This window comes from Miniopterus schreibersii, assembly GCF_964146895.1.
Source record: "Miniopterus schreibersii genome assembly, chromosome: 18".
Classification (NCBI taxonomy): domain Eukaryota; kingdom Metazoa; phylum Chordata; class Mammalia; order Chiroptera; family Miniopteridae; genus Miniopterus; species Miniopterus schreibersii.
The window spans coordinates 31,426,775-31,660,263 of record NC_138121.1 but is presented as its reverse complement, the minus strand read 5'-3'; the positions used below and the strand labels follow the sequence as shown (position 1 = coordinate 31,660,263).

Genomic DNA, 233,489 nt, shown 5'->3' with positions numbered 1-233,489 from the left:
CTGAAGGATCCTGGGTTAGGGAGAGAGATAGAAACATCAATGAGAGAGAAATATCAATTGGCTGCCTCCTGCACGCACCCCATTAGGAATCGAGCCCATAACCCTGGCATGTGCCCTGACCCAGAATCGAATTGGTGACCTCCTGGTACACGGGGACGACACTCAGCCAACAGAGCCACACCACCTGGCTCGACTATCTGCTTCTTGATGAGAGGACAGCATGTGCACATTGGAGGAAGGAATTCTTGGTGACCATCTTCGGAGACTACCTACCATGAGTAGCTTAAACAAAGCAGAAGTTTCTCTCTCATATAACAGTCCAGGGCTGGTGTGGCTCCTCCAAGATGATGGGCACTGAGGCTCCTTCTACCTTGTGGCTCTTCTGTCCTTATGATGTTGCCTTCATTCCCTTGTTCCAAGATGATCCCTCCCACGTTCAAAGTCCAGCAAATGAGAAGATCAAAGAAAAGGAGTAGAATGTACCCTTTACAAAGGCTACGACCTATAAATTGTTCATTCACTGCCCATGCTTCCCAACAGCCAGAAGAGAGTCAGATGGCTACTCTAAAAGCAAAGGATCCAGGAAATGTAGTCTTTCCCCCCCAATTACAGTTTGCATTCAATATTATTCTGTATTAGTTTCAGATATACAGCATAGTGGTTAGAAAATCATGTATATCACAGAGTGGTCCCCTCAATATTTCCAGTACCCATCTGACACTGTACATAGTTACTATGTTATTATTGACTAAATTTCTTAGGCTGTAATTTGCATCTCTATAACTATTCCAAAACTCCTAATTTGTTCTTCTTAATCCCTTCAACTCTTTCACCCAACCCTCCAACTCCCTTCCTCTGTCACATGTCAATACATTCTCTGTATCTATGAGTCTGAAGGAAATGCAGCCTTTAGTCTAGTGGCCATATGCTCTGCTAAAAATTCCATGGAAGGAGCAGGAGGATTTTAGGGTACACTAGCATCTTTATCTGCTGAGTGATTAATTCTAGAACAATTGTGGACATGTCCGCCATCTGCAGAGATGAAGAGCCCTGTTTACTCTCCCCTGTTATTACTGTGGGCATTCAGTCCTATAGCCAAAGAATATTTATTGAGCATCTTATTATGTGTGCTGGGGTCACAACAATGAACAAGATGGAAAGGTCCCTGTTCTCATGGATTTTGCATTCTAGAGGAAGTGGCAGACAACAGAAATGGGACCACATAGATCAGAGAATTTCAGGTATGACAAATACAGGAAGAAAATGAAATTGGTGGTTGAAGGTGACTTGAACAGCGGTGATCAGGGGACACCTCTGAGAGGGTGTGACATTTGAGCTGAAACCTGGAGGGTGAGGAGGGGCTGGTTATACAAAGGCTTTGGGAAAAGCATCATAGGCAGAAGGAACAGCAGGTACAAAGGCCCTGAGGTGAAAGTGAGCTTGACTTACTCAAGAAACAGCAAGGAGGCCAGTGTGGTGGGAGGAAGGGAGGGGAGGGGAAGAGAGGTTGGGGGGGGGGGGGTATAGAGATGGGCTGATCTTTATGTGAACATGTTTTTATTTCTCTTGGGTAAATACCTGCTTTTGTGGAATTGCTGAATCTCTGTGTAGTTGAATATTTAGCTTTATAAGAAACTACCAAACTCCTTTCCAAAGTGGTGGTTCTAGTTTACATTTCCACCAACAGTGTATGAGATTTCCAGTTGCTCCACATCTCAGGGGATAGGGTCAGTCTTTAATTTCAGTCATTCTAGTGGGCGTGTAGTGGTATTTCATTGCTTGGTGTGTGTTTTTCCTGCTTTTACTTTTATTAGTATTTATTTTATGTTGAATTTACTCCCAGGCCACAAGGTTTTGTTTCTCCAGTTTCCTCTGGGACATCTTTTCCTTCTGTGCAGCATCTCTTCTGGTTCAGGAGCCATCTGCTCCTTTTCAGGAGCGACCCTCTGGGTGGCAGGGGGAGCTCCCGTGGGTTATCCTGCCCATGAGCTCTGTAAGCTCCACGCACATCTTGGGAGCTTTGTCACCTGGATGCGCTCCATGACCAGAGGATCGACATCTAAACCCTTAGGTTCAGCACTGCTCTGTGCATTTTTAAGCGTGTGCAGCAAGAATTCAGCAGTCTTTTTGGGCCACCGACCCTGTGTCCAGCCCCATTGTTTCACCTGGGCCACCTACCCACCCTGTCACTGTAATGACGGAATGGCACACATTGCCTCTGTAAAGTGACATCCTTCAGATACTTGGTGGCTTTTTGGATATGCATACCCTTGATGGCCTGGGCAGTTTCACGAGTGTTCTTAAAGTGAACACGAAGATTTGAACCTCTTGATTTGCATGATTTTGTGGGGGTTTCTGGGCCAAGTGAACAGTGAGCCATTTTCAGAGGTCACCTCTGGCTGCTCTTGGGAAGAGGAAGAGAGCCACTGTGGTTTTCGTTTGTATTTCCCTAATGACTAATGATGGCGAGTGCTTTTTCACATGCTTATTGGCCGTTTGTATCTCTTCTTTTGCGATATGTGCTAAATCTTTCGGTCATTTTAAAAATTGGGTTCTTTCTCTGGTTTTTCACAAAGCTTCCTCTTGTTACTGTGGGCAGGGTGGGCTGTAGGAGGCAGAAGTGAAAGCAGGGAGAGTGAGGAGGGCTGTCGCCTCCATGGGGGCAAGCTTGTCACAGGCTCAACACCCTGCCTGCTTTCTGGGAAAGTCAGCTTTGGCTTCCTCCAACTCATGGGCTGCTGCCAGGAGAGATTGAGACAGTTGCCAGGTCTCCTGGGGAGGAGGGGGTACAGCCCTGCTTCCTTGAGTCTGGTACTGGGGAGGGGGCTGCCCCCAGTCTGCTGAGTACACCCCCATCTCAGCCTCTTCCTTTACCCATTGGAGTGGAGGCCATGAAGCAGAGACCAGCCCAGGCTGACGTTCTGTGGTCTGCACCAGAACAGTTCAGCTGGTTGCTAATCTGTAGAGATACTTCTCTTTTGGTTAGTAAAAAGCCTCTACCCTACCTCCCACAGATATCTGTCATCTCTTCAGTCCATTCCCCTGGGACACCTTGGATTTCCCCACATCTCAGCAATTAAAGGGGGGTTCAGGACTCTGACCCAGGCCTATAGCCACACCTGTTCTAATTGGATGGTGCCTGGGTGTCCTGGCTACCAGACTGAGTTCTGGGGATAGCCAGTCCTGGCTGGAGCTGGGAGGATCAGATCAGGAGGCTGAGACTGAGGCTGAGGCTGAGGGATTGAGGAAGGATTTTGACCAAGGTGAGTCCAGAACTAGATACTTGAAGTACTATAACAATAATGATAATAATTAACATTCATTGAGCACACAGAGTAGGCCAGGCAGGCATTATTCTGATAAACTGTTAGGGTCAGAGATGTTGATCATGCTCTGTTGACCCTGATTGTTAGCTGTTGTTATAAGAAATATTAATCATGTTCTGTTAACTGTGGTTCTGTTTCAATCAGAAAAGGCACTTTCTAACCTAGCTGGGAGTTGTACGCCCCAGGACATGGGAGTCACCCTTGGGATGTGGTCCATTCTCCTTTTCTGAGAATCGCCTATCATCATGGAAAGATTAACAGCCTTGTTCCTGAAACTATGGAGTCCCGGAGGCACCTCCCCTTTGCAACCCCCAGCCCAACTGGCCTACTTCCCCATGCCTGTAATTCCTACTTTCCCATGTAATTTGTCCTTCTACCCAATATAAACAGCTGGCTTATTAGGGGGGGTGGCAGAGCAGATTTTCATGGATGACCATTACTGTTCTCCCAATTTGCTGGAGATATTGGAATAAACGCTCATATATGATTCAACCCTGTCTCTGATTAATTGGCAGCCCTGACCCATTGTTGTCCAGTTTCAAAACCTCACAGATTCTCTCAATAAACCACACCATTGCAACAGCCTGGCCTCCTCTTGCCCTTCCTGCACCCCAAAGTCTGTTCCCCATGCCAAGCCAGAGGGAGCCAACAAACACTGGAGTCAGATCAGGGTCCTCCTGGCTCAGAGCCTCCTCTGGTCTCTGAACATCCCTGGCTGACTGCTCCAGCCACCTTGAGAGGCCTGAGGTGCCAGTAGGGCCTGCAGAGCCTGTTCTCGCTACGCCCACTCCAAACCTGGTGGTGGTGATGGAGGTGGGGTGTTGGTTCTTTAGCAACAGGACTCGGCCAGGCCTGGGCAATGGCAGCCATTAGCAGTGTTAAACAAAACTTTCATGGCCGAAATCTTTTCTGAAAGAAAGGTTTTACTGAGCCAAATGCTGGCCAGAAGAGGACCAGGTCCCAGGGCATGCGGTCTAAACCACCAGCAGCAGGACTAGGAAGAGAAGACACGTCGGCCATCCCGGGACTGATGGGGCTTTTATACAATGAGTCTGGAGAAGAAAATGGCAGTTGTTTTAGAGAATTTCCACTGGTTACAGATAAAGAGGTGGCAGAAGGTGAGGCAGGGCTAGTTCGGGACCAGGTGCATTGTCCGGGAGGCAGAAAGATTTGCTGCTTTGGATTGGTGCTGGACAATAGTATGAAAAGTTCACGTGTAAACAAGAAGCCAAGCCTGCTGGAAGTTAATTCAACATACATCCAGGAATGCCTCGGCCCGTCAGCTGTTAACTGATTAACCTCTCTTGTCTCTTCCTTCCACCCATAGGCCTACTATAATTTCATTTAGGATGTCTCAGAATTTTCTCCTAGTCAGCGGCCACGTCTGCCTCCGGCTGGGCTCTGACTCCTCCAGACTGGGAATCAGTCCCACTTCCCCCCTCACCTCCCACCCGCACCCCCAGCAACAGGACACTCAGAGTCTGTCCCATGACCAGCATCCAGTTTCCCCTTTTCTCTCCTTAGCCCAGGCCCAGGGAGCTGTGGGGCTGACGTGTGGATGGGGGAGGGGGGCTTCCGGCCGCTGGCCCATCCCCCAGTGCCCTAACCTCAGGTTCCTCCTTCCCCAGTGCCAACCCCAGCCATCTGCTGAGGGCTAGAAGTCCCTGTCTTCTCCTGGGTGGCCTCCCTCAGTCCTCGCTTCCAGCCACTTCCCCGTTTGGTGGGGCAGCCCCTCCCAGTCTAGTCACATTGTCCCCAGCCTGCCTCATCCCAACCCCTAATCTTGTGTCTGTGATGTGTGCATCTGTGTTATTGTCTGCTCGTCTCCCTCTTTCTCTGTCTTACCATCATTTTCTCTTTCGCTATCTTTTATCTTGGCTCCTTTTGCTTTCTCCCTAAGGATCAAATATCTGTCTTTGGTTTCTGGGTTCCGTTTCCGCCTTTACTTGCTGTGTGACCTTGGGAAGTGTCTTTACTTTTCTGTAAGATGGGGAATAAGAGCATCTAGGTCAGAAGGGTGTTGTGGGGGTCAAGTGAATTAACACCTGGGACCGAGCACCTGCACGTTAATGCCCAAATCCTAGTGGCTCTCTCTTTAAAAAAAAAAAAAAAAATCTTTATTGATTTCAGAGAGAGGAAGGGAGAGGGACAGAGACACAGAAACATCAGTGATGAGAGAGTCATCATTGATCGGCTGCCTCCTGCATGCCCCCACTGGGGATCGAGCCTGCAACCTGGGCATGTGCCCTGACCAGGAATCGAACCGTGATCTCCTAGATCCTAGGTGGATGCTCAACCGCTGAGCCACACCCGGCCGGGCCTGGTGGCTCTCTTTTACTATGCTACAAACATCACAAGGTTCTGATTGTGTAATGATTATAGCTGGCTCTTATAAAAAGCTGACAAGTGTCAGTCCCTGTTCTAGAAACATTAATTCATTTGACCCCACAACTCCCTATGAAGTAGGTATTATTTTACCCCCCATTTTACAGATGAGGAAACTGAGGCCCAGAGAGACTGAGTGACTTGCTCAAGGTTGCCCAGCCAGGAAGAGGCAGAGTTCGCTTTATCTTCCTGTTACAATGCCTGGCCCCTGATTGGGGATGGAGGCTGAGTTGATATATGTACCCTTTGCCCTTCATGCCCCCCAAGGGGGGCTATAGCATTGCCCCTGGGATGTCTGGGCCTGATTCTTTCTGGTGCTATCTATCTCTGTCCCTCTTCCCCTATTGTCCCCTCCCCCACTGCCACCGCCCACCTCAGACTTCCTCCTTCACTTGGTTGGCCACATCCCACTGGCCCTTGGACTGTAGTATCCAGCAGTGTCGCCTGCACCATGGGGGGCCTTGGACCCTCCAACAGGCTTCTGCTCCTGCCTCTCCTTCTGACTGTGGGTGGTGAGTTGGGGGCTTCTGCAGCTACCTCCTGAGTCCCTGAGCTCACCTTGGGGCAAGGCAGGGAGCAGGGTGGAAAGAGAGAACTAAAGGGGAAGGTTGGGACAGGAGCAGGTCCCCAGCTCCCCAAACCCTATGGGTCTCTCCCAGAACCTGAAACCTCAAGAGCTGGCCTCCGGTAGAAGCAGAGGGAGGGGACTCTAAGGGTATTATAACAGGACAAGTCGGTGTAGAAGTAACACAGTCCTGTGGCCTTTGTGTCGGCCACAGGTCCGACCAGAGGATGCTCCCCACCCTTGCGCCCCGCTGTCAGAGCCCACCCTCTCCAGCTTCTCTGCCCACCCTCCAGTCATAGCTCCACATCTCAGTTAACGTTCTTTTTCTTTCTTCAGGTCTCAGCCCTGTCCAGTCCCAGAGCGGTAGGCCTAGACCCTGAAATACCCCTCCCTACTTCTGAAGGACCTCCCCATCTCTTCCCAAATCTCTCCAAACCTCCCCCTCTGACACCTCCTCCCAAGTCCCACCTCCCACTGGCCTCCCCTGACTCCTGTGCCATATACATTCCCAGACTGCAACTGCTCCGTGGTGAGCCCTGGTGTGCTGGCTGGGATCGTGCTGGGGGACCTGGTGCTTACCGTCCTCATTGCCCTGGTTGTGTACTCTCTGGGCCGGCTGGTCCCTCGGGGGAAAGGGGCTGTGGAGGGTGAGTGGGGCTGGATGGGAATGGGACACTCTGAGCTGGCTGGTCCCTGGGGGAAAGGGGCTGTGGAGGGTGAGTGGGGCTGGATGGGAATGGGACACTCTGAGGATTTGTCTAGAGGGGAGAGGTAAGCTCCCAAGACAAGGGGATGGTGAAGGAGGGCTTGATTCCACATCAAATAGTCCCAATTCACCACCTGCCTGCCTCTGCACCCTGTGTCCCTCCCCACCCCCAGCAGTGACCCGGAAACAGCGCATCACTGAGACAGAGTCGCCTTATCAGGTGAGGAAAACAGCTTCTCTTTTGTCTCACTCCTGCCCTGGGGGTGTCTGCCCTAAACAAGCCCCTACCCCAAGCCCCTACCTTTAGACCCTGAAGCCACTTTCTCAGTAGCTTCACAAACCCTTGAAGACTAATGGGGCGTCTGTCCAAAACTAATCCAATGAATAATCATGACTTTATGCTCAGTTTAAAATGTGTGGAGAGGAAAATGTAGGGATGGTTTACCTTTGCAAAGGCAAATGCAGGCCTTAGCCAGAAGGCAGTCTCCACACTGTTCTTGAAGAGCCCAGCCCAGGACAGACTGCAGTAAGGGAGAGGCTCTCATCAGAACAGAGAATATAACCCAGTTCTAGTCTGGTAACTCTAAAGAGAGTTCTAAAATTTGGGGGTGGGGGGTGGGATCCTACATCCCTCTGAAAAACGAATGAAAGCTAGAGACTCTTCAGAAAAAGCCACGCAAAAAATACAAAATTGTGCATATAATTGAGGAGTGGTGCAAATATCCTTGAAACCCTTCTTAAGGACCATGATGCAGATAGGGGCATCTTTCCACCTCCTGCCTCTCTGTCACCATAGTTCTTAACTCTTTAGGGGGTCATGAGCTCCTCTGTGAATCCAATGGAAGCCAAACAGGCCCCTCTCTAGAAGGATGCTCACCCAGACAGGCCATATGCATAGATGATTTCAGGGGTTCTGTGTGATGCCTGCCTTTTGGGGCCAGAGACCCCCCTCTGCAACTGTGAGCCCTGCTCTGGGAAACCTGCTTTACTTGTCCACAACCAGCTTTGCTTTGCCTTACTTGTGATAAAAAGTCTCTTTGTCAACTGAGAGAATCTGAGTGTAGCCCTGTGAGGTCCAGAAGACTGAAGGAGCTTTCCAGTTCCTGGGGGCAGTGAAATATCAGGGCAAAGCACTGCTCTGCTTCATTTGTTGAGCACCTACATGTACTGGATACCGAGGACACGGCAGCAGAGCCTATGTCCCAGCTGGGGAAACAGACTTGAAACAAATTAACAAATAAGGTTATTTTGGAAGTCATCATGAAGGGATAAAGCAGGCTGAGGTAAAGGTGCGGGGTGGGGTGGGGTGAAGGAGCTACAGATGAGGGAAATCAAGAAACACCTTACTGAGGAAGTGACAGGCTAAGATTTGAAGGGGGAGTGGAACCATCCATGGAAATATTTAGGGGACAAGTGTTCCAAGCAGAGAGGACAGGATGTGCAAAGACTCTGAGGCTGGGGCCTAATGATGAACAGAGGAGAAAGGGGACCTTGCAAGGCACCTGAATAAAATCGAGATGTCTAACAAGGCTGCGAGGTTGAAGAAGCTACCAGGGGACTTGCAGGCCACTGGGAGAAGACCAGATTTGGTTTTAAGTTTATTTGGTGGACCCCTTCCATGGATGGTTCCCACACTGTCCATCCCTTTAGGAGCTCCAAGGTCAGAGGTCAGATGTCTACAGTGACCTCAACACACAGAGGCAATATTACAAGTGAGCCTAAACCATGGCAGTCAACAGCCTGATGCTTGGATCCAGTCATTCCTGACGCCTACCCAGCACCTTGCTCCTACTCCCACCAAGATACAGACCCACGGAGTGCCCTTTCTGAGATGTCAGACCTTCCCCCACCCCTGCCCCCAAATAAACACGGAGCACGAAACACTGCTGAGCTATTCCAGATCTTTGGGCTGAGAAGATGGGGATCTGTGGGGTTCTGGGAGGATGGGTCATGGACCCAGAAACAGGTAAATGGGAGGGAGGCTTTGGAGACGCTGGGTTTGCTGGGTTCTTTGAGAAATAATTACAAGTAGAGGTATTTCAGTTGCTTTATTCCAATCCAAACGGGGGAGTGGGTTTCCTGTGCCACCACACACAATCCAGGATGAGAGGGTCAGAAGTCAAAGGTCCCAGTTCCAGGGGGTCAGCCCCTGCCAGGCATGTTGATGTAGACCTTGCCATCTTCTGAGGGTGGGGAAGAGAAAGCATGAGGCTTGACCACCCACCACCCACCCACATCTTCACCTCCCTGGGGACCCCCTGTCTCAGGGGTTTCCTCAGGAGTTCCCCCAGCAGTACCCCCAGGGTTTCCCCAGCAGTACCTCCAGGGCTTCCCCGGGGGCCCCCTCCATGGGAACCTCTTCCCGAGGGACACCGCCCCCACTCCAGGCCCTGCCCTCACCTTGGGTGGGCCTGTGGCGTAGGCCGGCACACAAAAACACTGCCACCACGATGAGCAGAGATACCACAGCATCCGCAGCCACAAGCCCCCCCAGGAGTGGTAGGGGGAGGGGCCCACACCCGGAACAGGAACCTGGAGGGTGGGGGCCAAAACAAGAAGGCAGCTTGAGGGGGTTCCAGGCTTTCAGGGCTGTGCTTTGAGCATATGGGCAGAGGAAGTCCCTGAGGGGTGACCCAGGTTCCCTGGGGTTGCACTTGGGGGATAAAAAAGGAGATGGGGATCCAGAGTCTGGGGTATCCCAGCATCCTGAGACCTGCTGTGCTTTGGGCATAGTGGGTCCTCCTGGGGCCAAGTCCCTGGGGCTGCAGTTTGGTGAAAAGGGCAGTGAGAAAGGGACCTGGGAAGGGCTGAAGATCCTCTGGGGCTCGATTTGGAATGCGAAGTGAGATGGTAACCTGGAGAGCTGCGGGGGGTATTCCAGGATAGGATCCTCAAGCTATACTTTAGGGATGGAGACGACCTGAAGTAGCATGGCAGTGGGGAAGGAGTGTTGCTTTCTCACCTGGGGTTACCTGAGCTGCCGCCACTGTGGAGAGAGATGGGAGGTAATCAGCCAGGGGAGGTGGTTCCCGGAATAGAGCGCAGGGAAAGGTAATGTCCTGAGAAGTAGGCTCCACTTCCAAAGATCAGATGAGTAGGAGGGGCCAAATGGGAGGGGAGCTCCCAGAGAAGCAGGAAGAGGCAGGAAATCGGAAGCAGCAGAGACCCAGCAGTGAGAAGGCGAGGCTAACAGGCAGGCACTCCAGAACCTGGCTTCCCTCCCCTAGAACCAGGCCCCAAAGCCAAATGGGTCTCCTGGAAGGGAAGGGAAGGGTCACTGGGAGAAGGACCCGCCCTTGGCATCCGTGTCTTCACCCAAGCCATCCCTTTCACAAATCCTCTGCCTGCCGCCCCCCCCCCCCCCCATAACTGCTGGCTTCACCTGGCAGCAAAAGTAGAAGCAGGATGTTGCCTGAAGGGATCATGGTGGGCTGTGGGTTGGAAGGGGTCTCCCAAAGGGCTTTGGTCCAGAGAGGTTCTGAGGAAGAGTGGGGGAGCAGAGAGGCAGCAAAAGCGGATGTCACCCTGCTGGTAGCAGGTCTAGCGGCTTCCTGTGTGTGGGGGTGGGGAGAGAGGAGAGGTGGTGGGTCCCTGTGACTGTCTTTGGGGACAAACTGAGGGAAGGGTCAGAGACTAGGGAAGTTGTTATGATTGTCCAGGTGGGAGGTAACAGGTGGACCAGGGTGTGGGCACTGGGGAGATTCTGGAAAGATTTTGGAGGGAACGCCAACAAAACTTGTTGATGGAGTAGATAAGCGTGTGTATGAGAGAGAGGGATCTAGGAGGACCAAAGCTTATGGCCTAAGCAACTGAGAAGATGGAGCATCCTTTGACAGGATGGAGGAGAAGCCGGTTTGGGGGCAGGGGGAGGGAAGTGCAGGAGGTTTGGGCACACTGAGCTGGAAATGCCCGCTAGATCTTCCTGTGGAGAATGACCACAGCTGCCTTTGAGTTCAGGGGTTAAGTCTCATCTGAAGGTGTAAATTTGGGGGTTGATGGCTTATGGATGGCATTTAAAGTCACCAGACAGGATGAGATTGCCAAGGAAGTGAGTACAGATGGACGACAACTCTTCCCCTCTAAGAATGGGTGAAGAGGGGGAAAGAGCCAGGGAAACTGAGAAGGAGCAGCAGGTGAACCCTCAGGAGGCCGTGGATTCTTGAAAGCAAGGGAGAAATGAGATTAATGTGAGCCCTATGGGCAGTCCCCAAGGCGGGAACTGAGAACAGCCTCTCCCTGGAATGTCAGCCAATGAGGGTGGGAATTCCTGCCTGCTTAGGTCACGCTGTAACACAGCAGCCAGCGAAGTGCTTCCCCTGCAGTCACACATTATGTTAAATGATGAATGAATACATGCGAACTGACCTCTGAAAAAGGAGGTGATGTGAGGAAAAGGGAGGAAGGCCTTTCCTCCCAGGAGACCAGGAGGTCTGGGCCCCCAGGCCTCTCCTCCCCCAGGACCAGTAATATTGCCCCCAGCCCCAGCCCCAGCCCGGGGCCCTGGAGTCGTTTCCAGTCCCCCTTCGACAGAGGCCGAGAAATCCAGGCCCCAGTGCCCCCCTCCTTCAGGAGCCCAATATCCCAGGCCCCTTTTTCTCAGACGGAAGGTGGGGAGCCCCCAGCCCTCTCTACCCTGTGCAGTCGCGCGCTCAGTCAGCCCAGCCCATTCAGAGCCTGGGTTTGCTGGAGCGCGACTGGGGGACTCCCGCGCTGTGGGCGGGGCCCTACCCGCGGCGGGCGGTGCCAGACCCGTTTAAAAACTCAAGGCTGACCCAGCCCAAGATCGGGGACCCGGCGGCTCCGCGGGGTAACAGCGAGGCTGGCGCAGCGCCGAGGCCGGGGCCCAGGGGGCCCGCAGTCCACGCCACGGAACCCCCGAGGTAATGGGGGGCGGGGGGTGAGGCCCGCTCGGCCCCGGCAGAGTGAGGCCCTGGGTCCTGAGACCGAGGGTGCCCGGTGTTTGGAGGGGAGACAGCGCTCGGATTCCGCGGTCAGGATGGAGGAGCGGCTGCGATTCTGGACTCCTGGGTCCTGGGGGCAAGGGGACTGGGATCAGGAATCTGGGGCCTGCGGGAGGCCGGGGCTGGCGGCCCAGATCCCTTCCCCGGGGGCAAGCGGGGCCGCGCGGAGTCCTCGGGGGCGTGGTTGTTCAAAACCAGCCGCGGGGCTCAGCGGGGAGGGCCCGGCAGGGTCCGCGCCGGCGGCGACTCTGCCCCCGCCCCGGGACTTCCCGAGTCGCCACGCGTCCCGGGTTCCGGGGCTGAGCAGAAATTCCCCGCGTGCGGGGATTCCGCGGGCGCCGAGCTCGGCCGCGCGCCCCGCCTCCCGGCGGGACACCTGGGCGCGCGGCGGGGAGGAGGGGTGCGGAAGATTCCCTTGCGTGCGCCCCGCGTCAGCGCGCCGGCGGGCGGCCCGAGCCCGCCTCCTCCCTTAACCCTTCCTCCGCCGGACGCGGGAGGCCGCGCGTGGGGGGCGCCGACCTGCTGGGTCGTGCCTACGAGGGGCCCGGGAGCTGGGACTCCCAGGGCCGAGGGAGCAGGAGGCTGAAGGTCCGGACTCTCGGGTCCTGGGGAAGCAGCTGCTGGGCTCCTGGTCTCCGGCGGGATGGGGCCTGGAAGGTGGGGGTGGGGTCTGGATCTCTGCGGAGCTAGGGGCTCTTGAGTCCTGGTTACCCCGGGAGAGGGCCTGGTTTCCCCAGGAAAGGGTGTCGGGGCAGCTTCTTGGGAAGAGAGATGTTGGAACCTGGATGTGCGGGTCCAGGATGTGATGCCAGACAACCCCCGAGGCCTCAGGACTGGGAGATCGGGACGGTGGGATTTTTCACGGAAGTCGTGGGGCGGGGGGGGGGGTGCGCAGAGGGGCATCCTCCTCCCCCGTCCTCAGTTTCCACGACGCTGGTGGAAAGTTGGCTCAGAGGGGAAAGTGCGGAGCAAAAGGAAGGAAACGGCGGAGGCGGGCGCAGCACCCGAAACCTTAGATTGGCTTTGGAGTTCTCAGGCGGCATCTGTGTGCCAATTTTTCCGCGCGGGAGGGCGAGGAGGGCGCCCAGTCCCCCGCACCCCCGCCCCTGCCCCCAACTCGGGTGCTGATTATTTCTCTTCCCTCTTTACCCCGCAGTGAGCCGGAGTGAGCGCAACCACTGCCCATCACAGACGGTGAAAAAGCTCCTGGAAGAACAGAGGCGCCGCCAGCAACAGCCTGACGCTGGTGGGGCACCGGTGAGGCCCATGAAGCCCTGTCCACTGCGGCTCTCAGGAGGCCATGTCCCGTGGGGCAGGGACCTGCTGGCTTGCTGGGTGTTCAGGGGTGATGAGAGATGTAGTCCTGATTTAGACGCCCTACAGCTGGGGAATGGATGCTGAAGAATCTCCAGATAAATTCAACTGTGTTCCTTTTTCCTTATGTCTCTACAGGGACAGTTCCCACCTCCCCTGGCCCAGCCCCTGACACCATCCCTGACCGAGGGTGAGGTTGGTAAGTCTGAAACCTCACTTGGTTCCTTCAGCTCCCAGCCCCGGCTTCCCTCAGGGACTTCTATCCCAACTCTTAGAACTTTGGGAAGCAGGAGTCAGGCCCTGATTCTTGCCGGGACCCAGTGGAAGTTCTCTGCAGCCCAGTAGTCTGCGCACACAGCCCTTTGGTGTCCCAGGGCCCCGGGCTCCCAGCCTTTTGGTGCTCTGGGAGTCTATGCCCTCAACCCCTCAGCATCCTGGGAGTCCAGGTCCCAGAAGTCCAACCTTCCAACCCCTTGGAGTCCCAGGATTCTAGGTCCTGGAAGTACTAGCTTTCAGTACCTTGGGAGACTCCAGGCCCTCACACGGGTCCTCCAGCCTTGGCTGTGACTTCCCTAACTTTGGTAACCTGGCCTGCCCCTGTTCCTCTTCTCACATGCAGGCCATACTCACTTCCCAGCCCACCAGGAGACTGTGGGTTCTGGACTTGGCAGCCTGGCCCCCACCACAGGCTTTCCAGACTGGAGCCCCAACACGCATGCTGCCTACACAGACAGCCCCTACTCTTATCCTACATCTGCTGCTGAAGGTTTCCTGACTTCTGACTTCTGCCCACTCTTGGACCCAGGACAACCATATCCATTTCCCCTGGGGATGGAGGTGAGATACAGAGTGGAAACAGAATGCTGAAGGGCCCCCAAAATCCCCAGGTGCCTTCATGCAGCGTTCTGAGTTATTTGGGGCTGGGTTAAGATCCCATTCCTCAGATGGGCAAAATTAAGGCCCAAAGGTCTAAGTTCACTTCGCACAGGTGGGACACGCAGCCTCTCTACCTGGGGCTCTATATGTGTGTGTGTGGTGGGTTGGGTTGGGAAGAGGGAATCCTCAGCTGACTGGCTCTCCTCACCACCCGTACCCTTCAGGATCCCCTGGATACCCGGCCCTATGCAGAACCTTCCCTGCCACAGGTGGGATCCTGGAAAGGTTCTGGACTCCCCTCAGGACCCCCACAGTTGCCCCCTGTTGTCACCGGACCATCCCTGGATGCAGCCCGTGCCCATATGCTGGCCTTGGGGCCACAGCGGCTGCTGGCCCAGGATGAGGAGGGAGACACGTGAGTATAGGGGACTGGAGGCTGTGGGCTCCTGGCCCGGGTGGGGGGGCTGTACTCACTGCTGCCCCCACCTGTTCTCAGGCTCCTGCACCTGTTGGCAGCCCGGGGTCTGCGTTGGGCAGCATATGCTGCAGCGGAGGTGCTCCAAGTGTACAGACATCTGGACATTCGTGAGCATAAGGGCAAGGTGAGGGCCAGGGGCTTGGATTACTGAATCTGAGGGCAGAGGGTCTTGGGGCCTGGCTTCCTGGTTTTCAGAGGGGAGGGGGACTGACTTTTCCTTTCACCTGCAGACTCCTCTCCTGGTGGCTGCTGCCGCCAATCAGCCCCTGATTGTGGAGGATCTACTGAACCTGGGAGCGGAGCCCAATGCTACTGACCATCAGGGACGGTCTGTCTTGCATGTGGCTGCTACCTATGGGCTCCCAGGAGTCCTCTCGGTATGGCTGTGGCAGGTGGGGTGCACTGATTGCCCAGATCCTGGCTTTCGGGAATGAGAGGCACGGGGAGACCCTAATCCAGCACTCTGCCTTCTCTTCCTCCCAGGCTGTGATTAACTCAGGGGTTCGGGTTGACTTAGAAGCCAGAGACTTCGAGGGTAAGTTGGGTGGTGTGCAGGGCTGGTGTGGCAGGTGGGGCTGGGCAGGTTGGGTGCTCCAGATGCAGAGCCCTCACTGTCTCCATTCCGCAGGCCTCACCCCTCTCCACACAGCCATCCTGGCCCTCAATGTTGCTATGTTCCCACCTGACCTCTGTCCCCGGGTGCTGAGTACTCAGGCCCGAGACAGGCTGTCTTGCGTCCAGATGTTGCTGCACATGGGTGCCGATCACACCAGCCAGGTGAGCTGGGCTATGGGCAGCCAGCCCTGAGGAGGGCTTATGGGATCGGGGCACCTGGGTGTCCAGGGCTCCAAACAAACACTGACTTTGCCTTTTCCCAGCCTGTGTCCTGGAGCACATTGCTTCACTTCTCTGTGTCCCAATTGTCAGCTGGAAATAATATTACTGATCTTAGCCTATATTTATCAAGCACTGAGTTTCATAGAATATTGAATTCTCACAAACACCTTTTGATGTGTGTGCTATTATTTCTCTCTTTTGCTGATAAGGAGACTAAGGTACAAGGTGTCAAAAGTCTTACAGCTTGTGAGTGTCGGAGAGGAGATTAGAACCCAGGTAGTCTGATTTTAGAACTGAGCTCTCAACAGTTATTTTATATTACCCTCCTTCCTTTACGAGCTAGCTGAGAGAATGAAACATCCACATATCACTTTGGCTTCTTTTTTTAAAGAATTTTAGCACTGATAAAGTACAGAAAATAGTATAACGAACTCCATGTACCAAACAAACATCAATAATAAGCAACTCATAGCCAGTCCTGCACCATCTATGCCTCCACTTAGCTATGTTAAGGAAATCCAAGCATATAAGTTTATCCATAAATATTTGTGTGTCTTTAAAAGAACTCTTGCCCAGCCGGGCGTGGCTCAGCGGTTGAGCGTCGACCTAGGATCCAGGCGATCAGGGTTCGATTCCTAGTCAGGGCACATGCCCGGTTTCCGGGCTAGACAGCTGATCAATGACTCTCTCATCAGTGATGTTTCTGTCTCTCTCTCCTTCTCCTTTCCTCTCTCTGAAATCAATAAAGATATATTTAAAAAATAATAATAAAAATAAATAAATAAAAGAACTCTTAGCCACAATACCATTATTCCACCTTAGAAATAATTAACAATTTCATAACGTCAAATATCCTGGCTGTATTCAACTTTCGTTTGGCTCTAAAGTGTCATACATTTATTTTTTTCATTAAAAAACCCCTGAGGATCCAAATAAAGCCCACATATTGTAGTGATTTGTTTGTTTTTAAGTTTTTTAAAAATTGATTTTAGAGAGAGAAACATCAATCAGTTGCCTCCTGCACGTACCCCACTGGTAACCGAATTGCAACCTAGGCATGTGCCCTGACCAGAAATCAAACCGGCGACTTTTTGGTGCACAGGATGACACTCAACCGACTGAGCCACACCAGCCAGGGTGCAATGATATGTCCTTTTAAGTCACTCTTAACTTAGAGCCTCCCCCTCCATCTCTGTTTTCTCTTCATAATTTATTTAGTGAGCCAATTAGGTTGTTTTGCCCTGTATGAATACCTAACATTTTTAATATCATTACAAACTCTTTAAAGGCACATACTAAAGTTTCATTGTGGAAAATGGCTTCATTTGCTCCAAAATATGAAGAGAACAGCTTAATATGGAAATGGACACAGGCTTAGTTTAATCCACTGATTAATGTTGCTCAGCTCTCATCCTTGTAATAGATAAAGTACAGTCCCTGTGGGATGTGGGTACGTTTTACTGTGCTTGATAGAATGTGGGGTGGCCAGAGCAGCTGCTAACCCAGAGAACACCTTGGAGGATTAGGAAGGGAGCCTTTTCCCCAGACGCTTGGGCTGGAAAATTCTCTTAATAAATGTAAAGCTTGGTGATTTGTATGGTGTGAATGGCAACCCCTTAAATGTGGTATTTTTGTATAGTGCACAATCCATACAACTGTATAAGGCACCCCTGGGTGCTTACAAAGGAGAGGCAGGGTCCCCACAGGCTCTTGGGCTCCATGGCGGGGGGCCTGGGCGTGAGGACTGGCCTTACCTCTGCCGTTCACCTCCCCACAGGAGATCAAGAGCAACAAGACTGTTCTGCATTTGGCTGTGCAGGCCGCCAACCCCACCCTAGTTCAGCTGCTGCTGGAGCTGCCACAGGGAGACCTGCGGGCCTTTGTCAACATGAAGGTGGGGCCCTAGGCCAGAATGTGGAGACCATGAGAGATGTGGCAGAGAGGGCAGTGGGATAGTGGGGGTTCTATGGGCTGTGACTGGAGGGGACATTGTATGGGACCTAGATGGAGGCTGTACAGGATGTAGATGTAGATTGAGGTGTGTGGAATGTGGTTGTGGAGGGGGCTCTGGGATGTGGGCGGGGTGTGTGGGATCTGGATGTGAAGGGAGAAATATGCCGGTGGATGCTACAGACTATGAAGTGTGGTGCTGAGGGCTCAGGCCAGCTGAGTCTGAATCCTTCTCTGTCTTCCCCTCACTGTCCCCAGGCCCATGGGAACACGGCCCTCCACATGGCAGCTGCCCTGCCCCCTGGGCCACCCCAGGAGGCCATAGTGCGGCGCCTGCTGGCAGCCGGGGCGGATCCAACACTGCGAAACCTGGAGAACGAACAGCCTGTCCACCTGCTGCGTCCTGGGCCGGGCCCTGAGGGGGTGAGCACTGAGCCCGCCCTGACTACAGAGTGACCTCTGACCTAACTGGGCAACCCCCGACCCTACTCATTCCTAACCTCAGGGGGTTCCTTATAATCTCAGAAGGTCACCTTGACCCCTATCCAACCCTGAGTCCAAAACGTGACCTCTTACCTCAGTATTTGATCCCTTACCTTGAAATGGTAACTCCTCCTGACCTCTACTTCAATCCTGACCTCAGACTGGCACCTCTGCTTCCAAGCCTGAATCCTGACCTCAGGGTATGACCTTTGGTTCTCAAGTGTGACCTCCAATCCCTTTCCCCTAACCCCGAGTCCTGACCTCAAAGTGGGACTCCTGACCCCCAAATGGGACTTCTGACCGCATGTCTCTACCCTTCAACTCCCATCCTCAATGTGAACCCAAAGGCGGGAGCTCCCAACCAGCAAGTTTTCCCTTCACCTCCTGAGTCTTTTCTCAATGTGTGAACCTAGACCTTCACCCCCAACTCCAAATCATGACTCTGACCTGATCTTCCAACTCATCCGACCCCACTCAACTTTTCTTTAACTTCCAACCTCACCAGCTGTGCTTCCCCTGCCTCTCTTTGCAACCTCCAAAACATCTCCCTCTGCCTTGTCTTCACAGCTCCGGCAGCTATTGAAGAGGAGCCGCGTGGCACCCCCAGGCCTGTCCTCTTAGGACTCAAACCCAGAACCTGGACTGATTTTCCAGTCCCCACCGTCCTGTGGGACAGTCAGCGTATGCTAATGTTGCAAATCCATGATAATGTATGTGGAATGTCCTGCCATTGGGGTCTTACATTAAAACCTCAAAGTGGCTGCTGGGGTGGAGGTAAACAGCCCCCAATATTTGGGGTGGTGTGCTATCCTTCCCTCACTCACAAGGAGCCCCCTTGATGATTTCTGTGAAATTGAGGCCCCTTGATTGTTTCTGTGAAACACCCTGCACCCCCAACCCTTCCCCCACTTAGCTCTTCACACCTGGAACCTGAGCTATAACTCCCCTATGTGGTACGTGGGGCATCCCAAACAGCTCCCAGTATCATCCCAGTAGAGTTCTTAAGATGAACCCCCAACCTCTCCAGGTCCTTAACCCTGAGATATAAGGACTCTGCTAGATTAGAGTCCCCTAGGTCCTACTGCTTTCTAATTTAGAACTCAGCTGGGCCCCTGTCCCAGTCCTCTGCATTTCCACTGAATCCCTCCCTGAAACTCCCTATTAAACTCAGTTTGCCTAGAACTTCTGTCGTCTAATCTCTGGAGACATTGGTGTTGGGGAGTGGCTGTGGTGCCTGGCTGAGAAGTGTTTGGATGAATGTTCCTGGGTGGGGGCATGGAGCAGATACTGTGGGTGCGAAGTCCTTATGTCGTCACCCTCCCCCTATAACACATGGTGGCTTGACTGCCAGTGCCAGCACGTGAAGCTTTGCTGTGCCTTAGATGTGAGCATGGCAAGCCTTCAATGCCAGGGAGTTCATGCAACTTCCCACTCAAGCAGCCCTCAACCACCGGCTGGGAGAAGATGGGAAATAAATACTCCAGGTCCCTCCCCTCTCTATTGGCATAACTCGGGAGCGTGTTGTACATGGCTCTCGAAGTTCCCCAACAGAAAAATAAGTTCCAGTTCCCCACAGAGGTACTGGCTTAACACCCGTTCTTGCTCTAGCTGGTTGGCTGAGTGGTTAGAGCATCGGCCTGTGGACTGAAGGGTCCCGGATTTGATTCTGGCCAAGGGCACGTACCTCGGTTGCAGGCTCAATCCCCAGCCCAGGTTGGGGCACATGCGGGAGGCAATCAATAGATGTGTCTCTCTCACATCGATATTTCTCTCCCACTCTGAAAAGCAATGAAAATAATAACTAAGAAAATAACACCCTTTCTTGGTTGCTTTCCTTTTTCTGTGTTACTTCCGCCTCCCCTACCAATGTACGCCTTTTCCAAATAATCTCAAATCCTTGCCTCGGCCTCTGCTTCTGGAGAAACCCACACTAAGAAGAGCTCTACAGCCTGGCTGGTGTGGCTCAGCGGTTGAACATCTACCTATGATCCAGGAGATCACGGTTCGATTCCTGGTCAGGGCACATGCCCGGGTTGTGGACTTGATCCCCAGCAGGGGATGTGCAGGAGGCAGCCGATCAATGACTCATCATTGATGTTTCTATCCCTCCCTCTCCCTTCCTGTCTCTGAAATCAATAAAGACATATATATATATTTAAATAAAAGAATAGATCCACAATGTCCTCTTATGCCTGTCTCACAGCCTCTGCTCTGGCCTCCATCCCAATTTCATCACCAAAGAGCACCCACCCCAGATAGCCTTTTTTAAAATTAAATTTATTGAGGTGACATTGATTAATAGCAGTATGTAAGTCTCAAGTGTACAATTCTATAATCATCTGTAAATTACATTGTGTGCTCACCACCCAAAGTCTAGTCTCCCTCCGTCACCATATAGGGTGGGGCAAAAGTAGGTTTACAATTGTTCACATAGAAAATAATAGTCATTAATAAATCATCCTACAAGAATAAATCATTTTGCGTACTCACAACTATCAGCCTACTTTTGCCCCACCCTGTGTATTTGGACCTCTTACCCTCTTCATCCTGCCCCTAAACCCCTTCCCCTCTGGTGACTTTCATATTGCCATCTGTGTCTATGAGTTTGATTGTTTTATTTGTTCGTCTCTTGCTTTCTGATTTATATCCCCCATGAGGAAATCCTGTGGTTCTTGTTTCCATCTGTCCATCGGACTTATTTCACTTTGCGCGATATTCAAGATCCATCCATGTTGTCACAAACGTCAGTATTTCATCTTTTCTTACGGTGGAGTAGTGTTTTGTATATGTGTACCACAGCTTTGCCCAGTTGTTCATCAAAGGACACTTCTTAGGTTGTCTCCATGTCTCGGCCACTATAAATAATGCTGCAGTGAACATAGGGGTACATATATCTTTATGAAAAAAATGCTTTCAATTTTTTTGGTAGATATCCAGAAGAGCAATTGCTGGGTCATATGTTAACTGTAATTAATTTTTTGAGGAACCTCCATACTGGTTTCCACAGTGGCTGTACCAGTTTACATTCCCAACAGCAGTGAATGAGGGTTCCTTTTCCCCACAACCTCCCCAGCACTTGTTATTACCTGTCTTGTTGATAATAGCCATTCTAATGGGTGTGAGGTGGTATCTCATTGTGGTTTTGATTTGCATTTCCCTTATAGCTAGTGAAGTTGAGCATGTTTTCATATATCTGTTGGCCATTTGTCTTCTTGGGAAAAGTGTTTAGATCCTCTGCCCATTTTATTTATTGTTGACTCTGTTACAGATGTCCCCCATTCCCCCCCCTTCTTTGCCTCCCTCCACCCAGCCTCTGCTCTTTCTAGGCCTTCACCACATTATTGTCCATGTCCATGGGCTATGCATATATGTTTATATATACTTGAGTTGATCTCTTCCCATCCTCACCATCCCCCTCTCCTCTGACCCCTGTCAGTCTATTCCATGTATCCATGCTTCTGGTCCTATTTTGTGTTTATTTTGTTCATTAGATTCCACACATAAGTGAGATCACATGATATATGTCTTTCTCTGCCTGGCTTATTTCGCTTAGCATAATAATCTCCAGACCCCACCATGCCATCCCAAAGGGTAAGAGATCCTTCTTCTTCACAGCTGCATAGTATTCCATGGTGTAAATGCCCCACAGGTTTTTTTATCCACTCATCTACTGATGGGTGCTTGGACTGTTTCCTGGTCTTAGCTATTGTAAATTGCGCTGCTGTAACATACAGGTGCATATATTTTTTCTGATTAGTGTTTCTTAGGGTATATACCCAGAAGTGGGGTTGATGGGCCAACAGGCAGTTCCATTTTTAATTTTTTGAGGAAACTCCACACTGTTTTCCATAGTGGCTGCACCAGTTTGCATTCCCACCCAACAATGCACTAGGGTTCCCTTTTCTCCACATCCCCGCCAGTACTTGTTGTTTGTTGATTTATTGATGTAGCCATTCTGGCAGACTTGAGGCGATACCTCATTGTAGTTTTAATTTGCATCTCTCTGATGATTAGTGACATTGAACATTTTTTTTCTTTTTTCTTTAATCCTCACCAGAGGATATTTTTTCCATTGCTTTTCAGAGAGTAGAAGGAAGAGAGAGAGAGAGAGAAACATTGATGTGAGACTCATCTATTAGTTGCCTCCCGCACTCACCCCTACCGGGGCCAGGGATGAAACCTGCTACTGAGGCACGTGCCCTTGGCTGAAATCAAACCCGGGATCCTTCAGTCCGTAGGCTGACGTTCTAACCACTGAGCCAAACCAGCCAGGGCTGTCCATTGAATTTTTATCCTGCAACTTTTACTGTATTTGTTTATTGTTTCTAATAGATCTTTGGTGAAGTCTTTAGGGTTTTCTGTATATAGAATCATGTCGTGTGCCATAGGACGATTTTACTTTGTCAATCCCAATGTGGATGCCTTTTATCTCTTTCTCTTGCCTGATTGCTCTGACAGTCAGTGGCGAGAGCGGGCATCCTTGTTTTGTTCCTAATCTTAGAGGAAAAGCTTTCAGTTTCCCACCCTTGAGTGTGATATTAGCTGAGGGTTTGTCCATATATGGCCTTCATTATGTTGAGGCACTTTCCTCCTATACCCATTCTGTTGACTGTTTTCAGCATCAATAGGTGTACCTTGTCAAATGCTTTTTCTGCATCTATTGATATGATCATATGACTTTGTCTTTTATTTTGTTGATGTGACGTGTCATGTTGACCTGCAAATATTAAACCATTCTCGAACCCCTGGAATGAACCCCCTGTGACCACAAAGCATCATCTTTTACACGTATTCGATTTGCTAGTCTTATGTTTCGGATTTGCATCCGTATGCAGCAGAGATACTATTGGTCTTTAGGTCTTTACTGTGTGTGTGTGTGTGTGTGTGTGTGTGTGTGTGGTCCTTGCCAAGTTTTGGTAACAGGGTGCTATTGGCCTAATAAAGTGAGTTAGGAAGTATTGCCTCTTCTTCCATTTTTGGAAAGAGTTTGAGGTCAGGTATTGTCTTCTTTGAATGTTTGGTAGATTCATTTGTGAAGCCATCTGGTCCTGGATGTTTACTTTTGGGGAGGTTTTTAATGACTGTTTCCTTTCTGCAGCTCAGTCTACTTAGATTTTTCAGTTCTTCGTGAATGAGTCTAGGGAGGTTATATGTTTTCTAAGCGCTTGTCCATCTCTTCCACGTGATCTAATTTGGCGGCACATAGCCTTTTAGAGTACTCTTACGTAGTCCTTTGTATTTCTGTTTTTCTTTGTAACTTTCATTTCTGCTTTTGTTTGGGTCCTTTCTCTCTTTGCCTTAGTCTAGCCAAACAAATGTCAATTTTATTAATCTTTTCAAGAACCAATTCTTTCTTGCTTTAATTTTTCTATCGTTTCTTTGTTCTCTATATTAATTCTGCTTTGATTTTCATGGTTTTCTTTCTTCTACGGACTTTGGGCTTTGTTCATTCTTATTTTCCTAAGGTGAAATGTTAGGTTATTTTTAAAAGATTTTGTTGTTGTTGTTTATTGAGGCAGACCTGTAAACTTTCCTCTTATTATTGCTTTTGCTGCATTCCAAAGACTTTGATATGTCATAATGTCATTCTCATTGACCCAGTAGTGTTTCAGTAGCATGTTGTTTAATCTCCACATATTTGCATTTTTTCCAGCTTGCTTTTTGCAGTTGACTTTCAGTTTCAAAACCCTGTGGTCAGAGACTATGCTTTCAATCTTTTTGAATTTGTTGAGACTAGCTTTGTGCTCCAAAATATGGTCTCTCCTTGAGAATATGTCGTGTGCACTAGAGAAAAATGTATATTCTGGTGTTTAGGGATGAAAAGCTCTGTAAATATCGATTATGTCCACTTGGTCTAATATGTCATTGGAGGCTGATATTTCTTTATTGATTTTCTGTTTGGATGATGTACTTGTTGCTGTCAATGAGGTATTTAGCTTCCCTACTATAATTGTATTTTTGTCAGTTTCTTCCTTTAATTCTGTTAATAATTGCTTTATGTATTTTGGTGCTCTCAGGTTGAGTGCATATATATTAATAAGTGTTATGTCGTCTTGATGTATTGTTCCCCTTTATCATTAAAAAATGCCCATCCTTGTCTCTTGTTACCTTCTTTATCTTGAAATCTATATTTTCTGATATAAGTGTGGCTACATCTGCTTTTCTCTGGATGCCATTTGCTTGAAGAATCATTTTCAAACCTTCATGTTGAGTCTACATTTGTCTTTGCAGCTGAGATGGGTCTCCTGAAGGCAGCATATAGTTGGGTTGTTTTTTTAAAAAATCCAATCTGCTACTCTGTGCCTTTTAATGGTGAGTTCAGCCCATTTAAATTTAGGGTGGTTATTGATGTATGAGGATTTCCTATAGCCATTTGGTCTTTTATTTTCTGGTAGCTCTGTGTCTCCATTGTTTCTTTTCCCTTGTATTTCTATAATTTTAGTTTGGTGGTATTCTATGACTTTTCCCCCCTCTGTTTCCTCTTTTTTTATGTTATGTGTCTCAGTTCTAGATTTTAGGTTTATGTACAGTAGTCCTTTTTATTCCGATTGCATCTTATTTCCATTTACCCGTGCAAAGTTTAGTCTCCCTCCTTTTATGTTTTTGTTGTCACAAATTATTCCCTTTTATACCCAATCAGAACAGAAAAAAAAAAAATCCAAAAAATGAGGGTAATGTAAGGAGCCTCTGGGACAACTTCAAGCATACCAACATTCACACCATTTCAGAAGAAGAAGAGAAAGAACAAAGGATTGAAAACCTATGTAAAATAATAATGATGGAAAACTTCCCTAACCTGGTGAAGAAACTACAAGTCCAGGAAGCACAGAGTCCCAATCAAGATGAACCCAAAGACGCCCACAGCAAGACACACCATAAGTAAAATGGCAAAGGTTAAAGACAAAGAGAGAATCTTAAAAGCAGCAAGAGAAAGACAGTTACCAACAAGGGAGTTCCCATAAGACTGTCAGCTGATTTCTAAAGAGTAACATTTCATGCCAGAAGGGTTTGGCACAATATATTCAAAATGATGAGAAGCAAGGACCAACAACCAAGATTACTCGACCTAGCAAAGCTCTCATTTAGAATTGAAGGACATATAAAAAGATTCCCAGACAAGAAAAAGCTAGTGGAGTTCATCACCACCAAACCAGTGTTACATAAAATGTTAAAGGGTCTCCTTTAAGAAGAAGAAAAAAAAGATAAGAAATATGAACAATAGTCCTGGCCAGGTGGCTCAGTTGGTTGGAGTGTTGTCCCGTACAGCTAGGCACATACGTAGGCTGCAGGTTCGATTCCCAGTTGGGATGCGTATGGGAGGCAACCGATCAATGTTTCTCTCTCACACTGATGTTTCTCTCTCTCTCTCCCTTCCTCTCTCTGTAAGCTCAATAAAAACATATACTCAGGTGAGGATTAAAAAATATATATATGAACAACAAAATGGCAATAAAAACATATCTATCAACAATTGAATCTAAAAAACAAAATAAATGAACAAGCAGGACAGAAACAGACTCAAGGATACAGAGAACGTTTTGATGGTTGCCAGGTGGGAGGGGGTTGGGGAAATCGGTAAAAAAGGTGAAGTGATTAAGAAGTACAAATTGGTCCTGGCCGGTTTGGCTCAGGCATTAGAGCGTCGCCCTGTGCACCGAAGGGTCGCGGCTTTGATTCCCAGTCGAGGGCACATACCTTGGTTGCAAGTTCCCCGTCCAGGTGTGTGTGTGGGGGGGGGGGGGCGTGCGGGAGGCAGCCAATCGATGTGTCTCTCTCACATCGATGTTTCTCTCTCTCTCTCTCTTTCCCCCTCCTCCTTCCCTTCTACTCTTTCTAGAAGTCAGTGGAAAACATCCTTGGGTGAGGATTAAAAAACAAGAGAGAAAGTACAAATTGGTAGTTACAGAATAGTCACGGGGATGTAAAGTACAGCATAGGGAATATAGTCAATCATATTGTAATGACTATGTGTGGTGTCAGATGGGTACGAGATCTATCAGGATGATCACTTAGTAAGTTATATAGTGTCTAACCACTGGGGTGTACACCTGAAACTAATATAATATTGTATGTCAACTGTAATTGAAAAAAAAAGTTTTAAAAAAGGAGCTTGAGATACCATAGGAGCTCTGGCCTGCCGACTTCCAGATTTCTTTTATGTAAGAAAATAACCATCAAAAAAAGAAATTTATTTTATTTAAGTATTTCACTCAACTATTTGGGAGGTTAATAAGAAGTTTCTTTTGTTTTCCAGTAGGTGGTGCTGAAGCACAAGTTTTTATTTGCTCTTACCTGCACCAGTGGGGCTTCTGAGATATCTGTGGGGTGGTGTCACCTCTGCCATGGAAAACGTTCATATTTTCCAAGGAGGTGAGCATCTCCTTCACAACCCCATCACCTAGGTCTCAGGGCACCACCCTGTGGCGGGATGTGGTCCTCTATGGATCTCCCAGCCTCCCTGTAGTCAGAAGCCTCTGGCAGAGCTACTCTGTCTGAAGGACCCAGCTGTTTCCACCAGGCTCCTTGCGATGAGTAGGGGAGGGGTAGGCGGGGGAAGCGGTTCAAGTGTCTGCAGCTCTGATTTTTTCAGTGGGTTTTGCCACAATAGTACAGACCACTTACTGTGGAAAGTTTTCTTTGTCTTTTCACAATCTGCTGAGTGAGAATTTTACTGCGACAAACCCATAGGAGGATGGGTGGCTTCCCACATCTGCAGCTTCCTTTGTCCAGTGATGGCAGGTTGTGGAACCCTGCCACCCTTTGCACCACTTCTCTGCCCCTGACCTTGGGCCCAGCCTCAATGTGTGCCAACCACCCAGGCCTGATTGCTCTCTGCCCCTTCAGTTTTCTCAGTGAGGGTTGTGCCCCAAGCCTTCACTGCTATCACATCTGCTGGCTGCAGCCAGTGCCAGACTGTGTCTGCAGCTCCTGCCTCTGTCCTTCCTTCGTCCTGTCTCTCCTGTTCACTCCCATGTGCCTCCCTTCAGGTGTCTCAATGCATGAATCCCTCAGGCATGTTTGTGTGTTCGGCAGGGGATTCTTTATAGAATTATAGTTGTCCAACTTGTAACTTCAAGGGGAGAGACTTAGAGACCCCCTCACACCACCAGGCTGCTAATGTCACTCCCCAGAAAGCCTTTTGACCCACCGTAGCCTCCCACTGCTTAGAGCCTCTCATGGACAACAAACCCAGCCCACATGTACCAGTGTCTCCACCCCAAACTTGATGCTTAAAATAACCACCACTTATCATGCATGATTCTGCAATCTGGGCTGAGCTCACCTGGGCAGTCCCATTATCTTGCTTTGGTCACTCATGTGGCTTGGAACAGTCCCAAAAGGGAGTGTTCCGAGAGAACAAGCCCTTGCTTGCATCAAGCATGCTGACATCCAATTGGTCAACGTGTCACATGGCCAAGCCCAGAATTAATGGGGACAGAGGCACTACACAAGGGCATGGATACTAGGAGGTGGGATCAGGGGCTGCCAGCGTAAGTTTCCTACATCAGCTGCCCTGCACCAGCATACAAGTGCTCTTCTGAGTACTCATATAGTGGCAGCTGACCCATGAATTCCTAAGAATATGTTGTATTTCATTGATTCTAAGAACTTAATTGGAATTCATCTTACAATCAGTCATGTGGCATAGTTTAAATTTTACATTTTTCCCTTTGTGGTACATAAAATAATGGTATTTCCTATCGCTGATGGCACCTTAGATTCTGTTGACATATAAGATGCATATCCCAACATGTATGAACACACACACCACTAACATGATAAAATGTCTAAGAAATTTTGTGTTATTAAAAACAGAATTTATCAAATTATTTCAATGGGAAAATACGAGTGGCTTAGAGGAACAAGAACATCAAATGAGCAATAGCAAAATTATTTTTCCTGATGGAATTACAATAAAATATTTTAAAATTAATTATTCTAAGAATTGCTATTAAAATGTAAACACAACTAAGGAATCGGGCACTGAGCATATTGAGCAAAATGGCCTTTCATTTCCTATCCCACCTAATTAGAGCTCCTTACCTGCTGTTTGCCCATTGCTCATCCTTGCTGTCCAACCACAAAGGCAGCTTTTCCCGCTGCTTGTGGTGCTAGTCACAGGCTTCTGCTAGAGTTGTCGAAGTATAACTGAAGGAATAACCAGCATCAGAACAATACTGCAAACTGGTTCTCTAATGAAGCTGTGGAACTGTATCCAACTTGCATCGTGTAGGCGTCTTCCTTCCAATACCCACCAGGTTTATATTTAATATACAGGACTGGTATTTATATGTGTATATTATGAGCTCATAGGTCCTTTGGGATAATTAGAAATAGGTGTTCCTTCCCTAAGCCATCCGTCAGAAAAGCGTGATGCTGACATTAGAACATGGCACATTACTGCCACCTGCTGGTAAGTTGTGGTAAAATGCAAATCTACACCGTCTAGGAGGTGAGTGGTATCAAGTGGAATTTTACAGCGCACCACCTGAATACCATACCGAACCCAGTGGGGTAGCAAAATGGCCAAGAGTATGGGTGCTAAAGCCAGGTTGATGGGATTGGATTCCTAGCTCCAACCTTTCTTAGATGGTGACCTTAGAAAAGTGACGTAACTTCTTGCCTCTATTTCCTTCTCTATAGATGAGGATTGTCATAGTACCTGCTTCATGGGTATAGGTAATTATGAAGCGTGCCAATGCATATAAAGTCCTTAGAGCAATGCCTGGCACAGGGTGAGTGCCATATGAGTGTTTGTTGCCATACCGTTTTAAAATTTATTCAACAAATACTTGCAAGTGGCAGGCACAGTTCTAATGTCTCCACAATTAACCCTTTTAATCCTCATAGCAACCCTCTTGCGACAGGTAAGAACATATGTAGAGGGATGACTATAACATTTCGCAAAGTAGGCACTTGCAGACACCACATAACCCTCTCTGGGACATGACTGAAATTCCCACAGCCCAGGAGAATTCCTATCATCTCCCCAAGAAGACATGAAGACTTGGAAATGGAAAGAGTGGTTCAAGATTCTCAGGCTCTCATCAGGCTTGTGGGGTGCAGGTGGAGGCGGTGTGAGTGATTGTGTATGAGAGAGGGTAGGAGGCAGGAAAACTTGCCAGAACCCAGCCTCCTGAGTTCACCTGGGACCCAGCAGAGAGGTCTAGAAGTACTGGCCCACTCAGCGCCAAGGAAAGCTCTCGGGTGAGCACAAAGTCCTATCCTAGGACTCTGGGTCCTCCCCCCCTCCATCCTCTCCCACCCCCCACCCCCCGCCTTTCCCAGATTTAAAGATCCCTGAGTAGGGATTCACAACAGCGTTCAGAGCTGTGATTACTCATTGGTTCCCCCACAGAGATGCAGGATGGCCTGATGGGGAAGAGAACTTTATTGGGATGTTAGTGGGCAACACGTGGGAAGGTGAATTCCAGGGACCAAGCTGGTGGTCACTTAAAGAACAATAAATTAACTTACAAAATAAATTAAGGTGAGGTGGTCCCAAAGCAAGGAGGCAGCTGGGAATACCTGGGATTTCTTAGGGATAGTATTTGGAATTGGAAAGAGAATTGGAAATGAGAATTTCCAGCCCCCTCATGAGGGTATGAAATTAACCTTTTTGAGACCCTTTATCCAGTCTGGGAGTTGGGGTTCTGGGGTTCCAGGAAGAGGAAGGGTCTGGGTTCAATCAAAGGGGTGAAGGAGGAGAGGTCAGGGTCGTTCCTCCAGGAAGCGGTAAGTGGGGTTCTCATAGCCATGACGCTGCAGCTCACGCAGCTGCTGCTCCTCCAGGGTCAGCATGGGGTCCACCTGCAACAGGGCAAGGGAGGGAGAGTGGGGTGTAGCGACCTGACCACAGATCTTATAGCCCCTCCATGCCCAAGCTCTGGAACTCGTCCCCGAACCACGTCTTTGTGTCTCACCTCCACCACGCCGTGGCTGATAGCCCCATAGGGCTTCTTCCTGCGCAAGAGCAGCATGGAGAGGACGATCAGGGAGCCCCCACCTGCTATAATCAGCAAACCGGACACAGCCTCTCGCGACACTCCTGTCCCAGCTGGTGCCTGTGGGGAGAGGAGATGGGCCAGGGGTCATCTCCAGGCTCACCAGGACCCAGTGTGGCTTTGGAAGTCACAGCTTAGCCACTGACCTCTGACCTTTCCCCCTAGATACCCAAAATATTTCTCCTCTTACCAGCTCATCTCTCTGAATCTCCGATGAGTGGGAAGGAAAACCCCTTGGAACAGACACATTCACCTGGGGAAGCAGAAGTGTCAGGGACCCAGGCATGTGGGTCCCCCTCTCCTCCCCTTGTGCCAGAGAGGGCATCTCCTAGCCCTCTACTTCCCTAGAATCCTGAGGACCATGTCCTCAGTTACCTCTTCCCTTAGTCAAGGAATCCAAACCCCTGGCGCCCTCCTCCTTCAGACCTCTGAGTCCAGGCCCCATCCCCAGGCCTCCCTCAGGAGCCCACAGGGCTGACTAACTTACCTTCCGCTCATACTGTTCCAGGAGGGACAGCTTCTCTTTCCCAGGGGGTACAGCATCTTGTTCTGTGGACCCTACCCCCCAAGTCCTAGCTCATTCCTGAGAGTCCAGAGTGGTACTGCCCCTGCCTGGGGACGGGGTCAGAGGGGCACCAGACTCCACCCCAGGAGGTTTGGGGTTCCCAATATATGGACCCTTTTCCATTTTGAGCTTGGAGACTCAGTAGGATTTGGTGGCTGGGGTCTACTCTGTGAGATAGCTTTTGGAGGGGCCATGGGGGTATCTGCTGGCAGCCAGAGGAAGGGGAACAGTGAGGAGAGGAGGGCTTCATTGGAGAAAGGGTGGAGAAACACCCTCCCAGGGTCCAAAGCAGGAGGGTCAAGGATCCTACAGAGGCCTCCACAACCTTAGACATTGCTCTCCAATCTCTCCCACTCACTGTGGTAGCTGAGGCACCCCCAGACTTTGGGAGATTATAAATTAGGTTGAGGGCTTGTCTCCCAAAGTCTGAGGTTATATTTGGGTTATCTCACCATCCTTGGAATCCAGAGGCTGCAGCCCACCCTTGTCCTCGCTGCTGCTCCCAGGGACAGGGACTTCCAAGTCATTGGGACTCAGGTGTTCAGAGCGAAGGAGTTCCTCTGAGGGGAACATGCAGAAAGGTGGTTGAGGCTGTGAGCATAGGGACTCCACAAAAACTCCCCCCAAAAACACTGTATGAATGGATGGCACCTTAGCAGTGAAGTGATTGGGGGTTGCCGTGTGATCTGGGAAAGAGGGGAGCTGACTGGAGGCAACCCTGGCAGGGAAGATAGAGGCTGAAGTTGCAATGGCCTTAAAGAGCAGGAGAATGGGGGTTAGGTGTGGGACATGCACAGGAAGTCACAAGAGATCTGGGGGCTGTGACAAGTCACACTTTCCGGTATTCATGCCACTGTATAGGCTCCTCCCCTTGGATCTGGACTGGGATTGTGACTTGCTTTAACCAATAGAATGTGGGCCCCTGTCTTAAGAAGACTGGGAAGCTTCCACTTTCATGTTTGGGAAGCCTGGACCACCATGTAGGAAGTCTAGGCACCCTGTGGAGAGAAGATATGAAGGGTCTTTCTGGAGAAGAGAGGCCTTGAGCCTACATGGAGAGGTTGAGAGGCCCCAAAGTCCCAGCCCCTAGCAGATCTGCTAGCTGAATGTAGCTACATGATGAATGGATGGCATGTAGCTTGACTACTGAAAAGACCAGCAGAAGAAGCACCCAGCAGAACCCAGACTAGATGGCAGAATTATGAGCAAAGAAGATGGCTGATTTAAGTTCTGCTGTTTGTGACAGACGAATAGATAACTAAAGTGTGTTTGGGGGGGATGTCAAAGACGGGGTCAGGATCTGCCCTTCGAGATCTGGATTAGGAAGCAAGGGTCACATATACTCACGGATCTGGGGCCGCAGCTCCTGAGCCAGGCGCGGGTTCTGGTCGAGCAGCGCCAGGCTCTGGTTCATTCTTTCCTCGATTACTTGCAGGTGCGTCTGCACCTGTGGGGGAGTGATTATGAAGGATGAGCTGGGCAATGTAGGCTAGAGATGGGGAAACTGAGGTCGGGGGAAGGAGGGTATGGGAAGGGCAGCGGGGTTCAAGGAAAAAGCAGCACATTCAGTGGACAGGAAGCAGGGTACAACGGCCAGGAACTGGGCCACAGGAGGAAGGAAATCGAAGGAGGAAAAGCAGAATACAAAGAAAAGGGAAAGGTACAGAAGGCAGGAAGTGAGGGGCTTGGGAAAGGAAGTAAGGCAGAAGGGAGAGGAGTAGTCGCATAGACACATGGTACGTACAGGGTGCCAGGAGCATGGTACAGGGGATAGGAAATGGAGGCAAGTGGGTTGGAGGGGCAGAAAGCAGGATCTGAGGAATAGAAAGTGAGGTTTGAGGGGGTTCCAGAAAAGGAAGCAGGATTGGAGTATCATACAGAAATGATGAGGTTCAAGGGCAAGACTTGGAGCTCAAGAGCAGGAAGAGAACATCCAAGAAAAGAGGAATTAGGATCTGAAGGCACAGAACAGGGGTTCCAGGGCAAACAAGTAGGGTCAGGGAGAAAGAGGAATCGAGGACAGGAACAGGGTCCAAGGCACAGGAGGGGGGTTCTGGGAAAGGAAGAAGAAACTCAAGGGACAGAAGGAAGGGCAGTGTTCCAGGGTTAGGAATTCGGGACCCAAGGGACTGGAAAGGGTCCCAAGGCACAAAAGAGGGATTTCGGAGAGAGGAAGGCTGTCCAAGAGACAGAAAGAGGGCCTGAGGGAGAAGAAAAGTGTCTGAGGTATGGGGTCTGAGGGGTAGCAGGGTATTTGAGAGCTGGAAGAGTCTGAGCACCTGGAAGCTCATCTGCTGGGCCTTCTCGGGCTCCATGGCAGCCACGTGCTGGTAGTGTCGCAGTGTGTGCCTTTGCTCCTTCTGCTCTGCACGCAGGTAGCGCCTCAGGGCCAGCAGGACACGCTCTGGCTGTGGAAGGGATGGAGGCTGCCTAGGCCCGCCCCAGCCCATCTCATCCTCTGCCCTCTGCCCTCTGCCCCCACGGCCCCCATACCTGAGGTGGATCTCCCTGCAGTGCTGCCAGGAAACCTTCCAAGGCAGCCCGGCGCTGGTCGTTGATAAGGGCGATGACTCGGGTGGCATGGGTCTCCACCAGGCGCTGTCGCTCGCCAGACACCTGTTCCTCCAGGGTCTGCAGAATGGACTGGAAGTGCTATCAAGGAGTGGGCACAAGATCAGGAGAGGTGAAGATGGGTGAAAGCCTAGGTCAGTGGTCTTCTGGAAAGGCAGGGCTATAGGGCCAAGCAGGGTGGGTGCAGTAGATCTAGGTCTGGGCAGAGTCAACCTGGGGGTGGGACTACATTGCAGGATACTTTACTGGAAGGAGTGGGGATACAGGGTAGGACTAGGCCTACTGGGAGCCAAGCTGTACTGGGTAGGGACAATCTAGGAACAGAGTTGGCCTGTGTTAAGGTAAAAGGGAGCAAGTATTGTAATAAAGAGAGAGCTCTAGGTCTGGGCAGGGTAAACTGGAGACAGATTGTGCCTAAATGAGACTAAGGCGGGGGCGGGGATGGGGGTGGGGGGAGCAAAAGTCAGGGAATGGGGCTAACCTGAGTGGGGACTACAGGGGGTAGGGCTGTACCAAGGTGAAGCTGAAAGATGTGAAGACGTGGGATGGAGAAACATGAGGCTGGGCCTACTGAGGAGGGATTGAGTAAAAGTGAGATTAGAGGGGGCAGGACGAAAGTCAGGGGCGTGACCTAACAGGGACAGGAATGCATCAAAGAGGCTGGGAAGGACCTGGCTGTATCTGCAGGAGGCCCGGCTTGGGAGAGGACCCCAGAGCCAGTCCTGGGGTAAGAATGAAGTTAAGACAGGGCAAAACATGGCCAATCTGAGGAGAGCAAGGTCAGGTCTGATTTAGGCCAGGAGGGGTGGAGCTAAATAGAGGGGTGGGGCTAAGGGAGGCTGATATAAGTAGGAAGGGGTGGAACTGGAGGCTGGGATGAGGCCTGAGCCAGGCTGAGGCTGGATGTGCCCCAGGTAGTGGACAGGCATGAGTGAGTAGATCTGCTGGAGGTTGTCCTACCTCGTTCAGGGCCTGTCTGTCAGCTTTAGGCAGATTCTTGGACTGGTTGTCCGCCATGGCCCATTCACGCATCACCTGGGGGCAAGGGAACTTCAGGATTCTAAAATCCACCCTGCTCCGCCCAGTGAGTTCCCCAATCCTTCTTCAAGACTTTGGAGGCTCCAGATAGATCCCTTAAGTCCCACTGGTTCTTGGGTTCCCAAGAGAGAAGACTCAGAAGAAATTTAAGGTGGAAGAGAACCATGCACCTGAGTTTCCTTAGAATCTGGTGGTATTTCAATTCGAGTCTATGGGTTAGGGATCCCTGGTCATTTTAGGGGTGGCGCTGAGGGCTAGAGATTGATAGGGGATTTGGAGAGCTTTTGGAGGTAGTCCCAACTTGTCCCTGAGGAGTTTTCTTATATTTAGGGAGCTCTACATTGTGGGTGATCCTGGGACCCCTACTATCATCACCTCGTTAATCTGGCGCATCCTTCGCTCCTCCAGGTCCATCTTGGCCCGCAGGAAACCCTCGTGCTCACTGATTTCTCCAGGCATGCCAAAGTACACATCCACACCATCTGTGGGCCTTGGAGTGGGAGTCACTGCAACGCCAGGAATCAGGGGGTCAGCCTGAAGCCCATCTCCAGGAAACCTTTCCTACCTGGAGAACTACATTTCCTAGAGTGCACTGGAAACCACCATGTGTCCACTTTAGCCATCGCTGCTGCCTAGCATCATGGAAAATATAGTTCTGGACTAGGCCTGTTCTTGCAAAGCTTAGGAATCTATTATACCATCCTCTAACCCAGGGGTGGGGAATGTCCAGCCTGTGAAATCATTTGGTCCAGCCCAGATGAGGCAACTGCAGGCGGGACTTGAAATTCATTAAATAGGAGCTTGTTTCATAGCTAATTTTTAAGTTGATAATTTTGTATGGCCCACAAATGATGTTATAAATATCCAAATGGCCCTTGCAGAAAAAAGGGTCCCCACCCCTGAAACCCAAAATAATCCTTAGGACCTACCAAATGGCTCCTCCACTTCCAGGTACCCCCAACCACCCTTTTCACTCTTCATAGGCCAGGCCTTCCATCTGTATTTTATCCCAAACTGCTCTCATTTCTTCCGCTCCCTCCAATCAGACCTCTCCCCCATAGGTCTCCCTCCCAAAGACGTTCCTCCACCAAGACTCCACAAATCATCCTCCCTCCAGGGTGGAGGAGACTAGGGATTCAGAAATGATCTCACCTTTGCTGGCCCCTGCAGGGGGGTGGGGGCTTGAAGGTGGGACTCCTGCCTCTTCTTCCTCTTCGGCCTTCATGGGCTCCACAAAGTAATCATCTACTGGCTGGAGGAAGAACTCCTCCTCTTTCTCTTCCTCATCTCCCTCTACTCTGCCCCCCAGGGGCCAGGACCGGGTGGAGGGGTCACTGAGGGAGCAGAAGACACAAAGCAATAAAAACCCAGGTCCAGGCCCCCAGGCTTCCACTTCCTCAGAAGCCTTGGGATGGGCATGGAAGATCCCCTCCCACTCACCCAATTTCTGTCCCAGATGGGTCGGGGGTCACTGGAGGGGGGCAGCACACATACTCGACACCTCGGAACCGATCCATGCCACAGGGCAAAAGCATGCCCGAGCCATGCAGGATGAGGCCCTGGGAGCTGCAGGCCTGTAGGAAGAGTGGGTCCAGATGCCAGGACTGTGGGATAGGAGAAGGTAAAGGGGAGGGGCCTGGATGCCTGAGTCTAGGAGGCTGGGAGCCTGGATTCCTGGATCTGTCCAGGTGGGAAGAGGGGGCTGAGGCCCAGACTCTTGGGTTCTGCAGGAGGGGGGTGTTTGGGGACTAGAGTCCTGGGTTCTGGGGGTGAGGATAGATGGGCCAGGATTCTGACCTCCTGTGCTTCCTGATGCCTCCGAGTTGAACTCTCACACTGGTCCATGCGCTCCTGGTGCAAGAACCGGCAGCCTTCCGGCACCAGCAGGGCCTCACTCACGAATTCACCCGCTGGGAATGGGGGCACCAGAGTGAGACCATCCCATAGCCACTAGTCTCACCCTCTTCAGAATCCAGGTCTTTTATCCTCAGAGGCTTCTCTGTTCCACTCAGGACCCATGCATCGAGCTTCCCTAATGTGAGCCTCGAAACCAGGGCCCAGAATCTCACCCCCAGAGACCCCCACCTCCATTTCCCTCCCCCAGCCTGTGACTCACGCAGGCATCGGAAAGGCACAACTTGGTGGTGAGGGTGGGCACAGCGGCCACCCTGGGCACCCTCGCACCAGCGCTCCATGGGGATGGCCTGAGTCGCCTGTTCCACACGTGCAATCTGCAGCTCGGGGTACATCTGGGGGGCAGGTGGGGCGATCAATCCACTGTTCCGCCCCTACCAGCCGGGCTTCTCTTCTGGCCATGTCCCTTTTCAAGGCTCCAGTGTTCATAAGGCACTCTCCTCCTTAGGCCCTGCTTCTCCATAGAACCGGTCTTAGATCTCTAAGTCCCATAGGCCCATCGGCCACGACTCCTAGTAACTCTCCCTTACCACGCCCCCACCCCCGCCTCCACCCCCACCTCCGCCCACTATCCTTAGGCCCCTCCTGGGGCCTTTCCATAAACCCATACTCTCAATTCTTCTAAGCCCACTTCTCTTCTGGTCACCTTGCCCCCTTCTCCAATCAGGTTCATCTCTCTGTAGGTCTTACCAACCTTGAAGTCCCGCCTCTTTCCCCGTTTGGCCAGTAAGTGTCGCCCCTCTCAGTATTAGAGCTCCTTTCCACAGCCACGCCTCCTAGCCCTCCACTCGCGCACTGGGCTCCGCCCCTTTCCCTACCGTTTCCTACCGTCTTTTTGTCATTGGCTGCCCGCTCCTTTGACCACGCCCCCTACACGCCTACTTTTTGGGGAGCTACCACTTGAAGGCGCGGATACCTTCCTTAGCCGCTCTTTGCACAGCTCTTTCCTGACCTAGTTTCTCTCTTTCTTTTCTCTCTCTTTTTTTTGGTTCTTTTTTGTTTTGTTTTGTGACCTTTTGTCAGAAACAGGTCCCGCCCGCCCTGTCCTAGCTTCGCCTCTGGCCACGCCCCTGGCGTCCCAGCCTTCCTAGGTCCCGGGTCTCCCCGCCTGCCGAGCACCCGGCTTCCCCGCGCCGCGGCCGGTGCGGCCGGGCCTGGGCGCCGCGCGGGGCACGCCCACCTGTCTGCAGTACTCCAGCACGCGCTGCGGGTCCCGGAGGCAGCGCTGCGAGCGCTGAGCGTCTGGTTCCCAGCGGCCCGTGCGCAGGTCCCGATGAAGGGTTAGAAGCCCGCATAGTCCAGCCACCTGAGCCGACCCCCGGGCCTGGGGGTGTGGGCGAAGGGGTCAGTGAGGGCCCGGGAGGCCCCAGAACCAGCCCCCTCCACCAAGTACCGAGCACCCGCCTGGGGAGAGGTACGGTTTCCCCGGATACAGCTCCTACTGGGCGGGGGGCCCTAGCTCTCCTGTTGCTATGGCGACTCGGGTCCCCCAGGATTCTCCAGGCCTTGTTGTGGGCAGGACGAGCTCCACGCCCACCCCAGCGCAGCCGCGCCAGCGTGGAAGGGGTTAAACCCGAATCGCGGGGGAGGAGGTCGGAACCCAGGCGCTCTGGCCCCTCCTCCCTCCATCCCTAGCTCGGGCTCCCATTCTTGGGTGCAAAGATGACAGACGAGGCCTGCTTCAGGCCCTGCAGGCCTGCACGCCAAGCCTTTGAGGGCCGGAGAGCTGCCTCCTGGGTCGGGGGGCGGTGGCTGGAGGCCTAAACTCCTGGGTGCTGGGAGGCTGCGGGGCCCTCATATGGGTCCAGAGGATGGAAAGGGACCCAGATTCCTGGAGCTAAGTGTCTTACTGGGTCCTAGGTCCAGGTGGGGAGGGGCTGGGACTGAGTCACTTAGGTCGAGAGGGTCTGAGGGGGCTGGATTTCTGGGACCAGAAGCTCTGGAAAAGCCAGTTCCTATGCTGGGGGCGGGAGGTGGCTGGGACGACACATGATGGGGAGCTGGGGCCTGGACTCCTGGGTCTGTGAATGCCTAGTGCCGTTAGGGGCGCCTGGGGGCCGGCCACCTGGCTGGAAAGGCCGCACGTTCCGCGCCGGGGTCCAGAGGCCGGGTCCCGCCCCTTCCCCCATCCCCCAGGACCCGGCCGGGCCTCACCTCGGCCGCGCCGGGGCTCCCACCGGCCAGGCTCCCGACGGCGAGCTGCGCGCGCAGAAGCAGCAGCAATAGTGGCAGCGACAGCGGCAGCGGCGGCGGGGCCCGGCGGCGGCCCAGACCGCGAGCGGCGGGGCTGATGTGCCCCATGTCTGGGCTCCCGCGCCCTCACGTCCCCTGTGCTCCCGCCCAGCCCGACCCGGCCCCAGCGGTGACAGGAGCTCCCGGCGCCACAGCCTCTGCCTCCTCCTCCCGCCGCCCCCCGGCTGCGCCGGCGCCGCCAGCCCCGCCCCACGCCGGCCCCGCCTTCGCGGCAGGACAATAGCGGGCCCGCTCCGCGCGCCCAGCGCCTCCCGAACGCCGCGCGGGGCCTGCGTCAAGCCCCCGCCCCCTAAGGCGCCAGGTGCCCACCCTGCTCGGGCCTAGCCGGGGTCTGGGTCACGGGCCCGGGGTTGGGATTTCGTGTCCTTCCTCGGACTCAGACACTCACAGGTCGGCTCCCTCCTCTGCCAGGGATTGTCAGCATTGGAGACAACACCCGCCCCGCCCCCTACCCCCAACAGCATTTCTTCTCTTGAGTTGCCAGGGTACACAGGCCTCTTAAATGTGCCCAATCAAGAGCACAGCAGTTGCGACCCAGTTCTCCCTCCGATCCAGGAGTCTGGGACCCAGGCCCCTTTCCTAGGAGGACCAGAGGCCAAGCCCCCAGCCTTTCCCCCATAAGGCCCACGAGTCCCAGCCTTCTGCTCTGCTTCTCAAGGGTCTCAGGTGTCTGGAACTTTAATTCCTAGCTCGAAGATCCATGACAGGAAGTTCCCAGCCCCCCCCCCTTTAACCCTTACCCGGGGACAAATTTTCTCCATTGCTTTTCGTAGAGTGGAAGGGGAGGGGGGAGAAACATCGATGTGAGAGAGACGCACTGATTGGTTGCCTCCCACACATGCCCCGACTGGGCCTCCAGGATCGAGCCTGCACTGAGGTATGTGCCCTTGGCTAGGATCGAATCTGGGACTCTTCAGTCTGTGGGCTGACGCTCTAACCACTGCGCCACACTGGCCAGGGCTCAGGCTCCCTTTACAAAATGGCCCAATTCAGGTACCCAGCCCTTCAGGACAAGGGTCTGGATCCTCGTCTTTGCTCTAAGGACCAGGGAATTTTTATTTCCTCACCTCTAGCCTCTCCCTCCCAGCCTCCCCTCCAGGGCTTACTGTTTTGTCTCCTCCAAAAACAGTGTAGAATCCTGTCTTCCCCAAGCCCAGTGGAGGAGCCCTGTCATGTGTGAGCATGTATGTTTGTGTAGATGTATATTAAAAGAGCCTGGAGCACCAAACAGGTAGCAAGGGGCTTGGTTTTGCTCCTACAGTCACTTCATAGCCTAGGGTAGATAGAGGAAGGGCCTTGGGGCAGCCTGGATGGATACCTTCATTGATGGAGGGTAATAATGCCAAGAGAATCCTGAAGACAATTTTAATTTTTAAAATTAAACATATATCTTCTCACCCCCAGAGTCCACACCCACCCTCTCCAGTGACAGATCTCACCCTGTCCCCACTCCTTGGACCCAATTCTACCAGGACCTTTAAGGAAGGTGGAAGTAATGAAGATGGTGGCTCTCTTGGGTTCCCAAGGAGTGAACTGCCATCTCGGCTTCACTTCCGTTGGCCAAGCAAAGGGCGCCTCAGGGAGAGCCGGACAGGGCCTGGCCTGGCCTCCATCTTTATCTGCCCTATGTTACCTTTCTTCTCAATGCAAGTGGTCATCTTGAAATATCTTCCTTCAGTGTCTGGAAACAACTTCTATATCTGCCTCTAACTCCCGTCACCCCCTGTCTCTATTCCTCTGTAAAGGGACCATTTGGCATCTTGAGTCTCTTTTATACAGGGGAATAGGTGGACATAGTGGCCATTTTGCTCCCACTTGGGGCATCTCTTTTGGCTGAGCAAACTGTTCATCAATAACCCAGGCAATAGTAATGCTCTGTCTGTCCCCTCAATGTTTAGTTTTGGAGGAGTAAGCTCGCTAACTTGTTCTAGTTCTTTAGAAATCAGGACAATCAATCCATTATGACAAGTTGAAGATCCCAGCACTTTTCAGTTGGACAGATGCTACACATGAGTTTGGAGACGAGAGTGGCTGGGTGTGGGGAAGGCAGCATAAGGGAAAGGGGGGTCCCTGGGGGCCAGATCTGGGGGCCCAAAGGATGTGGGCTTGATGTAGCTGGTAAAAGCTCGAGAATGGGGTGTGGTGAGATAACCTGCCTGGGCTCTATACAGTTTGCAGGGGGGAGGCATGCCCAGGTGTGAGTTGAAGTCATAGAAAGGAGAGGTTCCCAGAGGTCCAAGGGGGGAGGGGGGTGGTAGGAAGAGGCTTTCTCCGGGGGTATTGCCAAGGCTCAGGCTCACACTGACTCCTCGGACCTTGTAGTAACCGTTGGTTGGGTCCTGAGGAGACAAATGGGATTTGTGAGTATGTAAGGTGTGTGTGGGGGGGAGGGGAGGACCACAGATGGAGATCAAGCCAGACCTAGTGAGAGACAAAAGACAGAACAGGAGCAGGCAGAGACAGAGAGATAGACATATAGACTGGAAGGATGACAAAGTAAGAAAAAACAGAACACAACAGTGACAAAAGACAAAGGAACAGAAGGAGATGGGCAGAAAAAGAGACAGAAGGATATAGGCCTGCTGAGGGGTGGTGGTGTGGAAGGAGGTGCAGAGGGAGAAAGAGAGAGAGATTGAGGCCAAGATATTTATTCATACATCTGCCCAACAGCCCCATGGCTTTGATTTTGTGTCATGCCTTGTGCTGCTGCTGCATAGACCTCACCTGTCCTCCCCAGACTAGCCCCACCTTTAGGGTCTTTTCTCTCTCTCCTCTGTACCTAGGACATGCTATTCTGCTCTTCTCTTGGCCTAAAACACTCCTGCCTTCCTTCCCATACCTACCTAATGCTCTCCTTCAATTCCAGGCCAAAGGGGAATGACAGATCACCAAACAGAGCCCAGAGGGGCCAGCACTGTAGTGGAGGAAGTACAGGCAGAGTGGCTGGGATTGTGATGATGGGGCTTTATGGGGAAGCACAGGCAAGACAACCGGGGCTGTGATGGGGAGGCCTTCAGCACAGTGATCAGGCTCTGATGGAGAAGCCCAGCTCAGAGTGGTCCTGGCTGTGACAGGCGAAACATGGACAGAATGATGAGAGCTGTGAGCTGGGAAGCATGGGCTTTCTAGAACAAGAAGTGTTTGAGCTGAGACTAGAGGAATTGAAGGAGAGCATTAGGTAGGTATGGGAAGGAAGGCAGGAGTGTTTTAGGCCAAGAGAAGAGCAGAATAGCACGTCCTAGGTACAGAGGAGAGAGAGAAAAGACCCTAAAGGTGGGGCTAGTCTGGGGAGATGTAAGGCCGGTGTGGAACCTGCTAAGTGAGAGAGGTCTAGGGGAGGCAAGCAGGGTGCAGTATCCAGGAGGCCTGAAACATGAGTGTGCTGGGGAAAGCACAGGCAGACTGAACCCTGATCTGGGGCTCAACATGGAGTCCAAGGATAGGACATACATGTGGGCAGAGTCAGCAGATATGCAAACTGAGGGTGTAAGGATGGGTGAGACAGCCCAGGTGGCAGGACAAAGAGGAAAGGGGGCTGGGTCCCTGCTCTTCGAGCAACAGAGTAAAAAAGGAGGGGACAGAAGCAGGGAAAGAGTCGGAGACACAGAGAAGGCAGCCCTTCCCCTTCCAACACTCACCTTGGTCTCCAGAGCCCCCTCCTCATCCAGAACCAGGTCACTGTGCATGATGGGGCCCTGGAGTAGGGTGATTAGTGAGAGGGGGTGGTCAGAGGATCCTTCTGCCCCAGTGCTTGACCCCAAGTGCCCTCAACTGAACAGTGGAGGCCAGGCAGAAGGGAGCTGGGGTCAAGACGCAGGAAAACAAAGGGCCCTGGGGACATATTGGATCTAGGGAATAATTTGCTCAGGGCATATTTGGATTTGGGGGACATTTGGGTCTGGGGTCAATGTTGGGACTAGGGCCCAATTCGAGTTTAGGGGCCCTGTTGGGACTAGGCTACTATTTGGGTCTAGAGGTACTATTAGGTCTGGGGACCCTGGCTTCCTACCTGGTCCTCACTGCTGCCTGTCTCCTCTTCCTCGGGACCCCGCAAACTGGAACCATTGCTGCCTGGAATTCGCACCAGGTTCTTTTGCTTGGAGAAAGAGGCTGAGGCCAAGGGCAGTGGGTGGGGGTGGGGGGAAGGATGCAGAGGTAAGTGATGTAGCAGGGTCACAGTTTGTGAACACCACTGAGCAGGGAGAGAGAGGATGGTGTGTGTGTGTGTGTGTGTGTGTGTGTGGTTAGGAGGCTAGGAACCAATGAGAGCCCTGGTTTGGGAGTGCAAGGAGTGTGACCTTGAGGAAGTGGAGTTAGGGCTTCAGGGAGGAACCAGGGCCTAAGGTGAGCCAAGTCCCACCAGGGCCTGGAGAGGCAGCACTGGGGCTAGGTCCCGAGGCTGGGCCTGTCAGTGAGCAGGGCGAGTGTGTGCTTGTGGGGGGGGGGGGTAGGGGGGAGCATTGGGGTAGGGCCCCAGTACTGACCCTTGCCTTGGCACCAGCAGCAGAGGGCCACCCCAGTGATGATCATGAGGAGAGTCATGGCCGAGGAGGCCACTCCAGCCACAATCCGCACAGTAGGCAGCAAGTCTGCAGGGACAAGAGAGGATGGTCTGAGGAAGCTGAGTGGACAGCTGAGGAGGAACTGGGGAATGGGGGGCTTGGGGCTTGGGTTGGGATCTCTGGGTTCAAAAAGTCACCAGGTTTGGGGATACCCAAGGTATGTAGTACCCTAGGCTTAAGGGCTCATGAAATTGGGGTTCCACGGGTAAACTCCCTGGCTTTAGGGAGTCTTAGAACTTGAGGAAATTTTACTTTGAAGATTCCCATCTTTGGGGCATCTGAATGTGAGGGGTGTCTCAGTTTAGGGTTCTGTATTTGAGGGAATTTATTTTTGGGGGGTCTCAAGATTCAAGGTACTTATAGTTTTGAGGCTCCCAAGGTTTAGGGGTCTCTGCATTTGGAGGTCCTCAGTTTGTGGGTTGTGGCCTTTTGGGGGTTGGGGGCCTCAGATTTGGGGATCTGCAGGCTCCAGGTCTCACCTCTACGGCCCAGGCTGACCCAGGTACCTCCCTCACCCAACCGGTTACGGGCACTGCAGTTGAAGCCCTGGCTAAAGTCAGACTCCTGGGTTCCCGAAATGTGTAGCACAGAGATCAGGCCTGGACCCTGTCCATCTCGGCCCTCCGGGGCTGGGAACGTCTCCACCAGGAACCGACCCCGCGACCCCTTCTCCAGGAAGCCTTCATCCCAGGACCAGATCTTGGGGCACAAAAGAAGGAGGTCGGAGGAGACTGGGGAGGGAGGGAGGAGGCGGGCAAGCTGTCGGGCAAGTCAGAGGTAGTCACGCAGTTTGGGGAGTCCGGCTGGGAAGTCCGGGATCACGGCTGGATGGGTCACGGGAGCAGGGACCTTTCCTTACCACGGTTTCTGGGGCCGGGGAGGCGAAGACTAGACACTGGAGGCGGGCGGGGCCCCTCAGGAAGGCGGGCGCGGAGTGCAGGGCGGTCACTACGGGGGGAGCTGGTTTGGAGATTGCGGTTCAATGAGAGGAGAGGCCCCGCTCTCCCAACCAAAGCCCGTTATCAATGAGGCCGGGCCAGGCGCTCCTCACTAACCCCAACCAACTAGGCCACGCCCCTCAAAAACTGGAACCCCCGGAGGCTCGGGGCTCGCCTTCACTAGGTCCCGCTAGCGTCCCCCGGCCCCGCCTCCACGAAGCTTCCACTCTCAAGGCCACGCCCACTCCCTCGGACGTCGCCCCCCCCCCCCCCCCCCCGCGCATCCCTGCCCCAGGACCTGAGCCGCCGTCTAGGAAGCGCCGGTTTCTCACCGTTCACAGTCAACCTGGCCTCTGCGGCGCCGCCCCCTCGGCCGGGGAGCCCCGGCTCGGCCCTGCACACGTAGTCGCCCGCATCCTCGGGAGCCACCGACGGAAGGCGCAGCGTGGGCCCGTAGCCTAGCACCTGGGGCAGGAAGGGGCGTCAGGGGCAGAACCTGGGCAGGAAGCTCCGTCCACTGCCCGCCACCGGCGCGAGCCCCAGACGCAGCCTTACCTGCGCGCCTCCGCGGCGCGTCCAGGTTACCCGTGGGAGCGGGTTCCCGCGCCAGGCACAGCTGAAGGAAGCGTCTTCCCCCAGATCTACAGACATGGGCTCCGGCTTTGCCTGCAGAATCGGCCCGACTAGAGGAAGGGCAGGGTCCAATGACCGGGGAGAGCTGTAAAATTCTGACCCAGAAAAGGCGCCCTCAAGGGCCCAGGTACCCCCGAGTCCGCAACTATGCTCACCCCCCCTGGCCCCGCCCTCGCCCCGCCCCTGCTCCACTTTGGCGTCGACCCAGCACAGCCAAACTCCGCCTACATCCTATGCCCGGCCCCCCTCCTCCCACAGCCCGTCGTGGCCGCGCCCCACTCAATCCCCGCGCGGCCGCCCTTGCCAGCAGGTCCCACTGCCCACACCCACCGCCGCCCCGGCTCACACTGTACATCCAACGCGGTGCTGCGGTTGGCGCTACCCACGGCGTTGCTGACTTCGCAGGACACTGGCGCAGTTAGGAAAGAGGCGTCAGCCACCACCTCCAACATTGGCCCTCGGGCCCCCAGCACTGGGGAGCCCCCCTTTGCCCACCTGCGGAGGTGGTGGGGCTGTAAGTGTCGCCTCAGCTCCCCAGGCACACCTACTTATGTCCCAGCCCCAGCCCTTCCCAAGCCAGCGCTTCTGTGCTTCGAGCTTGGGAGAGGTGATCGTGGTCCTCACCGGTAGCCCGTGACAGGAGGCTGGGCCCTGGCCTGGCATAGGAAAGTGACCTTCTCTCCCTCCTGCACAGTCTGTGGTTCTGCAGACAGAGTCACCACTGGGGAGTCTGTGAAGGTGGGCCAATAATCAGCGGTGGTCTGGGGGACCTGGAGTGCCTCCATTGATGACCTAGGAGGCTGATTCACAGCCCCTCCACCCCAGGACTGTGGATCTCCAGTTCCCTCTTCCCTGTGAGCTAGGACTCAGGCAGGCCTCCAGCTTTGTAATCCCTCAGGAGCCACAGGTCCACAGCCCCCTCCTCCCTCACACCCTGGAGTCCAGGTCCCAGGCCCCTGTCCAACTGCACTTACACTGCAGGCTCAGTGTGACAGCTGTGTCCTTTCCTGCAGGCAGGGCCTGGCTCCGGGCCCGGCAGACTAAAGTGGCTCCATCATCATGGCTGGAAGGGGTCAAGGATAAGATGCTCTCCACTGACTCAGTGGCCCCTTTCTTCAGCAGGGTCTGGGGGTTATGAATAATAATAATGATTCATCTCCCCCTACTATATGCTCTGTGTGTCAGGCTCTCTTCCAGGCACTGAAGTATTGCTGTATTTAATCCTCACCATTACCGTATGAGGGGCACGCTGCTATTACCCTTGTACAGAGAAGAAAACCGAGGGACCGAAGAGGCTAAGTTCTTTACTCAAGATCAGTCAGCTAACGAGTGACTGAGCCAGGTAGTATGGACCTAGAGTCCTCACCCTTAATTACACCCCAAAGGTCCCAACCCTTGAGTCCCTGCCCTCCCATGTCCTTATCTTCTCTGGATGAGCCTGTGGTCTGAGTGAATCCCCACATTTCCCTGAATGAGCAAGGGCTGGCAAAGGGGCTTGCATCTGACCTGGTAGAAGGCGGCCCCATCCAGCTGGACCCCATCTCGAAACCACAGCAGCTCAGGGGTGGGGCGGGCATCCCCACGGCTCCGACAGGTCAGATTTGCAGGAACCCCAGCAACCAGAGACACAGAGGGGCCGCCAAGCACCTGAGGGGCTTCTGGGGGCACTGTGGGTGGATCTGGGGTCAGAGCTGGATCCTGGGCCCAGAGACCCTGATCTTCCCAGCTCTAAATGACCACCCCTCTGTGCTCCCTGGACTCTGATACTCCCAGCTAGGACTGGCTGTCCCTCTGGGCACCCCTGGGAAGATGAGCGGGCTGGACACTCACCCAGCACGTGCAACTGGGCTGGTCGAGAGCGGAGGCCTGCCTGTGTAGCCTGACACTCATAAGATGCTTGATCTTCTAGTTCCACAGGTCTAATGTGGAGGTCGTGCTGGCCACTGGCTGCATTCCCTGACAGCCAGTACCTGGGCCACCCTGAAATCAAGAAAGAGGCAGTCACACCAGAGTTATGAGTTCCTGGCCCCATCCCAAAAGTGGGTGATGGGCCAGGAAGACACTAACGCTCTCCTGATCCAGAGTCACTTCAAACTTGGTGGTGACAAATTCAGAAAGAAAAAAAAAAGAGCCAGAAAGCAATTGCCATAAAGGTGAGACTAGATGCTACCTCTGGGGTAAAGAGGGAGGGAGCTATGAGAGGGGAAAGCAATAAGAAAGGCTTCTGGACCCCAGTAGTGGTTTCGTGGGTGTCTACTTTACAGATATTTGTCAAATCTCCCATTTATGTTTCATGCGGTTTTCTGCATTTATGTCATATTTTACAATAAAAATTAAAACCTCAAAACTTGTGGGTCACCCCCAAAGCATAAACTAAAAATTCAGGATAGCCCTGGCCAGCGTGGCTCAGTGGTTAGAGTATCCGGCTGCGTGCTGAAAGGTCCAAGGTCAAGGGCAAGCGCACCTGGGTTGCAGGTTTGACCCACTGCTCAGGTAGGGGCTGGCGCGGGAGGCAACCAATGCTGTGTCTCTTTCACATCGATCTCTCTCTCTCTCTTTCTCCCCCCTCCATCCCTCCCACTCTCTCTAAAAATCAATGGAAGATGTTTAACAGCACCAACCTTTTAGGACCCCCACCTGTTTACCTGAGCCCATTTATTTCCCAGACTCGCAAACGTCAAAATAGATGCTTCAGTTACAGCCGAAGCCCACCACCCAGGAGCTGAGGCCAGCCCCTCCCTGAGTACTGAGAACAGCCTCACCTGGCAGGTCCCTTTCAACCCCCAGAGCCAGCCCATCCTTAGTCCACTGAACCAGCCCCGAGTACGTGCCCAGGGCACAGGGCAGCCGGGCCTCATGCCCTAGCAGTACCACCAGGTCCTTCGGCTGTTGCAGGAAGTGGGGTGATGGGCCTAGGAGAATGGAGGGAGAGCAGAGCTGAGCTTAGCGCATTCAAGAGCGCCCTCGCTCAGGACCCAGGAGTTCAGTCCCCAAGCCCCTCTTCCCTCAGACCCAGAAGCCCAGGCTCCCAGACTCCTGCTCCCTCAGAGCCAGGAGTGCGAGCCCTCAGCCCCGATCAGCCCAGAAAACCGGGAGCTGGCAAACCACCCTCCCCCATAGTTACCGCCTCCCTCGCCCTTCGCGGTACCTGCGCGCCCTCCGAGGCACAGTAAGAGGAGGAGAGCAGGGGCCAGCATCCTGGGGGTGTGTGCCCCAAGAGCCAGCAGACTGCGGTCGCTCTGGCTTCCCTGCCAACTGCTTCCTCGACAGCACACCTCCCACCACGCTGGCCTGGAGCCCTCTTTGCGCCCAACTCTTCACCCCAGAATAGGGGAGCCCCTGTCGCTGCCTGGAGTTTCCCAAGTCTGCTCAGCCGCTGGCTCCGACGCTCTGAACCGCCGGCGAATTCCGCGCGCTGCGTCTCCGAGAGGTCCCCGCAGGGTCGGGTCGCATTCGCCCGCGCCCCGCCCCCTGGGGGACCCGCCCGCTTTCCATTGAGAAACTCCCGCGGCCGCAGCGCCAGTGAATGGGGGCAAGCGGGCGGGGCTCTCCTCTCCGGCCGGCGCCCCAGCCCAACTGGGATCTGGGAGCCCGAACACCTGGATCGAAGGAGGGGGTCTCGGCTGGGTTGGACACCTGCACCCTGCCGGGGTTGCGGGGGCACGGGGGTGAGGGGGAAGGAGGGGAGGGAGTGGAAGAAACTTGCTCAGCCCAGGTCCTGGAGGGACCGCGCTGAGTGGAAACCGAGCTATAAATGGGAACCCCTGGGGCCTCGCTAGTTTCCGCGCCCTGGGGAGGCGGGGCCCTGGGCGGCTCTGAGCCTGCGGGTCAGGAAGAGGGCTCCGGGGTGGCTGGGGGCAGCTAGCACCCCCGAGAAGAGGATGGTTCTGCTCTCCCCGCCTCAAAACCCCTCCTCAAAATATCCCCCTGCCTGTCTAGTTAGCCTCGCAAACCGTAGCACGTCCTAAGATCCAGGAACCCAGGCCCCCGGCCCCTCCTTTCCCAAGACCCCGCCGTCCGGGCTCAGCCCCTCGCCCCCACTCGGCTGTGGTTGCCGGGCGACAGCTGGGAGGCGGCGGTGCCCGGGCTGGGGCTGGCAGGGAGGCTGGGAACCTCGCAGCTTGTCCTGACGGCTGCATGCGTCCCAGCTGGGGCGTTCCCACGCTGCAAGCGGGCGGGTGCGCTGCGCAGCTGCTGGGGCAGGTGGGCGGGACCCCCAGCATGCTGAGGGGCGACCGTGGGCTCGCGACCCTGCTTCTGACATTCCTGAGCTTGTTGGGACTGAGGGTCCACACTCAAGTTGTCCATTGTTCCTGAGCTCAGATTCTCGAGTCCCTCCCTAAGTGGCAGGGACTTGGACTTCCAGAAGGCGAGCAGACCTCTGTTGACTGAGAAGCTCCGAGTTTCCCCGAGGAGCTGGGGACTCAACTAGGTCTTCTGCCTGCAGCAGATGCAGTTGGGAGAGGATGACATGGGGTCAGAAAATCTGATCTTAGGTCTTAGAGTCAGTGGATTTAAGCACCAGTCTCTCTCCCACTCCCTACACATGCCCAGGAGGATTTGAAAATCAACAGACAGTGAACATATGCCCAAGTTCGGGGGTGGAGGGTGGGAGTGTGTGTTGGTGGTGGTGGTGGTGGGGGCGCTGATCTCTTGGGAATTTGGGAGAAGGGGCTGCAGCCCTATACTGAGTCTGAGAGGGGTGGATCCTTGGGGCCCAGACTTGTGGGTCTTGGTAGCCCAGACTTCTGGGTCTGGGGGCCTGAACTCCTGGCTTCTGTTTTGGGGATCCAGCACCTGGATTTTGAAATAATATGAGCTTGAGGCCAGCTTTCCTGAAGCCTGGGGAGGAAGTCAGGCAGTAAGGCTGTTTTTCTAGACACCCGATATCACTTCCCTTTCCTGGCTCTCTGGGGCCAAAGATGGAGAGTCTGAGGTCCCAGGAGAATCCAGAGAAGGAAAACAGCCAAAGTGGAAGGTGGAAGATTTGTGCTAATTAAAGGCCCCAGCAACTGACAGCTATATACCCTGGTGTTGATGGACACCATCTGGTGAGGGCCCCTATGACAGAACCTCCTGCTCTGCATCGAGCCCATTCCCCAGGAGGTGTGGAGGGCAGTTGGGAGAGAAAATGTGGGAGGAGTGCAAGGAGTCAATATGGGAGAAAGAAAGACTAGAGGCAGCATCAAGAATGGAGCTGTGGGGGTTCAGGCCAGATGCCTCATTTTGTTCCTGGAGAAGGACCAGATAGGGGAGTCACGGTATCTGTGTAGGGGGTTGGGGGTGGGGCAAGCAGTTCCAATTCCTGCCGGAGATAAGCAGGCGGAAGAAGCTTACCCTGGGTGAGCGTGTATGAGCACACGGGCCGGGGAGGGCAGGCCAACCAGCATATGCTTATAAAACCCAAAGATGTGGCGGCAATCAGGAGAAACAAGTAAAAGAAAGAGGTATAGTTAAGGGACGACTGAAAACAAATATTTATGGAGCTCCTTGTGTTTGTGAGAGAGTATGGGGTTGGGGGCAGGGGGAGAGGGAGGTGAGAACAGAGACAGAGAAACAGAAAAGCAGAGACACGTAGATGCATAGAGAGGGAGACAATGGCATAGTCAAAGGTTGACTGAGATGCATGTAGCCACCTAATGGAGGGAGATAAGAGGAGAAAAAGACATGGAGGCAGGAGAAACTCAGAGATGGAGGAGGAAAGATAAATCGAGCCCTGGCCAGTGTGGCTCAGCTGGTTGTACATTGTCCTGTGCACCAAAAAGTGGCAGGTTCAGTTCCAGGTCAGGGCACATGCCCAGGTTATGGGCTCGATTCCCGGCAGGGGGCTTGCAGGAGGCAGCCTATCCGATGTTTCACTCTCACATCAATGTTTCTCTCTTCCTCTCCCTTTCTCTCTCTCTAAAAAAAAAAAAAAAAAAAAAAATCAATGAAAAAAGATAAATTGAGATGGCTGGGTGGAGGGAGAGAGACAGACACAGAAGAGACAGGGAGAAACAAGGAAGCTATGTGAACTACTCAGAACTCACAAGGCCCTTGCTGAAGGGTTCCTAGCTGGGTGCAATGCTACACCCACACTTAGTCCTGGGGGTCTTAGACACTACCTTTCACTCCCACCCACTCTGACTGCCTTGCCCCCTGCACACATACACCTTAGACACTCATATACACTCACACATCCTGCAAATGCTTTCACAGATCACAATTCACTCTCACCTCCCCACACTCATACAAATGCTCACTCACATGCACTTCACACACACATGCACACAGATATCTGCACTCTCCCAGTCTCTCATACACACTCCCCAGCAGACTCAGGGAAGGAAGAGACTTGCCAAGGTCATGTACCAGAGCAAGGAAGAGCTGAGGAGTCAGTCCTAACCCCATGCCAGGCCCAGCCCTCTGCTCTCCATGCTGAGCTGGGATTGCCTCGGTCCAACCTGTATCCCCTCATGCCTGGCCCAAGCCAGGCCCTTGGGGTCATGGGGGCTGGGGAGGCACCGAGGAATATGCCTGGCATGTGCTGACAGGGGATTTCATGCTCCAGCTGGGCTGGGAGGAGCCTGCTGGGCAGAAGTCTGGAGCAAGAGACTTCAGAAGGTGCCTCAGGGAGGTAGCAGTGCAAGGACAAGGCCAGGCTGGGTCCCAGAATGAGGCTCGACTCTGCCACTGAACATATCGGCCTCATTGCTCTCCTTGGATGGTGGGGTCTGCCGGCCTCGGGTCTTCCTTGAGGGGCTGTGAGTGGTGAGAGGAAAGCAGGAGTTGGGGTGGCAGGAGAGAAGAAAGACAAATAGAGACTTATGGGGAGGGGGAGAGAGACTCGGCGAGAACAAGGGTGCACCTGAGGGAGAGAGACAGAGAGAGGGAGAGACAGGAGGAGGTAGAGTGGAAGGGACTGAGGGACAGGGAAAGAGACAGAAAGGCTGACGGGGGAAAGAGGGAGAGAGAGTGGGGGAGAGACAGGCTCATGGGAAGAAAGAAAAAGAGAGGAAGGGAAGGAAACAGATGGCAAAAAAGAGACAAAGAGAAAAGCAAGAGACAGAGACGTAGGGAGAGGGACCCAGAGAAAGCCAGTGGCAGATGCAAGAGGCAGACCATGGGCGCTGCAGGAGCCAAAGGCAGAGGACGTGGATCGGCCCCGAGGATCCCCATCCGGGCTTCCCTGCTCCTCATGGGGCTGCTGACCACAGGTGAGTGGGATCCTGGCCTTGTGACCCAGTGTTAAGAAGCCCTCATTTCCCTCTCACAGTCTCCAGACAGACGCTCTGCCCTCTCCTGCTGACTGTTTTGTGTCCTCAGGCCTGGCTCAGTTGCAGATCCCTGCCTCAGCCTCCAGAGGCTTCTGGGCTCTGCCTGAAAACACGACGGTGGTGGAGGGGACTGCTGCTGAGCTGCAGTGTGGGGTCACTGCCCCTGGCAGTGCAGTGCAATGGGCCAAAGATGGACTACTTCTAGGCCCTGACCCTAGGATCCCCAGCTTCCCACGGTACCACCTGGCAGGCGACCCTACTAGAGGTAAGGGAGCAGAGCCTGAGACCCTGAGCCACCAGCAGAAGCTGACAGTGGCCCTGACCTGGAGTCTTACCTGCAGGTGAATTCCACCTGCATATTGAAGCATGTGACCTCAGTGACGATGCAGAGTATGAGTGCCAGGTCGGCCGCTCAGAGACAGAGCCTGAGCTCGTGTCTCCCAGAGTGATCCTCTCCGTTCTAGGTATGGGTGAGAGACCCCCCCACTCCAGGAACCATGAGCCTGGACTTCTAGCCCTCTCCTACCTCAGATCCAGGGTGCAGAACTCATTTCATGAGCATTGAGGCTCAAAGCCCAAGTCTTCATATCTTCCATGGTGGTGGCCGCTTACCCCAGATCTTTTCTCACCAGTGCCCCCCAAGATGCTTCAGCTGACCCCTGAGGCGGGGAGCACAGTCACGTGGGTAGCTGGGCAAGAGTATGAGGTCATCTGTGTGTCTGGGGATGCAAAGCCAGCACCTGACATCACCTTCCTTCAGAGTGAGTGTGGGTAACCTGCTGGGGGCAGTGTGAGGCCCCTGGAGTTGAAGATCGTGTCCCTGTCCAGTGCCCTCTTAGGGGTCCCAGAAAATATTACATTCCTGAGATGGGGACACAGGTTTGGGGAGATGCTGAGGCCAGCATGGAATCTGGTGGATGGGAGGAGGCATCCAGGGAAGGCACCAAGGAGATCCCAGGGCTGCTGGTCTGGGACTCAGGGAAGAGGCTGAGGCTCCAGATAGAGATACTAAGTGATAGGTGTGGGTGACACACCCAATGAGGATGGGAGGGGAGGGGAGGGGAGGGGAGGGGAGGGGAGGGGAGGGGAGGGGAGGGGAGGGGAGGGGAGGGGAGGGGAGGGGAGGGGAGGGGAGGGGAGGGGAGGGGAGGGGAGGGTCCAGCCCTGAGGATTCTGGGATTTAGGAAGTCCTGAGTGTGGGGGGGAATGGAGCTAGTGTTTTTCCTCCAGAACCAGGAGAGAGGACAGTATGTGCACCCTGAGGGCTCCCAGCTGTGATCCCCAGGATCCACTTTGGGGAGAACTTGGCACCCTTTCTGCCCTCTTGTTACCCCAAGGTGGACAAATAGTTTCCGACGTCACTGCTAATGTGAATGAGGGATCCCAGGAGAAACTCTTCACCACAGAGGCCACAGCCAGGTATGGGAGGCCACAGTCAGGCCACAACCAGGCCCTACCCTTAGCCTAACACCCAAATTTCTCCATGAAAACCCATGTCCCAGGGATTCAAGCCTGGACACTTGGGTCAGGTATGAATATCTGGGACCCAGTTCTTCACCCTGACACTCCACAACTTCTTCATGGGAACCGCAGTTCCAGAATATCAAGTATGAAGAAATTGGCCAAGTGTGGGCCTCTGGGACCCCAATTCTCATTACTGATCCCCCAAATAAAATCTCTTCCATGGGACTCCAGATCCCAGAGGAAATCAGCATGGAGACTTAGACCAGGTGTGGGGACCTCTTCATCCTAAATCCCCAAATTTCAGATGACTCTGAGTTTAGAACTCCAACTCCCCTCCCCCAGGGTGACACCCCAGAGCTCGGATAATGGGCAGTTACTGGTCTGTGAGGGGTCCAGCCCAGCTTTGGAGACCCCTATCAAGGCCTCAGTCACCATGAATGTTCTGTGTAAGTGGGGAGCTGAGTGATTATGGGCACTGGGGATAGGGCGCAAGAATTGGAGGTCCTGGGAGAACACAGGGATTATGAATGGCTCTGGCTTTCAAAGGGAAACATGAGAGTTCAGAGGCAGATTGTGGAGCCTGGAAAGAGTGGATGGGCTCCCCAGGCCCATCGAGTGACAACTGCTCTCCAGTCCCCCCAGGACCCCCTGTGATTGAGTGGCCAGGTCTGGATGAGGGGCACGTGCGGGCAGGGCAGAGCTTGGAGCTGCTGTGCATGGCCCGAGGAGGGAACCCGCCAGCCACACTGCAGTGGATGAAGGTAAGGGCAGAGGCGGGCAGGAAGGTGGGCAGCAGGGCGGGGACCAGGAACTGGCCCTGAACTGGTCCAGGCCTGTTTCTGTCTCCAGAATGGCCAGCCCCTGTCCACAGCATGGGGCACGGAGCACACTCAGGCAGTGGCCCGAAGCATACTAGCAATGGTCGTCCAGCCAGAAGACCATGGGGCGAGGCTCAGCTGTGAGGCCCACAACAGCGTATCCAAAGGGATCCAGGAACACGGGGTCACGCTGCAGGTTACCTGTGAGTCCTGGTGCTAGCTGCCCATCTGTCAGTTCGTTCACCAGCAAACAATCTGCGTGTGTTCCCAAGTCATGCCTGTCTAATGCTAAAGACATCATCTATCCCCAGTTCCCTGTCTCTCTGGGCCAGTGTGTGAGGCATCCAGCCCAGTTTAGTGTAACTCCTCTGCCTATCGTTCCCCTGCAGTTCCCCCCAGTGCCATTACTATCCTGGGATCTGCATCCCAGTCTGAGAACAAGAACATGACGCTCTCCTGCATCACCAAGTCCAGTCGCCCAAAGGTCCTGCTGCGGTGGTGGCTGGGCTGGCGGCAACTGCTGCCCACAGAGGAAACCGTCATGGATGTGAGGCAGGGGCCAGGCTCCTGGGTCTGGGGGAGGAGGGAGCTGGGAGAGAACGCCTTGGTCCTTGGGGCACATGAACTGGGGCCTGGGCCTCCTGGGTCCCTGCTGGGTATAGTGTAGACTCAGGCCTCTAGTCCGTGGATGAGGGTCTCTAGTCCCCAGTTCTGAAGCTCTTCCCTGCCAGGGCCTTCATGGTGGCCACATCTCCATGTCCAACCTGACATTCCTGGCACGACGGGAGGACAATGGTCTGACCCTCACCTGTGAGGCCTTTAGTGAGGCCTTCACCAAGGAGACCTTCAAGAAGTCACTCACTCTGAATGTGAAATGTGAGCTCCCATCCTCACCCCAGGGGGGTGGCAGTGCCCCCCTGACTTAGAGACCCTACCCTAAGGCCTAGCCCAGAGAGAAAAGCACTCTTCCTGTCTCAGATCCTGCCCAGAAGCTGTGGATCGAAGGGCCCCCCGAGGGGCAGTTCCTGCGGGCTGGAACCCGGGTGAAGTTGGTGTGTTTGGCCATTGGAGGCAACCCAGACCCCTCCCTCACCTGGTACAAGGTCAGTGCCAAGCAAGTGGGGTGGCCAGGAATGTGGGGAAGGGACGAAGCCCTGTCTCTCTTCCAGAGTCTTGGGAAATCTTGGAAAAAGCTGAGCTTCTTGAAAAATACTGTAGATTTTGAGTTTTGGCAGGGAATTGGAAGAGATTCAAATGCCATAAGAATTAAATGGAACTCCAGGAACAGCCTGGGAATTCTGGGAAATCAGTGAGAATCGTAGCTTAAATGGAGTTCTGGGTCAGGATTGGGTATTCTAGAGAAAAGGCAATTATGAAAGGAAGCTCTGGTGAAATCTCAGCATTCAGGGGAGGCGAAATGGCAGAGGTCGTAGGGAAAGACTAAGAATTCCAGGAACAAAGACAGTGATGGGCGGAGGCTAGACATTTGGGGAAAGACTAGTAATTCCACAGAGCATTGAAAATCCATTAATTAACATTAAATTGAATTCTTAGGATGTGGGGGGTAAGTGAATGAAATCCTGGTAAATGAAAAGAAGTTCTAACCGAATTCTGGGAAGATCTTGGAAAGGTAGGGAGCCAGTGGAAATTCTAGGGGAAAGACTAGGAATTATAGGGATGAAATGGAACCTCATTTAATCGGGTGGTATTCTGGGGAAATGCCAAGACTTTGGGCCACACAGAGGATTCTAGTAAATGACGGGATCATATAAGAATATCGGGGAAGGATTCAGAAATCGGTGGAAAGACAATTGAATTAAGGGGATGATCAAAGGAAATTTTTGAAGAAAGTGAAAATTTTAAGAAAAAGAACTACGTACAAGGAAAAAAAAGAAAAGAAAAGGAATTCTGGGAAAGGCTTGGAAATTCCAAGGGAGTTTCCTGGAGTTGGGAGTTTGGTAGCGGGCCTGAGGGTGGGTGGGAGACACCAAGGTTCGCCGGCCGCGGGAAGCAGAGCCGGCGGGCGTGGGTGGGCCGGGAGCCGGCGGAGGGATCCGACGGCAGGGCCGCGGGACGCGGCGCCGGGCCCGAGGGCGGTCGATTCCAGTCTCCTCCTCCGCCCCAGCAAGGTGCCGGCGGAAGGGGGCGCCTTTCCCTCATCCCACAAAGGCCTTATCGGGGCTAGTGGCTGCCAACCCAGCGGGGGCGTCTCGGGGGGGGGGGGGGGAAGGCAGGGCGACCGCCGCGCCCTAGTCAGTCTCGCCCGCAGGACTCCCGCACCGTGACCGAGCCGCGGCAGTCCCAGGAGCAGCGGCAGCCCCAGGAACCGCGGAGGGTGCAGCTGGGAAATGTGGAGAAGTCGGGGAACACTTTCTCCCGAGAGCTGGCGCTGGTCACCGGCCCGTCGGACAACCAGGCCAAGTTCACGTGCAAGGCGGGCCAGCTCAGCGCGTCCACGCAGCTCGTGGTGCAGTGTGAGGGCCCCGACGGCCGGGCTGGGCGGGAGGGCTTGGCCGCGGCGGGGTCACGGAGCCAGAGCCGGTGGGGCCACAGTGGATGTCGCAGGACCAGGACTGGCGCAGGGCCTGCCAAGGGACGCGGGGGCTGGGCCGGGCCTGAGGTCAAGGCCCCGGCCGCCTCTTCACCCCTGAGCCTCACTCCTCTGACCCGTTCTCGAAGTTCCTCCAACTAACGTGACGATCCTGGCCAACGCGTCAACGCTGCGCCCCGGGGATGCCTTGAACCTGACGTGCGTCAGCGTTAGCAGCAACCCTCCGGTCAACCTGTCCTGGGACAAGGAAGGCGAGAAGTGAGAGTGCGAGAGGCCCCGCCCTCCCGTGGTCTTGCCCCGCCCCCTTCCCTTCGGGGCCCCGCCTGCAGTCCCGCCCAGTACCCACCCCATCTCTGGCTGCGCTCCCACCCCCGCGCCAGCCGGACAGGACCCCGCCACCCCTGCCCTGTCCGCAGGCTGGAAGGCGTAACCTCATGGCCCCGGAGCGCCCCATTCAAAGGCTCTGCCGCCGTCAGGAGCATCCTTCTGAGAATGTCATCTGGTGACCACGGCCACCGTGTGACCTGCCGCGCCCACAGCCCCGAGCTACGGGAGACCGTGAGCGCCTTCTACCGACTCAACGTGCTGTGTATGTGCGCTGGCCTGGAACCCCTGGATTCCCTCCTGACCTTCTATCACTCGGGGTTCACTTTGGCACTGTCCTTGACCTCCATCCTAAACCTTAAACTTTCCTGGCCTTTATCCTGACCCCAGCCTTGCACCAACTCCTATCCTGCCCAAACCCCATCTTGCCTTTGTCCTCTGTCCTAACTCCTGACCATGACCCCCATCCTGAACACTCCCTCCATCCTCAAACCTGGCCCTGGCCTCTACCCCTCTCCTAAATTGGATCCTAACCACTATCCTGAACCTAACCCCCAAGCTCAATTCTGTACTTAACTGTTACCTGGTCCACACCTTGAATCTAGTTCAACCCCGACTTTAAGCCTGCATACCTGTACCTGATCGCAAATGGTCCTGGTCCCCAACCTTAACCACAATCCTGACTCCCCATGGCGCCCCCTCCGCAGACCCTCCAGAGTTCCTGGGGGAGCAGGTGCTTGTGGTGACTGCAGTGGAGCGGGGCGAAGCGCTGCTGCCGGTGTTGGTGTCTGCCAACCCGGCCCCGGAGGCCTTCAACTGGACCTTCCGCGGTTACCGCCTCAGCCCAGGTGCGGGAATGCGCTCGGAGAGGGGCGCAGGCCTTCGGAAAGGAGCGCCCGCAAACCCCTCTCTCGACTCCCCCAGCTGGCGGGCCCCGGCATCGCATCCTGTCTGGCGGAGCTCTGCAGCTGTGGAATGTGACCCGCGCTGACGACGGCCTCTACCAGCTGCACTGCCAGAACTCAGAAGGCACTGCTGAAGCTCTAGTGCGGCTGGATGTGCACTGTGAGCCCCCTTCATCGCCCGAGGGAACTAGGCAGCTCTGGGAGCCCCGCCCATCATGGAAACCCCACCCGCCCGGGAACCTTGCCCACTGTGGAGTCTCCTTATTGTGGAAGCGCTGCCCACCCAGGCATATTCACCCATCCTGGAAACCTCTCACTCTGACAGCCCCAACCGTAATGGAACCATGCCCAGTTTGGCTACACTGCCCACTAGAGAGATCCTACAAGGAATCTGCCCAGACTGGGGATCCACTTACATGGGAGTTACTCACATCAAGCCCACTGTGGAAGCCCCACCTCCATGCACGTCTGGAAGCCCACCCAACCTACTCTTGTCACCACAGAGGCACAGTACAGAGTGGGACAACCCCGCTAACCCTAGGAATTACTCCAAGTGCTCCACATAGAGGGCAGATTGTGTCATACCCATAACTTCCCTGGACACCTCTACGATACCTCTTCCACCTGGGACCCTCTCTCACCATGGCCTGTCTGGGTCCAAGTGCCTCCCCAAGCTCCTGCCTCCTTCTCCAGATTCTCCCACCATCCGGACTCTCCAGGACCCCACTGAGGTGGATATTGGGGGTTCTACAGACATAGTCTGCACCGTTGATGCCAATCCCATCCTTCCGGGGATGTTCAGCTGGGAGAGACTGGTGAGGATCCAACCTTTGTAAATGGAGGTAGGGCTGGGCAGTGTGGTTTCTTAACTGTCAGCTCCTTGGGAAGAAGGGTCGCATCTATGTGCCATGTATAACTGTACACATGCAGGGCATTCTCCAAGAACTAACTGTTGAATGGCAGATGAATGGATGGATGAGTGGATAGATAACCAGGTGAGTGGGTGGGCAGGTGGATAGATACGTAGATTGATAGGTAAATGGGTCAATGGCCAGGTGGATGGATGAATAAGTAGATGGAATAATAGATAAACAAATGGACACGTGAATGAATGGATAAAAGGATAAATGGATGGCTAGAGAAATGGTAGACAAATGGGTTAGATTAGAAAGTAGATGGATGGACAGATACTCCATCAGTGTAAAGATGTCTATGGAAGGATGATGGATCAGTGGATGGAGAGATGGAAAGATGGATGAATTGGTGGACAGATGCATGTACTTATGAGTGTGTACATGTATGAGTGAATAGATAGGACAGATGGGTGGAGACAGGAAAGGGTGAGTAGATGGAAGGATATAAGGAAGACAAATGGTTGGATGAGTGAATGGGTAAATGGATGGATGGATGGAAGGAAAGGTAGATGGGTGGGTAGATAAGTGGGTGAATGGGTGCATGATTAAGTAGATGGATAGGTGGGCAAATGTCTCCATGAATGAATGGTTGGATAAATGGATGGATGGATGGGTGGATGGATGGATGACAAGGGATATTTTTTTCTTTGCTAGCTCTGTGAAGGGTGATTGTGGCTAAGAGAATGAGGCTACAGAAGGGACCAGTTTGGGGGATAATGGAGCTGGGGAAAAACTGGGGGCCATCTCCCTGAGTCTTGGGCATCCAGGGAGAAGATGAAGAGGACCAGAGCCTGGATGACATGGAGGAGATATCAAAGGGATCCACTGGGCGTCTTCATATTCACCACGCCCAGCTGGCTCAAGCGGGTGCTTACCAGTGCATCGTGGACAATGGGGTGGCACCTCCAGCCCGAGGGCTGGTCCGTCTTGTCGTCAGATGTGAGTAACACCCATACCCCTGACTTCAAGGCCTGCTGCTAAAACTACAGCTCTCATGTCCTTCCAAATACCTCATGCTGACCTCCAACCCCTCCTAGTTGCCCCCCAGGTAGAACACCCCACTCCCCTAACTAAGGTGGCTGCAGCTGGAGACAGCACCAGTTCTGCCACCCTCCACTGTCGTGCCCGAGGTGTCCCCAACATTGTCTTCACTTGGACTAAAAATGGAGTCCCTCTGGATCTCCAGGATCCCAGGTGAGCCCATGCCCAGCCAGATAGCACTCCAGCCCCAACTCTGCTCCCCCAGCCCCAGTCACCCTCCCTGAGTCCCTGCCATACCTCCTCTCCAGGTACACAGAGCACACATACCACCAGGGTGTCGTCCATAGCAGCCTCCTGACGATTGCCAACGTTTCTGCAGCCCAGGATTATGCTCTCTTCACATGCACAGCCAGCAACCCCCTCGGCTCAGACCACACCAACATTCAACTCGTCAGCATCAGTATGGTGGGAGAGGGCTGGGAGGGTGTCGGGAGGGTGCTTTCTGGGTCAAGCCCCAAGTCTAGTTGGCCGCATACTGGCAGTGTTTCTGAAACCTGAGAAGTGTTTGAGTAAGAATGGAGTTTTTGCCTGACCTGAAAATTCTAATAGAGACTGGGTCTGCAGGGGAACCCACAAAAAATACAAAAAATAAAAGGAGGAGGGGATTTATTGGCCCAAGTAACTTAAAAGTAGCTATTCAGGAGTCACTGGATCTAGGTTCATCTGTCACCAGGAGCTCTTTGCCTATCAGGCCTGCTTTTCTCTGGTTGGCTTTAGTCGAAGGCTTCTCATAGTGGGCTGTTAGACTTCCCAGGGGAAACAGAAAATATCATCCTAACAGTGGTATGAAAGTACTAGAATTAGATTTATTGGCTCTACTTGGCTCCCAGCCCTGAATTAATCATGTGGTCAGGGGAAAGTGACACTCTGGTTGTCCAAGCCCTGTCACATGTGCATCCTATAAGGAGTGGAGTCACTTCTATCAGAAGCATGTGGCCTGAGAATGTGGGCAAATGTTCCTCCAAAGGATACTCAGGGTCCTGTAACCAGAAGAAATAAGGGGAATGGATATGAGATAAGCGCACAAAAAATTCACTACAAGAAACATATACAGTTGGTCCAGTCATCCAGGGCGCTGTACAGACTGGGTGAGAAGTGTGAGTCCCCCAGTGAGCACACGCTCAGCCAGGTAGAACAAAGCCACAGTCTCCCTCTTGTTTCAGCCCTCGTATGTCAATAAGTGTCCTTTTCGAGGTCTATTAGGTGCCACGTACTTTGTGCTCTTTGTTAGTGGTTTGCTATTTACAATGGCCTCCAAGCATAGTGCTGAGGTGCCATCTGCTGTCCTAAGTGCAAGAAGGCTGTGATGGGCCATATGAGAAAATGCTTCTGCTGTAAAAACTTCTTTCAGGCCTGGGTTAGAGCTGTTGGCTATGAATTCAATGCTAATGAATCAACAAAAATATATTAAATAAGGTGGAACCTCTCAACAGAAAAAACACATTAAACAAGATCATGTAGTGGCTGTTTAATTAAAACACTCTAGTGTGACTAGAGTCTTGTAGGAACCTAACCTTGCATTTCTCCTAGAAACAATGGTTTGGTATTTGCTAATTCAGCGTTCACAGTAACTTTATAGAACATAACCACCACAAATAATGAGAATGGACTATATATTTGAAATCATTCTTAGGAAGATTCTGGAAGGAATCTTCCAGAATCCTCTTGTATCCTCTGACTACTTTCCCCATCCGTTTCCTTAAAGGCCGCCCTGATCCTCCATCTGGGTTAAAGGTTGTGAGCATGTCCCCACACTCAGTGGGACTGGAGTGGAAGCCTGGCTTCGATGGGGGCTTGCCACAGAGGTTCCAAATCAGGTGGGTCCCGGTTATTAAGGCAGGAAGGGTGGGAGCCAACAGGGCTGGGGCACCCCCTTGAGTGACTGACCTCCCTCTCATGCAGATATGAGGCTCTGGAGACCCCAGGGTTCCTCTACATGGATGTCCTACCACCCCAGGCCACCACCTTCACACTGACTGGGCTGCAGCCTTCTACTCGATACAGGGTCTGGCTGCTGGCCAGCAATGCCCTGGGGGACAGCGGACTAGCTGACAAAGGATCCCACATCTCTGTCACCACCCCAGGTCAGAAGGGACAGTCTTGGGCATTTCGCAGAGTTCCTCAGAGGACTTAAAGGGTGGTATAATGAAGTCAGTACTATTGCTCCCCTTTTGCAGATGAAGAAACTGAGGCCCAGGGAGATGAATCATGTTATCGAAGGTCGCACAGCTGAGAGGAGGTAGAGATGAGATTGAAACTCAGGCAGATGATCTCCAGAGACTAGATTTTAGTCACTGAATTAGACTGCCTGAATGCGATTAATGACACAGGGAAACTGGAAAAGAGTTTGAATTGAATAAAAATGAAAACATATGGAAATGGTGGGGTGCAGCTAAAGCAGTGCTTAGCAGGAAACGTATAGCATTAAGTGCTCATATTAGACTGAAAAAAAGTGGCCTCAAGTTGACATTGCAAGTTCCCACCTTAAGAAACTAGAGAAAGAAGAGCATATTAAACACAAAGTAAACAGAAGGAAGGAAATAGTAAATGTAAGAACAGAAATTTGTGAACTCAAAACCAGAAAACAATAAAGAAAATCAATGAAACCAAAAGCTGCTTCTTTGAAAAGATCAGTAACATTTATAAAGCTAATCAAGGCAAAAGAGAGAAGACACACGTTAAGCAATATCAGGAATGAAAGAGGGGACATTACATTAAGGAGATAACAAGGAAGTATTACGAACAAGTTTAGGCCAAAAAATTCAGCAACTTTGATGAAATGGACAAGTTCTTTCGATACGACAAATGAGAACATTTTGCCCCTGACCAGCCGATAAGTAGTGTCGCGGTTAATCACAGAGTCTTATTCAGACAAGCCTGGGCTCAAGTTCCAGCTCTGCCGAGTCCTGGTTGTGAGACCTTAGGTGAGTTACTTGACCTCTTTGAGCCTCAGTTAAACCTCAGTTTCTAAAAATAAGGTATGCCTTAGTTTCTGAGAGTAAGGTTTATCTCAGACGGTTGTGAGGATTAAGTGAATTAATATATCTAAAGTGTTTAAAACAGGGCCCTGTACAAAGTAAGTGCTGTGTAAATGCTGATTTTTAAGAAATTCCCCCTCTCACCTTCTTTGACTTTGCCCCACTACAGCACCCTCTTTCTGCCTTCCCTTTTCCCACAGAGCAGCCTTTTACTCGTGGGTGGAAGGACACTTCCCCATCTCTAAAATATCCCCTTCTCTCTTTTTCCACCCATTCCAGTCTTCCCTTTAAGAACTAAAGCATAAGCCAGCCGGGTGTGGCTCTGTAGTTGAGCATCGACCTATGACCCAGGAGATCTGGGTTCGATTCCTGGTCAGGACACAAGCCTGGGTTGCGGGCCCGATCCCCAGCAGGGGGTGTGTGGGAGGCAGCCAATTGATGACTCTCATCATTGATGTTTCTCTCTCTCCCTCTCCTTTCTTCTCTCTGAAATCAATAAAGATATATTAAAAAAAGAACTAAAGCATAAAGTACAACACTCACCTCCCTTGCTCTAGAATTTATACCTCTATTAAGGGATCCTGAGAGCAAGCATCTTTTTTAGTTAACCTGAAAAATTGACAATTCAGGTTAAAAGAACCTTGCACACCATAAAACACTCATCAACAATTACTATTATTATAGGCATTGGCATGGTTATTGAGAGTATTATCATTCTTATCAGCAATTTCCAGCTCTTCCTGAAATATTCCTAAGAAGCCATAAACCAGTTCCCACGAGTCTCAGAATGGGATGAAAAGCTTAGTAGGAGACTGAGAAATATTTAAGGCTTATCCCAGATTTTTGGTGTTAATTCACAATCTCTTTATCCACCCCCCAGGTCTAGACCAGCCTTCTGGAGAACCTGACTACCAACTGCCCACAGAGCAACCTGCAGGTGAGCCTTCAATCCCCTGCAAATCCCTCTCTCCCCTGAGAATAGAACTTTCTGGCCTCTAACCCTGTCTCCTCTGCCTCACGGACAGAGTCCATAAGGGACACAGTCCCTTAGTTCTGTTCCTGTAGGCCCTAACCCATTTCCTTAGTTCTTACTTTTCCCTGAAAGAATTAGCTGATTTTATACCCCAGGTAGCCCCTGTATCAGTTGGCTTTTGCTGCATAACAAACCACCCTAAACATGGGCACTTATAGCAACAAACATTATTTCTCATGATTCTATGAGCGGCTGAACAGTTCTGCTCTGGGCTACAGGCAGCTGGCAGCTCAGCTGGGACTGCTCAGTCCAGGCTGGACTCCCCTTCATATGCCTGACGATATGGCTCTTGGTTGGGACAGTGGAGATAACTGGGCCACATAGCTCTCCTTGGCTTGTTCACATGGTGGTCCCAGGAGTCCCAAGAGCAGCAAGAGAGGGCAAGCTCTGATTTACAAGCACCTTTCAAGTTTCTGATTCTGTCCCGTTTGCTATTGTCTCAGTGGCCAAGGCAAGTGACCTAGCTTAACTCCAAGTCATTATGGAAGGGGACTACTCAGGAGCATGCATACAGGGAGAAAATTGTGACCATTTTGTGAACAATCCCCTTCAGAGCCTGAGGAAAAGGTTGCAAAAGACAGAAGTTTGGCTGTTCTTGGCAATAAAAGGAATTGCTTGGCTCAGGAAATTAAAAATTCCAAGTCTGGGTGGATTTTCACCCTCTCTCAACTTTGCCTTCATCTCTGATGGCTTTTTCCTTCTCAGGTTCTTTCATCAAGGGTACAAAGGAGTCCTACACACACTTCCATTGTTCATTCCACTTCTTAGCAGTCTGCAGAGGAGAACACTTTTGCTAGAAAATGTTCTAGCAAAAATCTGCCTTGGGTCAAATGCTGGTCTCTGAACCAATCACTATAAAAAGAGGGCCATGTGTCCTTCCATGAGTCCCGCAGAGCCATACAGATTGAGAGCAGGGGAGTGGCTGTTTCCTGAAAGGAAAATGAGAGCTGTTAGCAGAGGATGGGGAATGAATCCTGAACAGATGTCTACTTAGAGGGACTTAGTCTTGTCCTCAGAGATATAGCAGAGGAGTCTGATATTGCCTGGGATATAAAATTGTGCAAAGAGGAAATCATTTAGGATGGAGTTGGAAGGGTGAATGGAAGTTGAGAAGAAAGGACATTTAAGGGCAGACACTTGACTGTTCCAAAGCTTAGGGGTGTAGGTTTGCCTCAGTGATTCTGCGAAGAGCATTGTTTGTGTCGCTGGAGGATCTAATACCAGGGTCTATGTTTGGTGGGCAAGGCTGGAGGTGTTGTAAGAGGCCAGATCACAGCAAGTCTTGAATACCCAGCTAAGGAACTGAAGCTCCTGTCTGAGTTCCTACATGGGGCTCAGCCAAAAGTAGGACCCCCTGCTAGTGGCTTGACTTGAGAAAGGAGCCACCTGCCCTGGGGTGGCAAGGACTGGACATGGAAACCCCTGTCCACCTGCTTCCCTGACCTATGAAGAGAGGCTTTGCCTGGTCAGGGATGACCTTTCTCAGAGAACTCTGCTCTGGAGCTACAGCCAGTTGTTTCGAGTTCACTGAGGGGGGTACCTTCTGCCCTCAGACTCCTTAGAGCTGCCCCTGATGCCTGTGCTGTTCGCTGTTGGGGGTCTTCTGCTGCTTTCTAATGCCTCTTGTGTTGGGGGGTTCCTCTGGCAGAGGAGACTGAGGCATCTTTCTGAAGGTGAGGAGACCCTTGCCCTGCTGGGGTTGAGGCCCAAGGGTGATGGGGAGCCCTGGGGCTACATTGAAGGTCTTCCAGGACCAGGTGGGCTTGGGGGATGTCTCTGACCCCTTTTTTCCTACATCCCTCAGGCATCTCAGAGAAGATAGAGGCAGAGTAAGTGGGGATACTTTTCTGTAAAAAGGCTCTGAGGGAGGAGGTTTGGGGGTGATGGGTGTCCGAGGGCCAACACCCACTTGCCCTCCATACCTCCATCCTGGAAGGTCGGAGGAGGGCCCAATCGGGAATGAATATGAAGAGAGTCAGCAGACTGGAGACCTGAACAATCAAAGCTCCACGGTGAGTGGGGGCACTCCTGACAGCCCCACTGACAAGGAACTGGCAGAGACTAAAATTCCATTAGCTTCAGGTTAATTATTGACCTATCCAGGGAGTCAGACGATGAAAAGACTTTATCTTGTTTGGGGGGTGTTGACAGGTTACCACAACAGATGTAGAGCCATATTATCACTCCATGAAGGATTTCAGCACCCAGCTGCCACCAACACTGGAGGAGGTATCTTATCCCAGAGGTGAGTTATGACCACATGAGAACTCCCGGCCTCATACATACTCTGACATCTGGACTGGGTGCCCTGATCATTCTTTCTTTTCACTCCAACTCCAGGTTTCACAGGTTTTGGAGAGGAGAATATGGCCTTTCCTGAGCACCTATATGATGAGGTAGAAAGACTATATGCCCCATCTGGGGCCTGGGGACCCCTCTATGATGAAGTACCAATGGTGAGGAGATTTGTATCTGCAGAAGTCTTTCTTGGCTAGTGTCAGAAATCCACATCTTACTACTTATATTAATTAGGGTAAGCTAGCTGTGCTATAACAAGCGGGCCTGGCTATAACCCAGTGGCCTAAAGAAGACAGTCTATTTTTTTCTCACACAATAGTCAGGGATGAGTGGCCCTGCTGCACGTGGTTATTACAGAATCCAAGTTCTTTCCATTATGGTCCCCTGCCATCCCTTGGCACATCATCTGAGTTTGCATGGGTGAGCCAATTCATGGGGGGTTTCAACCGGTGGAAGAAGGAAAAAGAGAGTGTGATGGAGGTACAACTCTGCCTTATGGTCAGGCCCAGAAGTTACATGCTCTACTCAACCTCCTGGTGAGAACACGGTCGCATGGCCACATCTAACTGCAAAAGAGGCTGAGAAATGTAGTCTAGCTGGGCAGTTATATGCCTTATGGCATCTATATTCCAGTGGAAGGAAGAGGCATGCATTTTCTTGGATAGTTAGCCATCTCCACTACGTTGGTTAATCAGAGGGATAAGAGAAAAATTTTTTAACTCATTCAATTGCAAAGTCAAGGCACAGAATTGTCTTCAGACCCATACAGCTGGACCAAGAACTTCCTCCTTAGTGATGTCCCCAAAAAATCCAGGTTTGAATCTTATGAGATTGGAAACCTTCAAAGAGAAAGAGTGCCTCTTTCCCAATAACTCCAAAGCCCCGAAGTTGACACTTCTTGGTCTAGCTTGGGTCACGTAATTATCACTGAACCACTGAGGCAGGGGATGAAATATGCTAATTAGACAGGCCAGGATCAGTGCCCACTCATGGCATGAGGGAGCAGGAGCCAGCCCCCCTCAGTCGACTGGATTGAGTGGGAGAGGGACAGAGAGCACAGAGAGAAGTGAACATGGTGGCAGGACAGGCAAAAACAACAGACATTTGACCCTCAACTAACCCCAACCAACTGTCTCAGTCAGGGGGGTGGGGCAACACCTGACTTTTGGTGTGGCCTGGGCTAATGCCGGCACCTCTGGGCCAGTGACTTCCCTCTGTAACGTTGTCCCAGATGGGGCACTGTTCTCCCTACCAGGGTGGACAAAACTAGTATAAAATGCTGTCCATGGTGCTGAACCACTTTTTCTGTAAAGGACCAGATAGTAGATATTTTCACTTTGCAGGACCTACTGTCCCCAAAACTACTAAACTCTTCCATTGTAGTGTAAAAGTGGCCATAGATAATACATAGATGAGTGAGGGTGGCTAAGTTCCAATAAAACTTTTTTTGGGGAGACACTGAATTTGAATTTTGTATGTCACAAATATTATTCTTCTTTTGATACTTTCCCAGCCATCAAAAAATGTAAAACTGTTCTTAGCTTTTGAACAGTATAAAAGCAGGTAGAAGGCAATATTTTGGCCCATGGAAAATGTGCTGTAAAGTTTGCTGAGCTGAAGCAACCATTTTCTCCCAATCTTAGGGCAAAGCACATCCCCAGTAAGGACCGCCCTACGTGGTCTTGTTTCTTTTCTATTTCCACCGATTTTCAGAGAGAGTGGGAGGAAGAGAGAGAGAAAAACGTTGATGAGAGAAGGACACATTGGTTGGTTGCCTCTTGCACGTACCCCAACCAGGGCCAGGGGTGGAGCCTGCAACCAAGGTATGTACCTTTGTCTGGAATCGAACCTGGGACCCTCCAGTCTGCAGGCTGATGCTCTAACCACTGAGAAAAACCAGCTAGGGCTTCTTTTCTATTTTGATGGGGAAATGTGTTGGCAGTTCATAGCACTAACAGAATCATGACTCACAGTCCACAATTCCCATAGTCGATATCATGGGCTTTTAAGTTTCAGATATCTGACACTTAGATTCTTTTTTTGAATGGAAATCATGAGATATCTTGGACTTGCTTAAAAATAATACAGTTAGTGGAAGTAGAAGATGAGAATATAGAAATATAGATAAATCAAGATTGACCATGTGTTGATATTATCGAAGCTAGGTAATGGTTGCATGGGATCATGACAGGAGTTCATTATAATCACTCTCTTCTTTTTATATGTTGGAATCCCCCTCCCCTGCATAATTAGAAGGAGAAACATTTTTTTCTCTGGGAAGTTGAGTATGAGTGTGTACCCTCCAGAGCTGCAATGATGATCCACAGGGCTTCTCTCTATGGTTCTAACTCCACCTTCATTTGTCAGGGCCCCTCTGACCTCAGCTGGTCTGAGGACAAATATGAGGATTCAAGAGGAATCTATGATCAAGTGGCAGGAGACTTGGACTCTATGGAACCTGATTCTCTACCCTTTGAGCTGAGGGGACATCTGGTGTGACAGGTTTCTCAACACCCTTTTCCTACACCTGCAGGACATAACATTTCAGGGGTACTTTTCATTCCAGCCTGGGCTGAACTTGTTAAGTGAGCTCCATAAGACACAAAGGGACTGGACTTTTTCAGGAGAGGACATGGAGGGGTGTGTCAGTGACAAAAAAGGATCCAAGCTGGTGTCAAAGTATAAACAAAGCTCCTCCTGGGGTTAATTTTAGAAACTAAACCTCCCCAAAGGGACAGAGTGAATTGTAAAGGACATCACAATAATGAAAAGTTATTCTGAGGGTTTTTATGCTTTTTCAGAAGTGGAAAAAGACATATTAAAAACTCAGCTCACTTCGAGTTTAACTGCACCTGAAATAGGTAATAATAAGTGGAATTTATGAACTACTGTTGTGTCCTAATTGTTTTATTATTTTCACAGTTATCGAAAACTTGATGTATAAACAATACATACATGCAAACATAAGTAGACTATAGAAAATAAAATAGACTGTCAAAACAACCTAGATATAAATGAATACATACTGTGTGATTTCACTTACAGAAATTGTAAAATTAGGCCAAGTTAACCTACAGTGAGAAGATCAGTGGCTGTCTTGGGCTATGAAAAGGGAATTGGCTGTAAAGGGCATGGGGGAATGGGGGGGGGGACGTGTGTGATGGAAATGTTCCCCCTCATGATTGTAATGGTGGTTACATGGATGTGTAGATTTGTCAAAGAGCATTGAACTGTACAGTTAAGATGAGTGCATTTTGTGGTACATAAATTACGCCTCAATAAAGGTGACTTTAAAAACAGGCTCCATAATATAGCAGCACAGCAAGATAATTCTTATTCTTTATATGGAATAGCAGGAAAAGATAACAGAAATCAATTTCCATGAGAACAGAGTATAGTTAGGTATAATCTTCCTTTAGGTCTCCACTCCTATGTTATTGATAATATTATCAAAACTGTTCTGTTCAAATGCTTGTCCATATATTATTTTTATCACTACAGACCTAAAATAAGTTTTTGATCACAGCACTTGAATACAGAAATACAGTAAAGTTCAAGCGATTTCCCTTTCATTAAAAAATGATTCCATTCCTAAGAGTAGAGTTTTTCCAATCACGCATTTTTCTAAGAAGAAAGCTACAACATTTGTTTCCGCAATAGCTAAGCAGGAACGGTGTATTTATTGGCTTTTCTAGCTGACATTCTTAGGGGAGTGTTAGCTTCAAACGCTACTGGGTCCAGTATTGAAGCAAAGCCACGAGAGTCAATCTCTCTGTCTCTTGGCTCTGTTTTCCTCTGTGTTGATTTCATTCTCAGGTAGACTTCATTTGGAAGACGAAGGTGACCATTTCCAGTTCTAGGCTGGCATCCCGCAAGCTCAGTAGCCACAGTGCCTCTTTTGCCAATAGTTTTGGAAATCCCGGGGCTGTCTTTCATCAGCCTGGCTTGGGTCTTATGCCCATCTCTGAACCAATCATTGTAGCCAGAGAACAAAACATGCTGATAACCCAGGTCCTGGGTTGCTCCACACCACATACACCGTTCGGGCAAGGTTCTCCCAAGGAACCTCACACTGCGACTGGATCTCTTGATGTACTTCCTACTTCTTCTTTGCCATTTTCTGAATCAGTGTAGCAAATATCTATTGCTCTGTCTGCCCAGAATCTAGTCCCTCTTAATTTATATAGATATTGTTGAATGAGACAAGTTCCTGGTTACAGCAAGCCCCTGGATCCAGCTGAACCTGAACTCAGAGCTACTCTTGGGCTATAAATTCCCATCCCCCTGAAGTCAACCTGAATGAAGTCTTCAGTTAGTTGCAATCATAAATTACCCTCTTCCTTCTGCCAGTTTGAATGGGGTTTTTAGTTAATTGATACAAACAACTTTTATTCTACTTATATCAGTTTCATTTAAGAAAAAGTCAGCATATTTTCAACCATACCAAAAATTTTCATGCATATATATGTTATATTATTCATTTCAGATCATTATAAAACAATGTTTACCCACATGAGTGCCTTCAGGAACACTTTCCCGTTGTCCAGGTTGCGGACACAGTGTCCAACATTTCTGGTCCCCGACCTCTAAAAGTCTGTAGCGCCCGCCTATCAGTGTGGCAGCCGACATTTGTGCAAACTGCCCAACTCCCACCAGGGGACGGGACCGCCCCGTTTGAGAAGAGCCCGTCTAGCCTGAGACTCTAAATAAGCTGCTGTGTATTGGAGCCTGGAGTTCTGAGGAAGGGCCGTGCTGCAGATAAGTTGTCGGTGGAGCCCGGCCAGCAGGCTCAGTGGGAGCGCCCACCCATGAACCAGGAGGCCCCTGTTCGATTCCCGGTCAGGGCACGTGCCCGGGTTTCCAGCTCCATCTCCAGTGGGGGGCGTGCAGGAGGCAGCCGATCGATGATGTTTCTCTCTCATCATCCATGTTTCTATCTCTCTATCTCCCTCCCTGCCTCGCTCTAAAATTAATTTTTTAAAAACATATTTAAAAAACAACAACACTGCCCGGCCGGGCGTGGCTCAGCGGCTGAGCATCGACCTGGGATCCAGGCGATCAGGGTTCGATTCCCGGTCAGGGCACATGCCCGGGTTGCGGGCTAGGCAGCCGATCAATGACTCTCTCATCAGTGATGTTTCTCTCTCTCTCTCACCCTCCTTTCCTCTCTCTGAAATCAATAAAGATATATTTAAAAAATAAAAAATAAAAAATAAATAAAAAACAACAACTTGGTGGTGGTGGAAGTGTCCTCTGCCCGTTAAGTGGTCACCAAGCCCCAACAGTAAAGGCCAGGCAGCTGTGGGGGATATGGGGGCATAGAGGGCTGGAGGGGCGCAAAGTGCAGAGGGATCGCCCCAAATCGTCGCTGGGAAATAAGGGTCAAGGCAGGAATGGAGGCCAGTGATATGGGCAACAATAAATCACGGAGGTCACCTTAGGGCATTTCTCCTTAGCTATGGCTGATAGCAGGCCGCTGAATACTTAACAACCGGCAGACAGCATTTGTGAGCTGTTTCCACATGCCAGTCCCTATTCTAGGTTCTTCCCCTTAAGTGTTTTTTATTGATTTGAGAGAGAGAGGAAAGGAGAGGGGTAGAGATATGGAAAGGTCCATGAGAGAGGACCATCGATTGGCTGCCTCCTGCGCGTCCCCGACTGGGGACAGAGCCAGCAACCGGGCACGTGCCCTGACAGGGAATCAATCCGGGACCTTCTGGTGCGTGGGACGGTGCTCAACCACTGAGCCACCCCAGCCAGGCCTAAGTTCTTTTTCTGTTTTCTCTCCTGGAACCATCAGAATCGCTCACTAGCCCTGTGGTTCTGCCACCCAGTGTCCATTCACCGCTTTCCATGGTGACTCTCGCAGGAGGCCCTGCTTAGCCCCCACCTCAGCCCGGCTTTCTGTGTTCTAAGTTGCCCGCTCTTCTTGGGGCTCCATGAAAGGGGCATCACCCGGACCTGGCCGGAGTATCTTCTTCTCCAGCCCCAGGGATTGACTCATGGTCATCAGGTGACCCACTCAGACCAATGAGAGGACTCTGACCCCACAGCTGTTCTTCCACTTACAACTGTGCCTCTCGCCACAAAATGTGTGACGACCCACAGAGGGACCACCTGGGAACATTTGTCAAGAAGCTTCCATGGCCATAGCTAGTTTGGCTCCGTGGTTAGAGCCTTGGCCTGAGACTGAAAGGTCCGGGGTTCAATTCTGGCCAAGGGCACATACCTCGGTTGCAGGTTCGATTCCCGGCCCCAGTTGGGGTTCCTGAGGGAGGCAACCAATCGATGTGCCTTCCTCACATCGATGTCTCTCTCTCTCCCCGCCTTCCACTCTCTCTGAAAAGCAATGGAAAAAATATCCCCTAGTGAGGGTTAAAAAATAATAATAAAATAAAATAGAAAGAAAGAAACTTCCATGGCTGCTGCTGAGCAGCCCACTGTGTTCTGCCTATTCCGCCGGGCACTCAACACTCCCCACCTAGGCCGTCCCCTTCCCACACTGTCTTCTTCAGCTTCGCTTCCCCCCAGTTCTAGTTTTGTGCTTCTGGGAGGTTAGAATAAATGCTTTTCTTCTCTATGAGCCATAGTTATTTCTACCTCCTTGCCTTTACTTTGTCTGTGATGCTCAACCATTCTTTTCATTAAGAATTTGTGGGGAGTCTAGTCCATGCTATTGTTTAAAAATGAGTAAAGAAGCCCTAGCCCGTTTGGGCATAGAGGGCCTGTGGACTGAAGGGTCCTGGGTTCAATTTCGGTCAAGGGCATGTACTTCGGCTGCAGGCTCAATCCCTGGCCTGCCCAGCCCAGGCTCGTGCGGGAGGCAACCAATCTGTGTGTCTCTCTCGCAACGATGCTCCCCCCCTCCCTCTCTCCCTCTCTCCCTCTCTCTCTCTCTCCTTCTCTCCCTCTCTCCCTCTTTCCTTCTCTCCCTCTCCCCCTCCCTTCCACTCTCTCTGAGAAGCAATGGAAAAATATCTTTGGGTGAGGATTTTTTAAAAAATCAATAAAGGAAAAGGAAGAGACATAGAAAATACCTGATTGACTGGGCCACACAGTCAACTTTGTTTGGAACGAGGCGGCCTAAAGTTGGCTTGCTTGGCGTTGGGGGGCTGGCGACTGAATACACTGCGCTCCTGGTCACAGCGTTTACAGGGACATGCAAGTTAACTAAGTTTTGTTTTGCTGAGATGGCACCCCAGGCAGAGCAGCTCCTTCTTGGGCCTAGAAATTTATTTCAATACTGTACTCCAGATGATGCAGAGATAGAGAATAGCTCCAGTTACAGTCAATGTTATACAATTTCATTTTGATGTGTTTAGTCATGAATTTCTTTTATTTCTCTAGTTTAGGATATGCTTGTTTCTTGGGACTATGGATTTATGTTTTTCATCAGTTTGAGAAAATTTTCAGTCATTATTTTTTCAAAGATTGCCTTTCCTGCATTCCCTCTAATTTCTGTTTGGAAGACTTTTGTTTGATATTCAATGTATCTTAACCTCTCACACATTCATCTACTTGGCTCTCTGTGCTGTGTAATTTCTTCTGATGTATCTCAATAATTCTGTCTTCAGCTATGTCTAAATGCACTGAGTTTTTCATTTTAATTTTAAGAGTTATAATTATTAGAGTTTTCATCTCCAGAAGTTTCATCTTTTGTTTTATTTTTTTCAAATAAACTTTTTTTATTCCTGACACTCTTGTTGTTTGCTTATATTTGTGATTGTGTATTTTATTTTTTTAAACATTTTACAAAAGGCTAGTTTATAGTCTGATTTTGAGAATTCCAATATCTGATACTCTTTCAGGTCTTAATTTATTGTGACAGATTGTATTTTTCAAAAATGACCACAACAAGATTGCTCCTCTTACAATGTGACTTGACGCTATCCACTGAAAGATAAAATAGGAACTATGTTCCTACTTTGATCTGAGCAGGTTTTTGACTGTGGCAGAAATGACGCTGTGTGACTTCCAAGGCTAGGTCATAAAAGGCAACACAACTTCATATTTCCCTTAGGATGCTCAGTCTAAGAACTCAACCACCAGGTTGTAAAGAAGCCCAAGTATCTTATAGAGAGGAACTGAGGCCCCCAGCCTGCAGCCTTGACTGAGATTCCAGCCAACTAGCCAGCATCAGGTTGTCAGACGTGCATATAGCAACTTGAAAGTGCACCCTCCGGCCTCAAGTTGAGCTGCTCCTGCTCATAGTACATGGAGCAGAAATAAGCTAGCTAGACTGAGTCCTGCACAAATTGCCAATTTGTAAGCAAAATAAAATATTGCAGTTGTTTTAAGCCACCAAGATTATGGATAGTTTATTTTGCAACAGTAAATAACTGGAACAATAGCCTTTTAAATTTTATTTTATTTTTGTTTTTGAGAGAGAGAGAGTGGAAGGGAAGGAGGGTGGGGGAGAAACATCAGTGTGAGAGATACACGTCGATTGGTTGCCTCTGCTTGGTAGCTTCCTGCACCAGGACCAGGGATTGAACCTGCAACCCAGGTACGCGCCCTTGACCGGGAATGGAACCGGTGACCGTTCAGTGAGAGGGCCCATGCTCTAAACACTGAGCAACACCAGCCAGGGCAGGAGTTCTTATCTTGATTGCAGTGGTGTGTGTGTGTGTACATAAAATCTATACATGTTAAAGTTATAAAAAATATTTTTATTGTATAATAATTTTAATAATAAAATTAAAATCTCCCTAGGTGATCTCAATGTGCATCCAACGTTGAGACATTGATGGGACTTGTAAACCATTTAAAGTTCTTTCTTTTTTCTCAGAAAAATGGGGGCAAAGGTGAGGTGTCCTTGAGATGGGAACCATGCAGGAGGATTCATACATTGAGATTGGTCCAGGGAGTCAAATGCTCACTCGTCTGGAGGTGTCAGAGGGGTGAGACATCACTCTTAGTCTGTTTCATACATTCATTCAGCAAATAGTTATAACACCTAATATGTGCTGCTTGTCCCTGGGGACTGCGGCCTATTAGGAAACCAAACCTGCAGGGGATGGGGAAGGGGTAGTTCAGAGGTTGCAAGGGGAAACCTTGGATGGGCTCAGAAGCAGATGACTCTGAGCCCCACACTTGACCATAATCTCTGTACTTGATTCCCTGAACTTGGGGTTCTCACGGGAAAGTTTTGGGGGGTAAGGGTGAGGGGACAGTGTCCCTCAGATGCTGCATCTGATCAAAGTCTCCATGTCTGTCACCCTTGGGACTTAGGGTTACCATCACCGATCCCCATGGCCTCCTGCGTATCTTTCCCCTCTCTCAGCCCCACTCAGGTTCAACTTCATCCTTGCACCCTTGTCCCTGCCTCAGCCTCAGCCTCAGCCTCCTCTTTGGCTTCTAGCCTCAGTCTCCTTCTCTGATCTCCTCTCCACTCAGCAGCCAGGGGATCTTCGGAAAGCTTAAATCTGAGAGTCTCTCTTCCCTACCCAAAATCTTCCATGGCTCTCCAGTACACTCAAAGTAAAATCAGCCCTTCATCCCCCAAATGCTCAAGAGATATAAAAACCAAATGCTAAGCTTGAACCTGGATTGACTCTGTTTTTTTTAAAAAAACAACTATAAAAGCCATTTCAGAGACAATTGGGGAAATTTGAACATGAATGAAATATCAGATACTAAGATATTATTGACACTTTCTTACATGTGAGAATGGTGGTGTGGAGGGAAATGTTGTTAAGGCATGTGTGCTTATATGTCTGTCATAAGGCCCTTAACTTACTTTCAAATGTTTGGGGGAAACACTGATATTAAAAGACAGTGAAAGCCCGGCCGGGCGTGGCTCAGCGGTTGAGCGTCGACCTAGGATCCAGGTGATTGGGGTTCGATTCCCGGTCAGGGCACATGCCCGGGTTGCGGGCTCGATCCCCAGTACGGGGTGTGCAGGAGGCAGCTGATCAATGTTTTTCTCTCTTTCCCTCTCCCTCTCTCTCTCACAATCAATAAACTATTTTTTAAAAAAAGAAATCACCAATATAAAGAATAAAAAAGAAGTTATCATTATAAATGCTATAGTCATTAAAAGGACATAAAAAGAATATCATGAATTGTGCCAACAGATTTGACAATATGATTAAATGACAAGTCTTTGGGAAACAAAAAAAGTATGAAAGCTGATACAAAATGAAATAGAAAATATAAGGAGCTCCATATTTATTAAAGAAATTGAATTCATGATTAAATACCTCCCCACAAAGAAAACTGCAGGTCCAAATGGCTTTACTGGTGAATTTTATCAAAGATTAAATACTGTAGAATCTTTCAAATTTGAGACAGAAATAAGAGGCATATAAGTTCTAAGATGGGAATTATCTTTCAAAAAGCATTGTTAAGTAAAAAAAAATTAATGTGCAAAATTATAAGTAATATTTTCTTATGTATATAATAAATAAATGATATGTATAGGTTCATTTTTATGCACAGACTATCTTTGTAAGAATACCCCATTACCTTAAAGGGAAGAAATTGAGAGACTGACATTCAGGAGTGGGAGAAAGACTCATTTGTCACTTTGCCTCCTTTTGTGTTCCTTTATTTTTAAAATAAGAGCTGTGCATGTAATTTTTTAAAAGTTTAAAGACTTTAGCTCAGGTTTTGCTGGATTTATCATCTGAGTCCCGTCACTCAGTTTTGTGAATTGGGTACTAAAGAAAAAACTGTAGAAAGAGGTGGCTAAACTCTTCAGGGCTGAGGTCTAGGGGACAAGGTCATTCAAACCACACTTGGCCACCAGCTCGCTGTGTGACTTCAGGCAGATATCTCTACCTCTCTGAGCCTCTGCTTATAACATCTGTGATTGGGGGAGGGGGGTTGCTCAGTAAAGGATTAATTTTGCCCAGCTCCTGGGAGGTAACCTCTAAGCCCCTGGAATACCCTGCTCCATGAGAGTGTCCTGGTTGACCTGGGGGCCTTGCTCTGTGCAGTATCAGCGTGTCCTCTGGAGGGGCTGGAGGCTAAGTTCAGTCACGCGGGAGGTCAGCCGAGCCTATGTGACTGACTTCAGTAAAATGCCTGGACACCGAGGCTCATGTGAGCATCCCTGGCTGCAGTGCTCTATGTATGTTGTCACTGTCGCTGAGAGAACCGGGTACTAGTCACTTGATTCTACAGGGAAAGGACAGCTAGACTCTCGTGCCTGGCGTCCCCTGGACCATATGCTCCTCCTTCCCTTTGATACGTTCAATCTGTATCCGTTCAGTGTAATTCACCATAACTGTGAGTAAAAAGCTTTTCTGAGTTCTGTGAGTCCCTCTAGTGAATCATTGAACCTGAGGTGGATTTTGGATCCCCAGACACAGGGATGATTAATGGTATATCCCTCCCAGGGGCACAGGAACCAGTGGGGTTGTGCGTGCCCAGCATGCACTGATCGCAGGCAGCCCTCACTGAGCTCATACTGTGGGCCAGTTTGCGTGAGCCCATGAACTCGAATCTTCCTGACAACTCCGTGAGACCAATAGGTGCTTTTTTTATTCCTACCCTCACCCATGATTAATTTTTTACTTTTTATTGTGAAGTGTATTTTACACTCAGGAGTATAAAATATAGATGTATGGCTTTAACGAATACTTACGCGAGCAACCGTGAATCATCATCACCCTAAGAATAAAGAACATAGCCCGGCATGCGGGGCTCAGGGGCTGAGCATTGACCTAGGATCCAGGAGATCAGGGTTCGATTCCCGGTCAGGCTGGGTTGGGGCTCGATCCCCAGCAGGGGGCGTGCAGGAGGCAGCCGGTCAATGACTCTCATCATTGATGTTTCTATCTCTCTCTTCCTCTCTCTGAAGTCAATGAAAAAAATAAAGGACATAGAAGCCCCCATAAACCCCTACCCAGTGACAGCTCCTCCCACCACCCAAGGTAATCATTTTCTTGCTTTGTCTTCTCTTTATAGCTGGACCACCCATGTATGCGTCCCTAACACTTCATTGCTTCATTTTATTTTCCCTGCTTTCAAGTTTATCGAACGGAACAACAAAGCACGTCCTCTTTGGTGTCTGGCTTCTTTCACTTAACATACGTGTGTGAGATTTACACATGTGGCTGTGTGTGTCACGAGTCTGTTCTTTTCACTGCTGTATAGTATTCCGTTGTATGGATATACCACCATGTATTGATCCACTCTGTAGTTGATAGAAGTTGGGTGATTCCCATTCGGAGCTATTGCACACAGTGCTGCTATGAACTTTCCTTCCTGCGCGTATTTCCTGATGCCCGTGTTCAAGTTCTCTAGGAACTTGAAACAGCTGGGTTACAGGTTGTATGCTCTTTCAAATTTATTCAATAACGCTGCACTCTTTTTCATTTTAAGATGAAGCGATTGCAACAAGAGATGTCAAGTAACTTGCCCAAGATCTCAAAGCCAAACTGCCTTGAGCCCAGAGATCTTTGCTCCCAGAGCCGAGCTCTCACTCAGGACCCACTGGCATATAGACACCGAATAATTGTGAGCTATTATGCTGAGGGGTTTGAGGGTTGCTATTCGAGGTTTTCCTTTTCCGTCCATGTTATTTTGAACTCTGTCCCCATCAGTTAATAATTAACTGCCCCCCAAGGAGCCTGTGATCCTGAAGATTTGCCTTTCCCTGCCTACTGTCTGGTTAATCAGTCACTGTCCCCAGCTGGTAGCACAGCTGCCTCCAAAGCCCCTTTACCTGGTTGGAAGTGGTGAGGGATTCATGATGTTCCGGACCTGTCCAGTCCTCTACTCCCAGGCTGGCTCCCCAACCCAGGGCTGGCAGCCCCTGAGCTTTGATGGTGGGGCCTTCCACCTCAAGGGCACAGGGGAACTGACGCGGGCATTGCTGGTGCTACGGCTGTGTGCCTGGCCCCCTCTGGTCACCCATGGCCTGGCGGTGAGCAGTGACCTTGGGCACGGGCCTAAGGGCTCCCCAGGGTCTGGCTTTGAGCCCTGGCTCCCTGTCACCCCAGCTCCAGGCCTGGTCTCAGCGACTCCTGGGTTCCCGGTTCTCAGGCGCACTTCTCCGAGCATCCATCTATGGACAGTTTGTGGCTGGTGAGACGGCAGAGGAGGTGAGGGGCTGTGTCCAGCAACTCCAGACCCTAAGCCTCCGGCCCCTGCTGGCAGTGCCCACAGAGGAGGAGCCAGACTCAGCTGTCAAGACTGGGTGAGTGAGCACAGCCACTTCATGGGCAATCACAGTCCACAAGTGCCTAGCCCCTGGCTTGTCATGGGAGTTAGATTAAAAATAAAATTTTAAAAAAGACTGGTTGAGTAGGGGGCCAGGGCCCAGGGAGGCTGGGAGGATGGTGGAAAGGGGTCCGCAGGCTTCGGGACCTGATGCCTGCTGATTGGGCAGCGAGGCCTGGTATGAGGGGAACCTCAGAGCTATGCTGCGGTGTGTGGACCTGTCACGGAGCCTCCTGGAGACCACTGGCCCAGCTGGGAATGTCCTCATGCAGCTGAAGGTGACGGCGCTGACCAGCACTCGGCTCTGTGTAAGGGACTGGCAGGATGTGGGAGGAAGGCGTGGCTGCCCACCGTGTCCCCCTCACCACCCCACCCACATCCCATTCCAGAAGGAGCTAACTTCATGGGTCAGAAGGCCAGAGGCTTCCGTGGAGCTGAGCCCTGAGAGGCTGGCAGAAGCCATGGACTCTGGAAAGGTAAGGACCTCAGGATGCTGGTGGGGAATGTCAGGAGCAGAGTCCCCTGGACTTGGAGGTAGCAGACACCTGCAAGTGGGATGTTCCAACTATTTAACTACCACTACTTTCCAGGTTCAGCACAATTACGATAAATGTGGCTGTAGCCCTGGGGCATGGTTGGAATGGATGGAATAGGGCTCACCTGGGGGCCTAGGAGAGGGGTCTAGGGGCTCGGAGCTCTGAGGAGTGATCGAGACAACAGCTTTCTATCAACCAGAAGAAAGTATATCAATATTTTATCAATCGATTCAGTTATGCTAGTGTGTGCTAGCGTGTGAAGTTGTGATTAGACTAATGGGGTTTGATTTAATCATCTGTCCATCTGTCCATCCATCCATCCATCCATCCATCCATTCCTTCCTTCATTCCTTTTTATTTTCACATCCTATTTCTGCCTTGCTTACCATTGGCACCCATTCTATCCTGTATAATGTATATCTTTATTATTGTGATATTTTTTTGCCAAGTATGTACTGTTTGGGGGCATATTTTCCCAACATTTCATTATAAAAATTTTCAAACACATCGAAAAGTTGAAATAATTTTACAGTGGACACCAATATACCTGCCATTGTTAACATCGAACTATACCTGCTTTAAATCATCTGTCCCTGGCCCGGCCGGTGTGGTTCAGCAGTTGAGCATCGACCTATGATCCAGGAGATCGAGGTTTGATTCCCACTCAGGGCACGTGCCTGGGTTTCAGGCTCGATCCCCAGCTGTGTGATTCATCTCTCCTGGGATGGACACCCTGGTGGCCTCTAAGTCTTTACCACCCTAACCAGTGCTACAAGGGGCATGTTGATGTTTCCCTTTTGAAACAGGATAACAAGATTGAGTTAGAGGCAGTTACAATTTCCAAGTTACAATTGTATTAATTCCCTAAATGCTTCCAGGTGCTGTGCTAGGGGTGGAGGAGCCGTGACCAAGACAAACAAACTGCCTGCCCTCGAGGCACTCACTTGCTAGGGGGCGGGGAAGGAGGGGTAAGAAACAATAATGAAGACCAATGCCAATATGTAACAACTGAAGGGGGAAATAAGGCTGAGGAAGGGGAAAGGAAAGCCCCAGAGAGGGAGCTGCAAATTTAAACCAGAGAAAAGCTCGTTGAGAAGGGGATATTGGAACAGAGATCTGGAGGAGAGGTAAGCAGGCCTCTGCAGGAAGTGTTCCAGGCAGAAGGAACAGCCAGAGCAAAGGCTCAGCGGTGGGAAGGTACCTGGCATGTTCGACAGCAGGGAGGCCAGTGTGCTTGGAGGGCAGAGAGCAAGGCAGAGAGTGGGAGGCGCCAGCCCAGAGGAGCCTAGTGGGCTGCAGTGAGGCCTTGGCATCTGGGGAGGAAATTGAGGTCCTAAGAGACTAATAGGAGGAAACACTGTGACGTTTATTGTGAGCTCTCCACTGCTTGGTGAATCCCAGGTCACTTCTCTCTCCGAGCTTCGGTTTCCTCACTGAAAATGGGGCTTGGAATAACGCCTGTCTACTGGGATCATTGTGGAAAGTAAATGAACAAGATAGCATGTGCAGTCACCTACGATCATAATGAAGTAACACCTGTCTAGTAGGATCATTGTACTGGGTGCTTGTTATGTGCTGGCACTGTCCTGCTCTTGTTATGTCCAGGCACATCCCACTTAATAAACCATTTTTATCCACATAACTCCATGAGGAAGCTACTACTATCATCTCCATTTTACAGAGGAGAAAATTGAGGCCCAGAGAGGTTATATGACTTGCTCAAGGCCACACAGTAAGTGGTAAAACCAGGATTCAGACTCAGATTCTGGGCTCTTAACCATTATATTACACTTCAGTAAATTGTATATATGTGATAAAGCAACTTTTCAGATTTCTAAACATTTCTAAACATGTTTCCCTTCCTGGTGGTGGGGGAGAGGAGACAGGCCCTGGAAGAATGTCCTGAGCTGCTCTCGCCTTCCCTGCTGCCTTTCCCCAGGACTTCCAGGTCTCTGGCCTCAGCACCGAGCAAAACCAGCATCTCCAGGCCTCTCTGAGCCGCTTGCAGCGGGTGGTACAGGTAATGCCTTGCGCCGTGGCCTGGCTGCGCTGCACCTGCTGGGCACCCCTGGGCTCTGACCGTAGTCTCTCTCACCCTCAGCATGCCCGGGCCCAACGCGTGAGGCTCCTGGTGGATGCTGAGTACACCTCGCTGAATCCTGCTCTCTCTCTGCTGGTGGCTTCCCTGGCCTTGCTCTGGAACAGCTCCAGGGAGGGCGGGCCCTGGGTGTGGAACACCTACCAGGCCTATCTGAAGGTGTGTGGTGGGTTCCGGGGAGTCGGCTGGGGTTCCAGCGCCCTGACCTGAAGCTGCGCGTGTGCCCTGGCAGGACACCCACGAGCGGCTGAGGCGGGATGCCGAGGCTGCGGATAGGGCCGGCCTGGCCTTCGGAGTGAAGCTGGTACGAGGGGCCTATCTGGACAAGGAGAGGGAGATGGCCCGGCTTCAAGGGACTGAGGATCCCACTCAGCCCGACTATGAGGCTACCAGTCGGAGGTAGGAATGGGCCAGGCCAGCCTCTGAGACAAATAATAATAACATCTAACCGTTAGCGCTCACTGCCCATGATGCTGAGCATCCTGTATGTGTCTACACATCACTCCCTCTTCCTAGGACACCGCCACTTCCCACCTTTGTCCCCTCTTCCCAGTCAGTTCCCCACAAGCAGCCAGTGGGGAACCCAAGTCAAATCATGTCCCTTCTCAGTTTAAAATCCTTCCATGGAGCCCACTGCATCCTCAGAAAACCCCAAATTCTTACAGCAGCCCGCAAGGCCCCATAGGACCTGGTCACTGTCACCTCTCTAACTTTTCTTTCCACTCTTCCCTCACTCACTGAACTCCTTGATGCTCCCAAGCCTTTGCACTCCCTGTCCCACTGCCTAGAATGTTCTCCCTCCAGACAGCTGCATGGCTCAGTCCCTCACCTCCTTCGGTCTTTGTGTATCGGCACCCTCTCAGGGGACCTTCCCTGACCTACCAATCAAAAGCTAGAACACCTCCTCACCCACCTCTTCCTGGGTATTTTTTTCTCTTTAGCACTTACCAGTAGTTGAGTATAGTTTCATATTAAGTTGCTCACTGTCTGTCTCCCCCACTGGTGTGTGGGCCCAGGAGGGCAGGGGTTTCTGATTTGTTCGGTGCTGAACCTTCAGCGCTTAAAATTGTGCCTGTTGCATGGCCGTGCTCACTCAGTACAGATCTGCTGAATGAATCAACAAACGGCTCCAAGCAGTAGGTACAATGAGGATCATCCCCATTACACAGAGGGTGAAACTAAGGCACTGAGAAGTGGAATCACTTATCCAAGGTCACATACCTAGTAAGTGGGAGGGCCAAGATTTGAGCCCAGGCAGACTCACTGTAGAACCTGCACTCTTACCCACCGCAAATCACCCCGTGCTGGGGCAAGAAGTGAGTGAGCTCCTTGGAGCCCCACCCCATCCATGGCTCTGGGAGGAAGGAATTTGTTTCTTCAACACATACTTGCCAACCACCTGATTTAGATCAGGCTGGGTTTTAGACCCTGGTTGCAGTAGCAACCAAGGTGGCCCTAGGTCCTTTCCTCAAGGAGCTTTCAAAGTCTGACTCCATTTCACAGTGGTTCAAGGAGAGGTTTGTACAGCTGCAATGACTTACCCAAGATATCAGGGCAAGTGGTCAAGCCGTGGCTGGAACCTAGGGTTACATCCAAGGCCATGGAGTGTTTCTAGGCAAGTACCATATAATTCACATACCATAAAATTCACCATTTAAAAGTGTACAATTAACTCAGTAGATTTTTTTTTTTTTAATTTTAAATATGTCTTTATTGATTCAGAGAGAGGGAGAGAGAGAAACATCAATGAGAAGAGAGTCATTTATCGGCTGCCCCCTGCACGCCCCCTACTGGGGATCGAGCCCACAACAAGGGCATGTGCCCTGACCAGGAATCGAACCGCAATCTCCTAGGTCATAGGTCGATGCTCAACCGCTGAGCCACACCAGCCGGGCCATGTACACATTTTTGTGTAAAAATACATTTTCAATTCTCCTGAAAGTTCAATTATCTGGGAGTGGGATTGCAGGGTCACCTGGTAACTTCGTGTTTAAACTTCTGAAGACCTGCCAGATGGTGTTTCAGAGACCTGCACCATTTTTCATTCTTACCAGCACTGTTCCAATTTCTGCACCTCCTCTCTGGCATGGTACTGCTTATATTTTAATATATTTTGAAAAATTAATAAACTCACATGGTTCAAAAATCAAAATGATATGAAAATGATTACACTGATATGAAAATGAATATACTGACATATCTCATTTTGACCCAAATCTCCATCTAATCATGAGTCTCCTTGGCCCCGCAGGTAACCCCTTTTGTTAGTTTCTTCCATGTGTTTCCTAAGTTCCTTTACGCACAGAGAGGCCAACACAAAGGCTTTGTATTTGCAAAAGGCATCGTGTCTACATACTGCTCCTTGCTTTTCCACTCAACTGCGTATCTCAAAGGTAAAACAGTCTGGTAATAATGAGCCCAGGCCTTGGAGCATCAGACAACCGGGGTTCAAATCCCAGCTAGGCCATTTCTAGCTGTGTGGCCTGGGGTCAAGAGGCTTAACCTCTTTCAGCTTCAATCTCTCCCTCTGTAAAATGGGGTGATCAGAACGTCCACCTCACAAGTTGACTCTAGAGTGAGATGAGTGAATATGCGTGTCAGGCGGGGTAAAGGAGACTTAGCGAAGGGACTAAATGATTAGAGTGCGGGCAAGGTCCGAAGAACCCACAGGGGATGTGGGTTCCCAGGAACCCACAAAAGTGGGAAGCTGTTATGACCCCTGTGCTATAGGTGAGGAGGGAGGGCCACACTGGAGGAGGTGTGGCCACACATAGGACAGTCAGTGGACCAGGGAGGGGACTAAGGGACAAAACACCTGAGCTACCTTTCCTTCTGATCTCTCACCTCCTGATCTCCTGCCCATGACTCCACAGGACATAAAAGCAAAGCTCAGGTCTGGAGGGCAATGGAAAATAACCCACATAGCCTGTGAAGGCCGTAGGCTGGCACCTGGCCTATGGCAGCTGAGGAAACGTTTGCCAGTCTTTTACCTTTCTGTGTCTGTACCCAGAGCGTCCGTGTTCTTTTTACAGCTGCATGGCCCTCCACTGTCCTCTGTGTGCCGTCGTTCATCTAGCCAGTCCCCTACTTACAGACGTGTGGGTTGTGGCTAATGTTGTTCTGTAGACGATGCTGCAGTGAATGACCCTGAGAAAGTGTCATCTGCGCGTGGTGTGGCCCTTTGTCGTGAGACTGCCACTGTGCAAAGGCTCCCCGTACATCTTCATCTCACTCACCCTCTCAGTGTCACTGTTCGGTGAACTCGCATTGTTACAAGGCGGGAAAGAGGCTCAGAGAAGGGATGCTCCTTGCAGCGAGTCTGGGTGGAAGTGGGGTATTTTATGACCAGAATCCTTGCCCTTAGGCACCCCACGTCCCAAGGACAGAAATGCCCAGTTCCTGAGGCCTGACCCTTGCTCACCAGGTACCATAGCTGAACGGATCAACTGTCTTCAGTTACAGACGCTGTCTGGAGCTGATGCTGACCCATGTGTCCCACCGTGGCCCCATGTGCCACCTCATGGTGGCTTCCCACAATGAGGAATCTGTTCACCAGGCAACCAAACGGTATGAGGTGGGGACCTCCCTTCCTCTCCCTCACTCACATGACAAGGATGGGTAGAGGGTGGTAGACATGGAACAAGGGGAGGAGCAGTGTGGAGAAAGGAGGTTCAGAAGACTTCTGGGGAGGATATTAAAAACATTTAACCCCTGCTACTTGTGTAGGTCTGTAGGCCCCAGCTGAACAAGGCATCACTCCCTATTTGTTGGGGCGTGGGGAGGTCTGAGGGTGTCAGGAAAGGAGTTGGGACTCACTGGGGAGCTTTCAGAGACCTCAGAGCTGTGGTATTTATCATTAAGTTGAGAAGTATTTCGATATTTAAATAACTGGAATAACCCAATGGGTACCTAAATGGCTGACTTTCAGCCCTGGATCCCGCCATTGTCTGGATTGGTGATGTGGCCTTTTCTGCAGCATGTGGGAGCTGGGCATTCCTCCGGACGGGCCTGTCTGTTTTGGACAACTTCTGGGAATGTGTGACCACGTCTCCCTGGCATTGGGTATGGCCCAATTCCCCGCCACCACCACCATGCCCATCCAGCCCTGGGCCTCCTTCCTTCTCCGCCAGGTCCCCTCTCACATTTTCAACCAATGCCTGGCCATGCTCCTGTCTAGAGCCTGCAGGCGGCCCAGTCTCCAGACGCTTCTAGAGAGACCTGTTGCTCCAGTGTCTAAAGGCCTTGCAGGCCCTGGTCTCTGCGCCTGCTGTCTGCTGTTTTGCTGTCCTATTTCCTATGTGCTTCGTTACCTTTCCCGCATTGCTCCCCAGGGTCTGAGTCCAGAAAGTTTATGTTTTCCTCTGCCATTGTACCCTAAATTCATAGCTTCAGGTCTCTTGAGACATCCCAGGTATGCAAATTTAGACTGCAAATATGTAAGGGACTTACTCACGGCCACAGCCTCTCAGGGATGGATTTTTCTGATGATTTACCTGCTCTGCTATGATCAAGGCCACTCCCTGGGAGTGGGGGGGCTCTTACTCTGAGGGTGTACACTTTTGTGTTCCAACTTAATGTGGGGGAGTTCTTCTTTACACCTCCACCCCGCTCAGACTGTGGGCCTCATTTTCTGTAGCCCCTGGGCTCTGTGAAGTCATCAACTAGCAGCTCAATTTTGCCTTCAGGGCAGAGGCTCTTGTGCTTCCCTCCCTCTCTAGTTCTCACTGTCTCTTAATTCTTGGATTAGTAAATTCCTTATTCTCTTGGCAGTATTTTAATAACTTGAAGATTTTTTAGATGTAGACTCCAGAATTTTCAGTTTTCCAGCCGGAAATTTTGTCTAACCCTCTAGTCTGCCATGTTCTCAGAACTGGAAACCCCTTTTCCCGATGGGGCCTAGGGGAACCTCTCTCCGCGCATGAGCCCACATCCTGCCAACACTCTCCCTACAGGGCAGGCCGGCTATGCCGTGTATAAGTCAATCCCCTACGGCTCCCTGGAGGAAGTGATCCCCTACCTGATCCGGAGGGCCCAGGAGAACCGGAGTGTGCTGCGGGGTTCCCGCAGGGAATGGGAGCTGCTCAGTCAAGAACTTCGGAGGAGGCTACTGGGGCGGAGCCTGAGGGGACCCTATTAGCATCCCCAGGGGTTATGTGGTCAATAAAGGTCCTGAGCTACCGCCTAAGCCGCTGCCTTGCTCTGAAGCTGCCTCTTTGGAGAAGGGCTAATCTGAACCTCAGCCAGCCCAGCTAGGGTGCTCTGCAGCTTGGGAGACCTTTGGGTAATCCTGGAGCAGAGCAAGGGCATTGATCAGAGACTAAAGAAACTTCCCCTACCCTGAGCAGTCTATCCTGCGATGGGCCTGGAACTTCCTTCACTGCAGTGGATGCCCGGATGAAGAGCAGACACTGGGGCACTAAAGTCAAGAGGCTGGGCTAAGGCCACAAGTGCAGGAAGAGACAGGGGGAAGGGGCAAACCACTTTCTCACTTGATGCCATTTTCTGAGGCGCCTTCTGAGCTAGACTGTGAGGTGAACAACGCTGGGGACACAACAGAACCGAAGACAACCCCAGGCCTGGCCTCACAGGGCTCTTAGTCCAGTAGGGGTAGACAGACTCATCTTCAGACGGCGACAGCCCAGAGTGGTCAGGCTGTGATGGGGAAGCCCACGCAGGACATCAGGGTGACGCTGAGGGAAGCTGGAGGCTGTAAAAAGCCAGCAGAGACACGTGGTAATAAAGAGAGCTTCCCAGAGTACGCATAAGAATAGCCAGGTGAACATTGAGAAGAGCATTCAGAGGCAAGGGCGTGTGCACACGGAGCTGTGAAACAGACGGGGCAGTGGAGACTCGGACGGAGGGTGGGCAGGGCCAGATGATGCAGTTTTAGACGCCAGGCTGCAGGGCTTGGACCTGGCCCCAAGGGCACTGGGGAGTCAGAAGCTTTTCAAATGGGAGGGACAGTCAGGCTTGGCTTTAAAAAAATCCCCTTGGCTGTCATGTGCTGGGTGGACCAGAGTGGGGAGATAGGCTGGGAGTCCAGGGGAGCCTGGAATAGGGAATCCCCCCCAGGACTGGGCCAGGGGAAAGAGGGAGGGACATGGGACTGCTAGGCTGGATGGGAAGGAGATGCTCAGGGCAAGGCCTAGGGTTCCAGCTTGAAGAGGGAACAGTGGGGTCAATCCTGAGATAGGGATCCAGGAGGAAATGCAGTTTGGGGAAGATACTGAGGCCAGCGTGTAACCTGGTGAGTATGAAGGCCCAGGGGCTGTCCAGGAGGAGGAGTCTAGGACACCATGGGGCCCCAGCCTTGGGGCAAAGAGGAGAGGCTGAGGCAGGGGCAGGAGAGGAAACAGCCCATGGGGGTGGGTGAGAAGTATGCAAAGAAGACAATCAGGGACCAGGAAGGCCAGCCACCCAAACAAGTCCTGAAGCCCTGGGTTGAGGCGGTAAGAAGGGCTAACTGTAGGGAGCAGCTGACAGCTCTGGGGCAGACACCAGCCTCTTCTCTGTGGTCACCTCAGAGCCCTAGGGGGAGGGAAGCCTCTCACTGCAGAGAGCCTACTGCACAAGCGCAAACGTGGCAGGAAGCCACTGTGCCTAGGGCTCCTGCCCAAATCGCCAGAGCTGGTGCTCCAAGGTCGCGTGGCAGTCACGTGGTGATCACTGTTGGAGCCCAAAGGTAGGTGCTAAGCCTGCTGGACCCCGGTCTGGGCCCCAGAACCCTCTTAGAGCTTACTGGGTCCTCAGCTCTCCACCAGCCCCTGCTCCTGGCCTGCTGACCCTGTCCTCAGGCCGCCCCTTTCCTCCTCACCCCTCCTGCTGTCCTCGCTGCCCCTCAGCTGTCTAGGCAGATGGGGAGAACCCTGCTGGGGAGACGGGGCTCTTCCTCTCAGCGCTGCTGGGCCCCAGCTCTGCTGGCCTTTGGGGCGACCCAAGCCGGTGAGCGAACAGGTGGTGAAGCCCCACACTCCCAGGGCCCTGAGCCTGAGCCCCAGAGAGCCAGGGCTTTCTTTCCCAGAGGCTTCTCTCCCTCACGACCCCTCCCATTCCCTGATGACCCTCCTGCCCCCGGTGACCCCTCTTGTCCTCTCACTTAACCCCCTCTTGTCCTCCGTGACTATTCCCATTGTCCTGGTCCTCCCATGCTCACATCCTCCTCCCATCCTCTCCAAGACCCCACTGTGTCCCCAGCTATCCCTCCTGTCCCGACACCCACCTCCCACGTTCCCAGTGACGCCTTTCCCGCGCAGTGCTCCCACCCTGCCACCTCTTGCCTCTGTCTCGTCTTTCCTAAGCCGTTCCCGCTCTCCTTGTTCTGCTGCAGCTGCTGCCTTGATGGCGGCGCAGCTGTACTCGCAGATGCCTTCTCGGGCCGCAGCCTGGTGGCGCTGCACCTGCTGCAGGTGGGGAGTGACCAGTGTCTGCATGACCAGCAGCGTCACACTCCTTGGGACTGGCAGAGCAGGGTGGTGCCAAGCAGAGCCAAGAGGTAAACATCGGCCACCTTCACCCTACCTCCCCCCACATGCCCCTCCTCCAGGTGCTGGAGCTGTTCCAACAATGCTGTGCCCACATATCAGCACTAGGGCACTGCTGGGAGTTGGCACTCACTGCATCCCTGGGCCAACTGCAGGCCTGCTCTGGACATAGCCTATGTGGCTCCCTGTCCTTGCTACAGCTGGTGCAGGCAGACAGGTAACTGTCCACACTGTGAAGCCCACCCACCCACCGCTCCCAGCTACCCCAGACTTACCCTCAGATTGGTCCTCTACCCCAAGGTAGTAAGGCCAGAGCAGATCAGGGAGCACCCCAAATCCCAGCCTTCAGGTTCAGCCAGGTAAGCTGGAGAGGTTGGGGAGCAGGAAGCACCCCTGTCCTCTTCATGCCTCATAGCTCTGTTCCCTTCCCCAGCTGAGCAGCCTGAGGCCACTGGGGCTGGTAGCAGGCATAGCCCTCTGGACCCCAAGGAGCTGCTGCCAGCCTAAATCAGGGGAGCCCTACTGTACCCACGAGAGCAGCTCTCACACACTATGGTCAAGTGAGAGACAGCCCCTCTCACCCCTGCCTGGCTGTCCAGCAGGGAGCTCTGGGAGAGTCCAGATCTCTGCTCCCCTCGCTGGGAAAACCCCTTTGTCTCAGATGTAGGCTCTCTCCCCTCCCCACCTCCAGCCTCCTGTGGAGGGGCCATCAGTCACCCTGTGGCAGCCTAAGGCTCCTGATCCTCAGCACTGCAGGTATGCCACCTCACCCTTCTCCCCAGGCCAGCCTGGTCTCCTGCCTGCCCCCAACTCAAGTATTTATACACAGAAGACCAGGGAGTGTGGCAATGGCCATGGCTACAGTCTTCACCTTGGATCAACACCTGGCATGGAGCCCTCTTACTGAAGTGACCCCCACCACTGAATAGTGAGCACCCAGTTCTGTGTGTTGTGTCTCGTAGGCTGCAGAGAGGAGGTGGGTGTACCACGAACAGGGTGCAAACTGGGTGCTGGCTCTCTGGCAGCCAGGCTGCTTCTCTCCTGACAGTCGCTGGTATAGATCAGCAGCCCCTGGCACATGGTGATCTGTGCCCAGGGGCGGCCTCTACCCCATGCAGATTGGGGCCCCTTTGTGAGTGGCTTGCTTTCCTCCCACCGAGCACCCTGTGCCACCTCGACCTGCTGCTGCTGAGGCACCAAGCCCCTCAGCAGACCTGTTGGGGCTGCACCTTCTCTTCCATACCATGTGGCTGGGCTCCCTGCATGTGGTTCTGCACCCCCAGAGACCGCCGAGAGGCAGCCCTGCCCTGTGCCAGGCCTGCTGCCCACCCACCTGCTGCTGCAGGGACTGGAGGCCCTGTTGCTTCTGCAGGCCCCTTGGCATGTCATGGCCTCTCGGCTTGCAGGCTGTGCAGCTGGTGCGGCCAGGCCTGGCCCAAGCAGGCAGCCTGGAGCATGGGTGCCCACTGCACCAGTGCTGGCTGCAGCCCAGGTGAGTACCTGTCTACCTGCCTGCCCAGTGTCTCTGTCTAGTGACCAATAGCTTAGCAGGCCCTTCAGCCTCCGCAGGTCTCAGCAGGACTACCCCTGGGGAAGCTTAGGCCCAAGGCTGCCCCCACCTCCCAAACTGTACCCATGGCTGCCACTTGAGCTCATCGGCGGTGATTGCCTGCCACCACCTCAGATCTCTACAGCTTCTGCATCCTAACCCAGGAGGTCTTCACTGGTCAGTGACCCTGCACCCTCCCCTATTGAGTTACCCTGCCTGTCTGGTTCCTCTAATCATGCTTCCTCACAGGAGAGCTGCCCTGGGCTGGAAAAGAGGGGCCTGAGGTAAAGGCTAAACTGGAGGCAGGCAAGAGAACCTGGCCTCAGAACCCCCCATGCCAGCCCCCTGCAAGGCCTTGGTTCGGGCTGGGCTGAGCCAAGAGCCTGCTGACCGCTGGGCAGCCTGCAGAATACCTGACACCTGCTGTGGGAGGCCATGGCCCAAGTACAAGGGCAGGTTGGCAGGGGTGGGCAGTAGCCAGGGAACCTTAGGCAGGGCTCATGTCTCCATAGGCAGCTTCCTTTCCACAGGACTTGGCTCTTTAGCTCTCCAGTGGGTTGGACCACACTGTGCCCTGCACCCCACGGTTCCCCCCCAGGTGAGAGGCAAGGAGGGGTGGCAGCAGGTGCTGGGCACAGCTCAGCTGTACTGCCCCAATTCCAACCAACTGGTTTGTACCCCTAGTGACACTGTACTATGAGGTGGCTCCCAGAGGCAAGACTACACCCAGGCCTGTGCCCCCTGTGATGTCCCAAGGTCCCTCCCCATTCCGGGTAGGAGCCAGGGCAGAGATGTGGGAAATCAAGGGAGCTGTGGGGCCACCCATGCCAACTCCCTGCCATCGCTCTCTGCAGGCCCTGGAGACCCCTGAGGTCACAGGCCACAGCAGAGTCCAGAGGGGCTCAGCCTGGGACGCAGGCAGGAGCTTGACTCTAAGCAGCAACCAGGCCACAGCCCCACAGTCAGGGTCAGCCTGCACCACTGCCTGGAACCTGGCTCAACAGTGTGGATATCCCCAAAGCCCTGTGTGACCATTCAATCCCTAACTTGTGACCCCTCCCCCCAGTTGTCACCAACCCCAGTTTCCCTGGCTGCCTCTCCTTTGAAAAGGGACCCCTTCCTGGGACTCCCAACTGTCCCCTCACTGACCTGTGAGCCCTGACCAACCTTGCTTCCCTCAGGGCTCTGCCCTGCTCTCCAGCCTTCAGGACTCAGCCTTCCTGCTTGGGGAGCCAGGACTCTGTGGTGCAGCTTGAGAGGAAGCTCTCGGCTAAAATCCCAGTTCCGCAGGGGCTTTGGCAGCACGGGACTGCCCTGCTGGACTCCCAGCCCTGGGAGCCCACCCCCTGCCTGCTGACCCACAGGGAGGCTTCCCATACCCTGGAGGCTGCTGGCAGAGGCCACCAGGGCAGGTGAAGCAGAAGACCCTGCGACCATGCCTTGCTTCCCTCACCCGACGCCCACCCCCAGGCCTACTCTGAGCTCCATGGCTACTGGGTGGCAGCTCCAGTCTTTTTCCCTACAGGTGGCCAGCCCTGAGTGGAGAGGAGGTCCCTTCTCCAGCCTGCAGAAGTGAGAAATGGGCCCTGGTGGGAGGGCCCCTTCCTCATACCTGGGTAACCCTCAGGCCATCCTTACCCCACTGCTCCACAGGATGGATCTGCTGGAGATTATAGCAGAGCTTCAAGTTGGCATCCAAACTCAGACAGGCCCAGCTTCAACCCCACTTCTGACAGATTCTTAGGACATCCATGGCCCCCTCTGCAGTTAATGCCCCTAAGAGCCTCTCAGGAGGGACTCTCCATTCAGTGCCCGCAGAAGTGAAATGATAAAACAGCCCATTGCCTCTTTGTTCACGGAGCGTAGTCCCAGCATGGCACGAGCAGCCACATTTTCACCATTTTTATTCATTAATTTTGTCAGATGGTTTAGTGGGGCATGTGGGAGATGGGCAGGAGCTGTCCCCCCACCCCTGTGCACAGGTGAGGACATGCTGGGGGCTCCTGGAAGGAGAGGGAGGACAGTGTCAGCCTAGCCCTCAGGTTTGTGTGAGAGCCCCGGTGGAGGTTGATGGGGGGATGGGTGGGCTCTTCAGCCTGGGGTAGGGAAACCATACAGGTTAGGGACCCACATCAGAAGCAAGTTACAAAGTTAGAAACCTGGGATAGGGGTCGGGAGCTCAAGAAAATACAAAACAAGGGATCAGGTTGGGCCAAGATCAATGAGGCAGAAGGGAAGGGAGAAATGTCTCAGCTCTGGCTCAGCAGTAGCTCCGGGTCTGGCCCTCAGAGTGGAGCGACCAGCTGGGAGTGGGGTAAGGGGGTGGGGGACCAGCCCCCTCCCTTCCTTGGCCCCCATTCCTATACAAGGACCCTCGGTGGAGCTCACCTCCCCGCCCATAGACTGGTGGGGCTGCCCTATAGAACAGGAGAGGCTCAGGAGGGCCCCAGGGCCCAGGCACCCTGTGAGGGGTGTGGGGTTCCCAGGAGGCCCTCTGTTTCTGGGGGAGGCGGGGAGCTGCAGGGCCAGGATCTGAACGGCTATGAGGATGGGCAGGAGGGGAAGAGGAGCTGGAAGAGGTGGATGAGGGGCCCCTGGGACCTAAGGCTAGGTTGACATAGAGGGGCTCGGGCCGAGTGGGGCACCGGGCAGGGTGCCGAAGGGCTGAATAGCCCAGGTGGTTATGGGGAAAGCAGGAGGGGGGCGGGTAGCTGAGTAGGAAGTTGGGAGACCTGTGGAGCGGTGGTGACTGACCGAGCAGGCCGTAAGAGGCGTGGAGCCTGTCTGGGGGCATGGAGTGAAAGGGGCTCCAGGACTGGGTGGGGCCAGAGTAAGGGGCCCCCTCCCCAGGCTCAATCTCATAGTACAGGTTCTCTCCCCTGTCAAGTGGTGCAGGGGGACCCAGGGGGCTCCTCCAGACTGGGGTTGGGGAGCTGGGCTGGAAAGATGAGGATGCCAGTGGGTACAAGCCTGGTTTGGGGACCCCAAGAAAGGGTGGCACGCACTCCTGGGGAGCCGAGGAGAAACAGCTGGGCGTTCTCACAGAAGAAAGAACCTGTGAGGAGACAGAACATGGGAACTGGGCGGGGGTCCCTGGCACATCCCTGAAGGCCCCACCCATCCTGAGCTGGGCACTGACCTGGGCAGAGCCTCTGCGTCCCCTCCTTGAGATCCCCATGGGCCGCTGGCTCCTCACCAGGCTCCCAACACTTTGTTGCCTTGGCAGGGAGGGTGGGGGCCCTGGAGCCCAGACACCAGGGTGGGCTAGGGAGGGGGGGCGTGGCCCACTCCCTGAGGTCCCTAGGGGCTCACTGCCCACCTCCAGGGACAGTGAGCAGTAGAAAGGGGAGTGGGGAGCAGACGGGGTGCTCCCATGTTCCTGTTGGCTCTGTCTCTGGGCCACCTGCTGAGCCCGCTCAGCCAGGGCCAGGGCCATGAGGCGTGCTGGGTTCTTGGGGGGTGGAGGTGGGGCCCCCCCAGGGCGCAGGAGGGACAGGGGTGGGGGCAGCAGCGGTGAATCCGTGACAGGCCCTACACAGAGAGGAATGGGAAGGGTGTCAGCCAGGTCTTGGTGCAGCCTCAGGGTGTGTTTGGGTGTTGGATGGGTTAAGTAGGACTCACCACGCTGCCCTTGGGCTTCCCGGGGACCAGGTGGTGTCAGGTTGCTGCAGACCTCCTGTTGGCAGGTGTCACTCAGCTGGGCCTCAGCTCCATGTGGCAGCAGGGGGATGAGATGGGGGCCCAGGCCAGGGCTGGGGCTGAGTGCTGTTGTTTGGGTGACCGAGGCAGGTTTTCCCCCAGCCCCCAGCAGCTCCAGGACAGCAGGTGGCACTGATACAGCCAAGGGCTCTGAGATGTCCAGGGCAGCGGATGAGGCAGGGCTGGTGGGCCCACGGGACGAAAGGGCCTCAGGGGTTGCCCTGGGTGGGAAGGCAGAAGCAGGGGCTGGGGGTGCCGGGCTGGCAGGAGGTGCAGGGTCCCCTGGGGTAGGGCTGCTGCAGCGAAAGGTAAGGGGATCAAAGTCGAGTCCTCGGAGCCCCTCCAGGCAGTGGGGTGGGCTGAAGTCCAGATCATCACCGTCATCTAGCCAGGCAGAGGTTCGGTGAGAGGGGGAACCGGAGAGTGGCCTGAGCCCAGCTGCTGAGGAGGAGGAGGGTGAGGAGGAAGAGGAGGAGGCAGACTCGGAGGATGACAGGCTCTCGCAGGAGCCAGCAGGTGCTGGGCCCACGGGGAAAGCGTCGCTGCTGGAGTGGGGTCGCCGCAGCCTGTTCAGCCTCTGGAGGCCTGGAAGGGTGGGGGGTGGGAGGCAGTTAGGGGTCAGGACTCAAAACTTTACACACCCATACATCAATGAGAACAGGGCAGGCAGCCCAGGAAGCTGGGGAAGCAACAGGCAGAGGCACTCCCCTGGACAGGGCCGCAACGGCTGTGAATCCGGGGAGAGCTGCTCAGACTCACCGTGACAAAGGAAATTAATGGCAAGTCCCTGAGGGGAACCATCCCAGACCCAAAGGCCAGAATAAAGTCTGACAACCCCACGGGCTGTGGGCACGAGACCAATAGGATCCTAAACAAGGCTGCTGGGAGCACAGGCTGGGGCGACCACGCTGGGAAACAACTGGGCCTTTTCTTGTTCAGTTGAACACGAGTGTACCCTAGAGTATGCACCTGCACAGGATAAAACCTTAAAAATGAGGCTGGTGACCATGGAATCTAGAGGATGCCTCTGGTGGGGAGGCAGCAGGCAGGAGAGGGGAGGAGCTTGCAGGTAAGGCAGGGGGCTCTTTTAGTTCTGGCCAGTGGGTACATGGGTGTTCATCATATTGTTTACATTTTTTTCCAAAGGAATGAGTCAGACTGTTTGAAAGGACCCCGTATGGACCAATGATCACAGTGTGTCATGAACCGAGAGTGATGCTTTATCCAGTTCATAATATGCAATGTCCAAATTAAAACTAAAAAACCCCAAGACCCCCCAAATTGAAGGACAGCATTTGGAGGCCAACTCGGGGCCTCAGTTCCTCCCAGCTCCACCCAGCACAGGCCAGGCCACCCTGAGCTCACCAGCCCCGCTGGCCTGCGATGACAGAGACTCCTCGCTCTTGGCAGATCTCAGTGTGACTGTGTCAGGTCGGCTGCCTGCAAGGAGAGTAGCAGGGTCTCAGGGGCGCTCCAGAGTGCCTCTCCCACCACCATGATGACCGCCCGACCTCTGACCTGAAGGCTGCGGTGGGGCGCGCGTGCCCCCCAGCCAGGGAAGAGGCTTCTTTCGGGGGATGCTAGGGCCCCGGCCCAGTGCAAAGAAAGTCTTCCAGCTGCTACCCCCTGGCTTCCGCTGTTTCTCGCCTCTCTCCCCTTTCCTCCTGGGGTTCAGGTGAGACACAGGAGGCAGTCTGAGTAGCTGGGACCTCGAGGCTAGCCCCTCCTCTCCCAGGCATCCCACGCACCTTTCCACAGGTGAAGCTGAGGCCTTGGGAGCTGTGGATTCAGTGGGTGTCCCCAGTCGGCCTTGGGTGCGAGCCTGGGCTTCCTCCAGCGTCAGCAGGCGGGTGGAGGGGCCACTGCCCGCAAGGGACTTGGGCCTGGGGAGGAGGCAGCGGCCTGGGGGGTTGGGAAAGTGGGCAGCTATCAGCCCAGGGGACATTCAAGGCCACAGGCAAAGCCAAGCGCTACTGCCCAAGCCCCGACCCCAAAGCGTGCCCCCCAACCCCGGGCTGGCAAGGCAGGGGACTAGAGAGGACCAGGCGGGAATGGGCGGGCAGCAGGCAGGTGAGCAGAAATGAGGCAGAACCAGCTGATGAGGCAGCTCCCAGCAGCCAGCGAAGGCAGTGGCTCTGGCTTCAGTTACCTCGGGCCAGAGGGCCCTCCGATGTGCTGAATCCTGATTGGGCTGGGGTCCGGGGCAGGGTGGGGAGTCTGGGTGGGGCCTGGGCAGGGTCAAGTCTGGGGACCTCCCACCTCCTCCCAGGTGGACCCCTGGCGCCTAGCACCCCCAGGAGCTACAGGGGGTGAAGGAAGAACGATGTCCAGGCCAAGAAGTGGGGATCCTGAGCGTAGGAGCTGAAATGAGAAGGGTGGGGAGGGGAGGGAGAGGCCGGGGCGGGGTCCTCAAGGAGCCAGGAGGGAGGTCCAGCTTCAGTGGGTAGGGACAGGGCTGGGAGCCCACCTACCCTCCCACTGCAGCCCTGACAATAAGGCAGTAGCCAGGACATCAGGAGATGGGACGAGCATACCTGCAGGGTCGAGGCCAGCAGAAGTGAAGGTGTCACTGAACAGGACATCCACGTGGGTGAGCAGGAATTCCACCACCACCGACTGCACCCGCACCTCCCGGAAGGCTGCTGCCCCACCCAGCCCCACTGACTCCAGCTCCATGGACCTGAATGGGAAGAGGGAGAGGGAGGTCAGGTGCCCTGAGCCACAGCGGGGGTGGGGGGTGTTTAGGTAGAAAGCCCAAGGAAGCAATGACCATCATTCAACACCTCTGACTTCATCAAACTGATCACATCTAGAATTGGATTCACAACCTTTCCCCAAACCTGCTCCCTCATCACCTTCCCCATCTCAATCAACGCAGTTCTTCAGTGGTTCAGGCAAGATACCTTGGAACTGTCCTTGGCTTCTCTCTTTCCCTTACACCCACATCCAATCTGCTCCACCCACAAAATCTGTCCAGAATCTAAACTCTTCTCCCCCTCCACTGCCCCATCCTGGCCCAGCCCCCATCCTCTCCCTCCTGAACATCACAGCCACCTCCTCCCTGGTCTCCTGCTCCCATCCCCACCCCCACAGTCTGCTTCTCATGCACAGCTGGAGGGAGCTGTGAGCACCTGAGTCATATCAGGGCCCTCCTGGCTCAGAGTCCTCTCCTGGCTGCACCTCACTCCTGGTGAAAAGCAAAGTCCTCATGTGACAGAACCCATAAGTAACTCCTTCTTTCTCTGGTCTCCCCATCACCTAGCTGACCTCATCATCTCCCCCTCAACCCCTTAGTCACTCACTCACTCAGCTCCAGCCACAATGGCTTCCCTACCGTTCCTCCTGACCTAGCCCCAGGACCTTTGCACTTACTGTTCCTGTTGCCTAGTTTGCTATTCCCCAGAAATCCACATGGCTCCATCTCTCACCTACAGATCTTGACTCATATGTTACCTTCGCAGTGGAGCCTTCCTCATCCACCTTGTTAAAAACTGTAAACCATCTCTATTCCGGGTCTGTCTTTGTTTCTTCCCCCCCTAGTTCTTACACTCACCATCTGATGGACCACCTATTTTATTTAGGACAGAGAGCTTGCCTATCTCATTCACCATCAAGTCCTCTGGGGCATACTGTGCTGCTGGCTACAGAAGACTTTTTACTGAAGCCTTCCCTGACACTGCACATTCCAAAATGCCACGGCTGTGCATGCCCTTCCTCGCTTCATCATCTTTCTCCTTGCCACTCATACCATCAGACCACGCTCTGTATTTTCTTCTTGCCAGTTCATTGTCCATCTCCCCCAGAGAATGTGAGCCCAGGAGCGCAGGGCCTTGCTCACTACTCTGTCCCCAGTGCTGAGAATAGGAGCTGGCACACTGAAGATACTTAATAAATATATGTTAAATGAAACGAACAAGAGAACCAAAGTTGGGTAGGGGAGACTTGGGGCTCAGCCCATGGGAAGGAGCTGTGAGTGACAAGCTGGTGAGCTGCCAGCTTACCGTAGCAGGTTGGGCGCCCAGACAATGGCCAGGTTGCGGGCATGCATGCTGGTGTTGGCACTGTGTCTTGCCATGCGGGCCAAGTGCCTCAGCAGGTACTCCAGGGTCCTGAGGATGGGAGTGAAGGGGGACACCTGAGCCTCAACTCCCTTGTGAGCCACCAAAGCCCCTCCCTACCCTTCCTGGTTTACCTATAATGTGGCGGGGGCAGCTGCTGGATCACATCGTGGACACGCACCAGGCGTTCCTCCTCCCCAGGCACTGACATGGCCTCCTGAGATTATGCACAGGCATGATGGGGGCTGGGCCCGATGCACATCAGCACCCTCCAACCTCACCATCTCCTTTACTCACACTGAACTTCCCGTAGAGCTGATATGTGAGCAGGGGGTTGGGCAGCTCTCGGAAGTAGAGCTTGCAGAGAGAAGACACACTGTGGATGTCCTGTAGGAAGGTGGGGCCAGACAGCTCAGGGATCCTCTCACTGTCAAACTCATGCCTGAGGCCACCAGGTCAAAGAGGAGAAAGACTCTGTCAGAGCTGGCCTACCTGGCGGTGCGCCCCGCACCCCCGCACTGTCCACAGATGGATGCAACCCTCTTCCTGCACTGTGCTCTTCAAAGGCAGACTTACTTCGTCTGCAATACCCCTGTGTGCTCCGTTTCACAGAGGGCAACACTGGGGCTCAGGTGGGAGGTGTCCCTGCCTGTAGCTACCCAAGACTATCCGATTCCAGAGCACGACCAACTTATGCCCTTCTCCTGGCTTCAAGAGGTCACTGGAAAATTGGCTGAAATCCTGGTAGCCCCTGCTCACAACTGTCTGGTGCTGTCCCACTGCTCGAGGCTGAAAGCTCAATGCACGTGAACTTGTGCCGCGTCTCTCACACCCCCGGCTCCATACCCTCACTTCCTGGCCTCGGGTCAGTGTCTACACTGTGCCTCACTGCTTGCCACCTCTTAGACTGTCTGCGTGCTGTCTCCCCTCAGTTCAGAACCCGCCAGTGTAAAAGCCAAAATCCAAACAGTTGTCAAAAGGCCCTGCACACTCTGCCCCTAATTACCTCTCAGACATCATCTCCTGCTACCTTCCCTTTTGGACTGGCTGTTCCCTCCACCGTGAATGCTTTTCCCGGGATATCCACAGGGCTGGCTCACTCTCTCCCATCCTCCAAAAGGAGCTCTCCCCCAGGAGGTCTTCTCTGCCCACCTTATTTAAAACTGCGCTATCCTCCCCAGATTTATTACGATGATCCCCCTTAGCCCCAATCTCGTTTTCCATAGCACTTGTCACCTACTAGTAAGCTCTCTCATTTCCTTGTTTTTCTCTGCCTCTGGCCTGTGAGGCCCACGAGGGTGGGAGTCTCTGGTTGTCTCATGGACCACTGTGTCCCCATGCCTAGTGCTTGGCATGTAGCAAGTACTCAATGAAGGTGATTTCTCTACTTCCAGTATTTATCCTACTCTCACCTTTCAGGCCTCAGCTGGGGCGTCACTTCCTCAAAGAAGCCCTCCCTGCCTCCAGTCCTGATCCAACCCATTAGATGCCCTCTCAACTCCCGAGAATTCTGTCCCCAGCACATGGCATAGGTCCTAGACTAGAGACAATGCTCAGTAAATGTTTGTTGGGGGGGGGGGGAGTGGAGGGAAGGGGTCGGTGGAGGGCCCTCACCGTAGCCTCTGGATATTGGATGACACACCCGAGAGCCGGTAGATTCCATCCACCACCCCATGGGCCTCGATAAACTCAGAGCAGCAGCGAAGCACCTGGGGCACTGGGAGAAAGCAGTGGGGTCAGGGCTGGGCGGCTCAGATCCTGCGTGGGAGGGGTGGGTGAGGCAGGTGGGCCCGGGCCTCAGGACCTCACCATCCTGGCCTGAGTTGCTGAGGTGCTCTCCGAGGTCGCAGCCAAACACTCTCTGCCGTAGGATACCCCGCTGTCGCAGCCGCTGCCGAGAAGGGCGGGAGCGCATGAAGGTGCGCAAGAGGCCAGCCAGCTTCCCACGTGGCCGGGGCACAGCTGTGAGGGCAAAGGGAAGCCACACGGGGTCAGCGCAGTTACTAGTCTGGTGGGAGGGGGGCAGGGGCCTGGCCTCTTGCTTCCATTACCTGAGGTCAAAGAGGAGACACCCTGGGGAGCCGGAACACCACACAGGGGACCATCGGCATCTGTGGGGCAAATGATGGGTGGACAGGATGGATGGCAGGCAAAGGCTGCAGAAAGGACTCCCCACTTTGCCCCTGGAACTTACCCCCCTTGAGTCCTGGACAGGGCCGCTCTGTGAATAGCTCCACACACTCACTCGGGAAGAAACCGACCTGAGCAGGGTTCAGGGTCAGTGCCTGGGCCACCCCAGCTAGCACGGTGCCCTAGCCCCACCAGTCTACCCCAACCCAGGCTCACCTGGAAGCCTCGCTTGCCCCGCCACCAGCTCCGATCCTCTGTGGGTGGCATGTCGATCACCGAGACAATGTCTCCCACCTAAGAGTGGGCAGACGAGATGAGGGAGGGTCAGAAGTGGCCGGGAAGTGGGGAGTCTCACTGGAGTCTGCCCCCTCCCAAAGCCTCACCTCGAAGGACAGCTCGTCTGGTGCCTGGGCTGTGTACCGTTTCACCACGTGGGCAGCAGCCACCGCAGGGATATTGAGGGAGGCCTCCTCGCTGAGGAGCAGTCGTCTGCCATGGTTGTCCAGCTGAGGTGGAGGTTAGATGTGGCAGAGAGAGGCCAGAAGGTAATAAATAATTAAGGCAGAGAAGGCTCTTCCATGTCCAGTGGAGGCCACCACTTGCTCCCTATCTAAGAGCCCCAATCACTCAGGGCTATTGGTCAAACACCTAAATTCATGACCCATCAAAAACAAGGCCTCTTTCTTCCCCTCACATGTCCCAGGACTCCTCTGCCCTGAAACCCACCTGACACACCCCTGAGCCCTCACCCTCCATAGCAGATACTGCACATCTGCTATCTAAAAAGCTACTGGTTGCCCAGCCGGTATGGCTCAGTGTTTGAGCACCTGCTATCCAAAAAGCTACTGGTTGCCCAGCCGGTGTGGCTCAGTGTTTGAGCACCTGCTATCCAAAAAGCTACTGGTTGCCTAGCCAGTGTGGCTCAGTGGTTGAACATCTGCTATCCAAAAAACTGCTGATTGCCCAGCCGGTGTGGCTCAGTGGTTGAGCATCAGGCGGTGAACCAAGAGGTCACCAGTTGGATTCCTGGTCAGGGCACATGGCCGGGGTTATGGGCTTGATCCCCACTACGGGACATGCAGGAGGCAGCAGTTTCTATCTCTCTATCCCTCTCCCTTCCTCTCTCTCTAAAAATTAATAAAAAACACATTTAAAACAAACCAAAAATTTTTGAAAGTGCAAATTTGAGCACTCAACCTTTTAAAAAATAAATAAATAAAAAGCTGCTGGTTTAAGCGACTCTTAGCCAGGTGTTCTGTGAGTTACAGCCAGAAAACTATTTCTGATATACCTTGAAATTCTCACGTCCCCACAGCCCAACACCTGCTAAATCACACACACACACACACACACACACACATACACTCATTCTCTCTCACAGACATACACCCAGACACTGAAACGCCAGTGCCTCCTCCTGTGCCCACACACACTGCCAGGCTGGTTCTCACTCCGCAGACACCCTCACTCACTCCCAACTCTAAGCCCTGCTGCCCAGGCCCACCTCCATCCAGGTGAGCACAGGCCCACAGTTGAGGTTGCTGTCCACCAGTCCTGACAGGGTCTCCAGGTATTGCAGCAGCAGCGGCACCAGCATCTGTGGTCAGGTTGTCAGGGTGGGCTCTTGTGAGGAGACCCCGAGAGAGCCCATTGACTACTATACTGCCTTAGCTTGCCTCTAAGCAGGAGAGAAGTTCAGCCTCAATGCATGGGTGCCACTCCACTGTTAAGTACTAAAATATTGTTGTATTAGTTTGGTAAACAGGCTACACCGAGCTCTTGTGTGCTTCCATTGGTCTGGCCACATTGACCCTCCCATGGGACCCCCTAGAACTCCCCATGATGCTAAAACTAAACCTCCAGAACCCTGCTACTGTCCTAGGGCCTCTCCATTCTGATTGGTTGGGACTCGGGTCATGCCCATGTTTAAATATTTATCAATCCCTCCTGCCTTGATGGTTTCACACATCAATGATGAGGACCACCATGGCTGAGGCAGGGGCGGGATAGCAGTTTACCTGGGCAGCCCTGTCACCTTCTGGGGGTGGGGGAAGCTCTGGGAGGCAGGAAAATCTCCGATCAAATATGCACCGGTGCAGGTGGGCATCCAGGGAGCGGAAGTCATCGTAACTGCGAAGAACTGGCCAAGAACGGCCCTGTGGGAGAGGAGAGACAAAAAGGCGCGGTGGTCCCAGTTCATTGAGCTGAGGACCATGGCAACCAGTCTGACAGCCTAGATGAGAGGCAGGGGTGGCCTTACCTGACAGGTCACCTGCACCCCAAACACCAGCTCGTTCTCCCCAGAGTAGCTAGAGCCATCACGCTCTGGAGACAGTAGGAGCTGTAGAGGGAAAGAAAGGCCCAGGAGAAGGCATCACTTTTGTTCCAGCCTTAACCTCTCCAGGTTGGCACTATCTAGGGATGGGGCTGTGTTTCCCAAGGGCAGGGCCTGGTGATGTTTCAATCAGAGTATAGGGGCCTGGCACAGAGCATACACCTAACAAAAAGTTGTTGCTGCCCAGTGGCTGTGGCTCAGCGGTTTATCATCGACCTAGGATCCAGGAGATCTTGGTTCGATTCCCGGTCAGGGCACATGCCTGGGTTGCAGGCTCGATCCCCAGTAGAGGGGTTGCAGGGGGCAGCCGATCAATGACTCTCTCAACATTGATGTTTCTCTCTCTCTCTCCCTCTCCCTTCCTCTCTCTGAAATCAATAAAGATATGTTTTAAAAAGTTGTTGCCGAAGGAATAAAGGAACGAATGAATGATGAACAGCTCTCCCCCCCCCCCCCCCCCCCCCGCAACTCCTGCCACTGACTGCTCGGATGGGTGGAGCAGCCAGTCCCAGAGACAGGTCTCAGGGGTAGGGTGGCTGACATTGCTTCATGGTTGGGTGGGCTCTCATCTTTCCACCTGAGTGCAAACCCTCATACCTGAATGTGGCCAAAGTCAACATTCTCATAGTGGAAATGGGCACAGTCAGCCAGCCGGGGAAAGGGACCTCGAGGAGCCGAGAGCCTGGGGGACAAGTGACACATTATTAGTGGCTCCTGTGCTTGGCCCTCTCCTAAGCTGAGCCTCTCCCTCACCTCTCACCTCTTCCCAGGCTTCCCCTTCACACTGGGCCCCCCAGTCGGGGGAAGAGGCTGCACTGAGCCGTCCCCTGGGCCATCCAGGCTGTCAGTGCTGCGAGCCTGTAGAGCAGAAAGAAGAATCAGAGGTCCCCGGAGATGGGAGCAGGAAGACAACAGGAGCATTGTTATCTGCCAACGTGAGTCTAGAGGCCTGAATCACTCCATACACTGCCCTGAGCGTGAGTAGCAGGGTAGGTCAGGGGGAGGTGCAGGCCGGGTCAGGGTAGGCCTTCATCTTCCTGTGTGGTCAGGGGTGGGAGGCTGGAGGAGCAGGGGCCAAGGGCAAGGCAGTGAGAGCATGCTGGTACCATCTCTCTGGCTTTAAACTCTTCCTGTAGCCCCTGTAGAGGATAGTCATCTTCCAACTGTGCCTCTGCACACCTCGTTGCTGTCTGGACAACTACAGCTCCCATTTTGTCAGTCTCCCTGCTTCCAACCTCTCCCCTTCTACCAGCAGTTTCACAGCAAGCACCAGTATAATTTTCACACAACACAAATCTGCCTCTGTCTCTCCATAGATCATGAATCTTCAATGGCTCCCTGTTGTCTTCAAGATAATTCTCTGGCTTCTGTTTACCTCTCCACCCTTATCTCTTCCCATTGCCTCCACTCTCAGAGCTCTCAAATTTCTAAGAGTCCAACAAAAGCACCATCTTCTCATTTCCTTCTAGGCCTTTGCAAAGGCTGTTCCCTCTGCATGGAACTCTCATTATTTCACTAGGCTCACTCTTCCTCACCCTTCAGGTCTCAACTCTCCAAGTTTCCTCCTCTTGGAAGTTCAGGCTGTATCAGTCACCTCTTCTGGACTCTTCCATCCCCTGGGGTTCCCCCATCCTAGGCTTGATGACTCTGCCTGGGCTTCCCCCACCATAGCCCTGAGCGCTCTGAGACGTCACTATCTGGTGACAAGTCCATCTCCCCCAGTGACCTTCCAGGATCAGAGCCTGGGGCTAAGCACCCCAGCTCCCCAGCGTTGCCCAGCATAGAGGTGGGCACAGAATTGGTTCACCTCACAGGCAAGGTTGTGCCTGATTCCTCACCGGGTCCCAATACCCAGTGTCAGCCCAGCTGCCAGCAGGGACCGGGTAAAATCCGAAGAATAAATTAACCAGCTGCCAGATGGGTACTCCTCAGGCTGGGCTCTAGCTTCCTTCTAGTTCATCCTTGGGTCTCACCCTGGGACCTGTCCCTCTCCAACCCATGAAACTCCCCAGGCAGGATGGGGTCTGACTGCCTGGAGCATGGGCGCGGGGAGGGCTCAGTGAATGTCTGCCAAGCGAGCGAGTGAGGGCGTGGACGCAGGGGCAGGGGCAGCCCGTGGGAGGGGCACGGGGCCGGACGGAGAGGACCCGAGGATCGCCCGGCCGGAGGCTGGTCAGGAGTACGGGGAGGGGAGCAGCCGGAGAGGCCGAGGCAAAGGTTCGGGTGATGGGAGCAGAGGAGCGTTGGCGGAGAGGGGCTGGGATGGGGCGAGCGTCACGAGAGAGAAGAAAAGGGTTAGCGGCGGATGGAGCTGCGTGGGGGTGGGGCTCGGCAACGAGAAAGGGGCTGGTGGTAGGAGAGGGCGCGGGCCAGTCCTGCGAGGGGCGGAGGCTGCGATGGGGTCCGCGGAGAGGCTGCGGAACGGGGACTGGCGAGGACCCAGGAGCTCCAGCAGGCCCCTGCGGGGGCCACCTCGGGGATGCCGGGTCCCCCCTGGACCAGCCCCTCCTCCCCCCGAGTCGAAGCCTCCCGCCACAGTCACCCCACCCGGGGCGTGGAAGGAGATGCGCGAGAGGGCGGGGCCGGGCTAGGGGCTGGGGACCCAGACCCGGCCCGGGGACCAGAGGACCCGAGACGGGGGGGGGGGGGGGGGGGGATGCGCAGGCCTGGGGCTCGGGCGGGGCCGGGGGCGGGGCGCGCGGGGCGGGGCCGTGCATGGACAGACTGCCGCGCGGGCGGACTGACGGCCGCGTGGGCCCCTCACCACCATGGTCGCGTGGCCTCCTCAGGCGCTGGCGGCGCCAGACCCCTCGGTCGTCGTCTTCGTCGCCGATGCCGCCGCCATGGCGACACAAAGGGGAGGGCGCGAGCCGCGCGCGGGCGGCTGCAGGCTCCGCCTCTAACCGCTGCCAGGAGCTCGCGCTCTGCCCCACGGGGGCGGGACCGTGGGTAGGACGCCCCACCCACCCGGCGGCCTCTCATTGGCTTCGGCTTGAGTACCATTCCCGGCTGGAGCTCTTCGGCCCCGCCCGAGAAGTTTGACAGCGCCACGCCCGCGATTGCTCCCGCCGCCTGTCACTCCCCTCGGGAGACGCCCCTCCCCGGGTTCTGGCAGCTTCGCTGCTCTTAGCGCACCCTCAGCCGCCGCTCGCGCGGCTCTCCCACGGGCTCGGGGCTTTTCTCCATCCCCAAGCAGCTTTCCAAAGTTCAGTCCTCTAAGCCCCACCTTGTCAGTCTAGACCCAACCGTGTTCACAAAATACTGAGGACATGGGCCGTGGACAGTTTCTGCTGGCCCAGATGCCCTGCCTGGGACATAATCCTGGGCACTCTGCAGCTTGGCCCTGCCCACTGGATATTTCCCTTGCCTTCTCTACTGCTTATTACAGGCTGGCATCCAGCCTTGAATCCTTTTTCCTAGGAATAAGTTTAGCCCAAAATGCCAGAACATGGCCATCCTTCCGTAAAGCCAATCCCAATCGTTCCTGCTGCTCACTGTACCGGGTTCAGGAAACACTAACAATGCTCTTTCCAAGAAACCTCTCTCATTGTTCGTGCCCTCAACAAGGTTCTCACCTAAGAAGGTACATCCTTGACCCATCTACTCATTCATTCAAAAACTCCCATCACTTATCTAATTTGTGGACACACCAGTAAACAAAACTGGAAAATATACCCTGCCCACATGAAACTCAAAAGCTAGTGGGAGAAAACCATGAACAAAATAAATATTTAAAAATACAGAATATTAGGAGGTGGTAAGTTCTACAGGTAAAAGATAAGCAGGGATTGGGGAAAGGGAGCGCTGGGGGAGGGGCCAACTTACAGTTACTTCAATTTATTAAATTTGCAGACCTCGCTCCCATCACAGATACCTCCCATGTGATGTTCCCACTACCTGGAGTAGTCCTCTCTCCCCACTCAACCTCTGGTGGCTCCAAATTCTTTGACATTTCTCTCATGAAAAGGTAGAGTGTGCATCCCTCCCCCCCCACTTTGAATCTGAGCAGAATTGTGACAACTTCAACTCATAGAGAATGTGACTTCCAAGGCTAGGTTGTAAGATGCATTGCAGCTGCCTCCTTGTCTACTGGAGTGACTAGCTCTAGGCTTGTTGAGCATGTGAGAAATGTGATTATCCTGAGGTAGTTATGTTTGTTGTTGCTGTGTGTGTGTTTTTAGTGTTGGCAGAGCCAGCTGAGGCTTTATTTTTGGGGGTGGGGGGAAACTCACTTGATTTGGCTTTTAGTTGGGGGTATGGGAAAGAGGTGGTCCCCCACCCACCCCAAGAGTGAGCTAAGAACTGGGGCTGAGCCTCAGGCAGGTCTCCTGGGCCTGCCATTCCCCTCCACAGCTCCTTTCCCACAGGCTTGGAGGACAGGGGGAACCACAGTAGTCATTCACTTGGGCAAGACATCAGATGACTCAGACACCAGCATCCATCAAGGATCTCAATCTTCTTAATGACCACCATCTTGGAGGAGCTGATGCGGCTGAAGGAGCCAGAGCTCCTGCCAGAGCCCAAGTTGGCCTGGAAGCCCAGACCATAGCTGAGGTGCCCATAAGATGGGCTCAGCACACCTGAGTAGCTGCTGGTGGTCTTGGTGTGGATACTCATGTTCTACATCCCAGAATCCAGCCAGTTCTCCTCGCCCTCAAGCAGCTTTCCGTAGGTGGCGATCTCCACGTCCAGGACCAGCTTGATGTTCATGAGTTCCTGGTACTGACGCAGCTGCCAGGCCATGTCCTGCCTGACGTTTTACAGAGCACCTTCTAGCTGAGCCACCTTGGCCTGAGCATCCTTGATAGCCAGCTCCCCACAGGGCTCAGCATCAGCAGTGGTGGCCTCCAGGAAAGCTCTCTGGCCTTTAAACCCTCCATCTCAGCCTGATGTTCCGGTTTTGGTTCATCTCAGCTGATGTTCTGGTTTTGGTTCATCTCAGAAGTCTGTATTCATGTGATGTAGGTCATCCCCATGCTTCCCAGCCAACGTCTGTAGCTCCTAATACTTCATCTGGTACATGGTCTCAGTGTCAGCCTGGCTTCAGTTGGCAATCTCCTTGTATTGGGCCTTGACCTCGGTGATGATGCCATTCAGGTCCAGGGAATGGTTGTTGTCTGTGGACAGAACCACGGATGTGTTGGAGATCTGGGACTGCAGTTCACAAATCTCCCCTTCATACTGCCTGTAGAATCAATCTCATCAGTCAACCTTCCAGGCGGGACTCCAGCTCTACCTTTGTTCATGTAAGTTTCAGCCACATCCTTGTGGCAAATTCATTCTCCATCTCTGAATGCTTGTTGATCTCATCCATGTACTGATTCTTCAAGTCCTCCACCACTCCCTGCATGTTGCCAAATTCTGCCCCCAGCCTCACTTTCTCCTGGGCCAGTGTGTCCAGCTGCCGCCAAAGATTGTTGATATAGCTCTTGAGCATGTTGTCCCTGTTACTTTGAGTCACCTGCTGCTGCTGCAGGAGGTTCCATTTGGTCTCCAGAACCTTATTTTGCTGTTCCAGGCTCAGCACCTTATCGATGAAGGAAGCAAATTTGTTGCTGTGGGTCTTGATAGTCTCCTCTTTTTGGTTGCACATGGCCTGGATGTTAGGGTCCACCTCCAGCTTCAGGGGGCTCAGCAGGCTCTGGTTCACTTGGAGAGCTGTGATGCTCCCTACTCCCAACCCTGCCGAACCCCCCAGCCAGACTCTTGTTGGTGCCCAGGCCACCCCAGTAGCTGCTGCCCACCTGAAAAAAGGACAAGGAGCTGGGTGCCAGGGCCACTTGGGTACAAGTGGCTGCTGAAGGCCCAGGGGCCCAAGGTGGACACCTTTTAGGTCTTCTGGGTCACCCTTGTGGATATGGTGGAGGCTGGAGTGGAGGCAAAGAGGCTAAACCAGACAGAGATTTGAGAAAGAGCCAAAAAGCGGCTTCTTTTGTTTGGTTTTGGGGTTTTTTTTGAGGCAGTCATGTTTTGAGGAAGCCCAAGCCACATGGAAATCATGTGTAGGTACTATAGCCCATAGTTCCAGCTCATCATCTGAGACCTGGTGCCAGATTGTTTTATGTCACTAAGCTTTGGGAGTGGTTTGTAACCCAGCAATAGTAATTGAAATGGCACTTTGTCAACTAGTTAATTTCTACCTGTCTCAGTTTAAATGTAACTTCTTCAGGAATCCTTTTAGGCCCTACTCACCCTGCAGCTAGATCAGGTTCTTCTACTATAAACATCTTTTATTTATTCTTATATCTAAACTTCTGTTTTCTTCTTGTGGGTTTAATTTAAATTTGTGGTTTGTTCAAAAAGGCTAAAAACAAATATTTATCATGTCTCTGACGTACAGAAGCTACTTTTTATAGAAATCTATTCCACCCTCCCTTTTAAAAATAGATGTCAATTACCCTGATTATATATTCTTCAACATTTTATTATGAAAAGTTTCTAACATACAGCACAGTTGAACAATTTACAATGGACACTCAAATATCCACCACTTAGATCTTACATTAACATTTTACTGTTTGCTTTATCTCACATCCACCTATTACTCTATTCATCCATTAATCTAATTTTTAAATGTATTTCAAAATAAAATACAGACATTGGTATACTGTCCCCTAAATACTTCAGTATGCATATCTTTAACTAGAGTTCAATATTTGTTTTTCTTGAGGTAAACTTTACATACAATGAAATTCAAAAATTTCGCTGCATTTTGACAATGTGCACACACCTGTATAACACAAATCCCTACCCCGCATGGGACTTTTTATATGGCAGCCCAGGGCTCCAAAAAGAAAGGGAGAGAAACAGGTGGAAATTGTATCATCTTTTCTAATCCAGTTTAGAAATTTAAAGCAGTATCACTTCCTCTGCATTCTGTTTATGGAGGTAGTCACAAAGTCCTACCCAATTTCAAGGAGAAGAAACCTAGATTCTACCTTTTGATAGGAAATGTTTCAAAGAACTCACAGAGAAAACAATTGTTTTTTAATAGTCCAGATGGATAATGATAGCCTAGACTAGGGTGAAGGCCATGAAAAGGGCAGAAGGGGTTAAAATCTGGATAGATTTTAAAGGCAGGCCTGACGGGACTTGCTGGTCAACTGACTGTGGGTGCGAGGAAAAGGGAGGAGTCGAGGATGACCATGAGGCTTTTGGACTGAGCAGGAAGAATGAAGCTGGGGAGAGTGTGGGAGGGGCAGGCTTAGGGGAAGACTGGCAGCTCAGTTTAAGACCTGTGCAGTTTGAGACATCCCTTAGACCTTTGAGTGAGGACAGTGAGCTACAGGTAGCAGGATATAGAGGCCTGACATTTAGTGGCCAGGACTAGGCTAAAGATAGAAATTTAGGGACTATCAGAACAGAGATAGGGTTTAGAGCCATGAAGCTACAACAGCACCTGGGGATGAGTGTAGATGGAGAAGTCAAGGCCTGAGCCCTAGGACACGTCAAAGTGACAGGTTGCTGATGCTAGAAGCAGGGAAAGAAATGCTTCAAGGGGGAAGGGATCCATGCACCAAATGCTGCTGCTGGTTCAAGCAGGATGTGGACTGAGGACAACCATTGTCCAACACTCTGATAACCCCATTAGCTTCATGCCAAGAGGACAGTCCTTCTGTCTCATCTGAGACAGGAGGATCCATTCTTGAGTCAAGGTGAGTCCCAGTCTTGCCTGGATCCTCTCCCCTGCCTTGCCCTCAAAGAGGGTGAAATCAGAGGAGATTCTGTGTCACAGATCAGTGACTATGGTGGGGGTAGGGCAGGACCCGGGGAGGAGCAGGGAGGAGTCATTTTCCTAAATTAGCATGACTCTTGGCCTTTCCAGAACTCTTTTCTCAGAGACAACCTGTAACCTGAAAAGAGCATTTCATTGAGAAAAACAGAATTTGTACACTTCAAAGTCTTCTGGCCTCAAGTGAGGCTCCTTCCCTCCTCAGCCGCATGCTTGGGGACCTGGGGGGTGATGTAGCTGGAGGAGACCAAGACCCTGGGTCTTCAGTGTAGCCCAGCAGGAGGGATAATTGCGCATCCACTTTCCTGGAAAAAAGAAGCCAGGCAGTAGAGGCTGAGGTATGTGCTCAGGAATGGGGTCTGGGGCTGTGGACGGTTCTGGGAAAGGGGTTCAAGAGATGTGGGTGCCCAGCCCGGCGTGGCTCAGCAGTTGAGCATCGATCTAAGATCCAGGAGATTTAGGTTTGATTCCCAGTCTGGACACATGCTGAGGTTGCGGGCTGGATCCCCAGTCAGGGGCGTGCAGGAAGCAGCCGATCAATGACTTTCTCCGTCATTGATGTTTCTATCTCTCTCTCCCTTCCTCTTTCTGAAATCAATATCTATTTGTTTTTTAAAAGAGACAGGTGGGCACTCGACTGTAGTCTCAGAAGATTCAAGGGCCTGGTGTCGTAAGTCCTGGAGATAGTCACCTTTTCTGCCGCCGCAGCTCCGCCCTCTGAACCCTTAGCACCTGCAGTACAGGGTCCTCCTGGAACTCGCTGCCGTCGGAGTCTGGGGGGAAAAGAGCGAGCTCCCGGGGGCTGGCCTCACAGCGTGAGGGGCAGCCGTCGGGACCCCAGCAGCCTCGCCTCCGCTCACCTTCAGCAGCCTGCAGCAGCCGGGCGGCCTGCAGGAGCAGGTCCTCCGGGGGGGCGTGGCCAGCAGCCGGGGAGGAGGTGACCGCAGGCTCCGGAGACCCCGCCTTGAGCAGAGGGGGCGGGGCCTCGACCCGTGTGGAAGCAACTTCAGCCGGAGGGGGCGGGGCCTTGCGCTGAGGCTGCCGGCCTTCCCGGCAAAGGGCCGGCCCCGCTGCGGGGGCCGTGGCCTGGGCACCCCGAGGCTCAGCCTCAGGCCCACAGGGTGGGGTCTCCGCCTCAGGAAACCGTGAATCAGGTGGAGCAGAGGCGACTTCAGAGCAAGGGGGCATAACCTTGGTTTGAGGGTGTGCGGTCTTGATTTTCGGAGATTCAGCCAGGGGTGGAGGCAGGTCCTTGAGGCGAGGGGGCGTGTCCTCCAGGCCGTTGGGGAAGAGCCGAGCGGTCACTACTTGACCTAGAGGGCCTCGGAGCTGCGGGCCAGGCCCCTGGTCAGCCACCCTGACTGGCCCAGAAGATTCTGGACGCCGGGCTCTACCCTTCCGAGGCTTGGGGCTCTGCTTCTTGAGCGGGGCGGGGCTGCACGGCGCAGGGGTAGGCAGGGCCTGGGGGGCGGTAGGGGGAGCAGGAGTAGAGACCCAGGGCGCGGGGGGGATGCCCCCAAAAGGTACCCAGGGTGCGGTCTGTGGGGCCCAGAAAAACCCATGGGGGTAGGGGCCCTGAAAGATGTGTGGAAAGAACCCTGGGGGGATAGGCGGCCTCTCTGCACAGATGGCTTCCTGGGGACCAGGCCGGGCCACACTGCCCCAAAGTGGGATGCAGTTAGGCTGTGTTCCCAGGGAACCAAGGGTCTCCACAGGGGCAGGTGAGTTCTGCTGACAGATGGGGACAGGGACCTGAGGGGGAGAGAGAGTGTCCTCAGTCCCACTCAGGCCCCCCTTCCTCCAACTTCCCTTAGGATCCCCCTCAGCCCCTCAGGTGCCTCCCTCCCCCAGCTCACCGGAGTAGTGAGGGCAGAGGTCCCTGGCGGCACCCAGGTTCCGTCACCCTGACCTCCTCGAGCCTGTTCAAGCTTCCGCCGCTGCCGCCACTGGTACAGAATGTCATCCTCTGGCCGCAGGGGTGCCTGGGAGGAGACCAGGGCTGGAGCAGGAATGAGGGCTGGTGCCGGAGTTGCTGTGGGGTAAGTAGAGGGAAGAATGGGTAAGACGGGAGCCGGGGGATGAGAAACCAGGTGACAGCCTATGCACACACCCTTCAACTGTGCCAGTATTCACACAGGCTCTCCGGATAATGTCCCAACTCCTGTCTGGAGTGGAAGTGGGGAAGGGGTAGAGTCAGAGGAGAGAGGACTCATGGACTTTCCACCTTGTCATCATTCAATTCTTCCTTCATCAACAAATGCTTATGAACTCTTACTGTTGAGCCAGGCAGTGTTCTGGCTCAGGACAGGGCCACTGGCTTCCTCAGTCCAGGAGGGCAAAAGGACATCTTTCCCATTACCCAGAGCATTATTTCTACAGCGATGATCAGTAGGGCTACCGCTGTCTTTCAGAGAAGACTGACCATCTGGTGCTGCACAGAGAAGGGGGCATCATCTCGGACCTCTCTCTCCTCACCTCACCTCTATATCCCCCAAAAACATGTGTGAAGAGAATCCTGTGATTCTACTTCCCACTTCCCTTTACTCTGCTCCTCAGGCTCTGGCCCAAGCCAAACTATCAGCATCTCTCACTGGCATGGATAGCAGCCAGGGGGTTTGTTAACACTCAAGAAAGATCATGTACCGTCCCTGCTCAGAAAGCTCTCGTGGCTCCCCAGTCCTAAAATAATGGCCAAATGCCTCCCCAGGCCTACATGGCCCAATGTAATCTGACCCCTGCCAATCTTTCCCTCATCCCATACTACTCTCACCTCTGGCTCTTGCCTTTTCTCGTTCATTGTCTGCACCACGCTTCCTCCCACTTCAGGTCCTGTGTTCATTCTAAAGGGCTCTTGTCCCCACCTTCATCATTCAGGTCTCCACTTAGATAGCATCTCTCTTGGGAAGGCCTTCTCTGAATTCCCAGCATCACAATCCTCTCCTGCTTACATTTCACATTTGTTTGTGGGGTTATGCAGCTTCTCTCTGCCCTACACTCACTATGCTGTGAGAAGCCTGAAGATAAGACTATGAATGGTTGGTTCACTGTGGAATCTAACCCTGCTCACAGGGCCTCATACACAGTAGGCCGCATATACATGAATGAATGAATAAATTTGATCTGCAAAAAACATCATGAAGCAGGTGCTAGTTTTATCCCCATTTTACAGAAGAGAAAACTGAGGCTCTGAAAGGAAAGGTGAAGCTTAGATGCAAGGAAGAATCAGACAGGCAAGTGCTTGAGCAGGATCACACAACATGCATGAACACCTCTCTGGTTACTTGTGCTTGCCTATCCCCACTCATGGGAGCCCTATGAGACACACAGAGCACCTGTCCTGTGCTCCACTGCATCCCAGGACCTGGGCACAGAGTAAAAGTGACAATGATGGCAGTAATAGTAACCCAGGTCCTTAATCTCATCTCGGAAATCTTGGGGGCAGATATTTGTGAGTTCAACAGATTGCATGTTTTAGCAAAATTGCATGGTATGCACAGTGCAGGCAGGGGTCTGATGCAGTACACCTGACTCAAACACATTGGTATTTGGTTGAACAATATGCAATTGCCAATATTTAATCATTTTTTACTTACAAAGGCAAAATTTCCTATGGTTCAATGTAATATGTCCATAGCAAAAAGTACGAAGTTGCCCAAAATGATAGGTAGATAGGTAGGTAGGTACATAGATAGACAGATAAATAGATAGATAGACAGACAGACAGATAGATAGATTATAAATATCCTTCTTATTGTTGAGGTCAGATTTTGCTGTCAAATTAAGCGTGGTGCCAAATTTGCAAAAAGCCTTCTGATTTTGGAGCTTTGAGTTCAGAGAGGCAGAGAGGATAGAGAGAACCTGTCATATTAATGATTGCTACTATTAGCAGAGTAGTGCTAAGAACTCCTTGTATTCACCAACTAATTCACAGCACCCATAGCAGAAGAGTCAATTATTATCCCTGTTTTAAAGTTGGGGACACAAGGAAGGCCCAGAGAGGCCCAAAGTCACATGGCTGGTTAGTGGCAGAAGTGGGATTCACACCGACTGCCTTCAATCCTTGCTCTCCAGAACTCACCATGTGCCGTGCAGTCAGAGCCCTTGCTGGAGTCAGGGGTGACGGTCATAGAGGAGGGAGAAAGACCATCAGAGCTGTCAGGGAATAAGGAATTGCTGGAATTGCTGGGGCTGTGGGAGGAGGAGGAGACCGAGGCCTTGCTGTAGGAAGAAGACAGAAGTGAGGCAACAGGGGTCTCAGAGGCAGTGGGTGGGGCCTGGAGTTGTAGGAGTGGGAGGGTGATGGGGGCAGGGAAAGCACCTGTGTTTCAGCAGCCTGGCAGCTCTGCTTTGCAGGCTCAGCATCTCCAGGTCCAGCAGGGATGAGTTCCATGTGTTGAGGCTCTGTGAGGTGAGAGGGTCAGAGGCCAGCCCCCATCCGAAGGCTGCTCACAAAAGGGCTCCAGACAGAGGGCCTGGAGCACACATCTGCACTCCACCTGGTACCCTCACATGCTGGCTTAGAATCTGCTCTTCCTTCTCAGGGAAGGGTGACGCTGTTTTCCTCTGTGGATCCACCTCCCTCCCCCAATGCAATTATTGTCGTAGGAGAAGGGTTGACCCTACCTTCCTGATCAGGCATGGCTAATCACAACATTCTATCCTCTGTTTTACAGCGACTGTGAGCCAATGAGAGTAAGCCCTAGGGCTTTGGATGGAGCTAATGGAAAAGTCTCCTCTTTCCTAAGGACAAAATAAGTTAGAAGACTAAAACTACTGGGGCCATCTTAGCTACTTTGAGGGGAAAGTCTGCCTGAGACTGAGCCCAACAAAAAAGAACAGAAAGCCAAAACAGCTGAGTTCTTCCCAATAGTGTTCAAACACCTGGATCCAGCCATGCCTGAAAGCACCTACTTTTGGACTTTTTAATTGCATTAGCAAAAAAATCCTCTTTTTTTGTTGTTGTTGCTTTTTGTTTGTTTATGCTTCCTTGAATTGGGGATTGACTCTAATTCTATCCCAGGGCTGGTGCTGTCAGTTCAGGTAACACAGGGGAAGGAGGAGATGGGGATGTCACCTGCTTTATTTCCTGAAGGGGGGCCATAGCCTTAGCCTGTGATGCACTGGAAACCTTGGCAAAAGTTGGGACTGCTGTGTTGAGTCTTCCTTCTGGCTTACTGGCTCCTGCTGAGAAGCCCCAATTGACTTAGGAGGACCAGGAGGAGTGGCTACTGAGAGCGCTGAACAAGGAAGGTTTTAGGCCAGGAGGTGGATGGGACTGAAGCAAATACCTGCTGCAAGTTGGCTACTAGGGTCTGGACATTCAGGTCGCAGCCACCAAAAGTCAGCTGGGGTTGGGCCTGCAGGCTGGCGTTCCTCTCGGCTTGTGGGCTGAGCCTGGCGGAACCGGTTTATGAACCTGTGGGCATCAGAGAATGGGAGGCAGGTGGGGTAAGGAGAGTCAAATAATAATAACAATAATAATCACAATAGCCAATGCTTACTGAACACCATGGCAGCACCTGATAGTTGTCCCTCAATATCCATTCTCTTTTCTTATATAGTAATACAATATTAGGTAAGACTAGTACTGGACACATAGCCACTCTTCCATAGATACATTTACCAGGTACCCTTGTAGCTTTATGGCCATGTAACTGGGTTCTTGACTAATAGGGTATAAAGAGATGTGATTCTGAATAATGGATATTGGGAGCCATTTTGGTCCATGAAGGAAAGGGCAACAGCCTGGGGGTTGGAGGGCAATAAGATAGAAGGAAACCATCTCTGACACCTCAACTAGGGGCTGTCATATCAACCCTGGTTGCTTCTGCCTGTTAGGTGAGGGAGAAATAAATACTATCTTGTTTAAGCCACAATTAATTTTGGACCCTTTGTTATGGCAGCTGAACTTGTGTCCTACAAATCCAAGTGCTCACTATGTGACAAGCATTGTTATAGAAGCTTTACAGACAGTAAGTAACTCACCAAAAACTTAAACAGCCCTAGGGGAAATGTTATTCATATCCCCAATTTACAGTCAAAAAAACAAGCCAAGATCACACAGAGAATGAAAGAGCTGGGATTTGAACCCAGGCAGCCTAGCTCCAGAGCTCTTAACACACATGAAGTATGGTCCTGAAAATGCTATATAAATAGCATTGGCTGTGGTGATTATTACAGGATGCCTCCCCCCACCCTCCAACCTTTCTTGCCCTCAGGGCTGATGGTACTTACTTGGCCACCACAGAGTCACCAGTGTCAATCAGGGTGGGTGGTGGGGAGGCACCCATTTGTTCCTCAGTGGTGCTGGGTGGGGATGGGGTCCCTGAGCTGGATGGCCAGGACTTCTCAAACAGCTCAGGGGAGTTGGGATCCGTGGCCAGAGCCTTGGAAGTTTCTGGGATCCTGGATCTCTGGGACCTGGATGGGCTCAGGATCTAAGATAGGAGAAGTGGGGAGAAGAAAAGGTGACATCCCTGTAGGGAACAAAGACACACATGAAGTCTTAGTCCAGAGGGGAGGAAATGCATCTCACAATGGTAACAACTCAGAGTAAATGAGGCTGTGATGGTGGTAGAGGACTGGATAAGGGAGGGCCACGGGGAGGGGAGGAGGGAGTGTCCCTTAATCTCTCACCCGCATCTCTTATCACAGGTCTTCACTCCCTTGCTACTGGGCTGGCACATAGGACTCTCCGTGGGGTGTCCTCACCTTGGGGTACCACGTCTAGCTTTGACCCAGGGGAGCATCCCCAAAGGGGCAGTCTTGAGTGGAGAAAACTGGGAGGCTGCAAGGGGAGAGTGAGATCAGCTGGGGAGGAGTAGGAGGTGCGGGGTGCAGAGGGTGCATCAGGGTGGGAGGATAGGAAGAGAAGAGCAGAACAGACTACAGTTCCCATGGATTCCTGGAAGAGATGGACTATAATTCCCACGAAGCACCGCTGCACGTTCAAGATAATGATACTGGAGGCAGGATTCCCACTAGCCCTCGGAGCAGTCTCAAGAGAACCCAGGAACTGCTAACCGGTGGTTCTCAACACCGGATCCAGCCTAGTTGTCTTTAAAAAAACAAAACAAAAACAGATGCGTGGTCCTCACCCCAGACCAAAAGAATAAGAATTATCTGGAAGCAGGAGCTAGGCATCTGTATCTTTTTCATAGCTAAACCCAAGGACCGTACATTTCCCATAAGTCCTGGGGACACTAAAGAAAAAAAGGGTAGATGGACTACAATCCCCATCAGCCACTGGGCTCTGCTTAAGCAAGAAAGTAAAACAACAACACCCATGAGAGTCTGGGGGAAACTTCAAAATTAAGAAACTTAATTCCCAAGATACCCCTGGACACTCTTAAAAGAAAAAAAACAAAAACAAACCCTTGCGGCCACTAAGAGGGCTGAACAGTAAGACGCTATCGGACCCCCGGGATGGTGAAGTCTAAGACTGGAGCAGCCAAAGCTGCGGAACAGCTTGGGAGTTGTAGTTCCTCGCGATTGAGGCGCCACTCCGGACCCGGCAAACCTGACCGAGGTTGTGTTGCTCTCACCCTGGTCTTACCCAGGCCTGCTGTGGTCCCCGGAAGAGGGATCGGACTCACCTGCGGTTCATCCCGCAGCTACCTCAGCGTTTCCGCCTGCTCCCCTCCGGCAGCGTGCGGCTCTCGGTCGCTTAGCAAAGCCTCTCCGTCGCTTAGCAATGCTCTACCAGCCCCGCCCCTCCCGGCCGGTGCCCTCGCGGGAAGATCGCAGCCTCCAAAGCGACCAATGATAAAAATCGGAAAGCGGCCAAAGGGAGGGTGTCTCACAATTGGCTGTACCGCCAGCCTGACTGAGAGAGCGTGTTTGATTGGAGAACCATCCAGAGCAGCGGTAATTGGCAAGCCTGTGGACCAATGGAAAGAATGAGAAACTGTGCTAGAGGTTAGGCGGGGCTTCTAAAGTACTGCTTCCAGGCAGCCTGGTCTTCCAGCCACGCCCCCTCTTGCTGCGGGAATTTCGTACAGACTCCATTCCAACAGCCGTTTTTCCCGTTGCAGGGAGAATCGGGGAGACTCTCTGTCCCCTCTAACGGACGTCCCTCCATCAGTCGGACCCGCAGGCCCGTCCCGCCCGGTCACCTAACTACTTCCGTCTTGCTGCAGGAGCAGCTGGTTGCGCCAAGTGCCAGGTCTGGGCTCCTGGCCAGGTGGCGGGATCAAAACGAGCTATTTCGGGCCAGGCGCGCGGCCCCCGGGGGGTCAGCCTGGACTCTTCTTGTCCACGTCCTCTGGCCGCTGCTCACCTGGCAGACCCCGCTACCCCGCGCATCCGAGGCTGAGTCAGAGGCACAGAATTAGGCCCGGCTTGCCGGGGGTGGGGCTGGAAATAGGGTCTGTCCTCTGTCCTCCTGACAGTTTGGCTGGTCCACCGCATTCCCTGTACCCAGGATTCTGCTCTTAAGACTGCCATCTGCGTCATCTCCAGAGCTGCCTGCGGGGCGGGGGTGGAGTAAAGGGACTGGGAGCTCTGCAGAGGGTTTCTCCGGCCCTGGGTCCCAAATGCCGCGCGGTACTCCCCATTCCGGCAAGGCTCCGCCTCCTCAGCCTTAGTTTCCCCTTTGGGAAATAGGAGAATCTTGATACCTCTCTGGCATCCAGCAGGAGCTTAATAAATGGCCAAGTCATTGTTGGCTTTCTAAATAAGGCTCTGTTAGTGGCTGGGCTGGCCGCGGTCCGAGTGTCCCCGGGCGGCCCGCTGAGGGGCGGACACCCGGCATGCTATAAAGCAGCGGCGGCGCACGCGGGAGCACCGCAGAGCTAGAGCGGAGCAGGAGTAGGATGGAGATCCCCGTGCCCGTGCAGCCGTCTTGGCTGCGCCGCGCCTCGGCCCCGCTGCCCGGGTTTTCGGCGCCCGGGCGCCTCTTCGACCAGCGCTTCGGCGAGGGACTGCTGGAGGCGGAGCTCGCTGCGCTCTGCCCCGCGGCGCTGGCGCCCTACTACCTGCGCGCCCCCAGTGTGGCGCTGCCTGCCGCCCAGGTGCCAGGCCTGGGGAGGGGCTCTAACCCGACCACTTCCAAGGCTTGGGGTCGTGGTCACCCGGAGGGCGGTGAGGGAATGCCCTTGGCTTTAGGAGGGATGAAAAGTCCGGCCACTCAGAGGGGCTTCCGGAGTTCCCCGAGTACGGAATCTTAGAGGCCAGATTAGAGGGGTCGGAGGTCCCCGTCGGTCTGAGGAGGGCCTCAGTTCTAAAGGGACTGATAGGGTGAGGTGGTCACTCTGAGGGGGGAGTTTTGGTGACTTTGAAGGAGGCTAGTAACCCAGGGAATCTGGAGGGGGGGAGCCGGGAATGGGAGCCCAGTCATTTTGAAGGGCGGGCGTAGGGGCTCCCAGTGACTCCTGCGGGGAGGAAATGTTTTGTTCTTGGGGATGAGAGTTTGGAGACTGTATGGGGTGACCCCATGTATCCTGGAGAGGCAGAGGGGAGGGTCTTATGACTTGAGAAAGGGGGAGGCGGCTGGCCACTCTGAGAAGTGGGGGAGGAGTACTAGTAACTGCTGTGGTCCCGTGACTCGAGTGGGAGGTTACGACTCTGGCGTTGGGAGAAGCATCTTGTCATTTTCTGGAGGGGGGGGCGGAGCGTGTGTGGCAGTAAGGGCCTCAGGGGCTCTAAGATAAAAGGACTTGAGTCAGTGTCCACGACTATGGTGTCCTTGACACTGGGGGTGGCACTCACTTTGTGAGGGCGGAGGTCCCTGACCTGGCAGGTAAAGGGTGCCTCATTCCTCTGGGTAAGAGGATGATGAGACTAGTTATTTGGGATCAGGATGAGGCCATCCACAGCTACGAGTAGGAAAGGGGGCTCCCCAGTTTCGGAGGCCAGGGTAAGCTGCACTAGAACCTACAGGGGAGAGGCCTTGCTTGGGTCCTGGGAGCCCTGCCCCGCTCCATGACAATGGGGCTGTGCGCAGGTGCCCACCGACCCCGGGCATTTCTCGGTGCTGCTGGATGTCAAGCACTTCTCGCCGGAGGAAATCGCCGTCAAGGTGGTTGGTGAACACGTGGAGGTGCACGCTCGCCATGAGGAGCGCCCGGTGAGCCCGCTGCTACTGGCCGGGGCAGAGCCAGAACCCGGGACAGGACCTGCTGGCCTAAAGGAGGGGGGTAGCAATAGGGAAGGGCTGGACATTCAAGCCTCTCTGCTTCCAGGATGAGCACGGATATGTGGCTCGAGAGTTCCACCGCCGCTATCGTTTGCCGCCTGGAGTGGACCCTGCTGCCGTGACGTCAGCGTTGTCCCCTGAGGGCGTTCTGTCCATCCAGGCCGCACCAGTGCCGGCCCAGGCCCCACTGCCGCAGACACCCGCTGCTGCCAAATAGGGGTCTGGGTACGCCTGAACCCTGGGATCCACCTCAAGCCACCTCTTTTAAAGCCGACCTGACTCCGCCCAACCAGATATCCCGAGCTCGCCAAGACTACCCCCACACACCCAATCTGGGATCCAGCGCAGACCCAAGCTAGACTCAGCCCTGGTAACCTAGGCCTTCCCACTGACCTCCTCTCACAACCCCTTGTTTTCAAACCCCAACACCACCTTCCTAGCTTCCAGACCCTACAAGCACAACCCCTCAGCCTAGTCTCCCATCCTCACTAACCCCTTTCATGGCATATAAACCCACTCAAAACTCCGTTTCCTTCTCACTCGTCTATGAAAACATCTCCACTCTGACACCACTTTATGATATAGACAGCCCTGTCCCCACCCTAGGCCAGTCAAGCACAGTCCCCCCACTCCCAAAGTCCCAGACTGTAGACTTCCAACACCAGACCATCCAGGCCTGGTCTTCCCCTCATTCCAACCAGACACTCCATTCCTTGCCCCCCACCCCCATCTTCTGACTTGAAACCTCAGCCAGTCACCTTCAGACTCCTGAATCTCTTTTCTGACCTTCACCCTTGGAAACCTATTCTAGGCCAACCAGGACCCTCAACCTCAAAATGTAGATACCCTGCCCATCTCCCCAGACTCTACAATGTCCTAACCGCCATCTCTAACTTTACCAAAGACACCCCAGTCTTGACCCCTAAGTCTCTAAACACAGGCAATCCACCTTCCACACGCCTCCTCTTATTTTTCCAACACCCAGCCCAGCAGCCACTTTCTTTGATTCCCCACAATCTTTCTTTCTCTGCGAATTCCCTACTGCCCCATCTACTCACTCCCCCAATAAATATGCTAGAGCTGTGCCAACTGCTTTATGTCTGGGCTGGGAAGGATGGGCTGGAGCAATCAGAGGACAGCGAGAAGAGGGGAAATGTTTATTGGGGTGGGGTCAGGGGAACATCACTGTCGCTCATACATCTCCCGTAGGATCTTCATGCTTTCTGAGTAACGAAGCTGGTTCCGATGAGATGCCTCCTTCCACCTGCAGTGGGAGAGGGGAACCAGAGGGAGGACTCAGCAATTGGGGCAGAAGCCACAGAGGAACAAGCAGGCTGGGGATGCTCACCTCTGGCGGATGCGTTTCCAGCGCTGCATGTTGCGGTAGATGAGTGTGGAGGGTGAGGGCTCAGGCTCAGAGGGCTGTGTGGACAGACAAATTAGGCTGGGTGGCCATGCCCAAGCCCCACAACATATGTCCCATAGCCCCAGGCAAGCCTTGCAGACCCACCTCATCATCAGGGGTACTCTGTGTCTCGGGCTGCAGTGGGGATGGAATTCGGGATCTGCAGGCATCTCCTGGTGACCCAGGGGCTGTGGGAGGAGGCAACTTGTACACGTCACGACTCTTGCTGTTGGTGACTTCTGAACCCTGGGGACACAAGAGCCCCATACCAGGCCCCAAAGAGTCAGAGCCCAGGGCCAGGGGTATGCATTTTATCCCTCCTGCCTGTCCCAGTGACAACAAACATAAGGGTCTCACCAGGGTCCTGTACTTAGGAGTCACGTCTGAAGGATGGGGACCTTACCCAGCTTGGGGGTCAGGTTTGTCTGCCCCAGGGATCCCTGTCTTCTCATGTCCAGCCCAGGGATCCCCATCCACCCCTGCCCAGCCACACCACAGACTCCCATCTATGCTTGCATAGCCCAGGACATCCCCATCTGCTCCCTTAGATCAGGTGGCTACACCTGTTTACTCTAAAGACCCCTCTCCAGCCCCCCAGCTCTTGGGGATCCCGATCTTAGAGGTCACACATATCTGCCCAGGTGAATTCTGTCCCTTTTTCTCCCAGAACAGTTAACCATGTCTGTCTGCTCTGGTGAGCTCTATCTATACTCTCAGTCTAAGGGTTCATATCTGTGTGCCTCACTGGATCCAGGAGACATTTAAGGGACACACAAATCTGTGCCTGTCTATCCTACAAGGAGAATACCGTGTGACCATCTACCCACTCCCTCCCTGGTTGTTGGGCAGGGGCCTACCACCCATCCCACCTCCTCATCCTCAGGCAGTGGGGGCAGCGGTGAGCTGGGTGAGCGTTCGCGCTCACGCACTGTGGGGCTGTTGCGCATCCAGGCACGGCAGATTGGGTACAGCGGTGTGTTCTCACTGAACTGAGCCAAGTCCACACTCCGGTCAAACAGCTTAATCACATACGTGTCTAGGGTGGTGGGAGCGGGAGGTATGTGAACATGCTTACATAGCCCCCTATCGCTGACCGCCCTCTAGGGCTACCACCTACTCACTAGATCGCTGTGGCCCTCCTTCAGCCAGCCCATCATCCATCTCCCTCCTCTTCTTCCTCCGCTGGTGTGGGAAGCGGGCTGATGGCCTGTGTGGGTTGGGAGAACATCAGGACCAGAGCTGGGGACCTCTCGTCACCTGGCTGAAACCCCTGCCACCTTACCGTTTGCCGGTGGCCACAATGGAGCAATCCCTGTGGGGAGAGACAGGGTATCAGCAGGCTGACCCTGGAACAAGTGCTTGCTCAAAACTCCCCAAAGGACACCATAGGGCTACTGAGATCAAGCCTGAAATGCTCACATGGACCCCACTAACCCTGTAGGCTTTGTGTCCCACCCACACCCCTGGGGCTCTATTTGCCAACCATGAGGGGACCTAAGTTTCTGCTGCCCCAGGGTTTCATACACATAGAGTGGTTAAAACTGTGGTGGAGGAAGTACAGGGCAGAGCGGTCAGTGCTTGGGTGAGTGAAGCCATTCACTACAAGCCCTCAGATACGGATTCCACCAACAAAACTTACTTGCTGTGGGTGTCTGAGGGAGTCTTCCTGGCTTCCTCATCCAGACGCTCCCTGGTAGCAGAAGAGAACTGTGGGCTTAGGGTTCCAAGGGCCCAAAGTGGGAAGGCAATGAGTGGCCTCTCCATTGGGCTCCTTCCTCCCTAAGCAAGGTTCTGGGGTCCCACCCAGATCTACCCAGGACCAGAGGGCCCAACCTGCCAGGGTCCCCAACCCTCTCTGACCCCATGCCGGTCCAGGTCCCAACCTGTCCATGTGACTCTTCTCCAGTAAACACTGCAGAACAGCATCCAGTTGGTTCCGGGCCTTGGCCATCTCCAACTCTGGGGAAGAGGGTACCAAGCAGGAGTCAGTTCCCAGGCCCAAGCAGGTGGGCAGCCAACTGGGCTGTGGAACGGCATGCACAGCCAATCCTATGGCCAGGCCCAGGCATGCTAAGAGTGCAGTGGGCAGACTACTGAAGCAATGAGCAAGAGCTCTGGGTTCCTGGGCTGTTCCACCTAACGCAAGTCACCTTACCTCACTGAGCCCGTTTCCTCATCTTGAAAAATGGGTCTCCAAATGACACCTATTTGCTAGGACTGCTCTGATATTTAAATAAACCTATGTTGTATGTGAATCTCTTAGCAAAATGCAATAATAAGTAACATGCACACAGTGCTTATTATGTGCCAAGCATTGTTCCGAGCATATCACACATATTAACCCACTGAATTCTCACAATAACACTGGTAGGTACATATGATTTTTATCGCCATTTTATAGATCATGAAACTGAGGCACAGAGATGTTAGGTAGTTGCCCAAAGTCACACAGCTAGGAAATTTCAGGGCTAAGGACTTGCACCCAGGCCAGCTGGCTCCACAGCTGAAATTAAAAGGCAGGGACTCCAACTGGGTGCAGAATCTAGGCCCCAGATATGCTTCGTTTGGATAAGGCAGTGGTGTTACTTTAAATCCAAATTAAATCTGAATCAGCTCACAACATTTAATTGGGAGACTTCACCCCAAATACCCATTTTTGGCTCCCCCCCCCCACGGGAAATAAAATCTGGGCCCACTTTCCTGACCAATGAGGTAAGGTGACTTGTCTTAGGTGGGACAGCTCAGGAACCCAGAGCTCTTGCTCACTGCTTCAGTAGTCTGCCCACTGTCACATGCCCTGCAGCCTATGTATTTGCCTCCCATCATCACAGAACTTAAGGAGTTAATGATGTTATAAATATTCTCCTCTCACCCTGGGAGGTGTTTGCTCTCCTCTTCCAACTAGTAGGTGCTCTGGCTCAGTGCTCAGAGCCTGGAAGGACACTTGGGGATATGCTTTGACCAGCCCTGGGACTTCCTGAGGAGACCAGAAGATGCAGGGATTCCTGACATCGCTCAGAGGAGAGACAGGGTAGGGGGGTGGGAGCAGCTGGGATTCTAGCAAAAAGCCTTGTTCAGGAGCCAAGGTATGGATCATGCCCACATCTCTTTCCCTAGCCTCCACTTCTCTCCTGAACCTCAGACCTTGGGATCCCATGGACTCCTGGACACCTCCTCCTGGATGCTGCACAAGCTCCTTCCTCCTACTGGGTCCCACACTGGCCTCAGTGTTTCTCTAAACTTACCCTCTTTCCTGCCCCCATCTCAGGGTAGCCCCACTGTCCCCCAGTCCCTTCCTGGGACTCAACATGGACACCCCCTCCCTCCTCCTTTCCAACCCATCAACCCCTGTCCACCTAGCCTCCTGAGTTTTTCTCCCACCTATCCCAACCCTCCCCTCCCCACCCTGGTCCTTTTCCTTCCTTCTTCCCCTGGGCTCCTAACCTCAGTCTCCCCTTCTGATCCACCCTCCACAAGGTGGCCAGTGAAATCTTCCTAAAACCAACCCTGATCCTGATCCTGCCCTTAGAACCCTTCATGACTCCACAGCATCCCCAGGACAGAGCCTGAGCTCTTCAGCCTAGTGTTCACAAGCCTCCATGACCGACCTACCCACACCATCATCGTGGTCAGGACCCCTATACTTTTCCACCCACAATTTTTTTTTTTCCATTTGAGAGGCATCTTTATTAACTCACGCCTCAGTTCAAAACCCTCCCTTGGCTTCCCATTTCCCTCAGAGCAAAAGCCAAAGTTCTAACCAGGGCCCACAAGATCTGTTCCTCTCCCCTCCCCTCTTTGCCTCTATCTCCTCACACTCTCTACCTCACTCACTCTGTTCCAGCCACACTGGCCTCCTGGCTGGTCCTGGAACAGGCCAGACAAGGCTTCCACCTCAGGGCTTTTTCAAAGCTATTTCCTTTGTCTCACTTGCTGTTCACTCACATATTCTCATGGCTCTCTCCCTCACCTTGCCTCACTGCAGATCTCACGTTTTCTCTCCTGCTTCATTTTATTACCACTTATACCACCTAACATCCTACACCATTTTATTATATTTTGCCTGTATCCTGTGCCTCTCCCACCGCCCTAACATGCCAGTCCTGGGTTCCCATGAGCTCAGCCCCAAACCAAAATGACTTCCTCTCTCTCAGCTTCTGTTTCCCCATCTACCACATTTCCGATTTCTAGGATTCTTGGGATACAGTGACTGCGAGGAGTAAAAACTTCCTTGTACTTCAGGCACTGAGTACAATGCTTGACTCATAACCACCGCTGGCAATGTAAAAACTGAGGTACAGCCAAGAAAAGAGTCCTTCTCAGAGTCACTGGGCTTGGAATCCCATGTCTTACCGCACCACACTGCCCAAGCCACCACCATTCAATCTCAAAGCTATCTTGAGCAAAGACCGGAAAGGTATGCAGGTGGCAGAAATCGCTCGATGCCCGACACTGCGATAGTCAGAAGCGCTGCAAGGAGAAGTCGAGTCGCAACAACCCTGTCTATCGGGACTCCCATACCCTGATCAGTCCCGTGCTCCTCTACGGGCCCCTGATCTCGGAGTCCTCACCTGATTTCTCCACTTTCACCTTCACCGGGAACATGGTTCGGGTCTGGGGTCTGGCTAGCTGGGTCAGAGGAGCCCAAAAGGGCCTAGGGTCACAAGTCTAGGCCGGAGGCAGACGGAGATTGGTCTAAAGACAAGCTTCGTGTGCCCGAGGTTTTCCGCCCTGAGCAGCATCGGACCGGGACTGCCGCCGCAGCCACCACCTCTAGTTCCCCTCTGGTGCTCCGCCCCCACCGGCAGTCGCTTATCCCCATTAGTCAGTGCAACCGTCGATCTTAAACCCTGACCAATTGACAGCTACCGCCATCTGCTCTTAGCTCTAAGCCCCACCTTGCTGAGGACCCGTTTCCGGAAACAAACCAACGACATCCCGGAACGCTTTCTGGGAGGTGTAGTTCTCAGGAGACTCAGCCGGAGTAACAGCGCCTGCGCCGCGCGAGGCACGGTGGGAGACACAGGATCCGCGCATCGCGAGGACTCACGGAACTTGTAGCTCTGAATAAAACCCACTTAGGTATTAACGGTACTTATTTAACTGTGGAAGTACCTCTTGCTCCGAATTGGAAGACAAGTCTGGAGTTAGGCTTCGTTCCCTCTAACTGAGCACTCGCTAGGTGCCAGCTACCTATTAATCTCTTCAGGCACAACTTCATTCCCTTAGCAAATATTAGTGTGCGAGTAACTCTTACAGGCATTGGGGACCAGCAGTGTACAAAATAAACAAAAATATTTGTCCTAATAGAGTTTACGTTTTGAGGATGGGGTAAACAATAAAACACTGAAATTTTAAATAGTTTGGTTTAAGGAAGCTTTCTCTAATAAAGCAGACATCTCCTTCAGAAAATGGGAAACTTCATTTTACCGCGTATGTCTTGACCCAGATAAACTCCAGGCAGTAGCACAGTGGTCCACTATGCAGATGAGAATACTTAGGCCAAATGGGAAAGTAATGTTTTCAAACTCACATACTACCAGTACAGGATAGCAGCCCCTAGTAATAGAAACATTATTCCTTTCTTACAGATTTCCCATCTGTAAAATAGGTTTCCGAAGCAGAATAGTTCCTATTTCAGGGGGTTCTGAGTAGCAGTCAGTGAAAAAATGCACATAACATGTGAAGCACTAACCCTGGAAAAAAGTAAGCATTCAATGAATGTTTCTGACTATTAATAATCATTTTCTGTTTCAATGTCCAAAAGATCCCAGGAAGTCAACATAGAGAATTAGGGTCATTTATTGGGGGATGTCAACAGTATATAGGAGACAGGAACAGTATTAGGGGCTTGAGATTGGGCTCAGAGTAGAGGAGTCCATCCTGGGAGAATTTGATCAGGTCCCAAGCCTGTGCTGAAGAAGTTGTCATGGGGTACCCAGGGGTATGGTGAAGGAGAGGTAGTCCCCAAGAGCGCCCCAACGGGGCCGGTAGATCTGGAATATGGTGATCCAGGTGGTGAGTATAATCACCCAGAAGAGGAAGCCCACAGCTGAGCGCCAGACATCTGTAAGAGGTAACAGGAGTGGGGAAAGTTGGCTTCCACCTGCTCTCTGGTCACCTCCGGACCAGTTTTCTCTTCTCTTCCACAGACCCCTGGAATTCTGGAACTTCCATCATCCCATCCTACCAAAGCTCCACATCGCCCCCCTCCCCAGTGGCCGCCTTTCAACAGTGCCCTGGACTCACAGCCTTTGATTTGGCTCTGCTCTGTGTATGCCGGGACAAGGAAGGCCTCTCGGAAGAACCAGAAGATGTTGACCAGCCAGAGAAAAGGGAGGAAAGCAAACCCACCTAAAGAGAAAAAAACCAAACTGGGACATAAGGCAATGAGTATTCTCCCCAACGCCCACCTAGAGGACTTATTTGGAAGATCCTCTCCCACACCCAAGTTCAAATTGAGATCTCTGCTATTAGGGACTTAGGTATTGAAGCTCCTCCCTGGGATCCAGGAATCTGATTCCTCAGCCAACTTTCTCAGGATCCAGAAGTCCAGTCCCCAACTCCCCCTCCTCTCTTGGGACCAAGAAGCTCTTAAGGCCCAGCCTTCTCCTTCCTCAGGACCCAGGCCCTTCCCTCAGAGCCAGCGCTCCCAGCCGCTTCATCCCTTAGATCCAAGAATCCAGCACCCCAGACCTTATTCCCGTCCCCTCTCGTCTCCTGGGACTCTAGGAGACGCCCTTACCCAGGTAGTACTTCCGGCACAGGTTCAACTTCTCCTCGTTGGACACCCGCTCCAAGTTCATAGTTGCGCTGGGGCCGGGTCGTCCCGAGGGTCTGAGGGGCAAGACCCAAGTCTTCACACTGTGAGATGCAAGGATCGCGAAACACGCCCCTTTTACGACAAAACAGAGATAAATTGAAGGGTGCGTTTGCTGAAAGTAAGGCACCCCCGCCCACACCAGCAAGCTGATTGCGTTGAGACGCTCTTTACGTTTATAGGGGTACGTGAAACGTCCCCCATCTCACCAGTGGAGTTTACTTCCGAGGGGTGGATGCCTTTGCCGCTTTCAACTACGGAAGTTTGCGTGAGATGCCGCAAGTATCTCTGGAGTTTGTAGTCTTTTTTGATAGGCAGCGATGCACGCATGCGCTTTCAGGGAATTTCGATCGGTGATTTTTGCGGATAAGGCGCAGGCCTCCAGCGCGCAAGCGCACTAGGGGGGTTTCTGAGCGCGTGCCGAAGGCAGCGAAGAACTACGCTTCCCAATGCTCTTAAGCAACGGAAGTGACTTAGGGCCCACCGAGTTGGAGGATTCGGGCAAAAATGGCTGAATATTTAGCTTCGATATTCGAGACTGAGAAAGACAAGTGAGAACGGGCCCATCGGGGTTGCTGGGCCGCGTGGCACGGTGTTTCTGGGGTATCCCGCCCTCGGTTCACCTATGTCTTTGCACCTCTTCCAGGGTTAACTGCTCTTTTTACTTTAAGATCAGGGCCTGCCGGCATGGGGACCGCTGCTCCCGGCTGCACAACAAACCAACTTTCAGCCAGGTGAGCCTTGGCACGGCGCCTGAGGGGTTAACGCCTCCCTGCCGTTCCCCTCTGTTGTCTACCGTCACGAGGTCCCGCCTTTTCCGGATTTCTTAGGCCCACCCCACCCTGCCGCCCGGCTTTTCCCTAGTCGGACCTTTGCAAGTTCCTCCCCCGGTCTACACCCCTGGGTTGTCTTTCACTTCTCGGTCTTCCCTCTTCTTGGTTTCCTTAGGGACAAGCCTGGCTGATGCACTCCAGAGGCTTCCCCAACTCCTTTGTACATAGCCCTGCCCTCTTTGCTCAGGCCCTGCCCCTCTTAACTCTATTCAGACCGTAGTGCTGCTCAACCTGCATAGGAGTCCTCGGAACACCGCCCAAACTGCAAAGGGATTGCTCTGTGAGGGACCGTTTGTTGGAGGCAAGCCGGACAGCCCTCATCAGGCCACTCTCTGATTCCACCCTACCCCCTCAGGTCATGTGAGCGACGTGGAGGTGCAAGAACATTATGATAACTTTGAGGTGAGGGTTGGCAGAGGTGGGCTGAGTTTTTTGTCGTCCAGGAACTCAGCTGAACACCTCCTGGTCTTCGCAGGAGGTGTTCATGGAACTGCAGAAGTATGGGGATATTGAAAAGATGAACTTAGGGGACCACCCCGTGGGCAATGTCTATGTCAAGGTGCCTGCTTTCCTCCCATTAGAGCCCAGAGGTAGAGGCATTTCAATACCTAAAGGTCACCACTGAAGCCTCATAGCTTGAGGTCCATCACTAAATCCAGTGTAGCCTCAGAGCTGCTAACTAATCCCCTGAGGTTTCTGAATCTGAATGCTGACCCTTACCGACTTCCCCCTCAGTTTCCGAGTGAAGAGGATGCTGATCGGGCAGTAGATGAACTCAGTAACTGCTGGTTCAATGGGCAGACTGCATGCTGAGCTGTCTCCTGTCACCGGCATCCAGGAGTCATGCTATCTGCAGTATGAAATGGGGTATGGCAGTAAAGGGGCGGGATAGGCACCTGAAGTCCCAGACTCCTGTGTGTGTGTGTGTTGGTGGGCTGTCAGTGATAATGGCCCCCTCCATTCATCTATCCTCAGCCCAGAGAATGTACCCACGGTGGCTTCTGCAACTTCATGCACCTGCAACCCATCTCCCGGAACCTCCCGTGGCCGCTCTGTGGGTGGGAACCCAGGTGCAGGTATCTCAGGACCAGCCTGCCAAGACTTCTCATACCCTAAGGCTCTTATATCCTGAGATGAACCTGATCCTTTGCCTCAATAACAGTATCTCAAACCTTTGGTATCCTAAGACTAACACTGAGCCCCGTTCCAAGACCAGCATCTAAGTCCCAACCCCCAAACCACCCTGAATCCCAAACCCAAGACCAGCTTGGATCTCTAATCTTGAGGTCGGCCCCTGAGCACCTATCCTAGACCACCCCCAGGAACTCTAGTTACTTCATCACCTGCTCTGCCCCATGCCTCTAACCCACCTCTCCCCACTCCTATCCCCATACCCGGCACCATTCCCAAGGAAGAAACCCACGACATCCCCTAGACCACCAGCATGGCCAATTCTGAGATCCTGGCCCTCTTGCCCTCCACCCCTAATGGGTAGAAGTGTTCCTGGCCAGGACCTCTTCTCAAAGCTCCCTCAACTCCACAGGGCCATCTTCCACAGCCTCTGGGGTCTACCACCCCACCCTGAATAAAGTTCTGTATTGCAGATTTTAAGCTTTGAGCGTAGCTTGGGTTGGAGTTTCCTTCCACCCCCACATCTGACGAAAAGGGGAAGTAGGTGGGGCTCTAGCCACAACTACAGCCGAAGAACTTAAATTTTATCAGACTCAGAGTCCAACGCCCTAGAAACCCCCAAGTGGGACTGTTGGGGGTGGGGGCGCCTTCGTGCTGGAAACTTCAGTACATCCATCTGAGGCTTTTCAAGGGGAAGACGCCTGGTTGTGGCAGATTGGAGGAATCCCAGTACAGAAGAGATTGGGGTTAGAAGTTAAGGTAAGGTTGCTCGAAGTTGAGTGGGAATTTTCAGTAGATGAGGGCTGGGTCCTCCATCCCCAGTTCCCTGAAATGGGAGTCAGTAATACCTAATACTTAAGCTTACCATATGCCAGGTCCTGTCCTAAGGAGCTTCATTTCTAGTAAGGATTTTTTTTTTAATCATTTTTTACTTTTCAGTTACAGTTGACTCTAGTAAGAGTTTTAATTCTCCACAATAACCCTATGAGACAGGTGGTATTCTCCTACTATATGGATGGAACATGGCAGAGATGGGATATGAAATCCAGGCAGTCTGGCTTCAGAGCCCTTGTTCCAGCAATCTTAAGGCCTTGTGGCCTCTGATAATGGTCCAGGAGCTGGACTGGGAGCTTGGGGTAGATTCCTGGCTTTTGCAGGAGCCTGGGGGTCCTATGCCTCCACATCCACTGTTTCCTTCTCCCTGGTTTCCTGTTAAAGTGGCAAAGGTGCTTGGCCGGAAACCCTGTGGTCGTGGTCCCCCAGGCTGCCTGCTGGGATGGGGCCCCAACGCCTCCTGTCTGCTGTGCTGTTCCTGGCCCAGGTGGTGCCTCAGGAAGCCTCCCAGCACTGCAGCCGGCTCGAGTACTGGAACCCTGACAACCTGTGCTGTGGAAGCTGCCTGCAGCGCTTTGGGCCACCCCCATGCCCAGGTGAGAAGGGACAGGGTATATATCCATGTTTGGGCGGAGTAGGGGGTGGTAGGAAGCTGGTGAAGGAGCAAGGTTTGGGGGGCCTGCTTCGGAGTTGGGGTGATGATAAGGCAGGTATGGAGGCTGAGCCTGTGAAAAAGGGTTACATGAGGGCCACCGAAGGGTTGTGGCCTGTTAGGTGGGATCCAGGCAGTGAGGAAGGGGTGAGCTATACAGATCAATCCCAACATGGGCAGAGTGTGGAAGCAGATGGGGTGTGAAGGGTACAGAGCCTATGGAGAGGGTTTTTTGTTTTTTTTTTTAATATATCTTTATTGATTTCAGTGAGAGGAAGGGAGAGAGAAACATCAGTGATGAATCATTGATCAGCTGCCTCCTGCACACCCCCGACTGGGGATCAAGCCCGTGATCCGGGCATGTGCCCTGACCAGGAATCGAACCTGGATCTCCTGGATCCTAGGTCGATGCTCTATCGCTGAGCCATGCCCGGTGGTGCTGCAGAGGAGGTTTTGAGAGAGACTGGCAGGGCTAGTGTAGGGATGGGAGAATGGAGGGGTGAGCACTTCCCACTGATGGGTGGGATGAGAAGTTCTGGGATAGGACAAAAGGGGAAAGGTCCTTTTAGAGGAGGTGGGGCTTGGAAGCCACTTATAAGACCCTGTCTCCAACTAGACTATGAGTTTTCGGAAAATTGCGGGCTCAATGACTTTGGTGATCACGTAACGCACCCCTTCAAAAAGTGTCCTCCTGGGCAGTGCAACCCCCACAACGAAGAGCTATGTAGCCTCTGTGGCGGAGGAGCCAGGGCCCCCATTCCAGCGAGAACCCAGCCGCGCTGCAGAGAGGTGCTGGTCCGGGGTCGGGCTGCTTGGGCAAGGGTTCAGCCTGCCAGAGGTGGGGTGGGGTGTGGAGGGCATGGTTTGGGATTGGGTGGGCAGAGTCTGGGTCAAAGGTGGTGGTATAGCCCCACTGAAGAGGATAGAGGTGGGGGCATTGTATCTGGGGGTGACAGCTAGGATTATAGTAGTATGGGGGTCTGGATCAGGTGGGGATGTGGCTCTATGGAGGGCTTATAAGGATGGGAGATTTGGGCAGAGGGGGCAGGAGCAGGGTTTGCCTCCTGCTTTACTCCAACCCCCTATTCCCAGAGGCCGGCCCCTGCTAAGGAGACCTGCCTTCTGAAGCCTGAAACAACCAGCATCCTAAGCTCCCAGGAGCCCAGCTCACCAGCAATTTCCATCCCCTCACCGACATCTGAGCACACCGTGCAGTGGCAGGCCCTGCTGACCTTTACCCTGCCTCTGGTGTTGGTTCTGCTCATGACCTCAGCAGCCATCCTTCTGTTTGCCCTGCAGAGGCGCAGACCCTACCACCCCTATCCTGGCTTGCTTTGCAGTGACTCCAACACCTCTCAAGGCCCTCTGGAGACATCAAAGACAGGTGACTCATGGAAGGTTTCTCTGCTTCCACTCCTGGGGGGGTTAGTCCCCGACATGCCAAGGGGAAGGACTGGAAGCCCCTAATTCTCCCCCTCACTCCTCTGTCTCCTAGAGCTGCCAAATCTGGCATCACAGCCCCTGTCCCGTCTCCTGGATGAACTGGAGGTGCTGGAGGAACTGATTGTGCTGCTGGACCCTGAGCCTGGACCAGGTGGGCCACTGTCCTGTGGTACCACTCGACACCTGGCTGCAAGATATGGACTGCCTGCTGCCTGGTCCACCTTTGCCTACTCACTGCGACCTAGTCACTCGCCTCTGCGTGCCCTGATTGAGATGGTGGTGGCAAGGGAGCCCTCCGCTTCTCTGGGCCAGCTTGGTGCACACCTGGCTCAGCTAGGACGGGCAGATGCCCTGCAGGTGCTGTCCAAGCTTGCCTGACCTGGGGCTCACCCAGCCTAGTACTCTACAGTAAAGGTTCCCTTGAAATAAGTGCCTGCTGTGTCCTAGACTCATTATGAGCCCTCTTGAAATAGTCTTAATTGGGCCAAGACTCAACAGACATCCTCGACCCCACCCCCCGAAACGGGCCCATTCTGTCCCACACAAGACCAGGTATGGGAGAGCTGGCTTCATGTGCCTCTGGGCAACCCAAGAGACTTCATCCACAGACACCCAGCTGGATTCTAATTTATAATATGTAGAACATCTGTTGCTCTGAAGCCTCGACAGACCCCATAATTTACTTCTGATTCAAATAATGGCCTCTCACCCACCTGTTGGGGCTGATGGGCTTCCTTGGCTCAGAATGGGTGTGGGGCACAGAGAAATAAGAGCTCCTACATGCCCCCAGTACCATACAAACTAAGACCACCTCTCCAAACATTGACAGACTTTATTGTGGGGGGGTTCCCACCCGGGATCCCACCTCTTAAATAAAAAAGTGCATAGAAAAGAAGGGATTTAGAAACCTTTGTACAATATCTACATTCTGGGCCCCCAGGGCAAGAAGGGGGCAATTGCTGAGTGGGCTGGAGGGGTGGGGACAGGGCCCTGGCCACCTGCACACCCACATCCACCCTGAACATGAGGGTGGGGGTGAGATGCTCTGGGAGGGACAAGGGAGCCCCCAGACCAGGGGCAAGATGGCAGCAGGGGGGCGTGGGCAGCCACAGCTTCAGTTAAGGAACCGACGGCAGCGCTTGGCGCCACAGTTGCAGGGCAGCTTGTTGCTGGCATCCTCGATGGGGAACTTATAGTCATAGGTGAGCTCCTCACCACGCAGGATGCGGCGCAGGGCGAAGATGACGATGTGCTTCTGGCCCTCCACGTGAATGACTCGAGAGAAGCAGTTGGGCTCACACGAGTGGTTGATGAAGCGGGCAGCGTTGCCATGCATTGTGGCATCCACCACGTCGAAGTCATCCATGCGGAACATGTAGCACCCAATACCCTACAGGGACAAAGTGGGGGCAGTTAGGTGCCCTGTTCCCATGGGTAGGCCCTGCTTCACCCACCTCATTCCCATGACCTGGCAAAGCCCACCTTCCCATCGTAGAACTTCTCCCGCTTGTCAGTCAGCACAGAGCGAATGACAATACCAGAGTACTCAATGACCATCTCGCCAGCATCGATGTTGCGCTTACAGAACAGGCCCCGCCCATGGATGGCAGATCTGCAGGGTAGGACGGGCAAGGGGAGCTCAGGGGGCAGGGGGACAGAAACCAAGGCAGCCCCACACCAGGGCACCTGTCATCCACCCAAGGGGCATCTTCCCCCCAACCCCACTAACCTGTAGACACCCACAGCCTCTTTGGATGTCTTCTTGAGGTGGCGAAAGCGCATAGCCATGGGCAGCTCCAGGCTGGTGGCACGTCTGATAGGGGGCAACAGTGTTACACAGGCTGGTACCCAGAAATGATCTCTTCTGCCTCCGGTCAGCCTCTTTAGGGGCCTTCCAGACCACCCCTGCGCCCTGGCCTGGCCCCCATACCTGGTTGACCTGAGCTGCACCTCATCCTCTTCCTCATCGCAGGTGGCCCCCTCAGGGAGCACCCTGTGCTGGGAGGCCAGGAAGTTGAACATGTCAAAGGTGCACTTCCTGCAGAGGAAGAGAAGGGAGGGAGGTTCAGAGCCATTCCTTCGAGGTGCTACCCCCTATTCTTGGCCTGGGCCTGCTGCTGGCAGAGTGGGAGGAAAACCACTGCAATGGAGACAAAGCAAAAGGGCACTAAAAGGTTCATTCTGAGATGAACTGTAGTAATTCCGGGAATGGCCTAGTATCTCTTCCCCGGCCTGTTTCCCACCTGTGCAGACTTAATTTTTACCCTTGAGACTGTCCATAGGGTTCCCCCAACCCAGGCGTCATACCCCAGACCTCTCACCGAAGATAGACCTCGGCACGGGCTGCCCCATGGGGATTCAGGGGTGGCTCCTCCTGGCCTTCTCCCTGCTGGTGGTAGCGGAACTTATAGTGCTGGCAGTGCTGGGCCCCAGGCAGCTGCTCTGCCAGGAAGATGACAGCGTCATGGTGGATGCCCAGGAGCCTTGCCCCACTCATTCCTGAAGAAAATCAAAGGTCATGTCAGTGGCCCACCTTGCCCTCAGGAAGTGATCCCAGCCCCCTGGGCCCCTGTGGATCCCCCACTTACCACTAAAGGAGAGATGTCTGAGCCGGGCATGCCCTCGGGCCTCTTGCACCTTCTCAATCAGAGTTCTCCATGCCCCTGAGGAGAGGGCGGAGCCACAGCAGAGTCAGGATGGTATTTTATGAGACACCTTCCCTCCCTGCCACCACTACTCCAAACTCACCCTCCAAGCTCTCTGCCTCCACGCTGAACCCATCCTCACTGCTGATCTCAAACCGCAGATGCGGGCCAGCCCGTCTCGGAGCGTGGTTCTCTTTATCCTCTGGAGATGGAGGCTCTTCCTCAGAGCTTGAAGCCTCACCTGGTCCCAGGGAGCAGGTCAGAGTAGGTAAGAATCACCCCTCCTGGAGTCAAAACCTCCAGGTTCCCGACCGCCCTCCCTCCCTGGGCACAAGCACATACTCTGGATCTAAATGCCCAGTGAAGGCTAGATGAGCAGTTCCACGGAAGCTTGGAGTGTTTTGGCCCCACAAGACACACTATGGCTTACCCAAACACCCAATCTACCATAAACACCCACCCCTCATTCTTTTGTCTCATATAAAATTAAAAATACTGAAGAACTATATTTTGCACGTGAATATTTTTATATGCAGCATATTTCTGTATTACAAATATGTTATTAATATATAGGACCATACAGAATCAAACACATGTACATTACGAGCTATTTAAGAGATTTCTCATGGGCTAAAGATTTTAAAGATACAGCAGAAAGGACTTACTGATGCAAGAGATATAGATGTAAGAAAGGGAGGTGGGGGTGATGGTCGAGGAAAACTCTGAGGTTTGGGGCCCGAATAATTGGAAGGATAGTGACAGTGAGGGTGCAGGAGAAAGCAGTTTGGGGAAAAGGTTGAAAGCTCAGTTTGGAACTTGTTGAGTCTGAGATTCCCCTTAGAAAACTTCCCTGCAACTTGCTGGTGGAGATGGAGAGCAGGCACCAGGATAAAGGAGTGTGGCTAGCAACTTGGGGGCTATCAGAATTAGAAATGGGATTTAGGGCTATGAAATTAGATGAGAGCACCCTGGACATGCCAAAGTTGACAGGTTGGGGCATTGAGGAGGCACAACTAGAGAGGTCAGGAGAGGGTGGGCTTCCGGAAGCCAGGAAAGAGAGTGCTTCAAAGAGGGGAGGGATCAGCACACCGAAAGCTGCTGGTTCAAGCAGGATATGGACTGAGGACTGACCATTATATCTGGTGGAGTGGGGGTAACGTAAGTTTCAGTGCACCATACTTTAAAGAGAGGCAGGACTCACAAGGTCACTATTTCCCCACATCACTTCTCTGGGCCAACCTACCCACATGTTCTCCCAGTCCTAACAATTCTAAACTGGACTTGCTGTGTGACTCACATCACCTCTAGGCCTCAGTGCCCCTGGGTCCACCTCTGATAACTTCTCCCACCTCTTCTTAGCCCTCCCATCCTCACCTCCGTTCTGTTCTCTGAACACACTAGGTAATGTACATGTTTGTTTCCTCTACCAAAGTGTGGTACGCTCCCTAAGGGCAGTCAGGGACCTGCCTGTCATGGTCACTGCCATATTCTCATGCCCTCTCTGACCCCATAAGCAGTCTTTCAGTTAAGCAGTCTCACTCTACCTCACTCCACTTCCGTGCTCAGCAGCTGCGTTCTACACAATGAGAAAATCCACATATCAGAACAGGACTGGGGCCACTGAAAATTCCAAACCTCAGGCTGCTAATTACCAACTTGCTTGGCTGCAGCCCCCTCTCTGCCCTCCCCGAACTACAGAGTACTTATCTTCTGGCTTCACTGAGATTTCAGCCAAACGATTCCAAGTGCCCTCATCCTGTATACTGATGTCTACAGATACAACTAATCTCCCCTTTCCTCCATGTCAGGGGTCTCCTATTCAACCTGACCACATGCCTCCTCTCACCCCCTTTGCCTTCACCCTTGGCTTTGCTGTCTCAGCCCTCACACCAAACCCCTCTAAGCTGTTGGCCCACCTCCTCCTCCCAGACTCTTAGCTGAGCTTTTTGGCAAAGCGCCTAGGTGCTGTTCTGGCTTCCTCACTAACCACCGTCTTTGATTCTGGACTCCGACACAGCATCCTCCCAACCTGTGCCACTGGCCTACATGGTACACACCAATCCTAGACCCTGCATGCCTAGGGCCCTCCATGGCAGTTGGGACTACTGACTACTCCCTTCCTTGGGCCTCTAGGACACCGCTCTCCTCTGATGTCCTTCCTACTGTTCCTGACCCTCCTCTGGATCCATCCTCTCTGGATAATCCCCTGAACTTCATCTTCAGCTTTACTAGGTACCTGACCCTCTGACCCTGGCAGACTAGGCTCTGAAGCTCTCCCTGGGGCTCTTGGCATGCTGGGCAAGGCACTTTTAGAGACCCTCTCACATCGAGCTAAAACTTCTTATCTCTATTTCTGTCACAGGCCATAAACTCCTTGCGGGCATCTCTATAACTCTAATGCTGAGCCTTAGGCCTGTTCCCAGATCGGTGTGCAATGTGCAACACCCAGTAGGTGTCTTTTGAAGTGTACCAATTCTCCACTGTACCTGTCAGTCATTCAGCTGAGCAAGCACAGGAAAGAACGTGGTGAGAAGAAAAGGCTGGTCCCTACCTGAGTAGTGGTGCCACTGGGATTCAAGCAGAAGGTCAGGGGGACCATCAAGACCCTGGGGAGGACCACCTTCTGGAAGTGGCAGCAGAGGGGACTGGTCCTGGAGGGGCCTGTGAGGAGAGACCTGTCAGAAGAGGGAAGGGACAAAGATCCCAGAGCTTCCAGGGAAAAGGGACTGGCCACTCACCTCAGGCTTTCCTCCCCAGTGGGCTCCCCAGAATCATCCATGTTGAGAACTCCACGCACTGTAGGCGTTTTCATCCTCACTCGGCTAAACCTGGTAGGGGGCGGGGGGTGAGGGAAACCACAAGAAGCCTGAGCTGCCTTCTCCTGCCCAACTCTCTTGCCCACCTCTAACCTCAGCATACTCACTCACCCGCTGCTACTAAGCCCTGGACCCTGGGTGGGATCCTCCAAGGCCTCTCCATCTTCCTCCAGCCGGGGTGTCTTGCTCGGGGGAGGCACTGGTGGGGAACGGCCAGAGAAGGTGGACACCCTTTTGACACGGATGGCCTGGCGGGGCGGACTGGAGGGCCCACTGCTCAACACTAGTGTCAATGGAGGGGGGGGTGGAGGCGGCGCAGGACGGACCACCCCCACCACTGGCAACACACCCAGCAGGGGTCCTGAGGGCAGAGTCCAGGAAGTGGGGGCTGTGGGGGGGATGGGAGGAGGAAGAGGCAGCTGCTTCACTGCTGGGGAGACAGGCTCACCCTCCCCAGCCATCTTCACAAACACTTGCCCCAGCTTGTTGACAAGGATGATTTTGGATGTGGCAGGTTTGGGGGGCTCAGGGGCAGGGCCCAGGCTCAATACTCGAACCCCTGGAGCCCCAGGGAGCCAGGCAAATGTCCGAGTGGGATCAGCAGGGCTAGGGGGCAAGCCCTGGGGGGGTTGGCTGCCATTGGCCAGGGGCGGCGCTGGGGGGAGTGGCTCCTCTCTGGGCCCAGTACCCCCGTCCCCAGGCCCCCCTAAGTTCTTCAACACAAAATCCACAATTTCTGATGGCAAGTCCTCAGGAGGTCGGGCCCTGTCCCCTGCAGCCCCGATGACCCCAGCGCGGCCTGCCCCTGGCCCCGAAGGAGTCTCCTGACCCCGAGGCTGCTGGACTGCCTCAGCCTCGCTGTCTGTGCCATCATCCACTCCGTCCAGCTGTTCGATGCGAGGGGCTCCAGGGAGAGTGCCAGGGGCCAAGGGAGGGCCAGACACCACAGTCACAGGGAAGTGGATATAGTGGGGGATAGGGCTGGCCTCCTCCTCTGAGCTGTCCCCTGGGCCCCCATGGCTGCTCCCCACTGTCCCTGCAGCCACAATCTCTTCCTGAAAGGGCTCAGTCCCCAGCAGGCTGGCCGCAAAGTCCAGGTCAGCAGCACTCAGTCCTGACACCACTTCCATGTCCTCAAAGTCTGGGCCCAGGTCTTCAGGGGGTAGTGGAGATGAGGCAGGGCCAGGGGGAGCCAGCTCCCCTGAGGTAGGTGTAAGGGCTCTAAGGAATGAGGTAGGAGGGGGCACCCTGAGCTGAGGAGAGGTTCTGAGAGGGGAGGAGGCCCGCCGTGATGGTGGCAGCCTGGGAGTCAGGGGGCTGGGACGACGGGAGCGTCTGGGGGGAGCTGGGAAGTCCGGGTCTCCCACTGTAGGAATGTGGTGGGTCAGAGAAGATGGACTTCCTGTGGGAGGAAGAGTCATTGTCAGCCAGGTGCTCCTGCCTCACCTGCCCCATCCCTCCCCTGAATACTCCCAAGTACTCACCAGGGGAGGGCAGGGGTCCAAAGGAGACACCCCCCAAGGGCCTCCGGGATGGTGAGTAGTTGGGCACTTTGATTCGAGCCCCCGAAAAGGAGCGGGGAGCCGGAGGAGGGGCGCTGCTTGGATCTGGCCGAAGAGTGGGGTCCAAGTTCTGAATAGGTGAGTGGTGCTCAGGAGCTCCAGGGATAAGGGCATCTGTATCTGGTGGGGGGTTGACATGATCTGGGGGCTCTAAAGAGGCAAGAAAATGGCATCAGGGGTGGCGAGAGCTCTTTATTAAAGCCTTTCCTCACATGTCCTCCCTTCTTTTGGGCCAACTGCATCTTCTCCATCCCTGCCCCTGCTCCAGTCACAATGGGCACTGGTCCCCAGTCGTCAGTCAGACTGCAACCCTCTGCATAGCTTCTGTAAAGCCTCCACATGCACCGGGACCAGGGCCCCTTTGTGACCCTTCCTCAGCCATCCTTTGCCATCTCCCCACATGGCTATCTATGGCTCTGATTCAGGCCCTACATGCATGAGTGGCACTGCTCTCTCTCCAGCCCAGCCAGTCCTACCACTTTCTTACCTGCTCTGTGCATCCCTGCCACATCAAACGCATCCGCCCCATCCTGGCACTTTTGGCTCCCCATTACTTGGCTCCACCCAACCTGTGCAAGCTGATCTCTGCCGCCTCCTCCCAACATTCCCTTGTTTCCATCCAGGACAGATGTACCCTCCTCCCCTCTCTACTTCATGTCAGACTCTAACCTGGAACAAACTCCTTACCTGCAAACACAATCCCAATCTCTTCCTCCTCCCATTCAGCCCCCAATGGCCTCTCCCTTTACCAATATCCAAGCCCATTCTTTGCTCTGTGCCATCCAGTCCTCAGCTACATCCCTCAGTGCCAACGTGGCTGTGAAGGTGCCAGATTGGGAATTGAGCAGATCAGGTTAGAATCCTGGCTCCACCACTATGTTACTATGGAGAGCGACTACCCTTTTGAGCTGCAGTACAGCGGAGCTTGTACCTTCCTCAGAGAGCTGTAGGGAGCATTATATAAGCATGGAGCCCCGAGTCAGGTGGCCCTAAAGGCTCCTTACATTTGACAGAAGTTGTCACCACCTCCCCCCACCCCAAAGCAGGAAGCATGGTACTCTCCCCTCAATTCCTGTGAAATCTGTGAATGCTGAGCATAGCCCCTGGCATATAATGCGCAGCCATTAAGTTATGTTATTGCCATTACAATGAGAAAAGAACAAGCAATCTGGAATTTCTTTAGGAGAGAGGAGGATAAAAATGAGAGGGTGGCACTCAGGAAAGAAAATGTAGTTCTAAGGCCATACCAGTGGAAGGGGTGGGGCTGTGCACAATGGTCTGGTTCTCCTCCGCTGCCTCCAGGTGAACTGGCTCTTCCCTTGGCCCCCATGGCCGATACTCAAGAATTCGGCACCGATACCAGCAGCGCCGCCTAGCATCCACCGTGCTCCAGTACAGACGGGAGCACCTGTTGGGTGGGCATGTAGGACATAGGGTCAGGACAACTTGGGAAATGAGATCTAGTCCTGGAGTCCCGAACCCCACCAACTTCCCCCTGGGCTGCTCACTGGTAGCCAACGGGGAAGAGCCGTCCCTCGCAGTCCGAGAGATCAGAGAGAGTACCCAAGGAGTCAATTCGAATGGAGCCTATGGGCAGAGGAGACATCAGGAGGGTGGGGCCAGGCAAGGTCAGGAAGAGCACAGTAGAGAGCAAGCAGCTTACCAATGAGCACATTGATGGCATCAGGTTCGAGCCCTGTCAAGAACTTCCGCTTGAAGTTGATGCCCTCAAAGTCCACATAGACTCGGCGGAGAACATCAAAACCATCGGGAGTCACGATCTCCTGGGAAGTGGGTGGCAAGTGGGGTTGCTGGACTGGAGGGGTGTGAGAGGGATGCAAGGGACGTCTCCGTAGGCAGGGACTTGTAGGCAGGAGGCTTGACTAAAGGGCTCAAGGAGAGCGAGGAGACACTGAGAGGCAGGCAGGGACTGGGCCTGAGGGGCTGTGGGGGTCCCTAAGTGGAAGGGGGAAGAGAGCAGTGGGGAGGTGTCTCCCCCACGGTAATGGCCCACCTTGCCATCCAGCAGATCTGTATGTTTCTGACAGAAAACTTTCTTGTCATCCTGGAAGATGCAGTAGCTGGCCCGGGCACACATGAAGTGGAAGTTGCTGAGGCAGGAGGAAAGGCAGCAGCCCACCGTGGCTCCAGGCTTTAGGCAGAGTTCACAGCGCTGTGGGTGGAAGGGGTTGCTGAGGGGAGAAGCCAGCAACCAGGGCCAGGGCCTGACACTCAGCATCACTGTCCTTTAGATTCTGCTTGGCCCCGTCTAGCCCAGCACTTCACAAAGGGCACTCATGGAACATAATCTCTTACCTAGCTGCATCGAGGGCCAAGTTCACATCAAAGCTATTTCAGATTTTCTGAAGCAGAATGTTGCAGTAGAAAAAAATAACAGCTAATATTGCTGAGTGGCATTTACCATATTTCTCACGTGAGTCTAACATAGAACCTGTGTCATTTCACTTAATATTCACATGTGCCCCCCACAGCAGGTACCTCTATCATTCCATTTCCTGACAATGAGCTGATTCTAACCCAGGCAACACCTCACCTCACAGGGATGTATTAAAAGATAAGTGCCAAGTTGTATGGAAAGCACTCAGCACAGGATCAATCAAAAGGAGGTCTTTTAACCTTTAGTCTCCCAGGCCAGAGGGCTCAAAAAAGGGGAAAAAAAGGGGACTCTGGTGTCTCCTGCACCAGAGTCCTAGGTACCAAAAAAGACACTGAAACAAGAGCTGTGTCCACTGAAGGAGGGGCCCCCGAGACCCCGAAAGCTGCCCACCTCTCCAGGCCCGTGCCCTCACCATCTGCCTCCCTCGAGCCACAGCAGCGTGCACATTCTTGAGGGAACCATCATTTTCCTCAAATACTTCGGCTGACCAAATGGCACAGTTAACGTGTGTCCACTCATTCTGCCCGATGTACAGGAGCCGCCCTGCCTCCTAGGTGCAGAGGAGTGATGTGAGGAGAGGCCTCAGGGACTAGGCCCCACAACCTGGGGCTTCATGCAGTAGTCCTCACCTTAGAATCTGCATCCCCATATTTGAGGCAGAGCGCACACTGACGAGGGTCCTCCAAGTGCGAGAAAGCAACTGGATCCTTGCCCTGGAAAGCTGGAGGGAGTGTGGGAAGGGAGGTCTAAGAATTAGGACGGGATCACCGACTCAGGGGCTCTAGTTTCCAGTTCCCACTTCCCAGTACCTGCTGAGGGGTCCCCTGGAGGTTGCCCTGATTCTGGGGTCTCTGGTTCCTGTTGCCTCCACTGAGCGTAGACATGGTCCAAGGATGGGGGTAACACAGCATTGGGAAGGACTCCGCTGTGGATAGGCTGGGTCAGTATCTGACACATCTAGCAGGATGGCTGGACTAGACCCCACCCACAATCTCAGCTTAAATATTCCATGACACCCTTTGTCCTCTTGCCATGTGGCATTTCTCTCAGTCTCCCAAATAACCAGGCCCACCTTTGGCACATGAAATGCTTGTTGTTCCTCATGTCTGGAATACTCTTCCTTCACATCTCATCCCTTGGGCTTCCTCATCGCCACTCTGACTGTCTGGGTCATCAGTGCCTACCCAACCCCTCCAACACAGCTCACTGCTGTCCCCAACAATGGCTTGCATGAAATAGAAACAAAGTAAGAGCTAACTCCACAGTCTGAATCTTTGCTAGTCTACAACCACTAGGGACTGTCATCCTGGTTCTACCACCCTCCAGACCCTAACTCTGCTCATCTATTCTCAGCCCAGTTGGACCCTGAATTCCCCTCAGGTGCCCTTGGCCTTTGCCCTCACTCCCTGGTTCCCCTTCTGCTACCCAGCCTTGCTCACTTCGGCAGCCGGGTACTCCGTCGCCAGTACTTGGGGTCATGGGCGTCGAACCAGCCGAACGTAGACTCTAGCAGCTGGGGAGTGGGTAACAGGATGAGAAGAACTGGCTTCCCCAGGAGAAATGGAAGGGAGTGGGTCTAAAGGACCCACTCTCTCCTCCCCACTACCACTGAAGCCACCCTATAATAAATACCCCCAAAGAGCTCACCTTTAGTAGGAGCCCCTTCATTTGGCCTCCAACACGATGCTCTGAGGTCTCTCCTTCTTCCGAGTGCCTCATCAGGATGCTCACCACATCCTCCATGAAGCTGTGCTGTAAGGGGTTTTGTCAGGACCCAAGCCCCTGCCCAACCCCAGCCTCCTGGCATCCACCTGTTCCTCTCAGTGTCCCACTCACCACAGACTTGTAGTGGCCTTCCTCAAAGCGCTGACTCACAGCTTGCAGGTTGCAGGGCCCTGGGTGCAGCTGCTTTCCATCTTGGCCACACTGCAAAGAGGGAAGTCAGCAAGGCTAGTGCTAGTCTGGCCCCACCCCATCCTGACCCCCGAGCCCTCCAGACCTGGGTGCACAGCAGCAGTGGGACCGCCACCTTGGAGCTCAATAGGCCCTGGAGCACCTGTCGCAAGCCACCCTGCAAGGCCCCACTCAAGGCCTCTCGCCAGCGGGGGTGCGTGGCCCCAGCACACGGTCCACAGGTGTACAACACTGAGTCTGGCAGCCCCGAAAGAATCTCATAGTCTTCATCTAGAACAGCCAGGGCGAGAAACGAGAAAATGTTTGGGGGCTCTCAGCAGCCCCTAGGTCACTAAGAACATTTAGCCCACCTGTCCTCTGAGGGCTTGAGGTGGGGGACAGGACAGGGATCCCCAAAGGGCTGAAGTCACACCCTGGTACTCCACCCACTCACCTGAGAGCCCCTCACACTTGGCATGCACCCAGTGATCACACTGTGCACACTGCATCATCTTGCTCTCGTAGTCGTTGTCTTCATAGCAGCGCGTACAGATTGGGCAGTAGTTTCCTGAAGGAAGAGGAAAGAAGAGGGCAAGTCAGAGTTTCTGTCGCGGGGGTGGGAGTGCCATCCCTTGACTGCTACATGGGCTGCCTCCGTTATGCTCCAGTTGGGTCCCTAGCATTCCCAAACAGCTGGCTGAAGAAAAGCCTCTTTTCTAACCCTGCAGTCCCAATGCTTCACTAGGAATAGGGTCTTGCTAAACACGATGACTAAATAAATGAGAAAAGGCCAGGTTTTCAAAGTGCTCAGTGGAGATCAAGGTTCCAGGAAGCATCTCAGGGAACACATGAGGGTGGGGTCCCAAGCCCTCCACTTCCATTGCCCTCAGAAGCTGTGTCCCTGCTTCGTGTACCGGATAAGCCTCTGTGGAAGAGTACCCTAAACAGAAGGAAAGAGTCCACGGCAAAGAGAGGGTGGAAAGCCACTAGAAAAGAGCATCTGTTCTAATTGCCCTTGCAGGAGACTGGCCCACTCCCCGGTGGACCCCCAGGACCCAGGGCCCAGGGCCCCTGCCAAGTCCCCACCTTTCTCATAGAGCTGGGTGCACCTGGGGCAGAGGCTGTAATCTCCAGACCACTCGACGTCCCAGTTCTTGCCTGGAGTCGCCCCACAGCTTTTACAGCGAACACAGGCTGAGCAGATCTGGGGGGCAGGGCAAGATTAGGGGTACAGCCAGACACCAGGCTAGAGTAGTGCAAGGGGAGGATGAGCAAAGAGGAGTGAACAGTAGGCAGGACACAGGTAAGGAAGGCAGGCAGGCAGGGTAAGAGAAGAACAGGAAAGGAACGAGGTGGAGAGACTGGTGATGGGGAAACTGAGCGGAGTAGAGGTTAGGCTAGAGCAAGGGATGGTATGAGCCTGGGACTGTGGAATCCATGAGCCTCTAAATCATTATACCTAATTTCTTGTCTATGTGAAATTCCTGAAGAAAAAATGTTATATTTATCAAACTCTCAAAAGAACCTTCAACCTTCAACCTTCCCCTCCTCATGAGAGCCCTGGCCTATAGCAAGGCTGGGGCGGGGGCAGCATTAATTGGAACTCCAAAGCAAGGGGTTTGGGCCTCATCTCTCACCCAGTGGCGCCTTTTGCGTGTGGCCCGGGTTGGATAGCTGGGCCCCAGGCAGGCTGGGTGGTAAGCATGGCGGCAGCGCTCACACTCCAGGAGATGCTGTTGGATATTGGAGAAAAACAGCAATGGCAGGACCTACTGCCATAGGGACACCCCTCTCCTTCATTCCTCCACCCACCCCATGGCTCCAGTGCCTAAACCTTGGATCCCCGGCCTTTTCGCCCGCAGACATGGCAGAACTTGCAGCGGCGGCAGCACCAGGTGTCATGATGTTGGGGCAAGGGCCGCTCGGCTTCCTCCAGGCAGAATGGGTGGAAAGGATCACAGCAGACTTGGCAGAACACCAGCTGGGGGTGGGAGAGTGAAGGATGAACACAGGGTGAGCCAGGAGGCCAGGGCATGAGACCCAGCTGAGAGGGCCCAAGAAATCAATAAGAGCTAATAGAGACTTCAGGAGTTGTGAAAAAAGGTGGGGATCCAACCTCATGCAGGCCTTTGCTGGCACATAGCAAGCACACCATAGGTGGGCCCCCCGGCACAGAGGTGAGCACACTCAGGCCTCCCATCAGCCATACATTCTCCAGGTCACAATCCTCCTGAGGCAAGAGAGAACAAAGGGTTTAGAGAGCAGTCAGGGACTTAAGTCAGATCCATCCATCTTAAAGCCCTGGCTTCTCAGACACAATCAGTAACTTTCTTCCAACCACAGTCCTTGCCATCCTCCCCCTCAAAGCCATACCTTAAAATCCACACGGACCCGGTGCACACCATCAGGGGACTTCTGTTTTCCAGTCCAGCCATTGGGAAAAGAAGCAAAGGGACCAGGGGCCAAAGTATCCTAGGGAGGGACAGTGATGGTCAGAAGGTGGCGCACCCCATCTCTGCAGGCTTCTCTCCTTGCTGCCCTCTCCCCCAGTTTGCCAGACCCTGTTTTGCCCAGATCCTCTGCTTTCCAGAGGATAGGCTGTCTCACCCATCAGGGTCTGTTTTCCAGTGTGGATACACCACGGAACTCAGGTGAGCCCGTTACCCTGACTTGCCAGGAAGCTCCTGGAGGGCAGGAGCCATGCCTTCCACAGAGCTCAGGGTTCTTGGTGTGGGGCCATGCTGACCTTGTCCAGGCGCCTTCGGGCCTTGAGCTGCAACACAGGCTGCAGGGTGGGTTTGCGGGGCCGGCTCTGCTCCTCAGGTTCTGGCACTGGTAGCTCTAGGCAGGATACATGAGCGGTGAGGTTCCCTCCTCTTGCCTGCCCCACTGCCCCTCTTTTACAACTCCCAAATGTTACCTGGATCCCCAGGGCATTCTTCAACCAACCAAGGTCTGCTAGGGTGATCCTTAGTTAGGCCTTGCTCAATAAGCTACTAAATACCTCACACACCAGTTTCCCCATCCACCTGACACTACCTCCTTCTCTGGACACTGCTACTCTCTGTCACACAGAACCCTGGGGTCAGAGCCCCATCACTTCCACACAAAAGACACAAGGCTGACTGACCGACAGGCAAAGCAACAAGCAATTCGTACCATTCTCTCGGGGAGTCCGACGCCGGGGAGCAGGGGGACCCCCAGGCTCTGAGTCATCCGAGTCCTCGAAGATATCATAGGAGGGTCGCTGTTTGACGCAGCGCCTGGCTGACTTGCGCTGCAGTAGGAGGGAGTCCTGCTCCTCGGGCCCTGGTGGGGCCACCACCTCCTCCCGGGGCCCCCCAGCTCCCGCCCCCCGGCGTGGGCCTGGAGGACCAGGGGAGGCCTCAGGAGATTCATCGGAATCCCAGGGCAACAGCGTCTTCACTATCGTCCGGCCTGTGGGAACAGGGGACTGAGTAGAATCTGATCTCAGCCAGGGACATGGGACATTTGGATGGAGAAAAGCCAGAAAGTGGGGCAGAAGAGAACAGGAAGGAGAGATACAGAAGCACACGATGGAAAAAAGACAAAGGTGGTGGACTGCAAAGATAAGGGGAGGAGAGCGAGAAAACATGTTTTCCTCCATACCAGGAGTCTAAATAAGGTTGTGTAAAGAAATGCTCCTCAAAACTTACCTTTTTTAGCCAGCCGCTCCATCTTCCGAGCCTCTATCTTGTCACACTTCCGGTATCTGGGGAGGGGAGCAGCACGTCACCAGGGTAGGGGACTGGTGGTCTGGGGGGAAGAGAGGAAGCTCTCCACAAGGATGCCAATCCCACTGCTCTGGTGGGGCAGGGGGCCTTGGTGACAGACAACCATGGGTGGGAATGGAGGCTGAATCTCAGCTACTCACACACAGCACTGCTTCTTGGTGTTAGGGCCCCCAAACTTGGGCTTGTCCAGACAGTTGACACAGGAGCCACAGTCCTGCACACGCAGGCAGCCCCGACAGTGTCCACACCGTGCCATCCGTATCTTCTTGCCATGATGGGAGGGCAGTGAGCGCCGGGGTGTATGGACTAGGGGTCCTCCAGACCCTGCAGGCTCTGAATCTCCCCCAGGCCCTGATGAATCCACCTTTCCCTGCTGTGACCGTGATGGGACACTCTCAGTCTCAGATGCTGATGACGTATCTAATGCAGTGAAGAGGAGGGGATGGAGCAACAAAGCCACTTCATCTGGTCTCTCCTAGACTTCATTCAATTGGCCCTCTGGCCACTACTTTTGCAGTGCTCAGGTTCCACATGCCCCCAAACCCATTTTGTCTAAGACCTAGCATGTACTCTAACCTCTTTGCCACCTAGCCTTAAGCACCCAACTCAGCTCCCACTCTCCCAGGCTCTTGGTGGATTCGCTCACTCCCAGACTTGACATGGCTGTCTAATTTCCCCACAAGACACCTGCCCCTACCCTCTGCGGCAAGGTCCTGCCGATCCCGGAGAGGGAGAGCACTGAGGCGGGGGACGTCTTCAGGCACCATGGCCCGGGCCTGACCCAGGGCCACAGCAGCATGACGGCAGACATGTTTGATGCGGGGGCCTTGCACAGGGGACTCGGGGCCCTGGGGAAGGAGAAACCAGGAATACATGTAGGGAGTTGCTACTTGTGCTATTGCAACCAGCCTCCTTCTGAGGGCCCTCCATCCACTCCCTACCGATGGTCTCTCTCTTTTAGTTTCCACCGATTCATCTTCAGACCTGACAGAACCTCTATCTGAGATTTGCTTGACAGTCCCCATGACCTCCTCCATCTGCCCTCCAGGGTTTGGCTGGTGGGGAAATAATAAGCAGGGTTAAAGGCTGAAAAGTGAGCAAAGACAGGGCCAGAGAAGGAATACATGAAGCTGGGGCACAGGGAATGGACTGGTTGAGAGTGTTCCCTGCAATGCTGGAGGGAGGCAGGAGTTTAAGAGACTGAAAGGAATCGAGGCTGTATGACTGGGTGCAGGGGCCCAATTAAAGCGCCATGCTTACCGGCATCAAAGATGCCACCTTCTGCTGCTGTTGCTGGTCGATCTTGAATAGCTGCACCTTGGCTCTCTTGAGGAGGCTGAACATTTTCTCCTCTACACCAGACAGTGGTAAGGAACCCAGGCCTGCAATCCGGGCCTTTTCCAGTGGTGGTGGCTGCTGTGGTGGTGGCTGCTGTGGTGGTGGCGGTGGCGGCTGTGGCTGTAACTGTGGTTGCAGTGGTGGTAGTGCCTGGGGCAGCAGCTGGGTTTGCAAGGCCTGTAGGGGCTGCTGTAGCTGAGCCTGAGGCTGCTGCCCATTGCTCAGAGCTGCAGCTGGGGGCACCTCTGCCTTAACAGGAGTGGGGACCACAGGGGCAAAACGAGGCAGGCTGAGATGGTTGGTGCGGCCCACTGCCCGTGGCTCAGGCTCAGCTGGAGATTCATCAGCGGGAGGTGGCTCTGGCTCAGGGGCTTCAGGGGCCCCAAGTGGAGGAGTAGTAAGCACCGATTCATAGATCTTCAAGTGGGCTTCACTTGGGGTAAACTGAGGGGCCCGAAGGAGCAGGGGCCTCCGGGATGGAGTGAAAGGAGCAGGGGGTGGGGGTGGGGGTGGGGCTGGTGGAGGAGCAGGGGGAGGAGGGGGCAGTTCCCGGGTTAGCGAGGTCCAGCGAAATGTGGGTTCCCTTAAGATGGACCGTCTCTTTTCAGGAAGTGGGACTGGGACAGATAGGGGAGTTGGGGCACACGGTGGAGAGGGGGCTGGTGCTGGTTCCTGGGGAGCGAGTGGTGAGATGGCAACTGGAGGCCGCAGAGTAGGTGAGACTTCCACCTTTAGGGGTTTGGGGGGGTCTTCATCCATAAATCGTCGGGGTGTCTTGATGACACGGGAGGACCGGGCACTCACCACAGGCATAATAAACTGCCGGATATTCTTTAGGAAGGTGGTACTTTTGGGAGCCACAGTGGGACTGTCTTCCAGAGGGCCTCCTGTGGTGGTGCTGGGGGTTGGAGTGGTAGGAGAGGTGCCCTCTGGCCCTGCCCGAGCAGCTTCCCGCTCTGCCCGTTGGCTGGGAGTCAGGGGAGGCCGGCCTCTCTTCCTAGAGCATGTAGCTAGGACGACAGGAGGGGATTCTTCCTGCTCCTCTGGGGCAGGAGGTGGTGGAGGGGATGGTGGGGTCACTAAGGGTGGTGGAGGGCAAAGTGGGGATGGAGGAGATGTTGAGGGAGATGGAAGAGGTGGGGGAGGGGGAGGGGCTGGAGGAGTCAGGGGTGGTGAGGGTGGCTTTGCCTGTTCCTTTTCCTCCTCTAATGTATCTTTCTCAGCTATAGCTCGCTCTTCCTTCCCTTCCCCTTCCTCCTTGTCTTTCTCCGTCTCTCCCTCCTCTTTTAACTTCTGCTCCTTGCTCCAGCAAGGGCCCTCTCCCTGTCCAGATTCAATTTTTCCTTGGGGGGCATCCTGCCAGCTTTCCTCATGTTGATCTTGACCCTGACCTGATTCAAGTCCCAAGGACAATCGTCCCATCTTCAGTCTTTTGGCCTTTGAAACAAACTTGATCACAAGGGGGAGTCCGCCTCGGCCTCGGCCCCTGCCTCCACGGCCTCCTCGCCCAGACTGTCCTCCACACTTGGGGGTCCCAGGTCCTGGGCCAGGCCCCTCCTTGCACTTCCAGCTGCCAGTTCGATGTTTTACTGGAACCACAGGAGGTGGAGGCTCAGGTTTGGGGATTGTCACAGCTGCTTCTGCCACCACTACTGCTTGTTGCTTCTTCCTGCAGGGGCCTGCTGGCCGTCCTGGGGGCCGCCCCCGAGACCGACGGGGGGTGGAGGGCTCACATGCCCGGCTCCGGGGGGCTGGGGGTGCCTGGGCCCGCCGAAGAAGTTCAGTCAGTGCTTGCACCATCCGTTCTGTACCCTCCTCACCCCGTTTCCGGGCAGGAGTCTTTGGGGGGGTAGGAGTCACATCTGCTAGGCGAGGAGGCGGAAGGGGGATCGTCTTATGCTTGCGGCCCCGACCTCGAGGGGCTCGACCTAAAAGAATAGGTGTGGGGAGAGATGGGTCAAGCCAGCCCTTTGGACTATGAAAGGCATTGCAGGAGGGCCAGGACTAGTCTTACTTGTCTGTTTCCCCCACAGCCCAGCCTAGCTTGGGCTCTGAACACAGAACACACTCAGTAACTGATGGAGACTCTAGTTGAACAGGGAAAAGCTGACACAAAAAGTGAGAATAACATTCCTGTAAAGCTACAGAGGTAGAGTTTCCCCGTCACTCACCTCGCTGGGACCGGAGCGCAGAGCGCAGGGAACTGGGGGCCACATCTTCATCTGAATGAAAACCCTGAAACTCCTGATTTAGGGGACCAGAGGTGGAGGGGAGAAACAGCAGTCAGTGCCAAAACCCTTATTCCACCTGAGACTCAGGTACCAAGGAATATCCCCAGCTTCCCCCTTAACAGACCCCTGCCTATTTATAGAAGAACTAAAAAGAATAAAAGGGGAGGGGAATAGAAAAACAGGGTTTCTCCTTAGGGATGAAAACACAGGGTATTTTGAACCTCCACTTCCTATGCCAAATCACACCAGCACAGAAGGACGCAGAACAGGGTATTCTCAGGCCAAGCACTAGCCACTACCCTCAGATTCCCTTACATTCCAACTCAGAAAAAAGTGGGACCTCTGTTTACACCCTCTTGGGCCGTAGTTTCTTCCAGAATGAAGATGGGAATAGGGCCACCCAAGCGTAGTGTCTGTGTACATCAAATGGTTTATCGGATCCCCACACCTTCCTCCCTTTTCCCAGAGGCGGGGTTATAAATCATGAGCTGAACTCAAGACCTGCTGGAGTGCTCAGTCTCAGTCTTCATTCCATTTCTCTTCAACCTGGGCCCCTAAGAGGAAGCCCTCCACCATTCTACCCTCTCTCCACTTTAGGTCAGAAGAGGAAATGGGGCACTGGTGAAACCAGAGGTTATGAGGCTGGGCGGGGCAGCTCACAGGTAAGAGCCCAGAGAGCCCTAGCTTGGGTCCACTAAAGTCAAGCTGCTGCTGTCAACCACCACTGGTTGGGCATGCGGTGCCCATAACTCCCTTGCTCAAACCTCTAGTGCCCTAGCTTTGCCGACTACCAAGAAAGATCAGCCCAGGACACTTCAGTATGACCCGCCACAGGCCGAAGTGCCTAGCTGTAGCTTGGGCTTCTCTACTCACTTATAAAAGCCCCTTTCACCAACAGCTCCATGCAGCCCACCTCCTCCCCGGACTATTTCCAGGGCCCTTTCTCTCCGCAGGGGCCCCGAGGACCCCGCTTCCCCACGTCACTCCTCGGGGCCACCCAGAGCCCTGGAAGCCCCGGGCCTCCGCCCCGCCAGGCGCTGGGGACGCCTCCGACCGCCTCACCTCCTCGTCGGATTCCCCGTCACTGCTCTCCTCCTCCGGCGCGCAGTCCCGGCTCAGGCCCCAGCCCCGGCCCCGGCCCCTGCCCCGCGGAACGCGCGGGCCGGCCCACAGGCGGCGGAGCCGGCGCAGGCCCCGGCGGAGCCCCAGCAAACGGAGCAGGGCCGTGTCCTCCCCGGGCTCGGCTGCGCCCGGCCCCGCCGCGCCGCCGCCGCGCCGCAGAGCTACCCGCACTCTCTCGGCCCCGTTGCCCCGTCCGCCGCGGCCCCCTCCCCCGCCCGAGCCCCGCGGCCGGCCCGGGAAGCGGCCCCGCGCGGAGCCAGGCCCCGGGCAACTGCCGCCGCCCGCCGCCGCCGCCATCTTGGCACCGTGAGAGGGGCCGGGGAGGCAGGGGGAGGGGCGGCCCGAGAGCAGGGCCGGGGGGAGGGGAGAGCGGGGAGGGGCGGTGCGGCTGCGGCTCACGACAACAACCGGCGCCGCCGCGGGTCTGGCGGGAGCCGGGGGCTGGGCCGGCCACGCGCGGGGCACCACGGGAGCGGGAGTCCGAGGCCCGTCGGCCGTCACCTTAGACCGCGCCTGAAGAGCATAGACCCCGCGTCGCGGCCGAAGAGGGGTGCGGCGCAGGGGCCTCAGGGAAATGTAGTCCTGGCGTCTCGCTTCTTCCGCCGGGAGCTAAGGCCGCGAGAGCTGGGTCTGTGGGGTGCCTATCAGACCCAGAAAGCTAGCTCGGGAGCCGCCGGGAGGTGTGGTTTTCGCCCCCGACTCCTCCCATCGTTCCAGTGAAGGCCAGCGGCCCGCCGAACTACGACTCCCAGGGTGCACGGGGCTCCTTACCCTGGGAACCCCGAAGACACTGGGAAATGAAGTTCACGCCTGCTGGAGGCTTGGGCTGGAGAAGGGGCGGCGGCCAGGGGTTAGTCTCAGTTTGAGGTACGACCCGGCCGCCGTTCCACACAGCGTGGAGGAAAGATGCCACAGAAGCCGCGGCACCTGTCCTCAAGGAGAGGAGGCGCGTGGTCGAAAGCACAGCAGAGCACGCATACTCCTCGAGTCCCTAGCCAGGGGTCCCCAGACTCAGACTCCGTGCGCCTTTGCTTGCTGTGGAAGGAGCAGTAACTTGGGTACTTACAGCCTGCCCCCGCAGGGCTTGCTGCTAAGTCAGCGGGATCACCTAGCCCTCCGGGCTCGCAGCCTCCTGGGGAGGGGAGGGAGATGGAGGAGGTGGCCGCCGCGCGGAACAGCGGATGTACCCCCACTAGGGGCCGCTACAGGACTAGGGGCTAGGCTGCGCGCACCCCCACCCCGGCGCAGACTAAAGTCTGGACTCTGCTTTCTCGTCCTGAGAGGAAGGCACAGAAAACGCTTTATTTTGGTGAGGAAGTCAACACTCCCCGCACAGTTAAGATGCACTTGCGCAAACTTCACTACCCTCACCCTACACGAGATCGCTGGTCCAGGCTTCTGCAGTCCGCAGTCATCTGGGGGAGGGCTCTCGGCACCCTTCTTGCGATGCTTCTTAGGGCCGAATTTGCTAGACTACCGAAGCCAGGGTGCCGGTTCAGAAGCATAGCCAGCCCACCAGCCCATCTTTAATTCTTTTATTCTTTGGTTTCAGCCAAAGAAGCTACTGACACCCCGTTAGGTGGAGGAGGAAAGGGGCCTACATGGTGGGTGAGGCCCGGGATGTCCTGGAGGAGGAGGAGGAGGAGGAGTAGAGGAAGGTGGAGCGAATGGTCCATCCCGGCGGGAGCTGGCTGGGCGAGTGGCCCCGCATGTGTGCCTGCATGGAGGCCAGGCTGGGGCAGCCAGCCCCGCACAGAGAGCAGCGGTAGGGTGCAGCCCCGTGTGTCCGCAGGTGCTTGGTCATGGCTGAGAAGTCCCGGGAACGTTGGGGACAGAGGCCACAGGAGAAGGGCTTCTCTCCTAGGGCGGGTGGAGGGGAAGGCTGGTGAAGATAAGGGGATGAAGGCTGGCCTAGGGGTAGACCAGGGCAACTGGACAAAGGAGTTGCGTTAGAGCCAGGCACACAGAGAGGGACTTAAGGGCAGGCAGATCAGTGTTTAGAGAGAAGCAGACAATTTACACTGGGCCAGGTGCCTGTACCTGTGTGGACTCGGTAGTGTGTCTCCATCTGGTGCTTGAGGGCAAACCTCTTTCCACAGACAGAACAAGAATAGGGCCTCGACCGAGCAGGAGGGGGCGGGGGAGGGTGTTGGCGAGATGGGTGGCCTGCTTTGCCCACAAAACCTGCACAGGTTGCAAGTGCACCTGTGGGGACAAAGAAGGCAAAGGAGGGCAGAGCTGGGAATCCCAGGGGCAGATCACTGGAACACTCAGGCAAGACATCAGGGGCTACACTGAGACTGGAGCAAAAGCATCCTCACCCTACTCACCTGTGTGCCTCTGATCAGATTCTTCCATCTCCCCAGGGCTGAGCTTTGTGGGCGCCCAGGGGAGGGAACCTGGAGGGAGCAGAGTGAAGTAGGGGCCCTATTCAGGCTGAACTTCTGCAGCCCCAGCCCCAGCAGGGAGACCCTATTACAGGGTTCATGCAGGCTAGCGAGGGGCTTACCTGATGTAGGGCTAGAGAAGGCCAACTGATTCTGGCTCCAGAACCCTTTGTGGAGGTTAAGGGACAGTGGGATCCTGGGGGTGGGATGGGGAAGAGTAACAGACTTGGCAAAACTAGGGATCCTGACCGATCCCATCCTGAAGAGGAAGGTGTCATTAGTTTTCAGGGGCTGGGCTTTGGCTTCCCCTGTGTTGGGAGCTTCTTGTCCTATCTCCAGCTCAGGAAATGTACAATAGAGATAAAAGATGTGGTACCCTTCCACCCATCACCACTGTCTCACCTGAACCACTCCCCCTCCCAGCTAGGCTTCCATTAGACCCTTCACTCACCTCTGGTCCTGAGGCCAGACCTCTTGCCAGGCTGCAGTGATGGGCGTACTATGGGAGAAGGGAGTGCCATATCTGTGTGGCAATAGCAGGAAGCTCCACAGGGCAGGCTGGCCCTCCCTCAACCAAGGGGTCTCAGCCCACCAGGGCCTAGAAGTGATGCTGGTTTGGAGGGAACCTGGTAGGGGTGGGGGGCCAGGCAACTCCCCTAGACTTTCCTCAGAGCCCCCTGCACTCTCCCTCACCCACATGATCACTTCTTGTTTCCCATCTACTCCCCTGTGGTCAAGAAGGGATTGGTTGAGTTTCTCCTCTGATTTCATCTGCTCCCTCTGACCCTCCTGCATTGCCTCTGCTATCTCAGGATTCTCTTTTGGTGGCCTGTGCTTGGGCACTGTCTCCTGTTCTCTCCCACCAGCTCTAATAAACATCTCTGGTCTCTGCTCTCCAAGGTCCCCCCCTCCTCTCTCAGAATCCCTTGTGGGTCTCTCTGGCTTCTCCTGATGTTCCTTCAGCTCTTGATTCAACTCTACTCCAGCTCTGTCTCTTCGAGCCTTCCTGCATGCCTCTTCCAGGGACTGCACCCCCAAGGCCCTGGCCGCCTCCTCAAGGGGCCCCAGTTCCCCAGGTTGCAGCTCAACACTCTCTCCATAGACAAAGTACAGAAGTTGTGCGAAAGTGGAAGGGCTGATTCCTTTCACCAGAGTCCAGTGGCCCCTGCGGCCCAGCTGCTGGCTCACACCTGCCAGCACCAGGCTGTGGGCAGGGAACTCCTGGCTCCCCACTGTGATCATGGTATCACATAGTGCTGGCCGGAGCCTGGCTGCTAGCCGTACCAGCCGATCAGAGCCGTAGGGGCTAGGCAGTCTTGTTGGGGACAGGGGCATTTTATCTTGCCTGGATACCAATCTCAGAAGTTCTGAGACAGAGGCCACAGTGTGAGGTCCGTAGTGGAAAGGGGAGGGAGGAACAGCATATTTCCAAGCCTGTGGAGGTGAGGGGAGAAAGAGTGAGTTGCTTGTTCTGGATGAGAGCTCTCTATCTTGAGCAAATAAACTAATCCAAGAGAGGGCTTGAGCTTATCCAGAACCATAACAGGGGCCAGGGGCATGGGGTTGGGTGGAAAGAAAATGGAAATTAGACCAAAGTGAGGACTTAAAGAGCAAGGACCAGGTACTTAACAACGGTATCAAGCAGTGGGTTTAAGACTCTATAGATGGATTTTGCCAGTTAGCAATCTCTGACTTAAAGGATAGCAGACACTGACACTTCTGCTTCTCTGAGTCCCTCTGCAGGGAAAGACTTCTGAGCAGGCCAGGCTCTCTTCATTCCACACAAAGAGATCACCTCAAGACCCAGTCAGTCCTGGCAATTAGGGACGGAGCAAGACACTGCTTCATGGGAGAGTTAAAGAGCTAGTGTGTCCCCACACAAGTCCATTGTGTGGAGCCAATGGTCTTGAGGAGCAGAAAAGTCAGCGATATGGGGATCATAGCTGCAGGAGGGCAGGCTCCAAGGCATCAATCGATCATCTTGAGGCTGAAGCATCTAGAACACATCCTCAGAAGGAACTGGGAGAGACCAAAGATGCCTGTCTAGTGAGTTAAGAGAGCAAATACAGAAGCCACCGGAGACCAGGCTCTTGACCTAAGGATGGAGAGAGGTTTTGGAGAAGACTTTGACCCCTGAGGAAGTGAGAGGAAGGGAAATGAGAACTGTAGAAGAGAGACTATTTTGTTTCAAGGTTAAGATAAGGAGATGGTTTAATTTTGTTTTTCATAAGCCAAAAGTGAAGAATAAAAAAAGACAGAACCCAACAGGACAGAAATTTATCACACATCAAAACCACCGCATTGGCTTTTAAGAAGAGAACTGGGAACCCAGATACAAAGAGATAGACCCAAATGTCTCAGTGCCCAGTGGAAACATTCCTAGGTGTGGTGAGGACCCTTGTGGGAGGAAGGATTATTACTTGGGCACCTCAGGGAGAGGGCTACAGATTGGCAGGAAGCGGACAGAAAGAGGAGTATAATGGGAGGAAAGTCTCAGCTGGGGAGAAGAAACCACTCACCAGTTGTAGCTTCCTCCTGAACACCGCATGTTCTGAACTGCTGTTTGGGCTCCTGCCCACCCCCCACCCCGGTAACCCCGCCCCTGACCTCACAGTCTTCCATTGGGTGTCCCAAGTATCAGTCTGCCGCAGTTCCCCCACGGGGTGTGGTCTTATACCCCTGCTCTGACTCACCCCTCCAGGAAAGACCACCCTTCTATCCCAGAATCCTGGCATTCTGCCTCCTAACCTCCTATCCTCTTATTTCATCTGTGAACTTCTAGAGTCAAAGAAGTGTATCTGAAGCAACAAAAACCTTGGACTGATCAGACCTGCCTTTGAGTCTCATCTCTGCCATTTACTGGTTGAGTCACCTTGGGCAAGTCATCTCTCTGAGCCTCCCTTACCTCGTCCATGAAATAGGGTAAACCTCTGCTTACCTCATTTGGAGGGGGGTCAAGATGAATTGGTGACTGTTAAAGTGGTTTGTCAGAACCTGCACCATTCACATAGTCTTAATTTTGTTTCTTAGAGGTGTCAGCAGAGCTCAGGCAGATGGAAGCCACTCTCTCAAGTAAAACAGACTAAGTACCTGATTCCAAGGAGGGGGAAGGAGGGCCGACAGCATGCCTGTCCTGGTACTCGGAAGCCTTGACTGCTCTGTGGAATGACCTGTCATCTGGGCCACCGTTGCGGACGGGTGTGAGTGACTCAAGTCCTCCCATCAATCTCTGAAGGGGGCAACCCCAGAAAGGGTCTGTGGTGGTCTTCGAAGAGAAAAACTCCTTTCCTTGGGTTGATGACAAATGACATTTCTCTGAAATCAGGACTCCGGGGTTTCTTTTACTTCCTGCCCAGAGGGTCAAGGTCCTCGGAGATTTCCCCTCTTCACACTTTAACACTTGTTAACCCAGGGAAAGGATGAGACCTGAGAAACTCAAATTTCTTTTTCTGTTTCTTTATTTCATGATCCCTCATCCTTTGGCCAATTCTCATTCATTTGACAAGTGATATAACTTATATGTGCCTGGCGTGTCATATATGCCCAATAAATACGGGAAGATAAACAAGTCAGGCACTGGAAGGCTGCTCTGGTAACAAGACATAGTCTGGTCATCCCCCCCCCCCCGGGCATCTCCCTTAGATCCTGGTCCCCACCTAGACTCAAATATTATGTCCCTAAACTCCTGTTTCTCCCTTTGGCTCCAGGACCCCAAAATGTTCAGACCAGCCTTCCACTTTCTCTCTCCAGACCTAACATGCTTTCTCTCTACCTCTCACTCTAGCTTGGGTGCAGGTAGAAGTTAACCCTTCCTAGATCAGGCAGGGTGTGCCAATGGGTGGGGCTGGTGGAGGGGCAATAATAGGGTGGGGAGAGGGGAAAATGAGTCAGAGTGAAAGGGAAAATGCAAATGGGCAAGCTGTATTCATTTGCTGCTCTGAAGGTTAAATGTTTTCCATTTCTGAGCTTTCGAACTCCTCACACCACCACACCCAGAAGCTCCCTAGACACCCATATAAAAGACACTTGGCCTGGACACATAAAAGCACCAATGCCAGGTATTTACATATACACAGAAATCCTCGATCCCTGAAGATATAGAATAAGTGCAGAGAGCCATGAGGGAGAAACCCCAAGTGTATAAAGAGAGGTACAGAGGTCTGTCACCACCCAGTGGAGTATGGCCCCCTCCTCACCTCTCAGCCCTCTATCTTGTGTCTGTGACTCAATGCCCCCACTGGGGTGGTTTTCCCATTGATGATCAAGAGAGTTGGAGACAGCTTAAAAGGCAGCATCCTCTGTAAGCCAAATGTAGTGACAGGAGTGTCAGTGGGTGTTTAAGAAGTCTAAAAGGGAGCAGAAGAGGCAAAGGAACTCCCCATTCAGTGAACAAAAGCTCCCAAGAATGGGAAACCCTTATCTTGCCTCCCACTTGGGGTCTACTCCATCTAAGAGTATCCCTTTAGAGACTTCCTCCCTCCTTAGAGGTATCTCTAGGGCTGCCTACACCTCAGCCCTTAGGCTGGTGACACCATTCTAGACCATCTCTCTCCCTCTCTCTCTCTCTCCCTCTCTCTCTCTCTCCCTCTCTCTCTCTCTCATATATATATATATGACTTCTTATATATTTTTAGAAGGAGAGGGAGAAAGAAACAGTGATGTGATATCGAAACATTGATTGGCTGCCTCCTGCATGCCCCCTGCTGGGGATCAAGCCCACAACCTGGGCATGTGCCCTGACCTCGAATCACACCAGCAACCTTTTCAATGCACAGCATGATACCCAACCAACTGAGCAACACCAGCCAGGGCTCTCTCTTTACATTTTTTACTGCATAGCCCAGGCTTTCTTGCATGGAGTAAGCAGTGACCACAGAAGCAATTCATGCTTTGACTTGGAAGGACAGGGCCACTGCCCTTTTAATTTTTGAAAGGTCTCCCCTCCTCAGTCTCAAAAACCTTGTTCACCTTCCACTTCCCAAGCTGACTCAGTAGGAATCACCTGCAATTTTCTCCCTGAGGACCACAGGTTATGGGGACACAAGCCTGGACCCTGGTAAAGGGTGGAGTAGGTAGGAGAGATTAGGTAGGACATAACTGGAAGAGAAGTATGTGGGGAAAGGAGGTATGATTTTTGCCTCTCAGTCCTTTATAATACTCATATTACTAAGTAAAGTTTGAAATCTGGTATTTTTTATTCTCACTGATGAGCTTGACCAAGAGCCCTTTCAGGCACAACCCAGCTTGATATAAATATAGGCTGTCTCGACAAAATGTATACACTACTAAAAGCCGATAGCTCAGTTGATGTTTCTTTCTTTTCAGATTTAACCCATTGGAATTAATAATTATTCAAAGTGTGTATACATTTTTTGGGACACCCTATATTATAATTCAAAAGTAATCAGAATAGACCAGATAGAGGGATGGTTATTTTATGAAAACATCCTCCCTTTACCTCTCTTATTTTAAATATTGAGTAACTCCAAAGCTAAGTTTTAACAAGATTCTGTTCAGAAAAATTCTATGAACTTTCAACTTTCCCCAGGAACACATCTCTACCCAAATTATGGTGGTTAACACCCCCCCACACACACACATTTTTAAGGTGGTTAACACCCCCCCACACACACTGCATTTTTTATAGATTAAGACCAATTATCCAATTCTCACATAAACTTTTAAATGTTCAAGCATTCTGGTTAAATACATCCAACATACCAGAGAAGAGACACCACAAAGTGAATTCATTTTTTTCTTCCCTTAAATCTATATTGTACATACCCAAGAGTCAGATACAGTCATAGCCACGTGAGCTAAATCTAGGTCACAGAGAACCTATCATAGCACACCTTTTGAGGATTACGTGGAAAAAGAACTAGACTAGAAGTAAACACACACACACACACACAACTTAGGTTCCACTGCATCCTCACAGTGAAGGGCCTTTTTCTTCAGCCCTAACATGGGGCTAATTCTTCTAAGACTCTCAACTTCCTCACAGGGACTGTTTTCAAGACTAGTACTGAATACCAGTATTGCCTTAAACCCAGGGAGAGAGCCCCACTCTGACATCTTCTGGCTGTGTCCTTCCCATGGCCTTAGGGGTCCAAGAGCATCTAGGAAGTACCCACCTGGAACCTGTGCCCACCCCCCAATTCTAGACCATGCTCTGGGAACTCAGAACCCTTGGACATCCTAGCCCAAATGGCCCACTTCCAGGGCCTACATGGGCCTCAGCCCCAGATCTGTATTCATGAGAGTGGATTGTGGGACTGATGTAACTTTAGACCCTGACTGTGTGTGAGAGGCAGGTACACTAAGCTTGGACATGCAGGCTAGTATATGTGAGATACCTTGAAATGTGTGCCAACAACAGGTGTAGGAAGAAAAAGGGGAATTTTCATTTCTAGTCATGCCAAGGCCCCATAAATAATATGGAAGCCTACTTTATTCCAATAGTCTTTAAACTCTTAGGGGAGTCATCATCCCTTTGAAAATGTAAGCTATAGAATCAACTCTACATCACAAAATTGTAGACTCTCATACCATTTTGCATGTGAATGATAAGGAATTCACAGACTGTTCTGAAGCCCAAACTTGGACAGGCCAAATACTCCTCACTTATCCCTGTGACTGCTTTTGTCCCCCACTCCTCCCCAAATCCAAATCCAAATCCAAATCCAAATCCAAATCCAACATGCATACAGTTTTTCTTGTGATTTCCAAGAGTTCACAAACTCTTGAAATCCACTCATAGACCACCACTCCCTTGTATTCCCCATCCTTGGTTTAAGAGCTCTGGGCGTACATGAAAACACTCTGAAAGCTTTAATACCATGTAATGCTGGAAAAGCTGAGTGAAAATAGATATCAATACCCTGCCTCATAAATATAAAAAGCCTTCAGCAAAGACAACCTGGGTGATTTCCTAATGAGCAGGATATTTCACACACCTCTTCCTGTGCTCCGGTACAGCATCCATCTTTCCCATGCACCTACCCCATGCTTACAGCCTGATGTCTTCTGGGAGTCACCAGAAAGGATTTGGGGAAGAGGTGGGGACAGGACTAAAATGCCCCGGATATGACCCAATCTGGGTTTTGTCTAGAGCGACCACAGGCAATGATATTCATGCAGGGCAAACAACTTGGCTGGGGTTTGGAGACATCCCCCCTTCCTCAAAACCTCCAGAAGGCCATGGGCCTAACCTCCTAGCCACATTGTCCAACCTGGACTCAAATACTGGAAAATCTGCCAAGAGCACCTCAACCCAGGAGTCCAGAGACCTCAAAAAGCCTGCAGACACATGTTCCCAGCACAGCCTGGATGCAGTGACCCTTGACAACTTCCCATTGGGCTTTTGAGCTCATCAACACTCACTCTTCAACCCAGGAAATCTCTCAAGTGCACACTAGTTTCATCTCTTGGCCAGTGACTCCCAATAACCTATGGAGAGTCACAGGCTTCTCGCTCCAGTCACCAGATCCAGACACAGTCCAGAGACCCCAGACAGCCTCTCACAGTTCAGACGCCATACTTCATGGCCAGTGACCCCACACAGGGCTCCAAGGGCCTCCAACTGCCCCACAACACACTTCCAAATCAGGCTGGCATCAGGAACCATGGACCAATTCATAGGGCTTGCTGGCCTGGCCTCTGCACAGCCAGGTCTCAAAGTTGCCCAGGAGGCCCCATTTCCAGTCTCCCCAAGGCAGAGGGAGTTCTGAGGGCCTAAAGCCCTCAGCCCTTACTTCCTAACCCTCACGGCGACCGCTCAGTCCCCTATATCCCAGCTGTGCCTGGGCCAGGCCCGAGCTCGAAGAAGAGTAAGAAAAACCATGGCACTCACCAGCTCAGACCCTGTTCCTCTCCCCACTCGGCCTCACATACACTCGGGGCGGCGCAAGCCAGAGTGGCCGTTAGAAAGTGGGGACTGTCGCTAGGCCAGGAACGGGAGGCCCCGGCGCGCGCTCTTCGCGCCTGGATCCCGAGGCGGATGCTGATTGGTTGCAGCTCCGGCTGCATCCTCTTTCCAGGATCTCGAGCCCGCCTCTCGCCCGCCGCTGATTGGCTGAGATCGAAACCTCAAGCCTGCCTCCAATGCTGATTGGCTGCGGAATGTGCCCTCTCCCACCGTTTCTACAAGGTGACTGGGACCTGAACTTCCTCCACCTGAGTAGCCCTGCACTCTCCCATCCCAGGAGTTCAGGGATACCACCGCTTTCTTGCTTCTGCCTGGCCACGCTGAGTAGCTCTTGTTGCAAAGCCTTTCACCTTTCTCTCAACTCCTTACAATCTGTTGAGGGGTGTGTGTGTGTTTGACTGGGACGCACTCGAGAGCCAGCCCGACTTCAGGTGCCCGTGGGCAGCTCCCCTGTGCCACCACTGACTGGCTGCAGAACGCACCCTGCCTCATCAGGAAGTATGCGGGGACAGGGGAGACACAAGAGGGGGCAGTGCCTTGACCCGCGTGTGAATGGCCTAGGCCTAGATACTCGCTCTTCAACTGCTCATTGACACCTCAACCGTCAGCTGAGCCAGGATTACCTGCGAACTTCGTTTGCCAGTCCCCCCACCACACTGTAGAGAGAATGGCCCATAGCGCTGCCCGGCCATTAGCTGGCCCGGGCTTCGGGCCCGACCAACGGCCTTTGTGCCTCGGCAGGGTTTTGGAGCTGACAGACTGCAAGCTCGCACGGCCGCGGTCTGCAAGGGCCAACTGCCTCCTTTCTCCCACCGGCCCTTCAGCGGTTGCTTCGCTGATTGGCTGGCCCCACTAAGCGGGGTTCGCGCCTCGTCCAATGAGGTGCAAGGGCGCTTGGAAGAGGCGGGCATTGCTCAACCGCTGTCACTTCTGATTGGTCCCGAGGCTGGCTTCTTCGCTTTTAATCGATTGGAGGGCCGGGAGGCGGGAGCCCAGCTCCGCTGTTTCGGGCGTTTAGGGGTCTGTCCCTGAGCTTCGGCTCAGCTCCGGGGCTCCGCGGAGTGTGTTGTGGAGGCTCCTTCCGCTCGACTAGCTGTGGGGCTGGGGGTGGCGCGGGTGTTGGCGCAGGAGAAGCCTGGAGAGGGCGGGCGGAGGCGCCCGGACAGCAGGCGGGGAACCGCCTAAGGAGAGGGTCCGCTACTATACGAAACGTGGAAGCAAGCCCCTGACAAGGCAGGGCAAAGACGGGCGTTGTGACAGCGGTGACCCCAGCTTCCGCTTACGGAGCCCTTAACTGGTACCACGCTTTCTGCGTCATCTCATTGGCTCCTAAATAATCCCGTTAGGGAGCCGATTGCTATGCTGGGTTAACCTCTCCGTCAGAAGCAAAGTTGCTTGTCCAGCAGTGAGTAAGGGCGTTGCTGAGCCTCCGCCCTTGTTCTGGGGAGAGTCCAGCATTCAAGGGACACTACGATTAAGCAGAGTTGATCTTGTAGATGTGGGGTGGGGTTTGATGTGGTCACATGGGCTCTGGTTTACCTCATCTATAAATGAGGGTGGGAGTTGGTTTTTTATTTTCGTTTTGGACTTGAATCTGATCCTGAAGTCTCCAGCACTCAGCACATCTTTGCAACTCCTCAGACAGTTGGACAAATGCATTTGCATTCTAGAAAAGGGTATTTAAAATGTCAGCCTCATCGTATCTGCCACTTAGTCATCACTTAACGCTGAGCCGGGCCAGTTTTAAATGCTTTGCATGCATCGTTTGATTGAATCCTCATAGCAAGCTCTGTCATACTTACTGTTACTTTTCTCACTTCACAGATAAGCAAATTGAGGCTGGGAGAAGAAATTGATTTCCCCTAAGATCTCACCAGAGCTGGAATTTGAACAAAGCCTGTTTCAATCTGACTGCAGAGCCTAAGCTCCTAACCATTGTTATACGCTGCCTCCCATCCTAACAGCTACAGGGTCTACAGTGTGGGCACCCATGGTCCTGGGCAGTCCTCAACCACCCTAGGAAGAGGAATGATGACAAAACCCACTGGAGCAGACAACCAAGGTGCAAGGAGGTGACGACACTCAGCTTACATAGCCCGCCCTTGGCAGAGCAAGGAGTAGAATGATATGTAACCTTCTGAATTCAAACCCGCATTCCTAATCACTCCTCGCACTGCTCCTTTCCCACTTCACAGATGAAGAAAATGAGGCTGTCAGGAGAAATCAAAGCTGGCAGACTTAGGTCTTTCAGACCCGAGAGATCATGCCCGGAACCACACTGCCTCCAGGAAGTACTTGTCTGGTAGATCCTGGGTTGGATCAGGTGGGAGGTCTTCTAATCCAGCCAGGCTTGTCTGCAAACAGTGAGTTATTCTGGTCCCAACTTTGGCCCTAAAGGTGGTTGGGAGTGTATTTTACAGCCTCAGACCATTGGGAGCTTCTCATTGAGAAGCCCTACTCATAATTGCTACCGTTTATCAAACACTTCCTATGGTCCAGGAAAGGTGAAAGCGTTCACATTTTACAGGTGAGAAAACAGACCCAGGGAGGGATGTAACATTTCTTTGTTTACAGATCTAGTGAATGGTAGAAACTGTGGATGGGAACCCAGGGAGCCTTACTCTAGAGCCCTGAAATCCAGCTACACAGTGTGTGCAAGCATGAGAAGATGACGTGAGGGACCCTGGGCTCTGGCAAGGTGGAGTAGGAAGGGTTGTTGGCTTCATTCTGGGGGCCGGATTATAAGATGAGAACCAAATGCCTGAGAAGAGTGGAGAAATAACTATAGATTTTTGAGTAACTATCCCGTGCCAGACCCTATGTTAAATAAGTTTTACAACAGGATGTCCCCCCAAAAATGTATACACACTTTAACAGCTGATAGCTCAATTTTGAAAATGAAATGTATTTTAATAAACTGCCTTTATAATTATTCAGAGCATGTATACATTTTTGGGGACACTCTGTATACACTGAGAAACAACCTCATAGTTAAGAAGCTGAACACTAGATCCAAACTGCCTGGATTTATATCCTAGCCCTACTACCTGATAGTTGTGAGACCGTTGGCAACTTATTTAACCTCTCTTGGCCTCAATTTCCTCATCTATAAAATGGGGATAATGATAATGAATACCTGCCAGGGCTGTTGAGAGGATTAAATGAACTAATAGAATAGTAGCATCTCTTCCCCAAAACCCTGAAACTGAGTTGTTTCTTCACAGTCACCATTACTTGATTTCACTCTGGTGTAGACACTGAAAATTAAGGCCATATATTTGCCATGGGAAAGTTGGGGAAGTGTGCTCCCAGAACAGGTAGCAAGTGCAAAGGCCCTGAGACAAGAGTGAACTTAGTATGTCTGAGGTACAGCAAGAAGTGAGATGAGCCAGGCAGTTGACTAAGGCTCAAGAGTTCAGCTCAACTGCACAAATGTTCATAACAGACACAAAAATGACCCTGTACTTTTCAGAACAGGGTCTGTAGGGCCTTCCCCAAGCTTTGATCTCTGGATAAACCCAGGGTCATGATTACTTTAGAGGCTCATAAAGCTTAGAACTCCAGTCTTCCTGCTCCCTATCCAGGGCTCATTTGTAAGGGTCAGCAGACTTGCCTTCACTCAAATTATTTATTAAACTCTCAGTATATGCTACCTGTGTTGAGCCCTGGAGAAGACTAGCCTCTTTGAAATATTTAAATTCAAAGATTTAACCTTAAAAATTTTTTATTAATTGATTTTAGAGAGAGAGGAAAGGGGAGAGAGAGAGAGAGAGAGAGAGAGAGAGAGAGAGAGAGAGAGAGAGAGAGAGAGAGAGAGAGAGAGAAAAGCACATTGACTTGTTGTTCCACTTATTTATACTTTCATTGGTTGACTCCTACATGTGCTCTGATGGAGGACCAAACCTGCAACCTTGGCATATGGGAACAATGCTCTAACCAACTGAGCTACCCAGCCAGGAACAAAGATTTAAGTTTTTAGAAAGGAATTATCCTTCCAGAACCAAATGGAAAGTATAGCAGCTGAAATCCAGAAGGGGCATTTAAGCCAGGGGAAGGAGAGAGAGTAGGATGAGGGAAGACTTTCCAGAAAGGGTGGTGATGCCTGAGTATATATTTTTGGAGTACTTCCTATATGCTAGACATGGTGCTTAGTAGAAAGTATATAATGGCAAGCAAGAAGAGACTGAACATATTAGTCTGCTATGACTGACACACAAAATATCACAGACTGTGTGGTTTAAACAACAGAAGTTAATTTCTCACAGCTCTGGAGACTGGAAGTCCAAGATCAAGGTGGTGGCAAGGTTGGTTTCTCCTGAGGCCTCTCTCCTTGGCTTGCAGATGACTGCCTTCTCACTTTGTCCTCACATGGCCTTTCCTCTGTGCACGCACACCCCTGGCGTCTCTTCCTCTTCTTATAAGGTACCATAGGCTGAATGTTTGCCCCCACAAATATCCATATGTTAAAATCCTAACTCCCAATATGCTGGTATTGAGAAATGGGACCTTTGGGAGGTGATTAGGTCACAAGGGTGGAGCCCTCATGAATGGATTAGTGCCCTTATAAAAGAAGCCTCTTATACCATGTGCTGTTACAGTGAGAAGACAGCCATCTATGAACCAGGAAGCAGGCCCTCACCAGACCTGCTAGAGCCTTGATCTTGGACTTCTCAGTCTCCAGAACTGTGTGCAATAAATTTCTGTTTTTTATAAGTACCCAGCCTGTGGTGTTCTATTATAGCATCCCTAATGGACTAAGATATAAGGACACCATTCCTATTGAATTAGGGCCCTACCCTTATGACTTCATTCAACCTTGATTTCTTTCTTAAAGGCCCTATCTCCAAATGCATTCTCATTGAGGGTTAGAACTTCAACATATGAATTGGGGGGTGGGGACAATTCAGTCCATAACACTGAATATCTGCCACTGAGGGGATCACAGTCTGGTAGGGGGAATGCAAATTATCACTTCAGCAGAAGGAAAAGAGCAGAATGATTAAGATGTCAGCTCTGACAGGGTTTGGATCTGACCTGTACCACTTACCAACTGTGTAACCTTGAGCAGCTTTCACTTTCTGTACCTTGAAAGGATCAAATGAGTAGACCCCTATGAAGTTCTTAGAACAGCTCCAGCACAAAGTAAGTGCTCATTAAGTGTTGGCCTTTATTAATTGCAAGTAAAACCACACTAAGTGCTATGTGGAAAAAACACAAGGTAGACACTTTAAGAAAGTAAAACAAGATTCTGATCTTGCCAGGGTTTTTAAGGATGACTTCCTGGAGGAAATGATGCTTGCACTGAGATCTGAAGGATGAATACTTGCTAATCAGACTAGGGATTAGGGAGAGTTTCCAGGCAGTAGAAAAGGAGGTTCCAGAGCTGTGGGGCAGGAGGAATCATGGCCTGGAAGTTCAATGTTGACGGAGCAGAGAGAGCAAAGCAAGGGGAAGCAGGGGAGAGTGAGGGTGGAGTGTTTGGCAGGATGTGGCCTAGTAGGCCATGCTCAGGATTGCTTGCATCTCCTAGGATCCATGCAAAGTCACAGAAGGAGGTGTTTCTTTTATACAGAGGATGGTTTAATGAACCCATATGTACCTATCACCCAGGTGCTACAGTTACCAACATTTTCCCTTTCCTATTTCATCAATACTCCCTCAATTTTAGAAAAAAAATTGTTTTTCTCCTTGAATACATTCTAGTAATGAAAGCTGTTAGGACAAACATTTCTTGAGAAGGAGAAACATAATAAACATACTTGACTTCATTATTAGGCAACACTTGGACTTGCAATTTGATCTGTTGTATCCAGCCTTGCTGTAATTGCTTATTAGTTCCAGGAGTTTTTCCTTTTTATTGATTTTTTTGGATTTTCTAAATAGACAATCATGTCACCTATGAGGAAAGAGAGTTTTATTTCTTCCTTTTCTATCTGTATATTTGTTATTTCCTTTTCTTCTCTTATTGCATTAGCTAAGACTTCCAGTATGGTGTTGAAAAGGAGTGGTGAGATGGGACATCCTTGGCAATTTGATCTTAATATTCCTTTTGTACAGCAAGAAGAACTTGAACACTTTAATTATGTGTTCAATAGTACTAAAGAACTCCAAAGATACCATTTTCTTAACCATTAACCTTTTCTATTTTATTGCATTCTATTCCAGTGCCCATGACATCTAAGAAGGCATCTAAGAGGCATCTAAGGGATTCTTCACATCTTTAATGTCTCCTGCTTGGGTTTTGAAACATGAACTTAGTTAAAGCATTGTCTCTTTAATCTTCTGTGATATATGAAATTTGGGAAAAGGCACTTATTCATAGGGCAGCTTTTTGGTTACTGGAGGAATGGCCCAAGGTCTAGGCTGCTGTTAGCATCAACTATCTCCCATCTGGCTTCAGCCTGGGAACAAAGGCTGTTTGAGATCACAACTGTAGAACACTCTCAAATAGAGGCATTTGATTACTTCTCTTGGGGACTGCTGGCATCTTTGTATCATCCTGGATCCCATGTTTGGCAATTGCCTGTTAAAATGGCCTCCATAATTCTCTTCCCTTTTGCGCACCTCACACACTAATCCTGGCCCTAGTCATTGACTTGTTTTGACCAATTGGACAATAGCAAATGTGATAAAAGCAGACACTAACAAATCTTTGTTCACTTTGGAACTTGTCATCTCTTGCGGGTCTTGGGAACCCTGCAAGCACCACCATGTGAATAAGCTTGGGCCAGCCTGCTGTAGACACATTACCCACTCAGACCCATCATCCCAGCCACCTATACAATTGTCAGCCAGCCATAAATGTGAGGGGGGCCACCCTAGACCAACCAGCTCCCAGTCACCCCACTAGCTGACTGTACCTGCATAAGTGAGCCCAGGTGAGACTAACAGAAGAACTGCCCGGCTCAGCTCAGCTCAAATGATCCCACAGAATCAGGAGCTAAAAAATCAGTATTTTAATGCCCTGGCCTGTGTGGCTCGGTTGGTTGGGTGCTGTCTGGTACACCAAAAGGTTGCTGGTTCATTCTGGGTCAGGGCACATGCCCAGGTTGTGGGCTCAATCCCCAGTAGGGGGCGTGCAAGAGGCAGCCTATCGATGTTATGCTCTCACATCAGTGTTTCTCTCCCTCTCCCTTCCTCTCTAAAAATCAAGAATATATTTTCAGAAATCAGTATTTTAGCCCGGCCAGTATGGCTCAGTGGTTGAGCATTGATAATGAACCAGGAGATCATGGTTCGATTCCCAGTCAGGGCACATGCCCGGGTTTCTGGCTCGATCCCCAGTAGGGGACATGCAGGAGGCAGCCAATCAATGGCTCATCATTGATGTTTGTAGCTCTCCCTCTCTCTGAAATAAAATTTAAAAAAAAAAAAAATCAGTATTTTAAACCACTGTGTTTTGGAAGTGGCTAACAAAAGCTAACCAAGATACCCCAGACCAGAGTAGTTTCTAGGCAACAAATATCACTTGCCTTGACTCTGGGTATAGATCCTGAAAGTTGAAAAATTCCTTCAGTTTCCAGACATGTTTCCTTAATTTTCTTAATGAATTTTTATGAGATAAACTTTAATGCCAGGGACCTTTTTTTAAAAAAAAAAAATAATAATAATTTTCCCAGCAGGACTGGAAATGGTTCTTCAAAAAGACCATTGTCTCTGTTTTGCATCTTTCTATTTCCATTTGCAGAACATCTGAAAAGACAATCAATTCAGTGAGAAGTCATGATTCTCAGTAGATCTCTTACTTGGGTTAAGTGATGTGTCCCTAGCTGAGCTCAAGCAGGTGCTGGGGGTGGTGAACTGCAGTGTGGAGGGGAATCACAGCCACCTCCTGGTCACAGCGAAGGAGGAAGGAGACCAAAGCACTGGAATCTCAGGGAAGCCCCTAACTCCTGCAATGTCCTTCCAGCGCCCCCTACCGACAAGGCCTAACCCGTGCCAGCTGATAAATTTTGGAATTAAGAGACAATAAATTGATAACTGGCACAGATGAGTGATGGGGCCCCCTTTTATTAATAAAAATGGCAGCAGTGATATAGCCAACATTAAATTCTCAGTGCTTTCTGTGTTATTTCTGGTCAGGAGGAAGGTTGATGCAGAGGGAGGATAGTGGTCCTTTCTGCCTCCAGGGTCTGTTTAACTCTACAATACTATAGCTGATTTAATTTGCTGTACAGAGCAGAGTGTGTTCTCAACGTTAAAAATACTTAACAGAACTTGTTCTTGTGTTTTCAATATTTTAGTTATGAAACACTCAAACACTTTACCAAGTGATGAGTAGGCGATGGTGATTAAACTTGTTTGCTAAATGAATATTTGTTTACATCTGTACGGTTTCAGTGTTTATAGAGAGTGTAATACTATCAAGTGATTTAAAATGCTTTATATTATTTGGCTAGAAATGGCTGTTTTTAATAAATGTGAATTTTTTAAAAATAAAGATTGTTGCTTTCCCCCTTGTCTCTTCCCTCGATCATTGGATGAGACTCACTCCATCCCAAGGCAGGCATGTGTCCCAGGAGTGGTCAGTCAGTCAGAGCCCCCTCCAGCAATGGGACAGCACAGCATCCAACTAAGACAATGGGAAACAATCCAGAGGGGCCACATGCCACTGTGGGAAGCCCACACACCCAGTTGGTGATGAAAATATCTGCCTCCCTTCCCCACTAGTTTTTTAATTATTTTTACATTTTATTTCTCTCTTTAGCACTTACTGTTCTCTAATACGTCTATTTCCCTTATTGGTTTTCTCCGTCTCCCCCTCCAGAAGGTAAGCTTTATAAAGGGGGAGAGCAAGGTCTTGAATTGTTCCCTGCTGGATCCCCAGAGCCTAGAGCAAGGCCTACTGCACATGAGAGGCAAGCAGTAAATATTAGAAAGCATGAACGAGTTGGCGGTATTCCCAAGAGTGCTGGAAAGATATTTATACTTTTACCACCTCGGCGGGGGCAGAAGCAATCTGTCTCAACAAAGCTTCCTGGGCCCTCTGGGACATGGGTATGGTGACATTGTCTGTGTAAGACAGGTTCTCAGTGGATCTGGAAAGTTGCCTCTTATAATCCTACAGCCCTTGGATCCCCTCAAAACCTTACATAACAATGTAAGCTTTTCCGTATAAGGCGGGTTAACCCACCCTGGACTCCGGGTTCTCACCCATAACTCAGGATCACAGGCCACACTGCGAAACCAGCCAAGTCAGTGGCCAGCTTTCCTGAAGACTGTTGCTGTCTCCCAGTTCTCACCCTTCTGAGAAGCCCGTTCCCTGCTGTCTGCTTTGTCTCTGACCCAGGACACTTTTAGCTCTGTTGTTCTGAGGGGACCTAAGTAAAAAAAAAAAAAAAAATCCATTTCCCTACAGTCTGTTAAACCATTTTTGTTAACACTGTTAAAAATATTTTTGATAAATAAGTAAGCCATTTGGTGCTATGAATATATATTTTTTGAGTTGGTTTCTCATAAATTGCCCTGTTTCCATACTTTCACTCCATTCCTCAGCCCTGTGCAATTTCTAACTGCAATCCAAAATGAAGACATTTGGATTGGAAATAATGCCATCAGATTAAAAATCTCAGATTAAAAATAATGACATTGGGTACTCTGAAAACATCATGATGCAAGTGTGGGTGTAAATCATTTTACAAATATTCATCGATTATCAAACTAGATAACCATTCCTGAATTAAGAAAAATTAATCATCATAAGACAATTTATAAGAAAGGATGTATCTTGTGCATACACAAATTAATTTTTTTCCTCCGCTGTAGAGATCTACAGATATAGAAACAGTCACATGTTTTTCCCCAAATGAACTTTTTATCTTGGAAGAATTTTAGATTTATAAAAAAGATGCAAAGATAGTACAGAGCATTCTTGTGTACCCTTCTCCCCGTTTCCCCTAACGTTAGCATATTACACAGACATGGTACATTTGTCCAAACCATGAAATTAACATTGGTACAATACCATTAATTAAACTCCAGATTTTATTCAGATTGTACTAGTTTTTCCACTAATGTCTTTTTTACTCTCTTCCAGGTTCCAGTCTAGGATGGCATTTAGCATACATTTAGTTTTGTGCTTTGCATTTTTCCCAGTGAACAATCTATCTTGGAGATGGTTTCATATAAGCAAATATAAATGTGGCACCCTTTAAACTTAGCTGTGTAGTAGCCCATGGTGTGAACAAATGAATTATATAACTAGTTCCCTTCTGACATGATTTAGGATGTTCCTCAGTTATTGCTTTTCAGTTACTCCTGTACATAGGTCTTTGTACAAACTTGTGAGGCTATATGCAGGATAGATTCCCAGGGGTGGAATCAGTTGAGTCGAAGAGGTGCAACTTTCACATTTTCGTGGATAAGCCAACTTGCCCTTATAGAAGGTACAGTGGATGTAGTCAGAGGTATGTTCCTGCTTGACTGCTATATAACATTGTAGTTTATTTGTTCCGTTCTATGATCTCAGATGGTGAAAGAAAGATTGGCTCAGTGGGGCAGGAGAGAGAGATAAGCCTGGGGAGGTGGCAAGGAGACAGGCCATAAGGGCCCTTCAGGGACTGACTGAGGAGCTGGACTTTGTGCTGAGGGCACTGGGGAGCCATGGAGGGTTAGAGGCTGGATTGAGCCATGGACAGATGTAGTCATTTGGAACAACAATTGAATGACTGCCTCTCTCTTGGGTGTCTTGACACTCATGTCTTTGCTCCCCTCTCACCCACAGGAGTGGGCCTCTGAGTGGAGGGACCAGGGCAGACTAACCTGTCCTACCGGCTGAGGCCCGCCTTGGACAGGTTACACTGCTGCCAGTCTGGCCGAGCCATGCTCCTCAGGTATGTGGCCAGACGAAGCCAGAGAGGTTAGTGGCACACATGGCACAGATGGAGAGAGAGGCCTGCCTAATTTTTTCCCAGAGGCCAGCTTGACCCCAAGGCCTGGCCTGTTTTGACTGCTCAGTGCAAGTTTGAGAAGATTTAATGGGTAACTCTTTTCTCAATATATATCTCATATCCAACAGCGACATTTTTATAAATATTTATTTCCTGGTTTTTGTTGGAGAACAAAAGCAATAATTATCATAGAATATTTGGAAAACACCAAAATGCCCAAGGAAAGAAGTAAAAATCCCCTGCAAGTGTCTCCTCTCCCTTAAGGACCAATGTTAGCCTTTGGGAGACTTTAAATTGATTTCAGAGAGAGGAAGTGAGGGAGAGAGAGATAGAAACACCAATGATGAGAGTCATTGATCGGCTGCCTCCTGCACGCCCCCAACTGGGATGGAGCCCAAAACCTGGGCACGTGCCCTGACTGGGAGTCAAACCATGACCTGCAGGTTCATAAGTCTATGCTCTACCACTGAGCCATGCTGGCCGGGCTTTGTTAACAATTTTAATGCAAATGTGCACATACTTATATTTTTATCAGAAAAACAACCGTACTTGGCATGTTATTTTGTAATCTTTTTTCCCTACATCACAATGTTACAAGTATTTTCCCATGACATTAAATATTCTTTTGCAGTGCGATTTTTAAGGGCAAAACTGATTTTATGCATATTAGTTTTCATTAATTCCACAAACATTCTTGAAACACCCTCAAGCCAAAACAAAAACCCCAACATATTAATTCTAACATATGCTGAGCCCGTCTCTCAGAGAAAGCACCAGTCATTTTCAAGTATGACTAAATGCAAATATCTGAGTCACTTCGGAGAATCAGCTTCTATATGAGGATAGTAGAGCCCTTAACATTTGAAATTGGGTTTTACCAGAGACAGTTGCAGCTGCAGCAGACAGCTTATTTCTACATTTGATTCTGATTACACAGGGTTGAGAAAATTCCTGATTCATAATAAAAAGACCTACCAGTTCCTGAGCTTTTAGTATGTTTGGGCTGTATGCTATGAGGTAGGGTCGGTTGGAAGCCCCATTTTACAGAGGGGCACATTGAGGCTCAGAATGTGGTGAGGCTGGTGAGAAGCCAGTGGTGCCTCTTTGCCTCTCTCAGAGAATCCTCGTCACAGACTAGGTCACTGTGAACTTGCTCATGAGGACATACCTAAATTTAAAAGTAAGTAGATTAGGAATCGACACGTTTATGAGGCAGCCTAGGGATGGAGGAGAAGTTTCATTCCAAGGCCTGCAGAAAAGCCAGTTAGGCCAGTTAACCCGGAGGGGCTTTCGTGTGTTAAAATACAGTGCATATCACATCTAAGTGGTGTTTTAAAATTCTGGCTTCAAAAGTAAAGCTGTATATTATTTAGTATTTTAGAAACCCCTTTACTAGTCTTTGTTTTTGAAAAGTAATAGATGATGTTTAGGGAACTATTTTCAAACGCTATAAAGATACATGTGATGTGACCGTTCTTCCTCTTTTCAGCTCTCCACCCTACTCTCCCTCTCAAAAGATTCCTTCCTGGGAAATATGCATACACAATTTTTATAAAAATGAAATCACTTATGCCTACTGTTTTTGCCTTGTTTACTTAACAACAGATCATGATGATCTAGGATACATCTATCCTCTGAAATACATTACAATAGTAAAAAATAAATAAAAAAGAGATGAATTCATATCTACTGCCAAGGAGAGAGGGCCATAATATACATAGTTAAGTGCAGAAAGCAAGTTGCAAAGCAATATTTAAAGCATGTTCTATTAAACATATGTGTTTGCTTATATAAGTATATATAGATCTGTTGATATAAACTTTTGAAAAGTCAAAAAGGAATTTTATTATGTGTTAATAGCAGTTATCCAGGTAGAGTGTTGGACCAGATTTGGGATGGGGGGGATTTACTATGGAGCAAAACATGGGAAACTTCTAAGGCAGGATGGTGGGAAGCTAGGAAAATTTCTGGGCAAGTGGAAAGGGGAAGCTGAGACAAAATAATTAAACAAGGCCAAACAATTTGACTAACAGCCAGCCAGTGAATCGCAAGACCTTATCTTCCCTAACCAAGGACACTTGAGAGCAAATGGTTTATATCTTCCTCCCTAACCAAAAAATGAATAGTTTAGATCACCCTGGTCAGGGAGATAGGTAGCAGGGACCCAATTAGTGCCATTTGTGCCAGCTAAACCCAAGGACAGATGAAGTCAAGAGAACAAATAACAGAAAACCTGATTAGAGCCAGACAAACACAAGATAAAAGTAAAACAGTAAAGCAGACCAAAGAATAATTCCAATACACTCCCCTCTACACTCATTTTAATGCATCAGCACATTTAAAATGCACCTGGAGCCTGGCCGGGCGTGGCTCAGCTGTTGAGCATCGACCTAGGATCCAGGCAATTGGGGTTCGATTCCCAGTGAGGGCACATGCCCAGGTTGTGGGTTTGATCCCCAGTCGGGGGAGTGCAGGAGGCAGCCAGTCAATGACTCTCATCATTGATGTTTCTATCTCTCTCTTCCTCTCCTTTCCTCTCTCTGAAATCAATAAAGATATATTTTAAAAAATTAAAAAATAAAATAAAATGCACCTGGAAAGCTGACAAATATCCTACTGAAACCCTCCCCTAAGATTCTCGAAGACAGATAAAAACCCTCAAGACAAAGACCTGGTGCAAGCTCGCTCTAGAGCAGGGGCCATTTGGATATTTATAACATCATTCTAGGTCCATACAAAATTATCAACTTAAAAATTAGCTATGAGAAAAGCTCCTAAATGTATTGAATTTTGAATCCCACCTGCGGTTGCCTTGGCAGGGCCAGACCAAATGATTTCCCGGGCTGCATACAGCCCCTCCGGCCAGACTTCCCCACCCCTGCTCCAGAGCACGCCAGGCCCCTTCCTGGGCATGAACTCTTTATTTCTTCCTAATTTCTAAGGGTCCCCATGAGACTTGCAGCCAGGGGAGCAGTGGCCAGAGGGAGCTTATCCTGGGCTCACCCCCGATCCTGCCTCCAACACCCTTTTCTCTGACTTCCCAGCGAGCTAACGCAGCCCGCCCAGGCTCACTTCTGTCACTGTGACCTTCACTTCCCAGTGAGCTATGGCAGCCCCGCCTCGGCTCACTTCTTTCCTATACCGTTTCTAGGGAGCCAAAGCGGAGAACCGCCTGGGCTCTGCCCTGTTGTTTCTTCTGCCCCAAGTCCTTCCTTTGTTTCACTGTCCCCAGCGTTAATAAATGTGCTCTCAAAATTACCTGAACTTGTATTGTGAAATCTTTCCTACATGAAGTCAAGAATCCACTCTGCAGGCTGGCCTGAGGCAGACCTGCTCTGGGCCCGAGGCCCAGTCCAGTAATGCTTCTATTTCTAAATTTTTATAAACTTTTAAGTGAAAGGGTTACAAACGATTTTTACTTTTTAAAAAGTATTTTCCTTATTCTTTTAAACATTTTAAAAAATATCTTGACCCATTTAAAAAAACAACCCTACATATGTATCTACAGGAACAAAAGTACTGTATGCGGTTAGCAAGTTTTTCTATTTTACATTTCTTGGAGGTTTTTCCATGTTAAAACATTATTTTTTACTACTCTGTGGTGTTCTAAAGTAGAGATATAGCATAGTTAATTTAATTGGTTCCCTACTGATGTTCATTTAGGTTACTAGAATAAACATCTTTATATATACTTTCTGATTATACCATTATGACATCTTTTTATATCAGCTCACATAAATCTATTTTCTTTTTTTAATGTTTTTTTAAAAATTGATTTTAGAGAGAGAGGAAGGGAGAGAGATAGAAACACCAATGAGAGAGAAACATCTATTCGCTGCCTCCTGCACACCCCCTACTGGGGATCAAGCCCGAAACCAGGGCATGTGCCCTGACTGGGAATTGAACCAGTGACCTCTTGGTTCATGGGTTGACACACAACCACTGAGCCACACCAGCTGGGCATAGATCTATCTTGTTTTTAACAGCCACTGAGAATTTCAGTCCAAGGATATAACATGAGTTGTAAAACCCAACCCCTGCTGATGGATATTAGGTTGTTTCCACTTTTTCACTCCAATAGACTTCTTTGACCGTTACAGATTTAAAAAAACTAATATCTGAATTTAGCATTCGCAGACCATCGGCAGACCAGTGGAGTAAACAAGGATCCCGAGAAACTTCATTTTACAGGGCAGGAAGCCAGGCTTTCCTGGTAGGGTCTACTTGCTGTCACATGGCCAGAGGATGAGCTTGCTTCAGAAAGGACAAAAGAGCAGTGATGAGAGTCTTAAAGTGTGCTGTCCGTCATGCACCCCTTAGAGAACTTGCTGGAAGCTTTAGTCCCTAATAGGAGGATGTCTATCACCTGTACTGGTCCATCAGCCATGCCCTCTGATTTTCTTTTAATAAACCACCCCCTTCTCAACACCACCCCTGGATGCATCCTTAGCAGGATCATTGGTCCAGGGTTCTCCCTATCCTAACCAAAGGGTGGGCCTAGAACCAAAACCAACACAGTAAAATTTTTTAAAAATATATCTTTATTGATTTCAAAGAGAGGAAAGGAGAGGGAGAGAGAGAGATAGAAACATCAATGATGAGAGAGTCATTGATCGAGCCCACAACCCAGGCATGTGTCCCGACAGGGAACCGAACCCCGATCGCCTGGATCCTAGGTCGATGCTCAACCGCTGAGCCACACCTGCCGGCCAGCACAGTAAAATGTGATCCTTGACCTTGGCTAAAGCTATTGGGACAGAGGCCCTTTCTCACCCCTGTGCTGCTTAGCTATAAAGATGTAAGTCTGGTGTCACAGAGAAATCCTGCCTTAGAATGAAACAGGTTTCCTGGAAACCTAGGCTGAACTCCTGGATCCAGCCCTATTGACTTGGTTACATGAGCCAATGAACTTCATTTTATACTTCAGTCAGTGCCAGTTGGGTTTCTGCCATTCCCACTGGAAGAGTTCTTGTCCATTCACCTTTGTCCCAAAAGAAAACAAATTAACTCATGCAAACAGTATTTATTGAAAATCTGTGCTCAGCCCAGTGCTGGGTGATGCCGGGGACAATAAATGACCATGACAGAACTTGTCCCTCCCCTCATAGCAATCCCAGTCTACCAGAGCTTCAAGAGACAATCACAAACCACTCAATAATAATAGTAACATCCACTGTGAAGGAGGCATCTGTGAACGGGGCGGTGAGATCTAAGGACAGGACTTCAAATTGACACTGATAAATGGGCCAGGAGTCAATCAAATGAAATGAGGCTAAGGGCTAAGGGTCCATGCATGCATGTCTGGGGGTTTCAGGGCACCCCCAATTCCTGGTAGAGCTCAGAAACCTGGTAAAAGTTCTTGGGAGTAGAAGGAGGGAAGGGTGAAGGTGCTAGAAAGGGGAGAGGCGAGGCAGCCAGCCAAGGCCCAGCCGGAGGAAGGAGGGTCAGGAGGAGGCCAAGGTGTGCAGTGGCCATCCCTTCTCGTTGCTCACAGTGTGGTGTAGAAATACATGGCTATCAGCATCACGGGGAGCTGGAGGAGGCAGTCAGGTTAGGGGTGCTCCAGCCCCGCACCCACATCCCACCCAACCCATAGGCTCCCGGCCTCTCACCGTCCACATCAGGATGGCAAACCCAAACCACGAGATGCCCCACGTGTAGCTGTCGATGGCATGGCCAATGTGTTCAAAGCAGCCCTGAGCAGGGAAAGATGGAGGGTTTCAGAAAATTCCCAGGGAGCCTGGCCACTGAAAGCAAGGGTCTCTGTATGCCCTCAGGAAAGGCCTTCCTTCCTCAAGCCCGGCCTTTCCCTTGCGCAGTGGGGACCCGGGCAGGGTGGTTTCAGGGAGCAGGGATGCGGCCTTGGATCGGGGCCTGTATAAGTAGGTGCTGCCACGAGGCTGACTCTGACAGCCTGAGGGGGATTTTTTTTAGAGCCCGCCTTCCTTGCTGCCCCAAGTTCCAAGGGCTTGAAATAGGCCTTTCGGATCAGTCCGCTTCTGGCACCTCATTTAGCGATGAAGCTGAGCTGGTCCAGGGCCCCCGCCTTCATGCAGACCCCTGCCCCAGCTTGGAAGCAGCCAAGAAGAAAGGTTCAGGGTGTGCGCCCTGGGGTCAGGCAGGGCTGGGTGGGGGGCTAGCTCTACCCTTGGTTCGCTCTGGGGCCTGTATGACTCTGACCCTCTGAGCCTCGGTTTTCCCATCTGCGAAGAGGTCTTATTAACAGCACCGCCCCCTGAAAGCAGCTGGGAAGATTCCATGAGGATGCAGGTCAGCACTCTGCACAGAGTCAGGGCTGGAGACAAGGCTGTCCGATTGTGAGAGTGGTGATGGTTCCCACACCTAATCTAAGACATGCTGCCCAAGGGCCCCAGGCAAGAGCAGCCAGAGGACCACCGGGACCAGTTCTCCCGATCTAACCTCCTCAAGTTTCCTTCTCTGCCTCTGCACTCCCCTTGCAGTAGTTAAAGCATCTGGTTGGGGCCTAACTGCCTGAACTCAAACCCCAGCTCCATCCCTCACTAGCGAGTGACTCTCAGTTTCATCATCTGTAAAATGGGATAATTATCGTCTTTACCTCATCAGGCTGTGGTGAGAAATAAGATAAAAACTTAAAGCACTTAGAAGGATGCCTGGTACAAAGTATAAGTTCAATAAACGTGGGTTGTTATTGGTGCTGTGTTATCGCTGTTATCATCATTGCTCATATTCCCCGACAACCTGAGGAAAACCGCAGGCTCCAGGTCTAAATCAGACAGGCCCCGTGCGCATCCCGCTGGCTTTCAGAGCGAGGGAGAGATGGAGGGAGAGTTGAGAGAAGGGGGAGATAGAGAAAGCCAGAGAGGGGCGGAGAAAATAATAGGCAGTGGGAGGGAGGAAGAGACAGAAGAATCAGGGCCAGAGAGACCACAGACGGGTGCAGCAGGAGGGAGGGGACACACCTTGGTGAATAGGTAGTCCAGGTGGCCCAGGCGACAGCCTTCTTCATTGAGGGGAATGAAGTTGCCCGTCCGCCGACAGCACAGTGGGGGCCAGGGAAACACCACCTCCGGGGTGGCCGCCCGGAAGGCTGATGTGTAGTTCACCCAGTCCATGGGACCAGATGTGCCACAGCACCCTTGCTGGAGAGAAAGGCAGGGGTCAGGCTCCAGGTCAGAGCAGACTACCTTGCCTGAGGTCAGACTGTGAGAAAGGGCAACTTTGTCCCATGCCACTGCTGGGCCTAGCTTCCCCATGCCCTGGGCCTCAAAGAGCGGGGGCAGTGTCTGTGTGTGTGAGCAAGGACCAGAAGATATTTGTTCCAGGACCAAGAGGCTGTTGGAGGTTTGACCAAACCCACGCTCGTGATTTATTTTTAAATTCTTTTGAATTAGCTGTTAACAAAACGTGAGCTAAAAGACATCAAAAGGCAGATTTCTGTTTTTTTCTAGTCTCTGTGGGTCTTTCCTTTGTGGTCCCTGAAAGATGAAAAACATAGGCCCTTTCAAACATGGGTTCCAATCCAGGCCAGCGGTATGACTCGAGCCGAATTGGGACCTCAGTTTCCCTTGAATCCTCAATGCTCTTTCCTGTGCTGCCAAGTCAAGTTGGGCTTAGCTAAGAATGCACTTTCTGGAACCCGGCATCCTGGGTTTGAAGCCTTCTGGTTCTGTGACCTATCTGCTGTGGGACCTTGTGCAAGCCCCTCAACCCCTTGCCTCAGTTTCCTCATTGCTAAAAAGCTGATCTCCCTTATGGAGCAGTTGTGAGGATTAAATAAACTTTCGAAGTGCTTTGGACAGTGCTAAACAGAAGTTAGTGCTCATTAAATGTTTGCTGTTAATACAATATACTCCACTATTAAAGACAGGGATGCTGGATCCAGGCTGCCAGGTTTGGATCCCAGCTCAGCCAGGTACTCTGGGCTACTTTTGGGGGGCCCTGTTTACTCATCTGGAAAATGACAATGACCAGAGCCCCCCTCGTAAGAACGAAATGAGTGGAAATGCTATACCAGTGGGCACAGTGGGAGCCCTCTGTACCCCTGTAGTCAGAGCCTCGGGTCCTCCAGGCCCCCCTGCCCACCCCGCTCACCTCGATCATGATGCGGTCCCAGAGGCGAGTCAGTTCTTGGCCCTGGTCAGAGTCCGCACTGTAGAAAGTCAGCATCTGCTTGGTGATCAGGGATGGGTTGGACACCATCTGTGGAGGGCCGGAGAGAATAGGGTCCGGGGGGGTCGGTGGGGAGGAAATCGGCCTCCACCCTGGGTCCGAGACCCTCACCACACCCACTCCCCCCCCCCCCCCCCCCCCGGGGAAGCCGCGCCCTCCCGGCCTCCCCCTGGCTCACGTAGTCTCGGTGGGTGTAGGACGTGATGCAGGAGGCGCACTCGAAGATGTACACCACGAGCATGAGCACCAGGTACTGCGGAGAGACAGAGGGACGGACAGACAGCGCCACCAGGGTAACGCGGTGAGATCACCCCCTCAGGGGTGGCTCGATGGGTAGAAATACAGCTTTACAAAAACATCTAGAGCAAGGTGAATGGCAGCACCCATGTGATGGGCATACAGGTGCTCGCTGCTCAAGTCTTTCGTCTTCTCTGTATGTTTGAAATTTTCCATAAGAAAATGTTAGGGGGAAATGAAATGAAAATATATGTAAAGTATTTTCTGAGGTCAAGGATACGCTTGGATGCAGTAAAATAAATGTCTGCTCTAGAAAGGAAAAAAAAAAAAGACATTCTGGAGACAACCAGGGACGTTTGAACACAGGCTGGCATTGGAAGACGGATTTGAAGGAATGAGGGCGAATTTTGCAGGGGTGCCAGCAGCGTCGTGGTTGTGCGGAAAGAAAGAAAAATTATTTGACTGGTGCTTAATGAAAAGTATTTTCCTGTCTCCATCCCTTCCCCTCACCCTTTCAACCACCAGGGAGCAGGGTGTGGGCTGTGGGCTGTGGGCTATGGGCTGTGGGCTGTGGGGCGTGGGGCATGGGCTGTGGGCTGTGGGCTGTGGGGCGTGGGGCGTGGGCTGTGGGCTGTGGGCTGTGGGCTGTGGGCTGTAGGCTGTGGGCTGTGAGCTGTGGGGCGTGGGCTGTGGGCTGTAGGCTGTGGGGTGTGGGGTGTGGGGCGTGGGCTGTGGGCTGTGGGCTGTGGGCTGTAGGCTGTGGGCTGTGGGCTGTGGGGCGTGGGCTGTGGGCTGTAGGCTGTGGGGTGTGGGGTGTGGGGCGTGGGCTGTGGGCTGTGGGCCGTGGGTCTGCCAGCTCCACCCGAGAGAGGAGACGTGGTGACACCCCGCTGCTTTAAACGGCGGCCTCGCCGCTCTGAGAAAGGCGCACTCAGGCACCTGCAGGTCAGCGCCCGCGCCCTGGGCGGCCCCCGGATGCCCCGGGACAGGAGAAGGCGGGCGGAGGGGCCCAGCGGCCAGCCCGGCTCATCGCCTGAGAACCAGGTGGCAGGCGCACAGGGCTCTTCAGGCCCCTCTCTCCACTCTTGGCTGTGTTTGAAACTGCCCATAATAATGTTTTAAAACCTTCTAGGTCTTAGCTAATGACAAACTAATAGACAGATGCAAACTTTTTTTTTACTAGTTGGATGAACTTTTAGGGCTTTGGTGAAATTGTTATGCCAGAGAATTAAATGCAGGAAAGAAATTTTTAAAAAGAAGAAAAACAGGAAAGGAAAGAAAAGGAACCTTTCCATGGCTCCGTCTTAGGGCGAAGCCCAAGTATTTACCAAGGCCCGGAAGCCCACCTGACAGGCCGGTCTTCCCTTTCTTCCCTCACCCCCCATGCCCACTGCCTACTGTTCTCTCCCCCTCTCCACCTGCCCTCCCCTCGTCTCCTCTCTCACCCTCACCCCCACTTGGTTCCAGCCACACTGGCCTCCTGGCCAACTTGGGCTTCAGAGCCTTTGCTCTTGCTGTTCCCTCCGCCTGGAATGTTCTTCCTGCAGATACGCACACAGGCTCACTCCTCACCTCCCCCAGGCCTTTACTTTCACTGGCTGCAAGCCTCCCCCACTTCCCCAGTTCCAGCTCGCCCTTCCTTGGTCACTGTCTTCTCCCCTCAAGGCATCCTCCCCTATGACAAGGGCTTTATGTTTTGCTCACTAGATAGGCCTGGTGCCTGGCATAGGGTTTGGCACATGGCTCTTGCTCGATTAGCATTTGTTGATTGAATAAGTAGGTGTTCCTGGGGATTTAAAGGGCCTTCAACTATTCCGATCCTGTGTCATTGAGGCCAGGATTGGAATCCCTGCTCTCTCTGCCACCTGCGCTTTGGCCTCTTTGAACCTCAGTTTCCTCATCTAGTAAATGGGTAGAGAAGCAGTAACTTCAGAGGGCTTCTGGGAGGATTGAGGGGGCTCATTTTCTAAACTGCTTAGCCTAGCATCAGGCACATGGGAGGTCCTTGGGAAGTGTGGATGTTGTCGTTGCAATTACCGTTGCTGGCAGAGACTGAGAGCACAGGCTCAGGTGCTGAATTTCTCAGGTTTAAATCCTGGCTCTGTCCCTTACTTGCTGTGAGACCCTGGATAAGTGACTTCACTTCTCCGAGCCTCAATTTCAACTGTCAAGTGGGCTCAAGATGATGATGATGATGATGATGGTATCTCATAATGAGTTGTGAGGAATAAATAACTAATCCATGTAAAGCATCTAGAAAGTAGTGAGCACTCATTGAATGGGGGCTGTACCACTATTATTGTCGTTATCAACAGCACTCATGGGCACAGACCAACTACTCAAGAGCTGTCCTCCTGTGCAGGGAACTTTGTTCCCTTCCTCCCCTGTGCCCCAGTTTTCTTTTTGAAATGTTGGCGACAGCGAGCCTGGGTTTTGGGGTTATGGGAAGGTGAAATAAAATGACTGCCACGAGGCCCGAGTGTGGTGCCATGCTGCACACAGCCTAGTGGCTGCACTGGCGGTTGTCATGACCCTCTGAGGATGTTCTTTGTGCCGACCTGTCCCCATCCCCTCCTGCTGGGGCCTCACCGTGAGGATCATGGACCGCCGGCGGCAGAGCGCTGCGCCCACACCCAAGCTGGCCACGACGAAGAAAGAAAAGCCGCAGAAGATGGCGATCCAGGCGCCAGCGAACACGTCATCCTTGCCTGAGACGCCCATCAGCGGGTACACGCGGTACTGGTCAGCCGTCACCCAGACTGTCTCGGCAAACAGGGCCAGGCCTGACAGCTAGACAGAGCAGGGATTAGAAAGACCAGCGCAGGGACAGCAGCCCCAGCTGGGGGGCCTCCTGAGCAAGCTCCTTCCGCACTCGGAGGCTCCGCCGCCTGCTCAGTAAGGACATCACCTTTCATGAGCAGGCATGAGGCTAGACAGGGGCCAAGAAGAAGGGGGGGCAGTCGGGACTCCCCCCACTGCCAGTTGCTTCAAGGGCAAAAGGAGATGCCACATGCAAAGCCTAGAGCGAATGACCGAGCACACAGGAGACGCTCGGTCAACCTGTCCCCCCTTACTAGTGTTACTCCCTGCAGAGGGGAATCTGGCCATGACCAGAACTACAAATACATCAGCCCTTTGGTTCAGCAATTCCACTTGCAGAGCTCAACCCTACACATAGCCCTGCCCATGCAGAAAAATCACACACCCGCCAGGTGATCCCCTGGAGCACTGTGGGGAGAGGAACCAGGATGCCACACAGTGGAGTGCTATGCGGTTGTGAAAAAGGGGAGGAAGGCTCTCTTGAGGACTCCTGTGGAGTGGCCTGCAGGCTATGTGAGCGGGAGAAAATTGGAGGCATGACAAAAGATATGGAATGGGCTACGTTTTGGGCAAGAAAGAAGAGAAAATAGTTACATATGCTCCTATTGCTTGCATTTGTGGCATGTTGGAAAAACTAAACATTAAGCCCTAGCTGGTTTGGCTCAGTGGTTAGAGCATCGACCCTTGGACTGAAGAGTCCTAGGTTCAATTCCAGCCAAGGGCATGTACCTAGATTATAGGCTCGATCCCCAGGCCTGGTTGAGGCAAGTGCGGGAGGCAACCAATCGATGTGTCTCTCTCACATCGATGTTTCTCTCTCTTTCTCTCTCTCTCTCCCTTCCACTCTCTCTGAAAAACAATGGGGGGGGGGGAATTGAATATTAAGGAAAATACATTGTTATTATTTATTATTATGGGTCTCCTGTGTGCCAAGCAGGCACTTTATGTCCATAATCATGTTAATGTTGTAGCTAGCATCTGTTATTCACTTTTTCTGAGCTGAGGGTCATACATGGATTGAGCTACACAAATATCCCCACAATGAGGACATAATCTATAGATGGGGAAACAGGAGCAGAGAATTAAAATCACTTGCTCAAGATCACACAGTTGGGAGAGGCAGAGCTGAGGTTGGAATCCAGGCTGCTGAGAGCCTGCAGCGCTGGCCTGCTGGGGAGTCCTGGGCCCTCAGCCTCCACCCCCAGGCTCAGGACTGCCCCCTTCTCCCCACCTGCCCACTTGGCTCCCAGCACTGGGGGATGTCTCACCAGAATAATGATGTTGCCCACGACCAGCAGCCCCACCACAATCGGAGATCCCTTCTCCTCCTCTGCTGCTGCAGAAGCCATAGCTGTGCCTGGGACACATGGGCAGGGATGAGGCCAGGCAAAGGCCAGGAGGGGAGGGATGGCCCAGCTCGACCCACTGCCCCCACTCCACACCCCAGCTGCCAGCGCTGCTCCTTGCTCTCTGCTGGGCCCTGGCAGGTACTGAGTGTGCCCAGCTTCCCACAGCCCCAGTTGGTGGGCCATTTTACAGAAAGGATAGTGAGGCCCAGGCAGGGAAGTCACCAGCCAGGGCTCAGCGCTGGCCCTCCTTCAGCCTCAAACCACCCTAGTTCCTCTGCCCATCCAGATCTCCAGAGTTCCCTCCTCACCTTCTCTGCCTTAAGCTTCTCTGGCCAGCCCCTCCCGCAGTGGCTCCCTATATATGCCCAGGCCCCTCCTTAGGCCAGTCTCCCAGGAGGGGAGGAGGGTGTCTGGAGAAAGGGACAGAGGTCAGGCAGGCAGACCAGCATGAGAGAACAGCTTTATGTGCCTCACCCCCAAGTGATTTATAGACCTGCCATTCCAGATTGTGTTGTATGTGGCCACCTGGGCAGGGTGATGTGCCCCTGGGAAGGCCCTGTGGTGGTGGAGAGGGGTGGGGTTGGGAGTGAGTGCACCACCTGATGCCCCTCAAGACATGGGCCTTCCTGGGAGCAGAAGAGAGATCCAAGTCGGACCTGATTGTGAAGCCTGGCCCCAGAACTGCCTCTTCTGCTGGCGGCTTCACCTCTCCAAGGCTAGGATCCCAGGGCGAGGCCCAGGGAGGGGCCCTGGCAGGTGAGGATAGGGCTAGACCAAGGCAGAGGGGTGGGGAGGAGGTGAGGGGACAGGTGGGCTCAGAGGCTGATTATGGGCTGTGGGCTGAGGGAGAGGGTGGCAGGAGATGGGTGTGTGGGGGCAGTTTGAGATGAGTGCAGAAGGAGGGGGAAGAGAATTGTGCTAGAAAAAGGGAGGGGGCACACTGAATGGAGCCAAAGTTATGGAAACATCTTCAGGCTGCAGAATCAAAGAGACTTAGGTTCAAATCCCAGTTCCGTTTCCTCTGTGCTGCGCGACTTGGCAGTGCATTTGCCCATCTGCGGAATGGGTATCAATCAACAGACCACTTCGCTGGGCAACAGTGGGAACTGAGTGCAGGGATGCATTCCAAGGCCATCTTTCAGTCCTGGTGTGCAAGCTGCCGCGTCACCAGCAGCGCTCCTGCGAGGCCCACGTTCTCTGCGATGGCGTCCCCTAGTGTCAAGAGGCTGGTTCTGCAGGTGAAAGTGGTGGCTGGAGGAACCCCAGTCCTTGTCCTGAACTTCTCAACCCAGAGGGCCAGGACATCTACTGTGTTCTTTCTCTGAGCTGCAGCTCCGGGGCGTATGTGCAATGGGGCTAACAAATAGAACTTAAAATTCTATTGTCAAGACACTGGCTTGGTAGTAAAACACATGAGATGTTTTCCATTAATATAAATAATTAGGATTTTAGTCAACCCATTTTACATTTAAAATAGTTTTTCTCTGTTGATTCACATTTATATTAAGGACTAATGAGAAAATTTAAGTAATGTGCATGATCCATCAAGTACATCTTATAACTTTTAGCTAAAATAACTTGCCAAATAATAAGGCCAGGCTAATAATATGAAATATTTTTATTTTCAAATAGTTGGTGTTAGTAGTTAGAAGTTAAATAAAACGTCTAGTAAAGGCAAAAAGGTGTCATCAACGGGGAATAAATATGTCACAGGTCATAAAAATGGGTAGATGCACTAACCACTGAGCAAAACCAGCCAGGGCTATTCTTACTTTTCTTGCTCAGCACTATGATTTCAAAATCTATCCATGTTACTCTGGGCACACTGACCCCATGGCTTCTTGGCTGCTCAGGACACCGATGGTGTGCAATAGTCCACAGTTTACTGTCTCCTCCCCAATCAGGACACCCAGACTCCTTCCAACTCCCCCCCCACTATAATGCTGCAGTGAGCACCTTGTGCACGGCCCTTTAGAGACCTGTATATCTTTTTCTTAGGGAGAATTGCTGGGTCATGGATATGCATGCGCCAGGCTGCTTTTCACAATGGCTGTCCCCTTCTACCTTCCAACCAAGAATTCATGGGGGCTCCTGTACCCTCCAATCACCACCCACACTTGGCATTATCCAGCATTCTAGCTTTTGACAGAGTAATTCAGTGTAAAGTGATACCTGCCATTATTTCAATTCTCACTTATTAATGATGATTTCGAGCATCTTTTCAAATGTTTGTCAGCATTTAGTTTTCACTCCCATACACATTTTCGTTTTTAACATATATGCATATGTTCATCAACAATGTATAGGATAGTTTTAGATGTTTTGGTAAACTTTATGCATATAATCTGTACATATCCTCATGCAATTGACTTTTTTCTCTTCAACATTATGCTTTTGAGGTTTATTCATCGCATATGTGGCTCTAGCTCATCCACTTTTCTTTGCAAGAATACTTCATAGGTTATGCCCAGCGGGCGTGGCTCAGCAGTTGAGCATTGACCTAGGATCCAGGAGATCAGGGTTCGATTCCCAGTCAGGGCACATGCCCAGGTTGCGGGCCTGATCCCCAGCAGGGGGCGTGCAGGAGGCAGCTGATCAATGACTCTCTCATCATTGATGTTTCTATCTGTCTCTCTCCCTTCCTCTCTCGGAAATCAATAAAGACATATTAAAAAACAAGAACAAAACTTCATAGGTTAAATTTTCCTTTCCAAATAAATTCATTTGAGCAAAGATGTCATCAATGGCAGCACAGAGGCATGCAGACTTAGCAACACTGAAAACTCAAGTTTGGGCACTAAGGTAATATGTAAAGGCTGGAATCTCAGGTGCTCCTTTGGGTCAGCTGAGCAAAGGAGGGCCTGAAATTCACAGGTACGGGTGGGACATTGAGATGAGGAGAGGAAAAAAGGGAGGGAGAAAGAGAGATCTGGGGAGGGGAGGACATGGTGTGCAGTGGTGAAGCAAAGAGGAAAGCACTAGTGTGGGAGTAGTCAAAAGATCTTTTTATTTTTTCTCTCAAATTTATTGAGCACCAAGTATATATGATCAGGCCTAAACTAAGCTGCTCTTCTACAGCATGCTTAGTAGACTACAAGTTCCTTGTTAACAACAATAATTAATAAATAGCAACACCTACAAAACATATGTCTTTATGAACACTTCTAGATGTATGGGCTACCTCTAGAAGAATACATGGGAAACTGCTAATGGCGGCAGCCTCTGGGGAGAATTAGGTGACTGGGGTGAGGGAAGTCCTACATCCTGACCTTTCACTACATGTCATGTTTCATTTGAAATTTTCACCATGTTCCTTTTAAGTTCTTTGCTCTTTCCAAGGCAGACATAAGCTTCACAGCCTCTCCAAACCTATGCACAGAGGAGGGCCCTGTTTAAAGCCCCTCCTCCTCAGAGGCAGCCGCTGGAGATCCCTCCCTAGGGCCATTTTCCTCAATAGAAGAATCATCTTTCTGCACATGAAGGAACACCAACTTGGCCTCAACACGGTGCTCTAGCTGCTAACACTCTCAGGAGTTCCCTGCTGACAGGTTTGGTGGATGATCTTTTGGGCTGTCTTGTACGGCAATTCTTTTGGGGGCATTGAAAAGGAACATTTCTTAATTCAGCTTAATTAAAAGACATCCAATCATCACCACAAGCAACATGAAAGAGGCCCAGAGCACAGAGAGAATTTACACATTGTGCAGAAGACTGCTTATCAGATGGTATTAAGTATTGTTCATTCCTTAGGTGTAATAGAAGTGTGATTACTTTAGAAAATATGTATCTCTAAGAGATATGTATACTTATTTCTAGATAAACTATGATCTCAAAGATTTACTTTAAAATTACCTAGAGGGAGGAGGCGAGTAATTAAAGATGAAACTGGTCATTTGTTGGTAATTGTTGAAGGTAGGTGAGGTACATATGTGTTTTTATTATACTAGTTCCATTACCTAAGAAAAGTTTTAAAAAATTATACAGATAATTAAGGGAACATACAGATAAATTTTAGCACATACAGGGGCTTGAGGCTATTTCATACAATCACTCACTCTATTGTCTGGCAGAGGAGGTGGTCAAGTTTTGATAAAATAAAAATTAAAAACAAAACAAAACATGCCCTGGCCAATTTGGCTCAGTGGTCAGAGCGTCGGCTGCAGACCAAAGGGTCATGGGTTCGATTCCTGATCAAGGGCACGTACATCGGTTGCAGGTTCCCCGTCTGTGGTTGGAGCGAGTGTGGGAGACAACCAATCAATGTGTCTCTCTCACGTCAATGTTTCTCTTTCTCTCTTTCTCTTCCTCCTCTTCCCTCCCTTCTACTCTCTCTAGAAATCAATGGAAAATACACTCAGGTGAGGATTAAAAAAAAAGAAGAAAGAAAAAGTACTCAACTCTGAAGGCCCTCTTGCTGGTCCAGGTACTATTCCAACCCAGTGTCTTGCCCAATCATCCAGCTCTTTTACTCACACACAGTCTTGCACTTTTCCAACAAGTATTTATTATTAGTTAAGCCATGATTCAGGACCTTAGGGTGGGATATACTCAGGTCACCCCCCCTCACCTCCCTGGGAGAAAGATGGAGGACAGAGGACAGGTGGGGTGCAGCCAGTTCAGATCTTCCCAGGAAACGTGCCTTCTGCCCGGCGATCATCCCAGGTCGACACCTGTGGACAGAAGCCAGTGTTACTCTCCTCCTCTGTGGGGAAGCCAGATGGGGGGCTTCTTAATCTTCCTCACTTTGCCCACCTGTTCATTTCTTCAGTCAACAAGTAACCCCAGTACCTACACTGTTCCAGGAGCTGGGGAGCCAGCAGTGACCCAGGCAGATAAGAATCACTGTCCTGAATGAGCTGGCGCAAGCTGAACTACTGAAGGGGTGGGGGGAGAAGCGACACACAGAAAAATCCCAGGCTCACTGCAGGGCTGCCCAAGGAGATATGCGAGGTACAGAGCTTCAAGAGTGGTTCTGCCCTGCTTCAAGAACCCTAGAGTCAACACTGATGTTCGTCAGAATGGAGGAAAGAATACTAGGCAGCTGTGAAAAAAGGAAGGCTGATCTATGCTCCAGCACGCCTGGATCTCCAGGATATAGTCAAGTGCAAAAAGATGCCAAATGGAACAGAGTGGGATACTGGTGTTGATAACAGATGTACAGTCAAACCTCAACATCTCCAACAATTCGGTTCTCAACAACCAAGCTGTGCACTTGGAACAAAAACTTCAGTTCTCAATCTGACAACCCTTTCAGGCTGACACATGAGCATGACAAAAAGCATCTCTAGGCCACAAACAAAGGAGAGAATGCAGTCAGTTTAGCAATAAACCTCCTTGTTAACATCTCAAGAAATTGTACTGTGAATACTTTTGTGGGGTTTTTTTGTTTTTTGCTTTTGTTGCTGGCAAAATGGACTGTTAGCACAATTTTAAAACATAAAGAGGCCATCAAGAGTGCTAATGTTGCTAAGGGCTTGAAAGTGATCACAAATCACAGGCAATTGAATAGATGGAAAAACTGTTCCTTGGATAAAGGAAAAGCATTTAGCAGGTGACAGCATTTCTGAGGCAGTGATATGTGAAAAAGTGAAGATGCCACACGCAGACCTCCTTAAAGACACCCCTGGAACGAGTGCTGAAAGTGATTCCTTTAAGGCTAGTAGGGGTGGTTTAATAAATTTAAGAACATAAGTGTTTGTTTATAGATTAAACAGTACATTAGACATGTGCTGTACATAAGAAAGATTAAACCAGGGAATCATTTGGGGTCTGGAATGAATTAATTCAATTTACACTATTTCTTATGGGGAAAAATGATTTGGTTTTTGAACAAATTGCTTCTCAAACAGACTTCTGGAATGAATTAAGTTTGAGAACCAAGGTTCTACTGTATGCATACACAAAAAAATGATGGAAAGGCCGATATTATACTGTTATGCTCCCCAGAAGTAACACTCTGCTCCTTGTGGACCCTCCTACAGGCTGTTAAAGCATATTCATTTTTATATACACACATACACAAAAACACATTTACATGCTATAGAGGCAGTGGGGAAAAGCACGGATCAGAGAGACTGAATCTGAACACCCACTCCCCATCACTTCATCGCTGTGTGGCCTTGGGCCTCACTTCCCAACTCTGTAAAACGAGGATACGGATAATAGCACTTACCGCATCCTGTTTTTCAGCGTGTTTGCCCTTATATGATATAAAGTGCTTACAATACAGTTGGCCCATACAGTAAGTGCCCTGCATGTGCCTATTTTATTTACATACTCATACGCATCACAAATACTCTGTACTTTATATACAAACTGGGCCATCCTAGATGGTCCTGCAACTTGCTTTTTCCCACAAGCCTCAAAGCTCTTTCTGTATTCTGTCATGTAGATCAAGATAAATGGATCATTTTGAAGATTCTACAAAAAGCCAATGCTATTTTTTTATGGAGAAATTAAAGATTTTCTTAAACTAGAAAATGAAACAAATTAATGCTTCTCTCTCTCTCTTTAAATCAATCAAAAGGATGCTTAAATTACTGAAAAATTAAAAAAACATAATCTTCATCACCAGGTATGACTCAGCTGGTTGAGCATTGACCCATGCACCAGGAGGAAGCCAGTTTGATTCCTTGTCAGCGCACATGCTGGGGTTGGGGGCTCGATCCCCAGTAGGTGGCATGCAGGAGGCAGCCAATCAATGTTTCTCTTTCATGGAATGTTCCCATCTCTCCCTCTCCCTTCCTCTCTCTGAAATCAATAAAAACATATATTAAAACACACATACACAAAACCCACATATAATCTCCATCAAAAGGAGGCCAGTTAAATAAAAGCATCTGTAAGGTATCAAAATTAATAAGGCAGATGTATGCATTGTCATAAAAAAGGTTCCAAGACACATTGATAACCCAATGCAAGTCATAGAACAGAGCAGTATGAACTGTTCATACATAGAAAAGGCCGCAGGCTTATGCATGATAAATTCATGTAGGGAGAAAAGAGAATCAATTAACAGTAGTTACCACAAAGAACAGAGACTGGGGAACACGAGAGGACTTCTACTTTTTATTTTACTGTTCTGCTCACATCTGTTGTTTTTTAAAATGAGCACTATTAAATACTTTTGCAATAGTATCATATTTGATTCTAAGACAAATGGTTATTTCATTTTAACCATTTGAAAAGTAGTATGCTTGATACATTCATTTCCAGCATTTAAATAAAGATTTGAACATCTCTCAGTGTTTCTTGCAGTTGATGGGGGCTTTGACTTGATGAAATAGAATAATGTTAAACATAAATTTTTTATTAAAAAAGAGGATATGGCCCAGCTGGCATGGCTCAGCGGTTGAGCATTGACCTATGATCCAGAAGACAGCGGTTCAATTCCTGGTCAGGGCACATGCCAGGGTTGCAGGCCTGATCCCCAGTGGGGGGGGTGGTGCGGGAGGCAGCCGATCAATGACCCTCTCATCATTGATGTTTCTCTCTCTCTCCCTTCCTCTTTCTGAAATCAATAAAGATAGATTACAAAAGAAAGAGGATATAGCAGCCCTGGCCTTGTTAGCTCAGTTGGTTAGAGCAGCACCCCTATATGCCAAGGTTGCAGGTTCAATCTCCAGTCAGGGCACATACAAAAAGCAACCAATGAATGCAAAAATAAGTGGAACAAATCAATCTCCCCCTCTCCCTGTCTCCCCACCCCCCAAATCAATCAATAAAATTGGGCTTGGCTGGCATGGCTCAGTTGGTTAAGCATAGTCCCATGCACCAAAAGGTCAGTGGTTTGATTCTGGTCAGGGCACATGCGGGGGTTGAAGGCTCGATCCCCAGTAGGGGGCATGCAGGAGGCAGCCAAGTGATATTTCTGACTTCCTCTCTCAATAAAAACATATTAAAATAAACTAATTAATTAATTAAGATGAAGAATTTCAGTTAAAAAATAATTAATTCAAAAATAAAATAAAAAAGAGGGTATAGCAGAGTATTAAATGGTGACAAAAGGTCTGGTCAGATTGGGGCTAAAAGAATAGACTGCCTTATTGTGTCCATACATTTTAGAGATACACACTGGAGTAAGGAGGGGTGAAATGACATATCTGGGATTCGCTTCAAAATACTTCAGCAGCAAATGAAAGGAAAAAAAGGGATAGATGAAGGAAATGTGGAAAAATCTTGACATCATTCAGTTTGGGTAATGGGTATATTTGGCGGCCACTGAATCATTCCCTCTACTTTTATGTATATTTGAAAATGTCCGTAATTAAAAAGGACAGGATTGCACAAAATGGTGAGCTCCACAGGGACAGGGACCCAGCACTGAGTATGTATCTGTAGAGTGCATGAGAGATGGCTTTAGCAAGAAGACAGCCATGGTCACCTTGGCTGAGAGCTCTGACTTACTGCGAGTATCAGTGAAAGAAAAGGGAGGCACTTCTAGGAAGGAAAGGCCAAGTCCCACAGACAGTGTGATGCCGTCTTCCCTCCGCCTCTTACAGCTGAGCTCCCACCAAGTCACCAAACTCCCCTCTCCTAAGACCCCACCCCAGCACCCCAAGGGCCCCAGTAGGAGTCACTTACCCAGGATATGGGGCAGAGGGACTTGTACACACGCCGGTACCATTCGCACACGGAGACATCACCCCCTTTAGCAGTCATTGCCTTCTCACAGCGGTGGAAGTCTGTGAAAAAGGGGGTTCAGGGTCAGCCCAGACAAAGGGCTGGAGCACATTTTTGAACAAAAATCATAGAAATACTTTTTACCTCACAACCAGTTTTACACACACACACATTTTATAAAGAATGTATGCCCTTACAAGTGTACTAAAAAGGGCTAGATATACCTCTAGTATAGGCATATCTAGTTAGGGCTAGTATACTAAATTAACTTTGTAACTCCTAGAGAACTGCTGTTTAACTTGAAAACTCTGCATCACGACTGATGGGGTAATATGAGGGGCATGTGTAAGGATTATGGAAATCCAAAACCAGGGCAAGGGAAGGGGAAGAAAGTCTTGATGCTAAGATGCTGGAGTCCAAGAGAGGAAGACAGAGTGGGATAATCTGGTTTTTAAAAGTAAGCAATTAATTAGCCCTGGCCAGGTAACTCAGTTGGTTAGAACATCATCCCGATATGCCAAGGTTATAGGTTCGATCCCAGTCAGGGCACGAACAAGAATCAGCCAATGAATGCATAAATATGTGGAACAATGAATTGATATTTTCTCTCTCTCAAGTAAATAAAAAATAAGTGAATAAATAAATAAAAGTAGGCAATTAATTTTTAAAAATTTGATCCCAGTATTCCACTTCTGGACACATTCCCTAGAGAAAAGCATTCACATGGACATCAAATTACATCTATAAGAATGTATACAGCAGCATTATTCATAAGAGCTCCAAACTGGAAACAACACAAGTGTCCATGAATAAACTGTGGAAAACTTTACAGCTATAAAAATGAGCAAACTACATGTCACAGCACAGCTGAATCTTCAAAACTGTTGATTTAAAAAATCTAAACACAAGAGAATACCTACAGTATTTATAAAGTTCGCAAAGAGGCAAACCTAAACGTGGTGAGAAAATAAAAATGTGATTGCCTAAGTCAGTGGGGTTACATCTCTACTGGGGAGAGGAGGGTGTTGTGATTAATACAGGGTGTGCAGTAGGCAGGGGAGTTCAGAGTTCAGGCAATATCTACTTTTTTATCCAGGTTATAGTTACACAGGGGTTCACTTTAGAATTATTCATTTAGCTGTATGTTATGTTTTCTGTACTTCCCATATGTATGTTCCATCATACACACAAATAAATCTTTTTTTTAAATTGATTTTAGAGAAAGAGAGAGACTGAGAAAGAAACAGAGAGAGAGAGAAACATCAATTTGTTGTTCTACTTGTTTATGCATTTATTGGTTGCTTCTTGTATGTGCCCTGACCAGGGATTGAACCCACAACCTTGGCCTATCAGAACAATGCTCTAACCAACTGAGCTTTATTTTTTATTGATTTTTAGAGATAGGAAGGGAGAGGGATAGAGGGAAACATCGATGAGAGAGAAACATCACTGACCAGCTGCCTCCTGCATGCCCTCTACTGGGGATTGAGTCCACAATGGGGCATGTGCCCTGACGGGGAATAAAACCAGTGACCTCTGGTTCATAGGTCGACACTCAACCATTGAGACACACTGGCCGAGCTCAAATAAACCTTTTAAAAAAGAAATCATTGTAGGAAATAAAGTTTGTGGCACTGGCCCAGATCTTGAACATAGCTGATGACAAGGAGCCTAGGCCCTGTGAGGTAGGATGTCCAAAAGTAAAAAAGGCCTGAGATTTGTGGGTCCCCAAAGAGGCAAGAGGTGAACAGCTTCAGGTGTGGGAACAGGGGGAGATCTGCATTCCCCCCACTACCATTCCTGCTTACCCAGGTAGTTCTGCCAACAGTTCCTGGTCTGGTTCTGGTTGGGGAAGCGGCTGTCAAAAGGAGCAGTCCGGTAGTTCTTGATTTTGGTCTTGATGTCTTCTGCCATGTTGCTGACTCCTAGAGGCAAAGAGAATGGGTGTTAGCAGGGGTTCTATGGGGCCTGAACCTGGACATGTCAACCACCCAGGCCCAAAGGGGTCCCAGATACAGATGGGGTGGGTGTCAATAAGCCACCATCCCCTCCCTCTCAACATACACAGAGGTGAAGGACGAGGCAAATCCATACATCTAAGTGTGTAAGTCACAGCAAAGTTTGGAGGGAGGGTCAACTCCTTGGTAAAATCAGGCCTTATCTGTCACAAAATAACACTTGCTAACACTCACTGAGTGCTTACTACAGGCCAGGTGCTGTCCTATACTCTTACAGCTTCATTCATTCAGCCAGTCTAATAAAAGGTAAGAACTATTACTATCACTGTTCCTCAGACAAGGGACAACCAGTGTCTAAATGATTTCTCAAGGTCATACAGCACAAGAGTGGAGGAGCTGCACTCAATCATTAACACGAGGCACAATGCAGAGATTCTTAAAGTCTTTGGTGCCATGAACTCTTCAGAGGGGTCTAATGATTACTTTCTCAGAACATGTTTAAATGCATTAAAAAATTGCACAGGCTAGCAAAGATAACCAGTTATATGTAGCTGAGGATTTATTAACTACCACAGTTTTGAAGTAATGGTGAGTAAAAATATTTTGTACTATCTGCAACCATAATGTGAGATAAGATGATCTGTGATTTTGATTGCTGACAAAGTCACAAATGCTGCTAATACTAAATGCTGCTAATACTCCTGAGGTTGTTGCCTCCATGCCTAAATGAAGCAAATGCTACATTTCAATTAAGGTTAGTAAAAACACAGATGTAATTTCCTGCCATTTGCCAGTCGAGTACTAGAACCCCTTGAATTCTACAGATCCTGTGGACCCAGGGTTAAAGACTTCTGCTACAATGTCTCTTAGGAGGTGACACACAGTTTTTACCAGAGAATCTGAGAGAAACTGCCTCTATTCCAGAGATTTCGAGGAGTCCTGGGTTTACACTGAGGTAGGCAAGCTAGTGTTAAATTGAAGCTATCCACGGTAGTGGTGGGGATCTGGGCCACCGGAGTAGCCTGGGGAAGGAGGGACGACGGGGTCGGGGGGGTTGTAGAACACCAGCCGCTGGGACAACAGACGCGGTCGGAATCGTAATTTGGGGCGAGATCTTGACCCGCTATCTGGGAATGAGGGTGGGTCGGGATGACACCGTGGACCCTCCAACGCCCAAGGGGAGAGGAGGGTCCAGACACCAGGCAGCTAGGCTGCAGCCCAGGCGAGCTGCGGGCAGCCACGCCTGCGCCCTGAAGACTAAGGGCACCGCAGTTCAAACTAGAGTCCAAATCCTGGTCGCTGGCTAAGCAGCTTCATCTGAGCCTCGGTTGCCTCGCTGTCAAAAGGGACAATCACAGGCTGGGGGAGGACTAAATGAATTAATATAAGTCACTTGGAATGTTGCCCGGCATTAAGGAACTAAATAATCGTTAGCTATCACTAATAACACAACAGGACTCCAGGGCTCCCCTCAGGAGGCCGAAGCCACCGGCCGGAAACCTCACCTCGTCTTGGGGGAAGCTAGGGTCCGTCCCTCAGTCCCCCAGGATAGGATGCCAGGCTCCCGAACTCTCAACACTCACCTAAAGCTGCCCCTGAAGCCGCTCGCAGCTCAATGTGACCCTCAGCAAAGACGCCTCGGTCTGCCCGGAAGCGGAATTAAGGAGGACCGGAAGCCTGACGGGGTATAAGTGAGTCTTCCACTCGGCTAGAGCGCCCTCTGGGAGGCGGCCCCTGAGGCCAGTAAGGCTACGCCCATCCATGAGAACTCCAATCTTCTATTGGGCTAAATAGCTGTTCATCATCACTCCAGGCCCAATCATGAGCTTGTGTAGCATTTGGAGGGATTCAGAGCTGGGTTTGGGACGCCGACTCGTTACAGGGTCTCGTTACTCCCTTGGCTTTACCTCGAGAGGGAAGTTGTCTGGGTCCTGGTGCTGGCCCGAGAGTGGGCCTGGGGAAACACCCGAGCGGAAGGACTCTATTCGTGCAAGTATTATTTATTGAATGCCAGGTACTTTTGTAAGGTTGGGGATATATCATTGAACAAAAGACTACAATCCATACCCTCATTACGACAATTATTAGGGGGTATTGAAAAAGAACCAGCCTTTCCCCCAGGGTCAGTTGTTATGTTAAGAGGAATGTCCAGCCGTGGTGAGTTTTGTTAAGTGGTTAGAGCGTCTGCCTGCGGACGGAAGGGTCGAGGGTTCGATCCCCTGTCAAGGGCACGTACCTCCTTTGCTGGTTGGATTCCCCCGCTCCCGTCGTGGTGCGTGCGGGAGGCAACCGAGCGCTGTGCCTCTCTCACGTCGTCAGTGTTTCTCTCTCCCTCTCCTCCCTTGCCCTCCTCCTTCCCTTCTACTCTCTAAAAATCAATGGAAAAAATATCCTTGGGTGAGGGTTAAGAAAAAATAAAAAGAGGAATGCCCATACTCCACCTCCAAACCCCAGAAAGTTTTGGGTGACTGAGGACTCAGAAATCAGTCCTGCATCACAGAGAGTAGGGGTTAAGAATGTGAAGAGTCTGGCGGAAAGTGGTGCATCTCAGAGAGACTTGTCCTTGGATCCTGTCTTTCTCACCCCATAGCAAATCCCGTTGGCTTTACCCTTAAAAATATGCTCAGAATCTAACCCACCAGCACCTCCAGCCTGGACTGTTGCAGTAGCCCACTCCCCGGCCTCCTGGCTTCCCTACTGCCCTCCGCGCAGTCAGTCCACTCAGCCAGAGGGACCCTGCTAATGCCTCAGTCAGATCATTTCCCTTCCTTAGCCCAGAACCCTACCTTGGTGTTGGTCTGACTTTTAGTCTAACACGAAATTCCTTACAAATGACCTATATAGTTGGGCCCTTTTTATACCCTCATCTCTGTAAAAACTGATAAAGGAAACCGTATTCAAGGTGGAGCTGGGAAGCCCTGAAGGGAGGGCTCTCATGCACTGCACCATCCATTGCAGCATGCATAACGAAAAAGAAAGGTAAGAATTATTTTAATAGGGTCTGTTTCTCAACGTCTTGTCTGTAATAATAAGAACGTTACTTTTCATCTGGTTCAAAGGAGGACATTTTTCACATGAGAATTTATTTATTTTTATTGATTTCAGAGAGAGGAAGGGAGAGAGAGAGAGACATCAATGAGAGAGTCATTGATCGGCTGCCTTCTGCACACCCCCAGTTGGGAATCAAGCCTACAACCTGGGCAGATGCCCTGATGGGGAATCGAACTACGATTTCCTGGATCCTAGGTCAATGCTCAACCGCTGAGCCATGCAGACTGGGCTCACATAGGGATTTTATCTCCTGCTAAAAAGAAGGGGGGGGGGAGGTCCGTTCCTGCCCCAGCAATACACTAGCCACCGCTTGCAGCCAATGAGAAACCACCTCCTCCAATGGATTTTGTTCAAAACAACCCTCCCTAATTTCCTCCTAAAACCTAATAAACACTGATCTTCCCTTTGCCTGTCCTGAATTAGAATTCCTTTGCTCTTCCTGAATAAACTCATTTTCTGAGCTCGCCTCCATTTACCCCTTTGTTTAAGTCAGCATCTCCTACCCTCTTCTCACTCCCACTGCTCCAGCCTGGGAGCTGGCCTCCTCAAAGGTCCTTAAACATGCAGACTGGCTTCCTCCAAAGGGCCTTGGCACTTCTTGTCCTTTTGGCCTGTAATACTCCTCCCACGGCTGGCTCCCTGCCTCACCCCCTTCAGTTTTTTGCTCAAATGTCACCTTCTTGGTGAGCCCCTTCTCAGACCAAATATTTGAAGTTGCCACCTGTCAGCCTCTATCTCTCCTACTTTATTTCTCCAAAGCACTCATCTTCTCAGGTATGATATCCTTCCTTTTATTGTGTTTACCTTCTATTACATCCTCAATGTAATAGAAGATCCTAAAGGAGCAATTATTGTCTTACCATTGTATCTCCGGCACCTGAAACAGCCCTGGCGCATAGGAGGCGCTCTATAAGTATTTGTTGAAGGAGTGAATTTCTTGTGTGAATGAAGTGCCTAACGGGGACTGGACAGAGAACTGCTTCCATCCTCTAGCCTCCAAAACCTCCCTTATACTGTGCTGGGTGCAGTGCCCAGGCCTTATTGAGTCAGGGCCTTCTTACACATTCTGTGTTCATCAACACTGGAACTATTTGTGGAACTACCTGTTTATATGCCTTTATTCACTCCCTTCAATGAGATCTCCCTAAAGCCCAAATCCTTTCCCTGCTTAACCCTTCCGTGGCTCCCCTGTGACCTCAGGACAGAATCCAGGCTCCTCAGCATGGCCCCACAGATCTTTGTGAACTGACCCATGGCCCCCTCTCCAACCACAGTGATATTTTAGTTCATTGAACCGCGCTGTGAGTTCTGCCTCCAAGCCTCTGCTCACGCTGCTTCTGCCTGGAACATTCTTCGCCTGGCTTCTAAAATCAGCTGGTTTTCCCTCCAGGCAGCCTTCCTGACCTTCTCTTCCCTGCGGAGGAAAGGTTCCTCCTTTTGGGTCCCCTCCATCCCCTGGAATTTCCCCACCCCAGCCCTGACCACTCTGGGCTGTCCCTGCCTGGTGATGGGTCTGTCTCCCTTAAGGGCAGGGTCCAGAGTTGCCTTGGTCGCCGCTGAATCCCCAGCATTGTCCCCAGGAGGACCACTCAGCAGGCTCTCTTTGGGGGCTCAGTGGTTCCCAGAATGCGGTAGGCTCTTCTTGGGGTCTAGTCTGAGTTCCATGTCCTCAGCTTGGGTGGAGAAACAGAGTAGGTGGTTTGGGGGTGGGGGTGGGGCTTAGTAAGCACTCGGCCTAATTCCTTGATAGTCCCTAGCACTGTGACAGCGCACAGTAAGTAACCCTTTTTGGAGCCCCAGTCCCCTTTTCAAGGGGGACAGGGTAGGTGAACGCACAAGTTAGTGCATGGGCCTGATTCCTTTGCAAATTCCAGCACAGGGCAGGCACACCGTGCACGGCAAGTCCCCTAAGGGTCTGGGTCTATTTTGGTCGCGGTGTGTCTGAGGATCACACGGGCAGGGAGGGGTTGGGTGGGCGAGGCAGGGAGGCAGGGAGGGTGCGCACAGGCTCCCAGCGGGTCTGGGGGGTCTAGTCAGTATCGCTGAGGATGGAGACAGCACGCGGAGGAGGTCTGACCGGGTGTTTTTATTGGGTTGCTGCTCCGGGCCGCGCCGCAGCGCGGAGGGGAGGCGCTAGGCCGGGCACGCGGCCCCCGAAGCGGTAGGTGTACTTGCGCCCCCCGCTCTTGCGCACTATGTCGCGGCGGTAGTAGTAACGCAGGCCTCGGCTCAGCTTCTCGTAATTCATGCCGGGTTTCCTCTTGCGCTCGCCCCACAGTCGCGCCACCTAGAAGGTGGGAGCAGGGGGGTCTTAGCAATAGACGGCGGGGTGCGGGGTGGAGGGTGCGGGGTGCGGGCACAGCCCCGACGCGGGTTGGGTAGGGCCCAGCGGGGCTGAGGCGAGGGCGCGGCCAGGGCGGGACCAAGGGCGAGGCGAGGGGACCGCAGGGCTAAGTGGAACGAGGGGAGACTGAGGCCGGCCTCGGGGGTCGGGCAGCGCCCACCTCTTTGGGGTCGCACAGCTGGAACTCGAGGCTGTTGCCCGTCCAGCGGATGCAGCTGCTGCGCGCCCCGTCTTGGAGCAGCTCCAGGAGGAACTGCCACAGCTGAATGGGACCTGCGGGGTGGAGGCGGGTGAACGCTCAGGTGTTCCGGCCCCGGCCCGAGTCGTTTCGACGGCCCAGGAGTCCCGCTCCCTCACCTCGAAGGTCCAAGGGTTCAAGTCTCCCCAAATCGGAAACGAGGAGTCCGGATCCCCTCCTCCTCGGGGACCGGGGAGTCCAAATCCCTCCATACAAGGGACCCAAGAGTCGGCCTCGGAGACCCCGGGGATTTAGGAGTTTGGCTGCCCCACCTCGGAGACTCGGCACCCAGGCCCTCACGTCTTCCCTCCCCCCTAATTCGGGAGCCTAGGTCTTGTTCCTTGCTCCCTGGAAGACTGCCAGGGCCTTCATCCTGCCCCCCCTTAGGATCAGGACTGAGGGCCACCGCCGCCTCCTCTCCCGAGCCGAGGTGTCTAAGCGCCCCCTTGGGCGCCTCGGCCCCGCCTCACTGGACTTAGGCTTCGCTCCCTCCCGACCACGTCCCGCGGGCCTCTCACCTCGGTGGTTAGTTTTGGGGTAACGAGCCAGATTTGCACGGTCCGACGGCAGCTTCGGTTCGGAGGGGGCGGTGAGATCTGAACTCGGGCGCTCCTTTGGAGAGGTGGTGAGACCCCCGCGCAGCCCCAAGTCCCAGGAGGTGGGACAGTCCGAGCCCCCAGGCCCGCCCCAGTATTTGGCGCCGTCGGAGCCAGTAGAACAGTCCCAGCTGGTGGAGCTGGCTGTGGTGGGGGCGCACGACCACGCGCTGGTCCCGCCGGAGCACGGGGTGGTGTTCTGGCCGGTGACCCCCAGAGGCCCGGCGAAGGGGGCGGGGCCCGGGGCTGGAGAGACTCGGCTGCAGGCGTCCCAGCCGGTGCTCCCCAGCTGCGTCCAGTCTCCCGACCACGGCGGAGCCTGCGAGCCGTGCTCTGTGCGGGGGAACGGACCCCAAGTGAGCGGAGCCCAGGTGCCCCGCTCCCGGGCCCCTCGGGAGTTCTAGAAGTGGAAGCTCGAGGCCCTGGCTCCGGAGGCCCTGGCTCCCGGCTCTGGGCCCGGCCACCTGGAGGGACACAGCGCCCCCAGTCCTATCTCTGTTCTCCCTCAAAGATCAGGAAACTTAAACTTCAACCGCGGTGGGAGACCCCAGTCCCCGCTGCCTCTCTGCGCGCTCACCTGCGGCCCATGGAGTTTCTGGGTGCGGTGGCCCGGAGCTGCAGTCCCACTGCGGGGGTCCTGCGAGGAGTGAAGACGTAGCTGAGTTCAGGGAAGGGTGTGAGCTAAGACTGGAGAACCCCCTCAACCACTCACCCAGGAGTCTTTATTTGTCAGGGACTGAGAGTCATTATTACCCCAGCCCCTAATCACTCAGACCTAGGACTGGGGACCCCAGCCCCCTCCTCTTTCAGCCTCAGGAGTTCAGGCCCGCAGCCCTCTCCCCACTAAATGCCAGGAGTCCGGGCACCCCCTCCCTCCCTCAGACCTAACCTTCCCCAGCACCCAGGGGTCCCAGCTCACAAACACCTTTCCAGCACGGCTCCTCCGTCAGCATGTCCCCTTGGAGCGCCACTTCAGGGAAATAGAAGCCAAGCTCAGCTCCTTCTGCAGGCAGTCAGGGTAGGGCTGGTCAGGGTCAGTGGAGGCCCCCCACCTGGGCACCGACCCCCACACACATTGTTTCAGCCCCAGCAGCCTACCCAGCCTTGACAGCCTGTTCCCCAGGGACACTTCCTGCAGTGATGCCTCATCCCAGTTCCACAAGTCCATGGATGCTGGTTGTGAATGTTCTGGGGGGGGGGGGAAGGCACAGGGTGAGCTGGTGACACTTAGGGACCCTGCGGTCTGGGCCCCAGCCCTTGCTTCCCTCAGACCCAGTAGTCCAGGCCGCTGCTCCTTTCTTCCCCAGGACCCTGGAATCTTGGCCCCCAGTGTCCTGTTCTCTCAGACTGGGAGTGAGGGACCTCAGCCCTCTTTTTCCTCAGACCCAGGTGTCCAGGCCCCCACACCTCCAGTCCCCAGTTCATGGCTCACCTCTGGCGGGATCCTCTGCCCCCAGCTAGGGGTCTCAGCCCCATTTCATACCATGCATCCCCTCCCTTGGGGGCCTGGGCAGGGGGGAATTTTCCAAGACGTCAGAGCTGGGGGTTGAAGGGAGGGTCGAGTTGCAGGGGGCTTGGGCGGGGCTGAGCTACACTCCCCCTGCCCCCCACCCCAGGGATGGCTGCCTGCTTCCTGGTAGCTGGGGCTGTCTTGCTGCAAGGGTGGCTTGGACATGGACCGGAGCTTGGGGAACAGCAGGCTGGGTGATGGGGTGCAAGGGGTGTTTATGGGGTGATGGTAGTGGAGCAGGGGGCTTGGTGGACAGGTTCTCATCTTGGGGACTTGATCCTGAGACATGGGTGGTAGTGGTGGGGAGGAGGGTCTGGGTACAGCTGGGCTGCTCCGGGCTTATCTGCAACAGGAAGGGGGATTTCCGGCCAGACCCTTGGTCTGCCTACGTCACAATCCACAGGGGGGCTGAGGGGGATGGGGGGGGGTGTGCGGGGGAGGCCTGACCAGGGCTTTGAGGGCATTCTGGGGCTGCTCTGGAGGAGTGTCAATCATGACAATAGCATCAACAAAATAAATGATAACAGTAATATTGATAGCTAACATTTATTGAGGGCTCATTGCATGCCACCAACAGTACCATGGGCCTTTGTTTAATTTTCTTACGAGGTAGGTACTAGTCTTATCTCCATTATTATTTTTTAGAAACTTTTTAAAATATATATATATCTTTATTGATTTCAGAGAGAGGAAGGGAGAGAAAGAAACATCAATGATGAGAGTCACTGATCGGCTGCCTCCTGCACGCCCCCGACTGGGGACCGAGCCCGCAACCCCGGCATGTGCCCTGACCGGGAATCAAACCACCATCTCCTGGATCCTAGGTGGATGCTCAACCGCTGAGCCACGCCCGGCTGGGCTTATCTCCATTTTATGAAAGGAAATTGAGGCAGGCTTCCTTCCACTTTCTTTCATCCCGAGTCCATGCCCTTCCTTGGTGTAATAGTTTGGGACAAATAGGAAATTTGAGTGTAAACTGAATATGATGTATAGAATTATTAATTTTCTTAGATGTGTCAATGGCATCATGATATGAAAGATGTCTCTTTCATGAAGTGAACACTGAGATATTTAGGGGTGAAGTGTTGCCTGTAACTTGCTTCAAATGGCTCAGTAACCCTCCCTTTGTGTTTTTGAGCCTCTCTCTCCTGCCCATCTCCAGCCCCACTGTACGGCCTCACAGTTCTCACCTCTCTTCATCCTCCTGCCTCCGACCCCACCCCTCCATTCTGTCCATCTGTCTCTCAACCCACAATCAATCTCTCTCCCTGTCCTCAGGAAGACTTAAATGCACTCTAAAACCCTACTTTCTGGCAGTATTCTCCTTCCCATCCCCTTCTTTGCCCCCATGGTTAGTGAGTAGAAGTGAGGCAGGAGTAGGGAGGGCTGGGATGTGGGGGCAGAGCTTGAGGGTCCCCAGGCTGGGTGGTCCAGCCCAGGTGGCAGGGGACTGAAGGGCACTTCCTGCTGGGGTAGGAGGCCCTTACCCTCTGACCAGACTGGAAAATGTGACATCAGAGAGGGGGCAGTAAAGGAAACAGGAAGAGAGGAAATTTGACACCTCTCCGGGGTGACTGAGGCCTTCGCAGTGTTTCCCACCTCCCGTTGCCCCTACCAATCCAGGGTTCTGACCACTACACCCCTGGGAGACCCTCATCCCTTGCTCATGCTGGAACCATGCAATCTCCCTCCTCTGCTTCATCTCTGCCCCAGCCTCTTTCCCGACCTCCAGCCCACAGGTCTCTGGGCTCTTTCTAAAGTGCAGATTTGCCCAGCTTGCGTGGCTCAGGGGTTGAGCGTCGATCTATGAACCAGGTCATGGTTCCATTTCTGGTCAGGGCACATGCCCAGACTGTGGGCTCCAGCCCCAGTGGGTGGCGTGCAGGAGGCAGCTGATCAATGACTCTCCCTCATCATTGATGTTTCCATCTCTCTCCCTCTCCCTTCCTCTCTGAAATCAACAAAAAACCAAAAAGTACAGATGCGTGATGCCAGTTCCCTGCTTAAACTCTCAGCTTCTTGGGGCTGGCTGCTGCCTTCTGGATAAAGTCTAAGCTTACCCTGGTGTTCAAGGCCCTGCAGTGGACAATTCAGACAGGCAGAAATAAGCTTGGAGCTGGGAAAAGAGATGGGAGGAGAGACCCACAGAGAGAGAGAATTGATTCAGAGATACAGATGCATAGAACAGAAAGAGACAAACAGAGGGAAACTCACAGAGGAACAGAGACAGAGAAACACTCAAGGAGACCTCTTACTCAAGAGACACAGAGCAAGAGAAGTCGCCTGGGGTTCAACAGAGTGAAGAAACTGGGAAACAGACTCAGATCCAGAGGGTGAGAACTGCAGACTGGGAGAGACAATGACAGGAGAATAAGACAGTCTCAGAAGTGACCAGTTCCTCCAGGAAGCCCCCTCGACTCCCAGGTTGCACCCTGAGCTCCCCCATCCCAACCCTGACCACTCTGAGCTGTCAGTCTGGCAGTGGGCCTGTCTTCTGCCACTGGACCAGGAGCTCTGAGGAAACAGGGCCTGGGTCTGTTTCAGTCACCAATGTGTCTCCAACACTGTGTAGGCCCTAGGTGAGTTTGCTGAAAGCCTAGAAGGGCAGGGCGCAGAAGACCCCCTACGCTGGTGCTGAGAACACAGGCTACAGTCAGACGAGCATGGGTCTGGGCCTCAGCTTCCTCTTCTGTGAAATGGGCTGCACTCAGTGTGCACTTATGAGGTTTCCAGATGTTACAGGCCCATCTGCATTTCTGTCTGGGTAAATTTTCAAGGCTCCCCATTATTCCCAGGTAGGGGATGCTAAGCCTTGCACCCCAGAGTGCTCCCAAGCCCAGCCAGGGATGGAAATGAACAAAAATTTATTGACACTGGTTTTGGGGAAGATAGGTAGTGGGGGGTTTTCCAAAGAGAACTGTGGGGAGGAGCCAGCGCCCGGCCAGGTGGGAGCGGGTGCCCAGCCACAGACCCTATCTTAGGCCCAACTTCTTCTTCTCTTTCTGCTTTTTGCGCACCACATCCAGGTTCCGGTCTTTCCACATGCTCTTGCGCAGCTTGATGGGGCGCGAGCCCACGTACTTCCCTGTGGGAATGGAGGGTTCAAGGTCAGGTTTGGAGTCTGACTTAGGCCAGATGCCTACCACACCCACTGTCCTTAGGGGAGGCCTCACCCACCATTCATTTCACGCATGGCTCGCACGTAGTCGCTGGGGTCCTTAAAGCTAACGAAGCCATAGCCCTTGGTCTTGCCTGTGCGCTTGTCACGGATCACCTTAGCCTTAAGGAAGGATGGGAAGCGGCTGAAGGCGCGTGCCAAGATGTCATCATTCACCTCATTGCCCAGATCCCCACAGAAGATCCGGAAGTCATCTGCGGTTGGGAGAGAGAGGTCAGAGGACGCAGATGCCTGGCCAGGGTTTGCTTTATTTAAAGAGCCCCACCTTCTCTGGAGGCACCCCCCAGCCAACCTTCCTCTGTATCCTCAGCAGTGGCCCCCTTAGTAATAACAGCCAACACCTGTATAGTATTTACCCTGTACTAAGCTCTGCACTAAGCACTCATGAGGTTTTAACACACTTGGCACTCCCAACAGCCCTTACTCCCAACGACCCTTTTATACTGAGAGTTCAAGTGACTCAACCAGGAAGTGGTAGAGCTGGGACAAGAACTCAGGCATCTGGCTCCAGAGTTCTTACTTTTAATTAATTGCACTACCTTTCCCCACCCTAGGGTCATCTTACCCATTCCCTGTCCCAGCCCTGGCCTCTTCTCTAAGCCCTTGGCCATCCTTGGACTCCTGGACAGTTCCCCATGGACATTCCCTGGGTCCCTGACACCGCTGGCTCCCATAATGGCACCCTATTACCACAGACTTCATCTTTCCTCAACTCTGCTTCCTCTGCAAAGCCCACTCTTAATTCCCACTTGAATCTCTGAAACCTGGACATCACCCGATCTTTCTCCAAGGCTGACCTCAGTTGCCATCTCCAGACATATCCTCTGCGCTGGGCCTGAGCCTCAACCGAATATGCTTACCCCAAAGAATAATCCTTTCCCCACAAAGCTCATATTATCCCTTGTTGATGAGGAAAATGACTGGAAGGGTTAAGTGACTTGCCCAATGTCACAAATCTAGGGTCTACATCCTGTACTGGCCACATCTGGGCCCAGGCTGCCATGACCCTTGTCTGGGGTGATAGACTGTCCCAGCAGAAGAGGCAGAAGTCTAGGACTGGGATGGGAGGTAGCTACCTTTCCTTGGCTACAGCTGGGGTTACCCCATGGTTTCTGTGGTAATTAAGGACACTCTGAGAACAAGTTAGGCCAACCCAGGAGAAAATAATCTGACAAACTCAGAGGGTGAGACCTTCTACTAGACAACTGGTCTGAACACTTCATATAACTATTATACACAAGACAAGGCAGTGGGAGGGAGACCATTCTCATGAAAAGATAATCTCATTAAAAGATAATAAAACTGCATGTATCCTGATTTAGGGGAAAATGGCTATAACAGATAGTGTGAGGGAAAGCTGAGTAAATTTGAATATAAATGGAACATGAGATCCCATAGAATTATTGTGATAATTATGGTATTATGACATGAAAGAATGTCATTTTTCTTAGGAGACGAATACTGAGGTATTTAGGACCAAAGTGGTAATTTATAGCTTGCTTCAAATGATTGAGCAAACCACCCAAAAACACATAAACACACAGAGATATAAAATAAATATAGCAAAATATTAATTGCTGAATCTAGGTGGTGTATATATGGCTGTTCACGGTGCAGTTCAGCGTTTAACATTTTTCATAAGTTGGGAGAAAAAAGAATGTTCTTTTACCTTTGGCAAGCCAGGCCCCTCATGAATGAAACAGGCCAGAAGTCCTAGGTGCCAATCACCTCCACCAAGTTCTGTTCAGTGGCTGGGTAAGGGCTTGCCCCTCAGAGCCACAGCCTAGTCCTCCATGAGGTGCTAACAACCGTGCCTGCCCTACAGAGAGGAGGCATTTGGGGAGTTACCTGGTTCACCTTCCCTGTTTCTGCCCCAAGGAAGAGAGCTTGGCCTGACTCTGGCTGAGCAATGCCTGACCCGGACTCTGGCTCACTTACCTGCATCCCACTCCAGCAGGCTGGGGTCTTCCCAGCTGCTCCCAGCCGCTGTGCGAATGCAGCGCTTCAATTTCTCTGGCTTTCCTTTCTTCTTGTCCTCACCCAGAGGCTCCGGGACCTGCAGAAGAAAGAGGAGCGAAGGTTTGGTGTGGGAGTCTTTTGGACCCACCTGCTGCCCTCCCAACCTTCCTTTGCCTCTTGCCCTCCTGCCTCCATAGTTAAAGGACTGGATGTGCTCCCATGTGTGGGTATATGTTTCTGCCACCCTATCCCCCATGTCCTTCCAGCCCCTCCAACTTCCCGGGCCCCTCCTCCCTCCATCGATAGAGGACTACTGTGTTTGTGTGTGTGGAAGCCCATAGGCTCCTGTCTACCCTCCCAGTTCTTTCTATCCCCCCCACTGTTGTGTTCCTTGCTTACCTCAAGAGCCATGAGGCCAGGGGGTGGCTCAGGCCGTGGGGGCCGGGGTCGTGGACGCAAGGACAGGAGCTCAGGAATGCGTAGTGGGGGCAGCAGGCCTCGAACAACTTCCAGAGGGAGGGGCAGGGGCTCAGGCTCAGGCAAAGGCATGGCCAGAGCCAGTGGTAGGCTGGGCCCAATGACGGCAGGGCCGGTTGGGGCGCCTCCTGCCCCCACAGCTACTGCTGCGCTAGCGTCCTCCAGTCCAGCTGCTGCCACCACTGCCTCCTCCTTCTCTTTCAGGCCCAACCCCAAGCCTAGGCCCAGCTCTCGGGGTGTTGCTGGCTCTTCCTGTGGGCAAGGGGTGGGAATGAGGGGGTCAGCTCGAGGCTCAGCCCTTACTCCCATTCCAATCCTATACAACAAAGCAAGGGCCTGGGGGCCAGAGCACAGGCAAGAGATACTGAGACAGAGAAAGGAGTCTCTAGTCAGAGGCAGACACAGGGACACAGACATACAGACACAAGGACAAAGAGAGGCATCAAGACAGAAAAACAGAGAGGGACAATCAAAGGGAAAAAGGAGATACAGAGATAGAAATATACCCATAGCATATATTTCTCTCTACACTTTTCTCAAAAAAAGAAAGAAAACAAAGATTTGACCACAGAAATACAAGGAAAGATAGACGGAGATAGAGAGTGAGAAGGCAGAGACACAAAAAGGCAGACTTAGACACAGTCCATCAGGCCAGGATCAAGGATCTCCCCACCCACTGCACCCCTGACCATCAGCTCCCTGTCCATACTTACCAGGGGAGGCCTCAGAGCAGCCATGGAACCCAGGGGAGGCCCCGGGGCCCGAGCCATCGGTGGTAGCATCATAGGTGGTCCAGGGGGCCCAGGCAGAGGGGGGCCCACAAGGGCCTGGTGAGGGGGCCGCAGGGCCATAGGGCGAGGACCACCTGCTGCAGAAGAAAGAGCAGAATCTGTCAGGGTGTTAGTGGGGGAGTTAGAGGGCATAGGGGGGATTATGTGGCAGGGATGATGACCCTTGCCCCTCACCTGCTCTCTGAAGCACATGGGGGACGAAGGCCGGACGCAGGATAGGGGCCCTCTGGGGGGCCACAGCTGTGGGAGAGAGAGATGGGGGTGTGTGTCATGGGGGACCAGGGTACTTGGGGCAAGGTGTGTGTGTGTGAGTGTGGTACTCTCAGCATCCAAAAAATCCTGGAGAAGGGTGTGGGGAGCCATCTGGAAGAGGCAGGGGTCTTTTCATTTGTGCATTCAGCAGAAATTTACCATTGAGGATCTCCTCTGTGCCTGTTCCTCACCTGGGCAATGCCAGGGACACACCAAAAGACCAAGGGCTCTTCAGGAGCTCCTGGTCCAGAGTAGGAGGGAATAAACCCATTACCAGAGAGTGTCAGCCCAGAGTGATTAGGTCCAGGATGGGAGAAAGTCCAGGCACAGTGACTGGGGCTGGAAGAAAGCCCACAGAGTAGTGGGAGCCCAGAGGAACCCTCTGACCTATCCAGGGGAACTAGAGAAGGTTTCCTGAAGAAAGGGACCTGGGAGCTGAAATCCAAAAGATAATGAAGAATCAGGCGAGAGACGAGTGGAAAAAGTACTGGCAAAGAAGAACACTTATAAACAAAACCTTTCCCCCTTTTTGGTTTGGTATAATTGTAGTAGAGGAAGCTGTGGTTAGAGAACATAAAAGAATGGTTGAGAGGTCAGCAGGCACCCAAGCATAGCCTTATTAGCTGAGCCATGAATGTCCTCCTGAGGGCACCAAGGAGTCACAGCAGGGTTGGAAGCTGGGCAGGGTGACAAGGCCAGATTTGTATTTTGATCAAAACCATACTAAAGAGTAAGAGATGTTAAAATTTCTCAGATACCAGATTTTAAAAAGTACAACAGAATTTAAGTAACATGTTTGATCTGATATTGCACCTGAAGTTTAGAGAACACATATCCTTTCACATACATAAGGAAGTAATACCACAAAAGTTGACTATGTATATAAAGTTCACCTCAACAACATAAAGTAAGAATGGCCTATGGAGAGGTTAGATTTTAGCTGACTTCAGTTAGTTTGATTTTGGTTTAGTTGATAGGTTTTAAAAGGTTATAGTTGGGTGACACAACAGCAAGCAGAAGAGAGAACATGAGCATTGCTGGCACATCCCAACAATGTTTAAGGCTTCTGGGGAGGAGGTAGGAATCTCTCTCTGCAAGGGACCAGGTGATGTAGGGTCTTGACTGGCAGGTGAAGAGCTTGGTGCTTGTTTGATGGTTTGTTCATCTCAACAACAGAAAGCATATAATGCTTACTATGTGGCGGACACGAAGACTTCTGCCCCTCATGGAGCTTATATTTTAGAGGAAGCAAAAGATAATAAATAACTAAATTGTACAGCTTGTTATAAGGTGTTAAGTGCTATAAAGAAACAGTAAAGGGTAGGGATTAAGAGTGATGGAAGGACGTTGGTTTGCAATGATCAGGTTAAGCCTTATTAAGGCCAAAATAATTTGAAATACATAATCAGGTTTGTGCTTTAGGAAGGTGACAACATCAGGTTGGGGATGAAATGAACAGGGTGAGTTGGAGCAATGAATCAGGTAAGAGGCTGAAGTAGTTGAAATATGAGTGCTTGTTTAAATGTGGGTTTCCTGGCCCAAGACCTACCTGCTCGTCGCAAAAACATGGCTTCTCGAGCCTCTGGACTGTCCAGGTGACTCCGATCACCAGGGCCAAAGCCAACTGTTGGGAGAGGAGAGACAAGGATGGTGGGAGGAGAGTCCTGGGCATCCCTTTTTACCACTCTACCTAAAACCCTGGCTTCCTCACCCCACCACTCCTTACTTACCTGGGCCCACAAAAGGAGGGCCACCCACCATGGGAGAAACCACTGTGGCTGCCGCGGCTGCCCGGGCCTCCAGAGTCTGTTGGACCTGTTGGGAAGGAGGTTGGGGTAAGTCTGACTCAGTGCTCCCAAACTGCCCTGGCTGGCTATCTGTCAAGCTTTAGGGCTTAGTTAAAATGGCACTTTTCAGGGAGGCTTTTGGGATCACACCAGCTAAAACTGTCCTTAGCCCATCCTTAGCAGCAACTTCTCTCACTATCATGCTGCTTCACCTGCCCCATAGCACTTAGCACTATCTGAAATTATGTCCAGCCTGTCCTCCCCATCTCCTATGCCACCACTCTGGTCTAAGCCGCCATTGTCTCTTGCCTTGATCATTACAGTAGCCTCTTCCTCAGACTCCTTGACTCTGCCCTTGCCCTCCTATAGTCTGTTCTCCAAACACAGCCAGAATGACCCTGTAACATCTAAGTTGGATCATATCACCCCTCTGCTCTAAATCCCTCAGTGGTTTCCCATCTCAGAGTGAAAACCAAGGTCCTTATGGTGGCCTACAAAGCCCTACCAGATCTGGTGTTCCTGTCCTCATCTCCTCCCATTCTCCATCGCTCACTCCACTCCTGCCACACTGTTCTCCTTGCTGTTCCTTGAACATGCAGGTATGCACCTGCTTCACGGCCCTTGCACTAGCAGTTTTCTCTACTGGAAGTGCTCTTCCCCCAGATATCTACATGGTTCCCTTCATTATGTCCTTTATATCTTTGCTTAAATGTCACCTCCTCCAAAAGGCCTGCCCTGACTGCGCTGATAATCCTCTGTCCTTCTGACTGTACTTTGATCTGTCTCTTCCAAGTAAAATGTAAACTCCAAAAAGGTTGTTCTCTGCTATATATGCCTAATTCCTAGAATAGTGCCTGGTGCATAGAAGGCAACCAATAATTATTTGTTGACAGAATGAACAAGTTTCATTTAACTGTCTTCTTTTTAGTAGTCTCTCTCTTCACTAGTCATATATAGCTAGCTATTGAGCACTTGAATATGACTAATAAGACTGGGGCACTATCTAACTCAAATATATATTTTAAATAGACATTTCCATCATTGCATGAAGTTCTTCTAAACAACATGCTCTAGAGCTCTCAAAGGGCAGAAATATTGTCTTAGTCATTGCCTGATACATAAAATGTGTCATGCAAATTAATCAACAAGCCTACATGTCATTAAGTCTCTGTATACAAACACTGTTCCAGGCATTGTGCTCTCTGACTTAGATGCCAGAGTTCAGACGTACCTGCTGGTATGTGTTGGTCGCGATAATTGGGCGGATCACAGGAGCTGTTGGGATCTGCATCGCTTCTACCGTGGGGACTGTAGGCACTGCAGGCATGGCAGCTGGGATTCCAGTTACCGGAGCCCCCAGAACTTCCTGCTCAAACCTGGGGGAACAGGGCACCAAAGTTCAGGACCTTGCACCAATTCTGGGACGCTGGCTATATCGAACCAGTGCCTTCATCCCTACCAACCTCTCTTTACTCCAGCCCCCACATCCCGAAGGTCCCATTTCCCCAAGATAGAGCCATATGTCGGGCCTATTGCAGCCTGGAGGCTCCAGAGTTCGGCGGCCCCGGCTCTGGGACGACTTTTATCCCGCCCTGTCGCGGGCCTTACAGGGCCATCTCCGCCTCCATCTCCTTCAGGCGTTCTTCCCCACTCTTGCCCGGAATGACGGCGCCAGGTCCCGTAACCACAGGTCCTCCTGCACCCGGGAGTCCCGGGGCCGGCCCCGCCCCAGCCATCGCTGCTGCCTTCGCTGTCGCCGCTACTGCCGTCGGGCCTCCACTGGTTCCGCTGTCTGCTCTCTGGCTTCGTCGGTGTAGGCGCCCACAGATGACCTAAAGCGAAAGCGACGGACGCTGGTGCATGACATCATATGCCAGTCTTTAGAAAGAGACCAATGAGAATCTGCCCGCACCCGGAGGGCCCACCCAAGGAAGAATATAGACCAATCAGAGTGCTGGAAAAACGAACCAATGAAGAACCTCAGTCTGTGAGCCTCCCGAGCCACCACCAGGCCCATTCCGGAAGTTTTGAACGCTTAGGTGGAGGCAGCTGGGCCGGTGGGCTCCCAGTCTGGGGTTGACAGGCAAGGTACCAGTGACTCCCGGAAAGACTAGGGACAGATGGAAGCTCCGACGAGGCGCTTCCTGGAGGATATGACAGCTGAAGGCTTTTGCTAGGTGAAAATTGGATGAGATGTTCTGGGTAGGAGGAATAGTTCACGTAAAGGCCGAGGCGGTAGTTAAGAATGTCAGCTCGGGTCACGTGTGTAGGTTTGGCCTGTGTCCTTTCTTGCGACACAGCTGACCCCTCCTGTTTTGGTAGTCCTCAAAATGCTTTATTATGGATATTTTAAACAATATGCAGCAGTAGAGAAAATAACATAACGAACCTCCCCTACCTCTCCACAATTGCTAACATTCTACCCTCGTTTCATCTATTTCTTATTTTTTGTTTAGTTTTTTGCTGAAGTGTATTAAATTCCAGCCATTTGTCAATTCACGCTTCATGATGTTTCTCTAACAGATAAGGACTCTTAAAAAAACGTTTTCAAACCCAAGAAAATTAATTTCTAAGTATCGATTTTCTCTGCCTCAAAATGTCTTTAAACAATAGTATTGTAAAATCAGGATCCAAATAAGAACCACACATTGCATTTGGTTGGCTGGTCTTTTTTTTCCAAAACAATTTTATTGTCTACCTTGGTTTCTTGAGGTTTCAGTCTGTCAGCACAAATGAATGCTTTGTTAAAATACTGGCTTTTGTTTGTTTCTGTGCTAGAGATATAAGAATAGGAAGCCTTTTAAAAACGTTAACTAGAGTTCATATTTTATTCAGATTTCCTTAGTGTTTACCTAGTCTCTCTTTTCTTTTTGAGCATGATTACATTTAGTTGTTTCCTTCAGCTTCTCTGCTTGACAATTTCTCACACTTTCTTTGTTTTTCATGACTTTAGCAGTTTTGAGTACTGGTCAGGTATTTTTGTAGAATCTTCCTAATTTGGGATTTGGCTGATGTTTTTATCATCATTAGACTGGGTTTATGTTTGGTTTGTGAAAAGACCACAGAAATAAAGTGCAATTCTCACCATATTACATCAAGGATAAACACTATCAACATGACTGACCACTGCACGTTAACTTTGATCTCCTGGCTAAGGTAGCATTTGTCAGGTTTCTCCACTATAAAGTTACTTAAAATAAAAACAAAACCCCAACTCCCTTTCCATGCTCTTTGAAAGGAAGTCATTATTTGTTCCCTCCTCACACGGGGAGGGGAGTTAAGCTCCATCTGGAGAGTGGAATATCTGCATAAATTATTTGGAATTCTTCTGCACGTGGGATTTGCCTATTCTCTGCCCTTTATTTTTAAACCATACCAATATGGACTCATGGGTCTGTTATACTTTGAGCTGTAATTCAATATGTATTTTGTTGCTCAAATTGTTCCAGCTTTTAAAATCTTGTCTTTTTAAATCTATACATTTCCTTTTCCTTGCCGTTTTCTTCCTTCCTCCTTCTCTTTCTCCCCTCCCCACTTTTTGGTCTTCCATGTGTTGAGGAAACTGGATCAGTTTTCCTTTTGGATTTAACTAATTACAGTACATTGTTTCACTTGTTCCTCAGTATCCCTTACCCCTTTTATTATATATTGTAGTAACAGCTAGAAACTTGATTTGATTTAGGTTTAATTGGGTGAAAGAATACTTCATAGGCAATGCTGTTGTAATATATCCCGTCAGCACCTGTCTGGTTGTCCTTTTTTGGTGATGCCAAAATTGATCAGCAGTGTAATCCTGTTGTATCTGTTTTATGAAGCCCAATCAACCTTTCCACTGTTTTAGCAGCCATCATTACATCTATTATTTCATTAATGTAATGAAAATAGTGGTTTTTGAATTTTATCATTCTCTTTGCAATTATTAGTGATTCTTTCATACATTTTCAAATAATTCCCTACTCATCAGGAATTTGGTTACTTGTTCACGTACAGGAAAGACAGAGAACATGCTTCTTTCCCTGTTTTATGAACGACAAAAAAAAGTGAAAATGAGTTGGTTCCTAGCACCTTTCAAAGGTGACCAATGAGGTATGTGTTTATAAGTACCAATATAAACTTACATTTTCAAACATATTTGATGTGCTTCAAACCATTGCAGTCACTTTTTAAAATACATATATATATATTGATTTCAGAGAGAGGAAGGGAGAGGGGGAAAGAGAAACATCAATGATGAGAGTCATTGATCGGCTGCCTCCTGCACGCCCCTGACTGGGGATCGAGCCCGCAACCCGGGCATGTGCCCTGACCAGGAACTGAACACTGATCTCTTGGATCCTAGGTCGATGCTCAACCGCTGAGCCACGCCCAGCTGGGCATCTATAAGATTCTTAATGCCAAGGACCATGCGTTGTTAGTGCTGTCATTCCATTGCAGTCATTCTTATTGCTACTCAGTATCTTTGGCAAGTGGCAGCCCCTTTGGATTGCCTCCTGAGTTCTTTTGACTCAATTCCAGTAGTGCTGGAGGTCTTCCTTGCTTTCTGGAACAGGATGCCCCATACTCATTTTGTACATTTTCTGCTCCAAACCTGGAATCAGCCTTTTCCCCATAGATTCCGGGTTCCTTCTAGTCAGAAACAGTAGAGACCACAATCTGGGCACTAGGGTTGCTCATTGTTACTGGGTTATTATATCTAGACCTTTTCTGTGGACTTAGCTAGGGAAATATATTTTTTAAAAGACCCATGAATGTTCATTCTGATATTTCCAATTCAAATGCAAGATTACAGGGTATTCACTTCTTTGATTTTATGTATTTATCTCTTTTTATTTACATAAAAAATTTTGGTCTCCAGGAACATTAGCAAAGCTACTTATCTGCTTTAGTCTAATATATAATTTTGTATTTATTTTAAAATTTCATTGATTTCGGGGGGGGGGCATCGATTTGTTTCACTTATTTATGTATTCATTGGTTGATTCTTGTATGTGCCCTGATCAGGGACTGAACCTGCAACCTTGGCGTATAAGGACAATGCTCTAACCAACTGAGCTACCCGGTCAGGGCTATATAATTTCAAAATAAGATAATGTAGGGTCTCAAAACTTTAAACCATATGTTTTTTCAAAGTAAAAATTCCAGTATTATAATACACAATAAAAGCTATTGAATTCAGTTTCAAATTTCATTGCAGTTCTTTTTCTGTTAGGATCTATTTACCACTGGAGGCAATCAACTAAAACTACTGTTTTAACATCACCTGAAATAATTCTTACCTGAAACAATTGTGCCACCAATTTGAGACAAAATTAGGATCATTTATTTCAGTTTGTTTTGAATTTTTAGGGATTTCTTTCTTTTCTCTTTTTCTCACTTTTAAAAATCATCATGTTTCCACAGTCAAAAGTATGAAACAGGAACATTTGAGATCTTGCTTCCAGGCAATTATCAGTTTGGGCTCAAATAAACTCATAAAAATTCAACAGAAAAAAGTATGAAACAGGACATTTAGAGATGTCTGGCTTCTATCCCTCTACTTCCTACCTTGTCTCCTGGCCTGAATTATTTGGAAGTTGCAGATATCACCCTTAATACTTTCACACACATCCTCTAAGAACATTCTCCCCTATAACCACAATATCATTATCCCACCAAAGAAATAAAAAAAAAAATCCTCACCCAAGGATACATTCCCATTGATTTTTAGAGAAACACTGATGTGAGAAACATCAATGGGTTGCCTCCCGTATGTGCCCCAACTGGGGATTGAACCTGCAATCTAGGTTATGTGCCCTGACTGGGAAAACAAACCCACAACCTTTTGGCATATGGGACTGATGCTCTAACCAACTGAGCCACCCAGCCAGGGCCCACCAAAGAAATTTAATGAAGATATAATATTAAAAAATCCATGATTCAATCAAGATCCCACACTGCATTTGGCTGTCAATCTGAACCAGTCCTCAGCGTATCTCCATTGACCTTCTGAAGAATAGTCTAGTTGTTTTGTACAAAGTCCCACAACTTGTATTTCACCCAGGATAGATTCCTAACAGTGGGACTGTTTGGGCAAAAGGGTAAATGCATATGTATTTTTGCTGGAGATTTTCTCATAGGTCATGTTTTATGTCCACTGAAGTATCAGAGTGCTGTTTTCTCTTAGTCTTGCAAACAAAGCGAGCTGCCAAAATTCTGGGTTTTCTTTTTCCCAGTCTGATAGATGGGAAATGTATCCAAGTGTGGTTTCAATTTGCTATTGTCTTATGATTGAGTTTGAGTATATTTTCTGAAAATAGTCCATTCATATATTTTGCCAGTTTGTCCATGGACTTGGAATTTTTCTTCTCACCTTTGATATTACACACACATGTGCCTGCGCACACACACCCCTGTAGGGTGTGAATTGCAAAATTTATTCCTAGTTTGTCATTTCTTTTTACTTTTTTTTTTTTGCCATGAAAAAGTTTGTTTTTGTCAGTATTTCCCTTTATTGCATCTAGATTTTGAATCATATTTCAGAAAATTTGCCCAATGAAAGATAAAGTAAAATACAGATTGTTAGAAGATGTGCTATGGAGAAAAATTAAGCAGAGAGGGGGAAGGACCCCACGTTCAGTAGGGAGGTGGGGTTTGTGAGCCAAGGTAGAGAAGGGGGGGGCACACAGGAAAGCAACTGTCAGGGACAGAACTGAGAGCATGAGGATACTCTGAGGCCAAGAGAGGAGTTGTGAGAAGGGAGGGGAGAGCCAGGTTCAAAAACTTACTGCAACCCCAATAAACCTCCCATCTGTGTTTCTATTTCTTAAGCAAGTTGGGTATAAAGTTCATTTCATTGGGCAAAAACATTAGCAAGAGATTGGAAAACCTTGAAAAATAAGAACAAGATAGCAACTAGCCATTTCAGATACTAAAAGGTATTACAAAGCCTATATAATTACACCACCATGGGGATGGCACACACAAGTCAGACACTGGGCTTGGAGAGAACCCAGATACAGCCCAATTACTCATGAAAATTTAGTGTATGAAAAGGTAGCATCTCTAATCACCTAAAGTTTTGCTTCATAAAGTGTAGATAGGTAAAGTTTTACTTTATAAATTGAATAATTCACACAGTGAAATGCAGACCTAAAAAAGTACAGCTTGATGAGTTCTGACAAATCTATACACCTGTGTAACTCTACTACTCTCATCATATACAGTTGACCTCTGTACAATACAGGTTTGAGTGGTGTGGGTCCACTTATACGTGGATTTTTTTGAATACTTACAGTACTGTAAATGTATTTTCTCTTCCTTATGATTTTCTTAACATTTTTTTTCTAGCTTACTTTATTGTTAGAATACAGTGTATAATACATAAAACATACAAAATATGTATTAATCAACTGTAAGGCTTTTAGTCAAGAGCAGGCTATTAGTAGTTTTTGAGGAGTCCAAAGTAAAAGTTCTATGTGGGTTTTCAATTCCACCTGGTGGTTGGCACCCCTAACCCTAGTATTGCTCAAGGATCAACTGTAATACATTTCTAATTCTAGAAAGTTTCCTTGGCTCTTCCTTTGTTGATCCCTGCCACCTACAACTCCTTCAGAGGTAACCACTGCTCTGAGTTGTTTTGTTAATCCTCACCGAGGATATTTTTCCCATTGATTTTTAGAGAGTGGAAGGGATGGAGGGAGGGGTGTGGGAGAGAGACAGAGAGAAACATCGATGTGAGAAAGATTGGTTGCCTCCTTCACGCGCCCTGACTGGCCTGGGGATCAAACCTGCAACGTAGGTACATTACTTTGACCGGTAATTAAACCCACAGCCCTTTGGTACATGGGCCAACACTCTAACCATTGAGCCACACCAGCCAGGGCCTGAGTATTTTAGTAAGTGCTATTGGGGTATATGTAAAATAAGACAAAAATGGATCCATTTGCATAAATTCCAAATGGCTGAGACTTAAATGTAAAAAAACTATATAAAAACTAGAAGACAATCTCATCTCTTAACTTCCCCCATTCCACCCCAAGCTGCACTGACTCCTTGGCTGTCACACTAGCACATTTGCACTCAGGGCCTTTGCATGCCTCTCACATTTACCGAGTGTCACCTTTGCTGTGTAGCCCTCTATTTAAAATCTCACCTCCTACAGCCTGCTTTATTTTTTTCTCTATAGCTGTTATCTTCCAACATACTAGATACTTTGCTTACTTGTCAGTGGTCTGTTTCCTTGTCCTAGAACGACAACTCCCTGAAAGTAGGGAATTTTGTCCATTTTGTTTAGTGCTGGATTCTCAGTGTTTAGAGCAGGGGCTCAATTACTCCTTGCCAAGGGTGGAAGTGATGAGGAGAGTTTCAGGGGGACCTGGGATGTGGTCCAGAGCACCCCATTCTCTTGGCTTTGGTGGGATGGAAGGACAGGGCTAAGGCGCTTGAGAGGAACAGCAGGACAGCCTGTGAGGAGGAGGGCAGGTGTGTGTAGACAATGGGCGACACACCCAGGTGATGCTTTCTTCCATATTGAGGGAGGGAAGGTTCCAGGGTGAACAAATGTGAAGCTCTTGATTCTTGTTTGAGTCCCCTCTTCATCTGCACAGCTGCTGCAGGGTGCCTTGGGCCTGGACCCAGCGCAACCGCCACTGGGGCAGGGACAGGCCCTGGCAGAGCTCCCCTGAGAGGGCGGCTTGGCCTGGCTGATCCCACCTGGGGAGGGGGATGGTGTCAGAGGGAAGGCCTGAGTCTCCAGACCCTCACTGGCTTCCACACAACATGGCCTGCTTATCACCAGACTCCTCCACAACCCCCCCCCCATGACCAGTCCTTCCCCCCGGCCCTGAGTTTGGCCTGTTCCACCCAGCTCAGCCCTGCCCCCATCACCAGTCCCCCACAACCCCCTCTCACCAGTCCCCCACAACCCCCTGCAGCTCGGGGATTCGTTCCAGGGCTTGTTCCAGCAGGTTCTCCAGCTGCTTCAGAGCCTGCCCCACATTCTCCTTCTGCTCCTTTTCCTGGGATACACAGATCCGCAGCAACTCTGCAAGTTAGAAGCCCAGGAGGTAGCACTGAGTCCTCTGGTTCCCTGGTTACTTGCAGTCAATGTGTCACCAAGTTAATCTCCAGTCACCTAATCTTGACCTCAGCTGCTCTCCCAAACCTCTCCTTCCTACCAGATCCTCATCTCAGGGACAAGCCCACTGTCTCCCCCTCTGTCACCTCATCCTGGATGCCTCCCTCCCCCTAACAGACCACCAATGTCCGTGGCCTATCCCTCAGCTTCCTCTCCCTTCCCTACTCATCCCCCACCCCAGCCTCCCTCTTAGGCTCCAGGTCTCAGCTTCTCATTCTGCTCCATCTCTACATGGCAGCCAAAGTGATCTTCCTGAAGCCTAAACCTGATCCTTTCCCTCTCTTGCCTGGAACCCTCCAAGGCTCCCCAGTGCCTCCAAGACAGAGTCCAAGCTCCTTAACATAGTACTTGAGGGCTTGCATCATATGGCTGCTGCTCACTATTCCTGAGCAAAACCTCACCTACCCCCCAGGGACACTTGAGACACCATTTTTCCTCCTGGTAGTCCTTCCCAGCATTCCTCACCCCAAGGCTTCCTCCTCAGACTGCTGTGGCCATTCACTCTAGCAGTGTTTTCCCCTGGGGACTGTGACTAGGTCTAGTCCTTCTCCACAGGCCCAAAACAGGCCCAGATCAGACCTGCAGTGTGATCAGACCCCTTGGGCGTGAATCCTCACTCCAATCCATCCTTGCCTTGTGACATTGGGCATGACACTTGCCCTTTCTTCAGCCACTTCTGTGGTCAGGTGTCATTATCTGAGCCACAGGCTAGTGGGGTGGGGGCAGATTAGAGCACTCTGGAGATGGGACTCAGGGCTTACTGACAGGTTGCAGGTGGGTGGGTGGGGTTAGGGGCCTAGGAGGAATTAAGGAAGACTTCTGGGTTTCTGGCTTAGGCACCTGGATAAGGAGGGTAGGATCATTTACTGAGGAAAGGAGACCAAGCAGAAGAAAAACAAAACTGCTTTTGGAGTAGAGGGAACTAAGTCCCATTTAGGCTTGTTCAAGTCCATAATGCCCGTAAGTGGCTTGTGCTGGCTCCTGCACACCACTCCCTGCCTAATGGAAGGGGAAGGCACAGAGCCTGAAACTCAAAGGCCTGAAAATGATCTCTTCCTACTTTGCTGATGGCACCCTGATTTATTTCTCATCAATTCAACTCTTCTATCTATTTATCCTTTGATTCTTTGCCCTTTGATTCTACCACAAGGATACCCCTGGGGCTGTATCACCTCTCTCCCCATTGAGCTCTTGGGGCCAGCACCTGGTAGGTACCCAGTAAGTGCTTGCTGAGCGAATCCAGGAATGAACAACTTTTCTTAGTTTCCTCATCTGTAAACTGAGTCTTAACAGTCTTTCCATCCCTCATGGTAAGCACTGAAAGAGACTGCGCATGAGCAGACAAAATGACTGTAATCTCATTGTTCAGTGCCCTGTTTGGGTCACCTGACTGTGTCTTCCCAGCAATTCTGTAAGGTACTATCCTTATGCTTACTCCACTGAGGAGGAAACTGAGGCACAGGGAGATCACACAAGAGGCAGTGCTGAGAAGAGAATCCAGGTAGTTTAACTTACAGCCCAACTTTTAACTATTCAAGTATACTATTGGACAGTGACAAATGAGTACTTGGCAATTAGATGGGCAGTATCTATTGGTTAGCACAGACCCATCAGAAGTCACACTGGCTGGAGTCAAATCCTAGCTCTGCCATCTGGGCAGCTACCAAGGCCTCTGTGTCCAGGTCCCTCCTCTGTAAAAGGGAGAATGGCAGCACTAACCCGTGGGGCTGCTGTGCAGGTGAAACTAGTGAACATGCTTAAAGCACTCCGAGCTCAGAAGGCTCTGTATCAGCAGTGGGTGTTGTTTGTGATTAGCTCTGGAGGCTGATGGTCCTGGGAATGGGCAGGATTGCTAGATATAGAAGCAGGGCAGGCCTACCCTGGGTGGATGGTCCTGGCGGTAGGCTGGTCTTCATGTGGAGCAGATCCCAGCACCGAAGACTCCACTGGTCCTGGAAGAACAGAAGGTCCTGGCGAAGAGAGGCAGCCTTTGGAAGGAGAAGCTCTGGCGCCTAGAGGGAGGGTGAAAGGACAATCACCTCGGGCAGGGGTAGGCATGGAAAGAAAGGTCCTAGGAAACAGGCACTCACCTTCCCTGTGGGCAGCCCCAGCATGTGGCTAAGCACTATGAGGTTGGAGCCCCTTGAGGACGCAGGATGCAGCTGGTGGATGGATGGCAGGACTGTGGGCAGGGGCTGCAATCTGGGGGGAAGTCCAGGTTGGGTGGGGCACTGAGAGGAAGGTTTGGGTTGCAGAGGCTGTGGGGGCTGAGGGGTAGGCCTGGGAGGTCCAGGAACTTGGAAGTGGTCTGGAGACTAGGATTCCAGAGTGGGGCTGAGGACTTGAGGGTGAGTTCTGGCAGCCTGGGAACACTGGTGTCTGGGATTATTTTTTTGGAGTGAGACAGTCAACCAAGGAAGGGGATATAGGGGATGACCCTAGCTTTACCCTCCAGGGCTGCGCCGCAGCAGGGTGCCCAGCAAAAGGTGGGGCAGATGCTGGGCCTCCTTCTCTAGACAGCGAAGCAGCTCCTGGCTTTGTGGTGCCACCGCCTCAGACATGGGGACCACTTTTCGCTGAATCAGAGCCAGCACCTATGGGGAAGGGAAGGGAAGGGATGGGAGAGGCAGCCTGAGGTCACCCAGCCCCATCCCTAGGAGACCTGGCCCAACCCAGACCTCATTCCAAATCCCAACTCACCTCCCCAGGGCTCCGACACAGGCGCGTCTTGCTGGCTGAGTTGCTCTTGATGAGCAGGCGGACCTGTTCCTGTGTCTCCCCCTGAACAACCAGGAGGCCCCCAAGATGGGCTGCTTTTCCTTCCCAACTCCCAGCCTCCCACCCTGCCCCTCCCTTTCCACAGGTCCTGCTTCCTCTTGGGAGACTCACCCTGGACCTCTCCCCTGACCAGGAGGCCCAGTTCTGGATCATAAGGCTCCCGGCTTCACTCTCACCCTCCACCAGGCCCTGCCATTTCTCCCAGAATCCTGCTTCTCACCACCAGCTGGCGCCAGTGCAGGATCCGTTGCTGTTTGGCCTGTAGCTCTTGCAGCAGAAGCTGCCTCCGTCCAGCCGCCTCCTCTAGCTCCTGGCTCTGGGCACACAGGGCCTTGAGCTCTGCCCACAGGCCATAGCCCCGGAGCCCCAGCACCAATGCCTGCCTGGAGAGCAAGCAGAAGAGAGCAATGGAGAGGAAGGTGACTAAGACTCACAGTGGAGAGGGGAGATAAGATCTGCAAGGATGCACAAGGAGCCACAAACTCAAGGACAGCAGGGAGGCAGAGACAAGAGCCACAAGGGCAGAAAAAGTCCAATATCTTGAGACGCCAGCAGAGAGATGGTCTAGGGAACTCTGCCCAGGGAGCCTCCTCACCTCTCGCTGGATCCCAGGGTACTTCTCTCCACCTCCTCCATCAGGCTTTGGAGGCGCTGGGTCAGGATGTGATGCTCCTTCAGGAGGGGGCCCCGCTGGGTGACCAGCACACTCACAGCTTGCCAGCCCTCCTGAGGAAGGGGGACAAAGTCAGGGTGGGCATTGTCCCTGGAGGTGAGGGGATGGAGTGGGTCAGGATGGGAAGGGGATAGTCTGAGAAGGGTGCCTGGGGGTCACCTGGATGAGATGCATCACAGACGGCAGGGCCTTGCTGGAGTCTGACTGGTCTGGTACCTGGGACCTGGGGATGGGGCAAAATTGGTGAAGAAGGAGCCCTATCCCCTTGCGTCGACTCTTGAAGGTAGCCAATGTCAACCCACCTGGGTTTGGTCCCTGGATTTCAGTTCTACCCCTATCAGCAGATCACTGTGCCTGGTCCTGGCCCTGTCCCAGCTCACCCAGCCACCCACCCTACCTGCCTATGGAAGCACTCTACTACACACCCGGCCATCTCTGCATCTTGGAGCCTGTCCGGACTGCACAGGGACCGAATCTCTGCCTCCCGTTCTGCAGCCAGGTGTTCCAAGGCAGCCAAGAGGTGGCTGGGAGGGTGGTTTGTCAGCAGTGTCTGGTGGGGGGAGGGGTGAAGTCAGGGCAGGATGGGGCAGGGCTGTGAGCTGGGACCATATGGGGAAGGGACAAGGATGAACAATGAGGTCCTGGTACCCTGAGGTTTGATCATAGGCAGTGGATATGGCTTTTTCCAAGAGCCCCCCTCACCTCCACTGAACTAAGCCACTTCTGGTAGGACGTTCCAAAGTGGTCATCTTGAGGGGTTCTGTGGGGTTGGGGGAGGGGACACAGAATGTTATAAGACACATCAATCCTTCCTCTAATGACGACCACCACCCTGTGCCCAGTTTACAGATGAGGAAACCAAGTCCATCTATGCTTGCTAGACTTGACTTCCCCTCTTATACGAACTCACTAACCATGGGCCCTTTCACATGTGCTGCTTGCTTGAAACACCCCTCAGTCTTTTACCTTTGCTAAGCCTCTTTGCCAGAGATGCGTCCTCCGGGCTTCCTTAGCTGGGTAGGGTGTCTCCTCTCGGTACCGACCTCTCAGGCTTCCCCACCCCGCCTTAGCCCAAACTGCCTGGGTTATCACTGTCTGTGATGGGTCTGTCTCTACCTCTTCCCAGCCTGGGAGCCCTGAGAGGGCAGTCCCTGGGGTTGACACAGCCCAGAGACCCAGTGTCTGAGGAATTAACAGAGAAGTAACTCCCCACCCAGGTTCTTTGTAGGGTTTTTGAGGGCTGGGTGACACTCACAGGATGCTGCCTCCTTTGGTTTGAGGAATCAGGAGGCTCTGCAGGAACTGGGTTCGGAGGGTGCAGGCTGTTCGGACATCACTCTGGGAACAAGAGGATAGGAAATAAAGGGGACCCAAGGGTCCACCTGACCCCTGACTCTCCTCCCCCACCCCCATGGTCCAGGACTCTTACCAGGACCACAGGCTCCAGGCCCAGGGCTGCTGATGTCAAGGGTCCAAAGGTTATATCCACTTTAGCCTTCCTGGAAAGAGGAGTGCAGTTGGGGCTCAGTCCCTGGAAGGAGGGAGCTGGGAGAACAGATGTCTGTGTCTCCTCCTGCTGCCAGCAAAGCTAGTCACAGGGAACCATGAGCCTGAATCTCAGGGGCCACCTCCAAAATTAGGCCACTGTCATCTCCTGGCTGGATGACTCCATTAGCCTCCTCACTGGTCTTCCTTACTTTAGCTCTCTGCAGTCTATTCTCCACCCAACAGTTAAATGATCTTGTTAAAACCTGACAGATCATGCCATTGTTCTGCTCAAAACCCTTGTAAACAATGTGATGTGTCCTCATCACCCTCTGAATAATAACAATGGGTAACAGAAACTCTTCTAAGCACTTTGCACGATTTAACTCAATTATTATACCTACCATGCAAAGTAGGTAATATTATCCCCATTCTATAGATCTTTGAAACTGAGGTACAAACTTTGCCTGAGGTCACACAGCTGTAAGTCGCCAAGCCCGGGCATAAACTCAGCCTGAGACTTCCAGTGCCTCCACGGTGCGGTGCCCACCTACCCAACCTCACCTCCTCAAGCTCTCCCTCTGGCCTGTGAAATAGGCTGAACATGCCCTCCTGGCTGCTCTTCCCACATGTCAAGTTCAGCGCTTCTGCTCCTGCTGTCCTTCTTCATGGAAATTTCTTCCCCAACTCAAATGTTACCTCCTCAGAGAGGCCTTCTCTGACCATCCTACCTAGAGTAGCGTCTCCTTCTCCCCTTCTATCACATCACCTTTTCTTCATAGCACTCATCTCTACCTGCAGTTATACAGTTTGTTTGCTTCCTAGTTTACCACCTCTTCTCTGCATCAGTAAGTCCCATGAGGACAGGGTTGTCCCTTGTTTACTGTTCTTTCCCAGCAGTGGTGTTCTAGATATACAGGTGGCACCATTCTAGGCACAAATACAGGTGGCTAAGATGACAAAACTTCCTGGCCTCATGGACTTTAAATCCTAAAGAGTAGACCCCAGAATTCTGGAACTCAAGAATGGGTCAGGGCAGAGTACTGGGTCTCTAAGGAAAATGTCTCTCCACCCAGCCTCGTGAGCACCTGAGGCCCACCTCTCTATGTCCTGCTGGTGCCTCAGCTGATTCTGTAGCCACTGCATGGGACGTTGGAGTCCACGTTGCTGTCTTCGCATGGCCCCAGCTTGGGCCTGGAGGAGGAGAGCATGCCGCTGGGTGTCTTGTATGCTCTGCAGCGCCTGCTCCATGGCCATATCTGTGGGAGGAACAGGGTGGTCATCAGTACCTCCCCAATACCCTTTCTGCTGCCCATCTGTCCAGCCCCATGAGTCACCCTGAGCCTCGGTCTCTTGATCCATCAGCTCCAAGCTTTGGTCTAACTCCTGGATCTCTGCCCGTAGGTGGGCAACAGCAGCTTCTAGCTCCAACTTCCGACAGGCCTGGTGGGATCAGGTACAGGGTCAGATACATGGCCTGGCCACAGCTCAGCCTGGCCTGACTGTCCTTTGCGGAGCACCAGTCTCTTCACCTGCCCAGGGGGGTGGCAGAGGGTTTTTCCTAGGCAGTTACTGTGTCTGAACCTCTAGGCCCAGAGGAACACTAGGGTACTATCCTGGACCCTCTCCTTCCTCCTGGAATTATATCACTCTCCAACCTGTTTCCTGTCTCTGCACTGATGACATCGTATCTCTGTCCCAGTCCTCATCTCCTCATGAGCCCCTCATTTAGGAGTCCCAAGGTCTCCTGGAAGTATCCCCCTGGATGTCACCTGGACCGATACTGAGTCCCACACTCGCCTCAGCATCTCTCCCAAATTAGTCCATTCTCCCACCTTCCTTCACAGGCTTTGATGCCTCATATCTATGCCCTCCCCTTTCTCCTAGCTCAAGCCTGTCTCCCCTGGACTGTAAACCCTGAGTGCATGGATCAGGGCTGTTCTGTGATCCAGTGTCCTCATTATCACCCAGGACAAGGCTGGGCCTAGAGCAGAAGATCTACAATTCCTCTTTTTTGATGAAAGAAAATCTGGTAGCACATAGTTCTCACCTCTGGACTGGACTGGTGGCCATACCTGAGGAAATGAGGCCAGAGTCAGGGGATGACAGAGGCTTCCAGGAGGTGAGGCTGTGGGCGGGGACAGGGATGGATGGGACTGGGGAAGATAGGAAGGGATAGCTTTGAGGACCAGTTACCAGAGTAGGTTTCCGCGGATCTTCTTGACATTCCTACAGTGGAGAAGTAGGAGGAAGAGGAGTTACTGTGGGACTTGCCTGTGTCCCCTCCCCTGCCACAGCCTCCCTTATGCAGCCAGGCTCACCTCTGGCTGTGCACATGCCGTAAGACATAGGCCCAGATGTCAGCTCCCTGGCCCAGACACAGCCTGTGGGGACAGCATGTAAGGGTACGCCTGGGAGGGTTGTCATTCCCAGGGCAGTGGGGGTGGGGGGTGGGGAGATCTTTACCAGGGAATTCTCACTTCTTGCTGGGAGGGAGGATTCCTATTTTTGGCGCTAAGATATTCCTTCCTGGGTGGGTCACTGAGAGGGTGGGCTTCTCACTGGGTGTGGGGGTAGTCTTATTCCCTCCCTGGTGGGGTGCTTCCCTTCTCTTGGGAGAGGGTTACTTCCAGTCACTTCCAGGGGTGGGGGTGGGGGATATACTGCCAGGAAGTGCTCTGTCATGACTGGATGTGAGCTACCACTCCTATAGATTTAATCTCCAGTGGGGTGGTCTTTGTGGACTCGAGTCCTCACTGGCTGGGCTGGGTGGTGGGTGGTGAGGTGCTGCAGGGATGCCTTCTTTACCCAGATCCTATTTACACACGGGAAGAAGGGCTTCATTAACTCTGGAGGATCCTCACGGATGCCAAGGACCACTGGCAGCCTCACGGGGTGGGGGTGGAGTGTGAGGGTTACCGCCAGGCGTCCTCACTCAGACCCAGGGTCCTCTGCCTGGACGTACTACTCGGGAGGTGGGGGGCGGGCCCTTGGAGGGTATTCACACAGGCGCGGAGGAGGAAGGCGCGTCTGTAGAAAAGATGGGGTTCTCGCTGGGAGAGACACTCTCTCCAGGAGGCGGCGGCCTCACTCCCGAGCGGCCCTCACCTGCGCAGCGTCGACTCCGGGGCCCGGGCTGCCTCGGGCGCCTCCATCTCTTCGGCAGCCCAGCGAGCCAGTTCCCGCGCCTCCTGCGCTAACTCCATGGCAGCGCCTCCGCGGCCACCGCCCCGGCCGGAGCTCCCGCCGCCGCTTGAAGGGCGGCGCCCACCACTGACGTCACGAGCGCGCCGGCAGAGACCTGCTCCGCTTCCGGGCGCGGCCTGCCCGGGGCTTTGCGGGTCCCTGATCTCCCACTCCTGGGGGATGGATCCCGTTGAATGAAGATGGAAGGGGTGTGGAAAAACGGTGGGGCTCGCTCGCTTTCTGTGTCCTCCCTCTCACTACTAGCTGTTCCCTAAAAGGCAAAAGCCCCTGTTCTGGCCACAGTGGCCAGAAGAATATACCTAAGGAACTAACAGTAAAGGTAGAGCAAGATCCCGACTATACAAGACAAGGCCCGACAAGCCAGCCCAATAATCGCCGCTCCCCCTGAGTTCCCATACAAAGAACAAACCAGTCAGACTCCGGCCAAGCATAACCCCATCACTCATTGTAAGACATTGTGTTTAAATTGTTCCTTTTGTGTTGCTAAAGGTCCCCCCTTGTTTCCTGTAGGAAAAGCTGACAGCCTGACAAATTATTGGAAAGCCCTTTACTGCAGTGCCTTTGTGGTTACTGAGCATAAAGTAAAAGAAGAACTGAGGGTTAGTGCTGCAGTTCGGCTCTTATGTGGGTGAGACGCCGCAACTGTAGCCGCTGGCCAGCTAATAAAGGCTCCAAAATTCAAACACAAACTCTGGTGGTCGTCTGTCGCGGGTCACCCCAGAACAGCCCCCTAATGCCTCGCTTGATTTTCTTCATGAAATGAGACTTTCATCCTAGGAGGATGGAAACTAGGCAAGGAGATGCCAAACTTGCTGCTCTTTGATTTTAGAAACAGGGTATTTCAGGTCTGAGTGAGGGATAGAGGGCAGATAGCATGACCCTAATATGTCTCACTTCCTTCCCCAGATCAGACGAAGGGAGCTCCCTCCTCCCAGCTCCTGACACCATGAGGCAATGAACTGAGAGCAAAAGTGCATGGCAAGGTTTAATTGTAACAATCCCTGCCCCCTTTACTGAGGTATAACTGCCCAATGAAATTGCAATATATTTAAAGTGCACAACCTGGTGATTTGATATATGTATATGTTGTGAAATTATTACCATAGTCAAGTTCATTAACACAGCCATCACCTCACATAGTTACTTTTTGTTTTTTATTTTGGTGAGAACCCTTAAGACCTACTCTCTTAGCATATTTTAGTATACAATACGGTATCGTTCATCATGGATACCATGTTGTACATTAGACCCTCGTAACTGAAAGGGACCTTTTTACGAGCTTGTTCCCACTCCTCCTGCCCTCCAGCCCCGAGCAACCATCATTCTACGTTGGTTTTAGGATTCCACGTGTGATATCGCAGAGTATTTGTCTTTCTCTGACTTACTGCACTTAGTATAACACCCTAAGGCCCACATATATTGCCAAAATGGCAGGATTTCATATTTCTCATGGCTGAATAACGGCCCTCTGTGTATATATACATTTCTTTATCCACTTATTCATTGTCAGACACTGAGGTTGTTTCCAGATCTTGGCTGTTGTGCATAGTGCTGCAATGACCACAGGAGTCCAGCTACCTCTGTGAGACAGTGACTTTATTTCCTTTGGGTATATTCCCAGAAGTGGGATTGCTGGATCATATGGTACTTCTATTTTTAATTTTGTGAGGAACCTCTATACTGTTTTCCATGGGGGTTGTACGTCCCACTACAGTGCACAAGGGTTCACTTTTGGGCCAGGCTTTTAAGAAGCAAGTGTGCATTTTCTACTCTCTCTTCCTCTGCCTGGAAGAGACTCTGAGCCCTTAGGCGTAATCACTAAGTGGACGGAGCCTGGACCCCTGCCTTAATATGTGGATCACCAGAAATGCCCACATTGGTAGGTTCTGTGAGTGAGAAGTAAACTATTTTGTGAGCTACTGATATGAAGTTTGTTACAGCTGCTGGCAAGACCCTAAATGATAT

General features: G+C 51.8%; 20 protein-coding genes, 1 long non-coding RNA gene and 1 pseudogene across 74 annotated transcripts; 7 read left to right on the top strand and 15 right to left on the bottom strand.

Annotated features, from left to right (window-relative positions):
* Nucleotides 1-6,103: 6,103 nt before the first annotated feature.
* On the top strand, nucleotides 6,104-8,865 carry TYROBP (transmembrane immune signaling adaptor TYROBP). Of its 2 annotated transcripts, none has more exons than XM_081118447.1 (5): nucleotides 6,104-6,223; nucleotides 6,613-6,639; nucleotides 6,789-6,923; nucleotides 7,159-7,202; nucleotides 8,633-8,865. In XM_081118447.1, exons 1-5 carry the CDS (start codon nucleotides 6,163-6,165, stop codon nucleotides 8,696-8,698), a joined length of 333 nt encoding a protein of 110 aa, XP_080974573.1. In that variant the 5' UTR covers nucleotides 6,104-6,162; the 3' UTR covers nucleotides 8,699-8,865. The 2 variants fall into 2 exon arrangements, with proteins under 2 accessions (XP_080974573.1, XP_080974572.1); XM_081118446.1 differs by having other exon boundaries at nucleotides 7,156-7,202.
* Nucleotides 8,866-9,015: 150 nt separating this feature from the next.
* On the bottom strand, nucleotides 9,016-12,797 carry HCST (hematopoietic cell signal transducer). 6 transcript variants are annotated; one of them, XM_081118452.1, is made up of 5 exons: nucleotides 12,725-12,797; nucleotides 10,365-10,533; nucleotides 9,945-9,968; nucleotides 9,383-9,514; nucleotides 9,016-9,165 (listed from the first exon to the last, which is right to left on the bottom strand). In XM_081118452.1, the coding sequence occupies exons 2-5, from the start codon at nucleotides 10,405-10,407 to the stop codon at nucleotides 9,125-9,127; spliced, it is 240 nt and encodes a 79-aa protein (XP_080974578.1). In that variant the 5' UTR covers nucleotides 10,408-10,533; nucleotides 12,725-12,797; the 3' UTR covers nucleotides 9,016-9,124. The 6 variants fall into 6 exon arrangements, with proteins under 6 accessions (XP_080974578.1, XP_080974577.1, XP_080974576.1 ...); XM_081118451.1 differs by lacking the exon at nucleotides 12,725-12,797 and adding an exon at nucleotides 12,210-12,328 and having other exon boundaries at nucleotides 10,365-10,529; XM_081118450.1 differs by lacking the exon at nucleotides 12,725-12,797 and adding an exon at nucleotides 11,711-12,117.
* On the top strand, nucleotides 12,385-19,063 carry NFKBID (NFKB inhibitor delta). The gene is made up of 12 exons (XM_081118435.1): nucleotides 12,385-12,531; nucleotides 13,100-13,200; nucleotides 13,396-13,456; nucleotides 13,877-14,094; nucleotides 14,358-14,548; nucleotides 14,630-14,735; nucleotides 14,842-14,988; nucleotides 15,095-15,146; nucleotides 15,240-15,388; nucleotides 17,226-17,342; nucleotides 17,657-17,821; nucleotides 18,449-19,063. The coding sequence occupies exons 4-12, from the start codon at nucleotides 14,089-14,091 to the stop codon at nucleotides 18,500-18,502; spliced, it is 987 nt and encodes a 328-aa protein (XP_080974561.1). The 5' UTR covers nucleotides 12,385-12,531; nucleotides 13,100-13,200; nucleotides 13,396-13,456; nucleotides 13,877-14,088; the 3' UTR covers nucleotides 18,503-19,063.
* A 10,159-nt stretch (nucleotides 19,064-29,222) lies between these two features.
* APLP1 (amyloid beta precursor like protein 1) lies at nucleotides 29,223-38,395 on the bottom strand. Of its 2 annotated transcripts, XM_081118426.1 has the most exons (16): nucleotides 38,129-38,395; nucleotides 37,155-37,298; nucleotides 36,177-36,309; nucleotides 35,858-35,970; nucleotides 35,501-35,634; nucleotides 35,213-35,394; nucleotides 34,436-34,566; nucleotides 33,983-34,057; nucleotides 32,945-33,103; nucleotides 32,731-32,859; nucleotides 31,799-31,898; nucleotides 30,904-31,011; nucleotides 30,374-30,444; nucleotides 30,077-30,139; nucleotides 29,806-29,946; nucleotides 29,223-29,692 (listed from the first exon to the last, which is right to left on the bottom strand). In XM_081118426.1, exons 1-16 carry the CDS (start codon nucleotides 38,273-38,275, stop codon nucleotides 29,594-29,596), a joined length of 1,929 nt encoding a protein of 642 aa, XP_080974552.1. In that variant the 5' UTR covers nucleotides 38,276-38,395; the 3' UTR covers nucleotides 29,223-29,593. The 2 variants fall into 2 exon arrangements, with proteins under 2 accessions (XP_080974552.1, XP_080974553.1); XM_081118427.1 differs by lacking the exons at nucleotides 35,858-35,970; nucleotides 36,177-36,309 and having other exon boundaries at nucleotides 38,129-38,389.
* Nucleotides 38,396-39,582: 1,187 nt separating this feature from the next.
* Nucleotides 39,583-47,557, bottom strand: KIRREL2 (kirre like nephrin family adhesion molecule 2; the record flags this gene model as incomplete). Its single annotated transcript, XM_081117699.1, has 15 exons — nucleotides 39,583-40,566; nucleotides 41,866-41,922; nucleotides 42,237-42,337; nucleotides 42,712-42,816; nucleotides 43,269-43,488; nucleotides 43,649-43,749; nucleotides 44,060-44,192; nucleotides 44,283-44,410; nucleotides 44,707-44,855; nucleotides 44,985-45,090; nucleotides 45,335-45,485; nucleotides 45,867-46,027; nucleotides 46,191-46,340; nucleotides 47,123-47,272; nucleotides 47,509-47,557. 15 exons carry the CDS (start codon nucleotides 47,555-47,557, stop codon nucleotides 40,231-40,233), a joined length of 2,097 nt encoding a protein of 698 aa, XP_080973825.1. The 3' UTR covers nucleotides 39,583-40,230.
* Nucleotides 47,558-50,935: 3,378 nt separating this feature from the next.
* On the top strand, nucleotides 50,936-69,249 carry NPHS1 (NPHS1 adhesion molecule, nephrin). Its single transcript, XM_081118813.1, has 29 exons — nucleotides 50,936-51,556; nucleotides 51,666-51,881; nucleotides 51,958-52,080; nucleotides 52,249-52,377; nucleotides 52,954-53,035; nucleotides 53,423-53,526; nucleotides 53,714-53,841; nucleotides 53,930-54,101; nucleotides 54,288-54,445; nucleotides 54,630-54,774; nucleotides 54,877-55,001; nucleotides 56,168-56,372; nucleotides 56,578-56,707; nucleotides 56,866-57,038; nucleotides 57,481-57,621; nucleotides 57,698-57,838; nucleotides 58,372-58,493; nucleotides 59,360-59,531; nucleotides 59,630-59,786; nucleotides 59,882-60,033; nucleotides 61,339-61,450; nucleotides 61,536-61,717; nucleotides 63,492-63,548; nucleotides 65,198-65,317; nucleotides 65,449-65,473; nucleotides 65,581-65,656; nucleotides 65,796-65,889; nucleotides 65,985-66,100; nucleotides 68,310-69,249. Exons 1-29 carry the CDS (start codon nucleotides 51,334-51,336, stop codon nucleotides 68,439-68,441), a joined length of 3,912 nt encoding a protein of 1,303 aa, XP_080974939.1. The 5' UTR covers nucleotides 50,936-51,333; the 3' UTR covers nucleotides 68,442-69,249.
* A 9,324-nt stretch (nucleotides 69,250-78,573) lies between these two features.
* PRODH2 (proline dehydrogenase 2) lies at nucleotides 78,574-86,930 on the top strand. Of its 3 annotated transcripts, none has more exons than XM_081119080.1 (10): nucleotides 78,574-78,816; nucleotides 78,893-79,089; nucleotides 79,282-79,420; nucleotides 79,502-79,588; nucleotides 81,588-81,668; nucleotides 81,750-81,905; nucleotides 81,979-82,145; nucleotides 85,203-85,313; nucleotides 85,723-85,808; nucleotides 86,699-86,930. In XM_081119080.1, exons 1-10 carry the CDS (start codon nucleotides 78,640-78,642, stop codon nucleotides 86,881-86,883), a joined length of 1,386 nt encoding a protein of 461 aa, XP_080975206.1. In that variant the 5' UTR covers nucleotides 78,574-78,639; the 3' UTR covers nucleotides 86,884-86,930. The 3 variants fall into 3 exon arrangements, 2 of the variants coding, with proteins under 2 accessions (XP_080975206.1, XP_080975207.1); XR_013997574.1 differs by having other exon boundaries at nucleotides 78,600-78,816; nucleotides 85,675-85,808; nucleotides 86,699-86,929; XM_081119081.1 differs by lacking the exon at nucleotides 85,723-85,808 and having other exon boundaries at nucleotides 78,600-78,816; nucleotides 86,699-86,791.
* A 5,699-nt stretch (nucleotides 86,931-92,629) lies between these two features.
* ARHGAP33 (Rho GTPase activating protein 33) lies at nucleotides 92,630-105,890 on the bottom strand. 4 transcript variants are annotated; one of them, XM_081118011.1, is made up of 22 exons: nucleotides 105,763-105,890; nucleotides 103,759-103,856; nucleotides 103,596-103,680; nucleotides 102,924-103,004; nucleotides 102,682-102,819; nucleotides 102,168-102,260; nucleotides 101,047-101,169; nucleotides 100,880-100,957; nucleotides 100,728-100,794; nucleotides 100,585-100,644; nucleotides 100,343-100,495; nucleotides 100,148-100,250; nucleotides 98,831-98,975; nucleotides 98,668-98,750; nucleotides 98,477-98,584; nucleotides 97,010-97,155; nucleotides 96,224-96,377; nucleotides 95,994-96,139; nucleotides 95,841-95,915; nucleotides 94,398-95,060; nucleotides 93,916-94,307; nucleotides 92,630-93,831 (listed from the first exon to the last, which is right to left on the bottom strand). In XM_081118011.1, exons 1-22 carry the CDS (start codon nucleotides 105,766-105,768, stop codon nucleotides 93,037-93,039), a joined length of 3,792 nt encoding a protein of 1,263 aa, XP_080974137.1. In that variant the 5' UTR covers nucleotides 105,769-105,890; the 3' UTR covers nucleotides 92,630-93,036. The 4 variants fall into 4 exon arrangements, with proteins under 4 accessions (XP_080974137.1, XP_080974135.1, XP_080974138.1 ...); XM_081118009.1 differs by having other exon boundaries at nucleotides 92,630-94,307; XM_081118012.1 differs by lacking the exon at nucleotides 105,763-105,890 and adding an exon at nucleotides 104,837-104,900 and having other exon boundaries at nucleotides 92,630-94,307.
* A 1,507-nt stretch (nucleotides 105,891-107,397) lies between these two features.
* Nucleotides 107,398-109,225, bottom strand: LOC308548064 (keratin, type II cytoskeletal 8 pseudogene; annotated as a pseudogene). The gene is made up of 2 exons: nucleotides 109,191-109,225; nucleotides 107,398-108,742 (listed from the first exon to the last, which is right to left on the bottom strand). The product of its transcript is annotated as a keratin, type II cytoskeletal 8 pseudogene (transcript).
* A 183-nt stretch (nucleotides 109,226-109,408) lies between these two features.
* PROSER3 (proline and serine rich 3) lies at nucleotides 109,409-118,532 on the bottom strand. Of its 10 annotated transcripts, none has more exons than XM_081118021.1 (11): nucleotides 118,286-118,532; nucleotides 117,442-117,517; nucleotides 116,965-117,167; nucleotides 116,019-116,146; nucleotides 115,805-115,914; nucleotides 115,049-115,131; nucleotides 114,809-114,948; nucleotides 112,587-112,762; nucleotides 111,591-112,482; nucleotides 111,422-111,503; nucleotides 109,409-111,035 (listed from the first exon to the last, which is right to left on the bottom strand). In XM_081118021.1, exons 3-11 carry the CDS (start codon nucleotides 117,018-117,020, stop codon nucleotides 110,894-110,896), a joined length of 1,809 nt encoding a protein of 602 aa, XP_080974147.1. In that variant the 5' UTR covers nucleotides 117,021-117,167; nucleotides 117,442-117,517; nucleotides 118,286-118,532; the 3' UTR covers nucleotides 109,409-110,893. The 10 variants fall into 10 exon arrangements, with proteins under 10 accessions (XP_080974147.1, XP_080974142.1, XP_080974145.1 ...); XM_081118016.1 differs by having other exon boundaries at nucleotides 115,805-115,911; nucleotides 117,367-117,517; nucleotides 118,326-118,532; XM_081118019.1 differs by having other exon boundaries at nucleotides 118,326-118,532.
* LOC308547511 lies at nucleotides 111,760-115,811 on the top strand. The gene is made up of 3 exons (XR_013997516.1): nucleotides 111,760-112,180; nucleotides 112,545-112,769; nucleotides 115,404-115,811. It is a non-coding gene; the product is annotated as an uncharacterized lncRNA (long non-coding RNA).
* A 668-nt stretch (nucleotides 118,533-119,200) lies between the features above and the next one.
* Nucleotides 119,201-121,958, top strand: HSPB6 (heat shock protein family B (small) member 6). Its single transcript, XM_081118008.1, has 3 exons — nucleotides 119,201-119,741; nucleotides 120,674-120,796; nucleotides 120,912-121,958. The coding sequence occupies exons 1-3, from the start codon at nucleotides 119,544-119,546 to the stop codon at nucleotides 121,080-121,082; spliced, it is 492 nt and encodes a 163-aa protein (XP_080974134.1). The 5' UTR covers nucleotides 119,201-119,543; the 3' UTR covers nucleotides 121,083-121,958.
* A 49-nt stretch (nucleotides 121,959-122,007) lies between these two features.
* Nucleotides 122,008-127,064, bottom strand: LIN37 (lin-37 DREAM MuvB core complex component). 5 transcript variants are annotated; one of them, XM_081119571.1, is made up of 10 exons: nucleotides 126,842-127,064; nucleotides 125,143-125,247; nucleotides 124,154-124,229; nucleotides 123,910-123,960; nucleotides 123,553-123,582; nucleotides 123,392-123,477; nucleotides 123,140-123,306; nucleotides 122,376-122,516; nucleotides 122,214-122,287; nucleotides 122,008-122,129 (listed from the first exon to the last, which is right to left on the bottom strand). In XM_081119571.1, exons 3-10 carry the CDS (start codon nucleotides 124,219-124,221, stop codon nucleotides 122,048-122,050), a joined length of 699 nt encoding a protein of 232 aa, XP_080975697.1. In that variant the 5' UTR covers nucleotides 124,222-124,229; nucleotides 125,143-125,247; nucleotides 126,842-127,064; the 3' UTR covers nucleotides 122,008-122,047. The 5 variants fall into 5 exon arrangements, with proteins under 5 accessions (XP_080975697.1, XP_080975699.1, XP_080975696.1 ...); XM_081119573.1 differs by having other exon boundaries at nucleotides 122,376-122,458; nucleotides 126,842-127,051; XM_081119570.1 differs by lacking the exon at nucleotides 125,143-125,247.
* Nucleotides 127,065-128,054: 990 nt separating this feature from the next.
* Nucleotides 128,055-129,458, bottom strand: PSENEN (presenilin enhancer, gamma-secretase subunit). Of its 2 annotated transcripts, none has more exons than XM_081119567.1 (4): nucleotides 129,300-129,458; nucleotides 129,016-129,165; nucleotides 128,520-128,624; nucleotides 128,055-128,337 (listed from the first exon to the last, which is right to left on the bottom strand). In XM_081119567.1, exons 1-4 carry the CDS (start codon nucleotides 129,418-129,420, stop codon nucleotides 128,198-128,200), a joined length of 516 nt encoding a protein of 171 aa, XP_080975693.1. In that variant the 5' UTR covers nucleotides 129,421-129,458; the 3' UTR covers nucleotides 128,055-128,197. The 2 variants fall into 2 exon arrangements, with proteins under 2 accessions (XP_080975693.1, XP_080975694.1); XM_081119568.1 differs by having other exon boundaries at nucleotides 129,265-129,346.
* A 26-nt stretch (nucleotides 129,459-129,484) lies between these two features.
* On the top strand, nucleotides 129,485-134,713 carry IGFLR1 (IGF like family receptor 1). Of its 22 annotated transcripts, XM_081119554.1 has the most exons (10): nucleotides 129,503-129,641; nucleotides 129,762-129,824; nucleotides 130,137-130,325; nucleotides 130,659-130,790; nucleotides 130,899-130,999; nucleotides 131,746-131,813; nucleotides 132,273-132,484; nucleotides 133,157-133,329; nucleotides 133,633-133,924; nucleotides 134,036-134,713. In XM_081119554.1, the coding sequence occupies exons 7-10, from the start codon at nucleotides 132,331-132,333 to the stop codon at nucleotides 134,359-134,361; spliced, it is 945 nt and encodes a 314-aa protein (XP_080975680.1). In that variant the 5' UTR covers nucleotides 129,503-129,641; nucleotides 129,762-129,824; nucleotides 130,137-130,325; nucleotides 130,659-130,790; nucleotides 130,899-130,999; nucleotides 131,746-131,813; nucleotides 132,273-132,330; the 3' UTR covers nucleotides 134,362-134,713. The 22 variants fall into 22 exon arrangements, with proteins under 22 accessions (XP_080975691.1, XP_080975692.1, XP_080975680.1 ...); XM_081119565.1 differs by lacking the exon at nucleotides 131,746-131,813 and having other exon boundaries at nucleotides 129,485-129,641; XM_081119566.1 differs by lacking the exon at nucleotides 131,746-131,813 and having other exon boundaries at nucleotides 129,487-129,641; nucleotides 130,279-130,325.
* Nucleotides 134,714-134,797: 84 nt separating this feature from the next.
* KMT2B (lysine methyltransferase 2B) lies at nucleotides 134,798-154,040 on the bottom strand (the record flags this gene model as incomplete). Of its 2 annotated transcripts, XM_081119539.1 has the most annotated exons (37): nucleotides 134,798-135,373; nucleotides 135,466-135,595; nucleotides 135,713-135,796; nucleotides 135,914-136,021; nucleotides 136,305-136,482; nucleotides 136,572-136,646; nucleotides 136,732-136,869; nucleotides 139,180-139,289; nucleotides 139,367-139,456; nucleotides 139,556-140,846; nucleotides 140,929-141,156; nucleotides 142,254-142,414; nucleotides 142,515-142,593; nucleotides 142,670-142,790; nucleotides 143,021-143,179; nucleotides 143,817-143,954; nucleotides 144,034-144,125; nucleotides 144,214-144,329; nucleotides 144,844-144,917; nucleotides 145,052-145,156; nucleotides 145,241-145,330; nucleotides 145,404-145,588; nucleotides 145,752-145,865; nucleotides 146,384-146,501; nucleotides 146,935-147,030; nucleotides 147,132-147,278; nucleotides 147,414-147,527; nucleotides 147,671-147,769; nucleotides 148,044-148,138; nucleotides 148,457-148,735; nucleotides 148,975-149,030; nucleotides 149,193-149,472; nucleotides 149,750-149,900; nucleotides 149,994-150,107; nucleotides 150,313-152,318; nucleotides 152,562-152,634; nucleotides 153,684-154,040. In XM_081119539.1, the coding sequence occupies 37 exons, from the start codon at nucleotides 154,038-154,040 to the stop codon at nucleotides 135,098-135,100; spliced, it is 8,127 nt and encodes a 2,708-aa protein (XP_080975665.1). In that variant the 3' UTR covers nucleotides 134,798-135,097. The 2 variants fall into 2 exon arrangements, with proteins under 2 accessions (XP_080975665.1, XP_080975666.1); XM_081119540.1 differs by lacking the exons at nucleotides 134,798-135,373; nucleotides 135,466-135,595; nucleotides 135,713-135,796; ... (1 more) ...; nucleotides 136,305-136,482; nucleotides 136,572-136,646 and adding an exon at nucleotides 138,173-138,204 and having other exon boundaries at nucleotides 136,784-136,869.
* A 977-nt stretch (nucleotides 154,041-155,017) lies between these two features.
* ZBTB32 (zinc finger and BTB domain containing 32) lies at nucleotides 155,018-158,677 on the bottom strand. Its single transcript, XM_081119592.1, has 6 exons — nucleotides 158,650-158,677; nucleotides 156,582-157,564; nucleotides 156,253-156,326; nucleotides 156,074-156,142; nucleotides 155,784-155,948; nucleotides 155,018-155,603 (listed from the first exon to the last, which is right to left on the bottom strand). The coding sequence occupies exons 2-6, from the start codon at nucleotides 157,463-157,465 to the stop codon at nucleotides 155,341-155,343; spliced, it is 1,455 nt and encodes a 484-aa protein (XP_080975718.1). The 5' UTR covers nucleotides 157,466-157,564; nucleotides 158,650-158,677; the 3' UTR covers nucleotides 155,018-155,340.
* Nucleotides 158,678-179,475: 20,798 nt separating this feature from the next.
* UPK1A (uroplakin 1A) lies at nucleotides 179,476-187,833 on the bottom strand. Its single transcript, XM_081118812.1, has 8 exons — nucleotides 187,812-187,833; nucleotides 187,423-187,511; nucleotides 185,924-186,124; nucleotides 183,276-183,350; nucleotides 183,020-183,127; nucleotides 181,888-182,067; nucleotides 180,559-180,642; nucleotides 179,476-180,479 (listed from the first exon to the last, which is right to left on the bottom strand). Exons 2-8 carry the CDS (start codon nucleotides 187,501-187,503, stop codon nucleotides 180,435-180,437), a joined length of 774 nt encoding a protein of 257 aa, XP_080974938.1. The 5' UTR covers nucleotides 187,504-187,511; nucleotides 187,812-187,833; the 3' UTR covers nucleotides 179,476-180,434.
* Nucleotides 187,834-191,403: 3,570 nt separating this feature from the next.
* Nucleotides 191,404-199,756, bottom strand: COX6B1 (cytochrome c oxidase subunit 6B1). The gene is made up of 4 exons (XM_081118007.1): nucleotides 199,667-199,756; nucleotides 197,934-198,050; nucleotides 196,087-196,187; nucleotides 191,404-192,173 (listed from the first exon to the last, which is right to left on the bottom strand). The coding sequence occupies exons 2-4, from the start codon at nucleotides 198,037-198,039 to the stop codon at nucleotides 192,120-192,122; spliced, it is 261 nt and encodes an 86-aa protein (XP_080974133.1). The 5' UTR covers nucleotides 198,040-198,050; nucleotides 199,667-199,756; the 3' UTR covers nucleotides 191,404-192,119.
* Nucleotides 199,757-203,220: 3,464 nt separating this feature from the next.
* Nucleotides 203,221-205,480, bottom strand: ETV2 (ETS variant transcription factor 2; the record flags this gene model as incomplete). Its single annotated transcript, XM_081118991.1, has 6 exons — nucleotides 203,221-203,421; nucleotides 203,639-203,751; nucleotides 204,235-204,645; nucleotides 204,890-204,949; nucleotides 205,202-205,315; nucleotides 205,411-205,480. The coding sequence occupies 6 exons, from the start codon at nucleotides 205,478-205,480 to the stop codon at nucleotides 203,221-203,223; spliced, it is 969 nt and encodes a 322-aa protein (XP_080975117.1).
* A 3,189-nt stretch (nucleotides 205,481-208,669) lies between these two features.
* On the bottom strand, nucleotides 208,670-216,138 carry RBM42 (RNA binding motif protein 42). 3 transcript variants are annotated; one of them, XM_081117855.1, is made up of 10 exons: nucleotides 215,875-216,105; nucleotides 215,498-215,642; nucleotides 214,210-214,294; nucleotides 214,029-214,103; nucleotides 212,402-212,467; nucleotides 212,150-212,325; nucleotides 211,359-211,688; nucleotides 210,939-211,056; nucleotides 209,000-209,194; nucleotides 208,670-208,907 (listed from the first exon to the last, which is right to left on the bottom strand). In XM_081117855.1, the coding sequence occupies exons 1-10, from the start codon at nucleotides 216,000-216,002 to the stop codon at nucleotides 208,795-208,797; spliced, it is 1,431 nt and encodes a 476-aa protein (XP_080973981.1). In that variant the 5' UTR covers nucleotides 216,003-216,105; the 3' UTR covers nucleotides 208,670-208,794. The 3 variants fall into 3 exon arrangements, with proteins under 3 accessions (XP_080973981.1, XP_080973982.1, XP_080973983.1); XM_081117856.1 differs by having other exon boundaries at nucleotides 212,150-212,304; XM_081117857.1 differs by lacking the exon at nucleotides 212,402-212,467 and having other exon boundaries at nucleotides 212,150-212,304; nucleotides 215,875-216,138.
* Nucleotides 216,139-220,718: 4,580 nt separating this feature from the next.
* HAUS5 (HAUS augmin like complex subunit 5) lies at nucleotides 220,719-231,598 on the bottom strand. Of its 3 annotated transcripts, XM_081119538.1 has the most exons (19): nucleotides 231,426-231,574; nucleotides 230,639-230,701; nucleotides 230,514-230,546; nucleotides 230,368-230,392; nucleotides 229,655-229,760; nucleotides 229,417-229,576; nucleotides 228,262-228,331; nucleotides 228,088-228,170; nucleotides 227,535-227,592; nucleotides 227,258-227,382; nucleotides 226,992-227,055; nucleotides 226,755-226,885; nucleotides 226,380-226,542; nucleotides 226,082-226,162; nucleotides 225,830-225,975; nucleotides 225,472-225,583; nucleotides 225,261-225,393; nucleotides 223,156-223,288; nucleotides 220,719-222,957 (listed from the first exon to the last, which is right to left on the bottom strand). In XM_081119538.1, the coding sequence occupies exons 1-19, from the start codon at nucleotides 231,521-231,523 to the stop codon at nucleotides 222,840-222,842; spliced, it is 1,902 nt and encodes a 633-aa protein (XP_080975664.1). In that variant the 5' UTR covers nucleotides 231,524-231,574; the 3' UTR covers nucleotides 220,719-222,839. The 3 variants fall into 3 exon arrangements, with proteins under 3 accessions (XP_080975664.1, XP_080975663.1, XP_080975662.1); XM_081119537.1 differs by lacking the exon at nucleotides 230,368-230,392 and having other exon boundaries at nucleotides 231,426-231,598; XM_081119536.1 differs by lacking the exons at nucleotides 229,655-229,760; nucleotides 230,368-230,392 and having other exon boundaries at nucleotides 231,426-231,595.
* Nucleotides 231,599-233,489: the final 1,891 nt, after the last annotated feature.

Excerpts from the sequence above, each read along its gene's own strand:
- TYROBP (XM_081118446.1), top strand. The coding sequence starts at position 6,163 with ATGGGGGGCCTTGGACCCTCCAACAGGCTTCTGCTCCTGCCTCTCCTT. Across the intron at positions 6,224-6,612 it reads TCTCCTTCTGACTGTGGGTG|GTCTCAGCCCTGTCCAGTCC; the intron begins GTGAGTTGGGGG and ends TTCTTTCTTCAG. Across the intron at positions 6,640-6,788 it reads CCCTGTCCAGTCCCAGAGCG|ACTGCAACTGCTCCGTGGTG; the intron begins GTAGGCCTAGAC and ends ATACATTCCCAG.
- HCST (XM_081118452.1), bottom strand. The coding sequence starts at position 10,407 with ATGATCCCTTCAGGCAACATCCTGCTTCTACTTTTGCTGCCAG. Across the intron at positions 9,515-9,944 it reads GGCAGCTCAGGTAACCCCAG|GTTCCTGTTCCGGGTGTGGG; the intron begins GTGAGAAAGCAA and ends CCCACCCTCCAG. Across the intron at positions 9,166-9,382 it reads ACGCCACAGGCCCACCCAAG|AAGATGGCAAGGTCTACATC; the intron begins GTGAGGGCAGGG and ends CCCCACCCTCAG.
- NFKBID (XM_081118435.1), top strand. Across the intron at positions 14,549-14,629 it reads CAGGATGAGGAGGGAGACAC|GCTCCTGCACCTGTTGGCAG; the intron begins GTGAGTATAGGG and ends ACCTGTTCTCAG. Across the intron at positions 17,343-17,656 it reads GGGCCTTTGTCAACATGAAG|GCCCATGGGAACACGGCCCT; the intron begins GTGGGGCCCTAG and ends CACTGTCCCCAG.
- APLP1 (XM_081118426.1), bottom strand. The coding sequence starts at position 38,275 with ATGGGGCACATCAGCCCCGCCGCTCGCGGTCTGGGCCGCCGCCGGGCC. Across the intron at positions 37,299-38,128 it reads GGAGCCCCGGCGCGGCCGAG|GCCCGGGGGTCGGCTCAGGT; the intron begins GTGAGGCCCGGC and ends CCACACCCCCAG. Across the intron at positions 35,971-36,176 it reads TGTGCCTTTCCGATGCCTGC|CGGGTGAATTCGTGAGTGAG; the intron begins GTGAGTCACAGG and ends CCCCATTCCCAG.
- NPHS1 (XM_081118813.1), top strand. The coding sequence starts at position 51,334 with ATGGGAAGAAAGAAAAAGAGAGGAAGGGAAGGAAACAGATGGCAAAAA. Across the intron at positions 53,842-53,929 it reads CCACACTGCAGTGGATGAAG|AATGGCCAGCCCCTGTCCAC; the intron begins GTAAGGGCAGAG and ends TTCTGTCTCCAG. Across the intron at positions 65,318-65,448 it reads ACTGAGGCATCTTTCTGAAG|GCATCTCAGAGAAGATAGAG; the intron begins GTGAGGAGACCC and ends TACATCCCTCAG.
- PRODH2 (XM_081119080.1), top strand. The coding sequence starts at position 78,640 with ATGATGTTCCGGACCTGTCCAGTCCTCTACTCCCAGGCTGGCTCCCCA. Across the intron at positions 79,421-79,501 it reads TGACCAGCACTCGGCTCTGT|AAGGAGCTAACTTCATGGGT; the intron begins GTAAGGGACTGG and ends ATCCCATTCCAG. Across the intron at positions 85,314-85,722 it reads GTTCACCAGGCAACCAAACG|CATGTGGGAGCTGGGCATTC; the intron begins GTATGAGGTGGG and ends CCTTTTCTGCAG.
- ARHGAP33 (XM_081118009.1), bottom strand. Across the intron at positions 97,156-98,476 it reads TGGGCGCCCAACCTGCTACG|GTCCATGGAGCTGGAGTCAG; the intron begins GTAAGCTGGCAG and ends CTTCCCATTCAG. Across the intron at positions 94,308-94,397 it reads GGAAGCCCAAGGGCAGCGTG|GGCCTGTCACGGATTCACCG; the intron begins GTGAGTCCTACT and ends CTCTCTGTGTAG.
- PROSER3 (XM_081118016.1), bottom strand. Across the intron at positions 112,763-114,808 it reads CTCTGACTGCACGGCACATG|CAACTCCGGCACCAGCCCTC; the intron begins GTGAGTTCTGGA and ends CTTACCCCACAG. Across the intron at positions 111,504-111,590 it reads GCTGCTGCAGGCTGCTGAAG|ACTCCGACGGCAGCGAGTTC; the intron begins GTGAGCGGAGGC and ends TTTTCCCCCCAG.
- HSPB6 (XM_081118008.1), top strand. The coding sequence starts at position 119,544 with ATGGAGATCCCCGTGCCCGTGCAGCCGTCTTGGCTGCGCCGCGCCTCG. Across the intron at positions 119,742-120,673 it reads TGGCGCTGCCTGCCGCCCAG|GTGCCCACCGACCCCGGGCA; the intron begins GTGCCAGGCCTG and ends GGCTGTGCGCAG. Across the intron at positions 120,797-120,911 it reads CTCGCCATGAGGAGCGCCCG|GATGAGCACGGATATGTGGC; the intron begins GTGAGCCCGCTG and ends CTCTGCTTCCAG.
- LIN37 (XM_081119569.1), bottom strand. The coding sequence starts at position 126,875 with ATGTTCCCGGTGAAGGTGAAAGTGGAGAAATCAG. Across the intron at positions 123,307-123,391 it reads AGGAGGGCCACAGCGATCTA|ACACGTATGTGATTAAGCTG; the intron begins GTGAGTAGGTGG and ends CCACCACCCTAG. Across the intron at positions 122,459-123,139 it reads CACTGCCTGAGGATGAGGAG|CCCCTGGGTCACCAGGAGAT; the intron begins GTGGGATGGGTG and ends CTCCTCCCACAG.
- PSENEN (XM_081119567.1), bottom strand. The coding sequence starts at position 129,420 with ATGCGTGCATCGCTGCCTATCAAAAAAGACTACAAACTCCAGAGATAC. Across the intron at positions 128,625-129,015 it reads GTGCCGGAAGTACTACCTGG|GTGGGTTTGCTTTCCTCCCT; the intron begins GTAAGGGCGTCT and ends TTTTCTCTTTAG. Across the intron at positions 128,338-128,519 it reads GCAGAGCCAAATCAAAGGCT|ATGTCTGGCGCTCAGCTGTG; the intron begins GTGAGTCCAGGG and ends TACCTCTTACAG.
- IGFLR1 (XM_081119562.1), top strand. The coding sequence starts at position 130,693 with ATGAACTCAGTAACTGCTGGTTCAATGGGCAGACTGCATGCTGAGCTG. Across the intron at positions 130,791-130,898 it reads TATCTGCAGTATGAAATGGG|CCCAGAGAATGTACCCACGG; the intron begins GTATGGCAGTAA and ends ATCTATCCTCAG. Across the intron at positions 131,000-132,272 it reads GGGTGGGAACCCAGGTGCAG|TGGCAAAGGTGCTTGGCCGG; the intron begins GTATCTCAGGAC and ends TTCCTGTTAAAG.
- ZBTB32 (XM_081119592.1), bottom strand. The coding sequence starts at position 157,465 with ATGCCCCTGTCCCCAACAAGACTGCCTAGCCCCTACGGCTCTGATCGG. Across the intron at positions 156,327-156,581 it reads GTCTGGCCTCAGGACCAGAG|GATCCCACTGTCCCTTAACC; the intron begins GTGAGTGAAGGG and ends TCCCACCCCCAG. Across the intron at positions 155,949-156,073 it reads ATCTGATCAGAGGCACACAG|GTGCACTTGCAACCTGTGCA; the intron begins GTGAGTAGGGTG and ends TTGTCCCCACAG.
- UPK1A (XM_081118812.1), bottom strand. The coding sequence starts at position 187,503 with ATGGCTTCTGCAGCAGCAGAGGAGGAGAAGGGATCTCCGATTGTGGTG. Across the intron at positions 180,643-181,887 it reads TGGACTACCTATTCACCAAG|GGCTGCTTTGAACACATTGG; the intron begins GTGTGTCCCCTC and ends TTCCCTGCTCAG. Across the intron at positions 180,480-180,558 it reads TTGCCATCCTGATGTGGACG|CTCCCCGTGATGCTGATAGC; the intron begins GTGAGAGGCCGG and ends TGCCTCCTCCAG.
- COX6B1 (XM_081118007.1), bottom strand. The coding sequence starts at position 198,039 with ATGGCAGAAGACATCAAGACCAAAATCAAGAACTACCGGACTGCTCCT. Across the intron at positions 196,188-197,933 it reads CTGTTGGCAGAACTACCTGG|ACTTCCACCGCTGTGAGAAG; the intron begins GTAAGCAGGAAT and ends CCTTTTTCACAG. Across the intron at positions 192,174-196,086 it reads CCCTCTGCCCCATATCCTGG|GTGTCGACCTGGGATGATCG; the intron begins GTAAGTGACTCC and ends TTCTGTCCACAG.
- RBM42 (XM_081117855.1), bottom strand. The coding sequence starts at position 216,002 with ATGGCTGGGGCGGGGCCGGCCCCGGGACTCCCGGGTGCAGGAGGACCT. Across the intron at positions 214,104-214,209 it reads CCCTCCTTTTGTGGGCCCAG|TTGGCTTTGGCCCTGGTGAT; the intron begins GTAAGTAAGGAG and ends CTCTCCCAACAG. Across the intron at positions 211,689-212,149 it reads CTGCTCTGAGGCCTCCCCTG|GAAGAGCCAGCAACACCCCG; the intron begins GTAAGTATGGAC and ends CCTTGCCCACAG.
- HAUS5 (XM_081119538.1), bottom strand. The coding sequence starts at position 231,523 with ATGGAGTTAGCGCAGGAGGCGCGGGAACTGGCTCGCTGGGCTGCCGAA. Across the intron at positions 229,577-229,654 it reads TCAAGAGACCGAGGCTCAGG|ATATGGCCATGGAGCAGGCG; the intron begins GTGACTCATGGG and ends TTCCTCCCACAG. Across the intron at positions 222,958-223,155 it reads CAGGGGGTTGTGGGGGACTG|GTGGGATCAGCCAGGCCAAG; the intron begins GTGAGAGGGGGT and ends CCCCCTCCCCAG.